The sequence below is a fragment of the Gopherus evgoodei genome, chromosome 1 (assembly GCF_007399415.2).
Source record: "Gopherus evgoodei ecotype Sinaloan lineage chromosome 1, rGopEvg1_v1.p, whole genome shotgun sequence".
Taxonomy (NCBI): domain Eukaryota; kingdom Metazoa; phylum Chordata; order Testudines; family Testudinidae; genus Gopherus; species Gopherus evgoodei.
In genome coordinates this window covers 235,005,887-235,274,690 of record NC_044322.1, presented here as the reverse complement: position 1 = coordinate 235,274,690, position 268,804 = coordinate 235,005,887, and the positions used below count along the sequence as shown (strand labels likewise).

General features: G+C 41.8%; 1 protein-coding gene and 1 long non-coding RNA gene across 4 annotated transcripts; one reads left to right on the top strand and one right to left on the bottom strand.

Moving 5' to 3' along the window:
- Nucleotides 1–54,069: 54,069 nt before the first annotated feature.
- Nucleotides 54,070–66,229, bottom strand: LOC115638000. Of its 2 annotated transcripts, none has more exons than XR_003997395.1 (3): nucleotides 66,136–66,229; nucleotides 64,662–64,745; nucleotides 54,070–54,208 (listed from the first exon to the last, which is right to left on the bottom strand). It is a non-coding gene; the product is annotated as an uncharacterized LOC115638000 (long non-coding RNA). The 2 variants fall into 2 exon arrangements; XR_003997396.1 differs by lacking the exon at nucleotides 66,136–66,229 and adding an exon at nucleotides 65,998–66,124.
- On the top strand, nucleotides 66,142–248,109 carry ATXN10 (ataxin 10). Of its 2 annotated transcripts, XM_030539591.1 has the most exons (11): nucleotides 66,142–66,336; nucleotides 76,543–76,734; nucleotides 83,983–84,065; nucleotides 132,069–132,165; nucleotides 140,952–141,116; nucleotides 161,295–161,375; nucleotides 168,589–168,754; nucleotides 175,207–175,315; nucleotides 179,379–179,548; nucleotides 221,556–221,619; nucleotides 246,717–248,109. In XM_030539591.1, exons 1-11 carry the CDS (start codon nucleotides 66,170–66,172, stop codon nucleotides 246,905–246,907), a joined length of 1,485 nt encoding a protein of 494 aa, XP_030395451.1. In that variant the 5' UTR covers nucleotides 66,142–66,169; the 3' UTR covers nucleotides 246,908–248,109. The 2 variants fall into 2 exon arrangements, with proteins under 2 accessions (XP_030395451.1, XP_030395458.1); XM_030539598.1 differs by lacking the exon at nucleotides 140,952–141,116.
- Nucleotides 248,110–268,804: the final 20,695 nt, after the last annotated feature.

Below are 268,804 nucleotides of genomic sequence, written 5' to 3'. Positions count from 1 at the left end.
GTTTATAACAAAAACATTCTCTCATATAAGTTTTGACTAAAGAATATTTGATTGGTTGTATTAAATTACACCTTAATTACTGTACATAATTTGGCTTTCAGGGTGCCATCATGAAACAGTGATAATTTAAAACATATCCAGTGTTCTCAAAGGCTACCTGGGAAAGCCTCGTTGTCTCCTTTAATAGTTCCCATATTTAAATAGAAAGATGTTGGTGTAGCAAGTGGATTCAGAGCAGGTGCCTTTCATCATTCAACAAACTGAAGGAGATTTTTAGATAACTCCAAATCATAAGGAATACCTTGTCTTCAGGGATTGTAACAGGGTGCTCGCTTAAGAGGCACTGAACCAGCCCCTGTTAGCTCAGAACCTGCTAGCATAGCTCCCAGCCAGGGGAACTGGTTGGAGCTGGCAGGGTGTGGCTCATTAAAGGAGCCTGAGAGCAATCACCTGTGAGCCTGCTGAGAGGAAGGCCTATAAAGCTAGTAGGAAGGAAGTAGGAGGGAGGAACAGGAAAGTGAGGATCTGTTGCTCCCAGCTGCTGAAAGAGCAAGCTGTTCCCTAAGGGGCTACCTGACTGGTATTGAATTGCATATAGCTGTATATATGTGGTGGTGGGAAAATACTGGGAAATAAAAGGGCACTGGCATGTGAAAGAGTGGTTTCCAGCGAATTTGTACCGTGAGCAATGAAGTGCTTGTCTACAGACATTATTAGCCATTTTAAATTGTTCTTTTAACAAAACCCACAAAATGCTTTATTATACTGAATTAATAATGTCTGAGAAAATGGAGATGAAACAGATCCCTTAAGTCATCCAATTCTTCTCCTTGCCACTGCATGAAAAATAAATAGCATCAGTATCAAAAACCAGGAAAACTGGTTCCATCCGATTTTCTAGACTGGAGTTTGATTGCTCATTTCCTCTATAGTTAGTTGCATTAGAAAGAACTTTGGTACAGTAAAATATAAATTTTAGGCTCAAACTTATGAACAAACTCATCTACAACCTTCTCCTTTACTCTTATCTCTCCACCCTCTCTTCTGTCCAGACCACTTTTTTTGATAAAATATTGAAAATGAGGATGGCAAAAGACATTAGTACTATTTCCTGGAAAACTATTTTCTTACAGTGTATCCAAATAATCTGAAAATTTTAACCAGCTTTTTGAATAACCTGGAAGTCATATGATAGTATGTATCCAGTAGTGATTTTATGTTTCACATCTAATGAAGATAGTGATTGCTCCGTGCCATAGTCACCATGATATTCCTTAATTTATAGTATACCAGCAGAGTAAATCAGAAAATGTAATAATGATAGAAAAGGATAGCTATTCATCTAATCTAACCCTGTCACATTCAAATTTACAACCATTGCAAATTGCATAAAATCAGATAAAATAATTTGTAGTATTTATCTGTGAATGATAATAATCAGAGCTAGCCCAGTGGGAAAATATATTCATGAATTTGTCCACAAAATCCACTTCAATTTGGTTCAAAATGTTCTTGAATCCTTTGGTTCATTTTTCTTCCAGACACTGTTTCTGATTGCATGGATGTCAGCACAGGCCCTTTAATTCATGTGCAAATGAGCAAGTTTTTCTGACAACAAGAGTATGCACTACCATTATTCTGTTTATTCAGTTTTTTAAAAATTGTCATCCACTCAGGGAACAGAATCCATAGCACATGATTTAGGAGATAAGTCACATAGTAAATAATGAATAGTCATAATGCTCAGTAGCAAGTAGTACATAGACCCAGGCTCTCTAAAGAGGCACAATTGTATTCAGCATAAGGCTTGCAGAGAGAAGTTTTAAGTGGGTAAAGGCTTGACCAAAGGTCCATCCAGCCCAGTAGCCTGTCTACCGATAGTGGCCAATGCCAGGTGCCCCAGAGGGAGTGAACGTAACAGGTAATGATCAAGTGATTTCTCTCCTGCCATCCAGCTCCACCTTCTGACAAACAGGGGCTAGGGACACCATTCCTTACCCATCCTGGCTAATAGCCATTAATGGACTTAACCGCCACAAATTTATCCAGTTCTCTTTTAAACCCTGTTGTAGTCCTAGCCTTCACTGCCTCCTCAGGCAAGGAGTTCCACAAGTTGACTGTACACCGTGTGAAGAAGAAATTCCTTTTATTTGTTTTAAACCTGCTGTCCATTAATTTCATTTGGTGGCCCCTAGTTCTTGTATTATGGGAATAAGTAAAGAACTTTTCCTTATTTACTTTCTCCACATCACTCATGATTTTATATACCTCTATCATATCCCCCCTTAGTCTCCTCATTTCCAAGCTGAAAAGTCCTAGCCTCTTTAATCCAGGTATTCCTCTATGTCAGGACTCAGTTCAGGGCCATTTAAGCTCTGATTAGGGCCTGTCTGCATCACTGGAGAAATGCAGAGTGGCTGGACAACACCAAGAATTGGGCTAAAGATCTGTACTTTGTTCAAAGTGTTTGGTGGATGATAATGAATAAAAAACAACTAGGGAAAATCTTCATAAGTTTGTAGATCACTTGGCTTTTTTTAAAAAAATTCTCCAATTAAAAAAAACCAAACAAACCCAAAAAACTTCCTGAGGAGATTTATAATTTATTATTAGACAAATAAGGGGAAATTGCATAGTGAGTGTAATCTTAGTAGAACTATTAAAGAGCTCCAGAGCCAAAGATAAAATCTAAAAGAAACACAAACAAATTTCCTAATAGTGTTCACAACAGTACATTCCATATATGATAGTCAGATATGTCTGTGCCATGATGACAAGTTATTTCATGATTTGCAGATAAATATTCTGTGGTATTCCACGACAGTTTTAATAACTAATTGTATATGGTAACTCTTGGAAACAATAGTTAATTTGCTGTAATGCTTTAACATGGTAACTAACTTGTCATCACCATATGTACATTACTGTGAATGTCTGTAAAATTAAGGTGTTCCTGCCTTCACCACAAAAATCACACTGAGCCTGAATTTGGCCCATATTAGCATCCCTTTCTCCTATCCAGTTCATGACTATTTTAGTCATTAAACACATGTAATGAATCAGTACTATGAACTTGACCATAATGGAATCTTTTTCTCTTAGGTTTGCATTTCATGAAATGCAGGGAAGTGACAGGCATAGCAGGAGGCTGGCTTTTTCAATGGAACATCCCACCCAGTGGTCATAGAGCCAGCCCTTCCATTGCCTAGCGAGATAGGCTGCACATCACAGAATGATACATTGCCTCATACATTTTATATAAGCAACTTCTATTCGTTTGTGTTCTCTCATACATGACAATATGAAACAATTGCAATGGAGACTATTTCCAGATAATTTATATTAACCATTTGTAATGATTTATAGTTGGGTTAGCTATTAAATGTAGATTATTACTCATACTTCATGTCATGAAAAAAACATGCATATTGATGATTGTAGACAATTCACTGGTATCTAAATCTAAGGAGTAGCCCAAACCCACCCGTCTATGACTGGTGGATTTAGCATTTGATTCCTTAAATTAGTAGACATTTGTAATACACACGAAAGAAGATGGTGCCCAAGGGACAGTGCACCTGAAAATGCTCATATGGGCCATTATTCTAATAAGTGCCTAGAATATATTGGGCTTGTAAATAAATGTGGTCTTGCTTCAGGTGTTTCGTACTAATGTGTGTGTCTACAGGTCACTGCGGGTGCAAAAGATGCATGTGCAAATTTGGTTTATGTAAAAATGGGGGTGCAAATTGGACTGACAAAAAGGGAACCTGGGTTCTTGAAAACACTGGCCTCAGTGTGAAGACTTGAACACTTCCCTCTTGACATTTCAGTAGCTTGGATTTAGTTTTTCTACAGATGGCTTTGATTGTGGCTCTGATCCATGACTTCTCTCTATTTCATAGTGTAGTTAAAGTATCAATGTTATATAGAAAATCAGATCCATATTTTATGTCTTTGTCTCCAATAATTTAATTATTATTTCTCTTCTCTGTAAAAAAAAATGTGGGCAAAACCTTGTCTTTCCAAGTCTTAGGCTGCAGTGGGGAGGGGGGAGAACGGAGCCAGCAATACAGTGGGTTCAGCAGCTATCTTTTCCAACAAAGGGCATGATGACTCAGAGTAGATTGGTGGGAGTGCGCTTTGGGGGTGCCCGTTTACTGCTGCCTGAAAAAAGGATCAGCATGCACACCCTTAATATGTGCTTCTGGCTACATAATAGGCACAGAGGTAGCTGGGCCTGAGTATAACCCCAGTTTATCAGAGCCTGCTCTCCTTCGAGCTGTGATGGCTTGGCTGGGGCACTTGCTAATTACTGAGCATTAGAATGCTTTAGGGAGAATGAACACTGAGTTCTCATTTCGAGTCTTAACATCCAGTTCTAGCTCTATCTCTAACATATGGGCCAGTTAGTGCACGACACACTAGTGTGGACTAAATTTGCTCTCATCTGGTGTGGACTAAAGCACCATGTAGACAAGCTCTAAAACTAAGTTTTTCACAGAAAAAAATGTCAACGTTGTTGAAATATTTTGGTGGTCATGGAAAGTGTTTTTTTTTAAATCACAATTTTTGAAAGTATTAAAATAGTCATTGAAAATTTTGTTGACTGAAAACCATTTTTGTGGCAAATTAAAAATGTTGATTGATAACCATTTTCAGAATAGTTTCCATTTAAAAATGTGAAAAATGGGTCCATTTAAATAGTAAAAACAACTTTAAATTTTTGAAAGTTTTTCCGAAAAAGACGGTTACTCACCTTTGTAACTGTTGTTCTTCGAGATGTGTTGCTTATATCCATTCCAGGTAGGTGTGCGCGCCGCGCGTGCACGTCTGCCGGAAACTTTTTACCCTAGCAACTCCAGTGGGCCGGCAGGTCGCCCCCTAGAGTGGCGCCACTATGGCACTAGATATATACCCCTGCCGGCCCGCCCGCTCCTCAGTTCCTTCTTGCCGGCGACTCCGACAGTGGGGAAGGAGGGCGGGTGTGGAATGGATATGAGCAACACATCTCGAAGAACAACAGTTACAAAGGTGAGTAACCGTCTTTTCTTCTTCGAGTGCTTGCTCATATCCATTCCAGGTAGGTGATTCCCAAGCCTTACCTAGGCGGTGGGGTCGGAGTGAGAGGTCGCGGCCTGGAGTACTGCAGATCCAAAAGCAGCATCATCTCTGGACTGCTGGACCAGGGCATAATGCAAAGCAAATGTATGAACGGATGACCAGGTCGCTGCCCTACAGATTTCGTGAATGGGCACTCGGGCGAGGAAGGCCAGCGAGGATGCCTGTGCTCTGGTAAAGTGAGCAGTCACTCGGCCCAACGGGAGTTGGGCCAAGTCGTAGCAGGTCCTGATGCAGGACGTAACCCATGACGATAACCTCTGAGAGGAGATCGGTAGCCCCTTGACCCTGTCCGCCACTGCCACGAATAACTGAGGGGACCTGCGGAAGGGTTTTGTCCTGTCCATGTAAAAGGCTAGCGCCCGTCGGACATCTAGCGAGTGAAGCTGCTGCTCCCTGCGGGACGATTGGGGCTTAGGGAAGAAAACTGGGAGGAAAATCTCTTGGTTGACATGGAAAGCTGAGACCACCTTAGGAAGGAAAGCAGGGTGCGGCCTCAGCTGTACCTTATCCTTGTGGAAGACCGTATACGGCGGGTCCACCATGAGGGCCCGCAGCTCTGACACCCTTCTAGCTGAGGTAATGGCCACAAGGAAGGCGGTTTTCCATGAGAGGTAAAGCAGGGAGCAGGTAGCTAAGGGCTCGAAAGGAGGGATCATGAGCCGGGACAGGACCAGGTTGAGGTCCCATGAGGGGGCCGGAGGGCGAATTTGGGGATAGAGCCTCTCCAGCCCCTTCAGGAATCTCGCCACCATGGGGTGAGAGAAAACAGAACAGTCATCCACGCCAGGATGAAAAGCAGAGATGGCAGCGAGGTGAACTCGTAGGGACGACAATAACAACCCCTGTGTCTTAAGGGACCAGACGTAGTCCAGAAGAGTGGTGACGGGAACCTCCATAGGACGAAGAGCTTTCTCTGCACACCAGCAGGAGAAGCGCTTCCACTTGGCTGTGTAAGTCGCTCTGGTGGAAGGCTTTCTGCTGCCTAAGAGAACCTCGCGGACCGGGGTGGAGCACCGCAGCTCAGAGTCAGTCAACCATGGAGGAGCCACGCCGTGAGGTGGAGCAACGGAAGGTCCGGGTGATGGAGCCTGCCGTGGTCCTGCGTGATGAGATCCCGATGAAGAGGTAGGGTAACGGGGTTGGTCACTAAGAGGTACAACACGGGGTACCAGTGCTGCCTGGCCCATGCCGGGGCTATTAGAATCAATTGGGCTTTATCCCTGCGCACCTTGATTAGAACTCTGTGAATCAAGGGAATCGGCGGGAAAGCGTAATGGAGGTGTGTTGTCCAAGGGATCAGGAATGCATCCGCGAGAGACCTGGGCTCCCGACCCTGGAAGGAGCAGAATGTTCGACACTTCCTGTTCATCCGGGATGCGAAGAGGTCTATCCGGGGACGACCCCACCTCTGGAAGAGTGAGAGGGCGACGTCCGGACGGAGGGACCACTCGTGTGAGAGGAAGGATCTGCTCAGCCGATCCACGAGGGTATTTCGCACTCCGGGAAGGTAGGAGGCGGACAGGTGAATAGAATGGGCTATGCAGAACTCCCAGAGACGTATCGCCTCCAGGCAGAGGGGAGAGGACCTGGTGCCGCCCTGCTTGTTGATGTAGAACATGGTCGTCGTGTTGTCGGTGAATACCGCAACACAACGACCGTGGAGGAGATGGACAAATGCTTGACAAGCAAGGCGGACCGCTCTCAACTCCCTTACGTTGATGTGGAGGTTGATCTCTTGCGGGGTCCACAAGCCCTGAGTCCTCTGGGTGCCGCAGTGAGCTCCCCAGCCCAGGTCGGAAGCGTCTGTGGTTAGGGATGCGGAAGGCTGGGGCGGATGGAACAGGAGCCCCGCACACACCACGGATCGGTCCAGCCACCAGTGTAGAGAGTCCAGCACCGCCTGAGGGACGGTGACGACTGAATCCAAGGACCGTTTGGTCGGTCGATACTGAGCAATCAGCCATGTTTGAAGAGGCCGCATGCGGAGACGGGCGTACGCCGTTACAAACGTACAGGCCACCATGTGGCCTAATAGGGCCAGACACGTTCGGATTGAGGTCAGCGGGGCCGCTTGCAACCGGAGAATAATGCCTGACAATGACCGGAACCTGGGCAGGGGCAGCAAGGCCCTGGCGAGGGTAGAGTCTAGAACAGCTCCAATAAACTCTATCCGCTGCGTGAGGAGTAGAGTGGACTTGTCGGCATTGATTATGAGGCCCAAAGCTGCAAAAAGGGAGCTGATCCTGGTGACATGATCCCTGATCTGTTGCTCTGACGTACCCCTGATCAGCCAGTCGTCCAGGTAGGGGAAGACGTGGACATGGCATCGTCTGAGGTGAGCGACGACTACTGCCATACATTTTGTAAATACTCGTGGGGCCGTAGAGAGGCCAAATGGGAGGACCGCAAATTGATAGTGCTGGCGGTCGGCCACAAAGCGGAGGAAACGCCTGTGATGGGGGGCGATAGCAATGTGGAAATAGGCGTCCTGCATATCGAGGGCGGCGTACCAGTCTCCGGGATCCAGGGATGGGATGATAGTTCCGAGGGACACCATGCGGAACTTCAACTTCACGATGTACTTGTTGAGTTCCCGCAGGTCGAGGATGGGCCTGAGACCACCCTTGGATTTGGGGATCAGGAAATAGCGGGAGTAAAACCCTTTTCCCCTCTCGTTCTCCGGAACCACCTCTATGGCTCCTTTGGTCAGGAGCGTGTGCACCTCCTGACGGAGGAATTGCTCATGAGAGGGGTCCCTGAAGAGGGACGGGGTGGGAGGGTGGGAGTGAGGAAAACTGCAGGCGATAACCATCCTGTATCGTGCGTAGGACCCAGCGGTCCGATGTTATTTGGGACCACGCCGGGAGGAAAGAGGAAAGGCGGTTGGAAAACTGCGGGAAAGGATCCGTAGGGGAGGCTGGTACTGCGCCCTCGGGCGCTCCTTCAAAATGAAGGCTTAGGCCCTGGGGGGGCCTTAGCGGGACCCTGACTTTGTCCCGCCTGACCTCCCGACTGCCTGTGGCGGTTGTTCCTGCCCCGGCGTCGCGAGGGGTCCTGTCTCGGGCGGAACGGGGGGTATGGACGCCGCTGCTGCTGCTGGTTCTGTTGTCTGAAGGACCTGTGTTGGGTCGCCGGAGTATGCATTCCGAGCGACTTTATGATGACCCTATTATCTTTTAAGTCCTTTAGCCTAGGGTCAGTCTTGTCGGAGAACAGACCCTGGCCTTCGAAGGGGAGGTCCTGGATCGTGTGCTGGAGTTCCGGCGGAAGGCCGGAGACCTGCAGCCACGAGAGGCGCCGCATGGTGAGCCCGGAAGCCAGGGTTCGCGCGGCTGAGTCAGCGGCATCAAGGGAGGCCTGGAGTGATGTTCTCGCCACCTTCTTGCCCTTGTCCAGGATGGTGGAAAACTCCTGGCGTGCGTCCTGTGGCAAGAGCTCCGCAAACTTCTCCGTCACTACCCAGGTGTTAAAGGAGTAGCGGCTGAGGAGAGCCTGCTGGTTGGATACGCGGAGCTGTAGAGCCCCTGCCAAATAGACCTTGCGGCCCAAAAGGTCCATGCGCCTGGCCTCCCTTGACTTATGCGCTGGGGCCTCCTGTCCGTGGCGCTCCCTGTCGCTCACCGACTGGACCACTAGAGAGCAGGGAGTCGGGTGAACGTACAAATATTCATACCCTTTAGATGGAGCCATGTATTTCCGCTCCACCCCCCGAGAGGTCGGGGGAATGGAGGCCGGTGACTGCCAGATGGTATTGGCATTATTTTGTATGGTCTTTATGAAGGGCAAGGCAACCCTGGTTGGTGCATCAGCTGCCAGGATGCTCACCACTGGGTCCTCCACTTCCTCTACCTCCTCCGCCTGAAGGTTTAGATTTTGAGCCACTCGGCGGAGGAGATCCTGATGTGCCCTTAAATCCAATGGCGGGGGGCTGGAGGAAGAGGTACTGGCCACCGCCTCATCCGGGGATGAAGATGAGGAGACTCCGGGCAACAGAGTATCGACGGGGGGTTGCACAAGGGGCTGCACCTCGGTATCTTGAGGGAGCTCCGGGTCCCAGGAAGTGTCCTCCGTTTGTGGAGAGAGGGGTGGCCTGGACACCGTAGCCTCCGGTGGTCTACGCTCCGCCAATGGACGGGGGGTGATCTGATGAGGACCTTGCAACTGGGCGTATGCCCACGGGGTCCAGAATCCCCACTGCGGATGTCCTCTATCTTGCTCCGGGAAGCGGTTTTCATGCCTGTTGAGAGCACTATCATCGAGGGAGGAGACGGAGGGCTCCGTAGCAGGCCAGGGAGGCACTGAGCTGGAATGGTACAGCGCCGCCGGTGCTGCGACTGACGTTGCCCTCGGTGCCGGGGGTCTGTGCTGTGACTCATACCGGGACCGGGACCGGGACCGGGACTGAGACCGAGAGTGGCGTGATGACCTGCGCCGAGATCTCGACCTGGAGCGGGAGCAAGGACGACGTCTGGAGCGAGATCGCGACCTTCTGGAGGCCCGGTGCCGAGACGGCAATGGAGACCGGGACCTACTACCAGCGCGGTGCCGGAAGGTCGACCGGGTGCGGGACCTGCCACCGGTTCGGTGCCGGGAGGTCGACCGCGGTGCCGAACGCCGAGGCGAACGACTCCTGGAGGCTCGGTGCCGATGGTGAGATGAAGCCGATCAGGACCGGCCAGATGGTGATCGGTGCCGCGAGTACGACCGGCACCGTCTAGGCGATCGGTGCCGGGACTCCGAGCGGTGCCCCGAGCGTGAGCAGTCACGCCATCGGGGTGATCGGCGTCGGGACGCGGGAGAGGATGGACGAAGCATCGGCTTGCCCGTGGATACTATGCGTCCCGTGGGTGGTTGAGTTGGCTCCATGAGAGCAATCAAGTCCCGAGCCGAGGCGAAAGTCTCCGGCGTTGATGGGACCCTTAGCTCAACCCCTGATCGTATTGGGGAGCTAGGAGGAGCTGGACTCGACGGACCCTCCGGGCCCGGAGTCGACAGTCCTGCAGGCGGTGCCACGGCTAAGGTAGGAGCCGGGCGGTCCACTTGGGTCTGCCTGGGTGTGGAGACAGACGTCGAGGGACGTAGGTCTGTTCCCGGTGCCGGAGATGGTCGGTGCCGGGGAGTCTTGCCGGTGCCGGCGCAGTCCGGTGCCGGAGCCGGAGCCGAAGCGGTGGACTGCGCTGCCGGTGCCGGAGAGAGAGCCGCTTCCATGAGAAGGGCGCGGAGACGTTGGTCTCTTTCCTTTTTTGTGCGCGGCTTAAAGGCCTTACAAATGCGGCACTTGTCACTAATGTGCGACTCCCCCAGGCACTTCAGGCACGCGTCGTGGGGGTCGCTTGTAGGCATCGGCTTCTTGCAAGTCGAGCACTGTTTAAACCCCGGCGAGCCAGGCATGGGCCCGGTGCCGGGTGCCGGGGAGGGCAACAGCCCACCCACAGGCAATGTTCAATAACTATTTACAAAAACTTAACTAACTACAACTATACTGAAAAGGTAACTATACTAACTGAGAAAAAAGGTTTTATAAGCTAAACAACGAGGAGAGCTAGGGACGTGGAGGTCAGCGAACCACACTCCACAGTTCCAGCAACCGACACGGCGGTAAGAAGGAACTGAGGAGCGGGCGGGCCGGCAGGGGTATATATCTAGTGCCATAGTGGCGCCACTCTAGGGGGCGACCTGCCGGCCCACTGGAGTTGCTAGGGTAAAAAGTTTCCAGCAGACGTGCACGCGCGGCGCGCACACCTACCTGGAATGGATATGAGCAAGCACTCGAAGAAGAACTAATTTTTGTTTGTTTTGTTACTATCTAGCTATCTATTTAAGGGTTTGTACTGCCACTCATCACTGTAGTATTTAAGTGTCCCTTTTTTAAGTTAAAATGGTGCTTCTGGTAGCGTGGTAGGGTGACCAGATGTCCCGCTTTTATAGGGACAGTCCTGATTTTTGTGTCTTTTTCTTATATGGGCTCCTATTACCCCCCCCATCCCCGTCCCAATTTTTCACACTTACTGTCTGGTCACCCTATAGGGTGGTTCTTTTTTTTTGTGGGGGGATGTGGGGGAAACTTGTTAGGATATAGGAGGTGTCAACATTGTGAGTGTCATTCTTCTGGTGGAAAGACTTTAAAAAAGGAAGGCTTTGTTGAGATTCCAAAAGACTGTCAGACTCTGGATTTGCCTCTGGAAATTTGTTCAATAGCTGGATCCCTTTAGCCAGGGGTTGAGAGTCACTTTTAGCACGTAAAATGCTATATAAATACTGAGGACAATAATTATTGTCTCACTAAAGAAACTGTAGATATCATAAGCTAGTAAATGTAACTTTAAGTCTTATGTAACCCTCCACTAATGAGCTAATGTAATCAGGAACTAACCTTTGCCTAGAGCAGAGGTGGGCAAACTACAGCCCATGGGCCACATCCAGCTGGCGGGACCATTCTCCCCTGGCCCGGGAGGCTCCTGGTCCGGGAAGCTATCCCCAGCTCCTCCCCTGCTGTTCTTCCTACCCCACAGCCTCAGCTCACTGCGTCACCAGCACAATGCTCAGTGCAGCTACAGACCCCGGCCTGACCTGGTGCTCTGTGCTGTGCGATGCATGGCTGGCTCCAGCCAGGCAGTGTGGCTGCCTGTCCTGGTGCAGCCGCGCCGCCAGCCACCAGTGCTCCACTCCTGAGGCGGTCAGGGAGAAGAGGTGATTGGATGCAGCAGGGGTCGGGGGAGCAGTCAGGAAGGAGAGGGGGGTTGGATGGGGCGGCGGGGGGCAGTTAGGGATGGGTTCTGTGGGCAGTCAGGGGACAGGGAGCAGGGCGGGTGAATAGGGCAGGAGTCCCAGGGGGCCATCAGGGGCAAGAAGCAGGGGAAGTCAGATGGGGGCGGGAGCTGGGCCATGCCTGCCTGTTTGGGGAGGCACAGCCTCCCCTAACCAGCCCTCCATACAATTTCTGAAACCCAACGCAGCCCTCAGACCAAAAAGTTTGCCAGCCCCTGGCCTAGAAAGCCATGTCCTGAGCCAGGGTGTATCACAGTAGCTGCTTACTTAGCACCCCCGTGTGGTCAGCAGTCACTCTACAGCACCTGCCTCGCTTTTCCCTCTCTTCAGGACCCTTGAAGAACTTACAATTCAAAGGTGGTTCAAACAATCCCCAGAGGATGTCCCATTTATTTAGTCCTCTGGTACATACTGGGCCCCTAGGACTCAGCCTCAATTCAGAGTCTTCTCTCTTAATTAATCCAAAATAACGGACAACAAAAACTCACGCAGTCTTCATCCCACCTGGTTTTTATAGACTCTCCCCAGCTTTTACATTGTCTCTCCCAGGCTTCTCTACCTGGGAAATTTTCTCCCACCCTTTCCTAGTTCTTCAGCTTTTCCACTGCTGACTCAGGGTTCTGCAGGAGCTTTCTTGCTCCCTGCAGAATCTACAGACTCAGCTGTAGTCACTGGTGTTCCCCCAGCTCACATACATACACTCAAACACACACACAAGCTGCCTTTTATATTTGAATCACCTGATTCCTCTCAGATGAGCCTTAGTCAGGGCTATGGCTCTCCAGCCCAAGGGCAAGTCATTCTGTTACAGTGTCTCAGGCCTGTCTTCCCCCAGCTCTGTCCATTGTAGATGTTAACCATGGAATCATAGCAATGAGGACACAGATAAGAGACATATGAGGTAGAGTTTAATGTTAATGTATGTTCAGCACTTTCAGTGGAGTTGCAATCTGACAGTTGTAATTTGAATCTAGCTGTTAACAGACGTATCTGGAGGAAAGCTGTTGGAGTTTATTTGGTTTAGGCTTTGGTTCCCTGGCATTGCATCACAAACAAATATGATATTCCCAGGTAATACTATTCCTAGATGATATGTGTACTTAAAAATGGACAGGTGGTTTCAGTGCATAACTGGCACATTTTGATGGCAGTTGAACCAATGAGCCTAACCTCGAATAAACATCTCTACAGCTGAAAGAGTAGTTTAGTCTCCATGTCCATTCAGTCCTTGGATTCTCTAGTGCAAGTGGTTACTCCAAGTTAGGTGTGAAGCATATTAGCAGAGAAAAATTCCCTGCCTCACCTATGCTGTTAGTCCTGAATTCACTCAAAAAGTGAGAAAGGTATAGAATTAATGTAATGCTTATATGCATTGAGATCTGTGGGTGGAAAGTGCTATATAAATGCAACGTATCAGTATTAGCTTATTCTTGTGTCAGTATACCATATACTCTAGCCAATTTGATACAACTGGCAGCTAATACATTTAAGTTATCATTTTTAATAGGACCTGTTACTTAATAGGGGAAAGGACAAATTTTGAAAAGAAAACTATTATGTTTTGGGCAATAGTGACTGATTTAATCTCTCTGCCTTTGTACACTTCCTTAACAAATGATATCTAAACCTATAGTCTACTGGTATTCAGTTTATAGAAGCAAAAAAAAGACATAAGCTAATGGCCTTAATCCTTTTGCAGCTGCCATTGTGGGGGGCTAAGAAATTACACACTAATGGAGGGGAAAAAGCACCAGAGAAATGTATGTTATAGGTAACATGAAACAAGGTGTGGAATGGTAACTTCATTCACATGTAGTTTACATTGGGTAAGAGAGCAGAAAACATTAAAGTGTTTTCCACAAAACAATCAATATATTGTTTCCAGATATCAGATCTATAAACCAATATAACTCTGAGATTTTTTTAGAAGGAAGCACCAGCAATTAATACTCTGCATTTCATCTGTGTAAAGCCAGAAGAAATCCTGCAATGGAAGACTATCTCTGGAGTAGTGGCATGTGCTATCAGTTGAAGGATTGGGCCCTTGAAACATAAATTGAAATTCAGCACTTGAGGCTTGGTTCAAGCCTCCCTCAAGAACACCACTACAATAAATGAAACGGGTCCCAGTGTGGGCTACTTCTGGCATGGTTTCAAGGTACTTGTATTCTGTGGCTACTTTCAGGTTTTGATAGGTCAGCTGCTGGCCTGTTTTAAAGTTGCTGTTTAAACTATTGTTGGAGCTGTTCCTCAGATTAAACGGATTTGTAGATTTGATTTGTAGAACATGTAATTCTGTCTGAGGGGAACAAATGCTTTATTTTTCTACCTTTGGGTTGTTCAGCTTGCCTTTTAAAAGATATCATACGAGGTTTCCTGTACATACTCATTCCAAAAGCTTGGAGTCAGTTTCCCTTGGAAACAGGGCTTGACATTCCCTCCTAGATGATTCTGAACCATGTGCAGTTTTGATAGAAACGTCTAAGCTACATTTGGTCAGCTAACAAATATTGTTCTTTCAGAGTGAGTGAGAGAGGGACCCAAATTTGATTTATATCTCACCGCCCCAATCAATGTGAGAGAGATTTTATACCTATCTGCACACATTCCAACATCCTCATTTGCTCTTCTGCCTCAATTTATGTTCATTAATTTGTGTTCATTATGAGCAGAGTTCCAACTGCTTCATGTGTCTATGGATGATGCCTTTCTCTCAAATTACCAGTGTTGTCCTGATGCTGATTGATCTCTCTGAACTATAAACGTGACAATACCAAAGTTGCTCCCAGGGTGAAAGTAACTTAAAGGATTTACCGATATGCTGGAGTTCTGCGCCAGGGCATGGCCTCAACTGGAAGAGCTGTGGCTGGGAGCCCCAGGGCCTTTAAATCACCCCAGAGCTCCCAGCTGCCTCGGGGCTCAGAAGCGAATTAAAGGGCCCAGGGCTCCGGCTGCTGCTGTGCTCCAGCCCTTTAAATCACTGCGGGATCCCTGCTGCCGCTACCCCAAAGCAGCAGGGCTCGGGTAGGGATTTAAAGGGCCCAGGGCTCTTGCCACTGTGGGGAGCCCTGAGCCCTTTAAATCCTGCCCGAGCCCTGCCGCCGCTACCCTAGGGCAGTGGTGGCAGGGCTCCAGCAGTGAGTTAAAAGGCTAGTGGCTCCAGCCGCTGCAGGGAGCCCTGGGCCCTTTAAAGTGCTGCCCGAGTTCCGGCAGCGGGGCTTGGGCAGCACTTTAAAGGGCCTGGGGCTCCCTGCAGCGGCTGGAGCTCCGGGCCCTTTAAATCCCTATCTGAGCCTGGCTGCCAGAGCTCCGGTGGTGATTTAAAGGGCTCCAGGCTCCACATAGCAGCTGGAGCTCTGGGTTCTTTAAATCAACACTGGAGAAGCCGGTCCAGTCTGGCACGGCGTACCGGCCCATACCAGCTTACTTTCACCTCTGGTTGCTCCCACAATGACTTCTAATTTCTGAGAGACTTTGTTTCCTGATGCCTGTGGTGAACACAGAAGGTGTGAGGCTGTGTGGAAATTGCTAGACAATAATGTATACCCACAATGTCACCAGATGAAAGATTTTTTTTCATTCCTGCCGAGGCCTGCTTCATTTTGCTTTCTTCTTATCTCCCACCCCCCGACCCCCACACCATTGCTCCCTTTTTCCTTGTATTCTCCCCTCTTTCTTCCACCTTTCTTTTTCTCCTCTTTCCCTACCACCCGCTTAATCTGACCTCTTCTTATGTAATTAGAGCTAAATACTCTCAGCAAATCCAGAAGGTAGCTTTTATTTCTGCAGTAACACAAGATCTATCTTGGCTGCCAATGTGGAAAGACAGAGCTGCTGGATGTTTTCATACACCAAACTGTGTTCCACACCTAATCTGCACCACTTCCATGTTAGTGCAAGATGGTCTCCAAAAAGGTATTTTTTTAAAGTTCAATGCACCACATTTAGACTTACTGCTTAAAATGGAATCCATTTTTGGTAGCTATTTTGCCAATGTAAAGCATAAGTCTCTTCTGATGTGGAGCTAAGGAGGTAAAGAGAGGTAAGAGAATAAATCAGAGATGCAAAAAACCGTTATGTGTAAGCCACACCATCTCAGAGTTGGCCCCTGCACAAGCAATTGATGTGTTATGTTTTATCTATAGTTTTAATTAATACAGCTGGGTGTTTTGGCTCCAGCAGTAGAGGTTCATGCTTTAGAGATTCCACGTGAAGCCGAACAAATAATGAATTTCTCAGGGCCAAACTGGAAAAATAAAAAGTTTGATTCAAACTGAATTTTTTTGTTGTTGTCACTAAGATGACAAACCAAAAACAAACAAATAAACAAACAAAAATCTTTGTTTTGAGTCTAACTGAACATTTTGTTCAACTCTAAATAAGTGTTCTGTTTTTGTTTCATTTGGGGTGTTTTTCACCCTTTTATTCTCCTCAAACAAATTATCTAAATTTTGAAATGAAGTATTGTTTTGAAATGAAAAGTCAAAATATTTTGACATTTCAGTTCTTTCCAGGAAAAACTATTTGCCAATTCAACCTGAATTCACAAAGAGTTTCAATATGTCCTGTCCCGTGTCCCTCCCCCCCACCCCCTCCAACAATGCATTATTATTTGCTGAAAAAAATTGCCCAGCTCTAGTCTGGAGTTATTCTAATAAAATGGATTCTCACAACTGATTTTAAATTAAAATATCCATGGGGGGAAATTAGTCACATAACATTTCTGATACCAACCAACAATAAGTAATATTGTCTTAAAGATTATCACAAAGTAGGCTCTTCTCATGTTGGTACCTACTCCATTCTGTTGTTGTCTGCTTTACGTACCTGAAACCTATTTGCTGGGCACCACGTGAACCCCACCTTCAGGAAGGCTAGCCCTCCCGGCCCAGCCCCTTCTTCCCAAGACCCCATGGCCGGAACCCCAAGGCCCTCCCACCTCTGTGCCCAGAGGAACCCCAGCCTGCCCCAAGACGCTGGCCTGCCTGCCTCCGAACTGCTCCTGGCCACCCCAGCCCCTGGCCACCAGCCAGAATGCTGGGTCACCAGCTAGCCCAAGCTCCAGGCCACTGGCTGGAGCTGAGCCCCTGCCAGCTTCAGGGAAGATGGAAAGTGAGGGCGGGGCCTCCCCTGGCCTATGATACCTGCTGCCCATACCTATTTGCCTTCTCTAAGAGCTAGAGTCACTGACAGTCTCCTTGTATTTGTGGTGGAGAGCAGCAGAGCTATTAAAAGGGAAGCTTTTTCCATATTTCATTGGTCAGACTTCATGTAGGCAACTAGAATGCAAGTTTCTCCCAACCTGCCCCATCAGTGACCTCAGACTTATAGGACCACCCTTGTCTTGGATGAGAAGTAAGTTAAATTATAGGCTGCTGAATTGTTCTGATACTGCCAACATTTTGGGCAGAAGTTGTAATAATGATAAAAAAGCCCCAGTGTAATGGATACCAACCTAACTCCGTAACTACAGGTTAGGTTTTGAAAATTACAAATATGTGTTTAAGTCAGGCTAACCAAAAAGTACTAGATGGTGCTTCAGCTGTGGCCAGTTGTATAGTATTTAGAAATTAGAAAGGAATGTATTTTTCTTCCAAAGTGGAAAAATTGTAGTAAGTTGGTACATACTGAGCATATGCTAGTTTGTCCTGCTCTACAGTATTTATCATGTAATTAGTTACATGCAGATAATCAGTGGTTGATAAAATACTTCTTAAGCAGCTTGTTTTCTTCCTCCAACACTCAGAAAGACTGTTACATCTTCACAACGAGTCCTTATTCATGGGTATGTTCATTAACTAGTTAATCTTCTATGTTCTATCTCTTCTGCATTAGAGGCCTGATCCTAAGCCCATTGAAGTCAGTGGAAAGACTGGTCCTATGTCTTACTACACCTGTTGGACCAAACTTCATTTTCTCAAGTGGTGAATATGGAACTTCATTTTGCCTCTAATTATATACATGAGCTCCTTCACTTGCTGCTTTATGATCTCAGGGTTCCTTCCAGCTTATCCACTTTCAGTAGCTCTCTGATTTTTTTCCTTTCCTCTTGGCTTCCTTCCCCTTGCACCTGACCTCTGATTCCTCTCTTCCCCACTGAACATTTTCAGATGCAGCTCATGTGGTACATGGAAATAGTATTCCATGCTGTAATCTCTGTATCTGCCAGGCTGTCAAGGTTCCTTCCCCACTCTGAACTTTAGGGTGCAGATGTGAGACCTGCATGGACACTTCTAAGCTTAATTACCAGCTTAGATCTGGTAGTGCAGCCACCACCCCCAAGCACTACTTTTCTTCCCTGGGTAGTCTTGAGAGACTTCACCAATTTCCTGGTGAACACAGATCCAAACCCCTTGGATCTTAAAACAAGGAGAAATTAACCATCCCCCCTCCTTTCTCCCACCAAATCCTGGTGGATCCAGATCCAACCCCCTTGGAACTAAAAACAAGGAAAAAATCGATCAGATATTAAGAAAAATGTTTTTAATTAAAGAAAAGAAAGGTAAAAGAAAACCCTCCGGGAGAGATTAGCATACCAGCTACTCTCACAGACAACAGATTCAAAACACAGAGGATGTTCCCCTGGACAAAAATCTTAATACACACAGGAATACCCAAATTTGATAATTCCATTAATGGTACCAAGACCATACAAAGAAAATAAACATAAACCTATTTATCCCTTTCTAAAATGTACTACTCTGATAAGAGGCTGGTTCCTTAATCTTTTTCACTCGGGCTGAAACTGAAACTGACTAAACAAAGGAAACTTTCCTCCTTCCTTTTGAAACATATTGTTCCCCCATTGGTTCCTCTGGTCAGGTGTCAGCTAGGCTAGGTGAACTACTTCTTAACCCTTTACAGGTAAAAGAGGCATTAACCCTTAACTATCTGTTTATGACACAGGCTAAAGCAGAACCTTTTGTCCCCTATAAACTGAAGTGCTTACACAATTTCTGGTATCTTATCAGATATAAATTGATATAATAAAGCTATACAAATGGAGCAGGAACTTTGGTGCAACAAAGTGAGTCCCTTAGCAAGCATTCTGGAGTGACTAACGGTAGGGCAACCTAATGGTACTTGGGATTTCCTGAACTTTTCCTAGGCAAAGGTTATATTGAATTCATTTGCCACAAAGGCTTGACTTTCTGTTTTGATGTCTGGCCAAGCACTATTAGCTGATAGGCATTGATGGCTGAAAGACTGTTCTAATTGAAGGGTATTGGCAAAGGAGTAACAAAGCCACAAGATTTCCCAGATTTTCAGTCAAACAATTTTCTAAAACAGGATTATAGAGAGGAGCTAAGAATGAGATCCAAGTCTAGGCTGGAGATAGTCATCCCTAGTCAGCAGAAAGATTTTAAAAGGGGCCAATTAACTGTTGGATCCAGAGACGGCTTTTTACTGATTGTTTTGTACTCACTACTTTGTGGAGAAGTTGCATTTACATTATTTCTTCTATATGGAGAGATAAGGGAGAATGAAAATCTCAGAAGACTGACTGCTATCTCATCAGGGCCCCCCGATACCTTCACAGCAGAAACGGAAACTACCTTTATGAAACCCTTCGTACACCATGGCACAGAGACTTTAGCTTTGCAAAAAGGGCATAACAACATAAGAACAGCCGTACTGGGTCAGACCAATGGTCTATCTCAGGGGTAGGCAACCTATGGCATGCGTGACGAAGGCAGCACATGAGCTGATTTTCAGTGGCACTCACACTGCCCAGGTCCTGGCCACTGGTCCAAGGGGCTCTGCATTTTAATTTAATTTTAAATGAAGCTCCTTAAACATTTTAAAAACCTTATTTACTTTACATACAACAATAGTTTCGTTATATATTATAGACTTGTAGAAAGAGACCTTCCAAAAATGTTACAATGTATTACTGGCATGCGGAACCTTAAATTAGAGTGAATAAATGAAGACTCGGCACACCACTTCTGAAAGGTTGCCGACCCCTGGTCTGTCTAGTCCAGTATCCTGTCTTCCAACAGTGGCCAATGCCAGGTGCTTCAGTGGGAATTAACAGAATAGGCAATCATTGAGTGATCCATCCCCTGTCATGCATTCACCCAGCCAGAGTCATAACCAGGTATTTTTGTGCCTGAGGCAAGATTATAAAATTTTGCCGTCGAAGAATGAATGAAGCGGTGGCAGTAGAGCCTGTGATTTTGGGGGGGGTCTAACTCATGATTTTTGACTGCTTGGGCTGGTAATGTTGCTTCCCAGATGGTCTTTGGTTCCAGTCCAGTTCCAGTTCAGAGAGGGACTCACAGGTTAAGAGAGGAGGGAGATGCTGGATATCAGCAGTGGCCACTAGGGATCAGCATGTGTCCTGAGAATGCTGGAAGTTCAGGTTTGTAGGCCAGGATCAGGGATGGCAGGTTTGTAGAAATTTTGGTGGTGCCCAGAACCTGTCCCTGCCCAGACTCCGCCCCCCCACCCGCCCAAGGCTCTGAGAGGGAGTTTGGGTGAGGGAGGAGGTCTGGGGTGCAGGCCCTAGGCTGGGACAGGGGATTGGGGTGCAGGCTCTGGGAGGGAGTTTTGGGATGGGAGGTGTGCAGAGGGATGGGGTGCAGGGGTGAGGGTTATGGGTTGTGGCTTCAGATGAGGGGTTTGAAGTGTAGGAGGGGCTCAGGGCAAGAGTAGAGGTGAGAGCTCTTGGGCTAGGAGGTTTAGGGTGTGGGAGGGTCTCAGGGCTGGGGCAGAGGGTTGGGGTGAGGGGGGAAGAGGGCTCTGGCTGGGACTGGGGATGAGGTGTTTGGGGTGCTGGAGCGACTCGGGACTAGGGTAGATGGTTGGGGGTGCAGTGGGGATGAAAGCTCTGACTGGGGGGTGTGGGCTCTGGGGTGTGGGCTCTGGGGTGAGGATGAGTTTGGGGTGCAGGCAGGCTGCTCTGGGATAGGGGCCAGAGAGGAGGACTCCCCCCCGCCCGCCACAGCAGCACCCTCACTCCCACCACTGTCACTGCAGGTGCTCCTAGGATCCCTCTCAGGTCCAGGAATCTCCCTCAGCTCCCCCATGGTGGGTGCCATGGGGTGCTGTGTGCGCCTCCTCCCTTGCTGTTGCCCCTGACTGTAGCCTCATTGAGAGTGAGGGATGGGGCTGCCTCCTTGCCCAGCATGGGGTGAGAGTGGTGATTGCGAGGGGTAGGGGGGAGGCTATGCTGCTGGAGGGTCCTACTGGAAAATGAAAGGGTCTGAGGGGGAAGGGCAGACTCAGAGTCAGTTTGCCCTAACAGGGAGAGGGGGGGGGGAACTAGGACCCTGCGGCAGCAGTTGCTGCAGGGGAAAGACAAGGACATTCTGCTCCGGGACTGGGCAAGGGGTGGGGGAGCAAGTTGGGGCCCGGAGACACTTGGAGGAGGAGCGGGGTTGGGGGAAGGGCGGCAGGTGGGGCCGGTGGGGGAGGGGAAATATCACCTGGGTTATAAATATCTCTGTGCCAGCAGCTTTATTTTTTCTCTCCACCTCTTTCTGCGCCCTCCCCCCGACTTTGTGTGCCCCAGGCAATTGCCTCACTCGCCTTGCTTTTGTTACAGCACTGCACCCAGCTTCTGGCAGTCAGAGGCTAGGGTCACCAAGAGCATGGGGTCCATCACTGACCATCCTGGCTAATAGCTGTTGATGGACCTGTCCTCCATGAACTTATCCAGTTCTTTTTTGAACCCAGTTATTCATTTAGCCTTCACAACATCCCCTGGCAATGAGTTCCAAAGGTTGACTGTGTGTTGTGCGAAGAATTATTTCCTTTTGTTTGTTTTAAACCTGTTGCCTATTAATTTCATTCGGTGACACCTGATTCTTGTGTTATGTGAAGGAGTAAATAACAAAGGGCCTTGGAAGAAACTAATACAACCTCATGGTATTAAATTGTGTCTCACAGCAACTAAAATAATATTTCTCCTGAAGACCTTTGCAAGACAAGAGAATCAATAGAACTATTTCAACAGAAAAATCTTCAGATGAATTGGAAAGAAGATTGTGCAGAATTTAAAATTAGATGCTTAGCAAATGGCTCTACGAAACTAAGGAGAACTGGCATGTATAGGGGGAATATGACTGAAGTTGTAACAGAAGGAGTTGGGAGTTGGGACACTTTTATGTTTTATTCCAACTTCTGTCATTGACACAATGGATCCTAAGTCCATTGAAGTTAATGAAAAATCTCCCATTAACTGTAGTGGTGCAGGATCAGGCCAGGTGTGATGACCCTGAGCAAATCATTTAACCCTTCCACACCACATTTTATTCATATATTCATGCCTCCAGAGATGATTTGGAGAGGTGCATTAAAATAATCCACACAGGAGTGGTGAGGCTTAGTTAATATATATTTATAAATCCCTTTGAAATCTTTGGATAAAGTATTTACTTTTATTAATTTGTTTGCTGCAAAAATGTATTTTTAAAAGTTCTAGTTGTTCTTAATGAGTTTTAAATTTAAAACTCTAGAAACTGCCCACAAAACATTGAAGAGTCACAGTTTGAAATCCTGGTGGGAGAAAAAAGCAGATTTCTTGGTTGAAAGAGATTTGAGGAGTGCATACTTGGAGGGAATAATGCACCCAGCTCACAAGAAATTCCTGAAATTCTGATGGAAAACTATATTCTCCATGACTTCTGGAATTTGTAGTTACGAGAGTGCTGATCTCAAAACACAAAGTAATGTGTGTATCTGAATGATGATAGAAACTACAGAGCCAAAGAAAATACGACTATCCCACATAACAAATGTGACATATTTGTTGGCAGCATTAACTTTTGTAATGAACAATTATAACACCTCTTTTCATAAGAAAACCCTACAATCTGGAATTTTGATGGGTTTCAGTTAACTCTGCATTCATAATGTTATCAACTGCAATGGGGAAAAAGGAACTATTTTCCCTAAAGATAGTGACACTGGGAGTCATCCAGTTAGTTATCAAACTTGAACAGTTCACTGGTGGATTTACTGCAGCCATAAACCTGGGCTGCTGTTTGTCTCAATAGAATTCAAGCTGGCCTGTAAATACACAGGAAAGTTCATAAAATGTCTTTCAAAACAGACATTGTCTCCAAATTCCACCATAACTTGTTCTGGTGGAAAGAAACTCATATATTAATATCCCCAGATTCCTTTCTTCCATTGGGCAAACCAGTGATTTTTTTTTTTTGAGGTAGGTGCTTCAGAACACAGTTTAGAGAATCTAGTTGGGATTGCAGCTGAGGAAAGAGACTGGCCACAGGACCTGGGATATAAATGGAATGGAATAGCTAGCAATCTGAAGATGACCTTCTGTTTTGCTACTAGGCAAGTGTTGTCAGTGGGAGTTTTGCTATTGACTTCAACAGGAGAAGGAACAGGTCCATACTGAAGGTCATCATGTACAGATAGTGACAGATAGAAAGCAGTGCCTTATATTTTAAAGAGAGAGAGAACAAGATTAAATTTGCCTGACAGAGAGGACATTGAAAATATGAAAGTGGATACTGGTAAGGGAATTGTTAGCTGTCAGCTCACCGCATTCCAGAGAAAGAACATGCAAGAGCAGATGCTGTTGCTGGGGAAAGGTGACTATGGAAAAAGAAATAAAATGAGAGTGGAGATTTTCAGTAAATTAGTACATCACTGAGAGAAGAAACAAGAAAGTCCAGAAAATGATCAAGCAGAGGAGTTGTGCCAAACTAGGAAGAGGCAGAAGGACCTTGACAATGTGCTGGGAAGATGCCAGCTTATATAATTGTCTCTGCCTTTTCATCTGATTCCAATGATTTCAGCAAAGTGGACTTAAGTCTAAATGGATTAAGTGATGCCACATAATATCAATGTGGCCCTCCAGATGAGAGCAGAGCATTTGATAGTTACTTGAATTTAAGTCAGATAACAACTTATCCACGGGGGACAAAATGTAGTGTATTAAAGAACCTTGTGATGACTTGCATGTCTGTTATCAGGAGAAGGATCTTTAAAGAGGGATTTCAGGAGTAATTTATTAGACACCCAATCCTGCAAAGAGGACTGTGCAAGTGAACCCTTGTGCCTGCATTAAATGTAATGGTCTCTGTGTGGGTGCAGGAATCTACTGGCATGATACTTTTTGCTAGGCCAGGGCCTTAGGTTGTTAACAAGATGTTGACTAGTTTGACCAATAATTATATATTCTGTCCACTCCTGACATTTGAGATTGATTTATTTGCTGAAGTAGGAATGGGAACACCTCCACCTTCTATTAAGCGTTTTCCATTAGTCCATTTCTTAAAGGAGTATAAGGAATAACAGTAATTACTAAAGGGCTATTAACTTGGATAGACAGAAGGTTCAAAAATAAGTAGACTGTTGATATATTATCTGGGAAAAACTGGTAATTTAGGAATTCAGTTCTGTCTGTGAATTTCACTGCCATCATGAGTTTGAATCAACAACCTGATTATTAAACTGAATTAGCTTGAGTACCTGGGACTTTTGATGTAGACTCATAGACTTTGAGGCCAGAAGGGACCATCATAATCATCTAGTCTGACCTCCAGCACATCGCAGGCCACAGAACCTCACCCACCCACTCCTTTAATAGACCCATAATCTCTGGCTAAGTTACTGAAGTCCTCAAATCTTGATTAAAGACTTCAAGTTACAGAAAATCCACTACTTAGTTAAAGAAGTTAAAGTTAAAGAAGCAAGTTAAAGAAGTATTGGCTGGATGACTGGACTATAAGATGGATAGAAAGCTGGCTAGATTGTCTGACTCAGCGGGTAGTGATCAACGGCTCCATGTCTAGTTGGCAGCTGGTTTCAAGTAGAGTGCCCCAAGGATCGGTCCTGGGGCCGGTTTTGTTCAATATCTTCATTAATGATCTGGAGGATGGTGTGAACTGCACTCTCAACAAGTTTGCAGACGACATTAAACTGGGAGGAGTGGTAGATACGCTGGAGGGTAGGGATAGGGATACAGAGGGACCTAGACAAATTAGAGGACTGGGCCAAAAGAAACCTGATGAGGTTCAACAAGGACAAGTGCAAAGTCCTGCACTTAGGATGGAAGAATCCCATTCACTGCTACAGACTAGGGACCAAGTGGCTAGGCAGCAGTTCTGCAGAAAAGGACCTAGGGGTTACAGTGGACGAGAAGCTGGATATGAGTCAACAGTGTGCCGTTGTTGCCAAGAAGGCTAATGGCATTTTGGTCTGTATAAGTAGGGGCATTGCAAGCAGATCGAGGGATGTGATCATTCCCCTCTATTCGACATTGGTAAGGCCTCGTCTGTAGTACTGTGTCCAGTTTTGTGCCCACACTACAAGAAGGATGTGGAAAAACTGGAAAGAGTTCAGCGGAGGGCAACAAAAATGATTAGGGGTCTGGAGTGCATGACTTATGAGGAGCAAAGAATCCTGTGGCACCTTATAGACTAACAGACGTTTTGGAGCATGAGCTTTCGTGGGTGAATACCCACTTCCTCAGATGCATGTAATGGAAATATCCAGGGGCAGGTATATATATGTGTGCTAGCAAGCAAGCTAGAGATAACGAGGTCAGTTCAATCAGGGAGGATGAGGCCCTGTTCTAGCAGTTGAGGTGTGAAAACCAAGAGAGGAGAAACTGGTTCTGTAATTGGCAAGCCATTCACAGTCTTTGTTCAATCCTGAGCTGATGGTGTCAAATTTGCAGATGAACTGAAGCTCAGCAGTTTCTCTTTGAAGTCTGGTCCTGAAGTTTTTTTGCTGCAGGATGGCCACCTTAAGGTCTGCTATAGTGTGGCCAGGGAGGTTGAAGTGCTCTCCTACAGGTTTTTGTATATTGCCATTCCTAATGTCTGATTTGTGTCCATTTATCCTTTTCCGTAGAGACTGTCCAGTTTGGCCGATGTACATAGCAGAGGGGCATTGCTGGCATATGATGGCGTATATTACATTGGTGGATGTGCAGGTGAATGAACCAGTGATGGTGTGGCTGATCTGGTTAGGTCCTGTGATGGTGTCGCTGGTGTAGATATGTGGGCAGAGTTGGCATCGAGGTTTGTTGCATGGATTGGTTCCTGAGCTAGAGTTATTATGGTGTGGTGTGCAGTTACTGGTGAACCAGTAACTGCACACCACACCATAATAACTAACTGGTTCCTGAGCTAGAGTTATTATGGTGTGGTGTGCAGTTACTGGTGAACCAGTAACTGCACACCACACCATAATAACTAACTGCACACCACACCATAATAACTCTAGCTCAGGAACCAATCCATGCAACAAACCTCGATGCCAACTCTGCCCACATATCTACACCAGCGACACCATCACAGGACCTAACCAGATCAGCCACACCATCACGGATTCATTCACCTGCACATCCACCAATGTAATATACGCCATCATATGCCAGCAATGCCCCTCTGCTATGTACATCGGCCAAACTGGACAGTCTCTACGGAAAAGGATAAATGGACACAAATCAGACATTAGGAATGGCAATATACAAAAACCTGTAGGAGAGCACTTCAACCTCCCTGGCCACACTATAGCAGACCTTAAGGTGGCCATCCTGCAGCAAAAAAACTTCAGGACCAGACTTCAAAGAGAAACTGCTGAGCTTCAGTTCATCTGCAAATTTGACACCATCAGCTCAGGATTGAACAAAGACTGTGAATGGCTTGCCAATTACAGAACCAGTTTCTCCTCTCTTGGTTTTCACACCTCAACTGCTAGAACAGGGCCTCATCCTCCCTGATTGAACTGACCTCGTTATCTCTAGCTTGCTTGCTAGCACACATATATATACCTGCCCCTGGATATTTCCATTACATGCATCTGAGGAAGTGGGTATTCACCCACGAAAGCTCATGCTCCAAAACGTCTGTTAGTCTATAAGGTGCCACAGGATTCTTTGCTGCTTTTACAGATCCAGACTAACACGGCTACCCTCTGATACTTGACTTATGAGGAGAGGCTGAGGGAACTGGGATTGTTTCGTCTGTGGAAGAGAAGAATGAGGCGGGATTTAATAGCTGCTTTCAACTACCTGAAAGAGGGTTCCAAAGAGGATGGATCTAGACTGTTCTCAGTGCTGTCAGATGACAGAACAAGGAGTAATGGTCTCAAGTTGCAGTGGGGGAGGTTTAGGTTGGGTATTAGGAAAAACTTTTTCACTCAGAGAGTGGTGAAGCACTGGAATGGGTTACCTAGGGAGGTGGTGGAATCTCCTTCCTTAGAGGTTTTAAAGGTCAGGTTTGACAAAGCCCTGGCTGGGATGATTTAGTTGGGAATTGGTCCTGCTTTGAGCAGGGGGTTGGACTAGATGACCTCCTGAGGTCCCTTCCAACCCTGATATTCTATGATACTTGCAATAATTCAAACCAGCAAGTGACCCGTGCCCCATACTGCAGAGGAAGGTGAAAAAAACCCATGTCTCTACCAGTCTGACTTGGGGGAAAGTTCCCTCCAAACCCCAAATATGGTGATCAGTTAGACCCTGAGCACGTCTGCAAGATCCACCAACCAGACACCTGGGAAAGAATCCTGTGTAGTAATTCAGAGCCCTCCCCCTCTAGTGTCCTGTCTCTGGCCATTGGGGATATTTGCTAACAATAATCGTGGATGGGTCACATGCCATTGTAGGCAACCTCATCATACCATCCCTCTATGAACCTGTCAAGCTCAGTCTTGAAACCTGTTAGGGTTTTTGTCCCCACAACTCCTATTTGAAAGGCTGTTCCAGACCTTCACGCCTCTGATGATTAGAAACATTCATCTAATTTCAAGTCTAAACTCATTGAGGACTAGTTTGTATCCATTTATTCTTGTGCCAGCATTGTCCCTTAATTTAAATAACTCCTCTCCCTCCCTTGTATTTATCTCTCTGATGTATTTATAGAGAACAATCATATAGCACCCCAGCCTTCATTTTGTTAAGCTAAACAAGCCAATCTCCTTAACTGATTATTGTAAGGTAGTTTTTAATTTCTCTGATCATCCAGTCAGACTCCCCAATGGAACAGTGTACACTCCAACTTGAATGATCCAATTCAGGATCAGTTGTATGTATAATACCCCTGAGATATATTTATAGTAAAACAATTATCAAAGATTTGCGATCCAAGAGAAAGTAAATAAAGCTAATGGAAATAAAGGGTTACGCATAAAACAAAATAATAACGTTATTTCCAGAGACTAAACTTAAACTACTGCCTGAAGAAATTTATCTCACCCCAAATGTCTTTAGCAACATGTCCTTAGCCAAGCCTGACTGAGATCCTGTTTTCACAAATGTAAATCTGCTGTCTGTTTACTTCCTCATTGCCCTCTTCTTATATTGCCTAAATTCATTGTCTATCATCAGGCACAGTAAGGGCTTCTGCACACTACCACTTTTGTTGAGATAAATTATGTCGCTTAGGCTGTGAATAAGCCACCACCTGAGTGACATAAGTTACCCCTACCTAAGCGCCAGTGTGAACAGCACTATGTGTGTTCTGCCACCATGGCTACTGCCTCTCACGGAGGTGGTTTTATTATATCAATGGGAGCGCTCTCATTTTGTAGTTGTGCATTTGATATTTTCCTTCTTAAATAAAATACTTTTTGTCTTTATTGAATTTCATCTTGTTGAATTCAGACCAATTCTCCAATTTCTCAAGGTCTTTTTGAATTCTATTTTTGTCTTCCAAAGTGCTTGCAACACCTAATTTCATGGCTTTTACAAATTTTATAAGCATACTGTTCACTCCATTATCCAAGTCATTGTTGAAAGTATTCAATTGTACTGGATCCAGGACTGACCCCTACACAACTTTGCTCAATATACCCTGACAGTTTGACAGCAAACCCTTGTTAACTACTCTTTGAGTATAGTCTTTCAACCAGTTGTGCACCCACCTTGTAGTAAGTTCATTTAGAGCATATTTCCCTAGTTTGCTTATGAGAATGTCATGTAGGATTGTGTCAACCCCAACTAAAATCAAGACATATCATGTCTATTGCTTCCCTTCTATCCATAAGGCCAGTAACCCTGTAAAGGAAGTAAATTAGGTTGGTTTGGCATGATTTGTTTTTGATGAATCCATGCTGGCTATTCTTTAGAACTCTATTATTCTCTAGGTGCTTACAAACTGATTGTTTAATATTTTGTTCCAGTATCTTTCCAGGTATCAAAGTTAGGATGTCTGGTCTATAATTCCTGGTCTCTTGATTCCCCTTTTTAAAGATAACTTAAAACTATGTTTGTTCTTCACCAGTCCTCTAGGATCTCACCCACCCTCCAGGAGTTCTTGAAGATAATTGCTAATGGTTCTGAGATTGCTTCAGCTAGTTCCTTATGTACCCTAAAATGAATTTCATGAGGCCTTTCCAATTTGAATACATCTAATGTATCTAAATATTCTTTAACCCTTTTTGTTAATATTAATTGTGTTGAGTGTCTTGTCACCATTAACCATTTTAGTGAAGACTGAAGCAAAACAGCATTACACACCTCAGTCTTCTTGATGTTGTCCATTACTAGCTCTCCTTCCCTGCAAAGTAGAGGACTACACTTTCCTTCATCTTTTTTTTGATCCTAACATATTTTTTTAAAAAACTCTTCTTATCTTTTATGTTCCTTGCTAGGTGTAACTCATTTTATGCCTCAGCCTTTCTGATTTTGTCCCTGAATGTTTGTACTATTCTTTTGTACTTCTCCTTAGCAATTCCTCCATTTTCCACTTTTTGTAGAATTCCTTTTTGATTTTTTTTCTGGTAATTAAAAAAGCTCCTAATGGAGCCATAGTTGCCTTTTTTTAATCTTCCTAGCTTTCCTTAGCAATGGAATAGTTTGCAGTTGTGCCTTTAATATTGTCTCCTGAGAAACTGCCAGTGCTCCTGAATTCCTTTATCTCTTACATTTTCTTCCTATGGGACCTTACCTGCCAGTTCTCAGAGTTCATTAAAGTCTGTGTTTTTCAGCCAGAGGAGAATTGTAGTTTAAATGCTGATTGACTATTTCCTTTGTTTTTTTTCTGTGATGCTTCAAGACTGTTAAAGATATGTCTCTTTGTAATAGATTACATTTGTTTATTTCTTAAATATCAAAAAATCGTTGAAAGAACACACATTTTTGCTGGATTTTATAGCTTCCAGAATAATAGGCTGTGTGTAAAATTTTCAAAAGTACCTAAATCCCATTTTCAAAAGTGACTTAGTGCTAGATTCTTGAAGGTATTTAGGCATCTAAAAATGCAAATAGTGGGATTTTACAAGCACCTATCTACATCTTTATTCATCTAAATACTTTTACAAATCTGGCCCATAGGCATTTAGGAACCAAGGGTAAAATTTTCAAAAGTACCTAGGTCCCATTTTCAAAAGAAGTGAAGGTCCCTTAGGATATTATATCCCACTGACTTTCAATGAGACTTAGACTTAGACTTGCAATGCTGAGCTGAGCAACAATAAATATCTTTAAAAACCTGAGCCTAAATTTCTTTTGAAAATAGGACTTAAGCTCCTAACTCACTTTGATGCTTTAAATGTTTTTACTCGCAAATCCAACGGCAATCCACTGGGACTTAGGGTCTCAAATATAGAAGTCAATTTTTTAAAAGGAACCTAGGTTCTTAAAACACTGAGGACCATATGTTCAGATGTCTTTAGGCATGTAGTGGGATTTTCAAAGCACCTAAACAGCTTAGGCATGAGTTGGAGTTTGGTGCCTAAATACCTTTGAAAATCTGGGCATTTTGGTAATTTCACTGGTTGAAAAGTTTCAAAGTACATACTGAGGTAAATGAAGAAATATATTTTCCAAAAGCACATTCTTTCATAGACAGAACATGAAAATAAAAGTTATTTTACAGCTCAGAAAATATTTTAATGTTGTTTATTCCTCTGTCCACTTTTACATTAAAATTTTAAAATACAATCTATGCACAAAAGCTCAGTTTAAAGCAAATTGGCTATGTTACCCACCCCTCTAATGTGATTCTAGAGTGGAAATGCTGACAGACCCTTAACTGAAGGATATGAGGTCAGCCATAATTTGAATAAAGTGTAAACCACCTACACAGTAGAGCAAATAATCACTTGTTAAACAGTAGAATAAAGTCTATTGATAGAATAACTCACAATCTCTTCACCTTAAGCTGATAGCTGTATTACTTTTCAAATTAAATGTATGGGCTAACTTCTGGCACCAATGAACTGGTATCACCATTTTATATTATCTATGGCATCAAGTTATTCATACTGCTACCTTATTATTAGTAATATTCTATTGTTATCCACAATTAAGTTAGTTTGTTAAAAACTAGTGGGTGGAAATATCCTATCCTACTGTAGAGAGATCAGAGACAGAAAGAAAAGCAACTTTCTGTGGGAAAGAAGGAAAGTTAAGAGGTACCCTGAAATTTGATTTGTGGGTTTCTGGCTTACTTGTAGATGGTGAAAGATGAGTTGTGTGTTCTGACAACAGGTTAACATTGCCTATGGTGTTTTGCCAAGATGATCTATAATTGTATTGCTATTTGTATTAAACAGTCTGAACTAAAGAGAAGGACCTCTGGAGATCTAGATTCACTCTAAGTTCTGCTACTGACTTCCTGCATGATCTTGAGCAAGTCACTTAAATCTTTCAGTACCTCAGTTACCCAGCTGTAAAATGGGAATAACAATAATAATACTTCTCTATATCACAGGGGTGGTGTGAAGATAAAGTTCATCATTATGTGTGACACACTTAGATTTTATGGTGTTGAGAGGCCTAGAAGAACACAGATAATTAATAACATACAGTTAATAACATACAGGGTGACCTTGGAATCAGTACACCCTGGTAAAGAATGCTTGAACATACACTTCAGTGGTTTTTAAAAAATATCCGTAATATTTTTCCTAAGCATGTTTACTGTAAGGGCTTGTCTACATGTAGTATAGACTGAATTTTTCTGACTAGCCCTAGTGGAAACCCTAGGTTGACATATGATGCAGTGCATGTCTGCATGCCTACATTTGCACGAGCAGTTATTACAAACTGTTCTGCAAAATCAGAAAATTGTGTGTGCAAAGGGGAATTTGGACATTTCAGTGACTCATGTTATGATGAATCTGCATGTCCAAATGCCCTAACGTTATTCTGGGTTGACTGTGGGTATTATAAGCTGGTGGAGTCTGTGGTTATACCTTGTGCAGGCAAAAAGTTATCTTTCCCGGAGACTTTTTTTGTTTTTTATTAACAAAAAAATAGCTCCTAAATAAAACTACATGAATTTCAGCCTAAGCCCTCTCTCCAGGCTTGTCTCCTTGTGCAATTCTCTTCCTCAAGATGTGTCTGTTACAAGCCATACCTGTGCTACATGGCTACTCCCATCTTCTTTATATGCTCAGGATGGAGACTGAGTCACACCTATGCCAATGAGTCAGCAGGAATTAGCCAATAAGCTCCCTCTAGGGAATGGTAGCAACAAGAGAATCCTGCTACCACAAGGCATTGCTCTACTTTTAAAAATCTGGTCCCAAAAGCTTTAGAATACTGACGTATGTTGATGGTGGTCTAATCACTTAGGAATCTGCAAATATATATTTGGGTTTTGTGGTGAGGCATATATTTTTGCAACAAAGTTACAGCTAAATTAAGTAGCATCCTAATTGTCCCTAGAAGTATTTTGGAGTTTTTTAAGATATCCCTTGTAAACGTGGAGAACAACACACAGATCAGGAATAACATGTGTTGCTAATATACTAACTGCTTGGTTATTGACAGCAAATATCACTTTCTTGATTCCTTTTTCATGTACTGTGAGCAGAGCTTGGCCTGAACCTTTATTAAAGTTGCCTGACTCTTCTCATTATTAGACACTTTTCAGTTGCTTATAACTTTGCCAAACTTTAACCATTTGGGTTGAAATTTTACACGCTGGCTGTCTGCCTCAGGCTGATTTTTTTTTTTCTCCAGACAAAAACATCACACAAAACAGCTCAGCTGTTTCCTAGAATAATGATTAGGAAAATATGTTGTTTTGCCCATATTAAAGTCTGGTGACCTTTTCTTTGAAAAGCTCTAGCTTCCCCTGCTTTGGAGGAGAAATCTGAAATTTGGCAACGGGCAAGGGTGGGTGGGCATTCTGTCAGAGATGTGCCTACTGCTGTCTCCATTAAAATCAGCCCAAATTTGGCCAAGTAATAAGCCTTTGAAAAATTGCAGTTTGCAGACACACAGTAGAGACTTCTTAGATCTTGGTGGCTATTTCCTTGAAGATTCCATCTGCACTGGGCATACTCCAGCCTGGGACTGCTGATCAGGACTTTCCCAGCAGTTGCAGCTCTGAGTTGCTGCATATCATGCTAGGTCTGGGTCTGGTCACCTGAACTGAGAGCAGGAGCTTGTGTCTCCTACACTCTCAGTGCCCCACTCCTGAACTGAGGCAATGTGGAAGAAGAAGCTGCCTGATTTGAAAGCAGAGGGGACAAAAGCCAGAGCTGCAGGAGGGAGTGGGTTAGGCTGGGGAACAGACTGAGACAAGGAGTGTGCAGGCTAGCTGGGAATGGAATTTGGGGTGGGAGTGGAGACTGGGAAGGCTGGGCCAGGAGTTTGGGACTGGGACCCCAGGAGGGAAATAGGGTTGGGGAGGACTGGGAGCCAGTAGATGTGGGGCAGTGTGAGATTGGTTAAAGAACTGGGACTGACTAGGCAAGCAGACAGGAACTCAGAACCAATGGGACAGGGAGAACGAGATGGGCAGAGAGATTTGATGAGAAGCGTGGTACATGATGGGGGAACAGGGGCTGGCTGGGCAAAGTGAGTGGGACTGGAATGAGAAGCCAGTAGAGATTGTGGCTGGTTAAGTGAGTAGAATGAGATTAGGATGAGAAGCCAAGTGGTGGGAATGAGACAGGACTGGGACAGGGATAAGATGAGTGGGAATGGTGTAGAAGAGGTCATGCTTGTGGCAGAATGGATAGAAGCATCTGTACCTACTAGATCATCATCCCCTCCTGAGTCTGGAATGGAACCCAAGATACCTGAGTCTCACCATTCCTCTGCTCTCTGCAAATATCTGTGAAACCCACTGGTAAAGTGTCCCATCCACTGCTAGTGCTGTTCCACACTGAGGACAACAATCTACTACTGCTTTTATTTACTAGATTAGCTGAAGTGACAAAGGTCTGTGGAGGTTGAGCCTTAGGTTCTAACTTTGTTGATAACCCATATGAGTGTCAATATGATGCCATATTGTGAATATTGATGGAAATTTCATCAAGGTCCTATGGAAACCATAGTTTGTGGTCATGTAATTAAAGACTATCATAATGTATATGGACAATGGGGGCGGTAAAATAAGGTTTCACAGGCCACCTTAATTCTCGTATTTCCTAACTTTTGAGCACTTGACATTGTACCCTCATTAATGTTCTTTTAATGTAATTTTTGTGTGTACTATATATATATATGACATATAGTCTTGCAATTAAGATAATTAACTGGTTGAGGGTCTGGCAATAATTCTGCTTATAAAAGGCCTACTGTTATTCACTCATATTTATGTTTGTCAGCTTCATAGGTTTTTCATGAATCTGAAGAAGCAAGGTTTTTTTATTCACGAAAGCTTATGCCCAAATAAATCTGTTAGTCTTTAAGGTACCACCAGACTCCTTGTTGTTTTTGTGGATACAGACTAACATGGCTACTCCCTGATACTTTTCCATTTCTGCCATGCTGCTGGAGGCATTACACAATCTGGTGCTGGAGAGCCACTTCTTTAGAAGCTTTAAGTTTGTAGTTGGGGAACATGGCTCTGGGTAATTCCCTACTTACAACCTTGCTAGAAGTTTTAGTAGACCAGGATTTAAGGTGGTGATAAATATTAGTATCTGCTCACTCATTATAGGTAAATTTACAGCATATTTATGATTCACAGATTGGTAAAGTGATAGCTGCTAAATTGAAGTAAGCAATCAAATTACCTAGAGGATCTTGAAGTAATTTGTTACATAACATGTGGCCAATAAGACAGTATAGAAATAAAAAATAAGTATTGAAAAAATATGCATGCATTCGATAGGGTTAAAAGATACTACAGAAAGTGTTTTTCCCCAGAAAAGCATATTTCTTAAATAAAACTTCCAATACCCAAGGCCATACTCAATACCAAGAGCTATTAAGTAGTTGTGGTATGGCATTAACCCTGTTATACCGGCTTCCAGATCCTGCCTCCAATTATATTACTTAAGAAAGATTTAAAGGTACGGTATAGTATCTAGCTTCTGCAAAATAGATTTGTGAAAATAACACTGTGGTTATTTTAGGTTAAGCAATTTTATTTTGAAATGGGAGTAATACATTCATTGGAAAAAAATACACCTTGTGGTGACTTAAATGATTCAATTACATTCTGCAACCAGATTAAACTGGCTTGAATCCTGGTGGTATTCAACATTCAAATTTTGCTTCCTTAAAGGATTTTCTAGTTGTTGAACTGCTGCTTGTACCCTGCTATTGCTGAACAGGGTTAGGTGTATGTTTCAGCAATAGCACAGAGTATTCTGATAAAGCAAAACAAGCATCACTTCCTTGGTGTGCAAGGGAAATATAGATTTATTTATTTATTTTTTAGATTCTGTGCTATGTTTGTCTTTAATTAAAACACCAAGAATGTGTTTTAATAAAATGATACATATTTGAAAGACAGTGTAAAATGGTAGTTGCTATGTTTAAGAGCTGCATGAAAGAACCACAGATGGGAAGCCATCTGCAGTGCACGACATTGAGCAGTTTTACTGGTCCTACAAAACCCAGGAACAATGCGACATATTCTTGAGCACTATCTCCTGGATTCTTTTCTATTAACTAACTACACATAACTCTCTTTTTGGGAACACTTGTGTGTGTGAAAGGTATGTGAGTAGTGTGGATTGTAGTTGAGGTCTAAATTTTGTCAAATGGGGTTGTATGGAGTAAGCAGAAACTGGCACAATGTTTGCAGTGAACAGTACAAAATATGGAGATCTGTAATTGAGAATAAAGGTAAATATGGAATTCGTGTGTGTGTGTGTGTGGGTTAATCATGTAGTCTTTGTTGTATGGATTCATGTGGGTCTATCTCGCTGTTTAGTTAGTTTGTTTTTGGTTTTTGTCATGCTCATCATCTCAGTATCTACGTGCACAGAAATTAAAGATGGAAATGAGTAGGAGGTCATATAGTCTCAACTATTGCTAGAACATGTTCCTTCAGTGTATTTTCTGGTGATGAAGAACATTAATCCTTAATTCTAAGGTGAGCAATGGAAGTTGAGTTAACTAGACTCCCATCTCTTTCTGCCACTTTTCCCCACTCCAACAACCTCTCTCCTTCTACTGTTCCTCTTCCTCACACTTCACTATCCCCCAAAGTATCTCCCTCATACTCCCAGTCCTCCAGAAGTAAATTCCACCCCAAGCAGGCAGGAAGCTTACTCCCTATCTGCACTATCCCCCTCAGCAGCTGGCCTCTCAGCACCCCACCCTAGTGTCTATGTTGTACTAGCTGCTGGACTCGTCATCTGCTGTTGAGTTCCTGAACCATTCTCCCATTTCCAAATGGCTTTCAAACATCAAGCAGGACCCTGCAGCAAGTATGGTAAGACTCTTAGGCAGACCAGAGGAGTATGGTGGGATTGACCACACCCAGGAGTCTCAATTCAGCCCCCATTCCCTGCCCTCATAGTCTTCCTATTCTTCCAAACAAAAAAAGCCAATTCTGGAGGTTAAATTACCTCACGATTAGCCAGAATCCTAAAGGTTAAATGACTCAAACAGCAGGGTTTCCATTACACTTCTTGGGTGCTCACAGTTGAAAAGATCAACCTTATGGGGAACAAAAGTGACACAAGGACAAGAATATGTGACACATAAGTACAGACTATAAATAAGGTGTCCCTAGACTTTAGGATTATGATAGAAACACACTTGTGCATGTCTAGCTATTGAGGAAAGAATAATTCTGCCCCTTCATGAATGTATTCCAGGACACTCTCTCTTCAAAAGACATGGTGGAGAGAGTATACTGGAAACACAACATAGTCAAAGAATTTAATTTACACTATTTTTAGAAGGCCAAGTATGCAGTAGAAGAGAGAGAAAATAAAAGTAGATTATATGAGAATTGCATGACTAAAATGATACCAGCTGTTCGTGCTACCTAAAAGTTTTGTTATTAGTAGTAGGGAAGGGAGTAAAATACATTTATTTTATAGTAGAAAGCTACCAAAGATGTAAAGTTTGGATCTGCATTCATATCAAAGTCTATGGATATTCTAATAAAAGGTTTGGATTTGGCCCACTGTAGTGGTAAGGGGCCAGTCAAAAATAAAAGCCATATTGGGGTGGTGATGGAGTGTTGAGATACTCACACAAAGCATACAGTCATCAACCCTTCATTATGCAGAATTCTTCTTAGGTGTGGTCCCAGGTATACCTGCCCTAAAGAGAGTTCATTTGGCAGTGAAGCTTCATTATATAGACTATAGGCCAGCAGGAAGTGTTTTTTGAAAGGATGAGATATATTGGAGGCATGATGTGGAGGGAGAGAGAAAAGTTACAGAACTTTGCCTTTAATGTTCTTGTTGAATCTTGCATTTTCTTCTCCATGGACATAGATTTCCTATGAGATCACTGCTACTCACTCATTTTGTGAATTCTCCTGTCCTTTGTACATGGCAAGAAAAAGAACAGCTGGTATATGCTGATGAAGATTGTATGCAGTGAATGATGTTGAAACTGTTGAGACAACTTAAATGGATATTTTTTGTTTATGGACCTTGTAAGTGAACCATAATAGCATACATTCGAAATGGTGAATTTGTAAGATAAGGGTCCACAGTGATAACATTAATTTGAAATTTAAAAAAATAACCTCCTGCCTACCTCAGCTTCTTCTGTGCAACATACCTTTGCACTATAAAAGTGCAAATAAAAATCACAGGTTCTGTTGTCAGAATGACAGTTATTTGACACATGAGAATGCTGACCGAACGAACAGAATAGCTCAACTGCAGGCCTAAATTTAGCCCTTATTGTCACATCAGATGCAGAAAGAAATGAGTAGCTCAGAGTCCCACACTCAAGATAGAGATAATATTGATGATTTTATTTCATATTTTTACCTGTCCCTCGCAGATGGATTGCTACTTATTTGTATCCTTGAATAAAGAATTCCACACAATAACTGAGGTGTATTGAATACTCCAAAGGTCAGGGAGCTTGAGCATGGGAAAATATTTGTGAATGAGGCCAAAACGACTGAAAGAGCTGATTCCTAGCTCAAAGATTAGTCTTCATTCGGAGACTGAGAATTATTGCTGCCAAAAACAGCATTATCAGCTTTCTGTCAGCAACAATCATCAGGATTTCCTTTCCCAATCAACATGAGCTGTGACCTCATCCTTGCAAAGGTGAAACCCTGACAGGGATTAAAGGCTAATAGAGAGAAATGAGGTAGTAGCTAAACAAAGAGGAGATTGTTACATGGTCTAGAGAACTGAGGCAGAATGTTACAAATGAAACATGAACTGTGGAGCCAAGGGGGAAAACAGAGTATTTTTAACCAGAGACCAAGTAAAACTAGGTCTCTGAGTCTTCCAATGGAAAAGTAAGGCAGTCTGCCATCCTTACCAACAGCGATCTTTAAAGCGGGATTAGAGTAGCCATGTGGTTTGTCAAGCGTTTAATTGAGATTCTGGAGGGACACAGTCTGTAGGGCTGGAAACCAATTTAACAATCATGCCTATGATTATATATATAAAATTGCTTCTGTGTGTATAGAATATTTACCAGTCTGAAATGGAGCTGACAAGTCTGGCGGATAGTTTAAGAACATTAGAAGTGAAGAAAGGCAAATAAATGTTCGTTACACATGAAGGAAGTTTAATCCCAGGGTTAATGGTAAAAGACGTAGCAGAGGGCATTTATATTGTGTTTGTTTTGTGGTTACTTTTTTAACTTAATCTTTATTATGGAACAATCAAGTAAGAGAGATTTTATTCTACTGAAATTCTGTTTTTCCAGAGGTCATGCTTGGCCTCCACTCTATCTTTTCCTCTTAAATTTCATTATGGTCTTGATCCAAGTCCAACTGAAGGCAATGTGTATCTTTCCATTGCTTTCAATAAGTTTGGGGTCAGGCCCTTCTTTACTGACAACATGTTTCTGCTGCTTGTATTAGAGATGGACTTGAGCTGTAATCCTGATGCAGATTTTTCCAACATTCAGGAAGTGTTCAGATCCAGGTTTTGGTTTCTACATATCCCTTGCTTCTACCCCACATATACCCCTCTCTTTGTGACATCATGATAGTTTAACACCTGATCCTATAACGTGATGATGCTTTGAACTCCCATTAAAATCAATCGAGTTAAACTACAGGGTTCTCAGCTTCTTGCAGGATGAGGCCCTTATGCAACAAACATTTATGATCATGCAGTTTAAGGATTACAGGACAACTCTGGCATAAGTGTGTGCCACTGTATTCCAAAGATCCCAAATGGATGAAATCACACCCTCTTCCTCCTGCGCTGAACTTGGCTCTTTGATTTCAGGTAAGGGTTAAGCAGAAAGACTAGATGAACCCTTGTTAGTAAAGAGACAAGGTGGGTGAGATAATATCTTTTATTGGAACCACTTCTGTTGGCGAGAGAGACAAGTTTCCTAGCTACACAGCACTCTTCTTCCGTCTGGGGAAAGTACTTTGAGTATCACAGCTAAATACAAGATTGTTAGAATGATCCCTTAGAACATGTGCTAACTACTTATGCTAAACTATCTGTTCCATCTTGTATTTAGCTGTGACACTACTAAGTACCTGTCCCAGACCTGAAGAAGAGCTCTCTGTAGCTCGAAAGCTTGTCTCTCTCACCAACAGAAGTTGGTCCAATAAAAGATATTACCTCACCTACCTAACCTCTGCAATATCCCGGTACTGACATGGCTACAACACTGCATACAACCTTGTTAGTAAAGGTTCTCTGTGTATGTGTCCCTAATGATACAAATTAGCTTCTAGTACATATAAATAAAATTGTCTCAAAAGAGAGTGAAGTTACGACTTCATGTAAGGTATTGACAGGTCTTTAAAGAATGAAGTATTTTAGAGGTTTTAGATTTTTCAAGTGATTAATCTGTCAGCCACAAGCACAACAAGGTCAAGTCCTTCCCTAGAACAGAAGTAACCAGCCTCAGCTATCCTGGCTGATCCTCACCTCCCAAAAGGTGGAGCTGCAGGAACAGTCTTCAGACTTTAAAGAGCTTTTCAGTTTGCTCGAGAACTTTAAGTCAAGTGCAGATAATCCCCAAACCCACAGAGCAATTATTAAGATGCGAGGTTCATAACTTTAAGAGGCACTAGAAAACTTCCAAGCTGACATTTGTTTCCTATATAATAATAAAAGCAGGCAGCAGCATTTTGAGGCTGAGCACAGTTTGTGCACTTTCTGGCCTAACAGGTTTGGCAGGGCAGAAACATCTGGCCTTGGAGTGTTAAAAGATTTTTTTTTAATTGTATAAAAAATCATGAAAATGTTGGGCTTCAGCAACCATATGACTTCTTCCTATGTTTCAGTGTTAATAGTGTGAGAAATATGATGCCTAATACTCTATATGTATGTTTCATTTTTATTTTTTTTAACAAAACCCAAAGCCAGGCAACATGGAATGGAAGGTAGCAAGTCTTTGACAGTATGCTAGAAAAACAGTTTAGGAGAGGAAGGCATATAGCATATCATGGTAAGCTGAAAGGAGAACTCAGGTAAGCAGAATAGAATTACCTTAATTGGAATTTGGCCAAGAAACCAGACCAGCACCCCTGTTCTCAGAGAAAAGCACTGTGAGATATAAGCTAGGCAAGATCTTTGCGGTGAATAATTTTGAAGATAGATTTTGCATTTAGTAGTTGTTTTTTATTTTTTGGTAGCAAATTATGAACAAAAACCTTAGATTTCTACTTTTTTTTTTAATTATTCAGCACTGAGCCTTACGTGAATAAGGTTAATAATAAAAACATTTTAGCTTTTCGGTTGTCTGCAAATTATTTGCTTTGCGTGTTTGTTATTCATAGTGTGGAATTGCTTCTGCTTCCTGATTGAATGAGTAGAGAAATCAAAGAGATTTCCAGATAACTACGCAAGAACTTCTTGTTTGACCTTTCACACAAAAATAGGATTATTTGTAAAAATTTTACTTTCTGCAAACGTTCTTCTGAAGAAAAACAAACCCTATCATAAATCAGGCCATTTATTTAGGTGCTTAAGTACAGCATTAAACCTGGAATTTTCAAATTGTTCTGTAGGAATAAGATACCCAACACCTACTGAAATTCAGTGGGGGTTGGACAATTTAGTTCCCAGCCATAAAGAGTTAAAGTACCCACTTTGAAAACTTTGGCATATGAGTTTTGGATAGATTTAGATAGTGTGATCAATACCTTAACATAGCTAAAGAAAATAGTTGTGCTTTCATAATATATTACCTATTAAGGACACAGCTCAGTAGAACTGTGGTACTTATCAGAAAAACACTAGTTTGGAGTGAACTGAAACATTTTTCTTCACTATATATATCAAATACAGAGATTTTCTATTTTTATTGGCTCAAGGCCTGATATGGAATTTGTGATGAAGAACCACAAGCATGTGCACCATAGCTAAGATGACCTTGGAAAATGCAAAGTACGATCAGAAAATCAACCCCTCTCCCTAAAATGATAACACGAAGTAAAAATGTTTTTTTAAGTTTCCAGTTTTCAACTTTCAGCCATATCTTCCTTTCTACATGTCACTTCTTAGCATTTAAAGTGGTGGCCATTGCCAGCTATAAAGTTTGGTTCACAGCCAGCTACAATCTGCAATTTATTTGGCTTCTACCATTTTCAGCACCTAGTTCAGCTACCTAAGGGCAAGATTATCTCTTTTCTTTCATGCTCATGCAAGAGAATAAGGGGATGTAAGGCCCTTCCCTTACTCCCCTGCATGGGCTACCAGCAGCGGTAGTTAGAATGCTGTGAAGAGACCAGGCTCCTTGCCCCTGCAGAGGTGGGTGGGGATTGAGTTAGCAGTGGTGGGGAACAAGCAGAGCTTTGGCCAGTACATTGGCCAGCACAGCTGATCTCATGCAGAAGGGAAAATAATCTGTTAGTGGTATGGGCAGGTAGCAGATAACTTCAGCAAAGGGGGACCTGGGAGAGATTTGTAACTTTGAGTCACAATTCCATTCTTGGACTGTGCCATAGATCTATCCAAACACCTCTCTTTGGGTACCCACCAGACTGCTCTGAGGACAGGGGCGGCTCTAGACATTTTGCCGCCCCAAGCAGGGCGGCCGCAGGGGGCGCTCTGCCAGTCACCGGGAGGGCTGCAGGCGGCTCTGGTGGACCTCCCACAGGCGTGCCTGTGGAGGGTCCGCTGGTCCCGCAGGCGGGAGGTCCACTGGAGCTGCAGGACCAGCGGACCCTCCACAGGCATGCCTGCGGGAGGTCCATCGGAGCAGCCTGCTGCTCTCCTGGACCTCCTGCATGCCTGCGGGAGGTCCATCGGAGCAGCCTGCTGCTCATTCATTGCTTCTCAATGAATGGGAAGCAAGTCTAAGGGGAAAAACAATTGAAGACAGGTGGCAGTTTTTCAAAGAGACATTATCAAGGGCGCAACAGCAAACTATCCCACTGCTTAGGAAAGATAGGAAGTATGGGAAGAGACCATCGTGGCTTAACTGGGAGATCTTCAATGATCTAAAACACAAAAAAGAGTCCTACAAAAAATGGAAACTGACTCAAATTGCACAGGATGACTACAAACAAATAACAAAAGGTATGGAGGGACAAAATTAGAAAATTAAGGCACAAAACGAGATCAAACTGGCTAGGGACATAAAAGAAAACAAGAAATCATTCTACAAATACATAGAAGCAAGAGGAAGACCAAGGACAAAGTAGGCCTATTACTCAATGAGGGAGGAAACACAATAACAGAAAATGTGGAAATGGCAGAGGTGCTTAATGACTTCTTTGTTTCGGTTTTCACCAAGAAGTTTGGTGGCGATTAGACATCTAACATAGTGAATGCCAGTGAAAATGAGGTAGGATCAGAGTCAAAATAGGGAAAGAACAAGTCAAAAATTACTTAGACAAGTTAGATGTCTTCAGATCACCAGGGCCTGATGAAATGCATCCTAGAATACTCAAGCAGCTGACTGAGGAGATATCTAAGCCATTAGCAATTATCTTTGAAAAGTCATGGAAGACGGGGGACGTTCCAGAAGACTGGAAAAGGGCAAATATAGTGCCAATCTATAAAACGGGAAATAAGGACAACCCAGGGAATTACACACCAGTCAGCTTAACTTCTGTACCTGGAAAGATAATGGAGCAAATAATTAAGCAATCAATTTGCAAACACCTAGAAGATAATGAGGTGATAAATAACACTCAGCATGGATTTGTCAAGAACAAATTGTGTCAAACCAATCTGATAGCTTTCTTTGTAGATAGTGAGGAAGCGGTAGATGAAGTATATCTTGACTTTAGTAAGGCTTTTGATACAATCTAGATGGAGCTAATATAAGGTGGGTGCATAACTGGTTGGAAAATCATTCTCAGAGAATAGTTATCAGTGGTTTACAGTCATGCTAGAAGGGCATAACGAGTAAGGTCCCGCAGGGATCAGTTCTGGGTCCGGTTCTGTTTAATATCTTCATCAATGATTTAGATAATGGCATAGTGAGTATACTTATAACATTTGTGGACTATACCAAGCTGGGAGGGGTTGCAAGTGCTCTGGAGGATAGGATTAAAATTCAAAATGATCTGGACAAACTGGAGAAATGGTCTGAAGTAAATAGGATGACATTCAATAAGGACAAATGCAAAGTTCTCCACTTAGGAAGGAACAATCAGTTGCACACGTACAAAATGGGAAACGACTGCCTAGGAAGGAGTACTGTGGAAAGAGATCTGGGGGTCATAGTGGATCACAAGCTAAATATGAGTCAACAGTGTAACGCTGTTGCAAAAAAAGCAAACATCATTCTAGGATGTAATAGCAGGAGTATTGTAAGCAAGACACAAGAAGTCATTCTTCCACTCTACTCTGCGCTGATTAGGCCTCAACTGGAGTATTGTGTCCAGTTCTGGGTACCACATTTCAGGAAAGATGTTGACAAATTGGAGAAATTCCAGAGAAAAGCAACAAAAATTATTAAAAGTCTAGAAAACATAACCTGTGAGGGAAGACTGAAAAAATTGGGTTTGTTTAGTCTGGAGAAGAGAAGACTGAGAGGGCACATGATAACAGTTTTCAAGTACATAAAAGGTTGTTACAAGGAGGAGGGAGAAAAATTGTTTTTCTTAACCTCTGAGGATGGGACAAGAAGCAATGGGCTTAAACTGCAGAAGGGCAGTTTAGGTTGGACATTAGGAAAAACTTCCTAAATCTCAGAGTGGTTAAGCACTGGAATAAATTGCCTAGGGAGGCTGTGGAATCTCCATCATTGGGGATTTTTAAGAGCAGGTTGGTCAAACACCTGTCAGGGATGGTCTAGATAATACTTAGCCCTGCCTTGAGTGCAGGGGACTGGACTAGATGACCTCTTGAGGTCCCTTCCAGTTCTGTGATTCTATGTGGACACTCAAGGTGCAGAGCCTTTATCTGGTACCCCGTCCTGCAAGCTGAAACCTAGCAGTCCATCTGCCCAGCCCCAATACTGATTCCCTCAGACTCTTTCCATAAGTTAAACATACTCTTTCCTAGACTTCCAACCATGTGGGTGTCTGGGGTTCACAGGTTAACTCTTCACCAGCACTTGGTAGGTGTAAAACACACTACACACAAACACAGGATTCTAAACAACTATTGTTCTTTAATTAATCACATGAGAAATACACAGCTCTATTAAAAATAACACCTTCAGATATTTCTCTGCCTCAGTTTTCTCACTAACTCAGAGCACTCTTTGGGCTGGGGTCAGAGTCCTCTGGGGCCATCTGAGATCCTTCTGCTGCACATGGCTAGTCTTCTCAATCATGAAGACTTTCTATCCCACCTAGCCTTCTCTAACTACGGTTGATCAGTGCTCTTCTTCTCTCCTGCCCAAACCATTCTGTGTGCCTCTGAGTCTTCTAGTTTAAATGTCCCACCACTGACAACTAGTTCCTATGTTCACTTGCTGGTGATTTTTCTGCTCTGTCCACTTCCTCAAATCCCCTTGAAGGAAGTTGGAGAAGCATTAGATGACTTCCTTAGCATATTCATTGTTTGGTCAAAGTTCGGTTGTTATGGTTAACATCCCTCCATTGTCCCTGATCTGATGGAAACACATGGACACAGAGGCATCCCATGATACAGAAATGTTTCCTAAGAACAACTTCACGATATGAACCAGAATCATAAACTGTATAGACAGATTCCCCTATTCATCACAGACTGCTCCTAAAGTAGTTCGTCTAGCCTCCCTTTCCACAGGGTGAGTAGTAAGACTACATTTTATTACTAAATGAGCTGAATCCTTTGCAATGCTGACCACCTGTACTTGGCTAACTAATAACTTGCACCAAATTTCCATGAAGCCATGAAGGGATTATGTGTACAATCATGGTTAGCAAAAGAGCAGTAGGTATTGCTCACTGTATGTTGTAGTAAAACTAATCTTAAATGGTGCTGGGAAAGGAAGGAGGTAGTTCTAAATGGCTTAGGGATTTAGTAATAACAAACTAAAGGTCCTTAGTTCAAATTTTGTGCAAGTTGGTCATGATGTTAATCTGTTTGTAAACTCTTCAAGGCAGGTACCATCTCTTTCTTATATATTTGTACCATGCATAACACAATGGAGCTGCAGACTCTAAGCATAATCTCAATATGAATTAATAATAATAAATAATAATAATTGGGGGATGTTTGGTAGCCTGTCTGAAGGTAGTTGGTGGTGTCAGTCTACTTCCTAGTGGACAGGTGTCCACAGCACAAAACTCATCATATTAATTAGTACTTTAGTTGGTAGACCTCCGTGGAGAAGCCAATGACGGAATGGCCATAAAGGTAGAACTATCTTCCAACCCCTATTGTTGCAACATTATGGATGGTAGCATTGCCACTGCAAGTGCTGTACTTGTTATATTGATAAAGGGCTTAATTATCCAATGAAATAGTGGGCTGTGATGTCATGAGAAAATAGATTTTTTTCATCCAATCTAATGGGCCACTTTCTGTGTTTTCCAATTACCAGTCAAGATAGGACTAACTAATCGAAACTCAGTCCAGATACGATGAATGTTCTCATTTCTTTCAGGAAGCAATCAGACAATATTTGGGAGTGATATCTGCTTCCAATGTTGGAAGCGTGATCCCATCCTTTTCCAGGTTTGCAATGTAGGGATACTTCTGAACCCCAAATTGTTTCTGGATCTCCATATGGCTTCAGTGGTCAGTGTGGGTTTTTTCATCTGTCACCATTTCTCTTAGAAGAGGCAGCTGCTACAGAATGCCTTCTTGATTTGTACTGTAGTGATCAAGTCAAGATCATATTATGTTTAGGGCCGAGTGAACAATTTGCAAAGAACAATTTATTTAGTCAATTTAACATTTCTTATATTTTGTGATTGAACAAATTTCAATCTATAGATTGCTCATATAGTTCCCTGAGACTCTCCTTTGACTCTTTGATATTCACAATTTCATATTCAAGCTGTGTTCTGTTCCCCGACAGAATGACTTTCCAATCAAACAGGCACTTCATCATTAGTTAAGAGGAAGCTAGTCAAAAAATCTGAACATTTTTCATGAACATTTAATCACTTCTCATTAAAATGTTAATACATTTTTTCATCACAGTCTTTAAAATTGGAATATGTCAACAAGCTCTATAGCTAATTGAAAAACAGAATGTTTTTTGCACACGTTTTCATCCCATTTTTCATCAAAAATCAAAATTTTGAGAAAAAAGTTTTGGCCAAAAATTGAAATCTGGAAAATTGTAATCAGCTTTAAGACTGACAGATTTATAAACTGGCAGGGAGAAGGAAAAAGTGGTCTGGTACTATGTTCATGGCATTTTTATTTTTGTTTTACATTTGTACGTATTGATAGTGAGAGTTATCACAGAATGAGAAAGCCCATATATCTTTTATAAACAAATTATGCTTGTATGTAATTGTAACCTCTCCTCCCTGGGTTACTTGGGAGCGAGAAACACTCCCCTGTGTCCCTGGGCGCCTGATGCTGTTGATGGTAAAGGAGATTCCGAGTATCCCCGTGGTGATGTTGGAGAGGTAGGAATCCTCAATCCACCCCTCACCTTCGGTCCTTTTACTTGCAAAGGAAATTAAAATTGGTGGTGTCTCCACCGGGATAGGCCCTGTACACGCTCAATGGCATGCCTTGGGAGCCTCCAGGAATAAATCTAAACTAATCTGTGCAATAGGTCTAACTTAAAATACCAGTTATAAACAATATACATTTAGATTAAAGTTAACACACCTTTCCTTAACAATTTAAGAAAATAGGACAACAGACAGAGATTAAATATCACCGCTCATTTAAAATCAGCAGGGAGCGGTTAAATACATACATTAACGAATATAGTTTACAGTAATAAATTAAACTAATTTAATTTGCATTTACACTGCCACCATTTACTCTACCCTGTAGTGCACACTGCTCTGGATATCAGAGTTCTAATCACTTGTGTGGGTGTGCTTGAAGATCTTGAAACTGGAGACAGCACCTTGTGGGTCCAGTGAATCAGTCCAGCCAAGGCAACAAGCTGCACAACTCCTATGAAGATTGGAATTGTCTTAACCAAATGTTAGCAACCCGGAGTTCTGGTTCGATGAGAAGATGACTCTGCCTCTTCTCAGACTCAGACAACTCCATGGGTAGCAGGTGAACCCCTACTTTGGGGAAGTAAGCCCCCTGCCCAAACCCAGAGATGCCCCATCCCGCAACCAGAGGACCCCTGAGTCTGGGTCTTGGGAGGCTTAGCCTGCCCTGGCCTTTGATACCTGCCACCTATGAACAATCCCTTACAGTCTCTTTGCTGTGCCCCTTCCCTTGCAAGTACTTTCCCAAACAAGGGTGGTGGCTACTCACACTGCCTTCACTGTAGGCCTAGCTGAGCAGCTCTGGCCACAGCCAGAGTCTCTGCCCTGGCTCCAGTGAAGCCACTAACCACCTCTGAGGCTTCTTGCTCAATTAAAGCCCCAGCAGATTGTCAGCAGCAGCTTCTGGCTTCCTAGCAGCAGCTCCTGCTATGGGCAGAGCTCCACACAAGCAAGCTCAGCTCTTCTCCCAAAATGGAGCCCACGACCACACCACTCTCTCACTCCCTGGAAGAGAAAGTCTTTCTCTTCCCCTGCAAGGCATCATGGAGGCTAGATTGCAGCACACAGGATCTTCCCAATTGGAACACTCCCAATTAAAGTTCAGAGGCCTGTCTAGTAAAGGGTGCCTACATAATTATACTTGATGTCCAGATATCACAATGATGGTTTCATTAAAAATGCACCAATAGATAGACGGACTGGAATTAACACCAGGGCCACCCAGAGGATTCAGGGGGCCTGGGGCAAAGCAATTTTGAGGGCCCCTTCCATTAAAAAAAGTTGCAATACTATAGAAAACTATATTCTCACGGGGGCCCCTGCAGGGCCTGGGGCAAATTACCCCATTTGCCCCCCTCTCTAGGCAGCCCTGATTAACGCCCTTGGTAGGTCTGACAGAGTCTGTTAATGTTCTGGCGGTGATGCAAAGCTCATCCATATACATAGGCTATTTTTATTTAAGGGCTGGGTTAGTCTATTTTTGTCTGGGTTGCATGACTCAAATTTGTACTGTTTTGTTTGTTTAGAAAAAACCAGATAATTAACAGCACATTTTTATATCAAAGAACAAATAACATCAATTAGATAATTTATATATTCAGTCTAGCAGCTTGGGTTCCCTTCTATTACAGTTCAGGGCAACTGCACTGTTATTTTCCCCTTCGTGGTCCAGCAATGGCACACACTCTCAGGCTTCCATCTCCCTAGCTATTGCCTCTTCTGGGTGGAAACCCATGTCTCTCTCCCTTCCGACCAGGGTCTTTCCAAGCTGGACAGTTCTCTGCCTTCACTGTGTCTAGTGCAGCACAGTTTGCCCAAGGACACTTGCTTACTTTCTCTTCAGAGATGGTTAACAGGTTAATGGTTAATTCCTACAGTTATGAGGTAACACACAGCACTTCCTATGCAACCTACTTTACTCTTAAGGTTAAAAAAAATTACAGAAAAAACATATGCAAAACAATAAAAGAACCTACATTCATGCTAATAAGGTTACCAGAATTAACCCCAACTCTAACATGGATTCTGACAGGAGCAGCCCTTCAAACCTCCACACGAGGGATTCCTTGCGGCTACAAGTGCATCACAGCTTCATCTCAGAACAAGCACACAGTCATATGGGACATCTGTATGCTCAATCCTTCCAACAGTACCCCAAGGATTGGGGCCTTCTATGAACCAGGGTTCCTGTCCATTTGCTGGATCAGGAAGAAGGCCCTGAGCCAGTTTAAAACCAGGCTATTTATCAAAAACCTCTTGCTTTATCTCTTTGAATTAGTTTATGCACACTTTTCCAGGGGGTGGTTTCTCTGGAGATGTCACAGCCTAAATGAATGTGCCTAATCACCTTCTGCTGTTCTCCTATTCACTGTTCTCACAGAAGACCATACAAATTCCACAATAACATCTAAACAGTTGCATTTTTAATACTGTGGACCCCTCAAGGTATTAACCTAATTCAATCAAGTTTAACTTAATTCAAAAATATTCATTCAAGATATTGCAGGAAATTGTCATTCTGTCACACCTTCATTTACTGACTCCCTCTCAGTAGTTCTGTAAAATATTTTCCTTTTGGTGAGACCCCCTGCCTGCAACAGAACAAATGAAATACTGTTGTTTAGCGATATTACTGGAGGTAAAATGACACAGTGAGGTGACTATTTGAAAAGGTGTGACTGTGAGTTTTGAGAAACATGGGCTAAGCGATGAAGAACCAGATCATCCTAAATTCAGTTCTTTGGGAGCAAGAGGTCAATAGGTGCTCAGCAAAGAATGTGGTCTAATTATGTGATACTGAGTAATGATTTTTGAGACTATTTTGAGGCTTTAAGTCAGTCTATTTGTTTTCTTCTTGCACATTTGTATAAATCTCTAATTTAAAAAAAGCAACATCTGGAATGAACTTTTATTTGTGATGTAAACCACATCCTTTGACTAGTCTCCTTGCTGTTTTTGATATTGGCAAGGTAGTGTGGGGAAATCTGCACTGCTCATGCCTGACCTGCTCAGTGGATAGTTTCAAAGGCTGTCCATCCATCATTTCTCAGGAACATTAAATTCACTAAGGGCCTGACTCTCCAGTGCCTACCACCTTGTACTGTCATTCATACCTGTGCTCATTCCTGGTGTTCATCCCCATGCTGGCACTATGCCAGAGAGGGAAGGAAGAGAAGTGGTTTGTGCTTCTCCCTGCTCAAGAACTGCTAGGGGCCACCTCAATCACCAGGACAGACAAGGGCAGCCCTAATTTGTGCCCCTGCTGCAATGGTCGCTCTGGGATTTTGCTGTGATGCAGACCTGTCAGGATTTAAGACTATCTGAGCCCCTTCCCTCCCAACTTTGACTTGCTTCCCAGCTATCCTCTGCACAAGAATCTTTTGCTATGTGGAGAGGGGCACAGGGCTGGGTCCCCAGTTCCCACAGAAGTCTTCTTCTGCCACGCTATTCCATAGGAGAAGCTGGAAAAATGGTCATGCAGCTGCTTTGCAAGCCCATTATGCCATATACACCAGCACAAAGGGGGCCACAGAGCCACTATGAGCCCAGCCATAGTGCAAAGTCAATGGAAAAAGCTAGCATATCAGAGTACACATTTTTTGTACTTGAGTAAATGAGCACACAACACGCAAGGCAATGGAGAATCAGGCTCTACATGTTTAAAAGGCGGATGAGGGAAGAAACTAGCCTTTTTTTAGCTTAATGAATTTGTTTCAAAGGGGTGGATAATATTTCAAGACTGATAAAATGAGTAAAATTGGTGTTTCTCTGTTAAGACTGAGGGTATTGTTAGAAGAGTCCTGTGAATCAAGTGATTGAGTTAGATGTTGATAGGTGTTTAAATCTCAGATATCATTAGTAATGGGGAGAAAAGAAAAGATCAAAAATGGCCCATTCAGGACAAATCAATTCATTATTTCCTCCTTTACAATGAAAAAGGGAAAAGTGTTCTCATGAGAAACTGTGTGCATTTCCTTAAGAGGGTGTACTTTAGATCAAGGATAGACTAAATTATGTGTGATGTTCAGGTCGCTAAGGTAACAGTGCATTTTTTATGAATACCAAAGCAAATAGATGTATAACCTCGAGTAAATCATTAATTCATATCATTATTTTTGAGGTAGGCTGGAGTGACTTGGATATTGTAATCTCTCTTTATTTAATATTTCAAAAGTGTTCTTTTATTTAAAAGTAAACACTTAACAGTGCCTTCTTTTGGACAGTTATGCTCCTTTTTTTCTCTATTGCACTCCTTGAGAAATAACTAGTTATTGATGGCATTTATGAATCAAATAAAGCAGTGGGCCTTGATTCATCAAGGTACTTGAACACATGCCTATTTTTAAGCATGTGAGTAGTCCAATTGCAGGGACTTTGTAGGACTATTCACATTTTTACAATTAACCATGCGTTTAAGTACTTTGTTGAATCAGAGTTTGAATTAGTCAGCAGCAGTATATTCTATGCCTGTTTAGTTACAACAATGATTTTTGGTAATGAATAGCATCTTAACTAAGATTTTGTTTTTAAGCCATTGTTATAAAACAAAAGCTAGTGTACACCCTTTCCTGACCCAACATTTTTATCTGTTTTAAGCCTTATTCAACAAGGGCACTAGTTTCCTTTTAAACAAAATGGACGCAATGCTGAAGACCTTCCTAAGGTCCGATACTGTAAAGTTCTAAGTATCTATTTCTATGGGCTGAGCACCTTGCAGGATCACGACTTAATCCTTAGATGTATTGAGCACTGCTGTACTCATTGACTAAAATGATAATTGTAGGGGATCTGCTCATCTTGGGATCCAGCCATTACTCAAGCAACACTCCTCTGAGTTTGGACCTAAGGACTGAGCTAGATCCTAAGGGGTGCTAAGCACCTCAGACTTCCATTGATATCAATAGAAAAGGCAGGTGTTCAGGACATTTAGAATTTGTTCCACGAATAGCAGATGAATTCCATTCCATTATATATAACTTTCTTTTGGGAAATAAATTATGATCTGTAGTTAGAAAATTATCAGAGTGGCTTTTATTACCCCTAAAACCCGTAGAGACAAATTCTTCTCTGACGTATAAGGTGCAAATCTGGCATAACTCCACTTCGATTTTCTTCTGCTTTACCCTGATTTACACTCTATGGAAATGATCACCCTTAAACATTCAAAAAAATGTATGCAAGTTATCACTGCAGATATAGTGCTTGACCTTCATATTCATTGCACTTCGATATTGTCACTAGAGGTACACTATATCCATTTATAACACAGAAATGGAAAATCCTTTCTAAGAGACAAAGCAAGTTCTTTTCCTATTTTTCAGTTTATTGGGAATAAACCATGATGGTACTTCATTTAGGGCAACCAGATAGCAAATGTGAAAAATGGGGACCGAGGGTGGGGGTAACAGGAGCCTGTATCAGAAAGTCACCCCAAAATTGGGACTGTCCCTGTAAAATTGGGACATCTGGTCACCCTAACTGCAGTCTTCTTATGAGACACCACCCACCAGGTTGTGAAGTGGTGTGTGTGAGAGAGAGAGATAAGGAACTGATACATGTCTAAGGCATGGCACAATGAGCAGGGGAAACTCCACTGATTTTGGAAGCTTTGAAATCTCATATGATGATTATGCCACACTAAGTCATTGTTGACAGTTCCCTGAACAGATTCTTTCTGTGGGTAATTAGTCTCCATGAAGCATGAATAGACTAGTTTTCTATCAGGAGACTGGATTTTAGCTGACAAATTAGACAGATTCCCTAAGGCAAGAGTTTTATGCAGCTTTGCCATTCTCACTAAAAATGTGATTTATAATAGATTCCTCTTTACTAGGCACTCCTTTCTTCAGGAATGAAGGCACACACCATTCCCAGATTCCCTGTTTAACAACATGATTGTACAAACCTTTGTCTTCTATTAAAAAACACTAGGCTTCTATAATTCAATTTTGACATGCCATATGACTTCTATATACCAATGAAAAATATGACAATACTCCATAAACTAGGGCCTATATTCACAAGCTATGCAGATAGTGTGTAAATTACAGCTCAGTAAATGAGAGGATAATTTGGTACATGGTACATTGAGAGGTGGATGGATATGGATGAAGCAGGAAAAGCCACCCACAGAGGTGTATACAATAAAGAGCTTGAATTATACAGGCATTAAATGGAAGGACGATAGTAGAGAATCAGGCCCAAAGACTGAGGGGACATATTTTATCTTACACTCTCCTGTGTCCTGTTCTTCCTGCTTCAACCTCCCCCTCCTCCCCCCTTATCACGGAACTTCTACTAATGTATGATCATTAATACTCATTTACCAATGTGTAATTTGTATTGCCATGTATATTATAATATTATGTGGCATCACGAACATGACAAACCTTTTAGTCACATTTATACAGATCCAGCCATTTTACCAATATTTAGATGAATGAGTCAAAAACAAAATACAGAGGGCTTGATCTTGTTTCCATTGACTTCAAAGGGCACTGGATCTGGTCCAGCCATTTTTTATTATGATCCAGCACCTCTTGCCACCATCCCCTAGTGCCTGATTCCCCCTTCCTGTTCCTGCCTTCAAGTCATCATTTAGCCACCCTCTTCCCATTGCCTCACTCCCCTCTCCCTCTCCAGGTGGAAATCAGTATTTGTATTCAGTAAATATCAACAGCCTCAGTTGAATCAAAAAAGTAGCCCCACCCATCCCTAACAGAGATTTTAATATGTCATTTGTTACTGTTTGTAGAATATTTACAGGAAAGCACCCGGTCCCTTTGAGGTTTACAATACATTGTATGATTGAGTGCAAGTACACAAATCAGTATGTGGTGTAATGTGTCTAGTAAAAAGACATATTCTAGTACTAGTAAATGAATGATACGTTAGAGATATAGATAGTACACATGCTGGAACAGAGCTTTTATTTTATTCAGATGAGAGTCTGGGCCTCCCTATGATTTGGAGTACTTGTATATAGCCCCTTCAGCTTCAGGCCTTTCTTTCAAGCTGGGAAAATTGCAATGTGTCCCATGCTGTATAGAGAGGAGACAGAAAAAGTTTATCAGTAGTTATATACTAAAGGAACCAAATCATCTGTTAAGTTGTTCTGTTCAGTATGCAGAGGAGCAGCAAGGAGTCAATGCAAATAATAGAATTATCTGGGTATCAGCAAGACTTTCTCACAAATAATAGCTACTTTTTAATAAAAGGTGAAGGGTCACAGAGATTTAGTTTAAATCAAAGTTATAAATTCAGCAGAGGCCAAGTCTTATAGCCAGTCTATGTAGAATGAACCTGTCTAATTTAATCTATTTGATTGTTTAGTAAAGTCAAATGGCGGATTTCTTTTTAAAACAATATATCTGTATACTAAGCTTATTAAAAATCTTCACTGTGGTGCAAAAGTATCTTTCCTTTGTTCAGGCCTCTGTGGTTGATAGCAGTTTCTTGGTGGTTTCCCCATTTAGTAAATGAAAAGCCCTGTATATGGGGATTAAATCCCAAACACACTGTGAAGCCCAGTGCTGACTGAATTCTCCATGTCTTCTGAGGAAGTTATTTTTACTCTAATTCTAGTACTTGTTCCTTCTTTAGTACACTTGTAAAAATCAAACACCTACCAGTGCTAATAAAATAATGACTTTAAACTTATATGGATTTTGACACACAAATAATGTATATGATTTAGGAGAGTTGGGATTGAACCCATTAGTTCCTAGCTCTTCATATGTGGATTACTTTAGTAAATATTTTTAGTATAATTTCATGTTATTTTGTGTTGATAACTGGTAATGGTATTTTCAATTTAAAGCAATATTGGACTAATTTTCAGAAATGTTCCAAAAATTAATCCCAGTATGTTATTGTTTGGGTGTTAGTTTAATTTTGGTGTAGGGTAAATGGAAATGATGCTGATTTTACCATTTTATGTGATTCTGTTTTTAATTTATGACAAATGGCCTACAATAAACTTCTTTTAAGCTATGTAAATTGAAATTAATGAACTGTGTATAATTATTTACGTTGTAAGACTGTAAAATTCAGACTTTTTTTATTCAGTTCTGCAGAATATTGTTTTATCTCCACTAGATGTCAGTCTGTTGACAGATCTTGTGTGAGGTGGTTACTGGTGAACAAAGCAGAAATTGTTAGTCCATTTCATAGCTCTGCTCTAATTTTTCACCTACAGTCAGTAGAATAACTGCAAATTGAAGATTTCTGAGTCACTGCACTGCTCTCTCTTGTTCTCTGATCTTTTATCCCTCTTTTCTCCTTTTAGTATAGGGTGACCAGATGTCCTGATTTTACAGGGACAGTCCCAGTTTTGGGGTGTTTTTCTTATACAGGCTCCTATTACCCCTCATCCCTTCCCAATGTTTCACATTTGCTGTCTGGTCACCCTATTTTAGTAAAATTTTTGGCATTGATAATTTCCACTGATGCTGCTAGATGGGAGTAGTGCTACATCCTTCAAGATTTTCCTGTGGGTACTTCCAGTGTTCACCCATTCATCTGGGGACAAATTTTGATCTCTTTACTCGAAAAGGTAGTGGCTTTGTTGGTGAGTGAGTACCATGGGACTGTCTGAGAAGTATGTTACTACTTGAATACGGTTACTAGATTCTGGCCCAAGGTTTGTCCTACTAAAATGCTCAGATGCTTTTCCTCTAGTTTTCTTTCCTAAGGCATTTTTCTCCAAAAAATATTTCTTTCCAGGGCAAGTTCGATATCTAACGTATTTCTAGCTATTGTTGCAATAACCAAACAGATCCGCAGATTTAGGAACTGAAGTAAATTGTCAAACCAGAAAGCTCTATCTGATATTGGGAAGCATCACAAAGGGAGGATAAGGATTTGTGTACATATATGTTCCAATAATCCCTAATGTTGTCACTCATGCAATTTATTCCTTCTTTTATTTATTTTTAAAGCAATCACCCACACTTCTTGTCTCCTTCAAATCCCTTCTCAAAACCTATATTTTCCCACAATTCCTCAAACAATAATCTAATTCCCTCTAAATATATTTTTAAAAGTAATTATTAAACAACAGTTAGGAACTAACAAGTGTACTTGTGATAATCAGGGTCCACACACCTCTAGAGAGAACAAGGGGCATGAACCCCAAAGAATAAGCAATTGAATCCACTGCTTATATGCAATTTATTGTGCATAAATATATGTCAAGTGAGGTCTTTTATGAAAAGGTGTAATGGCCATTAGGAGATATGTATATGATTATGAATGTATATATGTGTAGTACACTATAATTATAACCAGAATGCAACTCCAGTGTCACCTCTCAGTCCTGTGGGGAAACAATTAGATAGGGAGGGGCACCTCCTAGGTTAGTTGTTTACACGAAACTAAGTGCAAGAACCTAGTAGTGTACAACCTAGGAAAAGAGAATGATGGACCATTAAAGTTAATAGAAAAGTACTGAAGTGGAAAAGAAAACCCCATTCTTGGAAATCTAAGGAAGGACGCGTTTCTCCCTCTCTTTGTAACCATGAATAAGGTTAAGATTTTGGCACGGTTATATTTAGTAAAAATCACAGACAGGTCATGGGCAATAAACAAAAATTCACAGAAGTCCAAGACCTGTCTGTGACTTTTATTAAAAACAATAGGGAGGGCAGATGAGAGGTGGGGATGACTGAAGCCTGATGCCCACTGTGGGAGGCAGGGCGGGGAGTCCCTCAGCCCTGAGGCCACAGCAAGTAGCCAGTCCTGGGGCTGCAGCGGGGGTCCCGGTGCTGGGGCTTCTTCTGCTCTGCCTGGTACTTCTGCTGGAGACCAGGGTCGGGTATGGAGGTTCCCCTGCTGCCCCTGGTGCACTTCTCCTTCCATCACCATTACTCGCTGTTTTCTCCTGAACACTGATCTCATCTTATGGGCAATTTAAACTGTGAGCTCTTTGGGGGAGAGGTGACATTCTTCTTCCTTTTGTAAAGTGCCATGCACACTTCTGACATTCTGGACAAATGTGACATAACATTAATATAGGCACATGTACATCCTTAAACTACACCAGCATCAACATACAACATGAAGGGAAACAGCAACTGTTTTTCTTTTTAATTTAGAATCATGTGAACTTGTATCAAAAAAAAATAATGGCATTAGCTTGGTATTGGATTTAACATTAAAAAAAAAAAAGACACCCTAGCATATGACAGCTGCCATTTTTCAGGACAGAGAGCAAAATGGTTTGTTCTTATACTTACCTGCTCCCCTCTGCTCCCTTCTCACTATTGTGTCCACACCCACCAGCAGGTTACATTCCACATTTCTCATAGCTCCTGCTAGGCTGAAAAATTTCTCCTGTTGCCTGAATTTGAATCCCAGCTTTCACCCTTTCTCCGTCCCATATATAGGGCCGGTGCAACCATTTAGGCGACCTAGGTGGTCGCCTATGTCGCTGGGATTTGGGGGGCGGCATTTTCTTCGGCAGCGACCATGGCAGCTGGATCTTCAGCCGCCCTGGTCGCTGTCGTCATTTAGGCAGAGGGAGCTGGGGCAGGGGGGGCGCGGGGAGGGAAGCCTGCAGCAAGTAAGGTGGGGGCAGCACGCAGGGGAACTCCCCGCCCCAGCTCACCCCTGCCTCGCCTCATCCCAGAGCATGTCATGGCCGCTTCACTTCTCCCGCCTCCCAGGCTTGCGGCACCTAAGCTGATTGGCACCGCAAGCCTGGGAGGCAGGAGAAGTGAAGAAGCAACGGCGTGCTCGGGGAGGAAGTGGAGCAGGGGTGAGCTGATTCACTTCTCCCGCCTCTCAGGCTTGCGGCGCCAATCAACTTAGGCACCGCAAGCCTGGGAGGCAGGAGAAGTGAAGCAGCAACGGCGCGCTCGGGATGGAGGTGGAGCAGGGGTGAGCGGGGAGGAGTGCCTCAGGGCAGAGGGTGGGGAGTTGCTGCGGGGGGGACGCCTCAGGGCAGAAGGGGGGATCTGCCATGGGGGGGTACCTTAGGGCAGAGGGGGGAGAGCTGTCGCGGGGGTGGGGAGGGTGCCTCAGGGCGGGGGCTCGGGGACGGGGGATGGTGCAAGGTGGAAGTTTCGCCTAGGGCACGAAACATCCTTGCACCGGCCCTGCCCACATACATCCCAACAGCCAGCCTGTCTCCCGCCATACAAACACATCATACTCAAAGCAGTCCTGCTCTCCCTCCTACACACAGCAGCCGCCCTGCACAACAGCGACCCCTCCTCTTCCTCATTTTCTCAAGTACTTGCACCCACCAAAACGGCCCGACAGCATTCCACTACTTTCTAGCGGCCTCTCCATCTCTTGACATGCCACTGAACCCTCCCTTACCCCCCAACTCATATACAGACAGTACAGAGAAAAAAATGAGGCTACTTATTGGGACATGCATACATGCATGCAGTGAGGTGTATGTCATGTGTTGCAGAGAAAAGGAGAATTGCTGTGGCAGTCAGTCTACGTTCTGGGGATTAAACCCCAAACACACCTTGAAGTTGTATTCCCAGGCAGATGCTGAGTGTGGAGCTGATCCTGCAACATACATGTCAATGGGAGTTTTTCCACTGACTTCATTTGAGGTAGGATCAAGCCCTATATATGGGGATTAATCCCATATATACTGTGAAGGCCTTTGCTGCCCGGATTCTCCATGTATGGGGATAAATCTCTAAACAAAATGAAGTCCCATTCTGGCCAAATGTTGCTAGAATCAATCTCTGAGAGTGAGCTAAAGCTTCTGTCTTGTTTACACTTTGGTAACACCTAAATAGCCAATAAAATATGATTGATTTGGATGAGGGGGCTGTTCTGGTGTGGGTTGGGGAAAAGAGGAGAGAAGGAGAGCAAGGTTAGGCTGTTAGACTCCAAGAGGAAGTCAGTTAGGATTCAAGTTCAAGCAGCCCAAGAGATACTTTCAGCTTGGGTGGGTGGAGAGGCAGTAGCTGTGAAATGTGTGGAATGTAACCTGCAGGGAGAACAATGTGAAGTGGGAGTTAGGGTGTGGGGGGCAAGTGATAAGACACCACCAGCTTTGTACTGTCCTGCAAGATGGCTATTGCCAAGCTAAAGGGGCAAACTACACACAGTCATAGAAATGATTAATCTTCCACTGGCATTTCCTAGCTGATATGTGTCACTTTAAAAATCAGAATGCTATAGAGCCAAGTTCAGAGGTGTCATAAAAGGAGATGACTCACTTCCAATTTCTTAGACTCCCTTAAATTGCAAATCCTTTAGACCTACTTACACTCACTCTGCTGATGTCTAAATTTACATCTTCCAGCTTCCCAATGTGTAAGTTTAGGCCTGCTTTAACTTACACATGTTTACAACCTCCTGTATTTTGCTTTTCTTGTTCTAAACTAAAATCTAAAACTTCATTTTGTAATAAATATAATATTCATAAAAACAATAATGCAACCCCCCCAACATGAAACTAACAGAACTCTGTCAACTGTCATCCTGACCAATTTGCTTTTGTGTTGTGTCCCTTTCACACCAAATGTGTCTTTCTTGTCCTTTTAGATAAGCTCTTTGCGGCAAGGGACTGTGTCCGTCTATAAGTTTGTGTAACAGCGCAACATAATTAATTAATTCCATTCAAAAAATTGGTTAAAGAACATTGTTAAGGTTGGAATGTCAAGCAGTCAAAAGTTAGGAAATGCTTCATTCACTGTGGAAGTTCAAAGGTGTGTAGCCAATGAGGCGGAGTAAACTACAATGGCTCTGAACCTGATACATATAGCAGCACAGAGAATTTCATCCTCTGATTTCTTTGCAATATCATTTGCTTCCATGACAATTTGGTATTGCTTCAATCACCTCTCCCAGCTCTCTGCCAGGTTCCCTTCCAGCCAGAAGGACACAGGGGGCTTCATTTGCTTCCTTTTGGTGAAAGATTGTTTGCTTCTGTCACCGTGTAACAAGAGTGTAACGCACGAGTGGAATAAAAAACAAAACCTTAATTTCCTGGCCCCAGTCACATGACCTGGGACAAGGGCTAAAGCCAAATATCCTTGTCACTCATTGGGTCAGTATCCCGTCTCCAAGGGTTACTAATATGTTAGGAAGACTACAATGTCTATGTTCACCTGAACTCTTCAGTGCTTCTGAATACCCAAATTGCCACACCCAAGAAAAATGCCTTTTTTTCAATCTATGCTTGGTGAGAAGATGGTGTCTTCTCCTATCAGATGTGGATTAAGCCACTATTAGTGTTTAGAACCTGTAGGCTTGATTATCATAGAATCATAGAATCACAGAATATCAGGGTTGGAAGGGACCTTAGGAGGTCATCTAGTCCAACCCCCTTCTCAAGCAGGACCAATCCCCAGACAGATCACCTAAATGTGAAACTGAAGACTTCTTTCTATAACTTCTGTTTTATGATTATATCTGATGTAAATAATTTACAACAACAACAGAGAGGCAACACCAAATTTATGTGACATATACATAACACTGAAAAGAAAAGGAATAATATCACTCAAAATAGAGACTCAAAGAGCTTGGCGTGTTTTACCTAACCAAATGAAGCTGAGAGGAGATATACTTGCTCTCTATAAATACATCAGAGGGATTAATACCAGGCGGGGAGAGAAGTTATTTAGATTAAGTGCCAATGTGGACACAAGAACAAATGGATATAAACTGGCCATCAACAAGTTTAGGCTTGAAATTAGATGAAGGTTTCTAATCATCAGAGAAGTGAGGTTCTGGAACAACCTCCCAAGGGGAGCAGTGGGGCCAAAAAACCTAACTGGTTTTAAGACTGAATTTATGGTGGGAATGGTATGCTGAGGTTGGTGTGGTGGGGATCGTGTGCTGAGCTTGCTTGCCTACACTGGCATGTGGCACATCCATGACTACTAATAGTAAATATCTCCAGTGGCCAGAGACGAGACACTAGATGGGAAGGGCTCTGAGTTAATACAGAGGATTCTTTCCCAGGTATCTGGCTGTTGGGTCTTGATGACATGCTCAGGGTCTAACTCAGGGTCGGCAACCTTTCAGAAGTGGTGTGCTGAGTCTTCATTTATTCACGCGTATCATAGGGAACCCGGTCTAACTGATCACCTTATTTGTGGTTGGAAAGGAACTTTCCCCTGGGTCAGACTGACAGAGACATGGGCTTCTTTTCACCTTCCCTCTGCAGCATGGGCATGGGTCATTTGCTGGTTTGAACTAGAGTAAATAGTGGATTCTTCGTAACTGAAGTCTTTAAATCAAGATTTGAGGGCTTCAGTAACTCAGCCAGAGTTTATGGGTCTATTATAGGAGTGGAAGGGTGAGATTCTGTAGCCCGCAATGCGCAGGTCAGTCTAAATGATCATGGTCTTTTCTGTGAGTCTGAGTCTATAAAATGAGGGACATTGGAGAGCTGGGGCCCAAATTATGATGAACTCTCTCACCCTGCAGGGTTATGACCTCCCACAACAGCTACACTTTGCTAGAACAGTCAACCTCCAGAGTGTGACACAATTTCTCAATGCCTGACCTGAAACCTCAGGGTCTTCCAAGAAAAATGCAAAACCTATTTCTGGAAGCCCTGCATAAAACTTGTCAAGAAGGCTATTCTACTATAGCCAGAGGATAGTTTGTTTGTTTTTCTTTTTGGTGAAGTTTTCTAAATATATTAGACAAGCCATATTTGAGCTATGAGACTTTGAAAACTTACATTGCTTAGATTGCAAGCTCTGGGGCAGGGACTGAATTTTTATTGTGTGTAAACTACCGAGCACAATGCAGCCCTAACTGCTGATTGGGGCTGTTAGGTGCCCTCATGATACAAATAAATATAAAGTAATGACTATTATGAAATGTTGGTTTTTCTCTTTTGAAAATACAATTTTTTTAATCTACTCATAACTCAAAATGAATTTATAAAAACTTCAAAACTGATTTTATACGTAAAACAAAGATAACTAGTGAAGGTAATTATTTTACCCATATTCATGTCCAAATGCTGTTTTTAGTGGAGGTGAGCTCAATACATGTTGTTCACCAGTTCTCTCGCAGAAGTTATATTACAAGCTCCAGTCAATGGTACACCCTCACCTGGAATACTGTGTCACCCTACCTCAGAAAGGATGTAGCAATAATAGAAGGGGGTCCAAAAACCGATGTTAAGGGATATTCAGAATAATGAATATCATACAAAAGATACATTGGGAGCTTCTGGTTACCCTCTTTCATAAAGCAAGATCAAGGGGTATTCAATGAAATTACAAGGCAGCAAATTTACAACTAATAAAAGGATCATACAATTAGCCTTTGAAACTTACTGCTACAAGGTATCATTGAGCCTAAAAGTATAGCAAGATTCAAAAAAGAATTGGACAGTTACGTGCATAACAAGAATATCAAGTTAGTATAAGCCAGCCTCTAAACTAATGAGGGTTATGAAGAAAGTACCTCTGTCTGTGTGCCAGTTATTTCAAAACTGTGTATTGCAATGATTTGTGCACCTTCCTCTGAAGCAGCTGGTGTTGGCTACTGTCAGACACAGGGTACTCAACTAGATGGACCTGGGATCTCATTCATGGCAACTGTTCCACCTGTTTTGAGTTTCCATTCCAATTCAAAGAAACAAAGAAACATTTCTAGCTCTTTCAGAGATAAAGACAACCTTTGAAATGTACTTTGATGTGTAGGCTTGTCAGTTTCATAGAATCATTGATTATTAGGGTTGGAAGGGATCTCAGGAGGTCATCTAGTCCGACCCTCTGCTCAAAGCAGGACCCATCCCCAAATGGTCCCCTCGAGGATTGAACTCACAACCCTGGGTTTAGCAGGCCTCCCAGTCTGCCACAGGAACTGTTGTAAAAAAGCATGGGACTTGTGAAAAGTTAGGCCATACTGTCCGATTATTTAATTTAATCACTATCACCCGATAGTTCTTATTTATCTAACTAATTTCCACTTGATATTTGTACAAATCATATTGTTTATATGTAACTTCAAGTAGTGCTTGTTGATACATGCCCAAGTAACATGTCCAGGCTGGCTTCAATCCTGGTGACTGACAATCATTAAAAACAAGAGGATCACTGCTGGATATTAATGCAGGAGGAAGAGAAGTTTACCTCTGGTCTAGCTCAGGAGGGATGACAACTGAATTTATTTCTAAAGGAAAAGGCAATATGTTTGTAAGCAGGGTCTGAATGAATGCTTCCCTGACAGCTAGATGGGAGGGGGAGAGACTTTGTGTGTGTTTATGTACATACAGTTTGCTCCTGCTCTGCTTAGATATTCAGCAGATACAGCAGTGTCAAAGTGATGAACTTTAGCTGGTGTTGGGTACAAATTACCTTAGTACTGAATGCTATGGGTAGTGATATATGGTTACCAATGTTGTAATTACAGCGAGTCCTCGGACTTACGACACAATTTGGTCCTCAGAATTGTGTTGTAAGTCGAAACGTATAAGTTGAAAACACTTTTCCCATAGGAATCAATGGTATGAAGGGGGGATTGGTTCCTGAACCAATGCTTGATACACTATTTTCACCACTCAGATTTTTGTACTAAATGAATTACATCTGACTGATGTTGCAACATCAAATGTATTTACTGTACACTGTATGTTGTAAACAGCATTCAAATAAACATATAAACTCACACATGCTGTTCAGAATGCTGGCAACACAGGTTCAGAAAGCCACGGAGAATGGCACACATGCTGAGCCTCAGCCAATCACTGTTTAAGCTTATTGATTGGCTGAGCCCGGGCTGGGAGCCAATCAAAAACAAACAGCAACCCTACCCAGCAACAAGCTACTCTGCTGCCTCAAGGCCAATCAGAAGTGATCCCTTCCAACTCCATACCAGTATAACACAACCAGGAAGTAATTTCAAGCGAACTTTGTGCAAACAGAGTGTCGAAGGGAGAAACAAGTGTTTTAGGGGCAAAACGGGTTGTCAGTTGAAAAGCGTTGTAAATGGTGTCCGATGAAAGTTGAGTGTCATATGTTCGAGGACTCCCTGTATTGTAGGAATACAGGAAAGCAGGACCATGCTTAACCTGTCCCAAATAAAGGGGCCACCCTCAATTGAAAGAGCCTCGTTAAGCCAGGGGCTTGAATGTCAGAGGCCTATGAAAGTAAATGGGAGATAAGTATCCTAACTAGGAGGATATATACCCCTGTCAAGGATTTTCCCTAGCCTGGTTTAATTTGTTTCTCCCCACTGTTCAAATAATAAAGATAAATAGGTTTCATTAGAAGTCTCTGTTATGTTAACTGCCCAATGAGAGCTGAAATCAGTTGTGATAGGACTCTCCGCTCAGCCTGCTAAGTGCTGAGATCACAGAATGGAGGCAGGTGGCAGCAGAAGGCAATTGACAGTCAGCTGGTGAATGAGTGGCTGATGAGTAGCCTGCAGAACAGTTGCTGGAGAGGCCAGAGCTTCCAACATTGCTGCTACTTGCTGAGCTGAAGTGGGGCAGCAATGATGAGAAATTTGAAGCAAAAAAACCTAGCATAAAGTCAGAGAATGTTTTACCTCTGGATGGGGAACCTTCACCTCCATTGCTCCTAGAAGGGTTAGGCACAGGTATTCACACTCCTCCCAGTGTCAGTGGCATGTCTTCAAAGTTGGTGATGGAGGAAATGAAAAAAGGAAAAGTCATAGTGCTCAAGGAAAAAACAACAACCAGAGAATCTGTAACTTGTATGACATACTCAGCTTCCCACTGATTGTAGAAGACATAAATGCTCAAGATTTACACATACAAGTGAATAGGAGAGAGGCAACAACAGCTACACACCACTAATCAAAATCCTTTAATTAGGCTTGGCAGAAATTTTTTTTATATAATTTCAATGGCTAATATCAATGTTTATTTTTAAGCATCTTTTTCTATTTTTATCAATTTAAATTTTCATAGCTGTGGGAAAATATGGGGTGGTCAGACAATGGGAGATCAGAAAATATTTAATGACAGAAGGCATTGAGAGTCAAAAGGTTAAAGTGTTATAGTCATTAGAACACAAATTGTCAACATCACATGTTAAAAAATACAAAGTAAATATCCTTAAGTCAAACTCTAATAAGCTCTCAAGCAGCATTTTACATAGTCTACCTGTAAATTTCAATTATTATTGATGGAAATATTTTTGTCAGTTTCTGTGTGTATGGTGAAATCACCGTTTACCAATAAAACTGAATCCTTCCAAGCCTACCTTTAAGGTAGACTGCATGGTAGTTGGACTTTGCTTGAAGCAACAAATAGCCCTCTGTTTGGTGATGGAAACTTAATTGCACATTCCCTGAGTTTGGGTTTTTGTTTACTTCTAATATTTAAAATTACTATATATCTCTTAGGTACATGTGGGGACTGTCCACAAATTATGTAACACTTTTCTGTGATTTTTCAAGACCTACCCCCTCCCTTGTAACACTTTATAACACTGAAACAAACATTCTGTCATGCAAAATTAAGGACCCATCCACCCAGCAATGCATTATGTAATTTATGCACAGCCTGCATGTACACTTATCTCAACACCAATGCCCACAGGCATCACACGTAGCTGCACACATGCACTCACATATGTGCAGTCACATATGTGCACACTCATACACACATCTACACGCATGAATATACAGATATCACCAGGCCTTAAATATTCACTATTTCCCAGAGCCCGGGGGCCAGCCAGGGTTTCTGCAGGTTTGAAAATCTTTACTAGAGCTCCACTCTGGATGGCTCCGGCTGAATATAACCCCATGGATCTCACCCCTATCAACGCACATCTGTACACGTGCATGCACGCACACATATCCACACGCATCGATGTGTGCGCATACTTAACACGTCCTCAGATATCACACACACCTGCACACACACGCCCACAGGCGCACGTGGGGCATACATCTCAGTGTGCACACGCCCCCGCATGTCCGTGTCTCACACGCACGCCGGGCCCTCCCACGTGTGGCCGAGGGGCAGGGGCCGGGCCTGGGCAGTCCCTACCCTGGCGCCGCTCGGGGCAGGGGGCGGAGCGGGGATGAGGCGCACGATGGCGGCGGCCGGGCCCGAGGAGGCGCTGCCCGCTCTGGCCCAGCAGCTGGGACTTGCCGCCCGAGCGGAGCGGCCCTCGGAGGCCTCGTCGGGCCCCGGCTGCCTGGAGACCGTGCGGCGGCTGACGGGCCTGTTCCGGGAGGCGCGGCCCAGGTAGCGGGGAGGAGGGGCCCCGCGCGGGCCACGTGGGACTGGGGGCGCGCGCCGGGCAAGGGGGGGGTCAGTGCGGCGAGGAGGGGGTGTGTGTGGGTGTCATGGGGGGTGTATGTGTGTGCGCGCGTGTAGCGAGGTGTAAGGAGGTGTGTGAGCGTTTCGTTTGCTGGTGCTATGGGGCTGTACTGGGGGGGTGTTTGGGGGGGTTATGTGTACTGAGGGGCGTATGGGCTGTGTATGCACGTGTATCGGTGATATGGGGCTGACCTGGTACCGGGGTGAGGGGGGTATGGTGTGTGTGTGTACATGTACTGGGGGTATATTGGAGTGTATGGCTGTGTGTGTGTTGCTCTGGATGTGGGGAGCTGATCTGTTCCTGGCCACAGGGGTGTGCGGGGCTGGGGCAGATGTTGGGGCAGTGCACTGTCTGAGCTCTCTGTGTGTGGGAGGACTGGGAGGACTGGTGAGTCTCTAAATGGAGGCAGAGGGGTCTGTGCCTGGTTTTCAAGATTAGATTAACCCCCCTCCCCCGCCCTCTCCAGGTAGTCGCAGACTAGAGATAATCCTGTCACCTGTGCATGATGTTTGGTTTCAGGGCTTTCTTGCTCCCCATTGAAGGGGGTGGTTTGAAATCATGTAACTCAAAAACAAAGTCTGCATTTCAAGCTATAAGGGTCACAACAGCTGTTGTAGTTCTTAAACTCTTATCTTCATTGTGCTTTGCTTTCCTGCCAGGGTCTGAGTGGGTCACTGAGTGGGTCTGAGGGCTTGTCTACATCAGAAAGTTGCAGCGCTGGTGAGGGAGTTACAGCGCTGCAACTTTGAAGGTGTACACATCTGCAGGGCACCACCAGCGCTGCAACTCCCTGTTTGCAGCGCTGGCCGTACTCCCGTTTTGTCTCGGGTGTAGAGGATCCAGCGCTGGTGATCCAGCGCTGGTAATCCAATGTAGACAGTTACCAGCGCTTTTCTTGACCTCCGTGGAAGGAGGAAGCCTCTGGTAATCAAGCTGGTTTCCTTTCCCGGTTTGCTCTCTCGGTCCCGGAGCCAGCCAGCAAACCGCAGGGAAGGAGACCTGCTTGCTCGGGGTTCCGGGACCGAGAGAGCAAACCGGGAACGCCGCGGTTTGCTCTCTCGGTCCCGGAGCCACCCAGCAAACCGCAGGGAAGGAGACCTGCTTGCTCGGGGTTCCGGGACCGAGAGAGCAAACCGGGAACGCCGCGGTTTGCTCTCTCGGTCCCGGAGCCAGCCAGCAAACCGCAGGGAAGGAGACCTGCTTGCTCGGGGTTCCGGGACCGAGAGAGCAAACCGGGAAAGGAAACCAGCTTCGCCGCGGTTTGCTCTCTCGGTCCCGGAACCCCGAGCAAGCAGGTCTCCTTCCCTGCGGTTTGCTGGCTGGCTCCGGGACCGAGAGAGCAAACCGCGGCGTTCCCGGTTTGCTCTCTCGGTCCCGGAACCCCGAGCAAGCAGGTCTCCTTCCCTGCGGTTTGCTGGCTGGCTCCGGGACCGAGAGAGCAAACCGCGGCGTTCCCGGTTTGCTCTCTCGGTCCCGGAACCCCGAGCAAGCAGGTCTCCTTCCCTGCGGTTTGCTGGCTGGCTCCGGGACCGAGAGAGCAAACCGCGGCGTTCCCGGTTTGCTCTCTCGGTCCCGGAACCCCGAGCAAGCAGGTCTCCTTCCCTGCGGTTTGCTGGCTGGCTCCGGGACCGAGAGAGCAAACCGCGGCGAAGCTGGTTTCCTTTCCCGGTTTGCTCTCTCGTCCCGGAACCCCCCTTGAAGCCGCCCAACAGCGCTGCAGTGTGGCCACATCTAACACCACTTGCAGCGCTGGTTGCTGTAAGTGTGGCCACTCTGCAGCGCTGGCCCTATACAGCTGTACTAATACAGCTGTAACAACCAGCGCTGCAAAATTTTAGATGTAGACATGGCCTGAGGAAAACAGGAGCCAGACGTATACTGGTGCCCCCTTGCAGGTGCTGTTGCAGCTCTATTTTCTCTAATGCTCTACAGCAGTAATGTGTTTCCTGGTCACTTGAAATGATCTGGGAAATGAAGATGGGCTTCAGTTCTTCTGCTAGGCCCCTTGCTAAAGAAGCAGATGTGGCCTGTGAGCCATCACACATGGTTTGGGGTCTGATAGGTAAGGGAAATATAGCTTCCCCTTACCTGTACCCTCTCTGCTCTGTGCATGGATCCTGGGAGTATCCCTGCTTCCATACCAGAGCCTGGGGAGCAGGTGAGGGAGAGTATGCTTCTCTGTCTGCACTTGTCTCTGTTCCCTGCATGGGTCTCTGGTTCAGGGAGACAGTAACAACCACATCTTTCTCTCCAAGGGCTACCTTCATTACTATTAGGCCTTGTCTAGGTGGGGTTTTAGCCACTGGTGCAGACCACTACTGTAGACACAGTTTACACCAGAGCAGCACAGGTGTGAAATGAGGGTTAACTGTAGCAGTGCAAATTATGTCTGCTAGTGGTTTGCATCAGTGCAGCAACAACATTAGTAGCTAAAATCCAAATGTAGACAAGGCCTTTGAGTGGGTGGCAACAGCGTGCTTGTTACAATCCAGAATGATGGTATGCCAGTGTAAAGAAAGATTAGAAAGTGAAATTGATAACTTTTGTAGAAATTAAACAAAGCCCTGTTGAAAGTAAACAAAGGGAAAAAAGACATCTCTTCATTTTATTATCTTAAATGTTACACAAAACATGTAGTTAATCAAAATTCTGTCTGAATTTTCTTTATTTTTATTTAGTTTTCATGTAATCGGATCCATATGAGCAGGTCCTTGCACTGATGTAGGGCTGGTCTACGCTGGGGGTGGGGAGCAGTATCGATCTAAGATACTTCGACTTCAGCTATGCTATTCATGTAGCTGAAATTGCGTATCTTAGATCGATTTTCCTCAAGTACTCACGGAGCGGAATCGATGTCTGCGGCTCCCAGTGTAGACTCCACTACCATCACTTGCTCCGGTGGAGTTCCGGAGTCGACGGGAGTGCATTCGGGGATCGATATATCGCGTCTAGATGAGACACAATATATCGATCACTGAAAAATCGATCGCTACCCACCGATATGGCAGGTAGTCTGGACGTACCTGTAGTACTGCAGTGGCTTGAGTGGCTCTGTTTGGGTGCAAGAGTTGACCCATGTGGATCCAGTTACAGGACTAGTGGGAACACTAGCTTGTAACTCATATGTTGAAGATAAAAAAATGTAGGTTAATCATATGTTTGTGTTAAAAAGCTAACATTTACATGTTATTTTTAAAATTCATTTTCTTGAAATTACACTTTCCCTAACTTAGGGTATGGCTATGTTTTGAGCTGGGCGTGTACTTCCGAAGTAGAAGAAACATATGCATGCTAGCTTGATGTGAGCTAGCAAACTAAAAATAGTTAGGTTAACTAGTCCTGCCCATTCAGGGCACAGTGGCTACACTCTATTTTTAAAGAGGACAGGAGTACTTGTGGCACCTTAGAGACTAAGGGTACGTCTTTGCTACCCGCCGTATTGGCGGGTAGCAATCGATTGCTCGGGGATCGATATATCGCGTCTCATCTAGATGCGATATATCGATCCCTGAATGCACTTATATCGATTCTATAACTCCACCAACCCGAACGGAGTTGCGGAATCAACAGGGGAGCCGCGGACATCGATCCCGCGCTGTGAGGACAGTGAGTAATTCGATCTTAGATACTTCGACTTCAGCTATGTTATTCACGTAGCTGAAGTTGCATATCTAAGATCGATTTTCCTCCGTAGTGTAGACCAGCCCTAACAAATTGATTTGAGTATAAGCTTTCGTGGTCTACAGCCCACTTCATCGGATGCATGCAGTGGAAAATACAATAGGAAGATAGATAGATTTTGTAGATATATATATAAAATTTATGTACACACGCACACTCAGAGAACATGAAACAATGGGTGTTACCATACACACTCTAGCAAGAGTGATCACTTAAGGTGAGCTATTACCAGCAGGAGAGAAGAAAACTTTTTGTAGCGGTAGTTAAAATGGTCCTTTTGTAGCAGTTGACAGGAAGGTGTAAGGAACAGTAGGGGGGGAATAAATATGAGGAAATAGTTTAACTTTCTGTAATGGCCCATCCACTCCCAGTCTTTATTCAAGCATAATTTAATGGTGTCCATTTTGCAAACTAATTCCAATTCAGCAGTCTCTCGTTGGAGTCTGTTTTTGAAGTATTTTTGTTGTAATGTTGTGACTTTTAGGGCTGTAATCGAGTGACCAGGGAGACTGAAGTGTTCTCCGAATGGTTTTTGAATGTTATAATTCTTGACGTCTGATTTGTGTCCATTTATTCTTTTACATAGAGACTATCCGGTTTGGCCAATGTACATGCAGAGGGACATTGCTAGCACATGATGGCATATATCACATTGGTAGATGTGCAAGTGAACGAGCCTCTGATAGTTTGGCTGATGTGATTAGGTCCTATGATGGTGTCTCTTGAATAGTGCGATCAGAACTAGTGAGCTGGGAATTGTCCTCAGTTCAAAATGTGAACATGCTACAATTTATATTTTGTTTGTATTTTTTTTAAACCTTTTCAAAATCTAATATTGCTTGTTATATCCTTCCTTAGTTTTTTATCTGGTCTTATGCGTAGGACTTAAGATCCCGGTTTGATTCTCTGCTGTATCACAGCTGATTTGTGTGACCATGGGCAATTTTCACAATTTGTTTGTCTCGTTTGTGTGTGCGCATGTGTTTAAATACTGCTGTTTGGGAACTTATCTAACTAGAGCTGGATAAATAACAGATTGGTTGGTTTGATGGCAGTTCTGAAAAACTGTGAAAAACAATCATTTTGGGTCAAAGCATTTCATTTTGATTTTTTGAGCATTTTTAAACGGTTTGGAATTTTTAAAATAAAATTGAAGGAAATTTAAAAAAGTCATTGAACTAAAAAAATAAAAATATTTAGAAAATACCAAAACAATTTTTTTTATTTTTTGCACGTTCTTTGTTTTTTCACTAAACCTTTTTTCACTAAACTAACTCAAATTCACAAAATGTGTCATTATCACCAAATCTGCATTTTTCGCTAGAAGTATATTTCAGACAGAAAACTTAGCCAAGCTGTGCATCCAAGGATATGTATACACTTCGAATGCTACAGTGGTGTGGCTGCAGCAGTGCAGCTGCCCCACTGTAGTGCTTCAGGATGGGTTTTCCCATTGGTGTAGGTAATCCACCTCCCAAGAGGTGGGGGGAGGGATAGCTCAGTGGTTTGAGCTTTGGCCTGCTAAACCCAGGGTTGTGAGTTCAATCCTTGAGAGGGCCATTTAGGGAACTGGGGGAAAAAACTGTCTAGGGATTGGTCCTTCTTTGAGTAGGGGGTTGGACTAGGTGACCTCCTGAGGTCCTTAGAGAGGAGGGATAGCTCAGTGGTTTGAGCATCAGCCTGCTAAACACAGGGTTGTGAGTTCAGTCCTTGAGGGGGCCACTTAGGGATCTGGGGCATAAATCAGTACTTGGTCCTGCTAGTGAAGGCAGGGGGCTGGACTCAATGAACTTTCAAGGTCTCTTCCAGTTCTAGGAGACTTGTATATCTCCAATTATTAAATTAAATTAGGTGGTAACTTGGTTACACTCAGTGAGTAGCCCTTTATCAGTAGAGTGTTCTTGACTATGGATACACTTACTGGAACAAAGCAGAATGAGCCCAAACTACACATTTCAGAGCACGGTATCGACATCATCTCACAATAACAAAGGCAAAAGAACAAGTTAATTTAATAGAGAAATTCTTCCATGTAAAAAGGGGCTAACCTAAGACTGGGAGAGCAGGATCCTCTATATAGAAAATGTAATGTGACTTTTTTTATTTATTGAAGTAATAGATTTATCAGAAATGCATGAAGTTTTGGTTATGCTTAGAGGAACATGGCAATTTAAATCACACTTCTGCCTGAAGTTTTTACTTACTAATATTACAAGTAGCATCAAAAATTTAAGCTCTTTGGGGCAGGGACCATCTCTTTGTTCTGTTTGTACAGCACCTCAGACAATGAGATCCTGGTCCATAACTAGGGCTCTTAGGTACTATGGTAATACAAATATTTAATAACAGATTACAGGAAAATATTTTTCATCCATTTACTTTGTACATTCCACAGCATTTTGAGTATAGTCAATGTCACTGTTTTACCTGTATGTTTGTGGGCCTTTCACATGCGAAGAGGAAAGAGGAAAAACTTTAGTTTACCCCATCCGCCAAAAAATAAATAAACTGTAAACCGACAAACATTGACTGGGGGGTTTAGGGGCAAGTGTAGTAGCAGAAACTATTCTTGGGCTTCTTGCAATTGACTTAAGCCTGCCCAACCATCCTATTATGGTTAAAATGATTATGCATATAGTTACTTGTATCTTTGGTTAGCAATATTTTCACATAGATACTTTTTAATCTGTGGAAAGAGCACTGCTTTGAGAGGAATGATGGTATTATTGTAAAGCCCTATACTGGGAACCACATCTGGGTTCTGTACCTGGATCTGTTGCAGACTTGTGTGACCTTGGGCATATCGTTTTTGGTTTGTTTGTTTGTTTTTTCTTCTGGAACTGGCAGGCACCCATAAAACTAATGTATTTCTTTGTGCTTTGCTGCCACATACATGGAATAAACTTCCCTATTTTGTTAATAGTGGGAAGATAAATCCATTAATGTGTGTCAGGTGCTCAGATTCTACAGTGAGGAGCAACATAGAAAAAACTGTAAATATTGGCATTTAAAATAGTTTGTTGGAAACTAGCAGAATAATCAATTTTCATATTTTACTAGAATATATTATAAAAAATCATGCGCTACCTTTTTCTGAACAAATTTCTTATTTTTTAGATTATCCTTTTTAATCAAAACTTCTGATTTCTATTTATAATATAGGCTATCACAATAACCTGAATTTCATAATCCAGTAAACAGTTAAAATGGCTTTCTGAACAATTCCTATGCTGCACAACTGCAGTTTGCTAAACAGAATAAAACTTTACATTTTTATTGAAAACCTTTTGTAACTGTTTTTTACAATACAGCCAGCTAGAGTACACGTTAAAAAAACCAAAAACCAAAACCAAAAATCTGTACTTAGAGCTTTTGCTTGTCTTTTACCAATTTAAAATAATTGACCATTGTATACTAGAAAGGGGTGGCTCAGATTAGCTTCTGACTTCTATATTTTGAAGTAAAGTTAGGAAAATTTACCAAACAGTTCCATGTGGTATTCCAACTCACAGCATAGGTAAAAATAAAGGGAATTGCTAACATACTCTGAAAGTTTTTTGTTTTTTGCATAATTGAATTGGTATACTGCTCTTGAACACTTGCCCTGTTAATGGCTCTGTATGGCATCTTGACTCAACAGAGCAAATGTGACTCTGTCATATGTGGGATTGAATATAGTTGGGTGCTTCTTTACCAGACACTGTCTCGTCAGTGTTTGGAAAAATGTTCCTATGTCTGTGTGGATAAATTTATTTATAGATTCTGTGGAATGTCAGTCTCCAAATCGCGTAATCTTCTGGATTTTTGTGTGTGTAAATGGCAGTAGTTGCAACACATGTCCTTGTCAATGGGAGACCTTAGTCAAATACATGGTTTTTTAAAAATTTTTTAAAACCAAACAAAATAACTTCTTATGCATCAAGTGAAACACTTTCCTTCCTATTTGATCACCATCAAATATCTAGCCATACAAGATAATGAATGCTGTCATACTTTCACTAAAAATGGTCAAGCATTACGTTAATGAAACATAATAATCTCTTTATGTACCATGATTATTGTCGCCTGTGTTGATTAACATTTCTTCCCCATTTTTAGCTCCTTTTGGCCCAGTATTTAACTCAGAAAATATTTTGCTACTGCCTCTCTCAAGATGTAACATTTAAATGCTCCTTTGATCTTGTGTGCACCTTAAATCCATCTAAGGGTCAAAGTGGCTGGATTCTGGTTTTCCATGTCAGCTGCATCTGTCTGGCAGTGTTGGACTGAGTTAAACTCTCAGTTCTTAAAGTGACACCATGCTGCACTTTCTTGTGTAGCAGAGTTTCACCAGAATTCATACTCTATCAAATATGAATTACTGACTGGCTTTAATCTGTCACATTCATCCCCTTTCTAAACATAAATTTTGAAAAAATAAATAAATATGCCAACAGCTATATTCTGGAAGCTTTTCACGCATCTGTGTGTGACAAACGGCCTGGAAATTTATGCTTGCTGCTTTTGTGAGAAATGTGCGTGTAAGCTCCAGCATAACATTTTAGCAGCAATTCTCTTCATCTGCTTTAACTCTGTGAGAGTGGAATGGCCTGTACATAAGAGGAAACCTCCACTCATATAACTGCAATTCTAACTCTTTTTTTAGACCCCACATCATGGCAAGATATTCTCAAGAGTTGCATAGTTTTTTGCCTGTTCTAACAGTTACTTGGTAAACTAGACAAAGGTAATTTTTTTCTCCCTTTGCATTCCCAGGAGTGCAGTTTGGTGTAGTCAGTCTTGAACTGGCTGCCTCTTCCTTCCATCACTCTCCTCATTGTGTGAAGTCCCTTGCTCCATAATAATCATTACAGTAATGCATAGAGGCCCCAGCTGAGATAGGAGCCCCATTGTGGTGTGCATTGCACGTGCACAGAGTACAATAGATCTTGCCTTGGAGAGTTTACAAACTAAATAAAGACAAAAGGTGGGGAGAAAAAATATTCCCATTTTAGAGCTGAGAAATTGAGGTAGAGATTGTGACTTGCATTCACTCACATAGGAGGTCTGTGGAAGAAGCTGGGAATTGAGCTCAGATCCCTGAGCTCCATTCCAGTGTCTTAACCACTACACTTTTTTGAGATTATGCTTTCTCTTTTCTCTTCATGTGAAAGTACAGTATTAGCTCCTTATAGAACTTGGTTTCATCAGTATAGGCCTGATCCAAGTTAATGGAAAGCTTTTGAAAACATGGAGTTAAGGTTGCAACCACACAGTGGTGCTCTTGTTTTCCTTGTGTCCTTGAACGTGAGAGTTCAAATCCTTGAATTCACATTTGGGAGGAGGGAACCAGGGAATGCACACTTAAAGTTACCCCAGACGATATCAGGGCCAGGGATCATCCACTGATGTTGAAAGGCAATAAATTAAAACTGGTAAAGTGATTATTTACAAAAAAGGATAATAATTGGTGGAATTCACTGTTACAGGGTAGGTACACCAATGGCTTAGTAAGATTTAAACATTTAATGGATTACCAGGGATCTAGATCTTCATATTTCAGGATATAAACTTTCCACTAACTTTCTGGGACTAGAGAAACTTCTCTCTGGGCAGGTTATTTTATTATGTAGTTTCCTGTTCCTTCCTCTAAAGCAGTGGTTTTCAACCTGTGGTCAGCAGACCCCTGGAGGTCTGCAGACTATGTCTAAGACTTCCGAAGAGGTCTGCACCTCCATTTGAAATTTTTTAGGGGTGCACAAATGAAAAAAGATTGAAAACCACTGCTCTAAAACATCTGGTGCTGGACACAGTTGGTCTGAGTCAGTATGCTGATTCCTAATTCCTTTGTTCCTAAACAATCTTATGCATCTTTTGTGTATGTAGTAATAGTGTATGTGGTTAGGATGACATAGACTGCTTTTGGTCTAAGAGTTCCATGAAAACTAAATCAGTATATGACCTGTACTCAGTAATGATTGCTGTTTGCTATGTTGAAAGGGTAGTGAGAGGTGTATGTCACTTAAGACTTATGAAGGCTTCTATACTGTGCTGACTAAAATTTATATTTTCCATGATGCATAAGGTTGTTGTGGTTTTTTTTTTTAAGTCCTCATGTTGAACTGGAAATAACTCTAAGTACGTGCTTGGTATATCTTAAAATAAGGCCCTTGATTTCTGGAGAGGGCAAGGTTTTACAGGAATAGAGAGTTTACTTAAAAAATTAGTATGAGCCTTTTGGATTTTTCTAACAATAGTGAGTCCCCTCTATTCAAAGATTTGGTGTGTCAGGACGGTTAAGTTTTCTTATTGCGGAAATACATTACAGTATTATGTCAACTCTTCAATGTTAAATTTTAAATGAACATGACTTGAATAATAAGCTTCCTGAGAGATTTTCTTGTCTGTCCAATATTTCCCCACCCTATTTATAATCCTCCTTTACTCACTACAGTTATACTTTCTTTCAGAGAAATGGCAGAAGAAAGTATGTTCCAGAGTCTCCTAAAAATCTTAACTAAAGCCTCGTGTGAAATGGAATTGGCCTGCAAGGATTCCATGGAACTGATAACTCTAGACACATGTCTGCTGCTTATAGCAGAATGTTTCAGATGTCTACGGAATGCCTGTGTTCGGTGTGCCAAGAATCAAGATGTTATGAGGTATAGTTATGATCCTTATTAACATACACAAATTTTAGAGAGTTTAAATTGTGTTAGTGCTTTATCTTTTATTTTACCCTGTTGTGTTCTTATTTGACTTGTAAGTATATTAACTGATATTTTCCACTTAACAGAATTCTTTAAGAAAATATTTAGATTGAAATAATTATAAAAATTCATATGTCAGTGTTAAGGTTGCTGGATTGTGATGAAAATATGCATTTCTTTGTCCTCTGAATAATGGAAGTTGATTATGTGAGCAATATAATATTTATGATGTTGTTAACTTTAATTTTTTGGCTTCTAAGTTGGGAGTCGCCAGCCTTTCAGAAGTGGTGTGCCAAGTCTTCATTTATTCACTCTTAATTTAAAGTTTCGCGTGCCAGTGATACATTTTAAAGTTTTTAGAAGGTCTCTTTCTATAAGTCTATAATATATAACTAAACTATTGTTGTATGTAAAGTAAATAAGGTTTTAAAAATGTTTAAGAAGCTTCATTTAAAATTAAATTAAAATGCAGAGCCCCCCGGACCGGTGGTCAGGACCCAGGCAGCGTGAGTGCCACTGAAAATCAACTTGTGTGCCGCAGGTTGCCTACCCCTGTTCTAAGTGGATGGGTTTTGTAGATGATATGATAGGGAATATATTCTTAGAAGTCCACAACCTTAGCTGACTTTTGAAATGAAGGATGGTTTAATGTTCTTCTAATACATGTAGGTTTATATCTTGCATATGACAAAGTACATTCAGTATTTGTGTATGTTATCTGGAGTAAATTGTACACTGTTAGTCTAATATTAATGAGTGTGAAGAGCTGGATTCTGCCCTCAATTACGTAGTCTCATCTCCATTTATTTTAGGTTGCATAGGTGTATTTCAGTGTCAGTTTTTATAGACTTTAGGGTCAGAAGGGACCAATTGATCATCTAGTCTGACCTCCTGCACAAAGCAGGCCACAGAACCCTACCCATCCACTTCTATAACAAACCCCTAACCTATGTCCGAGTTATTGAAGTCTTCAAATTGTGGTTTGAAGACCTCAAGCTGCAGAGAATCCACCAGCAAGTGACCCATGCCCCACGCTGCAGAGGAAGGCGAATAACCTCCAGGGCCTCTGCCAATCCGCCCCGGAGGAAAATTCCTTCCCGATCCCAGATATGGTGATCAGCTAAACCCTGAGCATGTGGGCAAGACTCTCACCAGCCAGCACTCAGGAAAGAATTCTCTGCAGTAACTCAGATCCTATCCCATCCAACATCCCATAAGAGACCACTGGGCATACTTATCTGCTGATAATCAAAGATCAATTGCCAAAATTAAGCTATCCCATCATACCATCCCTTCCATAAACTTATCAAGCTTAGTCTTAAAGCCAGATATGTCTTTTGCCCCCACTACTCCCCTTGGAAGGCTGTTCCAGAACTTCACTCCTCTAATGGTTAGAAACCTTCATCTAATTTCAAGTCTAAACTTCCTAGTGTCCAGTTAATACCCATTTGTTCTTGTGTCTACATTGGTACTAAGCTTAAATAATTCCTCTCCCTCCCTAATATTAATCCCTCTGATATATTTATAAAGAGCAAGCATATCCCCCTTCAGCCTTCTTTTGGCTAGGCTAAACAAGCCAAGCTCTTTGAGTCTCCTTTCATAAGGCAGGTTTTCCATTCCTCAGATCATCCTAGTAGCCAGTCTCTGAACCTGTTACAGTTTGAATTCATCCTTCTTAAACGTGGGAGACCAGAACTGCACACAGTATTCCAAATGAGGTCTCACCAGTGCCTTATGTAACGGTACTAACACCTCCTTATCTTTGCTGGAAATACCTCGCCTGATGCATCCTAAAACCACATTAGCTTTTTTAATGGCCATATCACATTGGTGGCTCATAGTCATCCTGTGATCAACCAATACTCCAGGGTCCTTCTCCTCCTCTGTTGCTTCCACCTGATGTGTCCCCAATGTATATCTAAAATTCTAAAAGTCATCCACTCTGGATTTGCAAAAACCAGTAAAAATAAATGTTAGAGACAGTAATACTTTGCTCTTACAGTACTTCTCATTTTCAAAATGTTAAAAATTTAGCTAGTTAACCGTAATAGCTAACCAGAAAAATAGCCATATCAAGGTTGCTGGATTATGTGAAACTGGTGTTCAGAATCTTAAAAATGACTCTTTCTGGTACTTTTCAAACCTGACTTACTGAGATATAGTATTCTGTATGAGATAGAAATTGTCCTGTATTGGGTCAGAATAGATGAAGTTAAATAACAGAACTCCATAAATACTGTGGTAGTGTTCAGATGAGGATGTCACATCTGATTATTTATTTTTAAAGACTTGCATAACTGAAAAAGGCTGTGAATGGAATTTCCTGTAATAACAATAAATGATTGTTTAAATATGTTTTATATTGCTGCTTCCTCATTTTAAATGTTTCAGGCTGTAGTGTTTACTTAGAATCCAAAATGAGGGTTGTATAATATTTTGTGGTTGCATCCTATGACAGCAAACTATTCAGACAATTCTCAAACACTGTAGTCTTCTTTTCACTCAACAGAATGTTTAAAGGGTTGTTGCCTTATTTCCCACCACAACAATTAAGCACAAATGCATCTAAAATTCTGAAACGTAATAATTTCACTGAAACTTTTATAGTCAGGTTTGTAACTATTTTCCAGATTCTTAGAGTTAAATCTTCTTCGATATTTATTTAAAGTAATTAAAAAAGTTTTATTGTATTTAAAAATGAAGATTTATAAGTTTTATAAAAAACATACCGTCTATTTGCTAGTGGCCTGAATAAATGAATATAGCTGCACAGATGAACTATTAGTCCTAGAGGAATTGTATGCCATTGCGCATGCACACAATTCATGTGGTGTGTGTGTGTGTGTGTATATATATATGTATGTGTGTGTGTGTGTGTATGTGTTTGTGTATATGTATATATATATTTTGTGCAGAAAATAGCTTCTGCTGGAAAGTTTCTGCCATTCTGCCTTTTGCCCACCAGAGGGCGCTCTGGTGCTAGAACAGAGCAGCTGTTCTTGGCTAGCCCCAGCTAAAATAAAGGAGAGAACCTGCAGTGCCTTCTTTGCAGTGGCTGTTGGGCCAGGTCGGGAGACAGATAGCATGGGGATGCTGGAGGGTCATAGACGGGCTCATAGAGGCTAGTGGTGGAGGACAGACTGGGGTGGGGCCTGAATGGGATTGAAGGTGGAGGGCCACGGGGGGAGGGAGATGCAGGGTGACACGGAGACAGGAGAGGGGGTGCAGGGCCACATGGGGGTGGCTGAGTGGGGGCATAGAGACACATGAGGACGGGGTGCAGGGACAAATGGAGATGAGGGCAAGGGGCTGGCTGAGGGAGTGTAAGGACACCGTCACAAGGAGGGGGTGCAGGGCTACATGAGGTAAGGTGGATGGCTGAGTTGAGGGCACAGAGACATGGGGACAGAGGGGAGGGGCACACAGAGATGAGAGGAAGGGACTGGATGAGGGGGTACAGGGACACGTGAACACAGGGAGGGGGTGCAGGGCTACGTGGGGAAAGGGGAGATGATTGAGTGGGGCACGGAGACATGGGGGCAGGGGAGGGAGTGCAAGGACACATGGGGATGGGGGAGGGGGCTGGCTAAGGGGGTGTAGGGCTACATGGGGATGGGAAGGAATGGGTGTCTGGGGATGGAGGGACACATGGGGACAGGGGCAGATATCTAACTGAATGGGAGAGGCTAGGGGTCAGACAGGGTCTGCATGTGGGAAGTTCCCTAAAAATCCCTCCCCTCACCAGAAAAACAAAAACAAACAAACAAACCCTATTTCATACTTTTCCTACCCATACCCAACAACCCTCCAAGTTTACACCCAGGCTTCTTCCCAGCAATTACTTCCCTCTCCCTCAGCTCCTCTGTTACCCCTGACTGTTCCAAGCCTTTGCACTACTTCTGAGGGGAACGAGAAATATGGTTCTGTATTGTAGTTTAAATTAATTATTACTCAGACTTCTGTATTAATATGCCTACTAAGGAATCTTGATTGTCAAAAAACATTTCCTGAACCTTTTTTGTTGTCTGTATTGTTACAAACATACTTGCTGACAGGTATTTTGAAATGAATTACCAAGATATTTGAAACTGGTGTGATTATATTGTTCTATTTTGACAATGTGCAGAATTTTGCAGAATTTTAAAATATTGTATGTAGATTTTAAATTTTTTTTGGCACAGAATTTTTTTTTTTTTTTTTTTGGTGCAGAATTCCCTCAGGAGTAAAGTATACATAAAAAGCACACAGTTGTATGTGTATGCACAGATGGCATATTTTAAAAGTGAGGAAAGTGGTAGTATAAAATTTCTGTAAATTTGCTATGAATTATAGAAGTGCAGTTTGGGATTCCAAACTGAAAGTTGTTTTAAAGAAATGTTTTTACAGTGAATTCCAATACAATTTGAAGATGTCAATTAGCAGCCCTTAGAAATGAAGTATTCCCTGTATCCCTGGAACAAGAATAGCAATGACTGTGCAAGTTTCTTCTTGTCAGCATACCTCAGCCTAGATTGGGAAAAGCTACTTTTTTTTCATCCTTCACAAAACAGTGTGAAAAACACTGGAAAAACTCAGTCATTTCAAGTCCATCTGAAAAAATTTGGTCGATTCTAAATTAAATTTTATTGAGTCCTTGATTTAACAACAAAAATTAAAAGATGAACTGGATATTTTTTATTGTCTCTTCCTTCCTTGAACCAAAAAATCCATTATTTGTTCAGTTCTTCTCAAAATGCTGCCAGGGCTGTTGATGTCTCCTATGATGTGTACACCTAAGAGGACCATTGAATAGCTATGAATTTGTGGTTCGTGTCTGTGCAGGAGTTAAGTATTGAATCTGTTATTCAGTGAGTAAGAAGAAAGATGTTGCCTCCATTGGCTGCAGCTCTGTGCCAGACTGATGATAGCCTCGGCAGCCAATTAATGCGTGATGATGCATTGTGACAAGAAACTGAATTCTAATAGCCAAACACACTGTAGCTTGGCTACATGTGTAAAGGCACCTTTTGCATAGTAGGGATTATTCGTAGAGGTCTATTTTGGCTTTGCCACAATCCCAGTGTACACGGGCAGTGTGTGTAGCCTTCTGCTCCTTAAATACCCTGTGAGACACTTGGGATGGGTCACAATGTGCCCATAGTGATTTTTTGAATTGCCATAAAGGCACAGTTTGTTCAGGATTAAATGTCCCTTAAATGTTCAGGAGCTGTGGATGGAGGGAAAATGATCAGCTGAATTTGGTGTCAAGTTTGCAATATGCAAGGTTTAGAAATGTAAACCTTTTGGATGATATTTAAAATCAAGCTAATACTGAACTAAGGATTTTCAGGAAGGAATACTAAGGGTTTGAAACAAATAAGAGACTTGGATGAAAGTATCTGGAGGCTGTCACTTCATTCTTCCTAAGTCATTTAGTTCATTTGGCTCACTGCAAAGAAACTCATGTTTCATACATGTGGATTCCTCTTTGTTTTAAAGCCTAGTTAAAAGGGGCCCAAGTTGTCACTGAAAACCTATGCAGAAATATTCAGCTTGGAGCTAAATTTACAGATTCTTAAATATTCCTGTTTGCACTGCTCACTGGAGAGAGTGGTGTGCTCCATGGGAGGTGGAGAGCTCACTGGCATAAATTCTCTGCCTCCAAGATAACTTTTGATTATGAAACTGTTTGAATACCTTGACTCGAATTGTCTTTTCTGACAAGCTCTGAGCTGGAGGTCTTCCATTCCTCCATCTGAACTAGAGTTAGGACCCATGACCACCTGGAATTTTCCTTGCCCTTATTCCATGGTTTTGAATATTTCCTAATGAATTAACCCCTTAGTTCTTAATTTCATTTGAGCCATTTTTGTCTGGTATTTTAAAATCCTGATAATTAATGGTAGTGCATAATATACTGGGGCATTGATAGCATATTTCATAACTACTTAAACTATTTAAAGTTTTATTTTATGAAAATATTTCCATTTAATTATAGAAATGCCCAACTAAATTCTATCAGCTTTTAATTTTTGAAGCTCAAAGAGGGAAAAGACTGAATCTGGATTCAGTTAGGGTCATTTTATGAGACACACATTATGATAAGTAAGCTGTTCCGATGGTAATGCTTTATGGTACTATTCAGAGCATTGAGGTGTACAAGTGGTAAATTGCTAAGGTAGTTGTCCCTGGTGGTTCAGAAGGGAAGGAGTACACAGTCAGATGAGCTCTTATTGCTTTCCTTTTAGCCAATGGTGTATAGTGTAGCTGGGTTTGTTTTTAAGGGAGGAGTTGAGGACACACTGGGCTGGTCAGTCTCATTCAGGAATGACCTTTGGTTTGAGACCTATGAGTAGAATGGGAAAAGATATAATGTAGCATATGACTATACAAAAACATTAATTGTACATATTCAATATTTAAAGGTGAATTACAAAAAAAATGATAGTGCAAGCAATTCATTCTTTAAAGATAAAATGTGAATTTATACGTGCCTTTTCTTTGAATTGCATCTAGCCCAATTGTGTCCTGCTCCATAATTATTAGGGATCCGAGGCGCTACAGATAGTAATCTTAGATAATAACAAATAATAACTAGCAATAATACTCCCTATTGTTTTAGTGGTAGTGCAATGACTATAGACAAATGAAGTAACTATTGTGCATTGAAACCAGTTCACACACAGCCTGTGATATCCTTAGAACTTATTGAATGAGGAAGTGTCAGCCATGGAACTGGGGTTATCCCTTAATGTGTTTGGAAAGTGATACAAATCTCTAATCTCCACCTGGAGAGGTTCCAGGGATTAACAGAACAGACTGATCTGAAAGACAGCTTCTCTAACAATACTGAGCCCCACTCCATCCCAAATATGCACCTGCTGCACTGACATCTACCCAGCATGCAGTAGGTGAGTATAAAAACCCAAGTCCTTGTGAGGGACATGAAACTGCAAACATTTAGCTCAGAATTGAAAGTATGGTTATGCTAACAGTCTGAAATGAACAGTTAACATTTTGTTTACAAGTGTCAGAGACCCATGTCCTCCCCAATATGACTTTACCTGTGGTGCTTGATTCTGCATCCACTGAAGTCAGGTGAGAGGCTTCAGTGAGATTAGGATCAATCTGTGATGTTTTGTGATGTAACTCCATACAGTGTTTCTGCCCACCCCAGGAGGTTTAAAATTAAACTCCCTCTTTCTTTTAACTATATAATAGGAATTTGGGTCTGATTGAAGTGTCTGTCCACTTGATCCAGTTGCTTCATGGATTAGAAGTTGAACAGGAATCGTTACTGGCTGGTAAGAGAGTATTCATTTTGGGTAATGTGTAACCTGCACTATTTTGAAAATTATTATATTATATTGCTTGGTGGCAATTTTATAAATTGTAGCATTATGTCCTGAAATCAACTTTTTACATTTTTCTGTAAATAAGCTGTTTTATTTGGTACTTGGCATGCTAACCTTCTTTCCTAATTTGTTTTTTTGTTTTTTTTTTTTAATTGGTGGACTAAGAATAGTATGTGTCTCGTGTGTGTATATACAGTAGAATATAGCTGGTGCTTTAAAAGTCACTTGAAGGAGTAAGGCATCCAAATCTGAGTTCAAATCTTAACTCCTTTGTGTCACCTGGAAAATACCAGCCCTAAACCCTTCTCATATACACTGTGTTTCTAGGTCCATAATATTTGTCCTCCATTATTCCCTGGAGATTGTAAAGAGGAAGATATATGGAAACTTCAGTAAAATTATCAGGATATTTAAACTGGCAAAAATGAAAAATACCTATGATGCTTCCACTCTAAATATCTTTTGCTGTCTTATTGTCTTTCGCTTGATTTGCTGTCGTGCAGAAATGAGTCTATATTCATTTTTCTTTCTCTGACATTCTAGAAAGAATTTGTTTCTTGGATTCAGATAAATTATGTGATTGTGGCCTCTCTTTACATAGCTGTGCCACTCTCTCTGGCCAGTCAGGACAGTATGTGCTAATAGCTGAACAATCTATTCAAGACCTATTCTTCCCTTAAACTGGACATATAGAGGCGTATTCTGTTCAGAGAGAAGAAAGTCTCTGTTGGCCCAATGATCCGCACTGCTTCATGTCAGCTGCACTTGCACACCACCACCACCACTTTTACCCCCCTCCCCCCCTCGCTCAATTCACAGTAAGTAAACTTCAGTAACTTGTCTTCTCCTGCTTTTCTGTGTATATATGAGTAGGGCCACCAACTCTGCCATTTGTGGTGGTGAGGAAGGCTGGGAGAGAAAACATTTGGTTCCCAGTCTGTTTCATTGTCTCCTTCTTCCCTTTGGAGGAATGGGTAGTTTTCTTTCCTTCTGTGACTGCTGTTCCTCTTGCCTCTTGTGAAGGGAGTGGAATTAGTGCCACCAGTGGCTTCTCTTCAAACACCTGCATCGGGTTGGAAAGGAGCAGTGGACCCCAGGAGACCTTTCCCTCAAGATTGCTATGATGTAAGGTCAAGACAAAGTACTTCAGTTCCCTGTTGGTGATTCCTTGCCCACTTCCACCACAGTTCTATCCTTTGCTGGGCTAGGGAAAGATTAGTGAGACTCGCAGGGATTCTATGTGGAGGGAGCAGTACCAGAGCCCCCATTCTTATGTGGAGTAGAGGAGGAGCCAGGGAGAGGAGAACCCTCCACAGAATGTGGAAGGGAGGAGTTGGGAGAATGTGGGAGATGAACCTCCAACCATTTCATGAAGCCGGGGAGAGAGGATTGGGACCAGAGGGAACACTCCATTCCACACCCGACCACTTCACAGGCCATGGAGTGAAGAGCAGAACTGGGGGAACAGTGGGAGCCAAAACCTTATAGGGCAGGACAGAGGCCCATAGACCCTATCCAAGAGAGCAATAGGACCAAAGGGTTGACCCCTGGGGAAGCACCTGCCATCTTCAGTCTCTTCAGAGGAACAGGGAGAACAGTGTTCATAGAGAAGCAGAGAGGACCATCCTTTTCTACACCTTAATAGAGTCATGAAAGGAGGGAGGTTTGTTTTTTTTTGGTTTTGTTTTGTGTTTTGTGTTTTTTTTGTTTTTTTTTTTTTGGTGCTAAATTCTGCAGTGACTGTGAGTGTTACTGCACTCATTGCAAAAAGCATTGTGAACATTGGGAGGACTCTCACTCTAGTGAGGCATGGTGCTTGTTACTTCCAGGTATGTGCTGTGATGTTCATACGCTACCTTGCTGCTGTTTAGATCACAAGAAACAGCAGTGAGATGTTGTCATCCAAAAAATCCAGAAAACTGACTTGGTGGAAAAATGAGGCTGAAATACTTAAATTTGTAAAACCATATTATTAAGCCCTTGAACTTTTTAGAGTAATAATCTACTTTGTGGTTTATTAACCTTAATACACAAATCAGCATATGGGTTTGCAGAATGAGGAGTTTGAATTTTAAACAAAATTGGAATACTAACCCTGAGAGAGACACTGCTAAATACTATATAACATTGACTAATCTGAAAACTGTGCTCTCTTGCTGTGTGTGTGTGTGTGTGTGTGTGTGTGTGTGTGTGTAAAAATGTGATCAGGAGTTAAGTATTGTACTTGAATTAGCCTGTAAAAGGATTTGCCCATGAAAATGAATGAGAGAGATGAGAAAAAGTGTCTTTAACCCTTACAATAATGGAGTTTTCCAGTAGGCTGGCTAAATGAAAATTGAGGAATAACACATGAGTAGAATGTGTTTACAAAAGACAGCATTTATGGTCCTACATAATGCTTGTGAAGAGAAGGGCTGTTACACTGAGTAAAGCTTTTAGTTGTATTAAACATAAACCTAAATCAGTTTACCGTACTACTATTTACATTTTCTTCATTTTTATTACTACATTTACTAATTATCAGAGATTTCTCCCCCATGGGCTGTCTTGTCTTGTTTCATAACTGCAGTGATGTCCTGGGGCCAGATTTACAAAGGTATTTAAGGACCTAAAGATGCAGATAGGTGCCTAGTGGGATTTTCAAAGGTTAGCAGATTAGGCACCTAAATCCATTAAAATACATTTTTGCAATTGAAAATCCTACTCAAGTGCCTCTCTGCATCTTTAAGGTGCCTAAATGCCTTTTGAAAATCTGGCCCTGGATGTTATTTTAGCAACATCTCCTCCTTCAGAATTGTGATCAAATGTAAGCACAGAATCTAAGGGCTTGTCTGCGCAAACACTTAGTTTCTGGCAAGCTGGGATATGAATCTACTGTCTATGTGGAGCCTACTGACTACTTTAGAATTGGAGTAAATTAAAGCACATTAGGGAACGTTTCGTCTGCCAGTAGGGTCCACCAGGATTATAACTGTGTGGTAGGCTAATGCACTCTAGATTTACACCTCAGCTTGCTGCAAACGAAGTGTGTGTGTAGATAAACCCTCAGACCTTGCAGGATGAAGAATTCAATTATAATTGATGCTTTTCTCTTGAGTTGATTCCACTATGAAAACACGCCTCAGATGGTATCCTGTAGCTTAAATGAATTTTAGGAACCAAAAAAATCTGTTTTAAATAATCAGCCTTAAGATGTATGTTTTCACTCCATTTTCATCCAGTGTATCTATTTTAAGTCGTTCAGTGTGGTATGGCAATATTAGTAGGAAAGTTCAGAATGTACTATAATTTGTAATGGATAAAAAACACTGCAGTAATATATATATGGTATTCTTGGCAAATACTGTACCAATGTGGTTGGTTTTGGGGCAGGGAGGGGTAGGGAGGAAAAAGTTTTGTTTTAATGATGTATTAATGAATAAAAGAGCAAAAAGAGGAAATGCCGTATTAAATGCTGTGTGTTGTTAAACACTGGTTAGATTGAATCCAGGCTTGCTTTGCATCTTCTCAGCTATGTGAATATTGACTTTTTCCCTCTTTTTAAGTGTGTGGTACTATTTACGTAGGGGCCATGGTGAGATTCCACAGGCATAATTTAGATGAAAGCATTGTCTTTTTCTGATGTATCATCAGTTTTCCCTGTGAGTTTCCAAATATCCTGGAACTTTAAGTAGCACTGTTTTCCAGTTTCTTTTCTTGAGTAGAAACAACATAGCAATATTTTTCTGCATTTTAATCTACCCCTCACAATGAGCAGATAGATACAACCAATGGAGAAAGTAGTGTCTGTTTAGTCACGCTCTTAGTTCTCTTAGATGTACATCATCACACAGATTATGAAGATAGCCTGGATAGTCTAGAAAAGTTCAGGTGATTCTCCAGAGACCCACGGAATTTTGTTTGCAACAGTTCTTAAAATAAACATATCTGGCGAATTCATACACACAGCTATTGGAGATGGTAAAGACCTATTGGGCTACCCAACCCCACTCATTATCTATCTATCCCTCTAAGAATTTCTTAGCATCTTGTCCAGTGTAGTTTTAAAAAATGTATAGCTATTGAAGTGACTTTCATGAGTTACCTTTAGAGATCTTTCCATAGATTCCTAGTTGGATGTTGCAAACTTTTCCCTTTAAGTTCATGCTGTTAGTTGCGGTTAGACTATACCCCAGTTCCTCTCCTCTCCTACATTTACTGAAGGTGTAATAGAGTCCTAAGAGTTTGCTGTCCACTGTGCAGAACTTGGAGTAAGGCAGGGTCTCTTTTCTGAGGCAGCTAAACACTAAGAAGACAAACTCAGGAAATTTAAAAGCTAGATGAGTACAAGGTGTTGATGCACAGTTGTGCTACAGTGTTTGTGTTTTGCATAGTTTCTTGCTTTAATGATCATAGCACTTCACGTGGTTGGATTTAAGGCTGATAGGTGTCACAGTTGAAGTAGTTTAAAGTAGCAAATGCTAAGATGGCAGCTCCCATGGAAGGAGAGAACTGCAAATTAAATTGAGGAGAGATAATGAAACTGTGTCAGGGATTTTTCATTGAGTTAACTAAGGCTTTAATCACTGGAGTTGTCTGAGTAGATTGTATGGATGAGTCTCTCTTTCTGCAGTGCATGTGCTTTTGGTCCCAAACTGGTAACTGTAGCGTAAGGTCACGACTGCAGACATGCTGTCTCACATATTGAACATCTTGAGTCAGGGTATATAAGGAGTAAGAGCCCAAGGACAGTGTCTGAAGACAGAAGTTTTCTTCCCTGATCTTGCCACCATAAGCTTTGAAAAACATAAGAAATGTGGATTTAAAAAAAAAAAATCCTATAGGCCAGGGGTCGGTAACCTATGGCACGTGTGCCAAAGACAGCACGCGAGCCGATTTTTAATGACACACTGCTGTCTGCCAGGGTCCAGGCTGCCGGTCCCGGTCAGCCCACTGCCGAACCCAGGCCGGCAATGGGCTGAACGGGGCCAGCGGCCAGGGCCCCAGCAGGCGGCAGGGTGCCATTAAAAATCCTGCTGGTCCCAGCCAGATCTTCTCCACCTCTCCTGCCGGCATTTGCACATGCTTTCCTAATCTCCGTCACTTACGGCTGGAGGTTGTGTTTCTGGGTTAGCGTTACCATACCGCTACCTGGTGTCTGCAGAGTCTGAGCGGCCCCGGGAAGTGGCCCCGCCGGTTGGGGCAGGAAGAGGGACCTGGCTCCACAGAAGTGGCAGTGCCTGTGAAGCCTGTAAGTGGGGAAGGGCCTGGGTCCCAGTTGCACCGTGCGCCTGCCCGCCCCGAGCATGGCCGGCCCCGCTCCCTGGACTCGGCAGGCTGCCCCGGGGTTGGAGCTCCAGTGCCGGGATGAGCTCGGCTTTGAACTGGGGCAGGCCGTGTCCCACAGCCTGAACCCGAGCCTGGGAGCTGTGGCTTGCTGCCAACTGGACCCTGGGAACATCTGGGTCGCACTTCTTTCTCCACCCCAGGGCACTGGACCCCGCTCCCCTCCGGCACTGAGGGCAGAACCCAGGAGTCCAGAACCCAGGAGTCCAGAGCCCTAGTCTCCATCTGCCCCCCCACCCCCTCGAACAACTAGAGCCCAGCTGGAAACCTTGGAGTCCAGAGTCCTCGCTCCCAGCACTCCTCCCCCAAGCGACAGACACCAGCCCTTTCCCAGAGCCCAGGAGTCCCAACTCCCACCCTGCCCTACCCCTCCTACCAAGCCACTGCCCTAATCCCTGCACCCCCCCTTCACACATACCCAGCCCTCTGCCCTGACCCCTGCACTCTCCACATCCACCAGCTCTCTGCCCTGACCCCTGCACCTCTCATGACTCATAGACTCATAGACTCTAGGACTGGAAGGGACCTCGAGAGGTCATCGAGTCCAGTCCCCTGCCCTCATGGCAGGACCAAATACTGTCTAGACCATCCCTGATAGACATTTATCTAACCTACTCTTAAATATCTCCAGCGATGGAGATTCCACAACTTCCCTAGGCAATCTATTCCAGTGTTTAACTACCCTGACAGTTAGGAACTTTTTCCTAATGTCCAACCTAAATCTCCCTTGCTGCAGTTTAAGCCCATTGCTTCTTGTTCTATCATTAGAGACTAAGGTGAACAAGTTTTCTCCCTCCTCCTGATGACACCCTTTTAGATACCTGAAAACTGCTATCAGGTCCCCTCTCAGTCTTCTCTTTTCCAAACTAAACAAACCCAATTCCTTCAGCGTTCCTTCATAGGTCATGTTCTCAAGACCTTTAATCATTCTTGTTGCTCTTCTCTGGACCCTCTCCAATTTCTCCACATCTTTCTTGAAATGCAGTGCCCAGAACTGGACACAATACTCCAGTTGAGGCCTAACCAGCGCAGTGTAAAGCGGAAGAATGACTTCCCGTGTCTTGTTTACAACACACCTGTTAATGCATCCCAGAATCATGTTTGCTTTTTTTTTGCAACAGTATCACACTGTTCACTCATGTTAAGCTTGTGGTCCACTATGACCCCTAGATCTCTTTCTGCCATACTCCTTCCTAGACAGTCTCTTCCCATTCTGTATGTGTGAAACTGATTGTTCCTTCCTAAGTGGAGCACTTTGCATTTATCTTTATTGAACTTCATCCTGTTTACCTCAGACCATTTCTCCAATTTGTCCAGATCATTTTGAATTTTGACCCTGTCCTCCAGAGCAGTTGCAATCCCTCCCAGTTTGGTATCGTCTGCAAACTTAATAAGCGTACTTTCTATGCCAACATCTAAATCGTTGATGAAGATATTGAACAGAACCGGTCCCAAAACAGACCCCTGCGGAACCCCACTTGTTATACCTTTCCAGCAGGATTGGGAGCCATTAACAACTACTCTCTGAGTACGGTTATCCAGTCAGTTATGCACCCACCTTATAGTAGCCCCATCTAAATTGTACTTTCCTAGCTTATCTATAAGAATATCATGCGAAACTGTATCAAATGCCTTACTGAAGTCTAGGTATATCACATCCACCGCTTCTCCCTTATCCACAAGGCTCGTTATCCTATCAAAGAACGCTATCAGATTAGTTTGACATGATTTGTTCTTCACAAATCCATGCTGGCTATTCCCTGTCACCTTACCACCTTCCAAGTGTTTGCAGATGATTTCTTTGATTATCCATTATCTTCCCTGGCACAGAAGTTAAACTAACTGGTCTGTAGTTTCCTGGGTTGTTTTTATTTCCCTTTTTATAGATGGGCACTATATTTGCCCCCTTCCAGTCTTCTGGAATCTCCCCCGTCTCCCATGATTTCCCAAAGATAATAGCTAGAGGCTCAGATACCTCCTCTATTAACTCCTTGAGTATTCTAGGATGCATTTCATCAGGCCCTGGTGACTTGCAGGCTTCTAACTTTTCTAAGTGATTTTTTACTTGCTCTTTTTTTATTTTATCTTCTAAACCTACCCTCTTCCCGTAAGCATTCACTATACTAGACATTCCTTCAGACTTCTCAGTGAAGACCGAAACAAAGAAGTCATTAAGCATCTCTGCCATTTCCAAGTCTCCCGTTACTGTTACCCCCTCCTCATTGAGCAGTGGGCCTACCCTGTCCTTAGTCTTCCTCTTGCTTCTAATGTATTGATAAAAAGTCTTCTTGTTTCCCTTTATTCCCATAGCTAGTTTGAGCTCATTTTGTGCCTTTGCTTTTCTAATCTTGCCTCTGCATTCCTGTGTTATTTGCCCCCAGCCCTGACTCCAGCACCCCCACACATACCCAGTCCCCCTGAACCCCATGTCCTGACTCCTGCACCCCCTCACGTGCCCCAGCCCTCTGCCCTGACTCCTGCACCCCCACACATACCCAGCTCCCACACACCCCATGCCCTGACTCTTGCACCCCCCACATTCCCACCTGCACCCCTCGCACCAAATGGGAGCTGCCCAGGTAAGCGCTCCACCCTCAAACCTTCTGGCCCAACCCTGAGCCCCCTCCCTCATTCTAGCTCCTGGCCAGACCTTACATCCCAACCCCTAGCCTGCTCCTTCACCCCCAGCCCTGTGCTCAGTGCACCCCCACCCTCAGCTCAGTGCAGAGAGAGGAAGAGAATGGGCTCGAACTAGGGAGAAGGTAGGTACCCACTCTATGTGGGCAGAGCTGGGATCCCAGACCGGCAGCAGGTTGAGATGCTCAGTCCACTGCCAGTCTGGGGTCCCGGCTGCCGCCTCGCTCAGCCTGCTGCCAGTCTGGGGTTCTGGCTGCCGGTCCCTCTCAGCCTGCTGCTGGCCTAGGTGAACAGAGCCCCAGGCCGGCAGCAGACTGAGTGGGCCGGTGGCGTAAGCTCTGCATTTTAATTTAATTTTAAATGCAGCTTCTTAAACATTCTGAAAACCTTGTTTACTTTACATATGACAATAGTTTAGTTATATAATATAGACAGAGCGAGACCTTCTAAAAAACATTAAAATGTATTACTGGCACGCAAAACCTTAAATTAGAGTGAATAAATGAAGACTCGGCACACCACTTCTGAAAGGTTGCCGACCCCTGCTAAAGGCAATAGTGAAAGGCCCTTTAACATCTCTACAGAGTGGATTGGCTTTTGTCTGATGTCTGAGATCTAGGGAAAAACTAAGGAGAAAGTCAGACTGATTTAGATGAAAGACCAAAGCTACTTCGGGTAGGAATGTAGGATGTGGGTGCAGTGCTTCCTGATATTTATGAAATGCTGTATAAGAAAGGGGTCTGTTATCAGGGCATGCATCTCATTGACTCTTCAGGCTGATGTGATTTGTCGTTTTAATTGCTGTTTTCTATGAAAGATAAAATCAGGCATGCTCCAAGAGGTTCAGAAGTTGACTCCATGGAAGCATAAGATTTAAGTCCAATGCAGGGCAGGTTAAGTGAGAAAATTCTTAGTAGACTTTTAAACAAACAAAACAACAAAAAAACTCATCTCAACAACCTCTTTACTATTGTGTGGAAAAACTGAGAGAACTGAATAGGACAACAGGCTGTTCTAGCTGCCAGATGAACTTTCATGGATTCCAACGCCAGAAGGAACCATTGTGATCATCTTGTCTGACATCCTAAATAACACAGGCCATAGAACTTCCTCAAAATAATTCTTAGGGCATATCTTTTAGAAAAACTATCTTAATTTAAAAATTTGCCAGTGACAGACAACTTAATTGAACTTGAGGCAGGCCCAATCTCTTTAACAGCTCTGAAATGGTTCAGTATGTTAGTGAACGAAGATACCAAACATAGTAAAGATCCTTGTTAAAAGCCCAAGTAGAAAAACTTTTTTTCTCTTTGTAGCATATGCTTCCTCCCCCATAACCAGTTTTATGGTTTTCCAGCAAAATTCAGCAGACTGTTCAGGCGAGGGACATGAGAGTTCATCAAGGCATTGTATTGCAAGCTTCCAGAATTTGAAATCTGGATTGAGGATCTGTCTCTGATGAGATCTGGAAAAAACTGATACATGAATTTGAGGATCAGATGAATACCAGAACTGACAAGCCCTTACTGAAACTATTAGTACTATATGGGATTTGTCAGCTTTCTCTTTGACTCTTGAAAGTAACAGACATGTTTGTAAACAGATCTGCTCGATGTTTCCATTACTGCAAACGATTTTAAGGCCTAAAATTTTGCAGAATTCATGAAAGCTTGCGGTCACCCAATAGGAGCTGCTGGTGCTCCGCACTTCTGAAAATCAGGCTACTTACTTAAGTGCCTAAATATGGATTTAGGGGCTTAACTTCAGGTGCCCATTAAAAAAAAAACAAAAAACAAAAAAACCCAAACAAACTTGTTCTTTCCCCTCTTTCTGATTATTTGGAATGGTTGGTTGTACAGTGTATTTTAATTGGCTGGGAAGAGGAATTGAGAGTGGGCTATGTAACTCTGAGTGGAAGTAGTCAACACATGAAGTAAAAATTGAAGAAGAAGCTGGTCGTTAGTCGTATTGTGTGTTTCTGTTCAATATCATCCAAGTTCTTGTTCCGCTCTTCGGAAATGTTTGTCTTCTGATTTCATTGATTTGTTATAGTAATTCTCTCTCTCTCTCTCTCTTCTGCTTTCCTGATATCTTCTTTCTTTCCCCCCGTTTCCTATTTCTAAAGAGAGAGATTAACTCTAGCTCTGTGTATGGGAAAATATATATTTTAAAGTATTGCTAAAAACTGTCCAAAAATTTACTAGAGAGACAAGAATAGGTAAGTGAGAATCTAGCACTAGCCCCATGTGTTTAAGAAATCCTGTAGTTTTTATTGCCTTAAACTGAGATCTGGGTTTTGTGCTCTCTACATAAAGAACATGTGAATATTTGGCTTTAAGTATTTGATTGTAGTGTGAATATAGTAAAGGATTATGCAATTGTAAATTATACTTCTTGGAGCCTCTCAAATTCAGTGACTACTGAATTTTATTTATTTGAGAACTTAAGCAAAATTGCCCTCCTCAGGTTGATAGTTTGACCCTTCCCACAGAAATTCCTCCTATATATTATTATTATTTATTATTTATTAATCTCTATGAAGGGTCATGGAGAAGAGAAACACTGGATTTTTTTTGTTTGTTTTTTGTTTTTATTGTGAGCAAATCCTTTAAGACGTTAAATTGCGAATTTATTGCTTGAGTCATACAAGTTATATCCTGATGTCCATTGCCTGGAGAGAGAGAGATGATGTGTGTGTTATAAAATGTTTACCATTCTACTTGTTTTGCAGTGTCAAATCTCATGAATTGTTAGGAGCTGAGTGACTCAGCTTTAAGTGTGTGTCTGTTAGTTTTGTATTCAGGGGTGAGGAAGTGGAGGACAGGGGTTACTGACTGACCCACAGCTCAGAGGATTAGATTCCCAGTGAATAATCCTAAAAGGGCAGTTGGATGACTTCCACAAGCAGAAAGAGAATATTTTAAACTGCTTTCCTTTTTATTTTTTTTATTTGGGGTTTCCTTTTGGTAGCACAGTTAAGTTACTTATAACCTAAGTAAACCAGGTGTTTTTTGGCAGACTTTTTAGTCACCTAATGAAGTGACAGCCTTAATCTTAAGGATTGCCTACTTTCACGTGTGATTTTTGCTTTGTGTATCTAGACTTTTTGGACAGGGGATTGGTGCCAGTACTTTGCTACCACTGTTAAAGCAAAAACTATAATTACATTGTCAAAATAATATTTATAGTATTATTTTCAGGGAATAATTGTGGGAGTGTGATGAATATATTATACTCATCAAAATTTTATATAAACATCATGAGTTTTTTATTTGAGCTATTGGTATTGTGTTTGGCCTTCATGCTTTTCCAATCTGTAAAAATAATATTGGGATTTTCTTGGTCTTCGTAGCATTTGCAGTGTGTATCCTTTAAAGAACAGTTGATTAAACTATTTGGTCAAAGTAAACTTGTATTGGCATTTTAGTTACATATTTCCACAGTTGTACTACTTAAAAAATCCCTTTTTCTTTAAAGCATTTCCTCCCCCTAATTATGGTAGTATGATTCAGCGCATTATATTTAATCTTCTTGCTTGATAGGGTGACCATGTTTTCCCATGCTGAATTTGGGACACCTGGTAAAATTACTCGTATTCAACTGAGTTCAACAGTAATCAGTTGTACAAACATTCAAATTAACATCAAGTTGACTGAGCCCCTGTTAAAAAGAAATACTTCGTAGCTGGATTCTTTTTATTTACCTTCTTATCTTTAAGGTTTTAGGGTTCACTGGGGAGGGGTGACACACACATCCCTACCCCCCCCCCCACACACACATACACACTCTCACGTGGGTGGGGGTGACTGATGGACCTGACCCTCCCTTCCTGTTGCTCCGGACCCACTTCTCTTGGTACCTGGCACCGAGGCGATATGTGGTGGTAGGGTGGGGGGGGGGCAACGTGACCCCCTGATTTATGCCAGGGTTCACACCAGAATGTGGCCAGCAACAGCCTTTTGGTGCTGTGTGGGAGGGAAGGGACTGGAGCTGCTTCCAGCCCCTCCCACCACTCCCATGTGGCTGGAAGCAGCTTGTCCCTTCCTGCCCCGCACAGTGTCGAAAGGCAGCTAACACCTCAAGAGTACTGCTGGCCACTGACATAACCCAGCTGGCGCCTGTCCTCAAGCTACAGAGTGGGCAAGAAGGGGTTAAGGATGCATTGTGCACCAAGGCCTAGGGAATCTGACTGCAGGGGCTTCAGCAAACCTGGCCAGAGAGGTAGCTCAGCAAGGAAGGGTGCCTAGGGGACAGAGCAGCTCCGTGTTCCCCAGAGGCAGGACTCAGGGCTAGGGTGTGTGTGAATAGGGTTCTAAGCCCCTACCCGGGGGATTGCTGAGGAGCCTTCAGGTTCGGGGCGTGAACAGGTTGGAAATTGCTTTCCCCCCCCCCCAATCCCCCACCACTCGAGAGCTTAGCTGAGGGGTGGAGAGGCGTCCTCGTGCCAGCACTGTGCGGGGCTTTGGAACTCTTTCTGGCCAGTGCCCTGGGCTGGAGGGTCTTGGGATTTCCTGGGCCACATGCCGTCCCAGCCAGAGGCACTGGGGGAAGGAAGGCGCCTAACAGCCAGGCTGCTGGTGAGCTCAGCGCTCTGACCAGGGGCTGATTCTCCACACAGTGCTGGGAGCAGGACATGCCCCACTGGGGGGATATGGAGGGGCAGCGGGACTTGGGTGGGGGCAAAGGGGCAAAACAGGGAGAGGATAGTGAGAGGGGAAGGCCATAAAGGGCTGATGGTTGGGAAGCAGAGGCGATGTGTAAATTGCTGGCATCTGCCTGCACTCAGCAACCGCTGCAGCTCGCAGCCAGTGCCAGACAGAAATGGGACGGGGGATGGGGCCCTGCTGGCTGAGACCCGGCACGCACCAGAGGCTGTGCTGCCGGACCAGCAAGGGGAGTGGCTGGCCCTGTGCACTGCATCTTCACACCGCCACCAGCCTTGCACCACCAACCCCAGTCGTTGGCCACTGGATCTCCCACTCACCGCTGGTGAGCGGGTGGCTGGTGAGCAGGGATCCATTTTTAAGAAAAAGTCGGGACACCTGCAGGAGGGCTTAAATATGGGACTGTCGCTTTAAAAACAGGATGTCTGTTCACCCTATTGCTGATTAGTTAGTCTGTTTCTTCCTAGAACCCTTATATATGTTGTTGTGCTGGTGTATTGAAATATGAATTGAAAGTGAATTTTAGTGCCTTTCAGAGGTGCCAGATTAGCAGTTTCTGAGTGCACCTGCAGTCAAAAACCTTGTACCTGTTTTCTAGCAAAAGTACAACTGAGCTAACAATGGTGTAAGCTGCAGACAAGGCTCAGGCATTTTTACTCTTGGCTCATGATAATTTAGCAGGTTTTCATAACCACAGCAAAAATACTTCAGCCTTGATTACACCACTGCTTACTCTGTTGCTAGCACTAGAGCAGCTATACTGTCTGTAGGAAAATGGGGGCAAACTTTTCTGGAGACTGAAATCTTTTATTTATACACAGAACATCTACAGCAAGGACTGTAGCAGTGCAAGCTTCACTGCAATTAAGTGTCTGAATCCTGACCTTGAAGGACCATCTCTAGGGATGAGGTTAGTTTTCATGTTCATTCACAACCTGATCCAAAGCCCACTAACATCAGTGGAAGACTCCCATTGATGTCAGTAAGTTTTGAATGAGGCCTTTAAACCTTGGCCCCTCTTCTGAGATTGCAAAGCGGGGGTGAGGGGACAGTTCTGATGCCCACTTCAGTTTTCACAAAAGAACTGGATTGATGCCATCCGCACATGACAATGTATGGATTTAACTAAACTCTGAGCTTCTGTGAATTGAATGTTGCTGCTCCATCCAAAGCGTTGGTCCATGGACTCCTGGGGCAGTCTGCAGACTATGTCTAAGATTTCCACAGGGGTCCGCACCTCCATTTGAAATTTTTTAGGGGTCCACAAATGAAAAAAGATTGAAAACAACTGTTCTAATTATACGTGATGGCGTGTGCGAGCACAGATAACCATCCTTCACTGCTCTTTCCTTGCCTTGAAAAAAGATTTTGACATAATCATGCCCTGCAATGTTAGTATAGTAGATTAAGCTTCATGTAATGTACAGCAGTGACTGTCATGTTGACTAGATGCCAAGATTATTGTTTTCAGTCTGATGCATCTCTGTTAACACACATGGATTGGCTGTCTACTCCACAGAGCGAATATGGAAACTTTATTCAAGCCTGACTTTTTCTTATTTTTCTCATTTCACAGCAGCTGAATCAGAGTAACGATTAGAGGGTAAGGAGCTCATATGCACTAGAGCAGTGGTTCTCAACCAGGGACCTGGGGGCTGCAAGCAAGTTTCAGGGGGTCCGCCACACAAGGATGGCATTAGACTTGCTGGAGCTCAAGGCAGACAGCTGAAGCCCCACCACATGGGGCTGAAGCCCAGGGCCCTGAAGTCTCCTGCCTTCCAGGCTTCAAAAGGCCCCCTGTGGCATGGGGCCCTGTGCAGTTGCCCAGTTTGCTACCCCCTAACTCTGTCTCTGGCTTTTATATGCAGAAAAACAGTTGTGGTACAGGTGGGCTGTGGAGATTTTATAGAATTTTGGGGGTGGGGGGTGGGAAAAGAAAGGTTGAGAACTCTTGTGTTAGAGAATAGACGAGAAGGGTAGATTAGGGATGTGTGGGGTGAGAGGATTCCTGTGCATTTATTTCATACTGTGTTCCTGCCTGAATGAGAAGTTATCTGTGGTTGTGCACAAGTGGGAAATTCTATATTTTTCGGTTGAGTTGTATAAATCAGGATGATAGACAGTAAAACTCCACTCATTCTTCATTCTGATTATTAGTTCATGGACATTAGGCCAAATCTTGCCCATATTGGTACACCTGTGTGACCCCCATTGACTTCAGTGGATTTGCATGGGGGTAGCAGGGAGCAGACTTTGGAATAGTGCCTTTAAAACCTGATGTGGTGTCGTCATATTGGATGACAAATTAACAATTTACTGTACATCTTGGGATATTTTAATCTCAGAAATTACATCAGTTTCTGTGATACCTAAGAGAATTATTTTTGATCTCTGCACCAGAGGGCAGTGAGGCTTTGAGCTGAGTTGATATAAATCTTCATCCTACAATCTGGAGAGGGGAAAAAAGTAAATTTGAATTTATACTCTATGGTTGCAGCAATAAATCTATTGGTGGGATGCACTACGAGGGTTCCCCTCTGCTAGTCAGTGTTGCTGTATTTAGGCAATCCACGTGTCTGTTTGCAAGACCATGGAAAACAGAACAATTTGGAGGCTTTCTAGCATGAACTGCCAAAATCTTGTTGATTTGTGACGCATGCATGGTGGTTTTATAATGTGGACTGATATCCATTTGGAGCACAAGGGAACTGGGAGTTTGCTGATGTCTGTTTAATTAGAATGGCTTCTGGTTAGTCTGGTTGAGGCTTGAAATGAACAGTAATGCCTGTATTTCTGTGGACCTTTAAACACAGTGTGCTATAAGCCCTTTCCTTCCTCTTCACTCTCCTTTTACTCCACTAGCACAAATATGTCAATAAGAGTCATGATGAGGCAGGTTTGTCTGAATATAAGTGGCATGAACTAGGTCTTATGAAAACAGCAGTGGTATCCAACCTGTGGCCTCAAGGCTAGTTGTGGCTCTCAAGGGCAATTGTGTTAAGAAAATCTGAACTTGATTAGGGATGGAAAATGTGTTCCCTGAGCCTTGCTCTGTGATGTTTTAAAATCTAAACTGTTGAATCAGCCCTGTCACTGTCTGGAGGAGGTAGTGCCAGCTGTCTTCTTTTAACTTCTAACTGATTCCCCTGCAACCTGAGGAGCAGCTCCCTTTGCTGGCTACCTGCTGTATTGCAGGGGAAGGAGAAAAGAATTGCTCTTCCTCCCAGTGGCCTGCTTCTCTGCCAGACTTTGCCTGGAGGAGAGCAGTAGTCAGGAGGTTGCTATAATTTATGACAGTAGACCGTGGTCCTTATTGGGCATTGCAGGAACACAGCACGCTCCGCCCACATTTCCTTCTTGCCTTGATGCACCCTCTGTGTTGGGAGGTGCGGTGAGGGAGACACTGGAGCCGGCTATACTGTGATTTGTGCCTGCTTAGAACCCTCCATGCTGGAGAAATATCCAGCAGATGACTTGGAAGCTGGAGTAAAGGATATGCCCCCATGCCTGTGTGGGTAGGTGCTGGTGGCTTATCGCTGGCAGGACTTTGGGGGTGGCAGGACCGCGCTCGGTAGAGAGAAATGAGTAATCATGAGAAAATAAATTGGGAGGCATTTCCCAAAGGTGGCAGAAGAGGGAGAGCAGGCCAGAAAAAAATGGCCTACTGTACACTCCCAAACATATCTGAGGGCAGGAACTGGTCACTGCGCCTCCTTCCAAAAAAAGTGCAGGTACAGTAAAGGGCTGTTGTTTTGGGGGTATAGAAGATGTGTGAGGATGGAGGCGTGTGGATGTCTCCGTAGCTTTCGATAAGCCTTCATATTGGGGGATGCTTATCAAAGCCCAACAGCTTCAGAGTTCAGATAATTATTAGAGCTGTCAAGCAATTCAAAAAATTGTGAGATTAAAAAAAAATTGCACTATTAAACAATAATAGAATACCATTTATTTAAATATTTTTGGACGTTTTCTACATTTTCAAATATATTGATTACATTTACAACACAGAATACAGAGTACAGTGCTCATTTTATTAATTTGATTACAAATATTTGCACTATGAAAAAGATAAACAAAAGAAATAGTATTTCAGTTCACCTCATACAAGTACTGTAGTGCAGTCTCTTTATCATGGAAATTGAACTTACACATGTAGAATTATTATTTTTTACATAATTGCACTAAAAATAAAACAGTGTCAAACTTTGGAGCCTGCAAGTACCCTCAGTTCTTGCTGTAGCTACAGAAAGATTTTACCTCAGGATTTTAGCATTCGGTAGGGAAATGAGTTGTGTAGGAGGCTTTTTTGTTTTCTTGCTGCTAGGTTAGCCTTTATTATGTGTACTATGTTGTAGGTGTCTCCTTTAGAGGAGTCTTAGCTTATTGAAGGGGTAAGATTTATCTCGGGAAGTTAGTATTCTGGAGCTGGGAGGGGTGTTTGTTGCGCAGGAAAAGCATGAAGTCTTGATGCTGCTCCTGTTTGAGTTTCTGAGCTCACTATGCTTGCCTCCTGTCCGAAGAGGAAGAGAGTTTAATCTTAGAAATCTGCATTCAGTATTGAGGGAGGACAAAGGATGGGGGAGCAAGCATTGACTTGTGCAGGAGGAGGGTTTGAGAGGTGTCTTGTTGCTGCTTCTGGAAGGATGATGGTTTCTGGTACTGGGCTTGCCAGGCTCACCTCCTTTTACTGAGCTAGGTGGGCTCCCTTCAGATGGGCGAGCCTTTGTTTGGGAGGGAAGTTGGATATTACCTCAGAGCCTCGACATGTGGCAGGGGAGGAGAGGTTGGTGCAGGGAGGCTCAACTCACCAGGACCCTGTTCTCTGAGGTGTACCCCCCCAGAGCAAGAGGTTGGGGGAAATGGGGCACGGCAGGGTCAGGTCCCTACCTCTCCAGGATGGGAGCCACTTCTCTCCTCTCCTTTCTTCCTGATCTCTGGAGGCGGAGTGGGTTACTGCGCACGACCGGACACTGTCAGTTCCCTCTGCGGCCGATGCCTCCCTCCCTGCCCAGAGGTATGTGATTAACGGTGTTAAAAAAAAAAAAATTAGTTAATTTTGTTTTCAGTTAATCTCAAGCAGTAATTGTGATTGACAGCCCTAATAATTATAGAATCATGTAAATATGAGGCTGGAAGAGACGTCGAGTGGTCATCAGTCCAGCCTCCTGTACTGAGACTGGACCAAGTAAACATAGACCATCTCTAATAGGTTTTTTGTCCAACCTGTGTGTAAAAATCTCCAATAATTGGGATTCCACAACCTCCTTTGGAAACCTATTCCAGAGCTTAACTACCCTTATAGTTAGAAAGCTTTTCCTAATATCGAACCTAAATCTCCCTTGTTGCAGTTTAAGCCTTTTACTTTTTGCCCTACTTTCAGTGGACAGGGAGAACAATTGATCACTGTCCTCTTTATAACAGCCCTTAACATATTTAAAGGCTATTATCAGTTCCCCCTCAGTCGTCTTTTTTCAAAACTAAGTGTGCCCATTTTTTAAATCTTTCCTCATAAAGTCAGGTTTTCTAAACCTTTTTTCATCTTTGTTGCTCTACTTTGGAATCTCTCCAGTGTAGCCACATCTTTCCTAAAGTGTGTCATTGAGAATTAGATGCAGTACTCCAGCTGAGGTCTTATCAGTGCCAGGTAAAGGACTGTTACCTCCTGTGTCTTACCTACGACAGTCCTATTAATACATCCCAGAATATTAGCTAGTTCCGTAGTATGCTATACTTTACTCCCATTCTTGGCTTTTTTGCAACTATATCATATAATTGACTCTCATTTAATTTATGATCTACTATAACCCCCAGATCCTTTTCAAGAGTACTACTGCCTAGCCAGTTATTCCTCATTTTGTAGTTGTGCATTTGATTTTAATTTGCATTTGTCTTTATTGAACTTTATTTTGTTGATTTCAAACTAATTCACCAATTTCTCAAGGTCGTTTTTGAATTCTTATCCTATCTTCGGAAGTATTTGCAAACCTTCCCAGCTTGTCATCTGTAAATTTTATAAGCATACTCTCCACTGCACTTTCCAAGTCATTGATGAATTAATTGAATAGTATTAGACCCAGGACTGACCGCTGCAGAACTCCACTTGATACAGTTTCACAGTTGACAGCAAACTGTTGATAACTACTCTTTGAGTATGGTCTTTCAATCAGTTTGTGCGCCCACCTGATAGTAGTTTCATCTGGACCACACTTCCCTACTTTGCTAATAAGACTGTCATGTGGGACTATGTTAGAAGCTTTACTAAAATCAAGCTTCAGTATATCACATCTACTGCTTTCCCTCTCCAATCCACTAGGCCAGTGACCCTGTCAAAAAAGGAAAGTAGGTTTCTTTGGCATGATGTGTTCTTGAAAAATCCATGCTGGCTTGTCCTTATAACTTTGTTATCCTATAGCAGTGGTTCCCAAACTTTAACAACTCGCAAACCCCTTTCACTGAAATGTCAGTTCTCGCGAACCCCCTCCTAAAAGTGAATATTTCAGGGATTTTCTCCCTTACCTGAGCATAAATTATAAAAGCAGTGATCTTGGAAATATAAAATTTATTTTTATGACCTGCTTATTTCACATGATTTATTATTAGTTATTTATCATTACAGTAATTTTATGACATGATGAAAACGGCAATACTCTTCCAAGATCTCACTTTCATAGCTTGTATCACTTTAATTAAGCCTGTTATAAGACAAGGCTCCTATGTTTCATGAAGGAGTATCAGATGTGAAACAGCATGAAGGTATTTAAGAAGCCAACTCAAAGAGTTCCTCCTAAACAAGCATTTAGGTCTTGAGCAGTCCAGGCAAAGAACGCACTTTACAACAAAGCTTAAACTTGTTCTTCATAATAATTTAAAAAACAATTCTAGCTGCCTATTTAATTTTAAAAACAGCAAAATATTTCCATTTCTTATAAGGAGTGTTGAAGTTTAAATCTCCTCAGTGTGATAGATATGCTTGCTTTGATTTGCTTAGCTCTTGGAAATCCCGAGGGCTCTGGGCTACTGGCCCTGTGCTGCCCAGGATCCCTAGGGACAGCTCTGTCCACCATTAGGGATTTTTTGCCCAGGAACTCCCTGTAACATTTCAGGAACCTCTACAGGTTCATGAACCCCAGTCTGGGAACCACTGTCTTATAGATTGGAACAACTTATTAACCAATCAATTTGCAACAATGTCTTTCCAGCTACAGAAGTAAGGCTGACTGGTCTATAATTCCCAAGGTCCTTTTTATATCCCCTTTTAAAGATAGATACTACGTGTGCCCTTCTCTAGTCCTCCGGAATATCATCCATTGTCTGTGAGTGCTCAAAGATAATTGCTAACAATTCTGAAATTGGTGCAGCTAGTTTCTTAAGTATCCTAGAATGAATTTAATCAGACCTGCCGACTTGAATACATCCTTATTCTGGTGCTCTCACTTCTTCCTTTCTTTAGAATCACGACGCCTTCACTTCCTCGTTACTTTTCACCTACGTTGCCTTCCCCCTTCAGATTCATAATCAATTCCTCCATGTTGGTTGGAATCAAGTCTAAAGTGGCTGTTACCCTGGTTACTTCCTCCACTTTCTGTAACAAAAAGTTGTTCCCAATAAATTGCAAAAACATATTGAACATTTTAGTGTTGGGGAAGTATATGTAATTCTGTGGGTATGTTGGTATGGCTGAGGTAGAAGCTCTTGACAAACCAGAAACTGTTAACACTGGCTGATATTTGGCCAAACACTTGATTTGAGGCTACAGAGAAAACACTGGACCTATGACAAAGTGCATCTTGTGTTTGACATGCATGTAGAGGAATCAGTTAAAAATATTACCAGATTGGCAAGAAACCTGGTTGCACATCTAGTCCCTTCCAGGACCCAGAGAGAACAAAGCAAAACCCAACAAACACAAACAAAGGCTTCCCTCCACCGAGATTTGAAAGTATCTTGTTTCCTGATTGGTCCTCTGGTCAGGTGGTTTGGTTCCCTGTTTGTTAACCCTTTACAGGTAAAAGACATTAACCCTTAACTATCTGTTTATGACACGCCCCCCAAATCGCAGACAATGGGGAACCCCACTGGCGGTGATTTCTTCCTAGAACTTTAGAATAAACAGATTAATACATGCACCTTTACATAGACTACTAAGTATGTAAACTACAAGACTTTCTACATTTTAAGGACAAATTTTAACCAGTGGATTCTAGGAAACTTTCACAAGAGAGTGCATCAGCTACTTTGTTAGAAGGTCCTGAAATGTGTTGAATTTCAAAATCAAAATCTTGGAGAGCTAAACTCCATCGAAGCAGTTTTTTGTTGTTTTCCTTGGCAGTATGAAGCCACTTTAGCGCAGCATGGTCGGTTTGTAGCTGGAACCACCGTCCCCAAACATATGGGCGTAGCTTTTCCAGGGCATTCACAATGGCGTAGCATTCCTTTTCACTGACTGACCAGTGACTTTCCCTCTCAGACGGTTTCTTGCTGAGAAACACAACAGGATGGAAGTTGTGATCTGGTCCTTCCTGCATTAGAACTGCTCCTATACCACACTCGGATGCATCTGTGTTTACTAGGAATGGTTTGTCAAAGTCCGGGGCGCTTAGCACAGGGTCAGACATGAGTGCCACCTTAAGCTGGATAAAGGCCTTCTGACACTCATTAGTCCACTTAACTGCATTTGGCTGGGTCTTTTTGGTCAGGTCGGTCAGCGGGGCAGCGATTTGGCTGTAGTGTGGTACAAATCGCCTGTAATACCTGGCCAAGCCTAAGAAGGATTGGACCTGTTTCTTTGACTTTGGGACAGGCCACTTTTGGATAGCATCCACCTTGGCTTGTAGGGGTTGATGGTTTCTCGACCCACCTGGTGTCCCAGGTAAGTCACTCTGTTTTGGCCTATTTGACACTTTTTGGCCTTAACAGTTAGTCCTGTCTGCCTGATGCGCTCAAAGACTTTTTTTCCAGGTGTTCTAGGTGTTCAGGCCAGGAGTCAGAAAAAATGGCCACATCATCGAGGTAGACAACTGCATATTCTCCCAATCCTGCTAGTAGACCATCTACCAGCCTTTGGAAGGTGGCGGGTGCATTTCGCAGCCCGAAAGGAAGTACATTAAATTCATATACCCCCGCATGGGTGATGAATGCTGACCTTCCCTTGGCAGGTTCATCTAGTGGTACTTGCCATTACCCCTTGGTTAAGTCTATTGTAGAGATGAACTGGGCACGTCCCAACTTCTCCAATAGCTCATTGGTGTGTGGCATTGGGTAGTTGTCTGGACGAGTTACCGCATTTAGCTTATGGTAGTCCACGCAAAAGCATATTTCCCCATCTGGTTTGGATACCAGAACCACTGGAGATGCACATGCACTGGTAGATGAGCGGATTATACCCATCCGTAGCATGTTCTGGATCTCCCATTCTATAGCAGCTTGGGCATGAGGAGACACTCGGTAGAGTGGGATTCTAATTGGCTGAGCATTACCTGTGTCAATGGAGTGGTATGCCTGTTCAGTCCGTCCTGGGGTGGCTGAGAACAGTGGGGCGAAGCTAGTGCACAGCTCCTTGATTTGTTGCCGCTGCAGACGTTCCAGGGTGGTGGAGAGGTTCACCTCTTCCATGCCACCATCACTTTTTCCTTCGTAGTAGGCACCTTCAGGCCACTCAGCGTCATCTCCTCCCTGGGCTGTAAACTGGCAAACCTGTAAGTCTCAGGAATAAAAGGGCTTGAGAGAATTAACATGGTAAACTCTGGGTTTTAGGAAGGAATTGGGAAATGCTATGAGGTAGTTAACAGCTCCCAGGCGTTCTTGGACCGTGAATGGCCCTTCCCATGATGCTTCCATCTTATGGGCCTGTTGCGCCTTCAAGACCATAACCTGGTCTCCTACCTTGAAGGAACGCTCTCTGGTATGTCTGTCATACCAGGCCTTTTGTTCTTTTTGAGCATCCTTTAGGTTTTCTTTAACAAGGGCTAAAGAGTGTCGGAGGGTGTTTTGTAGGTTGCTTACAAAGTCCAGAATGTTAGTCCCTGGAGAAGGCGTAAACCCCTCCCATTGCTGCTTCACCAACTGTAATGGCCCTTTAACCTCGTGGCCGTACACAAGCTCAAACAGTGAAAACCCTAAACTGGAATGTGGTACAGCCCTGTAGGCAAAAAGTAATTGCTGCAATACTAGGTCCCAGTCATTGGAGTGTTCATTGATGAATTTACGTATCATGGCCCCCAAAGTTCCATTAAACCTCTCCACCAGGCCATTTGTTTGATGGTGGTAAGGGGTGGCAACCAAATGATTCACCCCATGAGTTTCCCACAGTTCTTTCATGATTCCTGCCAGAAAATTAGATCCTGAATCTGTAAGGATGTCGGAGGGCCAATCTACCCTGGCAAAAATGTCTGTTAGGGCCTGGCACACAGCTTTAGCCCTGGCGTTGCCTAGAGCTACTACTTCCGGCCATCGGGTAGCAAAGTCCACGAAAGTCAGTATGTACTGCTTTCCTCTGGGTGTCTTTTTTGGGAAAGGACCCAGAATATCCACAGCTACTTGCTGAAATGGGACCTCAATTATGGGGAGTGGCTGGAAAGGGGCCTTGACCTGGTCTTGGGGCATCCCCACTCTTTTTGGCACACCTCACAAGACCGGATATACTTGGCAACGTCCTTGCCCATCCCCTCCCAGTGGAAGGACTTCCCCAACTGGTCTTTGGTTCTGTTCACCCCAGCGTGGCCACTGGGATGATCATGGGCTGAGCTTAAGAGCTTTCCCTGGTACTTAGTTGGAACCACCAACTGTTTTTGCGGATGCCAGTCTTCCTGGTGTCCACCAGAAAGAGTCTCCTTGTATAAAAGTCCTTGTTCTACAACAAACCGGGATCGGTTAGAAGAGCTGAGAGGCGGTGGGGTGCTCCGTGCCGCCGCCCAAGCTTTCTGAAGGCTGTCATCTGCTTCCTGCTCAGTCTGGAACTGTTCCCTTGAAGCCGGAGACACCAGTTTTTCCTTAGACTGTGGACTTGGGCTTGGTCCCTCTGGAAGCGATGTAGGTGATGGGGTTGTTTTAGTTGCTGGTGAACCGCTTTCCGCTGGTGCACCAGGTGGTATTCCAGGCTCTGGCTGAGCCTCTTGGGTATGGTTGTCTGCTGCTTCTGCCAGTTCAGGCTTGCTGGCGCCCTCTGGTGTTGGGATTGAAGATGGATTTGCAATTGCTGGCGCTGGTGCTGGTTGCTTTTCCAGTTCCGGGTCTGGGACTGGAGTTACTGTGACTGTTTCAGTCATTGGCAGGGGATCCGGGTCCACTACCTCTGGGTCTCTGGTAACACAGACGGGGCCTCTGTGGACGGCTCAGGAACAGGAATGAGTCTGGAAGCTTGCCTGGTTTGGCTGCGTGTAACCATTTCCATTCTTTTGGCCCGCTTCACCTGGTTGGCCAAGTCTTCCCCCATCAGCATGGGGATGGGATAATTGTCATAGATGGCAAAAGTCCACATTCCTGACCAGCCTTTGTACTGGACAGGTAGTTTAACTGTAGGCAAGTCTACAGCTTTTGACATGAAGGGGTAAATTGTCACTTGGGCCTTTGGGTTGATGAATTTGAGGTCCACCAAGGATTGGTGGATAGCTGACACTTGTGCCCCCGTGTCTCTCCACGCAGTAACCTTCTTTCCGCCCACTCTCAAAATTTCCCTTCGCTCCAAGGGTATTTGAGAGGCATCCGGGCCTGGGGATCTTTGGTGTGATGGTGATGTAATGAAATGCACTCGGTTGGAGTTCTTGAAGCAGCTGGCCTTTATATGTCCCAATTCATTACATTTAAAGCATTGTCCAGCTGACTGGTCACTGGGCCAAGGTGGGTTACTGGAGACTGGTGAGGTGGGAGAATAGGGCGTCTGTGGCTTTCCTTGGGTTGTAGGTGGGGTCTTGGGCTGCCCTCGGTTATAGGGTTTATTGTTGGTGTGCCCCTGGGGTATTCACTCCCCTTGACAGTAGCTTTTTTCTTTTCTGCCACTTCCATCCATTTGGCTCCAATCTCCCCCGCCTCAGTTACCGTTTTGGGTTTCCCATCTAGGATGTACCTCTCTATTTCCTCAGGAACACCATCTAAGAACTGCTCCATTTGTATCAGGAGGTGCAGCTCGTCCATATTGTTAACCTTTGTTCCTGATATCCAGGCCTCATAATTCTTTGCAATGTGGTAGGTGTGTCGGGGGAATGACACATCTGGGTTCCATTTTAGGGCTCTGAACCGCCAACGGGCATGCTCAGGTGTTATCCCCATTCTGTATCTGGCCTTGGTTTGAAAAAGTTTATAATCGTTCATGTTCTCCTTAGGCATTTCAGCTGCCACCTCTTCTAAAGGTCTACTGAGCAGTGGCCTCAGCTCTGTCATGCACTGGTTTTCAGAGATGCTGTATCCATGGCAGGTCCTTTCAAAATTTTCTAAGAAGGCTTCAGTGTCATCACCTGCCTTGTAGGTGGGAAATTTTTTGGGATGTGGAACAACAACTGGCTAAGTGTTGTTAGGATTGGCTGTGTTCTGTTGCTTAGCCTGTTCTAATTCCATGGCCTGCTGGTGTGCCTCCCTTTGGAGCTCCATTTTTCTTCTGTGGTCTGCGTCTTTGGCTGCTTGTTCTCTTTTGTAGGCTTCCTCTTTGATTTTTTCTTCTCTTTCGCTCAGCTCCACCTCTTTTTCTCTTATCTCTATTTCTTTTTGTTTTCTTTCCATATCTCACTTGTGCTCGGCGTCTCTGAGGTGTTCTTCTGCACCCAATCTTGCCAGTTCCTGTTTCAGGTCCTTGATAGTCATGGTTCCTGCTTTCCTGTGTTGGGGTGCCCTCTGGTGTTTACTGCCTGAACTGCTGCTTATTTGTTGCCTCCTTGGGGTTTGCTTAGCAACAGAGTCTTTCTACTTTTTCTAAGTAGCCTTTCCCGCTAAAGTAAAAAGAAATAAAACCCCTTTCATTTGCATATGTGTTTTGCTGGAGTTCCTGTTGACTCACAGTTGGAGTCCCTTTTGTTTAACAAAAGACCCTTGTTAAACTTAATAGCCTTGCCTTAGGCAATCTCTCTGCACAACCAGAAAGGAGAAAAGAAAAAAAATTCTCTGACTGTAGTTTTAAACCGTCTCCCTTGCTTACAAACAGCTAGCAGAGGGAAAGAAGAAAAATAATAATCCTACTGGCTTTTGCTTTTAACTCATTGGCTTTTGGGTTCTTATCCCACCACTGCCTACCATGTCATAGTATCTTTCCCCAATCTGAACCTTAGAGTCCAAAAGTTGGGGTACCAGCATGAATTCCTCTAAGCTTAATTACCTGCTTAGATCTGATAAGTTGCCACCAATCAGGAATTCCAGTGCCTGATACACTCTGGTCCCCCTAAAACCTTCCCTGGGGACCCCCAGGACCCAGACCCCCTGGATCTTAACACAAGGAAAGTAAACTCTTTCCCTCACCCGTGCCTCTCCTAGGATTTTCCTCCCTGGGTTACCCTGGAAGATCACTGTGATTCAGACTCCTTGAATCACAACACAGAGAAATTAGGTTTGTTCCCCCACCTTCTCCTCTCCTCCAGGTGTTCCCTCCCTGGGCTCCTAGAGAAATAAACAGATTCAAGCTCCATGAATCTAAAACAAAGGGATTCCACTCTTCTCCCCTCCCGTCCCCTTCCCTGTTAAGTACAGACTCAATTCCCTTGAGCCTTAACAAGGGGAAAAATCAGACAGGTCTTAAAAGCAAAACTTTTAATAACTTTTACTTTTTTTCTTTCTTTTTATCTCTGCAATTTAGATGGTAAAAGTTACAGGGTCTGTCAGATTATAGACACTAGAAAGAAGCCTCCTCCCAGCAATATGCAATTTAAAATACTTCCAGCAAACTACATATCTGCAAATACGGAAAACAATCAAAAGACTATAACCACCTTTCTTACTAAATACTCACTATTCTGAATATATAAGAGACTGTAGCAGGGAGATTGGCAAGAAACCTGGTTGCACGTCTAGTCCCTTCCAGGACCCAGAGAGAACAAAGCAAAATCCAACAAACACAAACAAAGGCTTCCCTCCACCGAGATTTGAAAGTATCTTGTCTCCTGATTGGTCCCCTGGTCAGGTGTTTGGTTCCCTGTTTGTTAACCCTTTACAGGTAAAAGAGACATTAACCCTTAACTATCTGTTTATAACACATGCTATTGCACCTGTCCAGGACAAAATTCTTGACTCCATGAACGTCTCCAGTGTTACAGTGAAGAAGCTGCTGTCTCATACTCTCATGAAGGATGAGGTAACCACATACCTTGTAGCAAAAATGCTTAAAGAATTCCATTGTTGCATGGCATTATGAAGCTGCTGCCTTGCACTGTTCAGTGGAGTTTCTTTGTGGCTCCCCCAGGGAGGTTGACACTAAACTTACCTTGCATGCCATCAGTGCCACACAGAGAGGTGCTACTAAAATCCAGATTTTTGCACAAGACACAGATATTTTAGTGCTGTGTGTGAGACGCTACCCAGGAGTTGAGCAAGATTCTGGTTTTGTGCCTGCTGCTGGGGAACAGAATCTCTGTATATCCCTCAGAGATGTGTTCTTATTACTCAGACCATAAAAAGCTGCTGCACTGCCAAGTTTCCTCACTCTTTCAGGATGTGACACTGCTGGAAGGTTGGCTGGAAGGAGCAAATAATCTAAATTGGAAGGCATTTGACTTCAGCATGGAAAGATACTCTGAAGGTGCTTGAAAGAGCTGAGGCGGTCAGTGGGGTCATAAATGCACTGGAGGCATTTATATATTGAGTGAAGATCAATATTTATTACACTTTCAGTGTTACGGTGATGGTATTTTCCAAGAAGCTGACAGGCGGAGAAAAATTGCTCCTGACAAGAGCTGCTGTCAAGTGGGCAAATTATAAAGCAATGAAATGGCTCTGCAATGATTTGACTGCATCCAAAACTACCTTCCGCTGTTGGGCATGGATGGGTCTTGGAAGAAGGAGTGATCACACCAGCTATGCTTGAATACCATGCACTCCTGAATTGATTCTTCAAGTAATTACATGTTTGTATGCAAAGATCAGATGCTTACCACCCTGCAAATGTATGGCCAGCAATCTGCCCTCTATGGCGATGCGTGACTGCTGCGTGAGTCAGTGTGACTATGTCTAGCAGTGGTACCCTAGACAGAGACAGTACTGATGGTGACTTGGACAGAAAACATTTATTCATCAGACATGTCAAGGTTAACTTTCCTAGGATAACCAAGATCAATGTCTTTTTTTTAATGTAAGCAATGCATCCCTGTTAAAGTATAATTTAAAAAATGTTGACTTTAAAAAAAAAACAAAACAAAAAACTTGACCATATATCTACATAATTGTTTTAAGTTTTGTCAAGTTTGGTACCATGTGTTTGTGGGAGAAAGGGGTGTCATTTAAAAGTCAACTTGACTTGTTTCTGATGACATTGTATTATCACAATTTCATCTGGGTAATTCAAGTCCCCCATTACTACCAGCTCTTGCATGTTGGATATTTCTGTTGTTTGTTCTGGAAATGCCTCATTTACTTCCTCTTCCTGATTTGGTGGTCTATAGTAGAATCCCTTCATGATGTCATTCCTGTTTTCTTGCCCTTTTATTTTCACCCTATGACTTTTAACTGGTCTTCCTCTTACTTCCTTCTGGATCTCAGAACATGTGTGTATATTCTGAGATCCTCCAGGAGATGCTGGCTGGAGAGAGGTAGGAAAAATTCCAAGGGTGGGGGAGCTGCACAGTGGAGAGCTGGTGCCAGAAAACACCAATCCAGACTTTCAAACTTTTGTGAATGGATTTATAGGTAACTTGGACATGCGTCATTTAAACAAACTGGGTGTGCCACTTACCCATTGTTTGGAGTCACTGAAACATTTATTACTGAATCTGTTCCCTGGCTGTGGCTCCAATTAAGAGTTTGATCTTATGAGTGGTTGAATGCCTTCAATTTATCTCAAAATTATGTACATAGGCATGCCAGTTAACAGGGCTGTAATTTAAGGAAGGTGTGTGAATGTATAAATATGTGAAACTAATTATTTGTTTTTCCACTTGGGAATAGAGAATTAAAAAAGCAAACCCTCTTTTTTGGTAGTCAGTTATTTTTCTGCACATATCTGCGTGTATCAAATGAATACTGATATAACACTCTTGGAATATAAAATATCATTAGTAAACATTTTATATTGTGGTGCTGAAAGGCCAAAATTGGATTGGCCTCATTGTGTTGGGTGCTAAAACAATCCACCTGTGCAAAGGCAAATAAATAAATACTGACTTTCAACAGAAGTAACCCGAGACAGAAAATAAAATAAGTCTAATCCATCTCGTCGGAGAATGACTGACTGAAAATTGACAATTAAATTATTTGAAATTAGGCTTAAATGAATTAATACTTACTTGCAATGTGCCACCAAAAATAAAGGATGGGAAACTACGGTTCTTCCTGGCTGGCATTCTACATGTTAATCTAGTTTTTTGATCCATGCTCTGTATTGTGTAGTATTATGTCATGGTTTCATTCCATGAATAACACACAGTGATTGGTCAATCCTCTTAATTATTTTTCTTGATTTCTTGGAATGATTTAAATCCAGGTTGAGACTTCCAAGTGCTTTGAGGTCTGCTGATTTCATTCAACAATTTTTTAAAGAGACGATCTTGACTGCGTGTAGAGTCAAATTTTAGGTTGAATAAAGAAAAAGCTTTTAAATATTCTAATATGAAAAGAGAGTCTATAAATATAGGCCCCAAGCTTGCAAACACTTACGCACTTGCTTAACTTTAGAAGAGAGTATTCCCAGGAATGTATTTCCACTATTTATGGGGATATAAGAGGAATTCCATCTCTTGTTCTCTGTCCTTTAATTATAGAGAACGGTCTATGATAGTGAACATTGGAAGCATTTTTCAAAAAGAGAAAAATGTGATTTTTAAAGCACCAGAGATTCAGTATGCAATAACTTTGTTAGCTTTGAAAAACTCTAAACACACTTTTGTTATGTTTAATGTCTCTTGCTAATGCTGTACAAAATTATGTGTGATCTAGTAGCCTGCTGGAGAGCTGAACCTTCTACTGGTAAATAGTTGGTTTTTGTTGTTTTTTTAATCTAGCATTATGAGATCTTGCAGGTTACTTAAATGACATTAGATTGACCCAATGTGAACTATTTGTCTCTTTCCAGTAAATTTTAAGTATATTTATCTTCATTTGATTTCTTCCAGCTTTTTCAAATTCACTTATAATTTAATACAATATTTTAAAACTTAATATGATTTTAAAAAAAAACGAAAGGCAAATTCTCATTTTTGATAAGGTTAGAATGAATTGTCATAATAAAAATGTGATATTCTGCCCAGCCATTGTTTTTCCAGTTGCAGGATCATTGTCCTGACACTGTACCTGTATTCTATGAGCATTATAGCTTACATATTATCTGGAAGGAAAAACTTAAATTTAAAAAATCATTTTCCTTTGGAGGCAAGAGAGAAATCTGTTACACTCAACATTCTTTATATTCCAGAGATGGTAAAAATTGTTCAACATTCTGCATTGGCGCAAGCGCGGTGTAGTCAATAAAGAAGAGTAATCAGTTGCTATCCATTACTTTCATTTACAGAAATAGAATGTTAAGCACTTTATTTATTTTAATCAGTTTAAATGACAGGCCCACATATGTATTGTACATCCAATCTGAGTAGTCTAGACAGACTGTTTTCCAAGGAAAATACATTTTCATCAGTATTTGTGGTATGATTCATGGTGGTGAAGAGGCAAATAACTCTTTATGACTGGACATTGCTTTAACTTGCAGCTGCAAGGGAACAAGTCAATAACCGGATGACAGTGGTGGAAACTAACATTTATTTAGCATTAGATGTCTACACCTTATGCAGTGTTCTCAGGTCAGATTTTCCAACAATGGCAACTGGTCAACAAACATGCTACCAGTATCTACGGATAATTGCAAGTAGGCAAACTAAAATTTCGTACCTATTCTCATTTGAAAAGTTCACAGGTGACTAAAATTAATGTCTAGTAAGATCTCAAGGGATCCAAATTCAATATTAGTATAGACTCTCAACATCTTTAAGTTGACTGTCTAATGTATGAGAGCAACATAATATAATGTTTACTTTATCTTGGATAGCTATAATAAGCCAGTAAGCAGATGTTAACAAAACTTTTATTTGACATTTAAACCCAACTTTGAGCCCCAGTTGGGTAAGCCTCATGATAGGCTGTAATATTGCAGTTGTAGGACTGTAGTCATTTGACTTACATGGTTATATTTTTGTATCTGTATATATCGTCTTCGGATGGTTGGACTAATTCATTGGCTGAGTGGCTTGATATTTATTAAAATACGTATTAAAAAGAAAGGGGAAAATACCTATTGTGCAGCATACTTGCAAGTATGCTACACAAGTACTCCGTTGTATATCTCAACAGACAGAGGGGATAACTGGTGTCTCCATTTGGCCACAAATGATATCTCTTCAACTGTAAAGTATAGTCAAATTTTTCCAAAGAGATAAAAGTGATTGAGCACCCGTTCTCTGTAAATAAGGCCCTTTCCATAGTATGTTAAGTTGTAATAGTAATAATTCTGAAAGTATTTAATATATTTAGCAACCAGGAAGTAGCTTCCTTTTGTGCACATTTGGCATAAAACAACCTTGTGTGCCTATAAACAGTTTAAAAATATTATTGCAAAAGTGGTGAAAGAAATGTGCTGTTTGAAATAAAATGTGTCTTAATCTAATGGTTATACACTGGAGAATTGGTTCAAAAAACATATTCTGAGTAAAACTGCACTCCACTTCAAACAAAAATGATTACCGGCAATCTATTTGCTGCCCAAGTAAAAGCTGCTAAACAGCTCTTTAACTTTCTACCCTTAATATTTCCAACAAGTTTGTTATTTAGTTTATCATCTCTTATTCTTATGGTGCTAAAGGAAACCGATCGAGTATGCAAGCTAACCTTTTTAACGATAATGGGTGAAATCATGGCTCCATTGAAGTTCATGGCAAAACATACATTGACTTTAGTGAGACCACAATTTCACCAGTACAGGAACTGACTCTGCAGTGAGCTGCATATTGATTGTGGGATCTGGGCCACAAGTATGTGTTTTGTATAACTCCTAGATCTATGGAGCCTCTGGATACTACTGTGATATAAATAAAAAAAATACACTTTTTTGCTAGAGCTTGGTTAAATGTGCATGTGATCATAGAGTCCTGGAGCAGATGAGCAAAGAGGAGCTCTCAGAGAGGTGTTGAACAACTGGAATAAGTTTGAGAGAATTGAACATTAATCACTGGAGAAACTTAACAAGGATTGTGGTGGATTCTCCATCACTGGCAACTTTAAAGTGTAAGATTGTATGTTTTTCTAAAAGAGATGCTCTTGTTCAGTTAGGAATTAATTCAGAGAAGTCTTGTGGTTTGTCTTAAACATTAAGTCAGACTATATATTAATGATCCCTTCTGGCTTTATAATCTATGAAATATGCTGATGAGGCAGGAATCTGCTATATAATTAGATATATCTGATCTTCTAACACATGATGCTGATCAACTACAGAAGATAGATTGTGTTTTGAGTCCTGACAACATATCCAGATATTAAGGTTCATTAAGAATGGAAAGGCTCAGTTTTATGGTTATACCTAATTTGATTTGTTGCCCTGTTCTGCAAAGAGATTATTTCTATAGAAACTAGAAAGTTCTCCCCAAGGAATGCAGCGTCATCATGAAACTTTCGCATATTGCTGAGTCTTTGCATTTGCCAGAGCATATTCTCCATTTATAAGAACCTTTAAATCACAATGGAAAAAAATCTTTTCTGAAATAGGGTTTATCCATGTATCAAAAGTGACATCTCTGCACATGTAATTTCGTAGTGGTTGACCATCAAGTTAAAAATAGTCTCTTCGACCACACACACTGCTAGGTTTTTCAAATTAAAATTTAGCTGTACCCACAGCCACAAAATTATTTGTTAAAGACAATGCCTATGGACACCAGTGTTTGTGGGAGGAACTGAAGCCTTTCTCAAATATATTGCTGTTAGGAAAATAATGTGTTTTATAGATTTTATGTGGATCTTACATGAGTAGTCTCTCTCAAATGCTAGCTAATGCAATTGGAAACAGAGGGTGGAGTTTTATTTTTAGCTGCCTAAACGCCCATTCGTTTTCAGGAAAAAGTGAAATATACTTTTTTTGTTTTTATAAAAACCCATGGTTTATTGCAGGGGGAAACCTTTTTTTTAGCTAAGATAGATTGTAATGAAGTCAGACTAGTTGCTTTCCAACTTGCTTTCAGGCTTCTGTTTCGCTGTGTTTTTTATTCAGTCCATTTCAGCATCGGTGGATGTTTCATCTAGTGACTCATGAGCATGGTACAGCAATCAAGCCTGATGCAGTTATAGCATCAACCTCACCCCCAGCATGGAAGCTAAAAGTTGGGGAAAATCTTTCACTGTTGTTGTTAGTACAATGCTCCTTTAAAAAAATAAAAAGTATGCCCAACATAATGGCTTCCACCTTATGTCATCAGCTGGGTTTTTAAACCCAAGACTGTCAACACCATAGCACAGGCGTCTTGAGTTAAAGGAATAATTGTATTAGATGGCAGCAATAGTAGGTGATTTATCTTCTACGTAGCCTTTCTATTAGAAAGAGAGAGAGACGCAACACACACACATTACAAGCATGTTACGCAAGCATAGCTAGTCTTTCTCAGATGTTCAGTTCCAGAATTAATGAGCTGGAAAAAAAATTCTGGTAATATCATACACTGGTATACCAAAAATACTTTGTGTCTGTTTGATCTTGTACCATGTTGATTCTTAGAGGTGTCAAGGTGTGATTTTCCCACTCTGAACCTTAGCATCCAAAAGATGGGGTACCTGCATGAACCCCTCTAAGCTTAATTACTAGTTTAGAAATGATAGAGCTGCCACCACCCAAAAATATAGTGTTTTGGGACACTTTCTGGCCCCTAGACCCAAACCCCTTGGATCTCAAAACAAAGGGAAATTAACCATTCCCCTCTTTTCTTCCTCCCAGATTCTCCCCTCCCTGGGTTACCCTGGGAGATCACTGTGATTCAAACTCCTTGAATCTTAAAACAGAGAGGAAATTCACCTTCCCCCCCTTCTCTCCCCCTCCCAGACTCTCCCTGAGAGAGAGACAGTGATCCTAACACAAAGAGAAATCCGGCTTTTCCTCCCTCCTTTCTCTCCTTTCTTCCACCAATTCTCTGCTGAGACTGGACCTCGTCTCCCTGGGGTCTCGCACAAAAATAAAAAAAAAAAAACAATCAGGTTCATAAAAAGGAAAAGCTTTTAATTAAAGTAAGGGGAAAAAAAAGTAAAAATTATCTCTGTAAAATCATAATGGTCTTTCAGCTTATAGACACTAGAGAGAAGCCTCCCCCCAGCACAAATACAAGTTGCAGCAAACAGAGATACAATCCTTCCAGCAAAATACTCATTTGCAAATAAGAAAAACAAACAAACATAAATCTAGTCCACTTGCTACCTATTACTTACTATTTGAATAGAAAAAACTTTTTCAAAAAATTGGAGAGTCTGTATACAAGTCTGGTCCCTCCCAGACCCCAGAAAGAACAAAGAAAACCCCCAAAAGCACAAAGGCTTCCCTCCACCGTGATTTGAAAGTATCATGTCTCCTGATTGGTCCTCTGGTCAAGTGTTCCAGGTTTACTAAGCTAGTTAATCCTTAACAGGTAAAAGAGACATTAACCCTTAACCTTTCTGGTAATATCATAGACTGGTATACCAAAGATACTTTGTGTCTGTTTTATCTTGTACCATGTTGATTCTTAGAGGTCAAAACACGTTTGTCATTTCAGATGTAGCGTGACTGATCTCTGTTTTCATATGACGAAAAAAGTGCTTGACAGCGCTAGAGATGGTTGTTTTAGGAGCAACGGATGTAACTTGTGAGATTCGTTTTGCCTACTAGTACTAGAAAGGCACGTACAACCATAGTATTTCTTGGTGGTGTTGGTATCCCAGCTAAATTTGTTAGCCAAATCTCTGGATTCTCAAATATTGTAAGAGAAATTAAGTACTAGCTGTTGACAGTGTATTTTGGAGGCTTGATAGCCATCTTTCAGATGAGACATAAAATGGAATTCCTGACATTCTGTGGCTTAAAATCCGAAGTTTTCAAATAGTAGGCCTACTAAACCCAGTGCCCTGGCTAGATTTCAAGTGGGGGTAATTACATTTTTGCCTCCTGAAAATTCTCCATTAGTTTAAATTGGATAGGTTGTAGTATTCTTAATTTGCTGTGTTAAATTATTGTGTAGAATCACTGGTAATGGACCTGACCCTATAACTATAGTTACAATTTTGAATAATCCTTACTCTCAAAGTAGTTCCATTGGCTTCAGTGTCAACTGAAGTATAGCTTTTTAGTGCAGTCAATGGGATTACTCGTGACTGTGGATTGTTTTCATTAGTAAAAGTTTGCAGGTTCAGGGCTTCTCATTTTGCTGCTTAGCTGTGAAAAATGACATTGATTTAATCCACATTTCTGCTACTAGTTTGTATTCTGTCATGCCTACTTATTTTACCAATTAAAATATGTTTTTACCACTACTGGATTCTTTTCTAGGTCATATATAAAATGTGATCTGTTCATCGGCTGCATGCTTCCCCTATACTTTTCTAATTCCAAGAAGAACTTGAGAAAGTGAAGACAATGTTAAAACAAGTTATTCATCAGCTGTGTGTGGACTGTGATTTAAGTGTGTCGATTGCTGAATAGTTCATGGGTGTTCGTGATCATATCTAAAATATGTCCATAGCAATCCAGTTTCTTAAGAACAGAACTTTAGAAAAGTTTCCTAGTTTATCAATCCATATTGCATCTCAGTTTATAATGGTCAAAATGAAATGAATTGGGATGCATCGCCCCACACCTTCATTAAAAGACTAGAGTGCAACAAAATTACTTCATATGTTCCTCAGAGTAGTTCTCCTCTTAGTACAGTATTATCTGACTTCACCAACGGATTTGCAAATGTTTCCCCAGGATCCATCTTCTTGGTGGTTTCTGATAGCCAAGAAGCCCTCCCATGCAATTTTTCCTAGAAGAGTAGTACTTCCATACTTGCTGTGCTTTGGCGAAGTTCTGACACAGGAGGAAGTAAGCCAGATGGATGAGAAAAGGGGAAGCTTAATGCTGATCAGAAAATAAGAAATGCAGATGTGCAGGAAAAGAGGAGGATAGAGATTTAAAACTCAACGTTTAATGAGAAGATGTATTTAAAAATGCATTACATAAGAAATACACAAATTTTAGACATTAAAAATAAAATTACTATTCCTTGAGCCCAAGTGGCCCAATTTTAGGCTTGGTTTCTATTTGTTCCCAAGGGGAGATGTGCTCAAACTTCTTTAGGAAATCTAGTTGCCTGGTGGAATAGCACCTTTCAACGAGATTCTGAATTTTACTTTTTGAAAACCTGGCAATCTCTGCTCCCACTATCTGCAGTAGGCCACTGTTTGTAATAACTTCATTTGAATATTTAATTTTAAGTTTCTGGGCCAAGCTATTGAGAGCTTGTCAATACTGCCAAAAGGGTATTTTTTAATTTTGTGGACTTTGTGGGTTGACATTCTCATTTTTTATTAATTTACATCTCTTCGCATTTTGGGGCTGGGGGGAGGGGTCTTGGATATTAACTTGCATGATATATCTTGTTCCCATACTTAAAATCCTTATTAGGAGAAGTCTGGAATAATTCTTCTGTAACAATAGTAGGAATCTGGCATGCTAAACGCACAAAGTAGTGCTAAAGCTGGAGACAAATTTACTTAGTGTATTGGTTCTGTACATTTGGGTACTTCCCTGGGGTACTTGTCCATGTACTGCTAGCAAATGTATCCGGTACCTGCAATGAGTGTCCACATGTGCTGTGCTGGGAATGGGTATATACTGTGCACAGGCATATACCCATGTCCATGCTGCCCTTTTTCAGTACACAAAGGTAGTGCTACCATTTCAGGGACAGTAGCCCAGAGTGCTTCACAGGTGACGCTGGGAACTGACTTGATGTACGTTGCTGGTACTGTATGCCAGTGGTTCTCAACCACGGGTACACGTACCTCTGTGGGTACACAGAGGTCTTCCAGGAGGTAGGTCAACTCATCTAGATATTGGCCTAGTTTTACAACAGGCTACATAAAAAGCGCTAGCCAAGTCAGTACAAACGAAAATTTCATACAGACAGTGACTTGTGTGTACTGCTGTCATAAATAGTTGAGGGTTAATGCCTCTTTTACCTGTAAAGGGTTAAGAAGCTCAGTAAACCTGGCTGACACCTGACCAGAGGACCAATAAGGGAACAAGATACTTTCAAATCTTGGTGGGGGGAAGTCTTTTGTTTGTGATCTTTGTTTTGGGGGTTGTTCGCTCTTGGGACTAAGAGGGACCAGACGTCAATCCAGGCTCTCCAAATCTTTCTGAATCAGTCTCTCATGTTTCAAACTTCTAACAGCCAGGCAAGTCATGTTAGTCTTATTTTTCTTTTCTCAACTTGTAAATGTTCCTTTTTGCTGAGAGGATTTTACCTCTGTTTGCTGTAACTTTGAACCTAAGGCTAGAGGGGGTTCCTATATAAATCTGATTACCCTGTCAAGTATTTTCCATCCTGATTTTACAGAGATGATTTTTACCTTTCTTTCTTTAATTAAAAGCTTTCTTTTTAAGAACCTGATTGATTTTTCCTTGTTTTAAGATCCAAGGGGATTGGATCTGGACTCACCAGGAATTGGTGGGGGAATGGAGAGGGGGGATGGTTAAATTCTCCTTGTGTTAAGATCCAAGGGGTTGGATTGGTGCTCACCAGGAACTTGGTGAGAGAGCCTCTCAAGGCTGCCCAGGGAGGGGAAGGTTTTGCAGGGACGGGAAGACACTGAAATTTCTGGATGGTGGCAGTGTTACCAGATCTAAGCTAGTAATTAAGCTTAAAAGTGTCCATGCAGGTCCCCACATCTGTACCCTAAAGTTCAGAGTGGGGGAGGAACCTTGACAACTGCTCTATATATAGTGTACACTGGAATGTAAGTACAATATTTATATACCAATTGATTTGTTTTATAATTATACATGCAAATGAGAAAGTAAGCAATTTTTCAGTAACGGTATGCTGTGCCACTTTTGAATTTTTGTGTCTAATTTTGTAAGCAAGTACTTTTTAAGTGAGGTGGAACTTGTGGGTATGCAAGACAAATCGGGCTCCTGAAAGAGCTACATCAGTCTGGAAAGGTTGAGAGCCATTGCTGTACACTGCCTTTATGCATTTAGCTATGGCAGCTCCCAGTTGCCTCTCCCTTCTGCCAGACGATGTTGAAGACGTGGAGCAAGTCCATGATGATGTGGCCCTGCTCCTGCTTTCAAGACAAAAGATCATGTAATGGATGGAATGAGTCCAGAAAAATTTGAGACACCGAAGATAGCTGACTGAGAGGGCAAATAAAACTCCAGTGGAGTCCAATGAAACAAATGTATTGAATGCTGAGATTGCACTGATATGCACATGGGTGGACTGCTGCTTTTGGTCCCGGAGAATAAGCACTGTGTGGCGGGACCACATCGTTTTGGAAATCTGGAACGACGACTAGCAGCTGCAGAACTTCCAAATGAGGAAGCAGATCTTCAAGGAGTTGTGCAAGCAGCTTGCACCAACCCTTGAGTTTCAGAGTCCTCGTTTTTGGAAACCCATACCTGTGCAGATATGGGTGGCTATTGCTCTTTGGAAGTTGGCCATAACTGACAACTACCAGTCAGGTGCAAACTAGTTTAGTGTTGAGAAGTCAACTGTTGCGGTGTTGGTTGTACAGGTTTACCATGGTATCGATACTCTTATTTGCCCATGGGTGGTTGCCATAACTACAATCCGTGAAATTATAGTGGGATTTCAGGAAAATGAGTTTTCTGAACTATGCTGGGGCCATGGACAGAACCCACATTCCAGAAAAATTTTTTCCACTGAAAGGGGCCAGTGAATTCATGGTTACTAGTCACTCATTTTCCAAGGCTTAATGTGGATCACAGGGATTGGTTCATGAACACCAACACTGCACACATGGGAAGGGTCCTAATGCCAGGTTGCTCAGGAGATCAGGATTGTACCACATTGTGGAGGAAGGGACTTTCCCCTGCAAAACAATGTGGGTCTGCATGGTGTTTCTGTCCCCACATTGCCATATTAGGAGTGGGTCATGAAGCCATACCCTGACATTGCCACTCTAAAGAACAGGGAAATTCAACTATAGCTGCAGAATGCTGGTGGAGTGCGCCTTTGGGCATCTGAAAGCTTGTTGGCAATGCCTACGGGACTGTCTGAATGCCTGTGTAGCCAATGTGATTTGCATTATGGTGGCGTGCCATGCCTTGTACAACATTTCTGAGGCTAAAGGGGAATACTTCTGGAGCAAGTGGGCACAGGACAGATCTGGTTTTCAAAGCCGATAAGGCAGCCAGATCCCACACTGCTCCTGGCTTTCGATGTGCCAGGGAAACTCATGATGCCATTTGCTTGCACATTGTGGATCAGTGTGGAGCCAGAAAGTGACTTGGGACTGTTTTGAAGGACAGTATTGTGACACTGTGTGGTGCTGCTGGAAAAGCTCAAAAGAGCATTGCCATGTACTTGTGTTATAACATCTTTCTGTGGGTCTCGATCTAGCAGCTAATGTATTCACTGACTATTGGGTGAGGGCTCTCAAGGTTAACGCCTTTGGCCATGGTTTCGTGCCACAGAGAGCATATATGCAATGTAAGGCCATCATTGGGCATTGTGTTGGTTATATGTTAACAACTCTGTTTCAGTGTGCTTTATGGAGAACAAAAACAACAGGAGTACTTGTGGCACCTTAGAGACTAACAAATTTATGTCAGCATAAGCTTTCGTGGGCTTCAGCTCACTTCTTTGGATGCATAGAATGGGACATACAGACAGAAGATATTTATACATACAGAGAACATGAAAAAGTGGAATTACGCATACCAACTGTGAGAGTCCAATCAGTTGAGATGAGCTATCATCAGCAGGAGGAAAAAAAAACAAAAAACCTTTGAAGTGATAATCGAGATGACCCATAGAAGGTGTGAGGAGAACTTAACGTGGGGAAATAGAATCAATTAGTGTAATGACCCAACCATTCCCAGTCTCTGTTTAAACCTAAGTTAATTGTATCTAATTTGCATATTAACTCGAGTTCAGCAGTCTCTCTTTGGAGTCTGTTTTTGAAGTTTTTGTTGCAAAATTGCCGCCTTCAAGTCTGTCACTGAGTGGTTAGAGAGGCTGAAGTGTTCTCCCACTGGTTTTTAATATTATGATTCCTGATACCAGATTTGTGTCCATTTATTCTTTTGCGTAGAGACTGTCCGGTTTGGCCAATGTACAGGGCAGAGGGGCATTGCTGGCATATATCATGTTGGTAGATGTGCAGGTGAACGAGCCCCTGATGGCTTATCTGATGTGATTAGGTTCTATGATGGTGTCACTTGAATAGATATGTGGACAGAGCTGGCATCAGGCTTTATTGCAAGGATAGGTTCCTGGGTTAGTATTTATGTTGTATGGTGTGTGGTTGCTGGTGAGTTTTTGCTTCAGGTTGGGAGGCTGTATGTAAGTGAGGACTGGCCTGTCTCCCAAGATCTGTGAGAGTGAGGGATCATCTTTCAGGATAGGTTGTAGATCTTTGATGCGCTGGACAGGTTTTAGTTGAGGGCTGAAGGTGATGACTAGTGGTGTTCTGTTGTTTTCTTTGTTGGGCCTGTCTTGTAGTAGGTGGCTTCTGGGTACTCCTCTGGCTCTGTCAATCTGTTTTTTCACTTGAGCAGGTGGGTATTGTGGGTATTATGGAGAACAATTAAGCATTGTTAACATAATTTAACTTAAAAATGGTTCTGTAACATTTTGGGAGGTGTTTAGCACATTTCTTCTTCCCAGTATTTTCTGACACTGTAGCTCACAGCATTTGTCAAGAGATAAGCATGAATTACTCCTAGGGTTGCAAATGGTGGACTGTTTGGTGTGGGTGGAGGAGCTGTAAAAACAGATATCTTCGGTGTTAATTTACTTCTGTTTCTTTTGTCTGTATTGTCAATTAAGTTGTTAACAAAGCCATAAAGATGCTTCAGTTAAAGTCTCTTCTGATTTTCATTCTGGTGCTTTGGACAGTAACAGGTTGTCATAAACAGATAGCTAAGGGTTAATGTCTCTTTCACCTGAAACACCTGACCAGAGAACCAATCAGGAAACCGGATTTTTTCAACTTTGGGTGGAGGGAATTGTGTGTCTGAGTCTTTTGTCTGCCTGCCTGCTTTCTCTGAGCTTTGGAGAAGTAGTTTCTGTTTTCTAATCTTCTGTTTCTAAGTGTAAGGACAAAGAGATCAGATAGTAAGTTCTATGGTTTCTTTTCTTTGGTATTTTCATGAATATAAGTGCTGGAGTGCTTTGATTTGTATTCTTTTTGAATAAGGCTGTTTATTCAATATTCTTTTAAGCAATCGATCCTGTGTTATATCATCTTAATACAGAGAGAACATTTGTATGTATTTTTCTTTCTTTTTTATATAAAGCTTTCTTTTAAGACCTGTTGGAGTTTTCTTTACTTCAGGGAAATTGAGTCTGTACTCACCAGGGAATTGGTGGGAGGAAGAAATCAAGGAGTCTCTCTGTGTAGTTTCACAGAGCTTGTGTCTGTGTATCTCTCCAGGAGCACCTGGAGGGGGGAAGGGAAAAAGGATTATTTCCCTTTGTTGTGAGACTCAAGGGATTTGGGTCTTGGGGTCCCCAGGGAAGGTTTTTCAGAGGGACCAGAGTGCCCCAAAACACTCTAATTTTTTGGGTGGTGGCAGCAGGTACCAGGTCCAAGCTGGTAACTAAGCTTGGAGGTTTTCATGCTAACCCCCACATTTTGGACGCTAAGGTCCAAATCTGGGACTAAGGTTATGATACAGGTATTTCACAAGTCAGTTCATTGTCATGAACCCTGGTGTTTGTTTTTGTTTTTACAGAAGGAAATTTATGGTTAGGGGAAGGAAGGATGGTGGGTAGGACTAAATTCATTGCATTTCTTTAGCACCACATGTTTACAGAAATCAGTCCTGGTGTGAATCCTGCTGCCCCATCCCAAATGTATGGGAATTATCATGTTGCTCATGCTTGGGAAGCAAGGTGCACACCCAAGTGAAGTGAACTGTAACTTTTTATTTACAGATGTGTATCAAACATAGAGCTTGTGACGGTTTGTGATGGGAACAAATGATCAGAACACCTGATCAAATTCCTTGAGGAGTGGGCAAACATTACTGTTTGTCCAGTGGCACCTTTTAAAGATTAACAGATTTATTTGGGCATAGGGTTTTGTGAGTAAAACCTCCCACTTCTTCAGATTCATTGAGTGAAAATCACAGATACAGGCATAAATATACTGGCACATGAAGACAAGGGAGTTACCTTACAAGTGGAGAACCAGTGTTGACAAGGCCAGTTCAGTCAGGGTGGATGTAGTTAGTCCACTCCCAATAATTGAGGAGGAGGTGTCTATACCAAGAGAAGGAAAATTGCTTTTGTAGTGAGCCAGCCACTCCCAGTCCCTATTCAAGCCCAAATTAATGATGTTAAGTTTGCAAATGAATTGTAGCTCTGCAATTTCTCTTTGAAGTGTATTAAGTTTTTTGTTGAAGGATGGCTACGTTTAAATCTGTTATTGACTGTCCAGGGAGATAGAGTTCTCCTTCTGGCTTTTGTATATTACCGTTATTCATGTCTGATTTGTGTCCATTTATTTTATGTAGAGATTGTCCGGTTTGGCCAATGTACTTGGCAGAGGAGCATTGCTGGCACATGATGGCATATATCACATTAGTAGATGTGCAGGTGAATAATGGTGTGGCCGATGTGGTTGGGTCCTCTGTCGCTAGAGTATATATGGGGACAGAGTAGTCATTGGGTTTTGTTACAAGGATTGCTTCCTGGATTAGTGTTTCTATGGTGTGGTGGTGTGTTGCTGGTGAGTATTTGCTTCTGGTTGGGGGGCTATCTGTAAACAAGGACTGGCCTGCATCCCAAGGTCTGCGAGAATGAAGGATCATTTTCTTGGATAGTTTGTAGATTGCTGATGATGTGCTGGAGAGGTCTTAGCTGGGGGCTATACGTGATGGCCAGTGGTGTTCTGTTATTTTCCTTATTGGGCCTGTCCTGTAGTAGGTGACTTCTGGGTACCCATCTTGCTCTGTCAATGTATTTCCTCACTTCCCCAGGTGCGTATTATAGTTTTAAGAATGCTTGATAAAGATCTTGTAGGTGTTTGTCTCTGGTGCAAATGCTGTTGTATCTTAGGGTTTGGCTGTAGACAATGGATCACGTGATGTGTCCTGGCTGGAAGCTGGAGTCATGTAGCTAAGTATAGTGGTCAGTAGGTTTCTGGTATAGGGTGGTGTTTGTGACCATCACTTATTTGCACTGTAGTGTCCTGGAAGTGGATGTCTTGTGTGGACTGGTCCAGGCTGAGGTTGATGGTGGGGTGGACGTTGTTGAAATACAGATGGAAATCTTCAAGGGCCTCCTTCCCATGGGTCCTTATGATGAAGATGTCATCAGTGTAGCAAAACAGAGGAAGGGGCGCTAGGGGGCGAGAGCTGAGGAAGCTTTCTAAGTCAGCCATAAAAATATTGGCATACTGTGGGGCCATGTGGGTACCCATAGCAGTGCTGCTGACTTTAAGGTTTAAATAACAGATGTAAAAGTAGCCATCCTTCAAGAAAAAAACTTAAAAAAAAACAACAACCAGACTTCAAAGAGAAACTGCAGAGCTACAATTCATTTGCAGACTTAACACCATTAATTTGGGCTTGAATAGGGACTGGGAGTGACTCGTTCACTACAAAAGCAATTTCTCCTCTCTTGGTATAGATACCACCTCATCTATCTCATCAATTATTGGAAGTGGACCACATCCACCCTGACTAAAATGGCCTTGTCAATACTGGTTCTCTACTTGTAAGGTAACTCCTTTCTCTTTGTGTGCCTGTATATTTATGCCTGCTTCTGTAAATTTCACTCCATGCATCTGAAGATGTGGGGTTTTTACCCACAAAAGCTTATGCTCAAATAAATCTTAGTCTTTAAGGGTGCCACCGGACTCCTCATTGTTTTTGTGGATACAGACTAACATGGCTACCCCTCTGATACATTACTGTCTGTGGAGATGTGCCCTTGCTCTTAACTATCCTATTGCTGTGACAAGGGTGAATAGCTGCAGAATATTGTGCTGGGGGACAAACTGGGATGGAGCCTTTTTGGAGTTTGGGGACCAAACACAGGCTGGGCTATAGAGGCTGACTTGGGCCCATCATTCCCCTCCTGCATGCTCTGGAGGGTTCCACATGATAGGGATTTAAGGTGCCAGTGCAGGAGGATAGGCTGCCTGTCCATCATGCTGCTCCTCAGCAAGGGTCGCGGGGGGATTCAGTGCCTCAGCAGAAGCCTGGATCCCAGGAGGATGAAGAGGAGGAGAAAAAGGTGTTGCCTGTCCCTGGAGAGGAGCAGCAGCCACAGTGGTGGTCAGGACCCAAAAATGTTCTCCCACCAGTTGTACCAGTTATTGCATGAGTGCATGGTCCCATTCCCTCTTGACATATTCCCTCTCCATGAAACAGTTCATCACTGCCTGCTCCTGCCGTAGAGCACAATCCTCCCTTGCCTGAAGGAACCCAAACTGTGCCTGACTCCTTGGCTATGTCCACATTACACTCACAGCAGTATAACTTACATCACTCAGGGATGTGAATAAGTCACCCCCCCAACTGACTTGAATTACACAGACCTAAGAACCTGAATCATCGCCGCAAGCCAATTGTCTCTCCACTGCCAAAAGGCACGGCACTGTGTTTGAGCAACTGCTGAAGAGCATGATTCACCCATCCCTGCAGAAATTGGGAGAAGCAGAGTGGTTTGGGGTGGGAAGAGGCCACTCACCAGAGACTGGGATTGGTAATAAATATCTGAAGTGGGCACAGGCTGAATGTACTACTATAACATTCCTCAGACAACCCAAGTGGTTCCCTTTCCCTTCCCAGACTTAGGTAGGTCTGTAGGCAAGCAACCCAGCAGACCCATCTGCTTCCACATGGCTACCATTGTATAGGGAGAGAGACTGGCAGGGAGGGAGAGAGGTGGTGTTGGGTCTTTGCACAAGTATCAGAAAGTTGTTCTTTTCTCACTTGGGCCCTTTCAAAACCTGACTCTCCCCTCCCTTTCCCCTGGGTTTGCACAGCCCAGGGACTGTTATTGTACTGGCTGAGAAATGCACAGCCGCGGAGGCACAATAACTGCTTATTAGGACTATAACAGACTGCTAAATGCTTTATAGTGATTCATAGGATTTAAATGAAGTCACTGATTTACAGCTGTATCTTGTTTGGGATTCATGTTGGAATAGAGTGGAGAAAAGGGAGTAGTTGTTTGGGGTGGGGGGCAGTAGTTTCAGGCATATATTACTGGAGCAAGAGGGGATTTTTCAGGGGGACATGGGGTGTATTGTAACTTACCAGCCTGGGGTTCCGGTTCCTGCAGCAGCTTGGGGTCCTCCTCAGGCTACCTGGGGATTTTCCTCAATTGGGTCCATTAGGTACAGGTGCAGAATCACATGCTTATCTTCCTCAGAGTCTCCAGGGGCTTAGGTCCCTGCTGCCTCCTTTCCATGAGGCTGGCAGGGTTGAGGAGGGGTTGAGAGTCCCTTCAGGCTCTGTACTCACGGCCCTGGAGAACATCCAGTTCAGCTCATCATAGTAGGGGCATGTGCTAGGTCTCCTCCTGGAGTGATTGTTTGGAGTCCTCTACCGTCCATTACAGGAGTCTGAGGTGCCTCATGGATGGAGTCTGGTGAATGTGTGCCTCTTCCAGCATCTGCGAAATGTCCTGGTACAGGTGTATGTGCCTGCTGACCCATGCAATTCTGTGGAGAATGGTTTACTGTGCCCACACATTGATTGAACCCTGGGTGTGGTCTGGAGACCAGGCAGCAGCTCTTGGAATATGCTCCATGGTGACTCTGCTGATCAACAGAGTTCACAGGAGAACTGATCTGAAGTGTTCAGGGCCACTGGCAATGGTGGGAGGGACCTTTATACCTTTTGGGTAAGAGTCAGGGAGCAAAGGGATAAGTGCATCATGGGAGTGGCTCTAGGGGACTCTCAGTACTCGTGACCTGGTACAGATCTCTTGCTCCCATCCATGTTGCACTGTAAAACAGCTTGGGACCCATACCAGAGATAGGTGTGCACATACCTACACCCCTCGTGCAAGTGTTCACACTGTGTGCACTCCTTCAAGAACGTGATTCAGACATGGACAATGGGGCCCAACACACAGGTAACTATTTACAGTTGTAAGTTCAGACGTAGCCCAGAAGTGAAACCTTAAGGTGTTGAGTATCTCGAAGTAGTTTGCCAAATTACCTACAAATAAAGTGGGTAATGAGTGAATCAGATTGTTTGTTGGGGTTGCTTTTTGAGGGTCTACGTGCTGCAATATATTTTTCATAATCTAAGATGATTTTTCCCATCTTGTTCCCTTGTTTCATGGTACAACATAAAGGTAGTTACTCTTAGACTTGCTGTGCAGCGGTACAGTTTGTCTAGTTACTATGAACTTGCCATTCATATTCCTGAGTGTTTTGGGGAATTGCCCTGTATTTCACAAGCTGTTCTTGAGAAGATAGGGATGTAACTGGTATAAGAGATGGAAGGAACTTGAAAATAAATACTGGTATTTTTCTACTGTATGTTTATTGGGGTTATCAGTATTCTGTGCTACCTGTAGTTTTGTCCACTGCTTACGGACAAGCTAGTTCTGTAGTCACTTACATGGCTGACATACATACTTCCAGCCCAGTGGTCCCCAATGCAGGGCCCGTGGGTGCCATGGCGCCTGCCAGGGCATTTATGTGCGCCCACCTAGTGCCCAGCAGGGGAGAGAAGCCACGGCCTTGCCCCTGCCAGGAACAGAGAACTCTGGGGCTGCAGGCTTCATTCTATGTTAAAGTAAGAATAATAAATAAAATATATTTGGACCAGCAGTTCAACAATGTTTAACTTTTTAAAAATAAATAGGATGAAAACTGTTTCTATGATATTTATTTTGTAAAAATGCCTTAATTTTTCTTACACGTAGATAAAAAAGAGCAAATTCACATGGTAAGGTGAAAGAGTAATTGCCAAATAATTTATGAATACCTTTTACATGTAAAATTACCCTTACCCTTTTTATCTTATGGATTCATATATTATATTAAATATGAGTTTTTGTATATTTAATGTACAGATACAAAAGAGCCTTGAAAAATTGTTGGCGCCCACCACACACTTCTGAAAACATGAATGTGTTACTGGCCACAAAAAGGTTGGGGACCACTGTTCCAGCCCCTTTAGAGCCTTGTTCACATGTCCAGGCATGTAGGCAGGTGGTGCAGCTTTGTAACCTGCCATTCAAAATCTGCTTGGATGTACAGAGGTGTTGGCTACTTTGCTATTTTATTTGAGGGTAGGAAGGGCTCCATTCCATTTGAGGCAATATAATTAGGCCTACTGCCACCACCATTTACTCTTTCTTCTTTATGGCGCCACACATAGTGAAATGAGCTGGTGTATTTTCCCATGGCTGAAGAAATTTGGAGAGGAACGAGAACTGTATTGCTGAAGCTGCTAGCAGCTTCAGAATTAGTTTCATGTTCAGTTCAGGGAATGTGCATGGACTTCTCTGCTACTAGCCAGCAGAGCTGTCGTCCCAGAATCAGATACTGAAAAAAGCCACCACAAATATGGAAGACAAAATGGCCATTGCAATGTGGCAACTGCTGCTCCTTCCTGCAGCAAACTTACTGTACTTGTACTTCCATTGATCTTTCTTCTCAATCCCTTCCTCTGCAGTGGCTATCATTCATATTCAGTAAAATTGTTAGCCAGTGTTTCTTAAAACAAATCTTTTTTTTTTTTAATCTGTCATTTTGGGGTGTATCATGTGCTTTATGGAATTTTTGAGTACAAAATTAATTCACTATATAAGCAAAGCAAATATGGGGGAAATATATATATAGTATGAGAAATATGTTTTAGAGCTACATAAATATTGTCTCGATTTTCTGAAATGGATGGCTTTCATATAGATATGTATTGATATTTGCACAGAGTTTATTAATCTTTGATATCTCTCTGAATTTCCTGTTAACATGTGTTCTTTTTCCTCAGCTTTACGTTGTAGCCTGCAGTTTCTTGGAAACCTTGCAGCAGGAAATGGAGATTCCCAAAATAGCATTTGGAAGTGCGCTTTCCCAAATCTTTTCTTGTAAGCATTTACATGAGTTTTTCTAATGTAATCCCTATGGTTATTTTTAGATCTTTTGTACATATTTGCTACTTTACTAGTGCCGTAATGCTTTGAAAAATAACTTTGGTGAGAATAGACCCATTGAGACCATATCCTGTGGATGTATTTGTGTTACTCAACCTCAGGAGTCAGGACCTGAAAAACCTTCTTATTCTGAACTGACAATAGACTGGTTTCTTGGGTAAGAGACTGCAAGAAGATCTGTGTAAATGATCTGCTTCAATTGCTGAGATCTTGTTCAGAGACCTTTACAGAGAGGAATGCTGTAATAATTTCTGAGAACCTGACTCTGCCCATCTTCAGATTGCTGCCACATAAACATGATCGTTATTGTTGCAGGGAGGGGATGGAGAAAGGCGAGTGAAAGTAAAACAAAAAAAGCCTCTGAATGTTGTTGACATACATAGGAAGTATTGCACACTTACGTATGTTGATGCATATCTATAGAGTGGATTTGGCCAAAATTACTGGATCAAGCTTACAACAACATATAGCTTTTCAATTACTTTTTTTTATTTACAGTATTTTATTAGATCTGGCCTGAAATATCTTGTGGGATTGGTTTGCTTTTAATAAAAGTGCGCATCAGCTATACAGTGTTTCACAGTTTTGATTTTAAGGCATGCTTATCTTAATTGACAATCGTTCCGCCCTGAAATCTTCATGGACCTAGATTGGGATGGGCAAACTTTTTGGCCCAAGAGCTCACAGAATTGGGGTGGGGGTGCAGATTCTGGAGTGGGGCTGGAGATGAGGAGTTTGGGGTGTAGGAGGATGCTCTGGACTGGGACTGAGGGTTTCGAAGGGTGGGAGGGGGATCAAGGCTGGGGCAGAGGTGCTGAAGGGGTGCAGGTTCTGGCTGGGGGTATGGGCTCCGAGGTGGGACTGGGGATGAGAGGTTTGTGGGGCAGGAGGGTGCTCTGGGCTGGGATTGAGAGGTTTGGAAAGTGAGAGGGGGATGAGGGCAGGGGGTTGGGGCATGGTGAGAGGCTTAGCAGCGCTTACCTCAAGTGGCTCCCAGAAGCAGTGGTGGTTCTTTGAGTCATTGCTCATATCCATTCCAGGTAGGTGTGCGCGCCGTGCGTGCACATTTGCCGGAAACTTTTTACCCTAGCAACTCCAGTGGGCCGGCAGGTCGCCCCCTAGAGTGGCGCCACTATGGCACTTGATATATACCCCGGCCGGCCCGCCCGCTCCTCAGTTCCTTCTTACCGCCGTGTCGATTGCTGGAACTGTGGAGTGCGGCTTGCTGTCCTCCACGTCCCTAGCTCTCCCTTGTACACTGTTAGTAGTTGTAGTTGTAAATAGTTTCAAAAACCATTTAAGGTAGTATAGTAGTTAGTTGTTTATTGTATATAGTTGTAGAACTTATTCGCGGGGTGGGCCGTTGCCCTTCCTGGCGCCCGGCACTGGGCTCATGCCTGGTTTGCCAGGCTTCAAGCAGTGCTCGGCATGCAAGAAACCGATGCCGACTAGCGATCCCCACAACGCGTGCCTCAAGTGCCTGGGGGAATCGCACATCACTGAGAAGTGTCGTATCTGCAAGACCTTTAAGCCTCGCACAAAGAAGGAGAGGGATCAAAGACTCCGCGCTCTCTTAATGGAAGCGGCACTGACTCCGGTAGCGGCAGCACAACCGGCCACCTCTACTCTGGCACCGGACCGCGCCGGCACCGGCAAGACTCCCCGGCACCGTCCATCCCCGGCACCGGGAACTGATCCAAGACCCTCGACGTCTGCAACACCATCTAGGCAGGCTTGAGTGGAATGCCCGGCACCTACCTTGGCCACGGCACCGCCTGCAGGGTTGCTGTTGACTCTGGGCCCAGAAGGTCCGTCAAGTCCGGCCCCTCCTAGCTCCCCCTTGAGATCGGGGGTCGAGCTGTTAGTCCCATCTACGCCGGAGACCTTCGCCTCAGCACGGGACTTGATAGTGCTCACTGAGCCATTGCAGCCTCAAACCACGGTACCCCCGGGGCGGGTAACCTCCAGAGACAAGCCAATGCTGAGAGCGCCGTCTCGGGAGTTCAGGCACCGATCGCCCTGGAGACGTGAACGCTCGCGCTCTTGGCTCCGTTCGCAGTCCCGGCACCGTTCTCCTCGGCGGTACCGGTCGCACTTGCGGCGCCGGTCAGCATCTGCACGGTCCCGGTCTGGCTCCTCTTACCACCGGCAATGAGACTCTAGGAGCTGTTCACCTCGGCGTTCAGCTCCTCGGTCGACCTCCCGGTACCGCGTCGGTGGCAGATCGCGGTCCCCAGTGCCATCCCGGCACTGCGCTGAACGCAGATCGCGGTCCCACTCTTGGCACAGACTTCGAGGCAGATCCCGATCCGGATCCCGGCACAGACTACCACACCGTTCCCGGTCCCGATCCCGGCACCGGCATGACTCACGGTACCGATCCTCGGCACCGAGGAGATTGTCGGCGTATAGAGAGGTCTATCAAACTGGCTCGGCGCCTCCATGGCCTTCAAGGGAACCATCCTTGTCCTCTCAGGCGGAGAGCGCCTATACACTGGGGCAGGACAGACACGCGGCCCTGTTTCAGGACCCTCCGCCTCAAGAACGAGGGCCTCAGCAGTGGGGGTTTTGGACCCCCTGGGCGTACCGCCAAGCCCAGGGTCCACAACATATCACTCCCCGCCCTGCGGCAGAACGCAGGCCACCAGAGGCAACTCTGTCTTGACCCCCTCCCTCCCCGGAAGCAGAAGACAGGTCCAGCCACCAGGACCCAGAGCTCCCTCCAGAGATGGAGGTGCAGTCCCAGACAGAACCCCCCGTGGACGCTCTGCTGCCAGGGGTCTCCTTGTCTTCTTCCCCTGATGAGGCGGTGGCAGGTACCTCGTCCTCCAGCCCTCCCCCTCTAGATCTTAGGGCACATCAGGACCTCCTCAGGCGCGTGGCGCAAAACCTAGACATTCAAGCAGAGGAGGTCTCTGAAATCGAGGACCCGGTGGTGAGCATCCTCTCCGCCGATGTACCCACCAGAGTGGCCCTGCCCTTCGTTAAGACTATTCAGGCCAGCGCCACCACTATCTGGCAGTCACCGGCCTCCATCCCTCCAACCGCTCGAGGAGTGGAAAGAAAGTACATGGCCCCCTCTAAGGGCTATGAATACTTACACGTTCACCCGACACCCTGCTCCCTTGTGGTCCAGTCGGTGAACGACAGGGAGCGCCATGGTCAAGAGGCCCCGGCGCCCAAGTCTAAGGAGGTGAGGCGGATGGACCTCCTGGGCCGTAAGGTCTATTCAGCGGGGGCGCTACAGCTCAGGGTCTCGAACCAGCAGGCCCTCCTTAGCTGCTACTCTTTTAACTCCTGGGTAGCGGCGGACAAATTTACAGAGCTGTTACAGCAGGATGCGCGTCAGGAATTTACCACCATTCTTGACGAGGGCAAAAAGGTAGTGAGGACCTCGCCGCAAGCCTCCTTAGATGCTGCGCACTCAGCCGCTCGGACCCTTGCCTCAGGGCTTACGATGCGCCGCATTTCCTGGCTCCAGGTCTCTGGCCTTCTGCCAGAGCTCCAGCATACTATCCAGGACCTCCCCTTCGAAGGCCAGGGCCTGTTTTCTGATAAGACAGACCCCAGATTAAAGGACCTTAAGGACAATAGGGTCATCATACGGTCTTTGGGGATGCATATGCCTGGGACACAGCGCAGACCCTTCCGAAAGCAGAACCAACAGCAGCAGCGTTGGCCATATCCTCAGTTCCGCCCGCGGTAGGACCTTAATAGGCGCCGCGGCAGGAACAGTAGGCGCAGACCGTCGGGCGGCCAAACGGGGCAAAACCAAGGCTCCGCCAAGGCCCCACCCAGACCCAAGCCTTCATTTTGAAGGTGCGCCCGAGGGCGCAGTACCAGTTTCCCCTTCGGATCCTTCCCCGCAGTTTTCCAACCGTCTTTCGTTTTTCCTCCAGGCGTGGACCCAAATAACATCGGACCGTTGGGTCTTGCGCACTGTACAGGCCGGAACCGCCTGCAGTTTTCATTGCCCCCCCCTCCCACCCCCACCCTCGTCCCTCTTCAGGGACCCCTCTCACGAGCAATTCCTCCGTCAGGAGGTGCAGATGCTCCTCGACAAGGGAGCCATAGAGGAGGTTCCAGAGAGCGAGAAGGGCAAGGGGTTTTATTCCTGCTACTTTCTAATCCCCAAGTCCAAGGAGGGCCTCAGGCCTGTCCTCGACCTGCGGGAACTCAACAAGTATATGATGAAGTTGAAGTTCTGTATGGTATTCCTTGGGACCATCATCCCATCCCTGGATCCTGGAGACTGGTACGCCACCCTCGACATGCAGGACGCTTACTTCCATATCGCCATATCTCCCCAGCACAGGCGTTTCCTTCGCTTTGTGGTCGACCGCCAGCATTATCAATTTGCGGTCCTCCCATTTGGCCTCTCTACGGCCCCGAGGGTGTTCACAAAATGCATGGCAGTTGTCGTCGCGTATCTTCGGTGCGGCCGCATTCATGTGTTCCCCTACCTCGACGATTGGCTGGTCCGGGGCACATCGGAGCTGCAGGTTTGCGACCACGTCCGCAGGATCAGCAGCCTCTTTGCTGCCCTAGGCCTCCTGATCAACGTGGACAAGTCTACTCTGCTCCCCACGCAGAGGATAGAGCTCATCGGGGCTATTCTGGACTCTACCCTGGCCAGGGCCTTGCTACCCTTGCCCAGGTTCCAGTCGCTATCAGCCATCATTCTGCGCTTGCAGGTGGCCCCGCTGACCTCTGTAAGAACACGTCTGGCCCTCCTGGGACATATGGCTGCCTGTATGTTCGTGACAGCTTATGCCCGACTCCGCATGAGGCCTCTTCAATCTTGGCTCATCGCGCAGTACCGGCTGGCCAGCCATTCGTTGGACACAGTTGTGTCCACCAAGGGGTGCTGGACTCCCTTCGGTGGTGGCTGGATCAGTCCGTAGTCTGTGCAGGGCTCCCGTTCCATCTGCCCCAACCCTCGGCATCCCTGACGACGGACACCTCAGATTTGGGCTGGGGGGCGCACAGCGGCGCACGAACTCAGGGCCTGTGGACCCCTCAGGAGCTGGACCCCCACATCAACATACGGGAGTTGAGAGCGATCCGTCTTGCTTGTCAAGTGTTCGTCCATCACCTTCAGGGTCGTTGTGTCGCGGTGTTCACCGACAACACGACGACCATGTTCTACATCAACAAGCAGGGCAGCACCAGGTCCTCTCCTCTATGTCACGAGGCGATGCGACTCTGGGAATTTTGTATAGCCCATGCCATTCACCTTTCCGCCTCCTATCTCCCGGGAGTGCGGAACACTCTAGCGGATCGACTGAGCAGGTCCTTCTACTCACACGAGTGGTCCCTCCGCCCGGACGTTGCCCTCTCACTCTTCCAGAGGTGGGGTCGTCCCCGGATGGACCTCTTTGCGTCCAGGGAGAACAGGAAATGTCAGACATTCTGCTCCTTTCAGGGTCGGGAGCTCGGGTAAATAGCGGATGCCTTCCTTATCCCATGGGCGACCCATCTGTTTTACGCATTCCCTCCCTTTCCACTGGTACACAGGGTCCTCCTCAAGGTGCACAGGGACAGAGCTCGCGTGGTTCTGATAGCTCCAGCGTGGGCCAGGCAACATTGGTACCCCATGTTGCTGGACCTCTCAGTAGCCAACCCAGTTGTCCTGCCCCTTCATCCGGACCTGATCACCCAGGACCACGGCAGGCTCTGTCACCTGGACCTTCGGTCTCTGCACCTTACGGCATGGCTCCTGTGTGGTTGACCGGCTCTGAATTATGCTGCTCTACCCCGGTTCGGGAGGTTCTCCTGGGCAGTAGGAAGCCTTCCACCAGGGCTACTTACTCGGCTAAGTGGAAGCGTTTCTCCTGTTGGTGTTCGGAGAAAGGTTTTCTCCCTACGGAGGTTCCCATCACCACTATTCTGGACTACATCTGGTTCCTCAAGGCCCAGGGTCTGGCGTTATTGTCCCTTCGTGTTCACCTAGAGGCTATCTCCACGTTTTATCCCGGAGGGGACGGACGTTCCGTCTTCTCCCACCCTATGGTGGCGAGATTCCTGAAGGGGCTGGAACGTCTCTATCCACAGATCCGTCCTCCTGGGATCTCAACCTGGTCCTAGCTCGGCTCATGGGCCCTCCATTTGAGCCGTTAGCGACTTGCTCCCTGCTCTACCTCTCATGGAAGACCGCCTTCCTAGTGGCCATCACCTCAGCTAGACGGCTGTCGGAACTACGGGCCCTCACAGTAGATCCCCCCATATACGGTCTTCCATAAAGACAAGGTGCAGCTGAGACCACACCCTGCCTTTCTACCCAAGGTGGTCTCAGCTTTTCACATTAACCAGGAAATCTTCCTCCCCGTCTTTTTCCCAAAGCCCCATTCGTCCTGCAGGGAGCAACAACTCCACTCGCTAGATGTCCGTCGGGCGCTAGCGTTTTATGTGGACAGGACCAAACCGTTCCGCAAGTCCCCCCAGCTATTCATGGTGGTAGCAGACCGGGCCAAGGGGCTACCAATTTCCTCGCAGAGGATATCTTCCTGGGTTACCTCCTGTATCAGGACCTGTTATGACCTGGCCCACGTTCCTGCGGGCCGTGTGACTGCACACTCTACCAGGGCACAGGTGTCATCGCTGGCTTTCCTTGCCCGCGTGCCGATCCAAGACATTTGTAGGGCGGCGACTTGGTCATCGGTCCACACACTGGCTTCCCATTACGCCCTGGTCCAGCAGTCCAGAGATGATGCGGCCTTTGGCTCTGCAGTACTCCATGCTGCGACTTCTCACTCCGACCCCACTGCCTAGGTAAGGCTTGGGATTCACCTACCTGGAATGGATATGAGCAATCACTCGAAGAAGAAAAGACAGTTACTCATCTTTGTAATTGGTGTTCTTCGAGATGTGTTGCTCATATCCATTCCACACCTGCCCTCCTTCCCCACTGTCAGAGTAGCCGGCAAGAAGGAACTGAGGAGCAGGCGGGCCGGCAGGGGTATATATCAAGTGCCATAGTGGCGCCACTCTAGAGGGCGACCTGCCGGCCCACTGGAGTTGCTAGGGTAAAAAGTTTCCGGCAAACGTGCACGCACGGCGCGCACACCTACCAGGAATGGATATGAGCAACACATCTCGAAGAACACCAGTTACAAAGGTGAGTAACCGTCTTTTTGTCCCTTCTCTGGCTTCTACGTGGAGGCATGGCCAGGTGGCGCTAAATGCTGCCCTGTCTGCAGGCACTGCTCCTGCAGCTCCCATTGGAGCGCCGAAGGGGGCCATTGGAGTGTGTAGGAGCCGAAGCGAGGCCATGTTGCAGCTTCACATACCCACGTGGTATGGCCCCCAACCCTGGGCCCTGGCTAGAGCGCTGAAATGGGGCCATGGTGCAGCTCGCGGGTCAGCTTCAAACAGCTCACGGCTGTAGTTGCCCACCCCTGACCTAGATACTGATTTTTGACTGAGTTATGGCAGGTCTACACTAGAAGTGCTAGATTGGTGCAGCTGCACCGCTAATGCCAATCTGATGAAGATGCTGTATAGCGACGGTAAAGAGCTTTCCTGTCAGCATAATTATTCCACTTCTGTGAGAGGTGGAAGCTATGTTGGCAGGAAAGTTGGTGGACAGTGCTTAGGTTGCTGAAATGTGTGTCGCTCTGACTGGTCTCTCAGAAAGGTACTGTGAGATATCTTCAGCAGACTTGGACGTCCAGGGGAGACTACATAGGATGGATTTGGAGAGAAAGTAGAGGGAGAATAAAAAGTTAGCTTATTTAGGAACATAAGAATTGCCATATTGTTTCAGACCTGGGGTTCATCTCGTCCAGTATCCTGTCTTTGGCAGTATCTCTACCAGGTGCTTCAAAGGAAGGTGTAAAAACCTCACAGTAGGCAGATGTAGGATAATCTGCCCTCCAACATTAATCTCATCCTTGTCTCTAATAGTTAAGTCCTGAAGCCCTAAGGCTTCAAAAATCACGAGTTAAGCCTCCAAAAAATCATGTTTGGCTTAAAAATCATGAAACTATATGTTGGGTTCTTTTTCTTGTTCGAGCTTTCATGGTGTGCTTCAGCCACGTTTTCAAACTTTTTTCTCCACAACTTTAAGGGCTAGAAATGTACTTTTTTTTTTTTAAATGAAAACTGAGATTCTCATGTAATTGATACAGAACCTACAATTTTAAGAAAAACACTAATTATTACAAGAGTCACAATACTAGCCTGGAAATTGGCAACAAATGTCCCTGTGTTGAATACTTTATATCCTGCCTGATAGCACTTTCTGCAGATAACTATAGTGGAACCTCAAGAGTTACAAACCTCCAGTCCCGAGGTGTTAATAACTCTGAGGTTCTACTGGTATGTTCTTTTTTGTCAAGTCTAGGCATCCCTGACTTCCGCTGAAGTTAGTGGGAATCAAGAGCACTTAGCGCTTTTTGGTTGGGGGTCTAACATGGAGGATAGGTATTACTTAAGATGAGGAAATATCTGTGATATTGTTTCTTCTATATTAAAAAGTCTTTATCTTTTGATGGTGAAAGGAATTACTTTTCAAAAAAACTTTACATTTTAATTTTAGCTTTGCAATTTTCCTTTGATCTCTAAGATTACTTGAAAATGGTTCTGTTTCATAGGTGCCATGTATTTCATCCCCTCTTACGCAGTTCATGAAGTTCTTCTTGTTTCCTTTCTTATTAAATACCACTGCTGCATTATTCCAGCTTGATCCTTAACAATAATATATATATATTTTTTTAAAGGATTTGCCTCAATCACCACGATGAGAAAATTATTACCTATTGCTGTATGGTACTGTTCACGTGCCTTGATTCAGAGAAAGTGAGAGAACTACTGGAGCAGAAGAACTTGAATGTAGCTCTTGCTGTTGTAAACGTCTATAGAAAGCAACTGGAGTCTGAATGGTCGTATGTATCTCTTTTTGATTTATTTAAATAGCATGGATAACTACTAAGATGCAAGTCTGATTCACATAAATCAAAACTGAAGACACAGAAAGTAACTGAACTCAGAAGTCTAGGTTGATTAGGATTCTATCATTTAGGGTGAGCAACCATTTTTGTCAACTTTGTATTGATTCTGCATTTTGGCTTTAAACTTACAAATGTGCATACCAAATTTGTGTGGAACAGAGATAAATTTGAGTCTAAAATGAGCAGCATACATCTAGTGAGTGAGTTAAGGGTCATATAATAAAAACTCATTACGTTTGCATGCTGGTTTGTTGCATCTCTCTTTGAATATCTGTTTGTAAAAACATGTATTAAAACATACTGGGTTTTGAAGTGGAAACTAAGCCAGGAAATAGTCTTTCACAGATTTTAGTATGTGGGGTATGACAGTAAGATTAATTAGCAATGAAACATTGCATACATTAGTTTTCTTGCCTGTCTTAAAAGTTCTAATGCAACATGCAACAATTAAACAAAAGTAGGACACAGGTGGTATGCTTGTGAATTTTCGATGTTTCATTTTATTAAAGAATATAATCAGTGGTTTTACCATGTTCAACTTTATATGTTTTTGCTAATAACTGTTACTATAAAACTGTGTTTTCAGTTATGAATTCGTGACATGTTTTCTCTTGCTCCAGCCTTTTCATCAGGATGCAAATAATCCAGTGCCAAGGGGTAATTCTCTCCAGCACACTCCCTTTTGGACCTGTGCATCCCCTTCGGGTTCTTTTCAATCAATGACAAGACTTAAGTTGGCTTAAGAATATGCAGCTGCTTTGTGGGATCCCATTTATTAAGTTTTCTGCAAATGTTGACTGTCTTTGTGAGTTGCCCCAAATCACACCTTTGGTTCCCTGTAGGAGTCCTAGTCAGTTCTTTGTCATGGTTGAGGATAGACCTCAGAGCCCCATTTCTGGAGCTAGAGTTGTGCTTCAAACAGCCTGTCTCCTCAGCTCTTCTCCTGGAACAGAGTATACAACAATGAAAGAGTCACACTCTCTCTCCTTAGAGCAGGAGCCCCAGCCCCACTCCTTGGGGGTGGGTTATAATTTAGCCAGATGTAGGGCCTCGGCTAGTCCCTTCCTCAGCTGATCACTTTCCCCTCAATTAATCCTCAGGCTGGGAGGATCCAGGAGACAGCCTTCTTCTGCTACTGTCTTCTCCCTACTAACTTAGGGCCCTGCCAAGCCTTCTTACTCCCTGAATTGTGCAGGCATTTGCCCTGCTGTGAGGGAGGAAGCAGCATTTATGCTGATTTTCTTCTCCCAGCTCATTTCCCATTGGTTTGTGGGGAGAGGGGAGCCTTGCCCTGCCCTTTCTGCAAGGCACCTAGCCTCCAGGCTCTTAAAGATAAAGTGACACAATTTCCTCCCAGGAACTTCATTCCTGGGACCGATGCTTCGCTCTCCACATGCCCCTTAGGTCCTCATACTGAACTTTTCAAAGCCTTAAAGGGCCGTTTGGGGGGTGACCACTGAGAACTACTTCCTTTAGAGGCCAGATCATCCTGTCACCTCTAGTTTTATTTAAATATGGGGGCATTTTGAGAAAAAATACTCAATAGTGAAAACAAATCTTTTTGCAGATTTTGTAGTTCATTATTTTCAAGGTTATGTCTAAAGTCAAAATTTAACTTCTTTGTTTGATATAAATGTTGTAATTTTGAAGAGATAGTAAGGTCCTACTGGATGTTTGGAAAATCCTCCAAAAGGACTTAGAATGACTAAAGGAAAAGCAAATGTCATTTAGTAGATTGGTTTTGTTCCAATTTTATTTAAAACATTGTTTGTGGGTAGGCTCTTTTTCATAACCAGGTCAATTTACTGAGGGCAGAAACAGTTTCCAAACAGCAGACTTAAAGTTTGAGGGTCAGGCAACCAGATTTCTATTTGAGTCTTTTTATTGGGAAAATAATTATAGACTACATAAAGCAGCAAAATAAACACTGCACTGTCCATTTGTTTGCTCAATGTAGGCTCATTCTGTTGACTTCTGCTTCATTAATGAAGACCTTTAAGTCATGTGACTGTGGGAATCCAAAATTGCTGTGGAAGAAAAGCAGAATAAACCGTCTTTTGTCAGAATAACCTTCAAATGAGTAGGGAGGAAAATATTGTACAAAGTCATCATATGAGGCTAGAAGGGGAAGTAGTAGACAGAAGTGGTTAATCTAATGTCCATAATAAGGCACTTGCAGAATGTTTGCTTCCCCCTCATCCCTTTCAGAATATAGAAGGTGTCACATTCAGTAAATCACATCTCCTTGATCACATGCATGCAAACTCAGGACACTCATGTAGACAGTTGGAAAGTCTATCTTTAAATATGCTTGGTTGCACTTAATCATTCCCAACTATCTGTTATGATGGCATTTTGCTCATTTACAAATTGTTCCACTATTATTATTGGGAATTTAGGAGCCAAGCTACAATGTTACATTTCTGTTACTATTATTTCCACTGTGACAGCTTGGTCACACCTATCAATATTTACATATTATTAAAATTCAGTGGGAAGAAAGTAGCGTGGTTTTCAAGAAAATAAAACACTGAAAAGGAAATTATATGTGTTTCACTTCAGTGGTTATGATGCTGCTGTTATGCACGAGATTCAGACGTGTCACTGTCATTGTTCTGGCAGACACATGTTTACTTCTGTTGGTAGCGTGCATTGCACATAGGCTAATGTCTGCATATTGTCATAGTCACGACTGTGTTATACCCAAAGGCAGTTTCACAAATACAATGTAGAAAGGCTTTTACTTCTTGGCAAGGATTTGGGATCGAAAACTCCTCAAAAGCGTAAATGAATTTTCTTTGTAGTTGTAGCTGAGCAGGACTGATTTCTGATTCGTTAAGTACAGTCTTGAATAACTTCTCACCTGGAGGAAACTCAAAAGAATGTTAGATGTTTTGCAATTACCAGCTGCCTTTAAGGAGACTGTTGTTGAAACATAGCCTCTTCAAAGCTGGCTGGCCTTTTACAAGTTGGCCGGCATTCTGTTTAAAATGTTCAAAGTTGGGGAATCTGGAAAGCAACCTTGGATAAGCCCCCAGTTTTTCAAATCTCCAGCTATCCAAAAGGGTTTGAAACTATTCAGACCAAGAATTATGTACAGTATAAAATTAGAGCATTAATCTGTTAGTACTGGTTCAAAAAAACCCAAACCGAAACACTCCACGCACTTTTGTCAGAAAGCAACATTTAATTGAAATCTAAAATTTTCTGTGGGAAGATAGACAGATGTAGTCCAGTTGAGGAACTGAGACCAGAGGAGAGAACAGAGGAATGAGAGAGCCAGAATTAAAAGTCCTATGGGATGAATAGAAATGTCAAAATATTGCAATTTCCTGTGGGATGAATATTCTGTTTTTCAATCAGCGCTACTGTTTTCATGGTAGAAATGTGATCTTTCTTATTAATAGCGAAGTTCAAGAAAATAGTTGGGATAAATTGTGTCTTAACTAGGGCTGTCAATTAACCGCAAGTAGCTCAAGTGGTGCAAAATAAATTAACTAGATTTAAAAATTAGTTGCGATTAATTGAAGTTTTAATCAAATTGTTAAATAATAGCAAACCAATTTTAATTTATTATAAATATTTTTTGATGATTTTCTACATTTAAAAATATACTGATTTCAATTACAACAGAATACAACATATACAATGCTCATTTTATATTTTGATTTATAAATATTTGAACTGTAAAAAGATAAGAGATAGTGTGAGGTGAATTGAAAAATACAAGTGCTATAGAGCAATCTCTTTATCGTGGAAGTGCAAGTTACAAATGTAGATTGTTTTCTTACATGACTGCACCCAAAACCAAAGCAATGTAAAACTTTAGAGCCTACACACACACTACCCTCCTAACCAAAAATATTTAAATAAATGGTATTCTGTTATTGTTTAACAGCATGATTAAAACTGTGATTAATCACGGCTATTTTTTTAATCTTGTGATTAATGGTAGTTAATCTTTTTAATCGTTTGACAGCCCTAATCTCAATTTAAGGATCATTGAAAGTGTTGTTTTGGAGAACCAAAAGGTGAACATGTTTCTTGAAGGGGAAAACTATAAAAACAACATTCTATATAATAAAACAGGAACAAAAATTAATCAAGCATTTTTAATTAAAAAAAAAAAGTAAAACTACAAGCTAAATAGAAATGTCAAGAGACTTACTTGTGGCTTCAGTTCGGTTCATATCATTGTAATACCTACTTGGTGTTGCAATGGACCTTTCAGTTTTTGTATTTTTCTGTTCTTAATGTATTATAAGCATGTTGGCCTATGAGAACTGTGTCAGAGCTATCGAAAGCTTATCATTTATATTTTTGTTTTTAAAAGGCACATAAAATGCCCAGAATCTGATATTAACTCACATGGGGAAAAAAAATAATGAGACTGTACTACCTCCTAAGAGTAGTACTTGGTCAATACTAAGTATTGCAGAAGAAAAACAAATATGTTGAACTTTTAGCAAGTTGGCAGGTATTTCCATGAAGATTTTTGTATATTTACCGATTAAGGTTCAAAAGTTAAAAATCAAAACAAAAATCCCTTTCTGCAGCGAAGTGCCTTTTTGTCACTATAGATTTTGAAGTAATTTGCGGTGGATGGAAGCAGGCATTTTCATGCTGTCTTTTCAATCTCTTTGCAGCTCTCCTCTCAAGTTTATATGGAATGGACAAAAACATAATTTTGAACTCCAGCTGAATTTTTGGTTAACTGGGTTGCCTCAGTGTCAAACGACAGGGTATATTTTTCCTTACATATACAAGGAATGCCTAATACCCTAATATTTTGTTATAGTAGTATCACACAATAGCTGTTCTTTGAATTATGTTTGTTTCTTGGTTTGTCCTTGTGGCTCACTGTGAATGAAGATTATAGGGTAAATAGAAATTGTTTGTTTTTTTCTTTCTTTGTTTCTTTCTTTTGAGTGACCTAATTCAGATCTTATTTTGTTAGAACATCAAAGTATATTTCTGATTAAAAAGTAGCTAGCTGCAAGCTAAATTTAATCATTTGTTCAGTGTTGGTCCTGATGTGCCGTCTATGCTGTCACTTAGCATAACTTTGGAATAGTTTAAACTTTCATAATATGTTTTACATTGATGATAAACCGCTCTTTCTCCCATAAAAGTCTTTTGTATCGGAAACATTCTTGTTGGTATGACTGTTTTCTGCAATTCAATGTGTGAAAGACAGATCCTGTCTTTATTGGCTCCAGGATACGTTGACAATAACTTATGATGGTTTATTGCGGTTGTAGCCTCGGTCTCAGTTTTATTATTACATTTAATTTTTTGATCCAGGCTCATGTTTGATTCATTACCAGGAAACATTTTTTCACATCTAAGGACTAAGCCACTTTCCCCATACAGTAAATAAATAGCCAGTAGATGCGGCCAGGTAGGAGTGCAAAGATTTTTGTCTCTGTTTTCATTAACTCAAAGCTCAGTTGTTGTAATGCTTCTTTGGCAGGAACATTGAAAAAATATTTTGTCAGCAATTCATTCAAAATGTGGGGCTGTACTTGGACTCTCACTAGCACATACCACTAAGATTGCTTAAACGAATTTACATAGCCGCAGTATTGGCGGTAGTGCCAGTGCTTTGCAATAAAGAGTTTAGGCCTCTGTGCCGCAGCTACCGCATGGAGCAGCAACCTTTTAAAGCAACTATAATGTTATATTTAGGCTCACTAAAATGGTAATATTTTCTTCAAGAAGTTATGTTGGCTGCCTGTTTTGTAAAGAACTGAATTAAAAATGTTCTTAATGTTAACATAATTCCTGCATACCTTGTTGAAATGCAATCTTTTAATCTGAGTGTCCAGAGCAGTTTGAAACTTGCCGTTCAGCACATGAATGGTATCTGTATTTGTTCCTCTCATGTTAGCTCTTTGCTCTGCCAAATGCTGATCCTTGGTACTGGAAATATTTACTCCTTTTTTTAAACAATAAAAATTTGTTCATAGCTATAAATTGTGTTCATTATTTTCTTTTCTTTACAGACTACTAAAGTAGAGATGGTCTACATGAACATTTAGATCACAGCAAGTTGAGGTGTAAATCTACCCCACGGCAGCCTGCCATGCACCAACTGCTCGTGTGGACTCTGCTGCAGACCCATGGTTGAATCATTGGATCAGCAACAAAGAAACCATTCCGAACGTCTATAGCTGACCACTCATCACGTTTAGGGTTGCTGCTGATGGATTCCGATCTGGCAGTTGAGACCACACAGTGGTGCCATCCTATGGCTTTCTCATCATCAGCCCAGCTTTATCAGCATCCAAGCACAATGTAATCAAAGTGAGCTATGGAACTTAGCGCGCAGCAGACGAATCCACATGGACACTTAGTGTGGAGCAGGCTAAAACGGGATAGATTTATACGAAGTGTTTGTGTAGCAGACGTAAGTGTTCATCAGTGTTAGTATCCGATGAATTACACAGGTAAATATTCACAATGCTGATGTTACTTTTAAAGTTAATGCCATCAACCATTAGAACACAGAGAGGACAAATATTGTAACTAATGCACTGCGTGAACTTTTCTTTCTTCCCACTGCTCCATTAGTCCAGTACCGGTGAGTTTTCTGCCTTTGGCCCACACTTGGGAAGCAAATATCCTACTCGCAATTTTTTTCCCCCAGTGATTTGATGGTTCCATCTGCTGGCATAGTTCTGTGCATACTTTTGGAATCCAGTGTTCTGTCTCCGCTTTAGAAGGCAGAGGAGTCCTCAGGTAGAGCTCAGGAGGAACCTCTCTTTCCAGGCATGATTTTGGCTTTTGTTCCTTCCTTTCACTATAGTCCAGTAACGGTTCTGGTAGGGAGCAGTTATGCAGCTCTGGCAGAGAGAGGCTCTTGAAGGGAGAGGTTCCTTTAGCCAAGCAGTACCTTCACAGCACTTCCACATTAGCAGCAGCTGTTGTATCAGGCCTTCTTCCTGCTCTTAGCATCACACCCTGCTTAGCAGTTCTAGGAGGATTCTTTTGAGGGTCTTGATGCCTTTTTCAAAGGCAGAGCCTAGATTTCTGGAATATCAAAAGGCAGGAGAAGGCGGCAGAGAGATGTCATTGAGGAGCAAGGATCAGGTCACTTGCAAGGGAAAAAAATGCCATAAGTTTGGAAACGCTGCTTCAGTCAGAGACTCTTCTTGCCCCAGTGCATCTAGCACCATTGTCTGTTCCCTTTCTTCATCATCTTTGTGATCATCTGGTGTTTCTACAGTTTTCCACATTTCCCTTTGTGAAAGGGACTCTCAGTTCAGGGACATCTGTGATTCCCATTCTGCACTGAAAACTGAAGCCATCCGTTATCTAAGTAGCCTTTGTAAGTTCAAGGAGTCCATCCATACTCCAAATCAAGGTGTTGGAATTTTGAACACTATTATAACTGGCATTGAAAGCTCTCCCTTGTACTGAGAGCTTTAGTATTTTAGATCATTACTTTGTGTCAGTATCATCTATAGCATTACCTCACTTATTGGGGAGGTGACAGCTCTGTCCCATACTGTGTGGTCTTGTTTTTCGGGATGATGAGTTCTTCACTAAATGTTTCCAGTGGCACCTGTATCTGGTGAGCAGTAATGAAGTCGAAGAAAGAAGTCATCTCTGTGTTCTGTGTAAATAGATCAGACTTTGTGTTCAATCCTGTGACCATGTGAGATTAACAAGACTGGATGGTCTGGTTGCTTGTGTGGTGTGCTTCAGAAATGCTTCAGTTTCTGCCATCTGTGAAATCACATGGAGATTAATTCATACTTTTACTCAACATCGTTCTCTTAATTTAAGAGCTAAATTGCCCCATCCACCTCCGCACAGGTACTCTTTTTCAGGGGCTTGACTCTAGGGTTGACTCCAACCAACTAACCTGTTTTAAAACCTGCTAACTGGTGTTTGGAATAGTGTGAATTAACTTGTGCAGACTAGGAAAATGAGAGGCAGTTTACAAATGCATTACCTAACAAGTTTGACAGTCTGTTTGTTTGTGGTGACCAGTCTCCTGAGAGTGGGGAATCTGCAGAGACAGTTCTTAAGCAAGAAAAAGGTTATCTGTCTGTAACTGGAGTTCTCCAAAATGTTGCCTGGGCAGATGTATGAGTGATGGGATGTACAATCCCCACACTAGGCAACAAGGTGTTAAGGGATTATTTTGGGCTCAACCAGCCCTGCCCTGCCCTGCCACATCTGCTGGAACAATTAAAAGGCAGGGAATTACAGGATCTTCTCTGGATTGCAGAGCTGGAGGTGAGCAGACCTGCAGCCTACTGCTCCAGCAGCATAGAGCAGAGGGAATCCTGAAGGCTCTGATACAGCTGCCCAAAGGGGCCCTCCCTGAGGGAAGGGAGGACCCACCCCAGAGACAACCAGAGAGGAAAGTGTCCTGGGGAACGTGGACAATGGTAACTCTCTCTTACTACTTTTGGTTTGGATTTCCCCACCAAGGGAAGGCTTGAGCCGGGGTGGGCAAACTACGTCCTGGGGGTCGCATCCGGCCCTTCAGACATTTTAATCCAGCCCTTGAGCTCCCGCCAGGGAGCAGGGTCCAGGGATTGCCCTGCTGTGGCACTCCTTCTGAACCCGTCCGTGACACCTTTTCCCCTCCCTCCGCAGCCGCTTGTGCCCCATATCCCCCATGTCCCGTGCCTCCTGAATAGGCCTCATGGGCAGGGTGCTGTGAGGAAGGTAGCTTCTTTCTCTTCTCTGTCTTCAGGTAGGGCTGTTCCTGCCCAGGAGTGGTTACTCTCTGTTCTTGTGCCACCATGGCCCCTAGTAAGGAAAAGGAGTAACTGCAGCATCTTTCCAGCAGAAGGTATTTTCTCTCAGGGAGGGGGGAAATTCTGAATGGCACATGAATTCTGGATGTGCGCAGTGGCACAGAATTCCCCAAGGAGTACTGATTCCTGTGCATGCTCCCTTCTGGTAGGACCTGTCTCTGATTTTATTGCCTAGGGGACCAGTTTTCCCTATAATGAGCTTTCCTGTCTGTGGAAAGTTTTAAACCTATAAGCACAGTCTTTCCCTTCCCTTTTATCTTCTTCTTTTCCTCCTCCTCTATTCACTATGATAGCTTGTAACTCAATCTTTCCATATGATTTACATCGTAGTTTCTCCTCCTCACCTGTTGTCTCCACCCACTCTCCCGTCCCCTTGTTCTGGATGAATGGGCCAGATATTCACAGCCCTGTAGAGTATAATTTATTTTGCTGAATATTTTTAATAGTATACTGGTATCACTCATATCCTTAAGTTTAAATCTTGACACTTATACATTAAGCAAGTCAAATACCTATTTTAACACGTTTTAAGCAGAAATATTTATTCCATAAAATAAAACTCTTTTCTCCTGATTATTTCTTTCAACAATCCCTACTTCTCTAAAGTCACCAGCTGGGAACTGGATGGAATTTTCCTTAAAAAGTCAATGCTATTTCTGAATCAGCTGGAGGACATACTGTTCAGTGATGCAAGTACTCTCTATTTCCACCCATGTGATCCTACTCCTTTGTAGCACATTCTTCTTCCTCTCTGTGCAGGGGAGAAGAGAAGTCAGGAGTAAGAGTTAGTGCTTCAAGTCAGTGCAGAGTACAATGAATGGACTTGCTAGAGTTGTTTTCCTTTTAAACTCTTCTTTACATGCAAACAGCTCAGAAAGCCATGCCTTAGGCTCTGGAAAATTGAAGCATCATTAAGAAATCAGATTTTTTCTTCATCTTTTGGTTGCAGTAATCAACAACATAAAAATGTTTTATGCAGCTGGGAAGCTACTATATGTAGAAGATGTCATATGAGATCAATTTTAAAATCTTGAACCTGCATACACATGTTTTAAAATAATTACGAAAAAAATAGTACAAAATTACATTATAATTCATCCTGACCAAGATCAATGTGTATTCTAAAAGTTCTTTATTGTATAAATGCTTTGGTGGTTCCATTAGAGACTGGAGTACAATTCATATGATCACTTTTTCTGTGGGGGGCGGGAGGGAGGACATGTCTGTTTTTCAAGTGAGGGGGATTGCATTTTTGACTCTGAAGGGCAAAGAACAGAAATTCTCCATTTTTAAAAAAAATGAAAAGGCATAGTGCACTTCCTGGCCTCTCTGGAAAAATTGTCTAAAAGTGTGGTCAGCTGTCTGGCAGTGAAAGTAAGGATTTTTTGAACATCCACTCTCCTTTAAACCACAGTTCAATGGTGAGTTTAAAGATTAGGTTGTGGGGCTCCCCTTCCCCATTTTCCTGGGGTTATTTAGTTCTAGCCCATGGAAATAAGCACGGGCAGAAAGCACTGCTGCTGTTGGCAGGCCTCTAACAGACTAAGGGAAAGACAGCTGTGCAGTAGAGTGCTGAATCTAGTGCCTTATATAGTATGCATGTAGTGTATAAATCAGAAAATTTTACCATTCCTGTCTTTTTTTGTGAACTGGCAATTTCGCTCTCCTCTGACAAATTAGAGTATTTTTCTCTTCCCTCTGTTAGGCTTGTATTCTCCAGAGGACAATTTTGTTTCTAATTCCTGGAAAGTTGGCATGCTGTCACAGGCTGCAGGTTCCAAATGCAACTAAGAGTTTAAGTGCTACTGACCATTGGAAAACATTTCCTTAATTGTAGTGCTACAACAGTTATTTATTATTTGCAGTAGGATTGCCTTGTTGTTCAAGAGCAATTTTAGAAAACTTTTCTCCAGTAAATCAAGGTGCACAGCTGGATCTTGCATTGTGTTGTTTCACATCTCTTTTACTATATCATTTGTGAAAAGCGAGAGGGGAAAATTTATTTGAGTTTCGTATGTGGCACCTGATTTAAATTCTCAAGTAGCGAATAATGTTGTTCCCAACTTGGATGTACCTAAGAAGCTCCTTCTGGTTCCTATCGAAGTCAGATGTTAAATCAAAAAGCAGAGATGCTGGTCAGTCACCGAGAATATGCTGATTTTTGGCAGTGTTGATGTAGCACAGTAGGGAAAGAGCAGAGCTGTACACAGGATATACATACAAACATACAGTTTATGGATAGCAAGAGCCGTGGGTCCATCTGATACCTTTATAAGAAGGTTGACTAGGAATTCTTCATTAGATTTCTTTAACTTTTTTAAAGTATGCAGAACTTCCATCTCGGCATGAATGATAGCTCAGTGGTTTTATTATTGGCCTGCTAAACCCAGGGTTGTGAGTTCAGTCCTTGAGGGGGCCACTCAGAGGTCTGGGGGAAAAATCAGTACCTGGTCCTGCTAGTGAAGGCAGGGAGCTGGCCTCAATGAACTTTCAGGGTCCTTTCCAGTTCTATGAGATAGGTATATCTCCATATATTTTTAATTTTTTTTATATTTTAATTTAAGCGTTAGCACTCTCATAATAGCCAGTGGCTGTTCCATGTTCTGGTAATTTTGTGAGAAGAAGTTTGTTGTAATTAGTTGTCTGAACCTTTTCCTTTCTGCTTTTGATCAAGTTATGCTTCTTCCTTGAGGAGAGAACAGGTCACGCCAGATCACTTAAGGTCCTATTTAAGTATCCGAAAACCACTATGAGATGAGTGAAAAAGAAGGTAGTAAAAAAGAGCGGGGAGGAGGGAGAGAATACTTCCACAAATATTTCTTTAAATATGGGGATTGCATTTGCTATCCTTTCACCTATAACAGCAGCAATTCTTTCAGGTACTCATGGCAAATGTGCTTTGGCTAACCTAGTAAATTATTCTTTCAAAAAAATGTCAAGTGTAGATAATGGTTTGAGGCCTTCAGCTCCTCTTGATGGCATTTCTCTGGGTGTCTTTTTGTGTGGGATGTACGTGATAACTTTTGCAAACCACATCTGATTAATTCCAAAATTTCAGTAAATGTTCTGGGCATCTGTTGGCAGAATCATGCTCATTTTTTAGTGAAAACCTTGAGAGGAAAATGGGAGACACGTAGAGCCCCTCATGTCTGGTTATCAAAGTCCACAGCTTTGAGCAGGTCTATAATTGTCTGTAGAATACAGAACCAATGGATGACAGCCATTAATACCTTTTCATATAACACGCTTCTTGTGATCCCAGAGGAGGATGGAAGAGTGGGAGGGAGGATAACACACAAGAATCTGGGAGTGGAAGGGAATTGAGAGATGCAAGAAGCCATTGATGTGCTTGGGAATTTTGGCCTACCGAAGCAATAAAGTACGTGCCTTTCTAGATGTAGGTAGGCTTAGACAGGAGCAGTCCAAGGGAAATTGAGGGGCCCAGAGATGACATGGGCAAATAGACTCCTTTGGCATGAGGATAGGGTAGGGGTTCAGGGAGTCCCTAAAATGGAGGGGTCTGGAAGGGTAGTTCACATGTGGTGGGGGTGGGGGGAGTGAAGGAATGCAAGGAACCCCTGGTGTTTGTTTAATGAGCTCAGCCTACAGAAGTGACAAAGTGTGTGGCCCTCTAGCCAACTGTAAAGACAAACTCTGATTCAACAGCAGAACCAGAACAAATATAAAAGTTAATCTAAACTTTGTCTTTTAGACTTAAAAGATTATTCAAGGGGTTACTTTTTTTATGAAGATCCTTCTCTGAGGAACAGATATTATGTGTGCTATTGTGATCTCTTCCTTTGTTACCTCAAGATTATAGTACTGCAAAGTATTGTGTATGCACTTGCACACTAATATTTTCCTCCTGTGTTTTTGGTAAGTGAGAAGTGCTTTGATGGATGGGGTGGAGTACCTGGGCTAGAGGGCTGTGTGAGGGCACATTTATTTAATTTAATTTCATCCTGTAAATTGATTTTTAAAAATAGATTGTATTGGTCTTATGCAAAGCCAACAAATACTTTTGTTCCTCAAACACCTTTATAATTTAAAAGGATTTTGAAAATTCTATTAAGATTTGCTAGTGAGGCACTATGTTTTTTTGGTTTCATTAGTGGCTAGAGATTTAGACTGGACAGAAGAGAATTTATGAATGCAATCTCTCTTCAAAGTTTGGCTGGTCTATCCTGTGAGTACAAATGCTACATTTCAAACACATTGTAAACTACAGAAAAAATTACTTTCATTCCTATGTATTTTGGTTTGAATTACAATGATACAAATAATGTGATGTGTTCTCACTGAAGTCTTTTGAAGATGAAACATTTAATAAGAGTGGTAAGAAGAGGATCGCCATCATTCCATTTTCTGATGTGAAAGACACTGCTCTGTAGGGTTGCTAATGAATACAAATCGACTTAAGTCTGGAGCACTGCATTTTATGATAAACTTGATTGCTTACACCTAGCGTTGGTTGGACCAAACTTATTGCTTATCTGGCATGTTTAGCATATACTGGGGCATAAATATGGATTATACTATTTCATCTTGGCTACCTCTCAAACTTAGTTTGGCACAATGTATCCTTTGTGCTATTGTAAGTTTGAACTGAACATCTCCTATATTTATCTACTTGTGAGCACTTGAATTTTTTAGGATTTTAGCCAAACACTTAATCTAAAGACAGCCCAGGAAATTGGCATATTTAATACTATTCATTTGTTACTTTATTCTGTTTATATAACTGAAGTTTTCACCATTTCCTTTACTAAACTGCAGTGATCACCAGTTTATTCCAGTAGGTCTGCTGTTGGGCTGTGAGCACAATTAAACCTTTCTGAAGCATGATGTGTGTATCTGAGAAGGGGGATGGGAGGCTTGTGGGCTCTTTTTTTTTTTAAGACTACAAAACAAGAGTGGGGAGTCTTTTTACATCTTAACTTTTATTTCTTTTTCCTGTTTTGCTATCACCAAAATCTCCATGCATAGCAACAGCGTTAAGGCATTTCTGTGTGCTTTTGTGCATGCCTGTCTTCCTCCTCATCCTAATACCTCTTTTGGTGTTGTGTGCTTCAAGTATGTTAGCACTCCAATATTTTTATATGTACTCTACATGAGTTAGTGGCAGCGGGAGGACAGGGGAGATGAGAAGAAACCTAAATGTGGTGGAGACATCTGGGGGTATGAATGAAAAATTTAACTTTGGGATCAAGAAAGACAAACAAAACTGCTATGTCCATATTTGTAAGCTGAATCCATAAAACCACTTTCTGAAACATATACCGGAAAGAGCCAAAATGCAGATTGCACATCACTGTCCTCTCTGTAGGCCTCTAGTCTCCTAGCAATGTATAGAGGACTAGTATGAATAGAGAGTAGACCTGTACAAAGTTAGAATGCTTATACTTTATTGATTAATGCACATTACGAGTGTGATGTCTTTTCAGCCCCTATAGGGGTTTTTCTACGCAACACGGCAAAGCATCCCAGAGCGGTGTAATTTGTACAGCACAGTAACATACTGCTCTAAAAGGTACCTAGAGTGCGGGTACGTCTACACTACGGGATAATTCCGATTTTATATAAACCGGTTTTATAAAACAGATTGTATAAAGTCGAGTGCACGCGGCCACACTAAGCACATTAATTCGGCTGTGTGCGTCCATGATTCGAGGCTAGCGTCGATTTCCGGAGCGTTGCACTGTGGGTAGCTATTCCGTAGCTATCCCATAGTTCCCACAGTCTCCCCCACCCCTTAGAATTCTGGGTTGAGAGCCCAGTGGTTGATGGGGCAAAAATCATTGTCGCGGGTGGTTCTGGATAGATGTCGTCAGTCATTCTTTCCTCCGGGAAAGCAACGGCAGACAATCATTTTGTGCCGTTTTTCCCTGGATTGCCCTGGCAGACGCCATAGCACGGCAACCATGGAGCCCATTCAGCTTTTTTTTTTTTTACAGTCGCTGTAGGTGTACTGGATGCCGCGGACAGAGGCGATACTCCAGTGCTACACAGCAGCATTCATTTGCTTTTGCATGATAGCAGAGACGGTTACCAGTCGTTCTGTACTGTCTGCTGCCAGTGTAATTTGGCAATGAGATGACAGTTATCTGTCTTTCTGTGCTGTCTACTGCTATCATGGGTGCCCCTGGCTGAGATCGGCCGGAGGCGCAAAAGCAAAACTGAGAATGACTCCCCGAGTCAATCCCTCCTTTATGGTTTCTAAAAATAGTCAGTCCTACCTAGAATATGGGGCAAGTGTACTAGAGAAGCAGTGTATCAGAGAGCATAGCTGCTCCGTTTCAGATCCCGCAGAAATGATGAGCTACATGCCATTCATGGGGGGTGCCCCTGCAACAACCCCACCCATTGCTTCCCTACTCCCCCAATCTTCCTGGGCTACCGTGGCAGTGTCCCCCCCCATATGTGTCATGAAGTTATAAAGAATGCAGGAATAAGAAACAGTGACTTGTTAGTGAGATAAAATGAGGGGGAGGCAGCCTTCCGGTGCTATGACAGTCCAGGCAGCACATTAAGCGGTGCGGAGGAGAGGAGCCCAGCATGCCGCTGATATGATAGTCCAGGCAGTACAGAATCTTTTCTTTACACAGGAAAGGGAGGGGGCTGATGGAGCTCAGCTCCCAGTTGCTATGATGAGGACCGTTACCAGCCATTCTGTCCCATCTACTGGGAACGACCAGGAATCATTCGTATTTTTACCTAGGCGCCCCTGAGGCCAGCCAGGGGTATTAAGCAGTTAACAAACATGTACCATCTGCCACCAGGGAGGGAAGAGGAGCGGATACTGCTCTTTACTGCCGCAGCATCGCGTCTACCAGCAGCATTCAGTAAACATAGAGTGACATTAAAAAAAAGTCAAGAAACGATTTTTTCCCCTTTTCTTTCACGTGGTGGGGGGGAGGGGGTACATTGACGAGCTAGTCCCTGAACCACGCCGGACAATGTTTGAACCTACAGGCATTGGGAGCCCAGCCAAGAATGCAAATACTTTTCGGAGACTGCTATGGACTGTGGGATAGCTGGAGTCCTCAGTACCCCCTCCCTCCCTCCATGAGCATCCATTTGAGTCTCTGGCTTCCCGTTACGCTTGTCACGCAGCACTGTGTAGCCTGTAGATTTTTTTTCCAAACCCTTTGGCATTTCGTCTTCTGTAACGGAGCTCTGATAGAACAGATTTATTTCCCCATACAGCGATCAGATCCAGTATGTCCCGTACGGTCCATGTTGGAGCTCTTTTTGGATTTGGGACTGCATTGCCACCCGTGCTGATCAGAGCTCCATGCTGGGCAAACAGGAAATGAAAATCAAAATTTTGCAGGGCTTTTCCTGTTTACCTGGCCACTGCATCTGAGTTGAGATTGCTGTCCAGAGCGGTCACAGTGGTGCACTGTGGGATACCACCAGGAGGCCAATACCGTTGATTTGCGGCCACACTAACCCTAATCCGAAATGGTAATACCGATTTTTAGCGCTACTCCTCTCGTCAGGGAGGAGTACAGAAACCGATTTAAAGAGCTCTTTATATCGTTTAAAGGGCCTCATAGTGTGGACGGGTACAGCATTAAATCAGTTTAACGCTGCTAAAATCGGTTTAAACGCTTAGTGTAGACCAGGCCTGTGTTAATTCAGTGAGTCCTGTTTGAAACCGGACTACATCAATGTGAACTAGATACTTTTTAGAGTATGCCAGCAGGGGAGTTAGACCACAGCATATTAGAGAGTGCTACAAATCATAGTCCTCTAGTGTGCTTTGCTGGTGCATTGTGTAGACAGGCCTCAAGTACTAGCAGATTTCAAGTGTAAGACAAAAATCCAAGCAGATTGCCCTGCAGAATAATAAACTCAAAAGCCTACAAGTGTGGATTTAACCTTTAACTGCAGAACTGAAAATCGGAACATAAAACCCATTTCCTTGAATGCAATTTTGCTGTATCCCACTGGTGGAAGAGATTTTCACATGAGGCTAAAACCAACTGTGGGAAATATGTTTTCATAAAAGCAAATTCAGCTACTGTTTTGTGGATTTCTTAATTATCCGAATGAGAGAGTCCTATTTTGGTGTATTGTGAGCTATTAAAATGCAAATCCTTTGGTGCTGATGTTGCTATTCATAAAGTCTGAAAAGGGACTTCTTGCTTGTCCATGTGCTTCAGGTTTTGTTGGTTACTTAAATTTCTTGGGAGTTTACAATTTGGGAGCCATGTATGGACTGAGGAAAATACACCTATATGGTGATTGATATTCCATGATCCAATCAAGGCCAATAAGGGCCTGTCACCTTTTCCCTGCAGCTTGGGGTGCCTCACAATGCTTTGCTGCTGTAGTTCCCACGTGGGTCACTTTTAAACAGCTTGCCAGTATGCAGGTCACACTGAGTGACTGTGTATAGCCACAACCCTGGTTCAGCAACTCTAACCCCAGCAGCCTGTCAGCAACATAGTAGCCACACTCTGGGTTCCAGCAGTCTACATTACTATTTGCAGCGTGACCCAACACATACCTAGTCTTGAATTTCCCCCCAGAACATGTGTTCTGCGCTGTCCAGCCCTCTCCTACATAGTTCAGATATAGGAGGTCCATCACTCTTCTAAGGAGATCAGTATACAACAGTTTGCTACCCTAGTTACCCACACAGTTTACCACACTGGATTAGTTTTGATTAAAGAATAAAACAAGTTTGTTTAACTACAAAGGGAGAGGTTTTAAATGAGTATAAAGCATTAAAACAGACTAGACTTGGTTCAAGGTGAAATTCTTACCACATGCTCCCAGCAACAGGGCTGACCAAACTTCAGATCAGGATCTCTCCCGAAGTTAAAAGGGCTGGTTTCTTTTGTCGTCATTTTAAGGAAAGAGTGAGAGATGGATGGAGAGAGATACCTAGGATGTTTTTGCCCCTCACTTTATAGTCCGGTCCCCCTTTGAAATGCATTTTCCTGAGCATTACCCTTAAATAAAGTTCATTCTGGCTGTGAGGTTGGAGTCTTATGCTGAAAAAGGTTTTCATGCTGCTAAGATGCAGATCTGTTTGTTCCTGTCCCCTTTCCTTGCCAAAGAATGGCCACTTGACTGGCGATTCCTGATCAACTTTGACACCTCGCTAGAGGTGTCAGCTTGTCCTTTGTCTTTGAAAATCTGGTTTACGCAGCCTTGTGTGGTGAACACATTTCAGACCTAATTTCAGCTTTGTAACTGTACATATGATGTTGCTACACACGTTTCATCATGATGTTATTGGCCAGTAAGTTATTAGTTTTCAGTGACACTTCACAAGGCCTATTTTGTACAAAGATTATTACAGTCGTATGTAGGGTGTGATTATAGGGGTGCAGTCAGTCATAATAGTGTGCATATGCATAATGGGGATTTAGGTGCATGACTTCCATTTTGGTGAGTGGGAGTTGTATACTAAAACCATGTAAATTATTCCATTACTGTGTAGAGATTTACTATAGCCATGCATATGATCATCACTTGTACATAATTGTTAATGCTTATTTACATAATATATCATGATTGTATTATCATAAAATTCTGTCACTTGTTAAACTGCAGCATAGAGTCTACTATACATAATACTTCTATCTATTGTGCTGTCTTCTTTTGAGGTCCCAGATTTCTTTACCATCACTTCTGGTCATGCGTGGTTTTTTAAGTGCAGCTGCAGCAAAAAGTTTAAGCATATATAGCTTTCTTACCATTACTAGTTGCGTTTGGGGCCATTGAAAGAACTCCCATTGAATATCATGGCACTAGCATGTCATCATGTTGTTGATTGAGGGAGATATCAGATCCTCACAACTATGTCTGCTATCCCTGGCTAGAAATGTCCTTTGCAATATTGGCTGTGCAGAGCAATAAGGTTCAAGGGCCCAAAAGTCTACTAATTCCAGCTTTCTGTTGGAAAAGTCCTGTGCAAACTGACATTATGGGAAAAAAAAAACCCAACATTTAAAATCTTGTGTCTACCTACAGTGGTACTGTTTTCCTCCATTATAAGCACAAATAATAATGAAAAAAAATCCATTATAAAATGTGGCTCTCCCCTCCTCACCCCCCCCCCCTCCAAAATCTCATTTCTCAGTAAATAGAAAGTGAATCATGGGTTGTAAAGCCCATAGATGTCACGGGGCCTTGTACTCTTTTTGCTCCAGACTTGGTTGAGTTTTTGTATTCCAAACAGACCGTTTATTAAGGCTGGAGCAGTTCGATATGATTGCTTGGGCACCTATGTATTGAATACACAAGATGCTGTGGATCTCTCCTGCAACTTTTATGCAAAGTGGAGCAAAGGAGAGGAGGGAGAGTTGGGAGGAGAGGGAGCTGGCTGTCTTTTTCAGTAGTCCATCTTGTGGGCTTCAAGATATCCTGGTTTTGTCATATGACTCAGTCTAATTATTTTGGATTTGTAATCAAGGGTTGAATAAAATGTACTATATTTACAGTAAGTATATAATGCAGCATGTTTAAATATATATATAGCATGCTGTCATTGCTGCTAGAAATTTGATTTGAAAATAAACATGTTCAACTAGTTTGTTTGCAGAGCCAAGAATCTTGATAGTGAATATGGTGAATTTAGTGAGGTCACCATTTTACCATATAGTTGGTACACATAAAACTGGATGAGTTAACTGGTACAGGTAAGGCTTAGAAAGTCAGTCGGCTAATGTGGGCATTAGTGCAAAGATAACTGTACCTGTAAGTCACTGCCTGGCAGCTTCCAAACATTAGTTTCTAATATTGGTTTAAGATCTTGTTATACAACGGAGATGTTTTCTTGGTAACCTGAGAATAGTATTTTACTGTTTTACGTATGAAAAAAATCAGTGTCCCTTTGTGTTGGAGGAGTTGGAATTTTTTAAGAAAAAAAAGAATTATGTAGCACAATTCTCTTGATTATTTGTTAGGTTTAGAAGCTTTGCTTCTGAGATGAATGGTATAACAATTTTCAATCTTGGCTTTTTGCTGAGGTCTATAAAGACTTGGTTTGATGTTTTATTATGTAAATTATGGTAAGATTTTTCTTTTCTATAACTGGAAAAAGACTTTGTCCAGCTTTCCTTCAATTGTTTAGTAAATCTGAGTTGTACTGATGCAGATTGGTCTGTACTCAGTGGAGGATGTGTTTAGAACACGAATAATTAGATGTGTTGACTGTTTGTATCAGTTAGCAGGTAACACTGGAAACATGAAAGGAGCCATGTACTAATTAAAATTACAAACATCCAAAACAGTAATATAAACAGACATAGAGGAAATGTGAAATAACTACATTTTCATTGTAAAACCAATAATGCTTTTTTCTTCTGTTCTTTAGGTTCTTGATTGTTACAGACCGTTTGCTGAAGTGTCCAGAGCTGGTAAAAGCCATGTATGCCAAACTGAGCAATCAAGAAAGGTAACCCCAAAAACCAATGTGGCTTTTAGTATTTAGCATTCCATATACAGTATCCTGTTCACATGATTGAAAAACTGTGTGGTTTCGTAGCTGGCATATCATCTCTAAATACATGTTTCTATGTCAGTAATGGTTTTAAATTGGTTGGTTAACATTACAGCTTAGCCACAACTGGCAGTGATTTATGTAGGGTTGCAGAATCCAGGTTGGCGCCATTACTCAATAAAGAAATACAAAAAAAAAAAAATTAAAGGCAAGATTTCATGCCTGTGCCTTAATTTCATAAGAGCACCGCACCCTGCTACATTTTAGAGCTGCATTTGAAATAGGCATAGCTGTTCGTACCACAGTTGTGATACCTAGAAATTAAAAGGAAGTCTGATATAATGGTTTATATACAGTCTTATTAACTGTAGTTGGTGTGCTTCAGTCTGTTCAGTTGAAAATTATAGACATGTATTTGCTTATGATTACTTAATTTTTTTAAGATCTTCATTGCTCATTTGAAAACTTGAGTCTAAAAAAAATAAAACAAGCATATTGCATCTATAGAGACTCTGGTTTTTACAAGGGGATAAGTATAAAATTTACTTAAGGTTAGAATTATTAACTCTTGAGAATCTTACAATATAAGCAGCAGGGGGGTGGTTTAGATAGGAGAGAGCCTGAGCTTCTCATGGTCCTGTGCACTTTACACTGCATATTTTTACCCTTATTAAAAGTTGCCACTATCCTTCCCATTACCATCAGTGGGACAGAAGTCACAAGATTGCATGAAATTAGGTTGACCACCATCTCCTATCGCTTTTGTAGGTGCAAGATACTGTAGAGGTGGCCACCCATCTCTTCATTGTTTTCCATGGAACTATTGTCAGGCTACCCTCAGGGAAGATGGCAGCTCCCTGGGCAGTATGAATTGAATGTACCCAATATGGTGACATGGGCCTAAGTCTGCAGATAGCCTGCAACAGTAGCTCTGCATGGTTGGAACTGCCCATCTATCTCAGCTCTGAAAACTAATAATTACACTTAAATGTTTGTGTTAACTACTTCTCTGTTGATGATTGTTGCAGAAACATCCAACCAGAATAATATGCTGAAAGATTTTCTTTGAGCCAGTTGAAACCTGGTGGCATTTTGCCAAATTCCAGAGACTTCCCCAGCTACCCTCAAAAATATTTTGCAGAAATTTTAATAGAAATGCTCCTTTAAAACAAATTAGTGTAGAACATGCACAACACTAATTAGTTCTCTAAACTAATTGCATGTTAGAATTTTTTAAATCTAAAGGGTACATATTTACGATTTTTTTTTTGTTATTAAGGAAAATTCTCTCCTTCATACTGAATCTTTTTATTCCCGTAGAGATCTTCCAGTTGCCTTTAATCTTTTTTTATTCTCTTCATTCTTAAATGAAGAGCAAACAAACTTCTATCAAATACCTGAAGGTTGGTTGGTTTTGTTTGTTTGTTTGTTTGTTCGTAATTTAAGAGTGGAGAGAATATAAAAAGATTAAAGGCAACTGGAAGATCTCTACGGGAATAAAAAGATTCGGTATGAAGGAAAGGATTTTCCTTAAAACAAAAAAAACATGGTAAATAACTGGGCCTAACTTACCTTGCAGAACCTTTTATTACGGAAGATGCATGAGAAGGAAAGATCTGAGGTTAAATTCGCAGGGCTGACAGTTATTAACCTCTTTTTATTTGTTATCTTTTCTCATCTGTTATCTTCTGGTCTTCAAACAACCCCCCAACTTCACCAAGCTCATCGTCAGAAGCAAGCTCCCCACAAACAAAGACACACCAATTTAAAGCAGCATCAGCCCCTCCCATAAGAGATGCAAAACTTGCAGACACATCTCCACTACTACAATAATTAATATTCCCCACAACACACTTTTCAAGATCTCTGGGTCCTATACGTGCTTGTTACAACATGTGGTGTACCTCATCCATGCCACTGAGGCCATGGCTACGTTGGCGCTTTACAGCGCTGCAACTTTTGCGCTCAGGGGTGTGAAAAAACACACCCCTGAGCGCTGCAAGATACAGCGCTGTAAAGGCTCAGTGTTATCAGTGCCGCAGCGCTGGGAGTGCGGCTCGCAGCGCTGCAAGCTACACGTAAGGGATGTGGTTTACGTGCAGCGCTGGGAGAGCTCTCTCCCAGCGCTGGCGCTCCGACCACACTCACACTTCAGAGTGCTGCCGCGGCAGCGCTTTGAAATGTCAAGTGTAGCCATACCCTAAGAGCTGTGTGGATGAAACAAGACAATCACTACACACTTGAATGAATTTACGCAGAAACACCTTATCACCTATGGACCAACACTTTTCACAAAGCAATCACTTAGTATCTGACCTCTTAGTCCTTGCCCTCAAAGGAAACCTCCGCAATACTTTCAAAAGATGAGACTGGGAACGTAAATTCATATATTTGTTAGATACTAAAAATCATGGACTCAGTAAAGACACTAGATTTATGGCCCACTGACCATTCTTTGTCCTATGACTGCAGAAGTGTTAACTGCCTATTTCACCTTGAATTATTTCTGGCAACGCGTTTTAACTCATTATGCTTAATCTATTCAACCTTATTTAGCTGTGATGCTTTGAATACTTTTCCCAGACCTGAAGAACAGCTCTGTGTAAGCTTGAAAGTTTCTTTTATCAGCAGCATTCGATCCAATAAAAGATATTACCTCACCCATGTTGGCTCACTTTCTCTCAGTTTACTTTCATAGAACTCTACAATGCTATTTTTTACAGAGTGTCTTTCAAAGTAGAATTGACATCATCCATTTGAAAAAATGACCAGATTTTAGACTGAGGAGGTTACTGAGTTTAATACCCTCAAGCATATGCATGTCTAAGGAGTCAAGTCATTCATTGTTTTTTGTAAACAGAGGGAACTATTACGATCTGACCACCTGCATAACACATACTATTTTATGTTCACCCAGAATAGCACCTAGTAATAGCTATGTTTCAGATTTAACATGGTGGTTGCTCTCACTTTTAATGCTATCGTTCATTTACAAACTCTGGAAGGCAGCTGTCAAGGTTTCTTCCCCACTCTGAACTTTAGGGTACAGGTGTGGGGACCTGCATGGACACTTCTAAGCTTAATTACTAGCTTAGATCTGGTAACACTGCCACCATCCAGAAATTTCAGTGTCTGGAACACTTCCCGTCCCCCCAAAACCTTCCTCTCCCTGGGCAGCCTTGAGAGGCTTCACCAATTCCCTGGTGAACACAGATCCAAACCCCTTGGATCTTAAAACAAGGAGAAATTAACCATCCCCCCTCCTTTCCCCCCACCAATCCCTGGTGAATCCAGATCCAATCCCTTTGGATCAAAAAAAAAAAAAAGGAAAAAATCAATCCGGAATTAAGAAAAAAAGGTTTTTAATTAAAGAAAAGAAAGATCTCTCCCTCTGGGAGAGATTAGCATACCAGCTACTCTCACAGACAACAGATTCAAAACACAGAGGATGTTCCCCTGGGACAAATTTAGTTACACAAGAAAAAATACCCAAATACCCAATTTTTGATAATTCCCTTAATGCTACCAAGACAAGTTACAAAGAAAATAAACATAAACCTATTTATTCCTTTCTAAAACCTACTACTCTGATAAGAGGCTGGTTCCTTGATCTTTTTCACTCTGGCTGAAACTGAAACTCTAAACAAAGGAAAAACTTCCCTCCTTCCTTTTGAAACATCTTGTTCCCCCATTGGTTCCTCTGGTCAGATGTTAGCTAGGCTAGGTGAACTTTTTAATCCTTTACAGGTAAAAGAGGCATTAACCCTTAACCATCTGTTTATGACAGTAGCACTGTGTTACATTGATTGTTGTGAACTCTTTATGGTAGTGGTTGCGTGATGTCCTTGCCAGTAAGGTGACATCAGGAAGAACTGGGTTCAATTTGTATTGGAAAAGGTTCAAATTATGTTCATGGCATAGAAACAGAAGTTAGATAAAAAACATAAAATACTCTTCTGGAAGGTTACAATGATAACATGTAGTAATCTCAACAAGCAAGAGTCAAAGCAAGCTGCTCCATGAGACAGAGGCACAGTCATTCCACCCTGTTTTAGGTTGGCCTTTTCCAGAATGACTCTGATTGCACACTTCTACACACAACTCCCTGGCCTTCAAGCAAGATCAGGAACCAATCTCTGTGCCCTACCCTGTTCTTAATCGGATGGCTTACAATTCCAACACAGTCCTCAATATATCACAGCTAGCGTAACCAGATAGCAACTGTGAAAAAATGGGATGAGGGGGTGTAATAGGTACTATATAAGAAAAAGTCCCAAAAAACGGGACTGTTCCTTTTAAAACGGGACATTTGGTCACCCTAATCACAGCTGAGAAGAGAGCCACAAGAATAATTCCAGGTCTGAAAAACCTGCCTTACAGTGAGAGACTTAAGAAGCTTAGGGCTTGTCTACATCACAAAGTTGCAGCGCTGGTGAGGGGGTTACAGTGCTGCAACTTAGGAGGTGTACACATCTGCAGGGCATCACCAGCGCTGCAACTCCCTGTTTGCAGCGCTGGCCGTACTCCCGTTTTGTCTCGGGTGTAGAGGATCCAGCACTGGTGATCCAGCGCTGGTAATCAAGTGTAGACACTTACCAGCGCTTTTCTTGACCTCCGTGGAATAAGCAGGTATCCCAGCATACCTAAGGAAGCCTCTGGTAATCAAGCTGGTCTCCTTCCCCGGTTTGCTCTCGCGTCCCCCGAGCCCCGAGCAAGCAGGTCTCCTTCCCTGCGGTTTGCAGGGTGGTTCGGGGAACGCGAGAGCAAACCGCGGCGAAGCTGGTCTCCTTCCCCGGTTTGCTCTCGCGTTCCCCGAACAAGCAGGTCTCCTTCCCTGCGGTTTGCAGAGTGGTTCGGGGAACGCGAGAGCAAACCGCGGTGAAGCTGGTCTCCTTCCCCGGTTTGCTCTCGCGTTCCCCGAACCCCTGTGCAAGCAGGTCTCCTTCCCTGCGGTTTGCAGAGTGGTTCGGGGAACGCAAGAGCAAACCGCGGCGAAGCTGGTCTCCTTTCCCGGTTTGCTCTCGCGTTCCCCGAACCCCCCTTGAAGCCGCCCAACAGCGCTGCAGTGTGGCCACATCTAACACCACTTGCAGCGCTGGTTGCTGTAAGTGTGGCCACTCTGCAGCACTGGCCCTATACAGCTGTACTAATACAGCTGTAACAACCAGCGCTGCAAAATTTTAGATGTAGACATACCCTTAGTCTATTTAGCTTATCTAAGAGAAGTTCAGAAGTCACTTGATTAATCTCCTAAGTACCTACATGAGAAGACTTCTAATTATAGACATTGCCTTAATCTACCAGACAAAGACATCATAAACTCTAGTGGTTAGAAGTTGAACCTAGACAAATTCAAACTGGAAATAAGTTGGATGTTTTGAACGGTGAAGGTAATTATCCATCACTCAAAATCTTTGTAAATTAAGATTTGAAAATTTGAAAAGATATGTTCAAGTTCAACCCAAGTTTATGGACTTGAAGCAAAAATGACTGGGTGAAAATTCTACAGTATGGATTTTGCAGGTGGTCAGATAGTAATAGTTCCCTCTGTCCATAAAATCTGTGAATGACTTGACTCCTTAGACATGCATATGCTTGAGGGGCATTAACACAACTAAACTCAGTCTAAAATTTGGTCATTTTTTTCAATGGGTGATGGTAAACCGCTTTTAGCATGGTTGCCCCAGAAAATGAGAAATGACCAATTATTCACACAGAGTTGGGGATATCGGGCAAATGACTTCTGGTAGTTTGTAGAGGGGGAATGTGTTCCCCCTACCTTAACCTTAAATGGTACACCTATCCTGTGATGGGGCCTCATCAGGTTTATAGTGAAATCTATGAAGTGATCCATATCCAACAACGTCCTATCTTGTGACCACCCCATCTTATCCCCAATGTATTGAGTACAGTTCCCTACCACATTGATTGATTAAAAGGATTTTCACAGTTTAAAACAGGCTTCATTGTATTAGTGAGATATGGAGATTAATTCAGGAAGAACTGCCTGCCTTTTACCTTGGTCAGTTGTTTTTTTCGGGGTTAATAGAGTTGTGGCCATTCTTTTCAACAGGAAAAAGATCTTTCCCCTTCATTGTGACAACTCACTTGGCAAATGAAACTGAGTGGAGTAGTTCAAATGCAAATTTAATTTTGATTTTAAATGTCAGTCCTCACATCTGAATTGCAAATATTTTAGTCAAAGGAATCTCTGAGCTTGCCGCTGAATGTGCTCAATGAAGAAAACTCTTTCAAGATGAGAGAATGACAGTAGAACCTTGCTAATCCACTCTCTCCTCTCAGCATAGGTTTAATCAGGAGTGCTGCAGTGAGGTGTCATATTATGAACACTTCTTTATTCCTTTTTGTATGTAAAGTTTGCATTGTGAATTGATGTATCAGAAATTAAACTAAACTATAATTATCAGAGTAAATGACCAAAGTACATTTTACAATAAACAGCCTTCTTATTGTTCCCTTACTTGCTAGTTCAGATAATTCTATAATTTTCAATTGGAGTTTTAATGATTAATGTGGACTGGAGAGTTTCTACAATCTATCTGGTGGTAATTATATTACAGTTATATAGACAAAGGTATATTTTTTTCATTGATTTATTGAGCCCGCTCTCCCCTCAAGACACACATTTATTTGTAGTTTCCTATCAGGAAGGAGGGAATTAGTAGAAGGTTATATACACAAAGTGTAAATGAAGGGGCAGGCACACTTAAAGGGATGCTGTCAAGTAGTTTAGGTTGTGTATATGTGTTTATTCTGTTAAAAATAACTTTAAAGCGAGACTTTAACATTCTTCTCCACCCTCCTTACTCATTATGTAGCATGTGCAAGAACAGTAGCATTGTCAGGCACAAAAGTAGAAATGAACAGGCTATTTGGAAAAAAAAAAAAAAAGTCAGTTTGACTAGACCTTTCTGGTTAGGCTGTCTCAGTTGAACGGTGTGCAAAAATTATTCAGAATGTGTGGTGAAAGTTAATTGTTGTCTAAAGCTCCTTTGCATTTTGAAAACCAGACATCATGATAGTACCAAGGTGAATTTTTTTAATGGATACAGTTTTTAACTATGTTCATTTAATCTATTGTTTGCCTTAGTTGGTTTTGTAAATTTAGTTAACAAGTTACTTACTCCTTTATTCATTTTAATTTCAGGATTACTTTGTTAGAACTGATAATGGCCAAAATAAGTGAGAAAAATTCAATGAGCAGTGAGGAAATGGCAGTGCTCGTGAACAATGCTGAATTTCTTGCAAGCCTTTTCCAGGAGAAATGTCATGATGTGCTCAAATTAACTTCCGCTGCAAATACGGAAGATGAGGTAAGACTTCAGGAACCAGGGCCGACTCCAGTGTTTTTGCTGCCCCAAGTGGCCAAAAAAAAAAAAAGAAAAGCCGCGATTGGCACTTAGACAGCAGCTCTACCGCCACCTCTTCATAATTCGGCAGCAGATCCTTCCCTCCGAGAGGGACCAAGGGACTTGCCACCAAAGATCCAGATGTGCTGTCCCTGCCCATTTGCCATCCGAAGCACCTGCTTGGTGTGCTGATGCCTGGAGTCAGCCCTGTCATGAATACTGTGTTCGAATCTGAAGTTGCTAACGTGGGCCGAGCTGCTCGGCCCACTGCCAGTCTGGGGTTCTGTCCACTGGCTCCTGCCAGCCAGGGTCTTGGCTGCCGGCCCTGCTCAGCCCGCTGCCAATCAGGGGTTCTGGCTGCCGGCCCCTTGCCAGTTGGGGTCCCAGCCACCGGCCCTGCTCAGCCTGCTGCCAACCTGGGGTCCTGGCCCTGCCCACATAGAGTGGGTACCTACCTTCTCCCTGGTTCTGGCCCATTTTCTTCCCCTCTCTCTCTGCACTGAGCTGAGGGTGGGGGTGCACTGAGCACAGGGGTGTGGGGGTGAAGGAGCAGGCTGGGAGTTGGGGTGCAGGGTCTGGCAGGAGCTAGAATGAGGCGGGGGCTCAGGGTTGGGGCAGGAGGTTTGGGTGTGGAGTGCTTACCTGAGCATCTCCCATTTGGTGCAAGGGGTGCAGGTGGAATGTGTGTTTTGTGTTTGTATAGGAGCTCCCATTTGGTGCTCAGGGTGGAGGGTGCAAGAGTCAGGGCATGGGGTGGGGAGGGCTGGGTATGTATAGGGAGTGCAGGAGTCAGGGCAGGGAGTATGGGGAGTGCAGGAGTCAGGGCAGGTGGTGGGGGGCTGGGTACGTGTGGAGGGTGCAGGAGTCAGGGCAGAGGACTAGGGGCATGTGATGGGGTGCAGGAGTCAGGGCATGGGGTGTGAGGGGGCTGGGTGTGTGTGGAGGGTGCAGGAATCAGGGATGAGATCATGGGGGAGATGCAGGGGGCTAGGGAGCAAGGGGAGTGCAGGGGTCAGGGCAGAGGGCTGGGATCAGGGGGGTGCTCCCAACCCCCTGCCCTGAGTGGCTCACGGGAGGGGGCTGGAGGGATACACCCAGTTCCTATCCCCTTTCCCCGCCTCCTTACTGGTCTGAGCAGCGAGGGCTTTGGGGCTGCTCTTCTCCCCTCCCTCGAAAGGGCCATCAATGGCAGGGAGGGAGAGGAGGTGGGGCTTGATGCAGCGCGCTGGGGGGAAGAGGTGGGGGAGGGGAAAGCTACAGCAGCAGCCAGCAGGTCCAAGCTTTCTTCTGCCCCCTGCCCCTGCCCCTGCCACAGAGAGTGGTAGGCCGGGGGCGGAGATGAGCAGGCTGGGTCAGGCAGCATTTTTAATGGCATGCTGCTGCCTGCCAGGGTCCGGCTCAGCCTGCTGCCGGGGTTCAGCAGTGGGCTGAGCGGGACCCGGGCAGGCAGCAGCGTGTCATTAAAAATCGGCTTATGTGCCGTCTTTGGCACATGTGCCGTAGGTTGCCGACCCCTTATTTAAGATATGTAAAGTATCAAATGCAACCATTTAAAAACATCTTATAAGTAGTGAATTTTTAAAATGCTGCTGGCTAATTATAAATATGATCTCTTACATATTGTGATTTAGAGTTTAGCTTTTGGGTGTCTTTTTATTTCCTTCTTGTGCTGAGGAGGGAGGAGTGTCCAAGATGGTTTCTTCCGCCTTGACATGCCCCATAGTATATGTTAAGGAGACCTTTGCCATCTTGAGGTAGATTACTCTGCTAATCTAGCTTTTCCTGCATTCGTTTGTGGGAGATTTCGCTTTCACTTTTCCATCCCATTGTACACAAGTATGACGGCACAGCTCTAATCCAGCCTCCATAAGTACAGACAGCAGTTACCCCCATGCCTGTAATACCCCCTGACAATCATAGGTAATTAATATAAAATGCACCTATCACAGGGAGAAGCAATACCTCCTCTGTCTTAATTGTCTCACTCTATGTTGCTCAAGTAATGTCAATTGGTATTGCCCTCAGATCTGGGTCTCTCTGACCTTCAGCTAGTTTTTAATGCTTTTTTAATACAAGCACCTGGAAAGCCTTTTACCCTGTGAAGATTGGAAAAAATCTTGTACCAAGCCTACATTTAGCAAAACACTTCGTAACTGCTGCTGTTTTCTTGAGTTCTCTTTTATATTACACACCCATGGTACAATTATCATCTTTAACTCACTGACTTCAGTTACTTCTACTCACAGAAAAGGAAAAAGCATGTTTAAAAAGACTAAAAATCTAAACTTAGAAATTATGCACTTTTTTTTTTTTTACAAGTCATAACCAGCTTCTTTCCAGCAGGAGGAGCACCATACTATGTCAAAATGTTGGTTTCCAATATAATAGTGTAGTTGGAAGAAAGAAGTACCTTGTAATTAAAACAATGCTACTATAAACTAATTTATTTTAAAAAAAAACTTTAAGAACAAGCTTCTGTGATCTATTTTGAAATGCAAATGAAAAAAATCATGCCTTTGTACATTACTATTAAACTGTATTGTAACTGTCTGAAACTTGGGTTAGAATATTTACAAGTATACAAGAACTCAAGATATACTTCAGTATATTGTGTTGTATGTGGGAAACCTGCTTTTATAATGCTCTCAGAAATTCCTCTGTGAGAAAGTGGTAGCTGAGTGGATAGCAAAACTGGGAGCGGAAGAGAGGTAACCTACAGTCTATCCATGGAAAATAGTCTTTCTAGTCTATCCCAGGTGAATTTATGAAGTTAGACTAACAAGGTCTTTTAGATAAGTGAAAACTTGACTCCTACCAGAAAAGATGGCAACTTGAAATTAAATTAAAGGGAAGCATACTGAGAGGTTTCCATCAACTTTTTGTCCTATTCAGTAACTTTCCAAGTAGTCTGTGTTTTCAGTTCTTTAAAAAAAAAAAAAAATGCGTGCTTTTTACAGTAAAAAGGTCTCTGTTCAGCTTTAATGTGAGGTCGACCAGCATTCTCAATGCTGTCAAAGTAGGTTGCCCTATCTAGCACAAAATTAAGTCCTTCTTGGATGTAAATGCAAGTCATTTTCAGTAATTTTTTTTAATCTCATTATCATTGATCATTTGCTGCCCTGGAATTGAAGTTGCAAATAAGTGAATAAAAGAAGAAGATTGGCAAGAATAGCTGAAAAATAGTCTCTCTACAGGAAGGAAAAATCTTGATAAATCCATAAATATTGTGCCTTGTTGTTTACTAAGAATAACTAATAGAAATTCAGTAGTCTTGGTATTCTTGTCAATTCTCCAAATATTTGAATTTTTGCCTGAGGGTTGTATTATTTTACAAGTAATGGAATAGTGCCTGCAAAGAATCAAATTTAATATTTTTCTTTAGACACTATCTTCTGCAGACAACATACGTTCTATCCCAAGCCAATCAGAAGTTGATCTTACGCAGCTGCTTCATAGCTAACATTAAAATTATTTTATTTTGTTTATAAGCCTGTTTTTTAGTATTCCCACACTTCCATCAGCTTTTATCCACCAGACCTGAAAAATACCAATTTCCCTCAAATTTGCGTGCCTTATTTTGTTCCTGACTAGAGAGGATTTTTTTCTGTATTGGGAAGTTTATTCAAATTCAGAAAATAAGTTAATTTTTTGTACCTATCTTTTCCTGTTTCAATTTTTTTAAATATTCGCAATTCATTTTGGCTAGTCAGATCTCCAGAATGAATTGGACTGCAAACTCCATGTTTTTGTTGTGTTTTGGTCTTATAGAGTATCTACGGTGGGTTTTTAATTTTTTTTTAGGAGGAGGAGGGGTTACTAAGTTATAGAAAGTGTTCTTTCTACAGAACAAAGATTAAAGTATAGCTTGTATAAAGATGACACATTCCTCCTATCAGGCCTTGCTGTAGCAATTGTTTGCCTGAGGCAGAGGATGAGATGGTGCATGGTAGGTGACATGCAGAGGTGCAGGATTCTGGGAAGGGATACGTAGGAGACAATGAACCAGGAAAGATATGTTTCAGAAGTGCTAATTTCCAAACACCTCTTACCAGGGCTGGCTCCAGGCCCCAGCACGCCAAGCACATGCTTGGGGTGGCATGCTGCAGGAGGCACTCTGCTGGTTGCCGGGAGGGCGACAGGCGGCTTCGGTGGAGCTCCCGCAGGCGTGCCTGCGGAGGGTCCTCTGGTCCCGCAGCTCCGGTGGAGCATCCGCAGGCATGCCTGCGGGAGGTCCACTGGAGCCACGGGACCGGCGAGCAGCAGAGCGCCCCCCCGCGGCGTGCCGCCATGCTTGGGGCGGTGACATGGCTAGCGCCGGCCCTGCCTCTTACTGATCTTGATAAGAACTGTTGGGAACTTGGCAGTTTTGAAGATCAGGCTACTTATTTTTGATACCTAAATAGTTTCCTAAATCCATAACTGTAGGTTCCTATTTTTTTTAAAAATCTTTTACCCATCAGATAAACACCTCCTTCACCCCCCCAAAAGGCAAAATGAAGATATGGTTGTGTGGTGTTTATTAGGTAGGGCAATAGGGAGACATCTGCCAACCATTGAAACCACCTGAAAAATTTTGCTTTATGCATACATATACGCCAACAGCTCAGATGTCAGCCAAACGAAACTGTACCAACAGTCTTTGCGTACCAAAATACGCCTGAAAAAAGTGTCTTAGAATAAAAGTGTTGTCACAGCTCTCACTAGAGGGTTGCTTGAGGAACACATTATGTATGTTGAAATATATTTGCACATAGTTGTCTTTAAAAGTACTGTGCCAATAATACTGTTTACAGATATCTGTAGATATTTGTTTGCCCTTCAGTTAAGCAGTACATAAGCTTTTATTATGACTACAATTTATACGTACATTAGATAAGAGTTTTTCAGTAAAACTACCGTGTCTCAGTGCAAAATGGGAAGGTGGGATGAAAACGTTACAAATAGTGTGTCTCTGTCATTGAAATAGAGTTGTGACTACATTTCACTAAACCACATAATTATTCAATGACATTGCTTTCACCAGCACAAACCCAATGTATAAAATAGTTTAGGGCTACGTTGTGTCTTGAACTACATGCCAATGAAAGGAAGCAATGAGAAATAATTTCCCTTCCATTCCAGCATGGGCTAACTGGATCATGAATCTGGCAAGTAGACAAGCAGGTGCTATGTGCCTGTTGACCTGCTGATCAGGGGAGTGGGGAATGGACATAGATCTGGATCTGCCAGCACCACCAAGGTAGCATAGAGAGACCAGGTGGGGGAGGTAATATCTTTTATTGGACCAACTTCTGTTGGAGAAGGAGACAAGCTTTTGAGCTTACACAGAGATGTTAACTGGAAAGCTGCACTCTCTTACCAACAGAAGTTGTTCCAATAAAAGATATTACCTCACCCACCTGGTCTGTCTAATATCCTGGGACTAACACAACTTCAGCAACACTGAAGCAAGGTTGCATAGAGTCTGTCATAATTTGCTAATGGTATAGGCTAGCAGCAAATTACGGGGTAAGAGGGAAGCAAGGAAGGAATTGTAACTCAGAGATGTATGTCTGTCATAGTGTCTCCAAGCAGCTACTTCTGGAGTGTTTGCAGCTTATGCATTGTCCTTTACACAGGGCTATGTCTAAAATCACAGTTTTGTCCTTAGGCATTGCATGGCGCACTGAACATTTTTTTTTTCTTGCTTTTCTGAGTGATGATTTTGTAATTCTGAGTGCCATACGATCCACCTAGCTAGTGAGAGTCTACACCAAGAAATAGTTTTCTGGTTGAATAAATAATATGCAAATAAGACTGTCTTTTCTACCTAACCAGAATACTGCATGTATAATCCCAAATGCCTGTTTACCCACGAATAATGTAAATTCTCGCAGCCAAAGTTCATTCAACCACAGAATTATATAGGATTCTTGCGGATAACAAATTGGTGTCTTGTAGGCAGCGTTTGCGTCTTTAAAGTGGGACACTCGCACTGGGTAAACTCAAAGAAAAAACATTTATACAGAAGTGATTTTCTCAACTTGTAATTTTCTATATTTCTGCTGTTGTAAGATACTGTGTTTTTAATAAAAACTTTATCCCTTATGGCTCTATTTTGCTCTCTCTGTGATCTTTCATGGAAGTTGTAACACTGTGTTTGACAATAGTCTGTAGAGAGGAAATTATTATAATTTAATATATTAATTATTATGGTTATTTGGAAGAAGCCCTTGTTTGTTCATATATATTTATAATGAAAATATAATCTTTAACAATTTTCAGGGAAAACTATGGAAAACTAGTAAATTGACATGGTGCCATATGTTTCTGATGGCTCACACTTTTCAGTAGATCTTCTGATCTTAGATTCATGTTTATGAACAATAATATATTTTGTGTGTTCATGATTTCAGAAATGTTATCTGTCTTTACAGGAAGCAATAGTTACAATTCGGATTCTTGATGTTCTTTGTGAAATGACATCAAACAATGAACAACTGGAACATCTGCAAACTTTTCCTGGTTTGCTTGAGACTGCTGTGGGTGAGTTAATAAATGTTACTGCTTTCCAACTACTGCTTCAAAATTGTATTCTGCACTGTATATGAAAATGAGTTTTTTCACAATTGGTGTCAAGTATCAGAGGGGTAGCCGTGTTAGTCTGGATCTGTAAAAGCAGCGAAGAGTCCTGTGGCACCTTATAGACTAACAGACGTTTTGGAGCATGAGCTTTTGTGGGTGAATACCCACTTCGTCAGATGCATGTAGTGGAAATTTCCAGGGGCAGGTATATATTTGCAGGTAAGCTAGAGATAATGAGGTAGTTCAGTCAGGGAGGATGAGGCCCTGTTCTAGCAGTTGAGGTGTGAAAACCAAGGGAGGAGAAACTGGTTCTGTAATTGGCAAGCCATTCACAGTCTTTGTTTAATCCTGAGCTGATGGTGTCAAATTTGCAGATGGACTTTGAAGCTCAGCAGTTTCTCTTTGAAGTCTGGTCCTGAAGTTTTATTGCTGCAGGATGGCCACCTTAAGGTCTGCTATAGTGTGGCCAGGGAGGTTGAAGTGTTCTCCTACAGGTTTTTGTATATTGCCATTCCTAATATCTGATTTGTGTCCATTTATCCTTTTCCGTAGCGACTGTCCAGTTTGGCCGAAGTACATAGCAGAGGGGCATTGCTGGCATATGATGGCATATATTACATTGGTGGATGAGCAGGTGAATGAACCGGTGATGGTGTGGCTGATCTGGTTTGGTCCTATGATGGTGTCGCTGGTGTAGATATGATTGTAGTTTACTCAGGAAATCAGTGGTGTCATGGAGATAGTCCTTCGGATCAAGGTCCACAAACCCGGAAATCCTGGACGCCCCATCATCTCGGGCATTGGCACTCTCACTGAAGGACTGTCTGGATATGTGGACTCTCTATTCAGACCCTATGCCATCAGCACTCCCAGCTATCTCCATGACACCACTGATTTCATGAGGAAACTACAATGCATTGGTGACCTTCCAGAAAACACCATCCTAGCCACCATGGATGTAGAGGCTCTCTACACGAACATCCCACACACAGATGGAATACAAGCTGTCAGGAACAGTATCCCTGATGATTCTACAGCACAACTGGCTGCTGAGCTCTGTGCCTTTATCCTCACACATAACTATTTCAAATTTGACGACAATATATGTCTCCAGATCAGCGGCACAGCTATGGGCACCCACATGGCCCCACAATATGCCGATATTTTTATGGCTGACTGGAACAACGCTTCCTCAGCTCTCGTCCACTCACGCCCCTTCTCTGCCTACGCTACATTGATGACATCTTCATCATCTGGACCCATGGGAAGGAGTCTCTGGAAAAATTCCATCATGATTTCAACAGCTTCCAGCCCACCATCAACCTCTGCCTGGACCAATCTACACGGGAGGTCCACTTCCTAGACACCACGGTGCCAATAAGTGATGGTCACATTACCACCACCCTATACCGAAAACCTACCGACCGCTATGCCTACCTTCATGCCTCCAGCTTCCATCCCGGGCACATCACACAATCCATTGTCTACAGCCAAGCACTGAGGTACAACCGCTAACCCCTCAGACAGAGACCAACACCTACAAAATCTCCACCAAGCATTCTCAAAACTACAATACCTGCATGAGGAAATAAGGAAACAGATCAACAGAGCTAGACGTGTACCCAGAAGCCTCCTACTGCAAGACAAACCCAAGAAAGAAACCAACAGGACTCCACTGGCCATCACATACAATCCCCAGCTAAAACCTCTCCAATGCATCATCAGGGACCTACAACCCATCCTGGACAATGATCCCACACTTTCACAGGTCTTGGGTGGCAGTCCAGTCCTCGCCCACAGGCAGCCTGCCAACCTGAAACATATTCTCACCAGTAACTGCACACCGCACCATAGTAACTCTAGATCAGGAACCAATCCATGCAACAAACCTCGAGGCCAACTCTGCCTGCATATCTACACCAGAGACACCATCACAGGACCTAACCAGATCAGCCACACCATCACCGGTTCATTCACCTGCTCATCCACCAATGTAATATATGCCATCATATGCCAGCAATGCCCCTCTGCTATGTACATCGGCCAAACAGGACAGTCGCTACGGAAAAGGATAAATGGACACAAATCAGATATTAGGAATGGCAATATACAAAAACCTGTAGGAGAACACTTCAACCTCCCTGGCCACACTATAGCAGACCTTAAGGTGGCCATCCTGCAGCAAAAAACACTTCAGGACCAGACTTCAAATAGAAACTGCTGGGCTTGAGTTCATCTGCAAATTTGACACCATCAGCTCAGGATTAAACAAAGACTGTGACTGGCTTGCCAATTACAGAACCAGTTTCTCCTCCCTTGGTTTTCACACCTCAACTGCTAGAACAGGGCCTCATCCTCCCTTATTGAACTACCTCATTATCTCTAGCTTGCCTGCATATATATACCTGCCCCTGGAAATTTCCACTACATGCATCTGACGAAGTGGGTATTCACCCACGAAAGCTCATGCTCCAAAACATCTGTTAGTCTATAAGGTGCCACAGGACTCTTTGCTGCTTTCACAATTGGTGGTAATTATGATTGACCTTTTAATAAAATAAAGAAATAAAGAGCTGTGAATTATTAATCTACATTTTCAGGTGTTTGATTTGTCTCTGGAAGTTCTGCTGCTCTAGTTGCTCAGAGTGCCGTTAGCTCTATTTGCCCAGCAGAGCCTTTGTCTGTCTCTCAACAGTCCTATTTGTATGGGATGAGTTTGTAAAGGAGGACTGTTTCATTTTCTTCCACTGTCTGATTATGTGTTTAACGAGTTCCTCTAAAAATAAAAATGGGACTTTCCCATCTGTCACTTATTGTAGTCTTTGTTTTGGCTTTCAGGTACTGAATAAAAGTTCTCATTAATCAAATTGTTACTTCAAAGTTTAGTTTAAAACAAGCTTCCCCATAAAAGTAAAGATTTTTACAGAATAAAAAGAAACCAGGCCAGTGAGGAGAGACCCTCACCTCAGGCAAAAGGGAGAAAGTGGTGTGCAAGTGATGACTTCTACCCCCAAAACTCTTCTCTTCATCTAAGTCTGATGTTGCTGCACACAACCTTCAACACAGCTCGTAAAGGTCTGATGTCAGTTTAAGGAAATCATTCATTCAGCGTATTACTTTGAACTTGTAGACTGATACTACTCAGCTTATATACACTGAGGTATTCTAAATGTCCTTTAGGAAGAGAATTGCTAGTGTGCTCTGCTTCTACCCTTACCTACAGCTAACCTTTCTGATTAAATTCAAATACATAATTTACTACTTCTATTAAGTAAGGGCATTTAAATACACTTACATCTATGTACGTCTTGAAGAATCACAAAATATCCACTTCAAATGCTTGACTATTCAGCACAGAAGGAGAATTACAAGGAGTTGGAGATCAATACAGCAGTTTTACCAGTTAATATGCTAATACTTGTTTCACTAGCAGCTTCCAGTCTGATTTTTCTGTGCAGTTATCTCCAGACTAATTAAAAACAGCTGCAGACTAGAACATTGCAACCATGTGGGATCCATTATAGTTCTCAGGCATTGCTAGCCAATAGGACTGTAGCAATGGATTCTGTTCTCCAATTTGTTTCTTAGCCCAAGAATAACGATGTTAACTTGACAGTTTAGTGTTTTTTGTTAACAGCAGTTTGAGGCAAAACCTCAATGTTCCAGAGAAGTCTCTGCTTTGAAAGAATTGAAAACTGAGCACTACGAAGGGATAGCATCAGTAAGAGTGTCCGAATCCTCAGCCACTAATAGCTCTGATGCCTGTGTGGAAAATTGGACTCATCCTTATGACTCTGTGTCTGAACTACAAAATCAAATACGTGTGAGAAGCTTCAGGGCTGTCTTAACCTAACTATAGCACAAAAATTAACAAACAAACAAAATTGGCAAACTGTTCTTCCAACATTCTTGAAAAATCTAGAATTATATAGATATGTTAATGTTTTGAAAATTGCACCACGCTATCAAAAGCAGTGATGTTCCCAATATGGTAATATATTAAAATGTCTGTTTCCTTATGTAGATACTTTGCGGCTAACTCACCTGGCTGGGAAACAGACTGCAAATATCTTCACTGCCTCACATTCTATGACAGGAGAGGGAGAAATTTCACATCCAGCTGTGGGTTTTAAATCACACCTCATTCGTTTGATTGGAAATTTGTGTTACAAGAATAAGGAAAACCAAGACAAGGTAGGATTGTTTCCATGTAGTCTCTTGTATGATCAGCTACACTCACTTGAGTGTGATTTATGATTAAATAATATAGTTAATCTACAGTAGAGGTTAAAATTAGTATTAGGAGCGCAGAAGCAGAAATGTTGCTGGACTGCTTCAGAATTATGAAAGAAACCCACATCACGTAACTACCATAATAATTGGCTTTATTTTTTGTGTGCTTAACATGTTTTGCTTCAATTTTATTCTCATGCTTTCTGTCCATCTCTCTCTCTGTCTCAAAGCCAATGTGTTGTTCTTCCTTCCCCTTTCACATCTGACTACAGTTCTTAAAAAGCTTCTGGAAGTTAAAACCCAGCTGATTTTTAAAAAAACAAAAATCAAGTTTAGTTGGCCTCTCTGTTGTCTCTCTCTCCTAAAACTTTCTTCCATTTTTGAGATACAGGTAAGCCTACATACCTCTTCAAATTGAATCCTCTGACTCTGTTGAGGAGCCAGTCCCATAAAGGGAAAATTAGCTTTTCTTTATGGAGTGAGAACAATGAAAAGAAAGTGAGAGGGCAGCTGCCTACTTTTAGTCATTAAATCCTTTCCTGAGTGTTGCATGAGATGTGATTTTTCATCCACATGTGAACCTGCTTTTCTTGCTGTGAGCAAGTAGGCCTTCCATGAAAAATATTGTAATGTTTAAATGCATTGTTGTAAACCTTTCCAGAATTGGACAGATTGCGCCATAAGGTAAGTTAATCAAAGGTCTCCTAACACATAAGAATCCTCCACAACACATTTTTCAAGACCTCTAGGTCCTACACATGCCTGTCACAACACAGGAGATGTGGAGATGTGTTGAAAAGTGTGTTCTGGGGAATACTGATCATCATAGCAGTGGAGATATGTCTGCAAGTTTTGCATCTATTATGGAAGGGGCTGGTGCTTCTTTAAGTTGGTGTATTTTCATTTATGGAGAGCTTGATGTCATGGTAGCCTTCCCTCTGGCTCATGCTGGCTAGGGTGACTGTTTCTTAGTGTCAGTCAGATGGTTTGTTTGAGCAAATTCAAGACTATTTCCTTTATTTCAGTATTGTCTTAGATAAAGTTAAAGGGTATGGGTGATAATTTCCAGAAAAGTAATAAATGGGATAGAAAATAAAAAGCATGCAATAATGGCTAGCTCAAAGGACTAGTAAAGGAATATAGAGCATTTTACGTCCATCTCAGATCAGGCCTATGTCAGCAGAGACCGTAGCTATTATCTGACCGCTCGTGAGTGTTCCATGTGAGATGAGCTAATCTAATTCCACATTGCCAAGTGGAGTCTGTGTACTGTTGCTTGAGCTGTTTGTATCTGGTCCTCCACTTCTTATTTTGTGGTCACAGTCTCAGGTTCTGTCACCTGTGGAGAAGGATTTCTTTTTCAGTATAGTTTTTTCATTGGAACAGTGTGTTATAATGCTGTTTGGATGGAGGTAATATCAAGGCAACCGTACACTGAGCAGCTAAATATCAAAGGCAGTTTCCTTGGGAATGCTTGTACTTCCATTGCCAGTTTGAGGAGATATACACGCACTAGCTCTCATTGCTAAATGGTAGTTTGCCTTAGCCTGTGTATGGCCAGTGCAGTTGCACTGCCCCAGGAACAAGGCTGAGTGGATAGTGACTCAAGTCAGAATCTATCTCCCCATTTCCTCTTGCTCTATGGGAGTCAGACCCTTCACCAGCACCTATACCTGGCCTGGACTATATCTCCCAGTGTGCTGTTGCAGCTCTGGTGCATTGAGGGCAGAGCTGAAGCAATGCTCATCTACACAGGCTAGGAGGGAGGTGGGTAGTGACTCTGCAGAAACTGCTTCCTTCACCCATCCTCTCAAGCTATGCAAGTAGCTAGGACAAGGGATGAAAGAGGTGATTTATACTGGCAATGGTGGAAAAGTTGGGGACAGTGCTTCTGAGTGGAAAAATTAATTATGGCTGTTACTTTGCATTTGCATCTTGTATTAAACCCTGTAGTTTAGTTTTCAGAACATTCATTTTTATCCCTCCAATGTGGAAAGAAGCATGGTGTTAGCCCTGTGGTATCATTCTGATGGAAACCTTCTGCGGCTTGCTGTTAGAAATTGTTTACATCTCTCTTTCTTCAAAGTTTATTTTTGCTATTGTGATAAGCTCTTAAGACCTAGAAAAAGCAGAGATTTAAGTTGTAAAACGAGATGTGATTATTAAAGCAGGTTGTTGGCAGGCTAGCCACCCTAATTATATTTTTTCTGAAGCTGTGTAGGTGAAGTGTTGTAAGAAAAAAGTCTCGGACCAAATTTGCAGTTCAGGTCCCTAAAAATATGACAATGCAGGACATCACTGAATATGAGTGTTGTCTGCTATAAATCCAAATGTTTTTACTCAGTGCTGGTAGAGCTTGAGCAGCAACAAACATATGCAAAGTTCAAACCTGTGCAAGGAGTGAAAACTCCTTTTTACCTAAATAGTCTAGTGGTGCTCACCACCTGTCATAGTATCTTTCCCCACTCTGAGCCTGAGTCCAAAAAACTGGGGTACCAGCATGAATTCCTCTAAGCTTAATAACCAGCTTAGATCTGATACACTGCCACCACCCAAAAATATATAGTGTTTTGGGGCACTCTGGTCCCCCCAAAAACCTTCCCTGGGGACCCCAAGACCCAAATTCCTTGAGTCTTACAACACAGGGGAATAAACCATTTCCCTCCGCTTCTCCTTTCTTCCTCCCAGATCTTTCCCGTCCTGGGTACACTAGGAGATCACCGTGATTCAAACTCCTTGAATCACAACACAGAGAAATCAGGGTGGTTCCCCCCCTTCTCTTCCCCTCCCTTCTCCTTCCCTGTTAAGTACAGACTCAATTCCCTTGAGCCTCAACAAGGGGAAAAAATCAAACAGGTCTTAAAAAGCAAAACTTTTAATAAAAAGAAAGAAAAAAAGTAAAAGTTAAAGTTATCTCTATAATTTAGATGGTAAAAGTTACAGGGTCTTTCAGCTTATAGAAACTAGAAAAAAGCCTCCCCCCAGCAAAAATGCAATTTAAAATACTTCCAGCAAACTACACATTTGCAAATACAGAAAACAACCAAAAGACTATAACCACCTTTTTTACTAAATACTCACTATTCTGAATATATAAGAGACTGTAGCAGGGAGATTGGCAAGAAACCTGGTTGCACGTCTAGTCCCTTCCAGGACCCAGAGAGAACAAAGCCAAACACAAACAAAGGCTTCCCTCCACCGAGATTTGAAAGTATCTTGTCTCCTGATTGGTCCCCTGGTCAGGTGTTTGGTTCCCTGTTTGTTAACCCTGTACAGGTAAAAGAGACATTAACCCTTAACTATTTGTTTATGACACCTCCCTCTTAGCCCTTGCTGCCGGGAGGGGAAGCAGTCAGGAACTGCCACATCTAGGACACCAGGGGGCAAGCTGAGCCCTGTGGGCCAGTTGTCTCCACCCCTGGGACAGGCATGGAACTCTTGGGAGGGGAACCTCCCAAGAGCCACCTTCAAACATCTTTGGCATTTTTGTGGAAGGAGGGGAAGGGAGGAGTTGTGTTTTTGCTTTGTGTTTTGTCTCTCACAGAATGATGCTGAGTGTCCCTTACTTGGGAGGTTGTGAGGAAGGAAGGGGAGTACTTGGGCAGAGCAAGGACTGTAAGAGACGTTTGGCAGGCTGGTCATGCGGGAGGCGAGTCTGTTCTGCAAAGAGAAAACTGAGAATGAATAAATTTATTCTGTATCTGTTGGTTTTGTCTTTTTTAAAGATTATACAGTCTTTAGGGCAGCAGCTGTCCTCTGTGATTATATGTTGCCTAACACAATGGAGCCCCAGCCCTTCACCCCAACCGCTTGTTCAGTAGAAAGTTGGCTTTTTGTTTCACTCCAGCTGTCTGCATATTAGCACAGAAGAGAACTGCCAAGTTCAGCTGTTGCTTATAGCTAGAAAATTCTGTGTCCTGAGATGGAACTTTCCTGACAAAAGAATGTGATGCCAAGGAAAGTTGCTCTCTGGAAACTAAAGTCTTCTGTTCAGCAAAGGAACAAGTACATCATGGATCGCAACTGTTTATCTTCATCAGCATTACCCTGTCCGTTTTCAGGGACATCATCTAAGGAGTGTCACGGTAGTTCATTTTCCATCTCCCATTAATTCTTTCTTCTCTATTAAGAATGCAGTTTTTTGTGGTGTGAACACCATTGTGTTCTCTCCTTTTTTTTCTAAAATATATTCATTTGGAAAGAGAGATTCCATATCTCAAATGGAGTTTTTGTTTGGGTATTCTAAAAAGCCATTGACAATGAGTATAAGCAGTATGTCACTATTGAAACAAGTCAAAAACGTTCCTTATTTTTCAGTAAAAAATTTGATCAGCTCTAATCAATATGAAGGTTTTAACTAATAAAACAAAACATTAAATACAAATGTAAATTTAAGATGCCTTAGAAGTAGATGTTATTACCATAGCCTCCTTCCCTCTGCAGAGTACATGGCCAGTAGTCCTTTATTGCTGAGATTCTTATGCTTTTTGTAGACACATGGAAATAACCATAAGAATTGTACAAAAGGAGAGTGGTCAGTAAACTTCAGACCCTGACTGCATTCTTACGTACATGGTTCTACTGCGATACAGGCAGGCAATGAGATTTCTTGGGCAGGAAAATGGTTTGACGCAAAACAAGTTTATTCTTTAGGCAAGGGAAAAAAAGTCTTGATTTACCAAAAGCATTAGACATCAATGCCAGGCACATGCCTACCTGCATGGGATTGCTCTAATTTTGCAAATAACTCTCTCCATAGAAAGAAATCAATACTTTTTTTCTTTCAGAGGAAAGATTACTTAAGGAATCTAAGTTCTGAGTTTTGAGATGCATATCATTTTACAGTTATAGCTGACGACAACGCTTCCCTAAATTTAACTTCAGAGTAGAGGAAGAGTCTTCTTGTGTGGATAGAAAATATACTTCAGGTGCATCTTTTGTAACGTGTAAACTTATAAACAAAATTTAAAAATAAATAAAAGGTCTGTTTTGTCTAATAAATTAGTTTAAATTTTTTTTATAACATTGGCTTTTGAGAAGTCTACCTGGCTGATTTGAAGGCTGCTCAACCTGAAAATATGAGCAAGATCTGACTTGTTTAGAATTCCTCCATTTTGTAATGTAATCCCATTTTTTTAAATGTCAAAATTCATAAATCAAGCTGTCATTGTTAGTCTCCTTTACTTACTGTTCCTGTAACAGTCAAATAAATTAAATTCCTAAGTAGAAGATACATACCTCCTTGCTTAGTTTTTTAATTATAGGTTATAATTTTTTACTCCCAAGTATTCTGAGTTATCAGAAATAACTCTTAGCTGAGTTAACTGGATCTGTCTCTCAACAGTTTATATTATGGAAAAGAGGCAGTGTTTGTATTCTGTATTGCGTGCTCAGTTCATTTAACTGACTACACCCTTGGGCTAGGCCATGCAATTGTCTGTAAAGGACGGTGCAGAAGGTGTTAAAATGACATGGATTTAATTATATATGACATTATTTGAGAGAGAGAGAGAGAGAGAGAGAAATCAACATTATTTTATTGATGTTTCTAAAGGAAAAAATGATTCTGCGATGGATATTGAAATTCCTGTTAAAATTACCCACATACCGTTACACCACAAAATTGTTTGTGCTTCTACTTTTTCACAAAGTCATGGTATTTCATTCTTATGGCCTGACTGTCAGAAGTGCAAAATTCTTACTGAAGTTGGACAAATCATTTACTTTGAATAGATGTATTATTAAAGTAGCCTATTTTAAGCTTCTAATATAGTATGTATAATAGATATAGAGAGTTTCTAGTACCTTTTTAAAAACACATTTGTTCAAATTCTTTCTCAATACTGCTGCTTGCTGGTGGCAGGATCACTATATGTGGAAGAATGTGTGCCTTTTTTGATCATGTACTCTCCAGCATAGATCTTAGCTTGTACTAGAAATTCTTTGCAGTTTTACTGGTGTCAGATTCCACTCTTATACTGTTTTTTGTATAGATTTTCCACTATTGCAACGGAGAGGGTTTCATTATAGTTTTCCATATTTTCCTTAGTTTTAAACTCAGTATGAACTTTAGTTTCCTCTTCTCTTTCCTCTCAACCAACATCCCAGGTACTATTTTCTTAAAGTTACATCAGACTTTACAATGAGCTGATCTTATAATGTTGTGCATTTTGCATAGAATCCTTTTGGAAATAATTTTCTCTTCCTCTCCATTTACGGATACTTAAATGTTTGTTGTAGTTGCATATGAGCTACAGCAGTGGTTCTCAACCAGGGGCATGTAGAGGTCTTCCAAGGGGTACACCAACTCGTTTAGATATTTGCCTAGTTTTACAATAAGCTAGCCAAGTCAGTACAAACTATAATTTCATACAGACATTGACTTGTTTGTACTGCTCTATATACTATACACGGAAATGTAAGTACAAGATTTATATTCCAATTGACCTATTTTATAATTATATGGTAAAAATGAGAGAGGAAGCAATTTTCCAGTCATAGTGTGCTGTGACACTTTTTTTTTTTATTTTTATGTCTGCTTTTGTAAGCAAATAGTTTTAAAGTGAGGTGAAACTTGGGGGCAGCCAAGACAAATCAGACTCCTGAAAGTACAGAATTCTGGAAAGGTTAAGGGCCTTGAGCTTACAGTGTCAGTCACTTTTGTATCTCTGTTTTCTTTGCTTGATATAGTAGTTTTGGCCCTCTTGAGTTACTAAAGTTTCTAGGTTTGTATTTTATGAGGAACCTGAAGTAAAAATAATGAAGAATTTCTGTTTTATCAAATTTCAGGGCTTGACCACCACTTTTTGTGAATAAAATCCCAAAATAACGAATTATTTAAGAACATGTTATGGAAAACAAGCCAAAATATTATTGAAAGAATTTTGTTTGCAGAGTAATGCACCATGATCATATGTGGTGGATCCACTTTAACTGCGTGTTGTAGAGTGCACAGGTTCATTGTGAAGAGTAAGGGAAAGAGACCAGTTAGGATGGTGGTTTCTTGGGGGAAAACTTGTTCTTTACCATGCTACTGATCAACAGGTTTTAAATCACTGAACATATGCAATAAACACGAGTACTAATTGTAACAATCCCACCTCCCACTGGAATCTCTGAAAATTCCAGTCTGCTTGAATATTGCTAAAGGAGTCTAAGGGAGTTAGCAGCCTAATTCTCGTTTAATTTCAATGAGGTTATAGTGTCGGACAACTCTCTCTCTCTCTCTCTCTCCATCTTCTATGCTTTCACTCCTCAGGTGCTCCAGAGCTCTAATTACTAGAGAGTCTTAACTTGAAATATCCTTTCCAAGGGGTAGTTTTAATGGACCCGGAATTCCGTATACATTTTTTTAACCAATCCACCTTCCATAACTGTCTCCATCCTCTAAATAAATAAAATAAAATAAAATAAAAATTAGGAACCATGTGTGAACCAAAGCTTAGCCTGAAGGATGTAAGAAAATAAAACCATATTTAGCAATCAAAAAGAGGGTGGCAGAGGAAAGGAAACATTAAAGAAAAACCAAAGACGTGATGGGGAATTGCAGTTGCTTATTCAGATGGAATCAACAATACTTAATTTCTACCATCAGAATTTATTATAACTTGTGAACACTCAGCACTGTACTGCTCTCAGTTCAATGTGGTACTGCCCAACTTCAAGGTGGTGCTGTTTGTTACTTTGGGACCTGCAATGATGTGAGATAATTTCATTTTAGAGGCTATTGCTCTTAAAGAATAAAAAGTGTTTTTACTTTTAGTTGTACAGCGTGTATAAGAACGGAGAAATGCTCTCTACCCTGTACACTGAAACTAGTTCCTCTTTCTCTGTGTCATTCTCATAGTAGGGATTCGGAGAAGGATTTGGTAAAATAGGGGTACTTTTCTAGGTTAATCAATTTCCTCCAGGCCTACTCTTCATCAGTCTCTCATTATGCCATCACATTTTTTGCTTTCAGTATTTAATCAATGCTAAGTCTGTAACTGTTTAACAAAATAGACACCTCAGTCTTCATTCCTTTGGTTAAATAAGTAAATGGAGATGCCTTTATTACAGATCTTGGAAAATAATTTGCCACCACCTAAGGTTTCCAGGTGTCTGGTTTTTGCTAGAAAGTCCAGTTACAAGGGAACCTGTACAGTGTCTGTTCAGATATACTGACTGGACATTGTATTGTGGGTGGGTGTGGTGGAGAGATACCAGGTCATCAACCTGCGCTGGGACTGCCTCCTACCTGCATCTCGTGGGCAGGCAGGCGGTGTCCAGGGCTGCAGTTCCTGTCCCAGTCCCAGAATGGAGGGAGGTGAAGAGGGTGGAGCGATGAGGAAGGAGGAGAGGGGAGAGCAACGAGTGATGGGAGGGGTGAAGAGGAGCAAACAGTGTGGGGCATCTGGGGAAGAGGTGCAGCAAGGGCAGGGCCTTGGAGGAAGAGGCGGAGGAGGGAGCTCCTGCTTTAGTGTCTAGTTTTCAGAAATTAGAAAGTTGGCAACCCTAACACCACACCACAGGCAAACAGTGATGGAGCCTGTCCATTACATGTGTTTCTCAAATAGTTTTGATCTTTTAGTATATTAGATTTATTGCAAAAAAAAATTAAAAAAAATTTAAAAAAAGTTACCATGCTATAAAAGACAAACTTTTTTTTAAAAAATAAGCAATTAAATAGCTAGTATCTGTATTTATGAAGTCTTATCATGCTCTACTGAAATTTAATTTCAAATCTTAAAGCAAAGATTCCAGTAAAATACATCACTTCAAATAAATGAGAAGTTCCAGTGAGAGCTGAGGCAGTTTGAATCCGATTTTACAAATGTGTTGCAACACTTAGTTATTAATCTGCTTACTCATAAAATAATATAAAGAACAAAAAGTGACTTTCTTCAGCAGTGCACGAACTTAAATTTAATATGAATTCAGAAATGTTGGTTTTCAGTGACAGTGTTCATTTTTTTTTAAGTGCATCTAGCAAAATGGAGCCCTGATTCTGATTTGAGCATTTAGCACTGTTGCCTCATCATCATCATCACATCTGCAAAATGCACCTTTAGGTCTAGATTGTGGCCTAGATTACATGTTTGTACCGGGGCATAGTGGAAGGAAGTTGCATGCTTCTTTGCTACTCCCCTGTTCCTGAGCAGGTTGGTAGGATCTGGGCTCCATCCTGGTCAGCGTAATGTGCTATTAGTAAGAGCAAAGAGTGAGAAGAGGTGGAATTGTGCTTCTCCTGAAAACAGTGCAGCTAGCCACCACCTTTTGTGCAGCAGAAACTGTAAAAGCATAATCTACCCCCAAGGTATAAAATAATCTCCAGAATAATGGTAATTTAACTAGATAAACATTAAGAACACTTTAATACAACAATGTTAAGTGTGGAGAAAATTCCAATCAGGGCTGTCTTTAGGATTTATGAGGCCCTATGCAGTATTACTAAACTGGTGCCCCACCGACCCAGTGTGTCGAGTGTGCACAGCCACCACCCCCACCCGTGGACCCCCAGAAGAACACCGCCCCCCCCCCCCCCCCAAATGCTGATATCCTGGGAGCCAAGTGGTGATTCTCGCCCCCATGGGAGGGGAAAGGCTGGCTGGACAAGTTGGGGAAACTTTGCCCGACTCCCCCTCGGAGATGGCCATGTCATAGGGGTCCGTGGGGCCCCCGCCCTGCCCAGTTCGCTGTAGTCCACCTCTGCTCAGCCCTTCCAGGCTGTGTCATCGTCACCCCACTGCTTGTCCGCTACAGCTGCTGGCACCACAGCGAAGTGTGGCATCTTGGGGACGGGGGATGTCTGGAGCAGAACTCCTCCTACCCTGCCCAGCTCCACCCAGATTGGATGGATTGCTGCCAGGCTGCCGTTGGGTGAGAAACGCACTGCCCAGCCCAGCCAGCTGTGCGCATTCCAGCCCGTGCGGTCACTTGGAGTGAAGGTGCTCAGGCTGGCTGACGAGGAAGTGAGTCTATTTATTGGATTCTGCAGTCTGCTTGCTTTCCAGCTTCTACTCAAGATAGGCTCCTGGAGGAAAGCTTAGCCAGCTTTAACCTCTGTCCAGACAAAAAGAATATGATGGTGGTGGGTCAGGGAAGTCACTATTAAGAATCTTTAGAAGCAGCAAAGAATCCTGTGGCACCTTATAGACTAACAGACGTTTTGGAGCATGAGCTTTCGTGGGTGAATACCCACTTCCTCAGATGCATGTCATGCATCTGAGGAAGTGGGTATTCACCCACGAAAGCTCATGCTCCAAAACGTCTGTTAGTCTATAAGGTGCCACAGGATTCTTTGCTGCTTTTACAGATCCAGACTAACACGGCTACCCTCTGATATAAGAATCTTTAGGATATCTTTCTAAAATACAGCTTTGAGCTTTTCTAGCTCCTTATTGGGTGATGTTCTTTGGCCTGTGTTTTGCAGGAGGTCAGGCTAGACGATGATTATAAAGTTCCTCTGTCTTAAAATCTATGAAACTATTAATTTTATTCTTATTGTTTGATTTTTAGTAGAATACACAATGTGTGAGATGGTGTCCAAACATAAAGACAGCATGTGGTCCTCTCTCTCGAAAGAGCTCACAATAAATAATATAAACTAAACAAACAGTAGGAGAAAGGTGGTAGCTGGCAATGATAGATTATTTTTTAATAATGCAATGATATTGTTTCTCCAGGTGCCCACATGATCGCTGTGATCAGCCAGTTGGATTCATTTAGATGTTACAGCAGAATTTGAGGAATTGGACTGTTGAGGGGGTAGTGGCCTTGCAGAGCAGCTCAGGAAGGGCATTTCATATGTGTAAGGGGGCACAATGGTGCTTGAACAGGGGTCAAGGTTGGCAGTATAAATAGGCATAGTGGAGATAGTGAGCTTGGGTTAACACATAAGGAAATTTAATGTAGATAAGGAAGGAAAAAGTAGTTATGCAGAGCCCAGAATGCTATTCAAGATGCTTGGATATGAAGCTGCAGAAGAGGAGGGGAACCAGTGCAGGGATTCATGTTGACTGTATCAGACAAGAAAGATAATTTGGTTAGCTATTTTCGGTGGACTGGAGAAGGGCTATGAAGGTGTCAGGGATGCCAGAATAAGAGGTCACACTAGTCGAGATAATGAGGACCAAGATGAGTGCAGGACACTAGGAAACCAACTGATTTTGTAGATTATGTGCAAGAAGCAGCTGCAGGATTTGAAGATGGTTTGGTTATATGGGGGAAGGGAGAAGGAAAAGCCAGAAAAATGTGCTTGACAACTTATTAGAGTTTTATTTAAGGATATTTACTCTGTAGATTTTTACATGTGATGTTGACAATTTGTATTTTAATGGTTATAAAGCTTTAACTTTTTGAATGTGTCTACTGTCATTATTTAAATTTTCCCAGTTGCAATTTAAATTTTCATAAATTATGGGAGGATGGTCAGATAATTATTTAATCAAAAATCTAAAAATATGCTTAAAAGTAAACTTAAGTATGATCTATCAGATAATTACTTTTATATTTATATTTTATAAAAATTAAAACATGAATTCTGCCAAGCCTATTTATGGTATAGCTAGGAGGTTGTTTGGTCCTTAGTCATTGTTTACAACATATATAAAAACAAAATTAAATTTTAAGATGAATATAATCCATCTCCTATATCAATTCAAATATGTCTGTGTGTGGGCATGTGTGTATAATTAACCATTGGAAGAGGCATAGGAGAGAGCAATTGTTATCTTCTGTATTACGCTCTTGAAATCTGTTTGTTTCTGAGACTTGTAAATGTGGCTTTTGTTCCAACATAGTGTTTATGATCTTCTTAGTTCTGATTTAGGCATATCAGTCATTCTTTCTGAGGAGAAAGGAAAATCCTGATATCATCACTCTGTAGAAATTATACCTCAATCCCTTTGCTGCTCAAAAAAAGGCAATATGTCAAATCCCCAGTGGAGGCACTTGTGTACTGCTGCTCAGTTAAACATCTGATCAGACTGGAGCTTCTGTAGTCAGTGTATCAAAATGTAACTAACTGTGTGTGGGCTCTTGAGCAAGAAGATTGGAATTCAGGGCTTTTTTTTTCTGTTGTCATTTTCAATTGGAACTATTTGCATTGTTGTACATCTTAAGTTACTAATCTTCCCACAAGCAATATTTAGGTCATGTTACTCATATACATTGTAAAAAGATTCTATAATGCAAGATAAATTAATCTCTGGGTAAGATTCACAACCACTTATATGATCCATTTCTCTGCAAATGTTTCATTGCCAAATTGGGGCCATGGGAGGGGGAAATCTAGGATAATTTCTATCTATCTATATTTTTTTCCTTTTTGTATCGCTAATGGTCTCAGTTACATGTATGTGGAGAAGAAAATCTCATTTGGATGAAAATGAGAACTGTCTAAACACATGAAATGCAGTTGGAAATCTTTTTGTAAAAGTGGAAATTTATATTAAATTATCCAAAGTAAAAACTTCTGGAAAGAGAATCTGTTGTTGTAGCTTGAAACTTAAATGCCAAAATTACTCAAGACTTATATGATACCTGTTTGTTTTACTGTTCAATTTAATTATAAAAATAACTATAGAAACAAGTACTCATATAGATCACTTTTTGCTCAGAAACAAATACCTTTTGTAAATAGTCTAATTGAAATGTGAAGGAATATACTTCACAGTATTGATTTTTTTTTTTTAAATTGAGTGTATAGAACAGGGGCAGGCAACCTATGGCACAGGTGCCGAAGGCAGCACGCGAGCTGATTTTCAGTGGTGCTCACACTGCACCGGTTCTGGCCGCCGGTCCGGGGGGCTCTGCGTTTTAATTTAATTTTAAATGAAGCTTCTTAAACATTTTAAAAACCTTATTTACCTTACATACAACAGTAGTTTAGTTATATATTATAGACTTATAGAGAGAGGCCTTCTAAAAACATTAAAATGTATTACTGGCACACGGAACCTTAAATTAGAGTGAATAAATGAAGACTCAGCATACCACTTCTGAAAGGTTGCCGACCCCTGGTACAGAATTTGTTGAACCAGGCTTGTGTAATTTTTGAAATCTAATTTTCTGGCTTTATCTTTTATTCATTGCCATGGTGTTTTTTTTAAAAATCTTGGTGTTTAGATTATTGGCTTTCCCTGAAATGATATTTTCAGAGTGTTTCACTTTACTCAAGAATTTTTTCAATATTTGTACAAGAATTTTAGTTTATTCACTATTTTTATATTCAAATCTAATTAATACATTTCCAGTAAAATTGTTGAAATTGCAGATGGTATAAATTTGGAGGTAAACTTACTGAAGTCAAATTAAATGTAATTTTCACAAGTTAAGATTAAATATATTGTTGCTTGCTAATCCACGTTACTTATAACTTTAGGCCAGAATCTTCTTTTGTTACATGATTAATCCCATTTGTCGTGGAGTTGACAGCAGTTGGACATTTGTCTACGAACTAAAATGGTCTGCATATCTACACCCACGCTGTAACATGCTCTCACTGAAGTCCATTGCAAAACTTCTGTTGACTTCAATAGAAGTTGGGTGTGTCCTCTAGCATGGACAAAATCATGTGCATGTTTTGTGCATAGCTCTCCCCCAGACTTTTTGGAAGAGTGAGATGTTAGTTGTAGGACTGATCAAAACTCAGAATTTCAGTTCTGTGGGAAATTCCAACATTTTCAAATTTTTCATTTCTTCCTGATTGGAACAAAATGTTGAATTTTTATAATGTTCTAAAAAATTTTTCAGAATTTTTATTTTATGTTGAAAATATTGAAGCTACCTTATCAAAGAGCTTCATTTTGATATATTTGTTATATTATTTATCATATAATATAATCAAAAGGATAGTTGAAATTAATCACATCAACCTTGTTGAAATGAAGCACTTTGATAATTTTTCAGTGTGTGTCTTAAAACCTCAGTTCTGGGAGCCATGTGATTACATGAGAATCTCACTTCCGTTTTAAAAAGAGTTTCTAGCCCTTGTCGCTGTGGGGCGAAATGTCGAAATGCAAACTGTCCCCTTCTGTGTTTCAGGGACAATGATGGGCAGAAAAGTCTCTGTCACACAGGGAGCTTAGGAAATCTGGGTGTAGAGTTCCAGATCCAGTGTAGCTGCTGTACGTTGGAGTTAGGCTACGGCAGTCGGATGTGGATTTTTCACACTCATGAGCACTGTAGCTATCTTGACCTAAGTTTTAAGTGTAGACCAGGCCTAAATCACACTTACCCATGCTTTGCATGTGTTATAACCTTATTCCCAGATTCTGGACCTTAGCGTCCAAAACACCTGGTACTGCTGCCACCACCCAAAAAATTAGAGTGTTTTGGGGCACTCTGGTCCCACTGAAAAACCTTCCCTGGGGACCCAAGACCCAAATCCCTTGAGTCTCACAACAAAGGGAAATAATCCTTTTTCCCTTCCCCCCTCCAGATGCTCCTGGAGAGATACCCAGACACAAGCTCTGTGAAACTACGCAGAGTGATTCCCCCTCTCCGTTCCCAATCCTGGAACAAAAGCACTTTCCTCTTCACCCAGAGGAAATGCCAAATCAGGCTAGCAATCCAACACACAGCTCTCCCCTTGATTTCTTCCTCCCACCAATTCCCTGGTGAGTACAGACTTAATTTCCCTGAAGTAAAGAAAAACTCCAACAGGTCTTAAAAGAAAACTTTATATAAAAAAGAAAGAAAAAATACAAATGTTCTCTCTGTATTAAGATGATACAACACAGGGTCAATTGCTTAAAAGAATATTGAATAAACAGCCTTATTCAAAAAGAATACAAATCAAAGCATTCCAGCACTTATATTCATGCAAATACCAAAGAAAAGAAACCATAGAACTTACTATCTGATCTCTTTGTCCTTACACTTAGAAACAGAAGACTAGAAAATAGAACTACTTCTCCAAAGCTCAGAGGAAACAGGCAGACAGACAAAAGACCTCTTACACAAACTTCCCTCCACCCAAAGTTGAAAAAATCCGGTTTCCTGATTGGTTCTCTGGTCAGGTGTTTCAGGTGAAAGAGACATTAACCCTTAGCTATCTGTTTATGACAGCATGTGGCACAAGAATTTGGCCTTTAGCATATGCAGGGTTTGTGCATAAGATGGTCCTTTAGTCCTTGCCCCCAACAGATCCTAAGGCATATTCAGGTTTTGGGCATCCCTTCCCTGATAGAACAATCTCAGGGAAACTGTTCAAGGTTCCCTTAATGGAGTTTTCTGTCTTGTGTCTCTTTTGTCTCTGACCTCACTCACTGTCAGCCTGCTTTTGCAGGTTTTTCAGTGTGAAGGGTCCACCTGGCCCTTTGAAAATGAACTTCAAGGAAAACTACTTATTTATACTCGCTTACAGGAATTTGTCTTACTGTTGCTAAGATCTATAATTCACTATTTTTTCTTCAGTTGAAACTTGCTTTTTTAAGAAACTAGGAAGAGAATCGTTTTGTGCCAAATATATTTGATAGTCAAAAGAAAGATAGTGTGTTTCAGAAAGGTAGCAAGGACAACATAATATGGAATGCAAATGGGAACTGTCTATATTTGTCTCTTATTGGTACATTCTCCCATTCGGGCACCCTCAGCATGGGTCCTATGGAAACAAATCTTCTGAATTATTTTAAAATCCCATTTACCCAGTCAAAGATACTGCCTCTGAAAGGTGTGCAGTATCATAAAGAGTTACTGCATTTGTGTAGCAACCACTTCATCAAGTTGTGATATCTCCATTGTTGGTTGTTTTTTTTTCCAAGTCATTAAACTGTTATGAAACAAGCACACTTCAGATTTCACTTGTGGCAACCTGAAGTTGCTTTTGAATTATACACATCCCGACCTGTATCAAATTGGTAAAATGTTGGAAGAGGTGAAAAGGAATCTAGTGTAAACAAGACTAAACTGAATTTTTCAAACTCTGTAAATGATTGACTCCCTCCCTACCTGAGGAAAGATATACCAAGTGTCAGATAATTAGTTACAAATTTTTATGTGCTAATTGCTGCCATTTGAGAAGGATTCATTATGGAATAGCTGAAATGATCTGAACTATAGATTTTCAAATTCATATATAAAAATATACTGCTCCATTCTTTGTAGTTACGTGAATTTAGCTAGTTGATGGGTTCTTTACATTCACAGTTGCATATGTTTGCTTGTTGCTAGGTTGCCAAGCATTTGAAAAAGCAAACACTCAACAAAACCCTTGTTGTAATTTAAAGTCAATTAAGAAACTAATATGTAATCTCCTCATATACAGCTTCATGTATCATCTCGTCCATAAAAGCCTGAGGCATCAGTAGTCTTTACAGCATAAAATTTAGTGCTACAGCATGCCTGACTTATTGTATGTCATAATATATATGGCTTTTATAGACGCATAAATCACATCAGCAAGATTCTTGCACATACAAATGTAAAAGTGGTTTTTAATCTCAACAAGGTTGTCTAAAATGTAATCTAATAAAGGAAATTGATCCTTTGCAGGGAAAATATTTATCACTAAAATATAGCAATCATAATATGTTCAGATCTTTAGATTAATGTAGAGAAAAATCACTGAACCCTTTAAAAAAGGCTAAATTGTTTGTAAAGGAAAACAGTCACTGCAGTGGGTGTCACGTGAGGGCTGGCCTACTGTGTAACCAGAAGCTGTGTTGTGGGAGTAGAGCAGTGAGTTTGGTCAGTCAGTTCAAATGGCTGCCTTTTTGTCTTCAGCCGTCACCTCAGTCTCAGGGCTTGGCCACACTCGAAACTCCAAAGCGCTGCCACAGGAGCGCTCCCGTGGCAGCGCTTTGAAGTGCAAGTGTGGTCGCAGCACCAGCGCTGGGAGAGAGCTCTCCCAGTGCTGCAGGTACTCCACCTCCCCGTGGGGATTAGCTTGCAGTGCTGGGAGCCGCGCTCCCAGCGCTGGGGCACTGTTTACAATGGCGCTTTGCAGCGCTGTAACTTGCTGCGCTCAGGGGTGTGTTTTTTCACACCCCTGAGTGAGAAAGTTGCATTGCTGTAAAGCGCAAGTGTAACCAAGGCCTCACTCACCTAACATGTGGGTTAGCATACTTCGGTCTCTGTTAAAATAATTATCATTATGGTTTTTTGTATTGGAACAGTGCAAAGAGACACCAGTCAGAGATAGGGCCTTATTGTGTTAAATATTGTATAGACTTGCTGCGAAAAGACAGTCCCTGCCCCCAAAAGTTCAGAGTCTAGGTGCACCGGTGATAACAATTTGCTTGTTCATGTGCAGATTTCATAGGAATTAGAGGATGTGGTTGTGAAACAACTGTATGCTGTTATCTTCTGTTAATCTCCTTTTGCATTGTAGTTTTTAATTTTTTTGTAGTTTGCTTTATTTTCATTATTTTGTTGAAATTCACTTTTAGCCCTTGCTCACTTGAGACGAGTGATAGTAAATATTGTGTGGGGTCAGCTATTGGAACCTTGTTTGTGCTAGGCAAGTGTGGATTTCTCAGATCTTTCAAAGGAAGTCCAGCACTGCTCTACCTGGTCTGGAAAAAAAGGGGTTTCTCCCACCATGCTTGCCCCTTTTGAACTTACCAGCCCTTCTGATCCCTGGGGATGAGCCAGCATCACCACACTGATCTGTTCCCCTTGCTAGCCGTAAAGTGCTACTCCCTCTTCCCCTGCACACCAGACAAGAGTCTTTTGCCCCTCCTATCCCTGGCTTAAAGATTTCAACCTTCAGTGGGGTTTAGATTAAGAAATATATATGAGGATCAAGCTTTGCATTCACAGTTCTGTCCTGCTTATGTATGTTACTGTGTTTGTATAAAAGTTACAAGTAACAAATCTTCTACATTGGGACAAATTCTGATTTTTTACACTGATATAACTTAGAGTACAATTTAGCCCAGGGGTTCTCAAATTTCATTGCACCACAACCCCCTTCTGACAATAAAAATTACTACATGACCCTAAGAGGAGAGACTGAAGCTTGAGCCCACCGCCTTGGGTGAGGGAGTCAAAGTCAACGCCCAAAGGCTTCAGCCCCAGGTAGGGGGCCTGTAACTTAAGCCCCACCACCAGGGCTGAAGTCCTTGTGCTTTGGCTTCCTCCCCAGGTGGTGGGGGTTGGGCCTCGGCTTCAGCCCTGGGCCCCAGACAGTCTTAGTCAGCCCTGGTGACCCCATTAAAATGGAGTTGTGACCCACAGTTTGAGAACCGCTGAGTTAGCCTATTTTCTGTATCCTTTTGTGTTGTGCTAGTGGCAAACTGGGATTTTCCTAAACTACAGTGGGAAAGTTAGAGAGAGTTTTATCAGACTAAAATATCACTTCATAATGATCAGATGAGTTTAAAAAAAGCCTCAACTAGTTAGAAGTAACAATTGAATTACCAGGAAAAGGTTACAAGGATTCTGAGCAGTAAAACATTATTAGAGCATTAAATGTCCGATTTATTTTTCAGCAAAAAGTAACTCAGGTTTTGAGGATATTCATCTTAAAAAACGAAAATAAAAAAGCATTAAAAAAACAACCAAAAAAAGCATCTATTTTTCAATTAATAGGCTCCACTACTAAATCCCTAGTGGTCCAGTTTTGGGCTTGAGTCTGTGCTCCTTATTCAGACACAATCCCATTCAAGCCAATGGGAATTTGCCTGAATACTGTGTGCAGATTTACTTTTATCTCATGCTTGTTAGTGATTAACTTTCCACTTTTCTAGTTAGTTGTAATAGTTTAAATGGCTAAAAAATAGCCTACATGTATTTAGCCTGATTTTATTTTTTGATTTATACAATGCATCCTTTAACAAGATGCTGCTTTGAAACACACTTCTATGAAGCATATAAATCCTATTGGCTTTGTTTAGATTGTCTGACCTAAGCTTGACCTTTTTCCCTAATACAGATGCAGATGAAGGATTCATAGATTCTAAAGCCAGAAGGGACCATTTTGATCAGCTAGTCTGATCTTTTGTATAATACAGGCCCTAGAACTTCTGCAAAATAATTCCTAGAGCAGATTTTTCAGAAAAACATTGACTTGGTTTAAAAATGGTCAGTAATAGAGAATCCACCATGACCTTTCCTAAATTGTACCAATGATTAATTACTCTCACTGTTTAAAAAAAATTGCCTAATTTCCAGTCTGAATTTGTTTAGCTTCAAGTTCTGGCCATTAGATTGTGTTTGTGTTTCTCTGTTAAATTGACCTGCCCATTTAAAAATATTTGTTACTTATAGACTGCAATCAACTCACCCCTTAACCTTCTATTTGTTAAGCTAAATAGATTGAGATCCTTGAGTCTGTCACTAGATGGCATGTTTAGTCGTTCTCATGGCTCTTCTCTGAACCACCTCTACTTTATCCACATCCTTCTTCAGTTGTGGACACCAAAACTGGACAGTGTATTCCAGCAGCAGTCACACAAGTGCCAATTACAGAAGTAAAAAATATTCTCTCTACTTGTACTCAAGATTACTGTGTTTGTGCAAACCCGAATCAGATTAGCTCTTTTGGCCACAGCAGTGCACCGAGAGCTCATGTTCACCTGATTATCCACCATGACCCCCATATCTTTTTCAGAGTCGCTCTTTTTCAGGATAGAGTCCATTATCCTAAAAGTATGGGCTACATTTTTTTGTTCTTAGGTGAATTGACATTTAGTCATATTAAAATGCACATTGTTTGCTTATGCCCAGTTTACCAAGTGATCTAGATTGTTCTGAATCAGTCATCTTTCCATTCCATTCCCCCAATTTTGTGTCATCTGCAGATTTTATTAGTGATGATTTTGTGTTTTCTTCTGGATCACTGATAAAAATATTCAATAGCACAGGGCCAAGAATTGACCTCTGTTGAACCCCACTGGAAATAGATCCACTTGATGGTTCCCCATTTATGGTTACACTTTGAGACCTATCAGTTAGTCAGTTTTTAACCCATTTAATATGTGCCATGTTAATTTTATATTCAAGTTTTTTTAATCAAAATGCCATGTGGTACCAAGTCAAATGCCTGTCAGCATTATTACCTTTATCAACCAAATTTGAAATCTAATAAAGTAAAAAATCAGGTTAATTTGATGGGATTTGTTTTCCATAAACCTGTGGTGATTTGCATTAAGTAGATTACCCTGCTTTAATTTTTTTTATATTAATAGAATCAAGTATTAGCTGCTCCATTATCTTGCCTGGGATAGATGTCAGGCTGGCAGGCCTATAATTACCCAGGTCATACTGTTTATCCTTTCTGAAAAATGGCACATTAGCTTTCTTCCAGTCTTCTGGAACTTCCCCAGTGTTCCAAGACTTATTGAAAACCAACATCCTCGATGTCAGTTAACAATCCAGCAAACTCTTCAGCCAGCTGTTTAAAAACTCTTGGATGCGAATTATGTAGATCTGCTGATTTAAAAATATTTGACTTTAGTAGCTTCTGTTTGTTATCCTCCACGAATATTAGTGGGATGGAAAGAATGTTATCACTTTATGATAAAACTATATAATCTGACTTTTCTCCAAATACAGGACAGAGATATTTATTGAACTTTTGCTTTTTCTGCATTATTATTGATAATTCTGCCATGGACCAATACTATTGTCTTTTTGTTCCTAATATATTTCAAAAACTCCTTTATTGTCCTTTACTGGCCATAGATTTCAGTTTGTCTCTCCTTATCGATTTTCTACAATTCCTTAACTTCCGATTTATATTTCTTACTATCAACTTCCCCTTTCTTCCATCTCTCTCTCTCTATATATATTTAACAGCTACCTTCACTTCCCTTCAAAACTAGGTCATTTTTTTAACCAGTGCAGCCTCCTTACTCAATTGTGGCTTTTTGGCATCTATTAAGGTATTCTTAAATGATTCCTAATTCATTCACATCTTTCTATTTTAATTTCTTCCTCCCAGCTTATTTGGCTCATTATTGTTTTCAGCTTAGTGAAATTGGCCCTGTTAAAGCACCAAGTATACATATGTTACTTGCACATTATAAATATGTTCAAGTCATGATCCTTTGTACTGAAGCTACCATTAATTGTTAGTTCTGTGATCAATTCCCCTTTCTCTGTTAGGATGAGCTCTAATATAGAATTCCCCTATGTTGGCTGGAACACTTTCTGAGTTAGGAAATTGTCATCTATTATGTTTAGAAATTCCAAAGATGTTTTAGTATTGATAGCATGAGACCTCCAGCATATGTCAGTCAAACTGAAGTCTCCCATGATCAGGCAGCTTTTTTTCCTGCATATTATAGATCGGTGCATAAGGAATTGGTCATCCTGTTCCTTAGTGTGATTTGCTGGTCTGTAGCAGACACTAACTAGTACCCCATCTGCATATTTTATCTGTTAAGAGATTGATCCTTAAGCATTCAATATCATTTTCTTCTGAGATATCAGTGACTCAGAAACAGACAATGCCATTTTTGACATAGAATGCCACTCCTCCCCCCATTTTGTCCTCACAGTCCTTGCTGAATAGGTTATAACCATTGATTTTAACATTCCAGTTCTGTGACTCATCCCTCAAGTTTCAGTAATACAAACTAGATCGAATTTATGCTCATAAATGAGCATGTCCAATTCTTCTTGTTTTTTACCCAGGCTCCTAGCATTGGTATATAGGCATTTAAAGAATTTCTTCTCTTCATGTCCTTTGGTTCCTTGATTAATTTTGTTTTCAACATCTCAATTTTGTGATGAGTGCTCATATCCTCCCTCTTTTTACAGTCCCCTTTCGCTATTAATTTAACTCTCTCCTGACTACTTTACCAGCCTGTCCCCAAGGAAATTGGTCTCCTTTCTGTTGAGGTGGAGGCCTTCTGAACTATAAAGACCCCTCTCTCCAGAGAAGGTGGGCTAATGCTCCACAAAACCAAAACCCTCCACCACTTAATTAGACGGCAATTCACTTCCAGAACCTTCTGCCTTCTATCTTCCTTAGCTTGTGGCACAGAAAGGTTCTCAGAGAGGATAGCTTGGATGTTGTTCTTCAGCAGGGTTTTGAGTTTCCCTGAAGTCATCTACTATCTGTGAGATATCTCATGACAGTGTCATTAATGCTGCTATGAGCTATCACCAAAGGTTCCTTGCCTGCTGACTCTCTCTCTCCGTCACTGGGCTCATTCAGTGAATCCGTTTGAGCCCCAGAATGTTTATGCAATTCTACCTATCATTGTTGCGGCATATGGCCATGAGCACTTATGTGACCCCATTCATGAGACTTTACCTCAGATGTATACAAGCCTGGCTGCAAAATGTCTCTACTCCGTGCAAGCATAGTCTTGACCTGCTAATCATGGTTCCCCAAAGAATCTTAGCCTTCCTTCATTGGTGGGAAAAGTATGTGTGGGGGTGCTGTTCAAGTCCCCACTTCCTACAAAGACTGTAAACACAGACACACCCCTCTTAGACTGGGCAGCACACATGGATGGATAGGTTGCTCAAGGGACATGTTCCTTCAAGGAGTCTGTGCTTCACGTCAGTGAGGTGTAGTTAAGCAGTTGTTAGATTAGCCTACAAACAATTCCTCCTTTCAGAGCCACACCCAGTCTGTCTAGGTGTATTGGACAACATGACTGTTGGCTATTACATCAGCAAACAGGGAGAAGCACACTCCTCAGAGCTTTGTGTGGAAGCTATCGCAATTCAGAACAGCACCCTGACTACTGTTCACCTGCCTGGGAGCCACATGCCATGGACGATTCTCTAAGCAGGCATTTCTCCACAGAACACAAGTGGGAACTGCATGACCCAGCTCACTGGGAGGTGTTTTGGGTATGGACTCTTCCTTCCACGGATCTCTTTGTCTCCCTTGAGAACAAGGGCATGGAGTTCTGCTCAAGAAGGGATTGCAACCCAAACTCTCTGGGTTACGTGTTTCTCATACAATGGACAGGAGCCCTGTAGTACACATGCCTCCCAATTCTCTTACCTCGAGTGTTGCAGAAAATCAGACAAGTCAAGGCACAAGTCATCCTTATAGCACCGAGTTGGGCCTGAGAGTTTTGGTGCCCTGTGCTTTTGCAACTGTCCACCCAACCTCCTCTCTGCCTTCCCCCAATATACCAAATGCTAACCCAGGACAAAGGATGGACTTGCTACCCCAATCCAGTCATTGATCACCGGAGGGCATGGTATATGAATGGATGTCAAATTTAGAGAAGGCCTGTTTAATGCATGTCCAGACCATCCTGAGCAGCAGTAGAAAGGACTTTACCAGGAAATGTTACAAATCAAAGTGGCTACAGGGCAATCAATAAAAGAATGAGGTGAGAGGTTTGTCCATGGAAGATTTTAGACTGGAAAGGACACCTTGTGCTGGCTTATAAAAATGTAAAGGAAACAATATAAATGAAGCAGAATTTCTGAGGATCAGAAGGGAGGCATGATTATTTTCTTTTTGGTGGATGCAGTAACAGGCTGCCTGCTGAATTTTGGATAGATTTTAGTTAGAGAACTTGAACTTACAGATACCATGAAAGAAGAAATTGCTGTAATAAAGAAAACATTAATAAGAGGCTTAACAGAAGAGCGGGTATCAAAAGTTTCCATCTACCTGCCTTTGGTCTAGGTTGCACCTGGGTTGGCCTAATTGAAAAAGGCCGTAGGTTAAACATTTTTCTCCACAGGGGCTTGAGATCAGATCTATTAGACCTCTACTGTAAGAACAATCATAGTGATATCAAAGTAATAACAGATTTACCCAAATCACAGTTCTGTTATTTTCTGTTTCCTGCTAAATGTTGCAGTTCTTCTCATGTGGAAATTAAAGTTGGCGCTGCTAAATAAGAAATAACGTTGGCTACAATAACAGAGGGAGAATTCTGTGACTCACTGCAGACTTCTAATGTCTTCCCTGACTGGTGTGATTTGAAACACAAGCAGCAAGAACTTTTCAACTACCATTAAGCTTTAGCAGTCCATTGTGTCCTGAAGTCAGTCATTTTATATTTGGAGTTTCTCCAGAGTTCTAGTGGGTGACAAACCACTGCACAGTCTCTTTCCTGAAAAACTTCTCCCTCTTCTATATTATCCTAAAGGCAATGGTAAGATATTATTCTTATCAAAAATAGTTTTTAGCATGTTATATAGTGTGTCTTAACCAAAGCCCTTAACAGATAAAGTGGCAAATTAATTACTTATCCTTCACTAAAATCTTGAGAATGCTGCATACAATGTATATATAGGAATGTGGAGAAAGAAAATAGGAGAAACCATTGATAATGTCTTTCTACTATTTTCATTTTTCAAGTCTACAAGGAACTTTCTCCTCCTGGCTTTTTTTTCTTGGCTGTAGGATTAGGGATGATATAAATATGCTCAATAAATTACTCTTTATTACAGTTATTTAAAACATATTAGCACTACTGAAGTCAATTCATAATTGTAATAGGAAACTCATGGGTGTGTCATTCTGGGACATTGCCACCACTTGGCTGGTCATGGTGTTTTATCTTCTATTTCAAGCCTAATGATGCACCTTGAGCATTGCAATCTCAGCATGATGTGCCGTTGTATCTTACTGCTTAAGTATACCAAGAAATACAGCAGTCATCAGCATTGCCCACTATGTGCTTTAAAATCATTCTTGGTCTTTTTTTCTGCTTTTGAAGATTTGAGGACTGTGTGTAGAAACTGTTGCCACAAATCAACTTTTATTTTTGATAATTTAAAATTCTTTTTCTCTTAACATTTTTAACTGGTAATTTAAACTGAAGTAAAAGGAAAACTGAATACAACAGAAAATGTCGTTTTTACAATAAGTGGTACATCTCATCTTTCCAGAGTGATTGGTTGGTATTTTTGTTTGTTGTTTAACCAAACACAAACATGTGCCTAGGCATCTCCCAAAATTGAGGAATTTAAAGATTTATATTAGACGTAATCCAGTGAAAGGCTAACCAAGATGGTTGGGGTGTGGGAGGAGAAAGTGAAGACATGATTGCGTGGTTACTACTCAAGTGCTATTGTAATAATATTAGGGTAGACCAGACAGCAACTGTGAAAAAATGGGACAGGGTGGGGGGCAATAGGTGCCTATATAAGAAAAAGTCCCCAAAAACGGGACTGTCCCTATAAAAATGGGACATCTGGTCACTCTAAATAATGCAAGTTGAAGTTGTTTTTCTTCCTCCTCAACCCTTCCCCCACCAATCCCACCCCTGCACTCGCATAGTAAGTGGATATCTGTTGTAGCTGACATCGACTAGATGTCAAGGAGTACTGGATTTTAGGGAGAGGGGTTGAAAGAGATTAAGACTGGTTGCTTTACAGATCAGTTCTGAATGGATGTAGGGGCACAACTGAAAGAAAAGGATCGTGCTGTGGTGGTAGAATGGACAGACAGAGAGGTTTTAGTTGGGAGCTGAAGGTGACAGCTAGTCCTGTTCTGTTATTTTCTTTGTTGGACCTGTCTTGTAGGAGGTGACTTCTGGGTAGTCGTCTGGCTCTGTCAGACAAATACCCAGAAGTCACCTCCTACAAGACAGACCCAGCAAAGAAAATAACAGAACACTGCTAGCTGTCACCTTCAGCCCCCAACTAAAACCTCTCCAGCGCATCATCAAAGATCTAAAACCTATCCTGAAAGATGATCCATCACTCTCACCGATTTTGGGAGACAGGCCTGTCCTCGCTTACAGACAACCCCTCAACCTGAAGCAAATACTCACCAGTAACCACATGCCACTGAACAAAAACACTGACACAGGAACTTATCCTTGCAACAAAGCCCGATGCCAACTCTGTCCACATATCTATTCAAGTAACATCATCATAGGACCTAATCACATCAGCCATGCCATCAGGGGCTCATTCACCTGCACATCTACCAATGTGATATATGCCATCATGTGCCAGCAATGCCCCTCTGCCATATACATTGGCCAAACCGGACAGTCTCTATGCAAAAGAATAAATGGACACAAATATGACATCAGGAATCATAACATTCAAAAACCAGTAGGAGAACACTTTAACCTGTCTGGCCACTCAATAACAGACCTGAGGGTGGCAATTTTGCAACAGAAAAGCTTCAAAAACAGACTCCAATGAGAAACTGCTGAACTCGAATTGATATGCAAACTAGATACAATAAACTTTGGCTTGAATAGAGACTGGGAATGACTGAGCCATTACAAACATTGACTCTGTCTCCCCATGTAAGTATTCTCACATTTCTTATCAAACTGTCTGTACTGGGCTATATTAATTATCACTTCAAAAGTTTTTTCTCTTACTTAATTGGCCTCTGAGTTGGTAAGACAACTCCCACCTTTTCACGCTCTCTGTATGTGTATATATATCTCCTCAATATATGTTCCATTCTATGCAGCTGAAGAAGTGGACTGTAGCCCACGAAAGCTTACGCCCAAATAAATTTGTTAGTCTCTGAAGTGCCACAAGTACTCCTGTTCTTTTTGCAGCTACAGACTAACACGGCTACTACTCTGAAACCTGTCATCAAATATTTGTGCAGTTTCAACTGATCTAAGTCACATGGGCCTGATCCTGCAAGGTTCTGAGTGCCCTCAAAGCCCCACTGAAGCAACATGACTGCTGCTAATGGCCCTGGGGCATAAGGTATCTTGGTTATGCCCTCATTCTCTGGCTTGTTGACTCTGTGCCACCAGAGCTAAATACATTGACTCTACCACCAGAATCCACAGGGAGGAGTTGAACTTACTGAAGAATGTGGCCCTCTGACTGTTGTATCATGCAACCTTTACTGGGAAGCGTTTAAATTTCTAGCATATTTACGTAATTGGCGGGTAAAAGCTGAATCACTTTAAATAGCATTCTGTTAAAAGTATGCTACCATCTTTCGCAGGTGCTTATTATCCTAAATCCTCAAGTATCACGTTGTAACTCAAGAACCCCTTAATGCCCACTAGTGAGGGGGTTACAGGAATGTCCTGTTTCTAGTATGTGCATTCTGGGTCATCAAAGAATGTCGTGTGGTTTTAAATGAAAGCCAGGGTCACACTAGTCCTGAATATCATTATGCAATGTATGTATAGATACTATGTAACAAGTTACATATGCTGTAAATATGTTTTAAAGTCTGTATTGTGGCTGAGTTGACAAACAGATTTTCTGTCAGACGAGCTGTTTATTCACCCATGTCTCTATCGGATGTAAATTTTCTTGTAAGTTTAACACAGTGTGGAGAGGTGTGAAATCAAAAGGGAAGCAGTACACAGGAAAAATAAGCTACAGGTGGTACAGACAATGAATTTTGTGGGATATAAGTAGAAGGCAAAGAAATCACTCTTTCATCCTGCACTTAGGAAATAAATGGACACTGTATTTACGTTCATGCATTCACCATTAGCCATGGTTGAAACATTGCAGATGACAGTGGACAGGGCCAGCTCCAGGCACCAGCTCAGCAAGCAGGTGCTTGGTGCAGCCAAGGGGAAGGAGCAGCACGTCGGGCTCTTCGGCAGCAATTTGGTGGCGGTTCCCTCGGTCCCTCTCTGAGGGAAGGACGTGCCGCCGAAGTGCCACCAAAGAAGAAAGTAGCGTGGTGGAGCTGCCGCCATTCGCGATTGCGGGGTTTTTTTTCCGCCACTTGGGGCGGTAAAAACACTGAGCCCCCTCTGGCAGTGGGGGTGAGAAACATCTTTAGACAGGAAATTAACCTGTTAAATTTAGTCTCTAGAAAGTGTTTGATTTTGTTTATTATGGAACAATTTGTTTCCAATAGCCTTATTCACTGTCACTTGAATCTTTTTGATAATATACGTGTTTTAAATATAAATATATCTCTTTGCTGTGATGTTAAACGAAGTGTAGATCTTGAGTTAAATCATACAAGCTGGCATGTACACTGTTTTCTTTGGGGACAGCAGACCTGGTATTTCTATGTGTGTTCAGTGGAAGTTGAACCTACAAAGCAAAGAAAAGGCTGGCATAGCCAAGAGAAGAGTACTTGGCTGGCGAACAGGCTAGTGGTGTCAGGGAGCTGACACCCAGTTAAGTACAATCATGTCTCCCTGACGCTGGAAGCAGGGGGGTAACAAGGTGACTTGCAGTTCTCCCTATCCCGAGAACCATCACACAAGTTCACCTGGGAACTTGTTTATATTTTTCACTAATGAAAAATTTCGCTAGCAACGAGGATGTCTTGTTAGCTTCATCCCTTAGCCTGGCAAGCTTTTCAGCTCCTACTTGTTTTGACTAAGTCCTTAGTCCTAACTGCACGGTAGATCCACGTTTTCCTGTGTATTCTCACAATGGGGCCAAATCCTTCAACTTCTGGGGAAGAAACTAAAGTTTGTAGATTTCAGGACACCTCTCAGCTAGTGGTCTATCTGCTCACTTCCAAAAGGGTATTTCACTGTCAGATCCCTGTAGTCCATGAGCTAAACGTAAAAAATAGCCTCTTGGCTCCATTTTGGTGGGCAAAATCTCCTTTTAATAACTCCATGTCAATAGATTATAAAAAGTTATGGCAGATCTTTCTGCAGAGTGGTTAGTGGTAGAACTGAGCCTGGTTTTTCTAATTGGCCATTATTTTTTGAAAAAATTCCTAATATGCAGATTTTTGTTATTATTTAAATGAAAGGAAACATACTTTGATTATTTTTATTGAACACATTGTTCATTAGTAAGTAAAAAGGAGCATTTTAATTTTATATTAATTTCAAATCTAAAATGACAAAATATATAATTAAACCATTCTGATAATCTAAATACTACATCATGCAATAGAATTCTCTCTCCATGTTTCTTGTAGTTTTTTCAGTGTCACTGATGTACATTCTGCCATAACTACATTGACATATCAAACCCACAGTAGTATAAAATGGGTAACCCGCTAACAATCCAGTATATTGCGTCTGATTGGAACGTCATCTCCATTTGTATCATTATCTTCCTCATCTGACCGGTCGTCCGTAGTGTCACATCATGCTCATCTTCATTCATACTTTCACGTGTTTGCATTCTATGTTCTGGAGAGCATTTGAATCTATTTGCAAGGCACAGGCATTCAAGTAGTTTTCATTCTTTGATGCATATACAAGTCGTCAGCTTCAGGACTATGGCCTGGTCTACACTACGCGTTTAAACCGAATTTAGCAACCTTAAACCGATTTAACCCTGCACCCGTCCACACAATGAGGCCCTTTATATCGCTATAAAGGGCTCTTTAAACCAGTTTCTGTACTCCTCCCTGATGAGAGGAGTAGCGCTGAAATCGGTATTACCATGTTGGATTAGGGTTAGTGTGGCCGGAAATTGACAGTATTGTCCTCTGGGCGGTATCCCACAGTGCACCATTGTGACCACTCTGGAAAGCAATCTGAACTTGGATGCACTGGCCAGGTAAACAGGAAAAGCCCCGCGAACTTTTGAATTTCATTTCCTGTTTGCCCAGCATGGAGCTCTGATCAGCACGGGTGGCCATGCAGTCCCAAATCCAAAAAGAGCTCCAGCGTGGATCGTATGGGAGATACTGGATCTGATCACTGTATGAGGAGACAAATCTATTATATCAGAGCTCTGTTACAGAAGACGAAATGACACAGCATTTGAAAAAATCTCCAGGCTATGATAGAGGCCACAGCAGGGACTCAGCACAGTGCTGCATGACAAGCGTAACGGAAAGCCAAATAATCAAATGGACGCTCATGGAGAGACGGAGGGGGGACTGAGGACTCCAGCTATCCCACAGTCCCCGCAGTCTCTGAAAAGCATTTGCATTCTTGGCTGAGCTCCCAATGCCTAAAGGGTCAAAAACATTGTCCCGGGTGGTTCAGGGTATATCTCGTCAATTTACCACCCCTCCCACCCCGTGAAAGAAAAGGGAAAAAAATCATGTCTTGCCATTTTTAAATGTCATCATATGTCTACTGCATGCTGCTGGTAGACGCGATGCTGCGGCGCTGAACAGCAGCATCCCCTCCCCTTCCTTTCCTGATGGCAGATGGTACAAAATGGTGGAAAACCGTCATCATCCTGTGAGTGCTCCTGGCTGGCCTCGGTGAGGTCGGCCAGGGGCGCCTGGGTAAAAATGGGAATGACTCCCTGTCATTCCTGGCAGACGGTGCAAAATGTTGGGTAACAGTCCTCATCATAGCAGCTGGAGCCTGAGCCCCATCAGCCCCCCCCCGCTTCCTCTCGTGTCTAAAGAAAAGATTCTGTACTCCCTGGACTATCATAGCAGCTGGAAGCTACCTCCCCCTCATTTTATCTCGCTAAAAGTCAGTGTTTCTTATTCCTGCATTCTTTATTACTTCATCACACAAATGGGGGGACACTGCCACAGTAGCCCAGGAGGGGTGTGGGAGGAGGAAGCAACGGGTGGGGTTGTTGCTGGGGCACCCCCTAGAATGGCATGCAGCTCATCATTTCTGCGAGATCTCGGGCTCTGACCCGGAGCGGCTGTGCTCTCTGGCTCTCTAGTAGACTTTCCCCATATGCTAGGCAGGACTGACTCTATTTTTAGACAAAACATAAAGAAGGGAATGACCCGGGGGTACAAAATGATTGATAATCATCATCTCATCACCAATTTACAATGGCAGACGGTGCAATAGGGATGGTAACCATCTCTGCTACCTTGCAAAGGCAAATGAATACTGCTGTGTAGCACTGCAGTACTGCCGCTGTCAGCAGCATCCAGTACACATACGGTGACAGTGACAAAAGGCAAAACAGACTCCATGGTTGCCATGCTATGGCGTTTGCCAGGGCAATCCAGGGAAAAGGGTGCGATATGATTTGTCTGCAGTTGCTTTCACGGAGGAAGGATTGAGTGACGACATTTACCCAGAATCACCTGCATCACTGTTTTTGCACCATCATGCATTAGGATCTCAACCCAGAATTCCAATGGGCGGGGGAGACTGTGGGAACTATGGGATAGCTATGGGATGGCTACCCACAGTGCAACGCTCCAGAAATCGACGCTAGCCTTGGTACATGGATGCACACCACTGAATTAATGTGCTTAGTGTGGCTGCATGCACTTGACTTTATATCATCTGTTCTACAAAACCGGTTCATGTAAAATCGGAATAATCCTGTAGTGTAGACATACCCTATCTCAGGAGCAGGTGGACCATTCATCCATTCTTTTGTCAACTCATCTTCCTCCATAACTCTTCTAGGCCCTGTTTCAGGGCTGGATATGACAGCATACTTCTCTGGGCTCTATGTCAGATAGCAGCCTGGTCAATGGCACACTGAGCATCCAAGTAGAGGTAGTCTTTGCATGGAGACAGCTGGCCATATTCAATATCTCCCTTCTTAGTTTGGAACAGCTCGCATCTTAGCACATTCACCTCTGTTATATTTGATTGAGCTGATATATTCTACAGGTGGATTCCTAAAGAAGAAGAAGAAAGAGGTCTACAGACCAGACCCAGTGTTGCAATTGCTCCACCAGTGCTCTTGGAGGAGCCTCTTCTCTAGAGATCAACTTTAAGCCAGTCAGTTTCCCACATTCTAGCAGAATCACACTTATTTCTAATAGGGCTCTGCAGACTTGCTTTCCTATTGATATGCCAAGTTTGCTTATTGTGACACCCTGGCACCCCAATATTCATCACTGTCATGTAATTAAGATATGATCTGCTAGACATTAATATCTTGTTGTATTGTATGTGCTGTTGTCATATGTGACATTATGAAGTTTGGCTATGTATGTGTTACTGAAACATGTTGTGATGTCGAAAACACCCACAAGCAGACTTTCAGGTACAACACTACAAAGGCCAAACAATGTTAATGGCTTACTGATGAAATGCACACAAGCACAAGGATTACCCCAGGAACTGAGGGTACGTCTTCACTACCGGCCGTATTGGCGGGTAGCAGTCAATTTCTCGGGGATCGATATATTGCGTCTCATCTAGACGTGATATATCGATCCCTGAACGCGCTCCTGTCGACTCCGGAACTCCTCCAACATGAACAGCGGTAGCGGAGTCGACATGGGGAGCCGCGGATGTCGATCCCGTCCCGTGAGGATGGTAGGTAACTCGATCTAAGATACTTTGACTTCAGCTACGTTATTCACATAGCTGAAGTTGCATATCTTAGATCGATCCCCTCCCCTAGTGTAGACCAGCCCTGAGTACAATAGAAGCTCCCAGACGTAGCACTATACAATGGGAACTTTTTGACCCTTGTCACAGCAGAAGAGTTTTCCAGCAAGTGGGAAGAAGATATAAAAGGGGGAAATATCATGATGGGACCTCACTACAACACCACACCTGAAAAGGCCTAAGGGGCAAGGATTGAACTGTGGGAAGTGATGGTCCCAAGCTAGAGGGATTTTTAGCCTGTGTATGGAAACCTCGGAAAGCCAAGGCAACTTGCGCCTTAAGAATCTGCCAGCCTGTATATCACTCAGGGTGAGAATTTGCTAATTCGTATTGTACCTATCTAGTGTGTTAAGACCAGCTTGCAATTTTGTTTATTTACTGAGGTAATCTGCTTTGATCCATTTGCTATCACTTATAATAATTTAAAATCTATCTTAATAATAAACTTATTTTTATTTTGTCTAAAATCAGTGTGTGGGAGTTATAACTTGGGGCAGAAAGCTGTTGTGTATATATCTCTCCACATTGAGGGAGGGGACTAATTTTATGGGTTTACGCTGTACAGTTCCCTGCGCAGCGTAAGACGGTATAGTTTTAGGTTTACACTCCAGATGGGGTGCATGCCTTAGCAACTGGGAGATGGCTTAGCTGAGCCCCTTCCCATGCAGAGCTGATCTCAGCATGTGTGTATGAAGTTGCAGCTGGGTGTGACCCTATCTGTGTGTATGCTGGTGAAAAAGCAAGCTTGGAGAGTCTGGCAACTTATCACAGCACCACAGTGTGAAAGGGAGCCCAGGCTGGTGGATCAGGTGGGCTCAGTGGTACCTCAGTTTCAAGTAGCGTCCCGGGGGGAAACCGTCACACACACACCTATATAGCTCATTCAATTTTTGGTACCAAATCTTTCTTACATTTTGCTGATGTCCCTGAAGAAATCAAGGGTAAGAATTAGCACATCACTGTTCTCAGATACAGTAATAACTGATTCATGGTAAAGAATATAAGAACGGCTGTACTGAGTCAGACAAAAGGTCCATCCAGCCCAGTAGCCTGTCTATCAACAGTGGCCAATGCCAGGTTCCCCAGAGGGAGTGAACCTAGCAGGTAATAATCAAGTGATCTCTCTCCTGCCATCCATCTCCACCCTCTGACAAACAGAGTCTAGGGACACCATACCTTACTCGTCGTGACTAATAGCCATTAATAGACTTAACCTCTATGAATTTATCTAGTTCTCCTTTAAACCCTATTATAGTCTTAGCCTTCACAACCTCCTCAGGCAAGGAGTTCCACACTGTGTGCTGTGTGAAGAACTACTTCCTTTTATTTGTTTTAAACCTGCTGCCCATTAATTTCATTTGATGGACCCTAGTTCTTATATTATGGGAACAAGTAAATAACTTTTCCTTATTCACTTTCTCCACACCACTTATGATTTTATATACCTCTCTCATATCCCCCCTTAGTCTCTTCTTTTCCAAGTTGAAAAGTCCTAGCCTCTTCAATCTCTCCTTATATGGGGCCTGTTCCAAACCTCTAATCATTTTAGTTTCCCTTTTCTGAACTTTTTTCAAATGTCAGTATATCTTTTTTGAGAGGAGGAGACCACATCTGTCTGCAGTATTCAAGATGTGAGCATACCATGGATTTATATGATTCTTTGGTGTTTGCTTAGCATGTCACATGCGAGTGTCTACCTCTTTTTGTGAAGAAGACTATTAAAGTAAGTTTGATGCTCTTTCTCTGGTGAGCTTGTTACAGTGTTCCTGGCATGTGACACACATCATTTTCTCACCTATTTTCTCCAGGAAATAGGGCTTTTCCCATTCATCGCATAAGAGCGTGGTCTTGCTGGTAGAATGTACAGGAACTCAGACAGCTGAGCAGGACGAGGCCGGTCTAGCCTCATGGTTGGAAGTAGGCCTCGTGGTCGGAGTCTGAGTCAATAGCTGGAAGCTGGAGCCGAGAGTCAAGCTGGAGTCTATAGTCAGGAGCAAAAGCCCAAGGGTCAGACTGGAGAGAGCTGGATAGCAGATGAAGAGGGTTCAAGGCAGGGGTAGGACAGAGGCAAGGCTCAATGCAAATCAGGAGTAGGAGGAATGAGGTAACGCAGAAACTGGCACAGTGGTGGGCCAGAGCATTGAGCAGCCAGCGAGCAGCTGCTGCTTCTAGCTTAAAAGCAGCAGCCTGCTTGCCCTTGTAGCCAGTCAGGTGACATGGCCAATCAGGCAGCTATACTCACCAGGCCGCCTGGAGATTAGCTCTGCTTCAGGCCCTGATTTCTGACGTATGGGCTTCCATTGTTGGCTCTTGTGGCGAAATACAATGTTGGTCAACCTCTCCAGGGTCTGATCTTCTGTTTTCCCTCTCTAAGTTTTTAATGATGTCATTGTACATATCAAAGAACACATCTATCCTGTCACTGTCCATTCCAGTCTTCAAAGCTGACATAGATGTTCTCTGATCGATTACGTACATTTTGTTCTCAACATTTATTTTGTGTACAAAAGCCATTCCATCTCCAGTGCAGTCAGGACGACTTGGGATTGTGTCAGCTGCTGTTACTATTTTCTCAAGATTCCTTGCCAGGGCTGCTGCATTTGTCATCTTCACGCTGCCGACAAAGTTGACGAGAGCCCAAGGCGCAGTGGTCCTCAGGGGTGCAGCAACACTTCCCTCATGTCCAAATTCCAACTTCCTGCTTCCAAAAGCATTTGGCCAAAAACTTCTGTGATCCATCTTTAACAAAATCTTCTTGTTTGAGGCTTTCGTTTCCCTGGATTTCTTTGTCACTGAATGTTTACAGTTTTTGCTTTGGCAGCCTATCATAGAAGTTTTGGTTTGGCTGCTCTGTTTCTCACCTTTTACATTTGAAAACTAGGTATGCACCTTCTCCTTCTTTCCTTTGTATATAACAGATCCTCTCAAACATCTTCCAGAGCTACAGAACCCAAGAGGGAGTGAGGAGGAGGAGGAGTTTTTTGGTTGTTTTTTTTGGACAGGTTAGAAAAAGCTTTCTCACTTTTACACATTATGGCAAAGGTCAAGCAAGTGTTTTTTATTTTGAGGGTTTTTGTTTTGTTGCAGTGGCTGGTAAATTTTTGTAGTTCAGTCTTCCATGCTATGTGAGGTTCTGGCCATTATTTGTTCCCTGTGGTATCTGAAGGCATTTTCTAAAACTAGTCCAGCAGATGAAGTCCAAATTCTGTTTGATCTTCTCCAGCAGCATAATTTATTTGGTACAAATGACAAATTCAAAGGGAAGGTGGCACAAGAGCTCTTTTAGATTTCCTCTCACTGAAGGTACCATTTCTGCTTGCAATTACATCAACCAGAAGGGTAGAAGAAATCCCAACATTTTCTAGAAAATTTCCATTCAATACATATCATCCTGACAAAATTGTTCCTGAGAAATATATTTCCATCTTGAGAGAAAAATTCCAGTTTCCATACTAATCAAGAGAGATTCCTTCTGCCCCAGTCCAACATGACACAAGGATAATAACTTTCACTTTTTTATGGAGTCTTTAGTCCTTAAATTTTACCTGTATTGGGATCAACTGTATTTGTCCTTTTTGGAGAGTCACAAAAGTATCAGTCTGGACAAAAAGTAGCTAAATTAATCCATTGGTGTCTCTAACAAAGGGTCTCTTTTGTCTCTTCAATAAAAGTCCATTAAGCCAAGAGTCAGACTAATTCTTGGATAGAAAAGAGGGAGCCTTTGTGAAAAAGGTTTGCAAAGTGACCAGCTATAAATCCATCCACTCCTTTTGCTATAGGATCAATACTAATACCTCAGATAACATAGTTTTTAGGGACCATGTTTTAAAGACCATGGAGTAAAAAATAGTGAATAGGTTTATTTTCTGTCTCCCTAATATGGCTATTTGGTATTTCTCTTTACAGCCCAATTGTGCAAATTACTGAAGCTAATCTCTGCAGAAAGAGGAATTTTTCCCCTATCCGTGAAGTGAGTTTCTGAGAGTCAGTAGCTGTGGTTGTCATTTTTTCCTACTCCATTGGTCATTGGTGGTCACAAGATGTGTGTGTAGTTTTTGAGATGTCTCTTCTAGTTCTTGTTTACTAGCAGCAGCCCCTTGTGGTCAGAAATTTTTCTTTCAATTTGTTCGTCTGCCCATCTGTTGCCTGCAGTGAGAGTAGAGGCCTTTTAGAGCTACTCACATAATCTTGTTTTGCTTGCAGGGAAAATGTTCCCTTTTTTTGTGACATAGCTGCAACACATGCTGTCTGTGAAATATGTATTGTCTCTGTAGCTGAAATCATGACGCAAGAGATAGAACTGAGAAACAAAACCAGTCATGTATGTTCCAGTTGAAGAGACATTTCTGTTGAAGCATATCTTGTGTAAAGCATGTAGAAGTTGTTATTACAGCACATTAATTGTTTTTGCCAACAAGACAATTGCTTAGGGATTTTTAATCTTGCCATGCTTTTATGCTTAACACAGTCTAGTTGTTTATCACTTATATAACCATAAGTGTGCATGGTTGTTTTGGAGGTATTTGTTGTGTTATTTATTTGTATTGGGGTACCACTAGGAACTCCAGCTCCATTGTACTAGAGGCTGTACGTAACACACTCTCTGGAATCTGTGTGCAATACACACACACACACGATACTGCTTGCCACAAAGAGCTTACATTTTGAGTAATGGGGCCAACTTTAGAAGTGTCTGAATTTAAGTCTAGCAGTAGTCTAAATTCCTGTTATTTATGCTTTCTTTGGGCCTTGTGAATGTTCACGTTACACTAGTAATAATCAGTAATAACAACTTCCATGCACTATAAGAAAACACTGCATTTGGTATAATATGAGGGATGGCAGTCTTGCTTTTTTGCCTCCTCCACCTATAGCCCACAGAGAAAGGGGGTTTGTTGCATCCCTAGCAGAGCCTAAGGGCCTCTTATTTTTTTCCCTGCTCTTCACCAGTGTCACAACTAAAGCTCCCAGACACAACCATTATCCTTCTGGCTACAGGTAACTAAATAATGCTCTCTACAGAGCCCATCCATGCAACTCCCTAACTAGATATAATCATACTTCCTCAGTGCACTGCAGGGGTGCAAAACGTCTCCTATATCCCACATGCAGTCACTGAACATTTTTCTGGGCCCTCAACACAAAGGTGAATGTCATCCTTAGACAAAATAAACACCTGAGATATGATATATTCCTGGTGTGAGCAGATAAATCTCCATTAATGCCAGTGAATTTGACCTCTGCTGTGCAGCTTTTGGACTGCATAACTTCAGTGTTCAGTCTGATTTAGCAGTTACTACTCCTCAGAACTAACATGTCCTAACATATCTAAATATTACTCTATTCTTTCTTTCCTTCGTTCTTTCTCTTTCCCTCCCTCAGTTGGAATCTTCTGTTGAGGGAAGGCTAATTTGTAAATTGGTCTATAATTATTGCTTTTCTACATTTGGGGAGATTGTTTTGATTAGTGACTTCTACAGATTGAAATAAATAGCTTGTGAAAGTCCAGCTTAAAAAAGGGAAAAATAACTGACAGTATCTTTTTTTTTAAGTCCCTTTGTGTGGGGGAGACATTTTTCATAAGTGTGATACATTGGACTCTGCACATTTGTTCAACATTTTGATATTGTCCTAAGAAACATAATTACAGACTATATTGTTCACATTATAGAATGGCTCTATGGAACAGTGTTTTAAAAGATAATTAATGTTTGTTTACACTATTTTTAAAGTGTTACTTCAGTTTAATTCAGTATTTATCGAGGGTCTAGTGTTTTTAGTTACCTGATTATTTTTATATAATCATCTAATCTTCATTAATTTTCTTAATTGATAGTAACTGACATTTACTGTCAAATGTGGCTTTCTTTCTAGAAAGCAGTACAAGAAATTGTGATGCAATATTATCTTTTTCAAGATTTCAAGTACTTACTGATGTGAAAATCGCAAGTGGCATAAGAAAGAAATTGTGACCCATTAATGTCATTGACAAAATTCCCATTGATTTCAGCGGGGCCAAGATTTCAGTCTAAATGTAGACTGCAGTTTTATTAAATTGCTTAGACCAGCATAATTGTTCCTATAGAACATAACAGCCCTTCAGAAAATTACCTGGCATTATGCTAATCCAGTGCAGTACCTAATTGTTCACCAGTAGGCACCACTTGTAAGTAGAGGCTGCTTTTAGTGCCTTCTGCTTCTAATCCAGGTCAATGGGCATAAGTGCAGGCAAAAAGTTACTTGTATCTTTGCAGGGCTTGGGCAACAACCATTAACTTCTTCCCTGTATGTGTCTCTGTGTGTCACATTTGTGTAATTTGTCCCTTCTCAAACAAAATTGATCCGTTCCCCACTGCCCTCCCCCACACCTCCATCCCATCCACTCTTCCCAGGACACTACATGCTACCTTTGGTGGTAAGGTTGCTGAGGTTCATATATTGTTCCCTCCATCCCCATCTCTGTAGAAATCCATATAGAAGATGTGACACCATATACCCATTACTCAGAGGCACTTCTGTGCCTAAGAACTGCTCTTTAAGGGAAGAAAATTGAGGATTACCACCAGTTCGTGAATCATGCTAGCGTAGCTTTATTGAAACTGTGCTGCCCAGGAATGAGGCGGGAGAGCTGGGGTGAGGGCTCATGATCTGAGAGTTCAGGGGTTTTTGTAAGCAACTTGTACCAAGTTGGTACAAGATTTAAAAGATACTCTTTTTGAGATTTTTTTCCAGCGCCGATGGATATTTTTGAGGGAGAGCCATTGTCATTTTAAAAACTAACTCATAGTCAACTCAACCATATAATGAACACTAGTAAACAAAGCTTGCCTTGAAGAATGTTTCAGAGGAAGCATTACCAAAGTAATCTTTCACTTGTGCATACAATAGGGTTCCTTTCTGGCTTATTTCATCATACCTACTCTGCTATAACTCATGATGTACCTACAGAAGTAAGTGAATTGGGCATAGCTTTCCCGGATGCAAAAAATGGAACCTAGTTGTTCTAATTATCTGTGTATTTTTTCATTTTATGCTGTTCAAGCTAATATAAATGGTGGTTCATGAGTTTTGTAGTTAGCATTTCTTGTTTATTGCATGAATATTGACAGGTTGATACTTGTGCTGTAGTTTGCTGCTCATGTTCCAATTGATTGAAGGAAATTCATCAGTACCACAGTAACTATTGAGCACTTGAGGCTTTTAATTAAATTTTACTTGTAAAGAGTATTTTTTAAATGTGCTACTTGAATGTCTGGTTTTAATCAGACCTGAACAAACTGCTTGACTTATTTCAGTTGACAGCACTTGATGCAGATTAATTTTACTGTTCAACATTTCATTGATGGAAAATAGAAGATAATGTTCTGGGTGGATCAGAGTTTGGCCACAGAGTGTAAAAAATCGCTTGCAAATGCGGATGACAATTGGATTATTAAAAGGTCACTGTTTGTTAAAGCTTTGAAGTGTAATATCATATGTGATATCCTTTGGAAATCACACAAGAAATAGCCTGAATGGAATGCATATTTTAAAACTTGTTTTATAAATTCATAGATTCATAGACTCTAGGACTGGAAGGGACCTCGAGACGTCATCAAGTCCAGTCCCCTGCCCTCATGGCAGGACCAAATACTGTCTAGATCATCCCTGATAGACATTTATCTAACCTACTCTTAAATATCTCCAGAGATGGAGATTCCACAACCTCCCTAGGCAATTTATTCCAGTGTTTAACTACCCTGACAGTTAGGAACTTTTTCCTAATGTCCAACCTAAATCTCCCTTGCTGCAGTTTAAGCCCATTGCTTCTTGTTCTATCATTAGAGGCTAAGGTGAACAAGTTTTCTCCCTCCTCCTGATGACACCCTTTTAGATACCTGAAAATTGCTATCATGTCCCCTCTCAGTCTTCTCTTTTCCAAACTAAATAAACCCAATTCTTTCAGCCTTCCTTCATAGGTCATGTTCTCAAGACCTTTAATCATTCTTGTTGCTCTTCTCTGGACCCTCTCCAATTTCTCCACATCTTTCTTGAAATGCGGTGCCCAGAACTGGACACAATACTCCAGCTGAGGCCTAACCAGCGCAGAGTAGAGCAGAAGAATGACTTCTCATGTCTTGTTTACAACACACCTGTTCATGCATCCCAGAATCACGTTTGCCTTTTTTGCAACAGTATCACACTGTTGACTCATATTTAGCTTGTGGTCCACTATGACTCCTAGATCTCTTTCTGCCATACTCCTTGCTAGACAGTCTCTTCCCATTCTGTATGTGTGAAACTGATTGTTCCTTCCTAAGTGGAGCACTTTGCATTTGTCTTTATTGAACTTCATCCGGTTTACCTCAGACCATTTCTCCAATTTGTCCAGATCATTTTGAATTTTGACCCTGTCCTCCAAAGCAGTTGCAATCCCTCCCAGTTTGGTATCGTCTGCAAACTTAATAAGCGTACTTTCTATGCCAATATCTAAGTTGTTGATGAAGATATTGAACAGAGCCGGTCCCAAAACAGACCCCTGCAGAACCCCACTTGTTATACCTTTCCAGCAGGATTGGGAGCCATTAATAACTACTCTCTGAATACGGTTATCCAGCCAGTTATGCACCCACCTTATAGTAGCCTCATCTAAATTGTATATGCCTAGTTTATCAATAAGGATATCATATGAGACCGTGTCTCATGCCTTACTAAAGTCTAGGTATATCCACCGCTTCTCCCTTATCCACAAGACTCGTTATCCTATCAAAGAAAGCGATCAGATTGGTTTGACACGATTTATTCTTTACAAATCCATGCTGGCTATTCCCTATCACCTTACCACCTTTCAAGTGTTTGCAGATGATTTCTTTAATTACTTGCTCCATTATCGTCCCTGGCACAGAAGTTAAACTAACTGGTCTGTAGTTTCCTGGGTTGTTTTTATTTCCCTTTTTATAGATGGGCACTATATTTGCCCTTTTCCAGTCTTCTGGAATCTCCCCCGTCTCCCATGACTTTCCAAAGATAATAGCTAGAGGCTCAGATACCTTCTAGATATAGTTATGTACATTAGCGTATATGTGCTAAAATAGCTTTGAAGAGCTATCAGAGCTCCTTTGGGGGCGGGGGGGTTCTGCTAAGCTATGTCAGTTAACAACCTCTGTCTATTTCTGCTGTTGTTACTTTCTCATGTAGTCACTGAAATTCTATATTAATATTGTATGGAGTGGGGTTCATGAAAGTGGTATTTTGTTAAATTAATCTCTGAATTTAATAGTTGTTTTACTGTTATGCTGCTGAGATTCACATTTCAGCCTTTTCTCTCTCCCCCCTTTTCTTTTTTTACACGGTTAGTGTTCAGTTACAATTGGAAAGAGTATCCATGGTGCAGTGTAAATTTGTGATTTTTTTGTTTTACATGGTGCAAATAAGATCTTGCCCCGAACAGCAAATGTGCCTAGATAAGTATAAACTTGTCTCTGAGCTGTGAATCTAAGATGGTTGCACTCTCTTTGATCTACTTGCTTCACCAATTTCGGATTGAAATCAAGTTTTCCAGAATTAAAACAAAGCTTAGAGTTTTCACACCAGTAGCATGTAAATGTGCATTATGTAACTGTACTTGTTTATGGGTGTTTAATCTATACAGAAGCATAGGTTTTCAATTTAGTGTGTGACATAAGCCATACAAGGACATCTCATTAAGACAAATATTGGAAGTAGGAGGCATTTAAAATTAATATACATTTGTGTAATATACATATTTTATACTGTTTGTTAAAAACTTTTTTTTTCCTTTACAGTTTGGCTTAACATGTATCACATACTTTTAGTTAAACTTATGTGCAGGTGCCCTTGGTCTGTTGTATCTTTGCAGTCTCTATTTGTTATTTCTTCCATTCTTTGACATCTTTGACATCGACAGTGTTGAGAATTATATTAAATTAAGAAAATTTGTTTTAATTCAGGTTTATCGATTAGATGGAATTCCACTGATCCTGGACAACTGCAGTATTGATGACAACAACCCTTGTATCCTTTAAGTGAAGTTGTAACAGACTAAGTAATGTATATTTTCCTATAACATAATTGGGGAAATATTGTATGCATTGTGATACAACATGGCCAGAGGGCAGCAGGAGAGGGTTAGAAGGGAGCCTTATTCCCTGTAAGGGGAAGAAAGTTTGCTATAGATTAACTAGAGCACCTGATGCCAATTAGAGCACCTGCAATCAGTCACATGATAAAAACCCCTGCTTCAATCAGACAGTGTGGGAGTAGGAGCAGAAAGGATTGGTGTTGGAGCAGAGAACAGTTTGGAGGAGTTGGAGCGGAGAACAGTTAGAAGGGAAGCAGAGGACAGTTTGGAGAAGTACTGTGGTGGGCTAAGAAGTCCTAGACCCTAGGTAAGGAGCACTTGGCTTGTGCAGAGGGAAGGCAGGAAGTCCCCCCACAAGCTGAAGGGCAGGAGAGGGAAGTACCCCAGGGGAAGGAACCATCAGTTCAAGTGGTTCACCACTATCCTCAGGGCCTCTGCCCTGAGACCTAGAGTACAGGGCAGGCCCAGGTCCCTCCCTCTCCACTCCCCTCCTCTAGGACACTAGTGGGGCAATTAATATTCCAATTTAGGGGCAAGAAATGATGCCCTGAACTCCACCCCCAAAGAAGAGAGAGCGCGAGACCCATAACAGTGCTGGCAGTTTGCCACAGCATATATGTATGAGTAGGTCTACCTCTGATAATCTTCGGAGTTGAGCATTGTATCCAGTGTCATTGAACAGGTGGTTTCTCCTAGATTTACGTTAAGGTCTCAGATTTAATCACTGACTGTGGTCATCTTGAGTATAACCTGTTCTTAAACTGTAGCTCGTACTAATCTGTATAATGCAAATACTCCAGGCTACAAATCACCCTACCAAAGAGTTGATTTCATATTAGGACATGGAAGCAAAAGAGTTGATTTAAAAAAAGAAGTTCTAGTTAGAGTAAAACCTGAACATCCTTAGACATTTCTATTGTTCATTACTGAGTCTTTGACCTTTATTAAATTGAGGATGCCCTTTTGATCACTTGCTTGATATTTTGTGCTGGTGTTGTTTTTGTATGAACTGAGAAATACATACATGTATAACATAACATCAAAAATGCAATTTGAACTTTTTTTGTTTGTTTGTTTTTGTTTTTCAAGTCAGTAGTTTGAGAACAAGAGCCTCTCAGCCAAACAGCGTCCAGACAGAGGCTTGGGTAGCGTTATTTTTAAAATGTTCAAGACAAATTCCTGGGAATGTTTTATCTTGGCCTGTATGTAAAATAGTCAGTTAATGCTCTAGGGAGATTATGGATTAAATCCTACCCATTGAAGTCAATTTGAGTTTTGCCATTGACTTCAATGGGACCAGGATTATCATCCTGTGGATGGTTTGTGACTCTCAGGGTGTCACTATACTGCAATAAATAACCTCCAGCACCCAGTTTCAGAGCCAGTGTGAACTGACTCAGGCTTCTGGGGCTCAGGCTGCTGTGCTGAAAAAGGCAATGTAGTCATTTGGGCTCAAGCCCAGGCTCTGAGATCCATCCCCCCTTGTGGAGTTCCAGATCCCAGCTTCTAGCCCAGGCTCAAGTGTCTACATTGTTGTTTTTTGCGCCCCATCCCGCCCTCCCCGGGCCCTGGCCATAGTCAGCTGACCTGGGGGCTGTGGGTGTTTTATTTCAGTGTAGACATACTCTAAGGCCCTGATCCAGGAAAGCATCCCTGTTCAGGAAAGCACTTAAAGACATGCTTACATTTATGCCATAGAAGTCAGTGAGACTTAACATGCTTCAAGTTAAGCATGTCCTTAAGTGCTTTCCTGAATCAGCGTGAACTTGGAGTGTTTCTTGAATTGGGACCTATGTCTTGTTTTTTAACATCCTCAATATCCCTTGTTCACTGTTAGAACTCTGGATTGGGATTCATAATGGAAATCTGAATTAAGACCATATTTGGTCATTGTAACTGACCTCAGAGCTTTTGCTTCAACTAACACTTGTCCAGTGAACTGAAATAAGTAGATAGAATAGTAAGCAGTCCATCAGTTTTACACACACATTAAATCTGACTAGTGGAAAAATAGTTCTCAACTCAGAGACATATTTGGCAATTTATGTGAGGGAAAAAATAGTTAAGTCAATTAATGACGCAGGTTATTGGACTGGTGGTAAGGTTTGATATGAACAGCGCAGATGATGCATTATAGGGGCTTTTTTTTTTATGGCTTAAGAACAGCAGCATCCCTAAAGAACAGAAACTGCAAAACTCAGGAAGATTGTAACTTGAAGGAAACTACTTTAAAAATGTCCAAGAGATTTTTATCATGGCAATTTTATTGTCAGAGCGACATCTAGGTACCCACTAAGTGTTGCAATCAGTTGTGAGGTGGTTAGTTATCTCTAGACAGCATATTAGGATAGCTAACAATATTTGATCCAATGACTACAGCCAACATGATTACTGACTTGTGATATGCAGATCCTGAACAAACTGACAATACAGTTTGTTTACTGTCCTCAGAGAACATTTTTAGAGACCAGCCAAACCTGACCACAACTTCTAGACCACATTTAGGTTTTGTTTTTTATTTTTTATATTTTTTAAAAAATTAATTCAGATTAACAAATTTCAGAGCGAAAACCCACCTGCAGCAAATATGGTAAAACAAAGAACAAAACTGTGAAAAGCATTCTAATTTTCATCATCATTTCATTGCATAACTGTGGTTAACCAATCACTTAAATCAGCTTTGGTACCAATTAACTGGAGGGTAGCTAATGTGATGCCGATATTTAAAAAAAATAAAAGCTCCAGAGGAGATCCTGGAAATTTATAGTCCAGTAAACCTAACTTCAGTACCAGGCAAATGGGTTGAAACTGTAGTAAAGAACAGAATTATCAGAAATACAGATGAACATGCTTTGTTGGGAAAGAGTTAACACAGCTTTTGCAGAGGAAAATCATCCCTCACCAATCTATTAGAATTATTTGAGGGGGTCACAAACATGTAGACAAGGGTGATCCAGTGGGTATAGTGTACTTGGATTTTAAGAAGCATTTGACAAGATCCGTCACCAAGGGCCCTTAAGCAAAGTGTGCAGTCATTGGTTAAGAGGGAAAGTCCTCTCATGGATCAGTAACTGGTTAAAAGATAGGAAACAAAGGATAAGAATAAATGGTTACTTTTCACAATGGGGAGAGGTAAATAGTGGGGTCCCCCAAGAATTTGTAGTGGGACAACTATTGTTCAACATATTCATAAATGATCTGGGAAAAGGAGTAAACAGTGCAGTGGCAAAATTTGCTGATGGTGGAAAAATAATCAAGATTAAGTCCAAAGCAGATTCCAAAGAGTTAGAGAGATCTCACAAAACTGGGTGACTGGGCAACAAAATGGCAGATGAAATTCAGTGTTGATAAATGCAAAGTAATGCACATTGGAAGGTCTAGGCCCAGCTATACATAGAAAATGATGGGGTCTAAATTAACTGTTACACTCAAGAAAGAGATCTTGGAGTCATTGAAAACAATCACTCAATGCGCAGTGGCAGTCTAAAACATTAAAAGAATGTTAGGAACCTTTAGGAAAAGTATGGATAAAAAGACAGTAAATATCATATAAATCCATGGTATGCTTACACTTTGAATTCTACATGCAGTTCTGGTTGCCTCATCTCAAAAAAGTTGTATTAGAATTGGAAAAGGTACAGAGAGAGCCAACAAACATGATTGGGGTATGACGAGATTAAAAGGGCTGGGACTGCTCAGGTTAGAAAAGAGATAAAGGGTGGACAGGATGGAGGTCTGTAAAATCATGAATGGTGTGGAGAATGTGAATAAGGAAGTGTTATTTACCCCTCCACATAACACATGAACTAGAGGTCAACTGATTAAATTAATAGGCAGCAGATTTAAAATGAACAAAAATAAGCACTTCCCAAAACACACAGTAAATCTGTCAAACTTGTTGTCAGGTATATTGTGAAGGCCAAAAATATAACTCTCTGTGTTCAAAACAGAATTTTATAAGTTCATAGAGGTTAGGTCCATCAGTGGCTATTAGTCAAGATGCTAAGGGATGCAACCCATGTTTCTGACTGGCAGATGTTGGGACTCCACAACAGGGGATGGATCACTTGACAATTGCCCTGTTCTGTTCATTCCCTTGAAGCATCTGTCATGGTCCACTGTTGAAAGACACGATAGTGGACTAATTGCACCATTGGTCTGACCCATTATGGCCATTTTTATGTTCTTAACAAAGCTCAGTTATTTATAACATTTTAGCTAGTGTGATATTTTTTCATACGTTTTAATATAGATTGACTTTTTATAAGTGCAGTTATAGATATAGTAACACTTTGGAGAGGATGAAGTGCCACTTGCTTGAATTAAAAGGTTTATCTAATATAGTAACACCTTTTATTATGAGCTTTCATCACAGACTTGTTATCCATACACACAAAGGGGCAGTGTTCAGATTTCTGTGGGTACTTTAACCCTGACTTTTCTCAGTTTTGTGAACTTGTCATTGAGATATTAATGTTGCATTAACCTTTTTTTTCATGTTATTTAGCACTTGGTTCTGTTAAATGCGTTTTTATAAACATACAAAATTCAACTTTTTTAAAATGGGTGAATGGGCAGTAAGGCCCTGCTTTGCTGTGACAGACTTTTCTGAAATGGTCACAATTATTATTTTGATTCTCTATTTTTGGCTACTACCTTCAGGACTTTCTCAGCCTCAAATATCTGACCATATTTAGTCACAGTTTCTCTCCCTACCATCATATTCTCACACATGAGTGATGAATCCATTTCAAATGAGAGATTGGAACCTCACTGGCTTATGAAATTAAGTGCCTGAACCTGCCCTTTTATAACAATGTCCTCCACCATCCCTTTCACTTGTGTACAGACCTCAGGAGACCACCTTCATCGTTAAGGTCAAGTGCTCCTTTAGTGCTGTTATGCAGCATGAATTTGACTTCCCCTTCCTCTTCTAAGCATTCCATGTGTGATGCATTCCCAGCGTGTCTCATTGGGGAAGCAAGAGGAAGAGTTTCTGTCTCTTGCTTTGTAGTACATTCTGCTACATCTGGGCCCTAAGGCTAGATCATGTTTGTTGATCAAATATGAGTGTAACACAGATTAATGTATCTTTAAATTATAATAATCTAGGGAGATTTGATTTTCAACCTCAATTTGGAACACATTTTATCTACCCTGTCTGTAAGCAAAAAATCCACCTTTACTGAGAGTAGACAGCCAGCCCACTTCCACTTCAAAAAAAAAAAAAAAAAATTGCCAAAATTGCAACTCTGATCCAAAGACACTTGGTCTGTCTTCCCTTTCTTTTTATTTCTTTTTTTAAATACAAGTGCTTGGGTAGCTGTTCTGATAGATTTTTAGACTGACAGAAAGCTCATTATACATGGTCACTTGTAACTGTGTTTCCGTTTTCCTTGATGTCATAATACATTTTGAAGGCAGTCTCACTAGAACCATTCTCCTAGGTTCCTTTCAACTCTTTGCTGTGTATGGAAAGGACACATAACCATCTCCAACTGAATTAAACATTTGACAGAATCTAATCATTCTTATAAGTGTACAATGCCTAGGAGCAGCCAGAGTTAAAAATTGTTTTTAAAAGTATTTAGAATATGAAAGCCCTAAGGATTTCAGGCTTCATCTTACCTAATTGTTATCTCTGCACGTTTTTCATTTTGTCCACAAGCATGGAAAGATTGAGTTTCATTTAAACACCTATGATTTCTTTCCATGGGTCCCTGATTAAATTTTTTTTTAAAAAACTCAGGTCGGTAATGTTGTGTAAATATATAGTCCATTTTTTAATTTAAAAAGCATTTTGTGTAAAATCACTTCATGAGAAAAACAATGATATCATATAAATGCATGATAAAGATACCATTATAGAGCCACTCCTTGCTATAGCTCTAACTGCACTCTTCAGCAGTCAGGTGAGGATTTAGGGCTAGATGGTGTAAATGGAAGAATGCCTCAACACTCATTGACTTCACTGAGAGCTGAGTTCTTGTCACCTTGCAAGAGTTGTTCCACTGCTCACAATATTACTCCCTCAGGGGTTTACAGAAACACTTGAGAACTTTATATAGAGGGCATTTCCCAAAATTCACTTTTACAGTCCCAATGCCTATTTTTGTGGTTTAACTTTAATACTTGGCTGCATTTCTCAGATTTCTCTTGGGTCAAGACTTTCCCAGTAGGCTATACTCAGAGTCCTTTTTTATAGGAAAACTGCTTAGATTTCCTACTAAACGTTGCAGAGATATTGATTTCTATTTTTGATATTTATTATGAAGGCATCTGTAATGCTTCTGTAGTTAAGGTTGCATTTTGATTTCCACTTAAAGCAATTCCAACATTCCTGTGTTCTATATTTAACTAATTGAATTCAATCTCCAAATTTGACACACACAATCATCAGAAGAGAATTGCATTTTCTATGTAATTCTTGTGGTAAAAGATTCCATAATTTTTGCAGAGAAAACCTCTACAAATGCTTTTTTTTTTTTTTTCCTGTAAAGCACACAATTTAAGAGGAGATGCTAGACTGCCATGTTAGAAGTTGAAAGAGCTGTTTGTAATAACTTAGGACAAAATACTGTCATAAGTCCCTTTATTGGTATCTGATGGAAATAAATCCAAAAGGGAGGAAGTTTCTGCTATGACATTTTCAAAATGAATTACTACCTATGCAGACCACTTACAGACCCCTAAGATTATATTCAATTAGATGTAGAACAGCTTCTATGGTGTACTGAAGAAATATCTCCATCTTGATGACTTGTAAACCTACTTGTTGGAGCTCAGTTAAGATGTCCAGGCAGCCTTAGCCTCTTGATGTTGCACTCAGATTGGATGCTCAGTTTCAGAGAGCTGTCAAGCAGTCTTGTCTAGTTGTCAGATCTGACCTACATCTTTAAGAATTGGATAATGAGTTAGTTTTCCCTAGCATGGTATCTAAACAGGCAGTTTTCAAAAGTAAAAGAAAAGTAATCATATGATTGTGCATATAGATTTACCTCCAACCCATCTACACAGCTTCTTCGAGTTAGATCCTCAACTGGTATAAGTTTACATAGTTCCGTTTAAGTCAGTGGAACAGTGTTGATAAACTTTAGCTGAAGATTTGGCCTCTGTGCAACTTGGATAGAGGGAAAAGAAATTGGAGTGGAACTGGGGCTATGGCTTTTGATATGGCATCTGTAGATTCACATCCCCAAAGGAAGGATGCTCATGGCCGTATTGTTTCTGCTCCCCTGAAGTTTTCTTGCTCAGCACCAGTGGCACGCGCCTATGTTATAAAAATGGATCCATACAAGAAACCAAGTAAAACTGCACTTAATGGCAAATAAGCTTGCTTGCTTGCTTGCTTGCTTCCCTCACAAAAAAAAAAAAGAAAGAAACTATAAGTGCATACCCGATGTGTGTCCAGTTAGGCACTATTTTCTTTTTCTTCTTCTTCTTCTTAAGGAAACGTAATCCTTTCCTACTTACTTATCAAAGGGATTCTTTGGGATCAATGTTTTGGTCAAAAAGGTCTATTTTAAGGTAAATTTGAAAGTAGCAAATATTTACTGGAGTCGCCTAACAAAGTTGCCTTGACAAAGGCCTCTCTAAGCAGAATTTTGCTGTGCCATAACCTCCCATGAATACCTTTTGTAATGACTTTTATTAAGCATGGCAAGTATGTTTTTGAGGACTTTTCAATACATTTTAAATTCGCAATAGAGTGGCCTGTGGCATGCTCTCCATTTGTTTTGTGCTCTGTTTCTGGCATTTAGGAGCACCAGAAGCATACTGCTCATGTTCTAGAGAGACAGTGGTGGTCTGTGGGAAAAAGTCAACAGATTTTTTCCCTATACTTAGAGTAGGATTAATTGGTCTATCAAAGTTATTGCAGTTTGATAACAATTGGTAAGTTCTGCTATTTAAAGTTAACTCACCTCTGTAATTGTCTTGAATTTTATTTCTGCATTACATAATTCTGTTGAATAAGCCACTACTTCCAAAACTCTGTTTCCAAACTAAGAAGTGAAATACAGGTCTGAATATATAATGTTTTTCAAAATGTGTTCAGATTTTGTATGGATGTATTGGAATGAAGATTTTTACACTTCTGTTAATATGCTGTTTTACCTCTGGCTGAATACAACAGAAAGTTGCTTGAACTTGAATGACCTGTACAGTAAGTGTCTGTGTTATATGAACTTCAGTCTGGCAAAATTTTCTGTAACCAAAAGTGCAGTAATACTTGAAGGAAAAACAGGGACTGCTTTTTTTTTTTTTTTTAAATAATCATGCAGCTGGGCACTTATGAGAAGCAAGAATTGGCAGCATTATTGAAAGGGAAACCTGTAGTTACTGTAGGCTTTCTTATTCAATGGTTGCTGTGAATCCACACACACACAGAGAACCCTTAGTTTGGATAATGGATAAAAATATAGAAAATATAAATAAAAGCTAATTTTCAGATACTTCCTTTTAAACTTCTACCATTATATTCAGTCTGAAAGTTATCTGAGAGGTAGATTCAGAATATTTTTGACTTCATGGCAGCAGCTAGTATAATTGTGGTTCATGAAACCTCTGGCTAAAGCTAGAAGAAATCGAGTTGCTATGCTCTACAACAATGGCAGTTTGTTTTTGTAAAATGCCTGGAAAGACTTTTGGGGAATTGACAGACATTTCATTTCAGAGTTACAGAGTGCAATCTAAAACAGGCCACATACTGTGAAAAAGCCTCATTGCTGAAGAAGCCAGTAGAAAGCAAAAATAGAAGGGTTATTAAATTTTCAGAGTGAGCCATCATATACTTGGGCTTTTTCACATAAATGTGGCTATCTCTAATACGTTGCCTTTCTTTGAAAAGCTTGCCACAGACTCTCTCTCAATGTGTTCAACAATTTTTAGGTAAATTACTCAATTTTATATTTTCATAGGCATAGACAGGACAATAGTATTTCACCTAACATGATGCATGCACAGGGAGAAAACAGTACCAATACTCTTCCAATCACTGTCTACAAACCAAGATCTTCCCATTTGAAACACACCATCCTTACCCTGCTCCTTGTAGACCAGTGGTTCTCAATGTACAAGTAAGGCTCAAATCTCCTGGTCTTTGTGGGCATGTCTGCCCCTGGGGGCAGCTCTGGGTTATTGCATTTGTACTATGTGTGCTATTTCATGCTGTGTTGCTGCTGCTCTCATTCTTGAGCACATACAATTATTAATACTGTGTTGTTTATAAACCAGTACTGATTGGCATCACACTCCTTCAGGGTTTGAAAACAATAATTTATTGGTGACTCAGCCAAGAGGTAAAGGTTGTTGATGGAAACTTGGTGGGCAGGATCTGGAAGGAGAACAGAGGACCCTGAATGTGATGGATTAGATTGGTTTGGCCCCTCTGGCCAGTAGTGCCAGTGGTGAAACAAGATGGCAGCTGAGTGGGTTAGACTAGGAAGAAAATAAAAAGGGTGACAGCCAAAAAGGAAAGCACTATCTTGCCAAGCCTGCCAAATTCAACTCCTCTTTGTGAGATTTTTAAAAACCTAGAAATTCTGAAAGGTTTTTGGTTATGGTGTCTACGCAGACTTGAATATAAATCCTTCTGCATATCTTGCATTCATGCATAGCTGAACTGATTTATCCAGGAGCTGGAATTTGGTACAAAATTACACCCATTCCTTGAATAGGAGCCTGAATCCTTTTTGAGCATCAGGGCTGATTCCTTTCTCTTCCTTTAATAGGCAGAATCTCTGCTTGCTGCTACACTTTCTGTGTGGTTTCTGTATGGGTGCTAATCCATAATGAGCAGCTGAAATGCCCTCAATCTTCCATGCTACAGGGCCTCCTGAGAGATGTGGTTGCACTATGCCATCTTTCCTGCGGAAACACCAGCATGCCAGATTCAAATGGGTCCCAGCAGACCTCAGCAGTGTTGTTTGTTGCTGTGCTGATAGGTGAAACCATTGCTACCCACAAAGACTCCTTTCAGTAAGGAAGGTCACTTGCCCACTCCCCAAACACTCCTGCCACTAAGAGGCCAGAGGGTGTGAAGACTCTTGCAGATAAAATGTAAGGCTTCCAGTCTTCAGAGAAGAAAGATGATTTTGTAGTAAAGGCAATGGCCTCTGACTCAGGGCGTCCAGACTCCAGTCCCAATTCTACTGCACCACCAACTTCTTATGTGACATTGGGCAAGTCACTTAGAGTGGGTTTATCAAAAGCACCTAAGGGAATTAGATGCCCAGTTTCTATTAAAAGTGATTGAGAGCTGGGCATCCAGCACTTTGGGGCAACTTGAAAATCCCATCCCCAAACTCCCTTTGCATCAGTTTTCCATATGTAAAATAGGCTGGTAATACTTCCTTTCACAAACATTTTAACTTGTCTGCTGAGATTGTAAATTGTCTGTGGCAGGAGTGTCTCTTACCTTGTCTTTGTACATTGCCCTGTATAGTGAGTCCGGAGCCCTGTTTGGATCTTCTAGGTGCTAACATATGAGAATTAAGGATGGTGTTTGAGCAGCTTAACTGAGAATTTCCTGAGTTTGGTGAATTTAAATGTTCATACAAATTCTGCAATTAGCTTGAGTTTTTTTATTTTCCTTTACAGGATATATATGAATACAGAATGTCCTTCCTCTACCAGCTGCACAAATAATTCTTACCTGTCCTGTCACTGTGACAAATGAGTGCACTCTCCCCTTTAAATTCAAGGTCCTTCCAAATATGAAAAACACTAAACAGCAAGAGACGTGTGATTGGCAGTTCAAGGAAGAGATTCTGTAGATGAAAAATACCTTGTTTTTAAAACTATTTTTTCCTCTGCAGTCTAATGATTAGGACGTGATTTTGGGAGTAAAGATTCCTGAGTTCTGTGTCCAAATGCCATTGACTGGCAGTGTGAAGCTGGTCAGGCCTCTTAACCTTCTGTACTTCAGTTTACTCCTCTATAAAATGGAGTTGATACTCATCTACTTCTTGGACTGTTGTGAGGTATAATTAGTTAACAATTGCCGAGCATTTTGAGGTCTTTGGATGAAAGATGATACATACGTGTGTGTATATAGTTATTTCTTAGAGGTATTTTATCCCAGTACTGACCCAACCACAAGGTTCTATATTTTATAACATCTAGACAGGGTATAATTTGTGATGGTATTCCTCCGGGTTATTGATGCTGGCAATCATATTTTGGTTTTTCTCTTATTAATGTCCTTGGAGATTAGATTAATTGAATTAAAAATAAAATCTAGATCTCCAGGGAAGCATTGCAGTTCACTGTGTTTCCTGTAGTTTGTTCATCCCAGGATGCATTTATGCTATGAATCTTCCATACCAAAAAAAAAGTTTTGAGTTGTGCTTACCCTGAGTAAATAAGTAAGTAAATAAATAAAGTCCAAGTTTTCTTTAGAACATACAAACATGCCATGTTACACCCAGGAAGCGATGTACAGTTGGAAGTCTGTGTAGTTGAAATCCCTCACCCTTTTTCATAATTCTGACCAGTACCAACTATGACCATTAGCACAGTACACAGGTACTACTTGTGCTGATCCGGACCAAGTAATGCCAGGTATATTATAACATTTGTGAGGACCTTCTTGCACACATTATAATATTTGGAAGTGCCTTCAGAAGAATAATCTCCGAAAACACTAACTCATGCATGTAAGAGTAAGGAATTAAAGTTAATAGCTTATTATTTCTAAACCAAATTTTGTCATATTTGTCCTCTGCCCTAATCCTCTTTCGGTGACTTAAATCCATGACAGGCTTGAATTCCTGAAAGAAAGTGGATTTTGAGTTACTACAGAGCACCAAAAGATGAAACAGGGAAAATATATTTCGCTGCCTTATTACTCAAATAGCTTGCTTGATTTTCCTTCAGCCTTCTTAAAAAAAAAAAAATTAAAAAAAAAACATCCCCCCCTGGGCTGAGACTAAGCATGAGAAATCTGAGGCCCAAAAATTCTTTTTTAAAGGAGTGGTCCAGAAATAGTTTTAAGAATGGAATGCCTTTTGCAACAACCTTCCATATTTCAACCTGTCCTTTTGACATCTCCTCTTGCATGTCTCTCCAGAAGTGTCAGACTTAACATAGGCACTGAACTCTGCATCTTTCCTCCCCAATCCTTCCAGCCTTACCCTATTTTCTGTCACTGTTGACGACAATGCCATTTTCCCTGTTGCTTAGGCCAGTAAACTGGGGGCCATCTTAAACTCTTTTCTGACACTTGCTCCACACATCTATGCCATGTTCAAATCTTACTACTTCTTTCTCCATAATATTTCCAAAATCCTTTCTTTCTCCGTCACTAAAGCTCTCTAACAGGCGACATCTTCTGTCTTGATTACTGCAATTAGAGTTGGATGATTTTTTTCGATGAATAGTAAATTCACAGAAATAAATGCTTTTTTGAGGGGCACCAAAACTATTTGCAGTATATAAATAAATAAAGTTAGACAGGTCATTTGAAAATGAAATTTTTGGCTTTTCATTTCAAAACATTTGGTTTGAAATTCAGCTACATTTATTTTTAAAAATAAATAGTGTAAATCACCCAAAAATGAAACAAAAATCGAACTGAAAAAAATCTGTAGAGATTTATGTTTTAGGTTATATGGTCATGAATTTCCCTTGGAGCACAATTTGAAGCAGGCCTCATCTGTACTAATAGCAGCCTTGTAGAAACCTAAGAGGAAAAACTTCACAAAATATATTTTCCTCTGATGCTCATTTCAAAATTTTTGCTTCACACTTATTGACATCACCTGGTGTACATGACACTGTTGAAAGAATTTTCATTCACTTCAGTTGTTTTCATTCTTTGTGAAAGAGTGAATTAGAAAATCCTAAGTAACAGCAGGGGCAGGAAATATGCCACAAATGTTACCCGAAGACTCTGAATCAACTAAAGCATTTAAGCACGTTTATGTCCCTTTTGAAGTAAATAAGAGTTAAGCACTTACTAAAAGATGAGCATGTGTTTAGGTACTTTGCTGACTTGCACACTCTAAGGAAGAATATTTTAAAGATCTAAAAAAGAGAGCTTTTTGTCCTGAATGTGAGTCAGCTTCCTTTGCACTCTACTGAAGGCTTATGAATAGTAAGTTACAGGTTATATGAACACATCTCAGGTATAAGTTAGCTAGTCCATTAGATCTGGTGCCAAAAGTTTACCAGCTAGGAGGGTAATAATACTAAAGAAGTGGTAGCATCCGCTCCTAGCCAGCTGTATATTTAGCACACCAAAGGCGTAAAAACGTACAGATGGAAAGATGTATAAAATCAGTCTTGTATAAAATATTCTTGTTTTCATTATCACTCATCATAGAAAATGAAGAATGTGTTGAGTGGTTTTTGTGCCTAGATTGGTAGATTTTCATGCCAGCCTTTGAAAAGCTACTAAAGTAGTGTACATGTTTCTGTCTTTATACATGCGGCACATGCTCAGATACATACAAAGCCCTTAAGTTCCCTGGCAAGTTAACAGAAAAACTGAACTTAAAGTTACTACAGTAGTTGAATCTCTGCCCAATATTTAATCAACTTGTGAACAGTGCCTTTTTTCCTATTGTTTCAACTCTTAACCTTGCTGGTTGGTTTTAATAACAATTTGATAGAATTAGTGCCACGTGTTAGAATTTCTGTGAAGAATTTTGTTTTTCTATATCAAGGGACAAGATATAAATCAGGGAGTTTTGAATGATTAAATAACAGTAACTAAAGGTAATTGTAAATGTAACAACCTGCTGAATCTTTGATAGTTGCAAGATAATTGTAATATTTCAGTAGAGTTGTCAGGAATATTAGAGGGGATTATGGTGATAGAACTTTAATACTGAACATCATAACTGTGGAGCATTCAGCTTCAAATTGATCAAGAGTGTGACTATTCTTTCTCATCTGAAACTAAAAGATTTATAGTTACTCATAAATTATGGGTTTCTATTTAAAATGTAAGTCATAATTTAAAAAAAATTGGCAGCCTAAGCAGCAAAAATGAATGTGTCATATATGGTTTTAAGCTAGTGTTACCGATTTGAGTATAGGAAAAAGTAAAACAAACTAGAGATTATGGCTTAATTTTTTTAAGTTTTGTAATCTTTGGCATATGAGACATTGTTTCAAAAATAGCCTGATATCCCTAAATATTTGCTCTAGCACAGTAGTTCTAGAATACTTGACTAGACAAAAATTCCATATTAAAATTGGTCCTTTAATTATTTTAATTCTTTGTAATGCTGGTAAGATGAGTCAACCTTGTGCTTTTCACTCTCATAAAGAGAGAGAACATGAGAATACATATTAAATGGATTAAGAACTGGTTAACTGATAGATATAAAAAAATAATTGCACATCGGGAGTCGTTATCCAGTGGGCAAGTTTCTAGTGGGATCCTGCAGGAATCTGTCATCAGCCCAATGCTATTCAATGTATTTATCAAAGATCTGGATGTCACCTTAGTCAAATTATATGCTCCCAGTCAAGGGCAACCACCCGTTTTGATCAGTTTTTTAGGGATTTAGGAAGTTTTAGGGAAGGGCATATTATTAATGGAGATGGATTTTAATGAGATGCTTAATCCTACTTTAGATTGATTGAATGTACACACAGGGTATTTGGAAGGAGCAAGTGTAAACTTGTTCTGGTGGATGTCTGGCAGAAGATGAATCTAGATGTCAGGCACTATACATATTATTCTGCTACTCATGGATCTTATTCCAGGATTGATATGATTTTTGTTTGTGTGACCTTGGGTAATTTTGTCAAAAAAGCTAATCTGGGAGGTATCATTTGGTCTGATCATGCCCCCACATATATTACATTAGAAGTTTGAGACTCAGTGGAAAAATAAAGGGCCTGGGGGGAGGCGGGGGAGAGAGAGAGATACAGACACACACACACACACGCGCGCGCGCGCGACCTTAGAATTAAAGAGCTGGAAGAAGATTTTCAGAAATATATAGAATGAAATAAGGAAGAGATCAATAAAAATTTCTTTGTGATGCTGGAAAGATGGTAATGAGGGAAATCTTTATAAACAAAGCATCATACCTCAAAGAGATGAGCGCTCCTGAAGAAGAGAGTTTGGTTAAAGAACTTTGTTTTGGAAGGTAGTTATAAATCTACAGGACCTGAAAGCATGTATAAGAAAATAAATGAGATTAACCTGTTACAAATAGGCAAGGCTGATCGAACACTTATATTATGAAAAGGGCAATAAAACTGGTAGGCTTATAGCTAGAAAGTTAAAAATAAGCAAGATAAATCAACCATCCTTCTGATTAGACATGAAAAGGGAGATTTAGTAACTGGCATCAAACAGATGTCTGAAACCTAGCTTTTTCCATACTTTGTATGCTTCAGAATATCCAAATCCTGAACTGATAAGTAGATATCTGAGACTGCAGCTCCTGATAGGCAGATTGCTGCAAATGAATTTGAAGTTACAATTCTTAAGTATTTATAATCAAATAAAGCTCTGGGTGCCAACGGGTTTTCTGTGAAGTATTATAAAACAACAAAGCAAGTTTTGGTCCCTATTTTAATTGAATTGTTCATATCGGAGAGGAAAGAGATTCCAGATTCTTGGAAGAAGGCAAAAATTAGGGTCATTCTTATAGAAAGAAAAGATTTTACCAATTGCGCATCATACAGACATTTCTTTAATTAGTATGGATGGTAAAACTTATGCTGAGGTGCTAGCCAACAGATTGAGTGTAATTTTTCCAAAATATGTTCACCATTACCAGTCTGGATTCATTGCTGGCAGGCATCTATTTGATAATATCAGAACAGCTCTGAATTTGATCTATGCTAATTCTAGCAATTCTTCCTGTCTGCTGTTTTCTTTTGATTCTGAGAAAGCCTTCGACTGACTGGAGTAGGAGTTTCTCAGTCAGAATTTGGTAAGGTTTAGTTTTGGAAATCAGTTGTATAGGGGCATGTTGGCCCTATATGCACATCCTTGAGCATCAGCTGTGGTTAATGGTCATCACTCCTCTTTTTTAAAAAAATTTGTCTAGGGGTATGAGACAGGATTGCCTGTTGTTTTCCCCCTCCCCCATTGGTAAAGGCATCAAAACACTTGCTGGAATGGAACCCAAAATAGTTTTATATGCTGACTATGTCTTGTTGTTTTTCAGGATCAAGAAGCTTTCTTAAACATTATAGAACATTATAGAACAATTGACTTTGGAGTATAGGTATATGTCAGGCTTTAAAAGAAACAAAGGTCAATCTGAAATTTTAGGAAATAATATTTTTGAAATGATCAAAATTAAACTGTTGTCAACTACCTAAATTTAAATGGATAAAGGAATCTTTAAAATATTTATGAATAAATGGTTTCCAAGTGTGTGGGTGGGTGAGAAGTCACTGTACAGAGAGCTGCTTCCCCTGTCTGCCCAACCCAGACCCCCCTGTGCCCAACCTGGTCCACCACCACCCCGCTGAGCCTCACCCCCCTGCACCTGGACCTCCCACCTCACTGAGCCTCATTCCCCCACACACCCAGACCTGCTCCCATGAAATCCTTCCCTCCCTCTGTGGTGCAGACCTTCCTGCAGCTCAGGGGAATTTTCTAGGGGTTGATCTGACAGAGCCCTGGCAGCTCTGTGCAGGGAAGGGGGAGGGGAAACTCCATCTCTGTCCTCCTCTCCCACCCACCTGGGACTAATGTCTGTGGAGGCCCCGGGGCATCCTCAGACCCGTTTCCCGCACCTGCCCAAACAGAGTATCTGAGCTGCTGGGAGGAATGAGTTAACACAGAAGCCATTTTCTGCAAGGAAGCAGAGAGAATCTGCAGAGGGAGTGGAGGCATTTTTCTTCTGCACCTCAGTGGCACAGATTTTCCCCAGGAGTACAATAAGACACAGTTTTTTAACAGTGAGAGTAATTGACCACTGGAACAAGTTACCTAGTGACATAGTGAATTCTCCATAATTTGAAGTCTTTAAATCAAGATTGGACATCTTTCTAAAAGATAGCCGATAACTCAATAGGAAGATTTGATGCAGGAATTACTGAGCGAGTATCTATAGCCTGGGTTATGCTGGTGGTCAGATTAGAATGATCATAATGGTCCCTTCTGGCCTTCAGATCTACCAATTTATGATAAATGCCTCCCTTGAAGAACTTGCATTTTAATTTAGACATACGTAATAACAAAAATTGGGCCGAAATTAGAAGCCATATATCTTGGGGAGGAGATGTACATTGGAATGTCAGAGGGAGAAATGGGTCAGAAGATGGAGATCATTTGCTGTATGGGATTAGGAAAGGTTCTAAGCATAGGGATAACATGAAAAAGCTGTAAATCCAATAGTAAGAGAAAGAGACCAAGTGAATTAAGGGGTGAATTAGGGATGGAAGTATAGGAAGAAATGTGCAGAGTTATGGGAAGTAGAAAAATATTTAAGTTCATCTCTTTTCTGTTTGATTACAAATTATTGAAACTGTTGTAGAAACAGTGAAATAGGTCTGCTATAAATCAGGCAGAGCTGCCATTTTTAATTTATAAACTATTAATGGTTTAAAATCTTCGTCAATACGAACTGTATTGTTCTAAAAATTGGTGTACAACATGAGCAGCCCAGAGTCAACTTCGTTTTATCAGTAAATGTTTTTTGTGGGCAAAAATTTGTAAATGGGATCTATTCGAAGTGCTACATGCTTGTCATCCCTTTTCCAGTCCTGTAGAGATCGGAATGCTAGGGATAAGTGCGTGCTGCAGAAGCCTTGATAATGCATATCACAGGAGGCTTTGCTGCCAAGCAGTAGGGGAGATTGCATAAGATAGCTAGTTTGGAGAGGGATAACCCTAACCTCTTGCTAATCTCTCAGAATAGTTTGGAGTCGGGAGAGGTCTTGATTCCTTGCCTGTTACACAAAGTTTAAAAACCTCACCTCTGGTAGTACGATCAGGGACAAATCCCTGTCAGAATCCCCTGAAATGTCCCTACCATTAGGCCCCTCATGGGTTTTCCTGCAGGAACCAGGGATCAAGCACTGGGTAACCATTCTGCTGTAGAAATTCCCCTGCAGTTCATACTGGAAATGAATATTAGTATAGTGGTTGTTTCTCTAACCGCCTGCTCCCATCTCCAATGTCACATTGGCTCTTAAACCAAACTGTTCCACTGTAGATGGGAGATACTTCTGCTGACCTAAATATTGGTATTTTCAGTTCTAATAGTTGTAGAATCAATTATCAAGTGTCTTTGCACATAAGTAAACCTATTGTTTGGGCTTATTAGGATCAGAAACATTTGTAACAACACGAGAGCGTTAAAAAAAATGGACAGTGTTACACACACTAAACATTGCTAAAATACACAAAATAATGGCAAACCAAAGTAAAAATGCTGTATAAAGCAAAAAAAAAAGACATTTTATTGAATTGTTACTATCTTTACGCGATAGTTGGGGCTGTGTGAAACTGTTGTAATCTACTCATAGGAAGAATTAAATAACTTGTAGTTCTTTGTAAAAGAATTGGCTTACAGTGAAGGACTAAAAGTCTGAGTGTCTGCTACATGTGATCAATCACAGCTTGTTGATCCAAACTGTGACTAATTGTGCCAGTAGCTGACTAGAAAACCTCTATAGTGGCAAAAAGAATTATCTTTCAAGTGACTGTGATAGAAAATGCCTGACAGGACTGAAAGACTTACGGGGAAAAGTGTTTTTCTTTTTTTTTTTGTTTTGTAGTCCAATCGCTTCTGTGAACAGAAGCGAGTCTTTTAATGTGACATTTCGTATTTTATTCTTGGCCATAGAACACCTAGAGACATGGATTATGAGCTGCAACTTAGCAGACACAGTTTAGCAAGTACTGTATTTAAATTTTTCTAGTTTCTAGCCATATAGCCCTGTTTCAAACAGGTTCTTTAAGAAGTTGAATTGCTCACATTTTTTGTTCTTTATATTTTGATTTTCTTGGTGGTGCTTTTTATGTTTTAAGTCAGTGGCTCTCGACCTTTCCGGACTACTGTATCCCTTCGAGGAGTCTGATTTGTCTTGCATATCCCCAAGTTTCACCTCATGTAAAAACTACTTGCTTACGAAATCAGACATTAAAATACAAAAGTGTTTTACTGAACAGTTGCTTCCTTTCTCATTTTTACCATATAATTATAAAATAAATCAATTTGAATATAAACATTGTACTTACATTTCAGTTTGTAGAATATAAAGCAGTATAAAACAAGTCATTGTAAGAAACATTCAAGTTTTTATTGACTTTGCCAGTGCTTTTTATGTAGCCTTTTGTAAAAGTAGACCACTCTAAATGAATGGATGTACAACCTATAAAGACCTCTGCATCCCCCAGGAGTACATGTACCGCTGCTTGAGAACCACTGTTTTAAGTCATGAAGGGAATATAAAGCATTTTTTATTATAAATCTTCAAATGTTCTATGTAGTTTCCTAATAAGGCATTTCTGTGTCTGTTCCTACTGTGCAGTTCATACTACTTAAATTATATAGCTGCTTCCAATTTCAGTGATATAATGGAACTAATATACAAAAGATGACATCTTCTTTTGCTCATTAGGCAAAAGGATATGTAAAAAGTAGAACTCCATCAATACCTATTATATATAGAAAAACATATTCAGTACAGTTTTGGGTTAAATTTATCATTTATTTATTGTATCCACACTTTATTTGGAAAATATGGTGCAAAGAATATTCCTGCTATGAAAGTGGTGACTGAATTATTACACTGCATTGAGAGAGTAATCAAGGACTTCTTTCTTGTAGAAAGTGCAGGAACTCTGCCCCATTACTGCTGCAAAGCGTAAAGCCTAGAGGTAAAGTCCTGGCCACGCTGAAGTCAATGGGAATCTTGTTAGATTTTCATCCTAAGTGTACAAAGGTAGAACTCTCCCTTGCACCTCTCTACCCCTCCCCCCCACCTCCCATCCCTGAATACCTAGAGAGTCTGGTACTATGCAGATCTTTTTGCTGAGGACAGTTTTCTATAGCATGCTAGGAATTTGTCAAGGAAGAAAACTTTATACACATCTACCCCGATATATCGCTGTACTCGGGAGCCAGAAAATCTTACCGAGTTATGTCAAACTTGCTTTGATGCACCGGAGTGTGCTGCCCCCTCCCCCACCCTGGGAGCGCTGCTTTACCACATTATATCCGAATTCGTGTTATATTGGGTCGTGTTATATCGGGGTAGAGGTGTATACTCAATATGTCATTTTAATGCCATCCATACTTTGACTCTGAAGGTTCCTTATTCCTTAAAAAAAAAAATTAAGAAACTGCCATACAATATATTTTAACCTAAGTGACTTAAACTCTGGGAAAAAAAACATTATAGTTTGAAAAATCTAAGAATTAAAAAGTATGAAAAGGACTTAAGAGAATTTATATAAATATTTAATTACTCCTTATTTATTATCTTATTCAGTTCTGTACATTAGCTAATGACAATATTAACATGTAAAAATTCAATATGTACATTTTGGAAGCCACCTCAACTCTGACCCACAAGATCCACTTACATACTTTCAATAAAGTATTATCATAAATTATTTACCTATTCAGAGAGACACAAGTGATTATATATAATAATAATTCCTAGTTACTATATAACACTTTGTCCATATTGCTCAAAGTGCTTTACAAAACAGTTCATAAGTACACCTCTACCTCGATATAACGCTGTCCTTGGGAGCTAAAAAATCTTACCACGTTATAGGTGAAACCGTGTTATATCGAACTTGCTTTGATCCACCGGAGTGCGCAGGCCCCCCTCTCCTCCCCCGGAGCACTGCTTTACTGCGTTATATCCAAATTCATGTTATATCGGGTGGTGTTATATCGAGGTATTGACTTTGCCAGTGCTTTTTATGTAGCCTTGTGGGCCATATGTCTTGTTGGTAGGAGTGGACTTGCCCCTAAGTTGTTAGAGAGCGAGAGGTAAACTGCTCTCTTCAATAATGCTGCTGATCTTTCACACCAAACACACTGAAATAATTCATTAGCAAGGTGGTGATTGCTTTCATAATGCATTTGTTTCCATGCCACACTACTACTTCTAACAAAAATTTAACCATACACCCTAGCAGAAATTTAGTGGGTACAATAAAAACACAGGGTGAAATTTTGTCCATCCCCCCCGAGTCAATGTCAACAATCCCCTTGAATTCAGTAGGGTCAAGATTTCACCCACATCATTTATAATATTAATTCAAGATAGCACAAATCTCATGGCACAGTGCAAGCTCATCTTTTTTCCCAGGTAATTGGAATTGTGGGTTGGCAAATTATTCAAGAGGGATTTGCAGTGGGTTATCTTAAGCAGCTACTTGAACTGCTGTATTTAGGATGACTGTTTTGGTTATGTTCAGGAAGCCTAGAGCATTTCTATAAATCAAACTAAATATTGGGGTCTGTGCATTAAATAGCTTCAGTTCAGAGAAGTTAGATAAATATGTGCAAACTAGATTTATCTTGAGTATACCTTGTATATTTTCATTTGTTGAGAAGTGAAATTCTCATAAAAGGAACAAGGATTTACTCTTTCCATTTCTCCCTTCTTTATATAGAATCTCCAGTGTGATAAAGATACTGCAATCTTCAGTTCCTTGCCTAACATTCATTAATTTGACACTTCAAAATGTACTGTTGAAAAGTCTAGACAACCCTACCAAATCAGATCTACCATGCTTGCTGCATTTTTTCTTTTATGTCGTTTCACAACAAACAGGCTCATGCTCTTATTTGTAGTAACTATGGAAACCTCAGAAGCTCTCTTTCTAAAGCTGAGTATACAATAAAGTGCTTAAAGTGTTGGAAGGATTAGAGACTTTAGAATATGTTTAATTTTCTCTCTATCTATCTGTCTTTGGAGAGGAACAAGAGGGTAATGTGCATATTAGCTAGGGACTCACTTTAATCTCTGCTGACACTTAAGTCTGTCTAGGTTTGCACACAGCCATCCAGGGGTCTCCCTCTCAGCATGCTAACAAGGAGAGTTATACATATTCATGGCTCTGAATCGTACAATGGAAAACCTGTGTAAGGAAAGGAGAAAGTTAGGAACAAGTGAAAATATTATTGAAACCATTTTGCAGCTTTAAGTATAGTGGTCACTAATGGCAAATCATGTGATGATGATAATGGGTTTCATCAGATAATTTTTATTGAGGGTATACTAGAAATTACATTGTCACAAATTAATTTGACATAGGGACAGTAGGAATCGATCACTTGCTCTAGAGTTAGCACACATTTTCAGGAAGTATGATAAGGAATTAATCTTATTACCATCTTCATGTCCTGTAATGGCAATGCAAAGAGTAATACAAATTTTAATTGTTTAAAAATACAATAAATCTCATATTCTAAAACAAACTATGGTTTGGCTCAGAAACATTACTACTTAAAAAAAAATTCGCCACCTTTCTCAACGGATCTGCTCCCTATGGATGATATATTCAGAGTCATATCTCAGAGGGAACTCAGTGGGTGAAATTCTGCTGCTATGGCATAGGCAGAGATGATGTGAGTGATGTCTTGCTTCACACAGTCCACTGGGGGAACATCATTTTACCTTCTGGTTCTATTTCTGGCCTCCGTTAAATGCCTTGAAATAGGGCTAGGGAAGTACTGCTGGACTGCGATCCTGATTCTCCTCCTTATCCACAGCATTCATTAGTTTGCATGCTTTCCCACTCGATTTTGTCCACTATTGTCATTAGTGCTGATGACTGAGATTCTACTTTACGTTTGGTTTAGTTTCCTTGGTATTTGATCAACTTATTTTATGTACTCATCTAACTGCAAAATTTGGTAACCCGCGGTGAGAGATGACCAGTTAATATATCTTTATATAACCATCATTGTTTGTACATTCATTTAACTGCTATAAAGACATGCTCACAAGAGAGAAACAGTGGATATTCTTCATTATTGAATTCCCATTTCAAGACCTTTGTTCTCCTTTATGGTTCTTCACCTACCTGCTCCCATGCTTCACCCAGGTCTTGATTTCCCAATCCCTTTCTGGCCCCATACAAATCTATCCACTGGGCAGAAATTCAAAAATGAAAGAGGAAGGTGGTGGTAAAAATCTTCTTCTGACTCTTTTAGGGAAAGGCCCTAAAAACTGCCATTTGTTGAACTTTTCAGTCTCTGTTCTCACAGTGCATTAATGTAGTAATAATAATAATAATAATTAATAATAATACACTGTTGAAAGGTAAAGGGCAGTTTTATTGATGCAACGCTAATTAAAATACAGGTATCAGTCATTGCTGCTATCCAAAAGATGTATAATTCTATGCCCTTGCTGGAGATTTCTCCTAGTCCAATTTTAGGGATGCTATACACAGTCAATCATATGTGACAAATGTACTATCACCTGATAAGTGTGTTTGTCTAGAATCCTTTGATTTATATGACATCAGTCTAGCTGCCTCTTTAGTCAGCCCTATCTAGCTGGGTACCATGTAAGGAGAAGAGCTAATGCTATTATTATTGTAAATCGTGTTTATTATGGTAGTGCCTAAAGACCAACCAATAATGGGCCCCATTGTGCTGGGCACCCCCTCATGAGTCCAGAGCCATCACTTGTTACCAGAAACCCTCTGATGTCATGAATTACTCATAACCCCTTAGTTTAGATCTGAAACACAGTGCCTGTCCAGAAGAGCTTGCTATCTATATAGTAAATGAAACAATGAATTCACATTACGGTGGCTCTTTTGGGTAATGTTGATAGCTAATTTGGCTCCTGAACCACTGGGGTCTGAGTATCTCTGTTTTAGGTTCTACCACAACAGAAATAATTAATAATAATTAATTGGACTTCCTTTTATCTTATGTTATGTTTTTGGCTGGGGTTCCTACCTTCCCCATACTGTTCCTCTTCTACTGCCATAGGCAGATGCCCATAGAAACATATTATATCTCTGTACTTAGACCCTGTCCAGCCCAAAAGACATCAAGGAGATGAGTAAATTATGTGCATCCTTCTATTATGTGTGAATGTACGTGTTGCAAATAATTGGTGCCCTACAGGCACATCCTTCTACATATGAAGCTTATATGAAATTATTCAGAATTGTTTGTCTCCCATGTGGGTGTTCCTGGAAAAAAATACCATAACATAGTTTTTCAACAACAGAATTGGGACTAACAGCTGACATTCATTTTTATGAAATATTTTAGTTCTCTTGGAAGATGCCAGATTAATATTGCTGGAAATTTAATTCCTCTGACATGTACCTCAATCCTAGCCAGAAGGGACTCACTTTAGAGTCAAATGAGTTGTTGCTTGTGTCCATACAAACATTAACATCTCTGCAGGAACTACCTACTAGTGGTCCTCTGGGTGTCACTGGGTTTTATGCTAGAGACCCAAGCACTAGGAACTGAACTTGTATAACTTTATCTAAATATTATGTTTCTTAAAAACAAGTCTCCTGTGTTACTAACACCACCATTTATCATTTATATGAACAATTTTAATACAAGAGCAATTAACTCTCTATTTATGTTTGTTTCCTTTTTTGAAAGTTTTCTCAATGTGTAAATGAAAATAGCCAGTCAGCTTCACTGTGTCTTGTTTGTAGCTAATTTCATGTTCAGGTTCTTGAGTGCACAATGCTGCAAAAATTGCAGTAAGATTTTTTTTTAGCTTTGTGTTAGAAATGTTCCTATGAGTTTCAATTAGATTTGGCTTTTTTAAAATTGTTTTTACAGAATTTGTGTGTCAAGGGAAGAAAGGGTGATCTGAAAGTGTCCCTTTTTTTTATTTTAGTAGGTGAATTGCCTTTTTTTTAATTCAAGATAAAACTTGGTTAACTTGACTAAAGTCAGTAGGACCTCATATGAGCTATGTTACTCATGTACAAGTGTTCGCAGGATCATACTGTTAAAGTATCTTTCTCTACTAAACTGCATTTTAAAAATCTTGGGGGGAGGGGAGGAGGAGGGTTCATTCCAGAATTAAAATGAGCATTCTGTTTTGTTTGTAAAATGAGAAATTCCTTAATTCTCTCCTATAGTTGTGAATCAGTGGGCCGTGTATGCCATCCGAAATCTCACTGAGCAAAACGAAAGAAACCAAGAGGTTATTGCACAGATGGAGCAGCAGGGACTGGCAGATAATTCCATCCTCAAGAATATGGGTTTGGAGATTGAGAAACGAGATGAGAACCTAATATTGAAATCTGTTCGAAAGACTCCGACTTCATGAGCAGTCCCATGTAAACTTTTTGAAGATTGTCACCAAGTAAAAAGAAGGATATTTCCCAAATAATACAGTATGAAGGCCCTGTTTGGATTTCCATTTCTATTTTTAAATTTTTTTTTGCAGTTTGAGTTCCAAACTACTGGAAGTGTTATGACCCTTTCCAGAGAAATTGTCAAACAGTGATCATTCACCACTGTGACACATGAACACCACAAATGCAAAAACCTTTTCAAACTGGAGATTGGCAGTAATTTCATTAATTCTTTGTTTTGCTAGTGAAAAAGTGTCATGAAGCCAGGAAACTGATTAATAGTTACTTATCTCATTTGTTATACCTGAAGATAATGATGGTTAAAAAAATCACTGTGAGATACCACTTCTGTGATGTGTTAAAAGCAGCAGCGCTGAATCAGTTCTAACTAGCTAGTTAGTAAATGTTGGTACTTCAAAAAATAAATCAGAATGTTTAAATATTGTATTTACATAATACAATGCCAGAGATTGGATGTATATAAATACTTCCTGAATTAAACACATACAATACTGCCTTCTGTGTATTTAAATTATTCGTAAGTTATCTTTTCTACCTTGTTATTTTCAGCCTTTTTATGCTGAGTGTGTTTAAAAACAAAGTTGAAGCTGTTGTGGCAACAGATGCTGCATTCCTCTGCTCTGGGACATGTCTATATTTTGGAGACTTGGATGTTTATTTGAATTTTATTTGTTCCTTTGGTTGGTAACTCAGCCCACTCTCCTTTTATTTTGCACTTCTCATGGGTTTTCTGAACTCTGGCAGACGGCTGAAGAGGTAGTTTCTCACTGTGATTAATTCTAGCAGTTTCTTTTCACCCCTCTGCCTTTCCAAAACATTGACAAAACTCATTTCCAGTTAATTAATTCAAGAGAGGCAGAAGAATGGAAAGCCCTGCCTCTTCATTTTAGGTACCCTCCTATATTGTTGTTGGACCCAGCCACCGTGGAATGTGGCATGAATGAGATGAGTGGAAGAAAAAGTGCATGATTAACTCTTCTTGTTCTGAACTGTTGCTTTAGAAATTAAGGAACATGGCTGTTGATGCATTAAGCAGAACAAAAGTTATTATCTAATGGTAATTTTGTTAAGTCTGTATATACTACTGCTATGAATGAATTCTGTTCTGTCCCACAAAAGGATCTTATTAAATTAAATTGCTCATGTTCAACTATCACTTCACTCATCACTTTATTTGGAATAATAAACTTTTGTCAATATAAATGTATTAGAGTTTAAACAACCATATTCAAAGGGAAAATGAATGTCGTTTTTTAAATGCTAAGACATTTATATTTATGCTTATCTGCATCCTAAATTATTGGGGGAAGCGGAAATCCTTCCATTTAAACACAAGATCTAGGTATTTATAGTGTTCACCTGACGTATCCATAGATTTGATGAGATTATTGTCCAGCAGTAGTGCACTCATTTTAGGCAATGTTTGGCTTTAGGCTAGGGGCTATGGAGCTGCAGCCTCTTTTAGTTCTTTAGCCATTCTGTGTAGTCAAATGTCGAAAAACACAAAGATAATCACATGCACAAAGGTAGGACTATCACTTCTCCTTTTTAATATAAACATCAAAGGGAGAAAAGGTTCTCTTTGATTTCAAAAGGCCAAATGTGTTGCATAAAGAAAAACAACAAAATAATAAATACCTTATTTGGGATTTTTAAATAATGTAGCAGAAAAGTGTCTGACAGCACACTGGAAGAATTTTTTTGAATTGTTTTATCTGTTGCATTCCAGTTTATAAAAGCTACGTAGGATATAGGATTCAGTACCACCTCTAGTTAAATGGCACAGGGAGTACTTTTTGTGTTCTTTGTGGCGTCTACTGTCAGTTTCCAGTTCCTTGATAACTCCCATAAAATTTACATGTCATGTTTAGGCTACAGCTTAGCTAGTAGTTAAATCGTTATTTAAGATCAGCTATATTTATCATCATTCATAGCACTGAAGTGTGACAACTCAGTTCTGTCATGCAGTTAAAAGAAAAAACTTTCAATTTTTAGGTTCTCAAAATAAATGTAGTGTTTTTCTGTAAAAGTAAATGGATTTAATCTTTAGTTTTTTATCTTAAAAACTTTAATGAAGGATTTGTTAAAGGTACTAGCACTTAAAAAATAAAATGGAAGTGTTTAAACTTACAATTCTAAAATCTCAAAAGATTGCCAGATTTATTTTAGAGAAACATTTACAGAATTTACATTAGATAATATATGCAGTGATGAAAATGTAAGATGAACAAAAATGCATACCTGACAGAAAATGAACTCTCTTTGCAAACAAAAATTCAAAGGATTTCTTTCTATTCTGGGTTATAAAGAGTTAAAATCTTGTCCACAAAGCAAATCCAGATAAATCTTTGGTTGTGGAATAAGCAGTGGGAGTTCCCTTTTCCTTTTAACCAGTTTGGAATAGACCCTTTTCTTAACTCAATGGTTGTATGCCCACCAATGGAATATACACAAACCCATAAGTATAAGGCAAATAATAACAAACACAAATAAATAAAAGGGTTTTTTGTGGTATTACATAATGGAGTAATAGTTGTGTTTTCTAAATGAGAAATGTAAGGCTTTCATAGTATAAAACATGCTGATTACTGTATTGTGAGTGGCTGGCTTTTGATTTCCCTGGATGGATTAATTCTCAGAACACAACAGCTTCCTTGTCCTCCTCCAATGGAGTTCCAGCCTCCAAGAGATTTGTTTTATATGCTAGAGGATTAATACAGCACACGAATCAGTTATTAAAAAAAAGCAAGCCATATTGAGTTTGTAGAGAGGCAAAGCAGTCAAATCAAGTCTTGTGACCATCTTATTGCTTTCAAGAACTTTCAAACAAAAGTGATCAGTTGTTTTGTCTATTTATTAAAAGTAAAGTGGGATTTTCATAGTAATGAGGGGATAGATTTTAACGGGGTTTTGCAAGTTGAGAGAAGTAGATTTGAATGTTTCCCAATTTTATTTCTTGATTGTATCCTGGATCATCTAATAATGTTGAGTTATATAGAACACATCAATATGTACATCATGAATTTCAAAAAAAAAAATTCAGACATTTAATGTAATGGCCACAACATTTATTCAATCGTTTGTCATTTTCTTTCTTGATATATTTTTTTGACCTTCCAAACAAATTAATCTCACTGATCTAATAAAGCAATTAAAACTGAATTTAGGTTCAATTTTGACAAAAACTGTTTTAAACACTTGAAGTCCCTCTTCTGTATGGTTTTGTTCTATGGTGACGTAGTTTGATATCCTCTTACAATATATTGTGTCGTAGTTTGACATCTCAAAATACATGAATAAATATTAAACTTGTCATCATATAAGGCTGCAGGGAAGGACCAAAAAGTATATATTTTCCCTGTTTTTAATTGTAAATGGCATTCTGAATATACAAATGACTTTTTTCAAAGTTTCAGTAATTATTCATTATAGAGTACACCTCATGTTTGTATTAGAAAGCTCCAGTTATTTAAATAACTGTTGTACATTTGAGAGATGCAAAATTTTGAACTCTGAGATTATCTCATGGGGTACAGGTGTCCATGCTATCTGAAGCAAAAACCCTAATTTGCAGAGTCCCCACGCTGCTGTCCAAGGTTCTGATAATGTCCGCTGCTTTTAAGAATAAGAAATTTTGTAATTCTTTATAAGACTTAAAATATAGCGAGTTCATATTTTTATTGGGGCTTTCCCAGTATTCCTCAGCAGTTTTTCACTGTATAACATGATTACAGTTCAGTAAGAATACAAATACAAATAGTATATTTTAATGCAGACACAAAAGTAGAATCATTCTTAGTTAATCACATATGAAAGATCTGTAGGCCATTGTGACCAGCTCCCTTATACTTAATTACAAGAGAGTCGTCATAGCAGGATCTGGTAGGGATGCCTATTTCTGAGGTTACCTAACACTTCCCATTATCAGACCCTGTTTCCCATTGTTTATAACTTTGCCAAAACTTCAACCATTCAGGCTAAAATTTTCCATGCCAGGTGTCTGCCTCATGCTGATTTTGTTGTTGTTGTGTCTTCTAAAATGGGTCAGCCATTTCCAAGAACAATTAGGGAAAACATTTTGCCCATGCTAAAAATATTCACGCAGTGGTTTTTTTGTTTGGTTGGCTTTTTGTGTGTAGTGTGTTTGTTCATTTTGAAAGGCCGAGTTATTTAACCCTTTGGAAAATCTCAGTTCACATTTGCTGGTTAGAGTTCAGCAGCTAAATTTTCTAAAGAGTCCATCTGCACTGGACGTGGTCCCACTCAGGGCTGCAGGGGCTAAGCAGGACACTTGCTCAGATTACTGCTATACTGGCCTCTGCAGGCTGGTAGGACACAGGCCATGGGAACTAACAGCAGGGCGGCTGTCCATCCTGTGTTTTCAGTGCTCCCTCTGCTGGTATTCCTGTAGTGTGGAGACAGTCATTTGACTCTCATGCAGAGAGGACGAAACTGGACTTTGGGGTGGGGAGGCAGCAAAGGAAGAAGATTGGGACGAGGAACTTGGGAGGAGGCTGGGCTAGGAGACTCAGGCTGGGAGCGAGTCTGTCAAAGCACCTGCCCTTGTTTCGTATTCCTCCTTAAACCCAATTTGTTGCAAGATTCTATCAGTCTTTCTTCTGAGCCTTTCTTCGCTGTCCCTTCCCGAAGTATTGTGTAGTGTCTTGTGCATCTTAAGTTGTAAACTCATTAAGGCAGGGAACGTTTCTTAGCCTCTTTGTAAATGGAACTGTGTTAAGTGATTTTTTAATTATTCCTTTCATATTTCTCTTTACAGGCACCTGGAGAAACTACTATCCAAAGGCTTCCTGTCTGAATGATGTCTACTACATAGACTAAAACAATTGCATTGTCACAGAGTGTGTTTCTTCTAAAACATTATTTTGAACATAATTGACTTTTTGTGATTCTCTTTCCTTGATTTTGATATGGCAGTTAACCCTTCCCCATCTGGTACTATAGTTTTTTTTCAATAGTCTGTAATCTAGTTGCCTAGTTTAAAAGGCATATATAACTTGAAAAAGACACTTATTTTCTCCAGGTCAATTGTAGAGTTATGTAATTTCATATTTGACCAAACTTATGTTTTCATGACAGTTGGAGTCAAGAGACAGTTAAAATTACTTCACATTTATATAATGTCTTTCATCCAAATAAATCCTGAAGCACTCTAAAAACTTTACTGATACACATATATATGTTACAGATGCAGCATGGCAGCTCTATAGTTAAAGCTATGCTATATACTTAAATAAAGAATTAAACCTCTGTGTTGGTATGAAGATATGATATCCTTCTAAAATTTACTGCACTTAATCTTTAAGCAGGGAATGAATTTTCTGAGAATTTACAACTAAATGTGAAGTTACAGTTGCTGTAAAATTGGTTCTTTAAAAACTTCTTGTTCAATCACATTTTTTTTCTTAACTTTCACTAGCAAATAAATTCTTGACTTCTAATGTTTGAAAATAGACATCAGGGCTATAGCAAAATCTAAGCCATAGGCCTGAAGCCTGCATTTAAAACCATGCAAGCTGACTCCTGTATCCAGGCTGAGCCTCATTGAAGATCAGAGGGCTCCCGTCAGACCCCTGTGCAGGATCAAGGCCTTAATGTGCTGCTTTTTGATTTATTAGCTATTACAAACAATTCTGCCACAATATTTACTGACTACTATTTCCAGTTAATATTATTTTCATTGAATGTATCATTAAACGGATACTCAAAAGGCTAAGATTTATTTTAATTGTTTCTTGCCCTCATCATTGTGAAGAAAACCTTGAGAGTATAGTGCATAATCAAGTGCTATCTTTGTTTGTGCAGAGAGCCTGAAACAATAGCTCTGAGTAATATGAATTGCCCCACCCTCAATGGTGGTGTCAACTATGATACCTAAAGATGGCAAACTATATATCAGTATTGCTAATTAGCCGATAATTTTAGCAGAAATATCCTGCTAATGATACATAAATATAACACATAAAGATATCTTGATTATTTACTCTTACTACAGAAAATTAAAAAGATTTTGATGTATAAATAATGTAGTTTGTCCTCCCCTATTTACAGCCCTTACTCTTTTGAGTACAGGGAATTTCCAAGTAAATCTGCTAGTTATTTGGCATTATAAGCATATTGCAGTAATTCCTTTTTTCTTTAAACCCTGCCAATAAAAAAAATTGACATTTGAGAGTTGAAAATAACGTACTTAAAATATACTACATGGGATTTTTTATTCTATTTAACAGTTTTAATAGTCATTTCTGTGTATGCTTTGATATTTATTGTATAATTGTTAATCAGATTTTACATGAAATCAATTTAACACCAAGCATCACAGCGTACATTGTAGTTTGTGTCCTTTACCTCTGACAGAATGGGAGGTACAGCTGACTTACGTAGAAATTGGAGAACAGACAGAGAGCTTCTTTTATACAAGAATTACATTATGACTGAAGCACTTACATGATGATTGCTTTACTGACTGAACTATAAGGGCTACAAGGTCCTGCCTCCAGTAATTTGTTATGGCCTTTCCATAAACTTTTGCTAATTTAATTAGGAACCAATGTTCTCTTTCGGGTGGTGCCAAGTAAGGGTAATAGATGGGATGAGGAAAATCAGTTTTCAACATTATCTATGGAATGGCTACAGCTCTTTCATGATATATATCATTATAGTATTGTCAGATCAGAGCTAAGTCAGTGCATTGCATTGCTATTTTCAGTTGTTTGTTGTATGTAGTGAATCAGGTGGTGAGTTGGACCAAAACATCATGAACCAGTGGCTTAGGGCACTGAACCCAAAGTCAGAAAACATAGGGTCTATTTCTGGCTGTGCCACTGAATTGCTGTGTGACCCTGGGAAAGTCATTTCTCCTCTCTGTACCTCAGTTTCCCTATCTGTTAAATAGGGGCGATACCTCCTCCTGTATACCCCAGATCAAAAACTTAGTAAAAGAATAAAAAAAGTGCCACCATTGCTAAACAACAAAGTAAAAAGTGGTTAGAGGGCATTAAAATTGGAAGTCAAATTCTACTGAGGAAAATAGAAAGCAGTGTAAACTTCGATGAGTCATGTGTAAAACTATATTTAGGCAGGCCAAAAAAGAATTTGAAGAGCCACTAGCCAGAGACTCAAAAACTAACAGCAAAAAAACATTTTAAGGTACAACAGAAGCCTGCCAAACAATCAATGAGGCCCCAGATGATCAAAGTGCTAAAGGAGCACTCAAAGAAGACAAGGCCATTGCAGAGAGGCTTAATGAATTATTTGCATTGGTGTTCACTGCAGAGAATGTGAGGAAGATTCCCACACCTGAGGCATTCTTTTTAGTTGACAAATGAGAACTGTCCCAGATTGAGGGGTCAGTGGAGGAGGTTTTGGAGCAAACTGATAAATTAAACAGTACTGAGTCACTAGGACCAGACAGTATTCATCCAAAAGTGCAGAAGAGATTTAAGTATGAAATTGCAGAATTGTTAACTGTGGTATATAAATAATTTAAATCAACTTCTCTACCAGATGACTGGGGGCTAGCTAATGTGATCTTTTAAAAAGGCTCTAGAGACAATCTTGGCTATTACAAGCCAGTAAACTTAACTTCAGTACCAGGCGATTGGTTGAAACTATAGTAAAGAACAGAATTCTCTCTCACAAACATGAACATGATGTGTTGGGAAAGAATTTTACATGGCTCTTTTAAAGGGAAATCATGCCTCACCAATTTATTAGAATTCTTTGAGGGGGTCAACAGATATGTGAACAAGGATGATCTAGTGGATATAGCATACTTGGACTTTCAGAAAGCCTTTGACAAGGCCCCTCACCAAAAGCTGTGAAAGTAAGCAGTCATGAGGGAAGGTCCTATTATGGGTCAATACCTGGTTAAAAGGCAGAAAACAGAAGTTAGGAATAAATGGTCAGTTTTCAGAATGGAGAGGGGTAAACAGTGGTGTCCCCCAGGGATTTGTATTGGGACCAGTGCTGTCCGATATATTCATAAATGATCTGGAAAAAAGGGTGAACAGTGAACTGATGAAGTTTGCAGATGATACAAAGCTACTTAATATAGTTAAGTTCAAAGCCGACTGTGAAGAATTACAAAGGGATCTCACAAAACCGGGTGACTGGGCAACAAAATGGCAGATAAAATGTTGATAAATGCGAAGTAGTGCACATTGGAAAACATAATCCCAACTAGATATACAAAATGATGAGGTCTAAATTAGTTGTTGCCACTCAAGAAAGTGATCTTGGAGTCATTGTGGATAGTTCTCTGAAAACATCTGTTGAATATGCAGTGGCAGTCAAAAAAGCTAACAGAATGTTAGGAGCCATTAGGAAAGGTATAGATAATAAGATAGAAAATACCATGATCCCACTACATGAATGTATGATGCACCCACACTTTGAATAGTGTGCGTAGTTTCAATCTCCTCATCTGAAAGAAAGATATATTAGAATTGAAAAAGGTACAGAGAAGGGCAACAAAAGTTATTAAGGGGATGGAACAATTTATATATGAGGAAAGATTAAAAAGACTGGGACTGTTCAGCTTGGAAAAGAGATTACTGAGGGAGGATATGATAGTGGTTTATAAAATCATGACTGGTGCGGAGAAAGTGAATAAGGTTAAGGAAGTGTTATTTACTCCTTCACATACCACAAGAACCAGAGATAATCCAATGAAATTAATAGGCAGTAGGTTTAAAACAAACAAAAGGAAGTACTTCTTCACACAATGCACAATCAACCTGTGCAACTCTTTGCCAGAGGATGTTGTGAAGGCCAAAACTATAACAGGGTTCAAAAAAGAACTAGATAAGTTCATGGAGGACAGGTCCCACAATGGTTATTGGACAAGATGGTCAGAGATGCAACCCCATGCGTTCAGTGTCCCTAGCCAGAAGCTGGGAGTGGATGACGGGATGACTCACTTGATGTTGCCTACTCTGTTCATTCCCTCTGAAGCACCTGGCATTGACCACTCTTGGAAGCCAGGATATTGGGCTAGATGGATATTGGTCTGACCCAGTGTAGCTGTTCTTATGTCCTTGAAGTTCTTTGTTGCAACATCTATGAATGAAAAGTTAAATGTAATGTAACGTTTTGCTATTAAAAGTAAATAACAAGACAAGCTGAATCAGGAATGGGAGTAAAACAGATTTAAACAGTTTGAATAGTCTGAACAAAAACATTTAGATAATGGGAGAGAGAATACATAAAAGATGCATGCAGCTATAAAAGAAAAAATACAAAATGGCAGGGGAGAGAAAGTGTAAGGAAAATGTCCTTGGGGGAGAGGGGTGGTTTAGGAAGTTTTGTTTATTTAACATTTTCTATCTGTAAAGAAAGGGAAAAAATGAGTTTTTCCTAGCATTTGTGGAGTGGGCAATGTCCTCTATCTTATCCCACCCCTTTCCGGATCAGACTCCCTTTGCATACCACATATCACTCTCACTTCTGTTGGAAAAGTTGAGAGAGATGTTGGCTGACTTCAAGTGAGTTCATCAGTGTGACCTATACTACCGTATGTGCCCAAGTGAGAGCACTGAGGAGTGGAGAAGAGAAGGTCAAAAATACAGGGATAAAGAAGCCGGGGCCATTTCCCACATTGTCCCCCCTCCCATCCACTTCTGTACTCTGCCTACATTTTCAGCTTTACCTACCCATTTGTCGAATTCTCATAATCATCAAGATGGCTTCTTCCACGAGACTTTCATGGTGCAATTATCCCGAGCTCATCTGCAAGGCCCATTCCTCTTATAGATCCAATTCTAACATGCTGCTTTCAGTGAATCAGGTTGATTGGTATATAAATTGAGTATTGCTGCTCCCCTTCCTCTGACCTCCACCTCTGTGTCTGTCCTTAAATGTGTAAGTTCAGTAGAGAAGAAACTGCCCCTTCTTTGTCAAAGTTTTTCATTTGAAATTCCTTTTTTTAGGAAAAAGCATTAAAGTGGAAATTTCTGCAAGAAATGTACATTTTCAAATAATGTTTTCATTAACCCACTTCCTTTCCCTCCCCACCCTGTCCCCAGCATCTTTCAACTTTAAGGTTTTTTTTATTTTTAGGGTCGTTCTTCCCCGCCCCAACAAAAACAGAGAACTTTTGAAGAAACATCTCAGCTGAAACATTTTTTTTTTCTATTTTCATCAAATTTTTCCCTGGAACAAAAAGCATTTCCTAGCTAGCTCTATTGGAACATACTGGGCATTTTGTGGGCTCTGCCTTAAATAACGAATAACAGTGTGGGAAAGCCCCACCTCCTCCTAGTAATAACTTTCTGATTTCACTAACGTCTGTGAGAAATATCATTCCAGAAGCTACTCAAGCCTGGCAGCTAGGCCAGCATATTTAACCGTTTAATTTTTATCATTTAAGAATGGCAGACTGTGTATATGTAACATTAGGAGTCACCAGATAGTGTCATACATTGTTTATATGAAACTGTGAAGGAGTTATGTTTTGGAAAGATGCTTATTGCCAGCTGTGGTGCAGTTCTTTCTAGACACTGGCTATATTGCCAGAAAAGTCTGTTCTGCCTGAGTGTCTTTCTCTGACTGATACTACTTCCTTAGGTGTAGTGCTGCTGCCTACTCTACAAGCTGTAGTTGCACAAGCAAGCAGATACTACATGTTGCCAAAACATTACAAGGGAGTCTATATGTTATAGCTGTTACCCCTACTCTATATCTGTCTTATCTGTTTGGACTGTACGCTCTTTGAGGCAGGGAGGTTCAGCTGTTCTGTTTTATGTAGTGCCTAGTGCAATAAGGACTCCATCTCCGTTGGGCCATAGGCACAGCTTTAATCTACGTGATTCATTTTATCTGCATGTATTTTAAAATTCTACTTTAAAAAAAAATCTTCCCAAAACATATTCGAAAGCCATGGCCTAGTCAACTATTTAACATGAACAGAATGTGTATAAATAAAAAGAGAATACGTTTTCCCTCAGTCTGTATATTCTGCATTGCCAGTATGCCCGTGTGAAGTCATTCAGTGTAATAGAGAACTCCAGGGGTTAACACATGTATTTTGATATCAGAACAGGCTTTCATTATATTTTCTTTCGTTCTTTATTTCCCACCCCCCGTTTGGAGCTTTAAGCTTTCTAGTTAAGCTATTGTGGTGGCTGTTAAACAGGTGCGTGCTTTACAGAGGGCCTTATTCTGTGGCTTCCATTGCAGTCTGTGGCCTTCTGAACTCCCCTTTGCTGCCTCCTTCCCCCTCAATAATTTTTTATGAATGATAGCTTTTCAACACCCTGGGAAAAGCTTGTTGGGAAAAACACTCTTCATGGGGTGCAGTCAAATCCTACACATTTCTTCAAGGGAATTTTATGAAAGAAGTAGCACTGTGCTGCAGGTATGACGTATGTTCGGAGCCTTTCTCCTCCTCCTCTCCTGCCTTTATGATTCACTGTGATAAATTTTCTTTTTTATTAATGCCAACAGACTGTCTTTCTCTCTGCAGGTGCTTCTCAATTAAACTCTAGTTTGTTTAAAAACTTGAGGCTTGTTTAGCTGAGCCCCTGTTGAGAGTTGTCAGATCCCAGGATAGGTGACAAAAATAGACTGTTGGAGCTTTAGTGTTGTATTGAAAATACTATTCTTCCAGCTGGAAAAGGGCAGTGACACCTCTTATAGCAAATCTGTAATGTTTGAGAAGCTCTGGGTGGAATGCTTGGGAGTTGTAGCTTGCAGTTTGGAGCTTTGCTTAATTTGCCTCCGGGAGGATTATTTGTTTGTTTTCATCCCCTTCAGTGCAGTAAAGAGAGATGTTCATTTATTAAAGCTTGCTTATTCTTAAAAATCCTCTCTGTCTCTTATTAGTAGCCTAGAGTTGTATCTAAGAAATAAATTAAGACTGCAAAAAGGGACTTTTTATATGCGAATCAAGCTTTATCTTGTTTTACTGGGAAAAATTTACTGTCAGTGGAGATTGAGTCCTGTTTGTGATTTTTTTTTTAACAGAAAAAAAGGAGGGGGAGAATTTAATTTTGGGTGATCTGATTTTTATCCTGCCCTCCAAAATTTGTATTTTTAGCATTTTGAACACATGTAATGTCTGGAAAACTTTTTAGATGTTGCTTACCACAGCATTTTATATAACTGTAGAGGGTGGACTGGATGACTCAGGGGACTGATAATTGGATATGGAGACTTTTCACCTCCAAGTCACTGGTTTCAATCTAACCCAAGTTGCTAGCGACCTAGTGGTTACCCTCAGATGGCTGTTTAGTGGCCTATCTGAAGTGACTTGGTGGTCTCAGTCCAGCTCTGAGCGAACGGCTGTCCACATCACAGAAACCACCATCACAGTTAGTAATAATTAGTAGCCTTGTTGGCAGTATTGGTGGTGAGGCTAAGAATTGAACTGGACACTGAACTATCTTCTTGCTCTAGAGGTGGTCTCTCCAAAATGGAGTTGAGGCATACCACTATCAAGTATTGCAGCAGAAACTTGTGTTTGACCCTGTCTGGGTTGTACATGTTTTGTGGGTTTAAAAAAAAGTTTCTTCCTCATTGTCAGTCTGGCACCCGTTCCTGTTTGTCCTTCTTCCTTCCCTGTAATCTGTTCTTCTCTGTGTTCTGTGGCCCTTACCTGATGGGACGGGGTGGGACTTTCATTAGTGCCTACCAATCCCAGTTATCAGATAGGCTGGTCTCTTTACACCAATACTAAATACATTTAAAAGAGATTTTTATTATTATTATTATTTTACCAGCTGCCCCATTTGCAGTTAAGGTTGCTGTAAAACAATGTCTATTCTAGCCTGCTATTTTTACACAAAACTTTTTGGGTTGACACTTTCCATGTTTGGTCTCTGCTGGAAGATTAATCCTTTTTTGTGGAACTTTAAATACATGTGACTATTTTGGAGGTGTGAATGTTTAAAACAAAATTTTTTTTTGTTTTTACCTTATATTAAATAACCCTGCAGGAATCACTATAACTAAAACATGGCTGAACTTCAAAATTACATCCAGATCAGTACATAGCTGCATCTGTAGGCCCAGAAAGAGTCCTACAGATATTAATGGGCCTCTGCACCTAGGTGGAAAAGTCTGTCGGCAACAATCCAGTTGCAGGATCAGGGCCTTTGTAGGTAAGTAGGCTGTAATGAACATGATTTGCTACATTTGAAAAAAAATTGCCTTGAAATATGGGACTGCCCATGCATAGTTGAAGAAAAAAAATCCTGCTTAAAGGAACAATGTCGACACCAATCTAGCCCAAATTTAGATTTTTTTGTAAAAAAGTCGCTTTTACCAAACTAAGCCCAAAAGTCTCTGAATTTTTTTAAGTTTCAGTGAAAACAGCTTTTTCTAAAGAAACACCCATATCCCTGCAATATTTGAGTATGTCTACACTACGAAATTAGGTCAAATTTATAGAAGACATTTTTTTAGAAATCATTTTTATACAGTAGATTGTGTGTGTTCCCCCACAAAATGCTCTTAGTGCATTAAGTCAGCGAACTGCGCCCACAGTACCGAGGCTAGCGTCGACTTCTGGAGCGTTGCACTGTGGGTAGCTGTGAGTAGCTGTGAGTAGCTATCCCACAGTTCCTGCAGTCTCCACTGCCCATTGGGATTCTGGGTTGAGAGCCCAATGCCTGACGGGGCAAAAACAGTGTCACGAGTGGTTCTGGGTACATGTTGTCAGGCCCCTGCTCCCTCTCTCTCTCCCTCCCCCCTCTGTGAAAGCAACGACAGACAATCATTTCATACCTTTTTTCCTGGGTTACCTGAGCAGATGCCATACCATGGCAAGTGTGGAACCCACTCAGTTCACTGTCACGATACATCTCCTGGGTGCTGGCAGACATGGGACTGCACTGCTACACAGCAGTAGCTCATTACCTTTTGGCAGCAGATGGCACATTATGATTGGTAGCCATCGTAGTCATATTCCTGGGTGCTCTTTTAGCCGACCTTGGTGAGATCAGTCAGGGGCACCTGGGCAGACATGGGAGTGACTCAGCCAGGTCATTCCCATCTTCTGCTGAGCACCCAGGAGATGACGATGGCTTGCAGTCGTACTGCACTGTCTGCTGTCAAAAGATAGATGGATCAAAACAAGAAATTGATCCGATTTGTTTTGTGAAATCAACAGCCTTCTGAACCCAGGGTTTTAAGGTCAATCCTTGAGGGAGCCATTCTGTGTGACAGTTGTGTGTGTTTTTCCTTGATGCAAAGCCACCCCTTTTGTTGATTTTAATTCCCTGTAAGCCAGGTCGTCAGTTGCGTCTCCCTCCGTCAGAGCAACAGCAGGCAATTGTTTCATGCAAAACCAGGCAAGGCTGCAACGGCAGCGTGGTGACAAGAGGGACATGGTCATAGACTTCTCACAAAGTACGAGTTGGGCAATGTGCCCTGGCAATGTGCACATCATGCTGATGAGCTCTGCAAACATGCTGGCCAAACAGGAAATGAAATTCAAAAGTTTGCAGGCCTTTTCCTGTCTATCTGGCCAGTGCATCTGAGTTGAGAGCGCTGTCCAGAGCAATCACAAAGGAGCACTCTGGGATAGCTCCCAGAGGCCAATACCATTGAATTGCATCCACACTATCCCAAATTCAATCCTGCAAGGCAGATTTCAGCCCTAATCCCATCGTCAGAAGTGAAGTAAAGAAATAGATTTAAAGAGCCCTTTAAGTTGGAAAAAAAAGGGCTTCATCGTGTGGACGGGTCCAGGCTTAAATCAAGGTAACGCAGCTAAATTCAACCTAAAGCCACAGTGTAGACCAGGCCTTTGAGGCTTAGATATGAGAAGTGAAACTAACTATAAACAAAGGTGACTTATCTAATTTTCATTGGCTAGCTTGAGAGAAATACCAGTGGTTCTCAGACCTTTGTATTGGTGACTCCTTTCACACAGCAAGCCTCTGAGTGCAACCCCCCCTTATAAATTAAAACACACTTTTTTATGTTGAGCGCTATTATAAATGCTGGAGGCGAAGCAGGCTTTGTGGGTGGAGGCTGACAGCTTGTAACCCCCATCTAATAACCTCACAATCCCCTGAGGGACCACAACCCCCAGTTTGAGAACCACTGGATTAGGCAAATTCAGTTTATAACATCTTCAGAGAGGTACCATATACTAGTGCCAGAGATGGTTCTCATATACTAGTTCATATTAATTCTCCAGAGGCCAACAGACCAAGACAGGACTTTTGGATAAACAGCCTGAGTTTAAATGGACTCAGAGCCTTCATCCTGATCCTGCAGACAGGAACTTCTGTCCAAGGGAGGTGGAGACAATCCTTAGAGAAGGGCTGGAAAGACTGTCATCAACCAGGGCCCTTGTGGAGATCAGGGAGGGGGAGTGATCTCTGATAAGTTTATTAGCATGCTTGTAGGTTTTTATTGTTTTAATATGTTTTCTCTATCACGCTTTTATGTTATGAATACATGTGCTTGCTTAGAAAGAACTGTGTGGTAACTTAAAACCATGGATAATTATGCTGTTTGTAGCCTCTGAGGAGAAAAGAAAATCAGGCCTGTTTAGGCAGTATGACTTCCTTCCTTACAGTGTAGGCAGGGCTGTTCAGCCTGGAAGAATGCTGGTCCGGACAGGGAGGCTCAAGAGAGGTGACAGCTGGGAGCCTAGAGTGGGTGCCCTGGCTGAACCACAGAGGGGAAGTACAGATGCAGTTACCCTGAACTGTGACAAATGTCATAAAGAGGGAAAATAATGTGGATTTTTGACACTTCCAATTTTAGTAATCTAAGCCCGTGGTGGCCAAACTGTGGCTCAGAAACCACATGCGGGTCTTTTACTGCTGAAGTGCAGCTCGCGGAGCTCCCCCATTTCCCCCATTCTCCATCTACTAGACTGGGGAGGGTGAGCTCAAGACATCTGTCCTGCAGTGGTGTGATGGGGTAGGGGTTTATGCCAGGTAGGGAAGGGGGTCTCAGGGCTCCAGCCCCACATGGAGCATCTGCTGGGGCTCAGGGCTTCAGCAGGAGTGGGACTGAAGCCCTAAGTCCCATCAGGTGCCTCCCGCAGGGTTGAAGCCCCAGCAAACATGTCCTGGCTCTTGAACTTCTGAAGATTGTCATGTGTGGCTCAGATAGCCAGTAAGTTTGGCCACTCCTGATCTTGGGTATTGGTAGCAGGATAAAGAAATATCTTTAAAGTGTATGATTTATAATTTGACAGTTGCCTTTTAAGATATTGATGTAGTCTCATTACATGGGCACACAGATGTGAGGATGGCACACATGTAAGGCAGTTAGTGGCTTGATTATGTAATTACAGGAGTATTCAGGCTCAGTCATTCACGTCGAGGCAAACTGAAAGCTCGAGAGTCATAATAGCATCAGAACAAAAGGTGGTGGCCGGGTGTTCCCGGGGGGAAAAGTGGGAGAACTGGAGAGGAGGATGGACTATAGTGAGTAGGGGGCACAATTTGGGAAGAAAAAGAAGAAACAGCCTTCCCTGGGAACACTTTAGGACAACACTTTATGGAAGAGGGACAGCAGAGAACTTAGGGAGAGGTGATGGGAGAACTTTTGGGATAGGTGAAATGAGGCTCTTGGGGGGGGCGGGCAAGAAGTAAAGGTAGATCTTTGGCGGGGAGGGGGAATGAGTCAAAGAGAGAGGATGTAAGGGGGAAAGGAGAAGGGTGATTCTGTGGGGATGGCATGGTGATAATGTGTGGCTTTGGGGAAAGGCAGGAAATACTAGAGGAGATGAATGAGGATGTGAGGGAGAAGGACATTGGGAGGTGACTGAAAGGGAATGTATTAAGATGCAGAGCTCTCCAAGGGCTTGGACAAGGAGAGGAGTCTGGAGGAAAGAAGGAGATTTAGAAGTAAACTAAAGGGCAAACTCAGTGCACCCTCTGAAAAGTGCTGCCAGGAAGCACATGACTGGAGCCATGGTCTTGCAGAATCAATGGGACTTCACATAGTAACAGGGGTTCAGATCGCAGGATTAGGGGGGTTAGAGTATAAGATTTTCAGGACAGGGGTCATATCTCATGATATTTTAATGCTTGGGGTTGATAATGCTGGGGGTCAGTATCTCAAATATCTATTTTATCTAATCTAATCTAAGGGATCTGGGGCAAAAACTGGTCCTGCTAGTGAAGGCAGGGGGCTGTACTGGATGACCTTTCAAGGTCCCTTCCAGTTCTAGGAGATTGGTATATCTCCAATTATTTATTAATTAATTAATTTAATTCAATAAAGCCCCCTGACTGAAACTAAGCCAATCCCTAGGATACTTACACTTCTTAGTGCCTCCTCACACTTGGTCTCTTTTCAATGCCTCATAGTCACTGGTTTTTCCCCTGTCTTCTCATCAATCCCTAGGGAGGATGAGGAGCTCACAGAGGATGTTGCTTAGATCAGAGGGCAATGTAAACAGTAGGAAGAAGGTGGGAGAATGCCACAGGCAGGAAGGCAGTGCTCTCAAACAGGAAGCAGGACCAATGCAAATAAGCAGTGAGGCAAGGATACAGGTGATAACCTCCTGTCTTTCCTGCCTTTTGTGGGTGATTTGAGCATGGCCCAAAATGCTCCTTTCCAAGACACCAAGCTGAAAGTGGAGGGCTTGTGGAACCCTGCATTGCCAGATAGCCAGGGCAGCCTGGAAAACCACACCAGTAGAGGTAATTATTTTTCACAAGCTGGAGATACAGAATTAAATCTAGGTTGTTTTGAGGTGGTTGTGTCAGCAGAGTAACAGAGACGCTGCTGATCTTGAATTAGGTACATCAAGGGAACAGTTTCACTATGGTACAGTATAACACGGGCAGAAGGAGCAACTCTCTGCCTAGCTCATCATGGCTGTCTGTAAGGAGCTACATCTAAATTTACAGAGTCAAGGGGAGACACTTAGGAATGTCACTGAGGGGCTAGACTATAAAAGACACCCACCCAGAAGGGTATCCTCAAATAACTATTCACTGTAGAGGTAGCTTGGTGAATGTTAAGGTTTGTAGATAAAGATAATTTGATTGAATGTACTCGTGAGCCACCATTTCAGTATATTTCTCTATTGCAAAGGGAGAAAATTTGAAATGGAAGGAACTAGCAGGGCTGATTTTAGTGCTAAAGTTGTTAAGGACGGAAGGAGCAGGAGGTCTTCAAGCAAATCCCAGTCCCCACCATTTTTCCTTATCCCTTTTTAAAGTATTACCAAATATGGATTTTGAACTTAGTATTGTAACCGCAGAATGACGTGCAATGATAAACAGAAACCAATATCCTTCTTTCCTTTCACTTAAAATAATTTTTGTCAAACCATGAATCAAACCTCCTCGGTAACTTGCCATTTATTGGAATAAAATGTCATAAATGTATACAAATCCCTCTGGAAAAATAAATAGTGAAAAAATACAAGTGTTTGAGTTGGCAATTCCAGCACAGTAAAGATTTAATATGTAAAATCATCAAGTGAATGTTATGATTTTATCCTTGCTTTATTTATATAGTTCGTTTTCGGAAACTTTATTCTGCATCTCTTATCTTCAGGATAATATACAATACAAAACTACTGGAGGTAGAAAATTAAGAGCCAGTTTCTTAGCTGGTGTAAGTTGGTATAGTTTACTGAAATCAATGGAGCTACTGATTTATACCAACTGAGGATCTTTCCTTATATCTGCAACCACGCAGCCCTCTCCTTAATTGGATAAAATTTTCAGTGGAAATTTCCAATAGAAGATTTACCAATCAAGGGCTTCAGGAAGGACCCTTAGTAATAATCTTATCAGAGTAGGTATGCTAAGAACAATCTAAATGAGATGCTTAGGAAATGAAGGTAGCAGTAGGTATGCAGCGTAAGGATGGTTTTCCTCTCAATGGTGAGAGAAAGGGTGAATTGCTAGATGATCTACCAACTGTTTGAACCCTCTTTTGGATGAACCTTCAAATATCTTAAGCTTTTGTGTGACGTGTTGATATCAACCGTTAACTGAGAAGTTACATCTGGTAATTAAATGTCAATACCCGACAGTAAATTCAGAGCACTGCACCAGTCTTTAAAATTCTGTGCTTGAAATATTGGCACTAGTGTCTTGTCTATAGACTTTTTTTTCTTTGTTATGATCTACACAACAGAAAAGGACCCACATCTGTCTGTTTACACCACCCTTGAAATTTCTGCAGGCAATCAAAAATTTAACCACAAATAGCTGCCTAATAACCAACATAGTGTTCGGAGAGCCACTCGCCCACCTGCCATTGCAGATTCTTCTGCGAGTGCTTGCTCATGTCCATTCCATGTTAGGTTTGTGAGCACTGTTCCCTTACTGGTATCAGTACGGCTGGCTCTAGCGCCCTCTGAAGTCACGTACATATGTGTCAGTACAAGAGGCACCACCAGCCTTGTGCCCTCTCAGTTCCTTCTTACTGCCCATGACGGTTGCTGGAACGATCCTTCTTGCTGTGGCAAGGCTTCTTTCCCATTGGTTTGGACTCTTCTGTGTTCATATTTTGGGTAGTTATTGTAGTTATTGTATATAGTTCATAGTTAGAGGTAGTGTACATAGCTATGCAAATAGTTGTCCTGTCACTGAGAGACTTTTCATCTCAGGGGCTGGGCATGCCCGAGTCCCTGGGCTTCAAACCTTCAACCCTTGTGCTTCTTGCTGATACCAGTGAGTGACCTGAACTCTAGCTGTCTAAAGTGTCTGGGGAAAACTAACATTAAAGATAAGCATCAGATCTGCAGGGACTTTAGACCTCGCACTTGGAAGGACAGGGACATTTGGCTAAGGCCATTCTCATGGAGACTTCCCCCAGACCAGTGTAGAGCCATGCCGCTCCAGATCAACACCGAGCACTTCAATATCCATGCAGAGCGCTCCCTGGCACTGTGGTCTCCATCTCTGATGTCAAGGAAGAAGCATAAGAAGCAGCACACCGAGAGGGTGCCCTTCATTGCAGAAGAGGGACAAGCGGGGAGTGAGCAACACAGTGAGACCCACTCATCCTTCCTCGAGGCATGGGTGGCACCACCATCTCCAACTAGAGCACCGAATCTGCTTCGGGACCCACTGTCTCTCAGAAGCAGCTGTAGTGCCAGGCATCGGATGGTTCTCTGAACCTGGGAGACTTTCCAAGTAGCAAAGGACCTGCTATCTGTCCCAATCTGATTGACTTCACAAGGACCTCCATATGTCAAGGCAACAAGGGACAGGAGAGAGCAAGGAGTGTTGAGCTTCTTCCCAGCTCTGGCCACCTCGGCACCGTCTTGGGACAAACCCTCCATGATCATGACATAGTGGTCACTGACCTGCTGCCAGTCCCCAGATCCCCAGCACCACCTAGAAGCAGAAGCAAGTACTGCTCCGCCATGGTCTCCAAGGAAAGAATCCTCTTCGGAGTACAAGTACCCAGTCTATGCTCTACCAGACTTTGTACCAGCCCTCCTGCCAGCACCTGGCCAGGGGCCACTGGCCAATGCAGTGGCCGTACTGGAATCCCTGGGGTTTTCCCCTGGCATGGGGCCCTCCTTCCCACCACTCCTGCATAGGGGTTCAGAAAGGCAGGCTACTGGCCCTTCACGTTCAGCACCAGAAACCAACTCCGATACCAACCTCAGTGCTGACGTCCAGGAGGTGGCCTCAATGGATGTGGTGGAAGCAGAGAAAGAGGAGGAAGCCCCACTCTGGTGCAAATCACCTCCTCATACCCAGATGATGTGATTGCAGGACCAAGTAACCTGCTCTGTTAGGATGATTTCAGGGCCCACTAGGACCTCCTGAAAAGAATTGCCATGAACCTGGGTCTGGAGATTGAGGAGCTTAAGGAGTCAGCACACAGCCTGATCAATATCCTGGCTGCAACTGCTTCCTCCAGAATGGCCTGGCCCATCAACGAAGCAGTGATGGGATCCATGAAAAGGCTGTGGCAGACGACGCCTTCTCTGCCCCCCCCCCCACACACACCTCAAAGAGGGCAGAGAAGAAATACTATGTACTGGCAAGTTGGGTTCAAATACCTTTATTCCCATCCCCTCTCCCCCAAGGGTCCCTGGTAGTATTGGCAGCAAATGAGCAGGGCAGGTAGGGGCAGTTGAGCACTACCTTCCCCCCCCCCCAGCCCCAAGTATGAAGATGCTAAGAGACTAGACCTTTTTGGATGAAAGGTTTATTCGACAGGTAGCCTCCAGATAAATATCTCCAACTAGCAGCCTTTATTGGGGAGGTACGATTTTAATCTACGGGACTCATTATCCATATTTAAAGACTCCTTTCCACAGGAGTCGAGGCAGGAGTTTGTGGTCATCCTGGAGGAGGGCAAGTGTGGCCAGGACCTCTGGATGCGACCGACTCAGCAGCCAGGACTATCTGCAATCACCATGATATGTTGTTCGTGGCTCCAGTACTCTGGCCTCCCTCACAAAGTTCAACAGTCTGTCTGGGATCTCTCCTTTGAAAGCTTCTCCATATTTTCAGAGCAAACTGACTCAAAACTTCACAGCCTCAAGGACTCAAGAGCCACCCTTCATTCCTTAGGCTTTTACATACCACCAGCTTCCAGGAAGCACTTTAGGCCCCAGCAGCCTTCCTGGTTCATAGCGCCTCCCAGGCAGGAGCCCTACAAAAGAAAGAGGAAGAGTTACAAATGACACCAACCTCTTCCTTCCACCTCAGCCTCCCAGTCGGGCTCTCACAGATACTCCTGTGTGTCCAAGGGCATTATACCAGTCTCCACTCCAGACCCGCTCCCTCCTTTTATTTTTGGACTGTCTGCCGCTTTTCAGTCCAGCGTGGTCATGTATAATATCAGATGAGTACAGTAACAGTCAGTTACACCCTCCATTTTTTATCCACCCCACCCTCCCATCTCCATCTCTTTTCAGGGACACTTCTCAT

Coding starts and splice junctions, on each gene's coding strand:
- ATXN10 (XM_030539591.1), top strand. CDS start 66,170: ATGAGGCGCACGATGGCGGCGGCCGGGCCCGAGGAGGCGCTGCCCGCT. Junction 66,337..76,542: donor TTCCGGGAGGCGCGGCCCAG/GTAGCGGGGAGG, acceptor ACTTTCTTTCAG/AGAAATGGCAGAAGAAAGTA. Junction 161,376..168,588: donor AAACTGAGCAATCAAGAAAG/GTAACCCCAAAA, acceptor TTTTAATTTCAG/GATTACTTTGTTAGAACTGA.